Raw genomic sequence first — 239508 nt, forward strand, 5'->3', positions numbered from 1 at the left:
ACTGGTTTGGAAATAATTAATAATAAAGCTTTCCTTTCCACAAAGAAACTAGTCATGTTTTCTTCATTGGTCTTATCCAAAGAGCATGTTTCCCCATATTTGCGAAAAGAAACTAATCTAACTACTATTATTTTCTTTTTCTTTTCATTTTTTTTTGGCCAGGATTTTCTTTTTCTTTTCAAAATAGAGGAAAACAAAGAAAACAAGAAAAAAAAAGATAAAAAGAAAAGGGTAGCATTGAGATTTGAGAAGTGAGAGATTGGAGTGTTCAATAGAGTTTTTGGAGAGAGAATGAAATTGAAAATGAGAGAGAGAGAAAAGAGAAACAGAGTCTCACAGTGGGTCTGAAAATTCTCTAACCCTACCCTTTCTTTCCCTTTCCTTCCTTCTTCTTCTACTAGCTAAGAGAAGCTAGGCTGCCACTTTTTACTACAAAATTACAAATACCCACCTACGCCTCTCTCTCCAAGTTTCCATTTCTCTCTCTCTCGTGTCTCAATGAGAGCTTAACAAGTAGAGTAGAGAATAGAAGAGAGGTTACTACTTAACAGCTCCAAGAGGAAGAAGAAATGGGCAAGTACATGAGGAAGTCCAAGGCCACAGGGGAAGTGGCAGTCATGGAAGTCTCACATTCACAAGCCTCCTCTCTCGGGGTTCGCACCCGAGCCAAAACCCTAGCCCTCCAGAGGTCCTCGGCGGCGCCACCTGTCACCTCCTCCGCCTCCGGCTCATACCTTCAGCTCCGGAGTCGCCGCCTCGAGAAGCCGCCGATTCTTCTGCCCAAGCGGCTCGAACCCAGAAAGCAGAAACAGAGTCCCAAAGAGGGTTGTGCCCCCCATAACCCTAATTCTAAGGCTAGTTCCAATTCGAGGGCCAGTTCGAGGCTTGGAGTGGAGGGTTCGGTGGCCGAGTCTCAGGGCCAAAAGGCTGAGGAGGCGGCTCAGGAAATTCTGGTGGGTAATAAAGAGGAAGAGAGTCAAGAAAAGAATGACCACAACGATATCAGTAACAACGACAATGGTGGTGATTTGGGTCTCGAAGAAGCTTCGTTTGGAGAGAATGTGCTCGAGTTTGAAGGTAGAGAGAGGTGGGTTTTCTGGGTTTTCCGGGTCTTAATTTTTAATTTTAAGAGAAACCTCTTTGTTTTCTGGGCTTGGGTTTTGGGGGTTTTTATTAAACAAAATTGGGCTGTTGTTTGTTTTCTGAGAAAATGAAGGAAAATAGGAAGATTGGGGATTTTGGGGTTTCAATTGGGTTGGAAAAAATGGATAATTTTTGTTCAATTGAAAATTTTTGCAACCAATTTGTTGTTGTTGTTGTTTTTTTTTCCGTTTGGAACCTCATATTTTTAGGGTTTTCTTCAACCTCGTTTTGATTGATAAAAAACGAAGGAAACAGAAAAAAGAGAGATTTAATTCTGAGGGTTTTCAAATGTTTTCAGTTGGGGAAGTGACATTTTTATTGAATTGAAGACGAATTGCAAGTTTTTCAAAAATCAAAATTTTTGTTGCTTTTGTGCTTATCTTCATGATTTTCCTTGGCGATCAAAACAGCAAAGAATATTTTTGCTCAGTATTATTTGGGATTTTTTTCTCTTCAAAAGCTTCTTTTGTGTTCATTATAAAAATTATTTTTCTTCTGTAAATCATTGCATTCTGTTTGGTTGCTAAGAAAATGAAGATTAGGAGAAGTGAGATTTTTGTCTTTTTCATTTTGGGACTGGATCGAAATTCGTAAAGTTGGGTTTTTCCCCTTTCTTTTTTTGAGCTTTTTTTGCATGCTGTGTCTGGTTGCTTTGAGAAAGAGAAAAAGAGATGCATGACTACACATTTGGGTTTATCACAATTAGGAATCTGTGTAGCAAAACCTTCTGAAAACTCAGCTCAATAGAACTACGTGTCTAGGTTCAGATTATCGTTTTCTGTGAAGAAACCAAAACTAAATTTTCATAGATTTCCTCTTAAAATAATATTTGAAATACACATTATACACTTTAATATATGCTTTAATATATATTTTCCCCAAATCGACAACTTCTATATTTCCTAAAATTTGCTTCAAAGAAAATTTTTATCACTTAATTCAGAGCTTCATTTCATTCTTTCTTTCTCTGTTTTTCTTTTTGAAACCTTCTTTTCCCAATGGATATCTTTTGGTTTTAAAAAACCTTTCTACTGCAAAGGGAAATGAAAGTTACATTCAAAGAAAAAAGTTCTGGAATTAGTTTCTTTGATTCCTCATAAGGGAAAACAAGATTTCCTATTCTTCAGTGGTGTTTTTGTTCAAAATTTACCAGATTATCTTCTAATTTGTTTCTATATTTTCCCCTCCGCTGGAAAATGAAAGCCTTCCTATTGCACAGTTTTGGTATATGGCATTATCTTAATTCTTCATACATGATACATGATTGATTATTGAGTGTATTGTTCTTCAATTTGTAGTTTTTTCTTCTCTCTAAAACTTTAGTTTTCATGTATAGGCTTCTTCAACAATTAATTATGCCCTGATATTTTGCTCCAGTGTTCTGAAAACATGGATTCTGTCATATTCTTCTGCCACAATTAATTGACTACTATCATCTCTCTCCGTGTTTTAAAGGTGTTAGAAATTCTAATGGCTGATACAGTTGACATAGTTTTGATCTCTACTTGGAACATAGGACCTAATCTCTTCAACTCCTTTATTGAAACTAAATATGTTTCACTAAAACATTTGGCGATTGAAGCATGTCCAGTGAAAAAGTTGTCCATAGCATCAAATGTAGTAGCATGAATGCTTCATGCACTTTAGTGTTTTCATTTATTATTGTGTATGGTTGGTCAAGTCCTGCCTACTACAGGATTATACATGTTGATTGTCCTGCATGATTGAGTCAGCAAATAATTAAGATGTTATTTGCATAAGATTTACCTATAGTTGACACCATTTGAGATGCAAACTGTATTTTTTTTAAAATAAATTAATGTGTCATCTTAATTTAGCTTGGGCTACATTTGCCTGTTAGTTATATCTAATGGGATTGCTCTTCTTTGGTGACAGAACCACAAGGGAATCGACGCCTTGCAGCTTGATAAGGGATCCAGACACCATCAGAACCCCTGGTTCTACTACCAGGCCTCCTAATTCAGCTGAAGCTAACCGGAGAATACAAAACCCATCACTGAGACACATACCAACAGCACATGAAATGGATGAGTTCTTTGCTGGTGCTGAAGAAGAGCAACAAAAAAAGTTCATTGAGAAGTATGTTACTCATTACTCTTTAATTCAAGTTTAGAATAAACTTTGAACTGCTTGTCATATATTCCAAACACAGACTTCATTTATATCCTCACCAGTTGATATAATTTTTGCAACCTGGCGTTTATCTGCAGATACAACTTTGACCCTGTGAACGATAAACCGCTCCCAGGACATTATGAATGGGAGAAAGTGGATCCGTAGAAGACGCTAGCATAGCGTAGCGTTCCGTCAGGACTTCCTTTCCTGCACATTCTTGGTTGATCTTGGGCTTAGGAAATATAAACTAGCAGGGTTTAGTTTTAGTAGTTGTGGTGATGGTGTTATTTCTATTTTCCATCACCCTTCTTTTACTTGTAAAGAAGTAGGACTGGCTAAGATGTGTAGACTAATGATCTGTAACATAACAGATGTTATGAGTACACAACAAATACAAATCAAAGTCCTTTGTCTAACAGATCATGTGAGAGAGGAAGGGAAAGAGGGTCTGGGATGTAAGGTTAGGGTTAGGGTTAGGTTTCAGTCAATTAGGTCAGTCAGTCTATGTGGTACAGAAAATTACGTAGATTGATTTTCTTTCCTCTTGTACTGTATTTTCCTCCCTCTTTGTCTATACTTGTACTGATGCAACTTTAGGAAACTCTTGGAATAAACATGACCCTTTTCCCCCTCTTCATTGTTTTGGCCTTGCCTCTACCATCTAAAATGTTATTGTTCTGCACAAGTAGATTTTGTCCTTGTATTGCCATGTGAGACAAGACAAAGCATCTCTCATCAACTTACTTTAAGATGATGCTGCCCCCTCACTGTGCTATGGAGCAACATTATGTGGTTGAAAAAAATTTATATATAAGGGGTGTATACACCCATCTCTTACAATTAATGGTCACATAACTATTATTTGAAGACATGTTGTGAGAGAATGTATGTATACACACATTATATGTAAGTTTCTCTTTATGTGATTATATGAGTTCATCTAAAATATGAAGCACATTTAACGGTGAAAAACCTAAAATCTTTACTTTAGTAGCGGAAACACATCAATATCTAAGGGTCTAAAAAACAATGGAAGCACGTAAATATTTAAGGATAAAAAAACATATGTATGTCATGGGTGGCTGTAAAATATTAGTACCATAGTCAACTGTGATTTTTGTTTTTATTTTCCCTTTTTTCTTTTTCACCCCCAAGTGAGAAGGAATGGTGGTCTTGACGGTAGTAGTGGTGGTGGGGTTGCTTTCATGCTTCATGGTGGTGATGTATTGGAAGCATCTTGTCTTCTCCATTATCATATTTTATATTGCACTTCAGAATATAACGTGACTTTCCGCTGTATTAAACGGTTGGACACTGAAAGATAGTGAGTGATAAATAGTGGGTTACTTGTTTTCTCCTCCCATTCCACACAACCTTCAGAAAAAGGTATTGGAGTTTTCCTTAAAAAATTAGGGATTTTTAAAAGGGGATTTCAGGGTTCGAGGGGCATTTTAAAATGTTTATAATGTGCAAGGAGCTAAATTCTATCATGAAATTACAAATTCAACCTACATGTGAACAACTCTTCCTATTTATGTCTATAATTTAGTGGCCAAAAAAAAAATGTCTATAATTTGACATACATAAGTGAAATTTTGAACCCAATTGCAAATGTTTCTAAACTATAATGATATAAATGTTTAAATTGAAATTGTAAGGAATTTTCATAATATGACTCATTTTGATGAAGGGTAAACCATTTTAACTCCAAAATAGATTTCATTAGTTTTATGACTTTTTGGAGGTTTTTTTTTTTGTTGACAAAAATTACCTCTCATATCGACTATAATCCCGACTTGTTTGACTATTCATATCAATCTATTCAACTATAATCTCGACTCTAATTAATTTCAACCCAAGGTATTTTAGTTATTTCTCATCTAAAATTGATCGTAAAAGTAATGCAACTTGTTTTGAAGTTAATATAGTTGAGCCATGATCACTCTAAATTTAATTAGTTAACAAGTTAATATAAAACTAATTAATCACATTTTTGGGCCTACCAATTGTTGTAATATCATAATTCGAAATGTTCATTTTTTAGACCACACTACAAAAATAATCTTTATAAAAGAATCAACCAAATCGAAAATTGTTATAAGGACTAAAATAAAATTGATTATAAAGTAATTATATAGACAGTCTTAATGAATAGAGAGATGCTATTTTACATTTCTTGAGTGGCTTGGAAATTGGAGATTGTGTTTGAGAGAACATATATGTTCCAAGGACAATATGAGGTTCTAGAAACTGGAAAGAAAATATGAAAATATGAATATTCTCAGCACTAGGAGTGAAATTTGGCTCAATAATGACAGCTAGAAGCAAGTAATATCCTAATATTCAATTAGGGCATGATTCAACCCTAGAATGTATTTTGATCAAACCTGACTTTCCTATTTAGTCATGGTTTAGTGATTAGATTTGGGAAATTGAATTCTTGTTTCTTTTATCTTTTTTTGTGGCCATAAATTTCAGTCTAGAACTCCACAGTCAGATACAGCAACATTGGCATACATAAACAATAGAATGAAGAAAAAAAAAGACTTTATTATACTTTATCCACCTGAACTTTACAGTCGATCTCACTTCACCACCTAAAAAAAAATTGTGCCAGTTTACCACCTGAATTAAAAATTTGTTGCAATGTACCACCTATATCTCATTTTGTCTAAATTTTTGTTGAAAAAAATGTATTTTGGTCTTTTCAAGTTAGTTTCTATTGTATCAAAGCGGGTAAAATATAAAAAAATTATTTTTATTCTAACAATAGGAACTTAAAAAAGATCAAAACACCTTTATTTTTAACAAAAGTTTAGATAAAATGAGCAATAGTATTTTTAATTTATGTGGTAAACTGACATAATCTTTTATTTAGGTGGTGAAGTGAGATTGATTCCAAAATTCGGGTGGGTAAAATATAAAAAAGCTAAAAGAAAATACAGATTTTCATTAGGCAGTCTGGCTGAAATTTTTACAAACTAATACCTGTCTCTATGAATTTTCATAAAGTTGGAGATTGAATCATAGATTCCTCTTTTAGATGGTTTGGGTGGCAATGCAATAATTACCTTGTTGCCTCATTTAGATGAGATAAAGCATAATGAACTGTTTATGGTCCTTCAATAGTTAAATAGATTCCTCTTTTCTATGTTATTTCTTTTCCCCAACGAATACTGTGGATTTAGTACTAAATTTGCTTTAGTATCGATATTGTTTTCAAATAAGTTATATAGGCCTAACATAGTGTTCAGTCAGGTCCAAGAAATATGAGGTTTTATCACAAAAGACTTTGGTACTATTGGTACATTTAACTGATAAATTATAAATTACTGAACCATATATTTAATATGAAATTAATTTCATTATACACCGAATCACATAACCTTAAGAATCTTGTGAGGCAAAAGAGTTAGGCAGAAGATGGTGGTTGTTATAGTGGTAGTTGGTATTGCTTAAATTGTATTGGATGAAATTGAGGAATCTTCAATTTCCAATGAAGGTTTTTGTAGTTTTCAGATCTTTGAGGGCTATAATTATCATAAAATATATTTTTTTATATTATATATTCAAGTGTGCATTCATTGCTTGCGTTCCAATGGAAGACCCAAACAAGGAAACTGTCCCCCACATGCAGTATGCTTTTTTACTCCTATTTGTGAAATCCACAATGGGGTGACCTGAGTGAGACACACTGCGAATAAAGGGTAATGATGTTTTCGAGGAAAATTATGGTTTTACCTATATATTTCTCAAAATTTCAACACAATCACTTGAGAGTTGGTTATAATTACACATTAATTCATCATCACTCAAACATGTAAACATTTCTAAATGTTTACATCAACTTAAAAACATTTCTAAATGTTGGAGAAAATTAATTGAGTTCTTTATTAATAAGCCTCAGCATATAACATTTTTTTAGTCATAAACACAAACTTCTAATGAATTTTTTTTTAAGCTACAAAAAATATTTATAAGCCACAATTTAAGAAAAATCAAGTATAAAGTATTCAATATTATTTAAACTCAAGCATACCCAAGTTTTAGTTAAATTAATTTTTTAATTCTTTTGAGAGCTTAGAGTTATGAAATAGTTTTTAGAATTTAGGGCTAAAGCCTTAAAACCCTAAATATGAAGTCATAAAACCTAAACTCTAAATGCTTAAAACAATATTATATCATTCAACAAAGTATAATTTTACGAAATTATAAAATGTAACTCTTGTAACTCCTTAGAGTTACATGTTGCATCATAACAAAATAAAATGTAACTCCTTATATACTGCAGTATAACAAGATAAAGTGTAGTTCTGTGAGTTCTACATATGGCGTCAGGAATAGTTTTAAGCCACTAATTGTGACTTAAAAATAAATAGATATTTTATATGAGTTTTTAAGTGAAACTCACAATTTTTTGTGGTTTTCTGTTAATTTACTTAAATTAATTTAGGTGTAATGAAGATATACATTCTTCCTTTCACAATATTCCCTCTTATGTTAATTATGTGGCCATAGATTGTTAGAGAAATATGTATACACCCGCTACACCAATTTATTTCTCTAATTAATAAAAGGAAAATGTTATAGGCACTCCAAAAAAGTCATCCTACATTTCAACATGCACAAATTTTCTCTTATATTTTTTTAAAATTGGAGTGTAGAATGACATTTTTGTAGTGCGAATAACAACAACCTTAATAAAACTGGCCTTAAATAATAACAATATGACCATATGATGATATGAAGTTGTCCCACAACCTTTCGGCTATCCAAATTCCTCTCACATCCAAATTTATATTCTCTCTCCCAAATTGTCACCACCAGAATGATAGTATTTTCGAAAAAGTACATGTGATATTTCATTTATATTTATTGAGATATGTATTGACAGTGTTCTTTTAATTAGAAAATGATTTTATAAATAAAATTATTTGATAGACATTGTGGGATTACTCCGTGTTGTAGTTTACTTTTATAAAAAATTAAATAAATTGAAAACAATTAAATTTTTTTAATTATGATGACATAAATAGATGAATGCAGTGTTTCTAATAAATACTTAATCAAATTGTTACACATTTTGTAAGAATAAATAGAGTCGAAAATGAAGACCCCAATATTGGTGTGAGGCTAGGGTTGTATTTACTTTACACAAGAAAAATGGCCCACCAATCCATTTATCCACCATTAGTTTCTCTTACCATTTTAAATGTTTGTGGCGGTGCAGCCTGGTGTGATGGTGTGTCGGTTTGAAGTTTGATTGACCGTTTGGTAGGGACGCACGTACATGGCATTGGCTTTGGGGTCCTGATGAGTCACTGTTCTGGACATTTGTGCATAACTGTTAACTGTAAACTGTAAACTGTAAACTGTAAACAGTAGTACAGTACTACTCCTGTAAGTCCTCTGCCTCTGTCTCCTTCCTGACCTTTTTAAGCATCTCAAGGTAGCTTTGACAATGCCCTGCCATTTATAAAAACTGGATCGTCCTTGCTCCTCACTCCTCACTCCTCACCAATGCCTCGCTGCATTCATTATTGATTATGGCTTCCATCATATTGCTCCTTACTAATCACAGCTTGCTTTTGAAGCTTCATTTAATTTCTAGTACGATATATATAGTTTTGTACAATTAGATTTGATTGTATATGTTGCAGTCGATTAATTATAATTATATTGTGAGAAGCTCGCTCATATAACAATTGATGACTCATCACAATTCACAAAAATTTTATTTGAGATTACAAAAATAATTTTTAATCTAAGCCACCTTCTCTATCAAAAATTTAAACACATATATAAATCTCCCATTGGACATTAGAGGAGGGCCGGCTAGAATTATCTTGATCTACAAAATTCAACATTGTGTTTGAAATGATGATTTTGTTTTTCCAAGTCAAGGAGCAAATTTAGTGGGATATTTGGTGGTTCCTCATCCATGATGGTGCCTAATCTTTAAGTTCAAGCACCATGGTAGTGTTTTGCTATATTCACATTGATTGATTTTTTATATGTTCTTTAATTCCTATGTTTTATTTTTTTTTGGTCAAACTCCAACCTACCAAGCCTCATCTATCTTAGATTCTTAATGATTTTCTTTGGGGACAAGGTGGATCCATCACCATGTTAATGCAGCGATGCAGCCTTGCAGGACTAGAAAATAGTTTGACCAGAATATTGTTGCGTGTGTTGTATTTATTTTTCTTTTACAAGCATAATCATTATAATATACAAATATTAAATCACATTCGAATGTGTAGAATGTCAAATACAATAATTAAATTTATGTTTCACTCATTTGGTTGGTGATCACCATCTAGTTTGGGCAAATGTAGTGGAGGTCCTGGTTCTCATTGTAATAACTAAAAAGATACTAGCTTATTTTCATGTTTGCATTGGGATAGAGAATAGTTCTCTTCACTCTCGCACCCTCTTTAACTCGTGTTTGTTGTGCAGAAGGAAGTTGATGAGTCAGACTACACATGCCGATATTCCTCTCAATTTAGCTATCCATAAAACCAGACGGATATGAGATTTTACCAAAATGTCTTGATATTAGTATTATGGTCTAACTCTTTTTATACCATTGACAGACTCTTTACAAATCCAATGTAGAATCACAATTCACAAACATGACTCTAATCTAAGCCACTCTTTCTAACAAATTAACACATGCTTATTATGATGCTTGAATAGAAATTTTTAACGAGGCCAAGGTTGATTTCTATTAGCAAAACTAATCTGAGGCCAGAGATAAACTTTTTTCTACTTGAAAAGCTAGCTTCATACATTTTTTGAGTTGATTTTGTCATATGGGCCTTGATTTTACTGTGTCCCCTAAGATGATAGTAAAGGGGTACCTTGCAGCTCATGTCCTACACAAACAATGTTAATGTTTGTGGTGTAACTTGAACCAACTTATCAAACCTGGACTTTGAGTTGAAGGGAGCTTGTGTTGAGTTTAAGTTGAGAAATTGTCGACCTCATCATATTCGGTTTGAGCTTGGATTACGGTTCAAACAACTCGAGCTTCATCCAAATCTACTCAAGTTCATAGCCTAAATTGATAACCCGAGTTCAAAATCTTCAAACAACTCGAGCTTCATCCAAATCTACTCAAGTTCATAGCCTAAATTGATAACCCGAGTTCAAAATCTTTAGTAAGACGTATGTTAAGTCGACATATGTTCATTCAAGACCACATGCAAACATGACTTTATTAGTCATTATATAACATAATAAGTAGTTTTCTTTGTCAGTTCAGTAACTAGGTATAGACATGTAAATCCAATTTATAAGGTTTATGCATAACAAAATGAGCCTTTCCAATACCCAAAAAGATTGAGAATAAACCTTTCCCATTAAAAAAAAAAAAAAAAAAAAATCACAATTTAAGTTCACAAGTTAAACATCTGATCGATTCATGCAATGAATTGAATCTGCATTGAACAAACCTTAAAACAATCAGGTTGGGCTCAGATTCAACACCCGAATCGGGTTAAGCTCAAGTGGAGCTTCCAAATTCCAGTCCATGCAAGTTGCTTTCAATTAGATAAGAGAGGTTTAGGAATGCAATTAAGTAATATTCAACTTCATATGCTTTTCAACACACAAGAGAACCATCTTGATTGTTACCAACGAGAAAAATGTCAAATTGTTGCAAATTTCAATGGGCAAGCAATTCTACCTGCATGGCCTTTCTTGTTTTGAAACTTCTGTAACCATCTTGCTTTATAATCAAAAGGCACAGAATCCCAGTAGGACTGTAAAAGAGAGAAAAAAAGAAAAAAAAAGAAAAAAAGAGGTGCAGAAACATGCAGTGCTTTGCCAAATAGAGTCTGCTAAAATATAGATGGAGGATGGCAAATGGTGCACTAAAGTATTATTTGTGTTCTGACTACAAAGTGATGCATTAGGGTGGTAAATGGTAAGTCATTGCAATTTGGGAGATGATATTAGGACAAGCACACAATTCCAGTAAATTATCATCGGAATGCAGGAAAAGAGAAACAATAAAGGAAGTCATAGATTGCCTAAACAAACCGACTGCTAATTGTTTGTCACAATAATATACGACTAGTAATTGTCACAATAGCATAATGTAGAACCTTAAGTTGACTTGGTGTAAAGGTGGAACCTTAAGTTGACTTGGTGTAAAGGCGGATACCAATGGCCAAACCCAAGATTGCAATGGGAACTAGGAACTGGAGAAGTTTGATGATAAATTCTGAAGTCTTGTCCTGATTGTAATGAGGCTGCTTCGGAGGAGTATATGTGGTCTTCTTGGGGATGGTAGAGCTATCAATCTCTCCCACGTAGAAGTCCTTCAACATGTCTCTGGCATTATCACTATGGCCCACATCCTCAAAGTCATCAGTTGCATCCTTCCCTGGGAAAGTACATGACAACATTCAGTTAGATCTTGTATTTAAGGAAAAGCATAGAGACAAGAAACAAACACATATGCATATACATAATACATTAAACACAGATTTTCAATTGCGAAAATTGCAGATGTCACAGATCATTGTGGGCCATTGTCTGATTGTAGTTGATAGGCTTCTAGGTATAGCAGTAGTTTCCTGCAGTGTAATGTCTGTTTTTTGGTGGACTTCTTGTCCATGGTGTATTTACTTTTAACGAGAATTAATAACCATTTATTATATAAAAATTAAGGGCCTAATTACAGAATGATTATGTACCATATATATATCATTCAAATGCAAGACATTTGCATACATGTGTACATCAATTTTAAGCCCTTTTAAAAATAAAAAAATAAATTTTAAGCCATTTACACATGACACTTTCTTTTTAAGTTTAATATTGAATGAGAATTTCCAATTAAGGGCACATTCTTTTTATGGTTTCATTTGAAACAGTCATAGATTATAGCAAGATTCCCAAAATTATTTTCCTCCAATTGGTTTTTTAAATTATTTTACAATGTAATCATTGAATTGGTTGGATTATATGTGTGAATCTGTAACTCAAATGTTAAATGCAATTATATATAGCTTGCTAAATTATGATACGTTAGAACTAAATTCTTAAAGATATTTCAGTTAACTTAGTACCTGTAGCTGACAACAGCACATCATCACCACCAGGATGGTCCTCCAAGAACTTGGTCACATCATAAACCTGATCCAAGATATAAATTGGCAATAAGTGGATGATACCATGATACCATTGGGGGATAAAGCAAACAGGCAAACTGTTTTATGCTAGAGTATTTTTCAAAATTCATAGACAGCAATATCTAATGGCTTAGTAATTTGGATGATAGTTCAGTGTTTAGTGATATTGTTTCAAATTGTTTAAGACTTCAAGTACACCTCTAATTCCTAGCAATGTGCCTTTAAACAGAAACATATGGTACAAGATAAGTTGTATAAAATGTGGAATCAAATTTCGTTCTTTATTGTAACCAGCTTGATAAATTCATGATTTTTATTGATGATAGGAAGCAAAATTCTATATGACATTACATAGCTGCATGGGAGATCAAGATTAGCCAAGGTAATCAGGTCATCAAGATCTAGATTGAGCTTGCAGACAATTCTTTTGTCCTTGTTCATCCATCTTCATCCCTATGTACTTTTGTCCTTGAGTGACATTATTCTTCTGCCTAGAACTATATGCAAAGTCAAATGTTCCTTTGGGTTAATACAAGCATGCTTGAATTTAATGAATCTAAGAATCTTCATAGCAAATAAAATGGATTAACTTTTAAGATGAATAACCGAAAAGAAGGTTATGAATGCTAGTAATAATATTAATAACATTTTCTCTTGTTATTTGCATGTTGCCACTGTTATCACTTTTTCGCTCAGATGTACTCTAGACACCACTTTGGAGAAGTATTATTTGCAACTAAATCAACAATAATTAGGTCCACGTTAGGAATAACAAGGTATGTCAGGATGGCTATTATAGCGGGAAACTCAATCCATAGAAAATGAGCCATGTTGGACACCTAAGGAAAATACTCATGTGTGCCTGTGCCAGACACTCATCTGGATGCTTAAAAAGAATATACATTTGTTTTCAGGTGCAAAAATCAAGGCTTTGTGCACGTTTCTCAGTAATATTACACAGGGTTATTAAGCTCATAATTATTTTGAAATGTATATTTCTTTTAGAAGGAAACATGCATTCAAAATTTCAAGGCTTATTTGCTAATTTGCCCCTTGAAACTAACTTTTTTTCTTACTTTGCCCCTTTAAAGTTAATTCTTCTCACTTTGCCCCCAGAACTTCACAAATGACTCTCATTAGACTATTTCCATCCAACTCCATCCATTTTGCAGTTAAAACAGCCGACGTGGCACATTAGTAGTAGGCGCCACATCAGCTTTTTTAACGGACTAATAGATGGAGTTGACGAAAAGAGTCATTTGTAAAGTTCGGGGGACAAAGTGAGAAGATTAAACTTTAAGGGGGCAAAGTGAGAAAAAAAGTTAGTTTCAAGGGGCAAATTCGCAAATAAGCCAAATTTCAAATATAGATAGACATTTATAGAAACTTATTTTTTTAAAAAGGCATAAAAAAATATTGGATGCTATCTGACTGAGTTTTTGAAGTCAATTAGTCAGACACCGCATGACCATGTTCACAAATCATATTAGGATTGTAATAAAATCCTTGAAATGTTAATATTTTCCATATAAATAAGACAACCGAAAATCTTTTAAGATATTAGTAGAACTTTTTAATGGGATGGTATCTGAAAAATTATGATCATCGTGCTCTTCTGATTTGATAATCTCTTCAGTGGGTCCTACACTATGAAGGGAATCTCATAACTTAAACTAATCAAATGGTCAGAAAAATTATGGTCACAGTTGTCTTGTGAATTGATTTTCTTTAGTGAAAAATACACGGAATATCATCATGTAACATAATCAAATGGTCTAAAGGATTATGATCACAGTGCTCTTCTAATTTGATAATCTCTTTAGTGAGTTATAGCTATAAAGGGAATCTCAAGTCAAATTTAAGCGTTTCAGAACATATACTTGCAGAGTTTAAGAAGAGAAGGAGACATTTCTAGACAAGTCATGAAGCTTAGGAAGGCAGAACAAGACTATCAAAAAAACTACTAAAGTGATAAGCAAACTCAAAAATCTAGGGGAGCAAAATATTCTAAAAAAAAAAAAAATCAATGCTGAGGGGTTTGATTGGCGATTGACCATTTTAGAGATCAAGGTAGACATCATATCCATGATGTCAAATTGTCAAAAGTCCAACAGACAAAAGGCAGTTTACTTTCTCAATTTAGGACTAGCAGATGGACCAACCATAACCTTTTTCAAAATCAAACAACAAACAAGGGCTACAACCACTAACATAATCTGAGCTATCTACTTCAACATATTTTAGGACTATAATTATAGTTCTACTTAAGTCAATTAATTTGTACCCAACCTGAAGCCTATTACTCTCATGTTGTTGACTAGATCCAATTGTTCAGGATTGCTTAAAGAGTATAAGAACATATGTGAAATTTAAGCTTCATGAGGTTACACAGATTAGACTTCAATAAGAACTTCAGAAGCAAAAGGTACAAAACTAAAAAAATAAAAAATAAAAAATTCTTCCATTCATTGATGATGCACAAGAGGGGGACTCTCATAATCTCCGAGACTAATTATGAAAAAGGCATCTGCTAATATAATTTGAGTAATTCCTACCTGAATGAACCATATCTAGGTCATAACCACAATCTTTTACCACCATAAAAACAATTATTTATTTTACCACCATAAAAACATTTATTTATTTTACCACCATAAAAACTTAAAACTACCAAAACCCCAATCATGAAGACTAAAGCTAAGTTTGATGTTCAACCCAACCCAATCACTGGTACTAAAAGTCATTATAGAATGTATTCCGATTAGGGAATATTTGTAATTTCTGAAATAGAAGAGACGTTGGTGTAATTTAATCTTAATAGTAAAAAGAAAAACATGCAAGTTCACTCTTAATTTACTTTTCTTTACAATCAGGTTGTCCTGTATTCCTTTGGCGTACAGTCCTAGTCAAACCTATAGCAATCAAACTACATAATGCAACCATTCAGTAATCAGCTTTGACAAAATAGATGCAAATGTAAAGATCACAATAGACCAAGACACCAGGGCCACTCACACACACAAACGAAAGCCATTAATTGCACTAGCAACAAGCATAAACATGAACTCAACCAAAGATTGACATTTAACAAACTAGTGGAAAACCCAACATGAAAATAGCACCAACTAACACCACAAAAAAAAAAAAAAAAAAAAAAAAAACAAACAAACAATTTTGAGATATCAAATTAACATAAACCTGTAGATTAGATTATGCCAATATATTAACACGCATAACAACAATATCTTCAGGTTGGTCCCCAAAATAGAAAAACAGAAAAAAAAAAAAAAAAAAAAAAAAAAAAGAGAAGATACATCATGTCACAAGGAAACCAATTGTCTATTTGATCATATGTCTGAGTAAACTAGCATGCAAAGGCTTCAAATTTCCCTTCCTTAATTCTATTCTAAATCAAAGCCTTCAAATTTAGTGGGATAAAAAATACAGAGACAGGAACATAATCCAAGAAGCACGAAATATAAAGCTTTATATATATATCATATGGTAAAAAAATGGGAAAATAGAGAACCTTGCCATTGATGATTAGCCAACAGTCCTTCGGGGCGTTGTGCTCAGAGACTTGAGCAAAAGTGAAGACCTTCCCATCACCACCCATTTGCTTTTCTTGGTATCTCCGATGGGTACTGAGGTAATAGAAGATGGTGAGCGAAAATTATGAGATGGGTATGCTTAAAAACCAATGCGGTGAGAGCTACCAACCCGAAAGACAGTACTAAATATTGAGAGAGAGAGAGAGAGAGAGAGAGAGAGATGGCATTAACTATTAAGTATTAAGAGGTCATTGATTAGACTTTGGTAGGTGGATGGACTGGGTGGTGCCTTTGGTGGGTTATATTCAAGACTGAGGGCATTGGTTGGTGGTGTGTTGGTGATTTTGGTGGAAGGTTTGGTTGTTTTTGTCTATTTCAGATGTTTTTTATTATTTTTTTTCTTTTGCAATAAGTATCAACCTCAGCGACCACCGCATCCCTTCCTTCGCCTCCTCCTCCTCCTCCTCCCCCAAGACCATACATCACCAAGCTTCCCGTCTAATCTTTTATTACATCTCATTTCAATTGGGTTTCTTTTGTTTACTTTCTTATCTTCTTTTTTTGTCCTTAGAAATTTTGTGGGTTTTGAATGTAATCGAGGAAAAAGATTATTAAGAACATTGTATTCATTATTGAGCAATAAAAAGAAAAAAGCTTGGATTGAGACTTGAGAACTTTAATAAATTCAGATTTTTTTGTCAATTTTTTCATTTTTAGATCTAAGTTTAACAAACTCCAATCTGAATATGTTGTTCCATAAAATTTCGACATGAGTTTGTTGTTCCAGATATGAAAATTCGATCTTGGTTTGATGTTCCAGATTTGAAATTTTAACTTGGGTTTGTTGTTTTAGATATGAAATTTGATCGTCAACGACAAATGGTCGTCGACACCTGGTCGACAAATGGTGCTACATCCACTTTAGATGTTCATCATATTCATCATTTTCTACTTTTTTTACATTTTTGTTAAAATCAATTTTTTGGTCGACAAAGTGTCGACATGTCGACCATTTGGCGACTAAAAATGTATTTTTGTCTAAAAAGAGGCCAAAGAGTCATAAAAGTAAGAGTTGGCTAGGAAGAGTTAAAAAAGTAAGAGTTGTATAAAAAAGGGTTATTCAATGAAATTTCTCATTTCTTTTGCACGGAGGTTTCACCTTATTGTAGCTTGGGGCGTTTATTCCTTCAAACTTTTGTTGTCAAGATGTGTTTTTTTTTTTTTTTTTTTGGCCTGGACCTCTTTTGTTGTTGTTGGTGTTTTTTTTTTTATGACTCCACAGGATAGATGTAAGGCCTTATTGTAACTATGCTTGGATGGTTGTACTGTTGGTAGTTTGTATGACTGTTGAGGATAGCCATGAGGCTTTGTTATGAGTATGATGCTTGGACAACTGTAACTTGTATTTTTTCTTGCTTGTGATAGGTTGGGGTAAGTAAAAAAAGGGTAAGTCACTACAACAAAATACCCCATAAGATATCAATCGTGGACTGATATCTAATGGGGGTAGAAATTTGATATATTCAAGGGCGATATCTAATGTTCCCATTTTAGATATTACCTTTCTGACTGATATGTAAGTATTTTTATATATCTTTTCTTTTTGTTCAACCTGATGTCCTAAATATAAAATGAATATCATATTTTTATCATTTCTTATATCTACAATATCCGAGTATCAATAGTTCTGGTCAATAGATATCCTATTTGACACTAATACTAACATATAAGCTGATATCAATATCATGCATGTTTGAGGTAGAATATGATATAAAACCATAATATCAATATTAGGTATAGGGTAGAATCTGTTATATAATTGAGATATCAATATCAGGTTTGTGATAAATAATATGATATATAACCAAGGAGTAAAATTTCGGTTTCGAGGAAATTTTCGATGGAAATTTTGACGGAAATTTTCGCGGAAATTTCGATTAAAATTTCGATTTCGATAAAATTAGACAAAAACGAGGAAAATTACTATCAAAATATGGAAATTTTGAATGAAACTTGACCATATGTTTATTTAACATATTATCTACTACATTGATAAAAAATATTGAAGAAATCAAATAATATAGAAGATTTCATGTGATATGTAATGAATATAATGTGCGCCGGAGATAATACTGTTAAAAAAATACTTCACTAATTAATAATTACATAATAAAATTACACGAATAAATCACCAATGTGGCAACGGAAAGTAGCAAGCTTACTCAAAGGGACTTAGAAATGGTCTTCAATAGTTAAATTAAACCGAATTGGGTTAAAATAGAACCAATCAGATGACAGCAGCGGTGACAACTGTTTACCTAAAATTTCAATTTTACAAATTATCAAAATTGGAAAACCAAAACATTAAGGAAATGAAACTTCATGATAAGGGGATAAATTTCTTTTTCATAATTTATGTTTACAAGTTACAACTAAATGAAACACCAAAATAGCCAGATCAAACCCCAAATAAAATCTCAAATCTTTTTTTTTTTTCTTTCCAATTGCCTAAAGACTCCAAATCTCAATCTACCTTTAAAAAAAAAAAAATTTCTTTCCTTTTTTCTCTTCTTTTTTTTTTCTTTTCTTTTTTTTCTTTTCTTTTCTTTTTTTTTTCTTTCCTTTTCTTTTTTTTTTTTTTTTTCTTTTCTCTTCTTTTTTTTCCTTTTCCTTTCTCTTTCTTTTCTCCTCCTTTTTTCTTTTTCCTTTTCCCCTTCTTCCCAGTTCCCCCGTGACCTTCCTTTTTTTTCTTCCTTTTCCTCTTCTTCCCCCAGTGGTCTTTCACTCTTCCCTTCCTTCTCCCTCCTTCCCCAGCCACTAGATCTGTGCCCACCTCCCGCGACTGCTTGCGCGGCCACCGAACAGAAATGAAAGCAGAAGCGCATCTTAGCCGCATGGAGCTCATGTCTCATTCCTCCACCTTTCTCCTCCCTTCGATCACGCCCAACCACCCACCGTGTCTAACTTACTCACTTGTGGTGCTTAATCAGAGCCTTCCGAGATTCGCCCCCTGCTATGGAAGCACGGTACTTATCCTATACCTTCTTTTTATTTTCCTTGTGTTTCTCTGAGCTTTTTGTGATGCATGTTTGTTTAGAGTAGCACAACTGCGCTCGCCTCCTCCCTCGCCCAGAACCCACGCCTCCCACCCCGCAACTTGAAAATTTAGCCGAAATTTCGAGGATTTCGGAAAATTTCGGCGAAATTTTTCGAAATTTTTCGAAATTTATTTGGTATGGTGTTAAAATTTCCATACCCTTAAAAAACGAAATTTTACTCCTTGTATATAACTACATATCAATAGCAGGTATGGAACAAACCCTGATATCTAAATATTGTTTATATATCATGTCTTAGATAAAATATGATATCAAATCATCAAAACATTCTAGTTTTTAGACAAAAACTAATATCCAAACATCCTTTAGACTAGTTCTTATGTGCATTATATATCATTTTTTTTCACCTAAAATTGATATCAATACATAAATTTGAGCAAGTAAATTGAAATGGCCAAAAAATTTGTGCAGCCATAAAATCTTTCATTCTCATTCCATATATATATATATATATTCCAATAATCACCAATAACAATATTCAAAGCTGCCCCAAAAGATTTAGATAACCATTAATTTTTTGTTTTGTAGAGGTCTAAACATAACCACCAACCTAATAACTAAGGCAATATTGCCTAAACTTGTTTGTTAAGACCTTTACAAAACCAAAACAAGTTGTAATGTACCAAAAGTTGCCCATATGCATGTACAAAATAGCATGACAACACCTAGGCTAATTAATATGCAAATCAACACTATGTCTAGCTAGCTAGTTCTAACTTCTGCCATCATTTACAAAATATTCATGGCAGCATGTATTTTAATTAAAAGTACCAATCTTCAACTTTCTTCTATCTACAAAAAGGGCAAAATGTACACCACATACCAACTTGTTGGTCTAAAGATAATTGAAATTCATAAAATCTCCCCATTCCACCCGCACCTCATCTATTTGATCTTGTGTGTATCATCTTCGCTTGATCTTCGGATTGGACCACTGAAAACATCAAATGAACATATATTCTCAAATTTAATCACAAATTCATTGAACTCACAAGTTCTATATACTGACTACATGCATGCCTTATTCATCTCAATTTTCAACTAAACATGCATAAAGAATAATAAGCTTTTCTGGTTTAAAATAAACATGCCTTATTTCGGGTTTAAAATAGGGAATTGGAATGTATGGTAGATATCAATTTTTTTTCACCTAAAAGGGATATCAATGAATTGAACATATAATTTGTGCTTGTAATTTGAAATGGCCTAAAATTTTGCAAGTATAAAATCTTCCATTCCCATATATTTCATATTTCAAGTATAAATCATCCAAAAAAAAGTGTTCTAAAACCTCAAAATACATGCAAGTCCCTATACAATTGAATAAATAATCTCGTAGTTAAAACATAAATAAAATGAGTCTTAGGCCTAGTTTGGTATTGTTGTGCTGTGAGAATAATCACTTTCAGTTTGTAGTGAAAATAATTAGCTATGAAGTAAAGCAACTGCGTGTTTGGTAAACTGTCTTTTCAAAACTGCTGTGAGTATAAAAAAAGTGTTTTGAGTATTTGGTAAATTTTAGTGTGAAAGTGATGTAGTTGTGTATAATGACTAAAATAGACATTGATGCTGAAAGTAGTTTTACTCACTTGTTTGGTAAAAAAAACCTTTAATAACTTTTAAGCATTTTTTTTCCTAAATATTTACCTTAAATTCAATTAGCCAAAGAGAAAATATCAAGAAATAAGTTTTTTTTTTTGTATATATTTTACCACAAATTTTCATAAGCTTGCTTCGAAATTCACATTTTTCTTTTTCAAAATCTTCACTTCTTGAACTTCAATCTTCACCTCTTGAACTTCAATCTTCACCTTAAGCTAAATAAATTGTTAAATTTTATCTTACCTGGAGCCTTAAAAAAACTTAAACATACAATCATTAACCCATTGCTCAACCTTGTAATTTTGCAGTAGTTAACATTTATGTAACAATGAGATGATAACAATGAAATATTCTACCAAGACTCCAAAACACAGACACTGACAAAGTTTTCTTAATATTGATTACTAATATTGATTACAAAAATTAAGTATGCCTGCAAATGCACAATTACCAACTCTCATAGCTTGGTTTGCATATATGCTAGGCTTCATTCCCAGTAAAATTATATTTACACGGAAACTTTATAATTGCAGAAACTAGCTAGAAATTTAAGCATTTCTTTGATTTCAATTGATGAATGTTTGGCTTCCAAAGATGGTCTAGAGTGGGCAGTCTGATCAGGTTATAATAATATTCAGATGGAGGAAGACTTGAAGTTGATGGTTGATAGTACCATTGAGCGTGTTCAACGGTCATTGAAACTTTGTAAAATTCTTCAAAATATTAAATGGTTAATTTTGCATATGGATCATTCTGAGCTCAAACACATCAATAGAGGGGCAAAGGCAACCACAGATGCACTAGCGGAGGTTGGACATTCAAGTCTTCTAGTCTGCCTCTTCACGTAACCACTAACCAGTTTTATCAATATATGCACTGACTGCCTAACGCTCTCAACTGATGTAGGACAACAACATGTATGACCATATTGTGCAATGTCATTTTTCAGCTCTGCCAGTAAAGTAGTAAAACAAGAGTTATAGCTCATACATAACAGTAATAAATGAAAGGAAAGAACACAAAGTGGTCTCAACAGAACTGGTTAGTAGTAGATAGCTAAAGCAAAAATAGTGATTAAAGTATAACAAGCCATATTACTTTTGTGGGAAGGTATAAGATATGACATGTCTTAAATTAACAAGTAACATGAATTAGCTTGAGTTGAAAAAAGATTCAAACCTCACAATCCACATATAGTGGATTCAACATAGTGCTATATATGAATCTAGAGATTGTATCATTTTCTTACCACATGCACTTCTTGATGAAAACTAATATAACAAGACTATATACTACAACAAAACTGTATCATGCCGTCGCGTCGACCATCTGATCGATCGTGGGGAGTAGATAGCAGTCCTTTGGGCAAGCCTTGTTGAGGTTTTTGAAATTGACGCAGACCCTCCATATCCTATTCTTCTTTTGTAAGACGACGACGTTCGATATCCATGTCAGACACCAAATGTCTCTGATGAATCCGACTTCGAGCAACTTGTCAACCTCATCCCTGATCACTTGGTTTTGCCACAGGATAAATCTTCTTTGCCTTTGTTGGTACGGGGTTGCGTTTGGATTTACGTTCAGGCGATGACATGCAATGCTTGGATCTATGCCTGGCATGTCTGCATGTGACTATGCGAACACATCCTTGTTTGCTCAGAGTACTTGTATGAGCTCAATCTGCTTATTCTCATTCAGGAGGGTTCCCACCAATACTGTTTTTTCCGATTCTTTTTCGTCCAAGGCTATTTCTGCCAAAGGTTTGACGGTCATAGGCTCTCTTTCGTGCTCGATCATTACTGGTGGGTCCTCCTCTGATTGCTATTTCCTTTATGGCTCGATCATCGGTCTTTTAGTGGCTGATCGGATTCCAGTGGTGATTTGATAGCATTGTTTTGCTACAATCTGATCTCTCACGATGTTGCTCGTGCCCTTCCCTTTGGGAGAGACTATTCTCATAATCAAACATCTGGTCGATGCTTCACCTTCCATCCGCCAGATCCACTCCCTGCCCATTATTATATTGTATACATATGGGGAGTTGATGACCACAAAGGTTACCTGTAAGGTTTTCCCGGCGGCTATGACAAATAGGGTGATCTCTCCTACGAGGATTGCTTGATTTCCTTCAAAGGCCAAAATGGGGGTCGAGTTTGACCTCAAAGCTTTATCGTCGAGGCCCATTTGTTTGAAGGCTCCGTAGTACATCACTTTGGTGCTGCTGCCGCCGTCGATCATAACTTTATGCACTCTGGAATTTTCAATTTGGAGGATCACCACCAAGGCGTCTTTGTGGGGACACTCGAGTCTTTCCAGGTCTTCCTTGTCCTTCTTTTTGTGACGCTGAGTGAGTAGATGCCGAACTGATGTTATTCACCCTTTGTATTTTCTCGAGCTGTCATTTTGAGCTGCGTCTTCATGCCGATTCTCCTTCTGGTGGTGCTGGTCCTCCATGAATGGAATGTATTTCATGAAGGATGGGATCTGTCAGACTGGTGTTGGCCGTTTCCACCATTTGTGTTTCTGGTGGCTTCGCATTCCCGACCTGATACTGGGTCAGCTGCCATTTCTTCATCATTACGGCGATCTGACCTTGTAGATTCCTACATTCCCCGAGGTTATAGCCGAAGTTGTTGTGCAATGCGTAATGTTTGGTCTTATCTCGTTTTTCTAGTGGACTTCTTCTTGGTGTTAGGTCTCGAAAGATGCCTTTTCTTTTGTTCTCATGGTAGATCTTAACAATACTGCAGGTGAGGTTGAGGTCAGGAAATTTGTTCCGATCTCCTTGGTATTTTCCTTTCTGCTTTGAACTACATGGCTGATCTCCCGATGGCTTTAAGATGGGTTGAACGTTATTGACCTGGGGTTGTTCAAGTGTCGCCGGGATCTCCGAGGTCTGATCGTGGGTTATTGCTGAGACTCTTCTGCGACTTGTTGCATCTTCTTCCAGACGGATGTAAGGTTCTGCTCAGGCGATGCACTCCTTCATGTCATGAGACGGATGCATAACGATGTCATCGTGCAGTTTGGATCCCAGCAGGAGCCCTTCTTTGAAAGTAGTGGTAGCGGTTTCTCTGGGATAGTTGTCAAGGAGGACATTTCCACTACGAAGCGGGACATATAGTCTTTGAGCTTTTCATTCTTGTTTTGTTTCGTGTTGAACAAAGCAGTGATGTTGTCCTTACGCTTTTGATTGCAAACATACTGCGAGATAAATATCTCGCAGAGTTTGGTGAAGCTTTCAATGGTTCTTGGCCTCAGCTGTCTGAACCAGGTTAAGGCCGATCTGGTGAGGCTTGAGGGAAAAAGTTTGCACTGGATTGCCTCATTGTTAGCTTCTAGGACAAGTTGTTGCTGATAATGGTAGATGTGGTCCATTGGATCTCCGGTCCCATCGAATAGCTGGAATTTCGATGGTTGAAACTTATCTGGCTTAGGAGCAGCCACGATGTCATCAGTGAACGGGGATTTGCAGATTCATTTAGCAGCTTCAACGGCAAGTTGTGCTAGAGTCAGAATTCTGTAGTTAGAAAGTAGTCTATGCAAATCTTTTGTATCTCGTGCCTTTTTGTGGGATCGGGATCCTCCCTGCTCGTTATCGCTAATCGTGATTTCACCTTCTTCCCGATCGTTGTCGAGGTGGTTGTTTTCTGAACCACCTATCACACCTTTCCTTTTCCCGTTCACGTCGTTGTTCATTGGTTGGTCTCACTTTGCTGCTGCTAATGCCTCTGTAGCCATGCGAGTGGCCTCTTTCACTTCATTGACCATTGCTCGTAAGAGAACCATCATCTCTGCTTGGCTTTGTGGTACGTTTAAGTTCTCATCACTTCCACTCATGGTTGCTCTTTGTTTACTATAGACGATGCCAACTGCTGATGCTAAAAAACTCCGATCCGGATAGTTAATCAACAATAAATAAAAAGAGCAATCTAACCTTGGAATTGTGACGAATCCTAACCGAACTTCGTTGTCGATATCTTCTCTGACGTAATTTGTCAATCGTGTCAGGGGTGGTGGTACCTGCAATGTCACTTCGATGGCTAAATGAGTGTTTAGTCAAGTTGATTTATCTCTAAATTGAAAATCTGATGTGTGTCCTTTTGTTACCCTAAAAAATCACGGCAGAGATTGCCAAGAAAACTGATGAAAACACTAGTAGTCCTTTAAATGAATTTGCGGGCGTGCCACTATCTTTCGGCTGAGAAGCCGTGGACAGAATGTATAACTAACTTAATTGATGTACTGCGCCGTGAAACTAACTTCTTAACCAAACGATTGTTTGGCGAGAAAGGAACAAGAAACTCGCCTTAGTTCTATTGCCTTGATCTTCAAGGACTTCTAATTACTTGGTGTGACGATAACAGTGTGCTCGAAAGTAAAGATGCGATGAAGGAGTACTTGAGTAATTGGATGCAACGAAAAATTATGAACTTTAATGTAAAAAGTATGGACGATCTAATTATCTTGGAAACAAGTGACAATGATAGTTCTAATAACAAATCTCATGGTGAAAAGACATAAAAACTAGGATTAAATCAAAGGAAAATCAATACTAAGAACAATGAGATTCTAGCAAGGCTAAAACGAAAAGAACAATTTGCTTGAGAGCTTGAAGAACTAGAAAAATTAGGATGCTTGATCTGAGATTTGATGTTGATTTTTGATTGTGTTGAAGAGAGCTTTTCTTTCTAATGCCTTACTTTATATAGTGATTAATCTTCCTAGGGTTAGGAAATCCTTTCCTTATTGCATTTGAACTATTCTTTCTTTGCACTCAAGACTTGCCTAAATTAGACTCCTAACTTGCCAAGGATTCTCAGCACAGTTAAGTTTCTTTAAAAACACATGCTGATCTGGATTTGGGTTATGGGCCTTTTTGCCATGGACTTGGGCTTCTTGGCGCATTGGGCTTGGATCCTTGGTGAGACAACAACTTGGACCTTTCACAATGACTTCATGGACTTTCTTGGGCTTGGCCGTGAACTTGGCCCAAAACCAAAATAGGGTGTAAACACCTTTCTTATTGTTTTCTTAAGTATTTATAGAATGCTTTTTCCTTATTCCCATGACTCCATAATCTCTATTTCTCCTTGATTTCAACTGATCATGCATGGGGTTGTGGAGAAGGTGGTTGATGATCATGAGTTTGTTGGTTCCTTCCCACGCCGTTTTGGCTCTACGTGGGTTTAAACCAATTCAGCACGTGTTTGGTCCAAGATCAATTCTATTGGTCTTGGGTCTAATTTGTTATGAGCTTTGTAATGTTTATTGCTCAGCCCGATTACATATTAGCCCATTGCAGAAATATGTGTCCACATCATTCTATTGCTGTAACTGTTTGAGACTTTAGTTGTTACCTATCAAAACTGTAATTTACTAGTATAGCAGGCCATACATTACAGTACTTCTAAATTAAAGCATCTACCAAACCTTTATCCCAGAACTCTGTTCTCACAAACAAACTGATCCAAATGATGAAAATAAAATAAATTACATAGAATTCTTCCATCTTCACACTAACAATTGATCATTGACAAAAAAAATACAACACGGAAGTTCTAGGGAAGATAATAGAAATTAAATCATCATATTATCTAACAAACCAACTTTGTAAACCAGCTACAAATTTCACTGTGATTGCCACAACAAGCCTATCTTTCATTTAAGACTTCTTTATCACCAAACTAACAAACTTCCAAACAGAGCCCAAAATCCAACAATGAATCCCAATGATGTGCTTGCATAAAGCCATATCTTCTCAGACCAATCTTCGTCTACGATTGCGTGTTCTTCAACTTGTGCATCACCATTGTTGGATTCTGATGAGCATTGGACTTGCAATGGAGGCCCACAAAGTCCTGAGTTTCCTTTATAGATGGTTGGGTCAATGAAAGTTTGGAACTGGTTGGCTGATGGAATTGGGCCGAATAAGTTGTTGTACGACAAGTTTAGCTTGCTTAGTGAAGTCATATTAGTCATAGTTGAAGGAATTTAACCGCGAAGATGGTTAACTGATAGGTCAAGAGTTTCTACCAATTGTAAGCTTCCAAAACCCTCTAGTATCTTTCCAGTCAATTGGTTCCCAGATAAATTCAAGCTACACAAGACTAAGAGATTTGCTATCTATTCTGGTATTTCTCCCCACAAATTATTGCTTGACAAGTCTATGGTGTTTATGAGCTTTAAGAGATCATAATTATATTCATATGTTGCTCCTTTCACGTTTAAGTCCATATGCTGAGTTTCAGGGTATGGTGTGTGCACCACTGCTGTATGGTTCTTAAACGTGTAAGCTGAATGTTTCATTTCTTTCAAATTTCCAAGACATCTAGGTATGGAGCCTGATAAATTATTTTGAGAAAGGATTAAAACCTTAAAATTAGGGTTGCTGCATATTTGATGAGGAATATTTCCAATGAACTTGTTGGCTCCTAGAAGTAAATAGGATAATTTTGGTAGGTCTTCTCCAATCCATCTTGGTATGGTCCCTGAGAATTTGTTTCCACCAAGATCAAGTACAGACAGCTTTGTGCAATTTTGCAATGATGGTTGAAGCTCCTCGGAAAGATTGTTATTGCTTAATCTCAACCAGAAAAGTGACGGTAATTGTGAGCACATGGAGCTTGTAAATTGACCAAATAAATTGTTAAAGGAAAAAATCAATGACCCTCGGGCTTTGTAAACCCTTCCAATCCCTAGGGATATATCCGAAAAAATAATTTCTTAAGAGATCAAGAGAAGTCAACATCTTCATCTTAATTATAGAAGCAGAAATATATGGTACCATTTAGATTATTCCTAGAAAGATCTAGGGTCTTCATATTTGATATCTCCTGGCCAATGTTTGAGGGAATTGGTCCTGACAATTTGTTGCTTGCTAAGTGGAGGTATGTTACATTTGGCCAAAGTGGAACGGGACCCTCCAAGTTGCTGTTATTCAAAATAACTCCATCCAAATTTGTTGAAACTGGAAGTTTTCCTCTTAAATGGTTATTAGAGAGTTGCCACCAAGAAAAATATGGTGAAATTCTCCAAAGCCAATTAGGTATTGTATTTGAAATTTCAAGATTCTCGAGAAGTATCAAATTTTGGAGGAATAGTCCCTCATCATCTTGGGAATTTATCAAACTTACAGCATTTTGATCTCTTTTCACTTTTTTCAAGTGCTAATGTTTGAGTTTCAGATTTAAATTGGGTCTCTAATCTCATTGTAAAAATCATGTAGTCATCTAATTGTGATCAAATAAATAGACGATCACTGTTTTTGATAAAAGCATATAAATAATTGTTATCATAATCAAATGGCTAAATGACTTCTGATTTTGGAGATTTTTTTGTAGAGATGATCTTTAAAGTAGGGCCTAAAAAATGGATAGTTCGAATTTTGAAATTACATTGTGCAGTGGGCCCAACAAGGTGGTTAGCTTTGTATTATCTTACTAATTAGTAAGCTTTAGAGCACTCCAAAAACTAACTGGTTAACAAGTTAATACAAAGCTAATGACCCTGTTGGGCCCACTCCACAATGTAATTTCAAAATTCGAATTATCCATTTTTTAGGCCCTACTTCAAAGATCATCTCTACAAAAAATCTCCAAAATCAGAAGTCATTTAGCTATTTGATTATGATAACAATTATTTATATATTTTTATCAAAAAAAGTGATCGTCTATTTATTTGATCATAATTAAATGACTAAATGATTTCTAATGTAGTTGATTTTTTACGATGATGATCATTGAAGTATAACCTAAAAAATGGACGGTTCGGATTATGAGATTAGTTATTTGGTAGGCCCAAAAGCATGGTTAGTTTCGTATTAACTTACTAACTAGTTAGCTTTAAAGCACTCCTCATATACAAGAATGCTTTAAAACTAACTGGTTAACAAGTTAATACAAAGCTAATCACTCTGTTGGGCCCACTGCACAATATAATTTCAAAATTCGAACCATCCATTTTTTAGGCTCTACTTCAAAGATCAGCTCTATAAAAAATCTTCAAAATCGGAAGTCATTTAACCATTTGATTATGATAAAAATTATTTATATGCTTTTATAAAAAACAGTGATCGTTTATCTATTTGATCACAATTTGATAACTAAATGATTTCTAATGTAGTTGATTTTTTACAATGATGATCTTTGAAGTATGACCTAAAAAATGGACGATTCGGATTATGAGATTAGTTATATGGTAGGCCCAAAAGCATGGTTAGTTTCGTATTAACTTACTAACTAGTTAGCTTTAGATCTCTCCTCATATACAAGAATGCTCTAAAACTAACTGGTTAACAAGTTAATACAAAGCTAACTACCCTGTTGGGCTCACTGCACAATGTAATTTCAAAATTCGAACCATCGAATTTGTAGGCCCTACTTCCCATTATCAAAAAGGGTATACGGGCCAGGAAAATTTCCTCGGCCACTACTCGAAAATGGCCAACATAAGAAATGGTCAGTATGAGAAATGACCAACAATAACCCAAGTGTCATTTTTGGGTACAAACACTATACCTATATTTTTCTTTTCATTATCTTTTAATAAAAACATTTTAAAGATCTACCCTGAAAAAAAAAAAAAAAACAATTTTAAAGATCTAGAATTGACTGCAGCAACAAACATGTCAAACAAAACAAACGAAGCCAGTTTTTTTTTTTTTTTTTTGGGTTAAGAATGAAGCCAATTATTCAATAACTGCGGCAACCAACAAAGCAAATAAAGCCAGTTAGGTCCAGACAACTCAGAACAAAGGAAAAACAGCAGTAAACGAGAACAAGAACAGTAACGACAAAAGGAGCCACAAAGAAGCTCTTCAATTATAAATAGTAGCTTGCTTCAAATGAATTATAGCCAAATGAAGTGACAATAGAATCAGCAAACTCCTTTCACTTGTTTTCCTGTATTTAGAGGGACAATGGGTGACACTAGAACCAGCAAAGCCTTCCTTACACTTGTTTTTCTTGTTTTGTTGACCAAATCTTTTTTTCTTGAAGCCACAATATTGGGCAACTCTAGTTTTGAGACTTTCAATAAGGATTGCATTGCGGAGGAGAGGAAGGCCCTCCTTCAATTCAAAGAAGGCAATAAAGATCTTTTCGGTCGGCTTTCTTCTTGGGTTGGGGAAGAGTGCTGCAAGTGGAGCGGCATATTCTGCAGCAACCAAACGGGCAATGTCATCAAGCTTGATCTTAGCATTACACAATATATCTCGTTTGATTTGATTCTACTCTTAGGTGGTGAGTTACATCCCTCTTTGCTCAATTTAACTCACTTGAATTACTTGGACCTGAGTAACTACAATTTATATGGAACTCCTATTCCAAGTTTCATAGGTTCACTCAAGAAGTTGAGGTACCTTAACCTCTGTTGCTCAAATTTTGGAGGAATGGTCCCTCTTCATCTCGGGAATTTATCAAACTTGCAGTATCGTGATCTCTTTTCACTTTTTTGAAGTGCCAATGTTTGAGTTTCAGATTTAAATTGGGTCTCTAGTCTCATTGTAAAAAATCAATTACATTAAAAATCATTTAGTTATCTAATTGCGATCAAATAAATAGACGATCACTGTTTTTGATAAAGGCATATAAATAATTGTTATCATAATCAAATGACTAAATAACTTCCTATTTTGGAGATTTTTTGTAGAGATGATCTTTGAAGTAGAACCTAAAAAATGGATAGTTCAAATTTTGAAATTACATTATGCAGTGGGCCCAACAGGGTGGTTAGCTTTGTATTAACTTGTTAACCAGTTAGTTTTAGAGCATTCTTGTATATGAGGAGTGCTCTAAAGCTAACTAGTTAGTAAGTTAATACGAAACTAACCATGCTTTTGGACCCACCACATAATTAATCTCATAATCCGAACTGTCCATTTTTTAGGTCATACTTCAAAGATCATCATTGTAAAAAATCAACTACATTAGAAATCATTTAGTCATCTAATTGTGATCAAATAAATAGACGATTACTGTTTTTTATAAAAGCATATAAATAATTGTTACCATAATCAAATGACTAAATGACTTCTGATTTTGGAGATTTTTTGTAAAGATGATATTTGAAGTATGGCCTAAAAAATGGATGGTTCGAATTTTGAAATTACATTGTGTAATTGGCCCAATAGGGTGGTTAACTTTGTATTAACTTGTTAACCAGTTAGTTTTAAAGCATTCTTGTATATGAGGAGTGCTCTAAAACTAACTAGTTAGTAAGTTAATACGAAATTGACCATACTTTTGGGCCCACCACATAACTAATCTTATAATCCCAACCGTCAATTTTTTAGGTCATACTTCAAAGATCATCATTGTAAAAAATTAACTACATTAGAAATCATTTAGTCGTCTAATTGTGATCAAATAAATAGACGATCACTATTTTTTATAAAAGCATATAAATAATTGTTATCATAATCAAATAGCTAAATGACTTCCAATTTTGGAGATTTTTTGTAGAGATGATCTTTGAAGTACGACCTAAAAAATGGATGGTTCGAATTTTGAAATTACATTGTGCAGTGGACCAAACAGGGTGGTTAGCTTTGTATTAACTTGTTAACCAGTTAGTTTTAGAGTATTCTTGTATATGAAGAGTGTTCTAATGCTAACTAGTTAGTAAGTTAATACAAAACTAACCATGCTTTTGGGTTCACCACATAACTAATCTCATAATCCGAACCGTCCATTTTTTAGGTCATACTTCAAAGATTCATCATTGTAAAAAATCAACTACATTAGAAATCATTTAGTCATCTAATTGTGGTCAAATAAATAGACGATCACTGTTTTTGATAAAAGCATATAAATAATTGTTATCATAATCAAATGACTAAATGATTTTCGATTTTGGAGATTTTTTGTAGAGATGATCTTTGAAGTAGGGCCTAAAAAATGGATGGTTCGAATTTTGAAATTAGATTGTGCAGTGGGTCCAACATGATGGTTAGCTTTGTATTAACTTGTTAACCAGTTAGTTTTAGAACATTCTTGTATATATATATATAGAAATTATGGTATGCATGCATGTACCATAAAAAGTATGTATCTGCATATGTATATTAGTCTTAAAATGAACTGAATAAGTTAATAAACTTTAAATGTTTGAATTGAGCTATTAAGCTGTAATCATGATAGGCATAGTTCAATTTTCAACATAACTGAAACTAAGAAATAATTGTAAACTTAACTGAATGGCACTAATCTACTTAATCTTCAACTAAAATGAAAATTGTTATAACGAAACCAAAATACTAGTAGAAAAGATAGACAGTTCCCACTGTGCTTAAAGCTCCCACTCAATCGCAGCATCCAAACTTTCAACGTACAACTCCCATGTTTTTGACATGTTGTTTGAAAATTCCAACTAGTAAAGCTTTTGTAAAAGGGTCTGCCAATTGGTCTTGAGTGCTAACATACTCGATCTGCAATTCACCTTCTTAACACTCTCTCTAACCATCAAATACTTGGTTCCAATATGTTTGGACTTTTGAAGTCCTCTTGCTATTCTTAGAGAAACTCACAGCCCCACTATTGTCACAATAGATCTTTCTAGGATTGATTATTGACTTTATCATCTTTGTCTCTAGCATAAAATTCTTCAACCAAATAGCATGTACATAAGTTTCATACACTGCCACATATTCAGCCTGCATTGTAGAAGTTTATGTTATTGTTTGCTTAACACTTTTCCATGAAATAGCAGTCCCTCCAAACATAAAAACATAACCAGTTGTAGACTTTAGACGATCCATACAACTAGCAAAATCAGAATCTAAATAGCCAATTAACTCCAGGTCTTTTACTCTTCTAAAAACTAGCATATAGTCCTTGGTCTTTGAGAGCAGTTTTGCTCACCTCCTTTAACTAGGGTGTATGCTCATCTCCCTTCTCAAACCATGCCATCTGTTTAAAAAATTAACTTTGAGTTAACATATTGTATATTTAATTAAATTTTTTTTTACACAAAACTCTCTCTCACATTCTCTCTTTCTCCATTCTCTTTCCTCTGCGTTCTCTTTCTTCCCAACTCACCACATTCTTTATTTTTTATTTTTTTTATGAAAAGCATAGCTGCTTGCATTAAGGCTGATGGCCAGAAACGTCTCCCTCATTAGAGAGGGCATAGAGTAACCAAGAAGAAAAAGGTTCCTTCTAGAGTGCAGAGACATCTAAATTAATAGAGTACTGGGCAACTAAGTGTGCCATCCTATTACATAATCTTTTACGAAACTAAATAGAAATAGTTAATTTGTCACTGGTCCATCCTCTGAGATTTTGAACCACATGCCCATGACTTTCCTACCCTCGCAAACGTTATATAAACCTCACTCCTTATTCCTCTTCTGCATATCAATGAATACATGAATTTCACTTTATGGGTTCCCAAAAAAAGTCTCTTTTTCTTTTCTCACTAATTTGAAGCATACATACCCATTTGGGTTTCTGTGATTCTTGGGGTATGTGTCAAAATCTCAATGTGACAGTAATTGTAGCAGCAGTGATATACAGAGAGAAATGAGTTTTAGTGGGAGGAGGCTGGGGGTGGGATTTTGGGGATATTGGCTGGGGGTGGTGGTTGCTGGAGGCAGAGAGAAATGCAGAAAGCTGAGAAAGGCTGGGTTTTGGGGGGTGGCGGCGGCAGCGGAGATCGAGAGATAGGAGAGAGGTGAGAGGAGAGAGGTGATTCGGGGAGAGAGAGAACGCATAGGAGAGAGAGAGAGAGAGAGAGAGAGGAGAAAGAATGTGAGAGAGATTTGTGTAAAAAAAAAAATTATATATATAATAGGTTAACTCAAGGTTAATTTTTTAAACATATGTCATAATTTAAAAGGAGAGGTGAGTATACACCCTAGTTAAAGGAGGTGAGCAAAATTGCTCTCTTTGTCTTTTGCAAATATCTGAGCACTTTCTTACTTGCAATCCAGTGAGATTGACTTGAATTTATTTGATATCTTCCTAACATCCCCACAACAAAAGCAAGGTCAGGTCTAGTACACATTTGACCATACATGACCCTACTAAAGATGCATAAGGCTTGTCTTTCATGAATGCCTCTTCTTGTTTAGTTGTGGGACATTCTTATTTACTGAACTTGTCACCTTTTGACATAAGTGATTCTCCAGCCTTGCAATTAAGCATGTCAAAACGTTTCAGAATCCTTAGAATGTATGCTTGTTGTGACATTCTCAGTAGGAAGTTCTTTCTATCTCTCTTTATTTCAATTCCCAGCACATAGGATGCTTCTCCAAGGTCTTTCATTTCAAATCTGTCTAAAAGAAAATCTTTAGTCTCAATTAGTAGCTCCTTGTTGCTACTAGCCAAGAGAATATCATCAACATAGAGAACTAGAAAAATAAAATTACTCCCACTGGTTTTGAGATAAATACATTCATCAGATGGATTCTCTAAAAAACCATTTGAGATTATCACTGAATCAAACTTGACATACCACTATCTTGATGCATGTTTTAGTCCATAGATGGTGTAACGCCCCGAACCTCGGGCCCAAAAAATATTGAAACTTTGCCGTTAAACATCTTTTCAAACAATGAGACATACATTTAACATAATAAATAAGGAAAATGTTAGCAAAAAGACTATAAATATACCCCTATTTTCAGTTGAAGATCCCGATTTCACTTTGATTCAATTAAGGACTATAATTTTTCAAATGGCTCAATCAAGTACATTCTGTCATGTCTGTCACATTTACCGTTAAAAAACTGGTCACGTGACCCTTACGTGACTAATTTATAAGGGCAAAAAAGTCTTTTCCATAAAAAAATAAAACTAAATAAATTTAAACAAATTTAAAAAAAAAAAAAAATTCCCTCCATCTCCCCCATCTCCCACCTTCACCACCCCCTGCACCATGTCGACCCAACATTCCCCCCACTCACTCAGCCCAGCCCTGTGACGCCCCGGAACTGGGAACACCACAGCGGCACCCGTCTTAAAGATCCTGAGACTATAATACCCTTTACCCCGAGTATTATATTCCCAAGCTCTCTAAAACGAGTTAAGCCCTTTTTATTGAAGAACCCGGGTTGGATCAGAGTAGTAAAAATACAACGGAAGAAATTACTGAAAATGCCTCATATTATAAATAACAGTAAAGAGTACCAACCCGTGAGGGTTATGTGTTTCAAATACACTAACCCTAATGCTACATAATAAAACAGTAGATAAACAGATATGTCAGGATAGTCCAACCCACGCCAGAGTGATTCAGTCTTCAACAAAGTGGTGCAACAAATTGGACTCATGGATAGCCATTGAGATATGCCACCTACGAGGATGAAAGAGAAACACCACCACAAATCCAAAGAAAGGATCTAAACCAGATAGCAAGACTGAAACTGACAAGCTGCAAGTGCCACACCCACAACCTCAATCTTGGTCTCCAACAACTGGATTATCTGCACTCACAAGAGTACAGTAGGGGGTAAGCGTCACATACGTTCATCGCTTCTCCTCGAGGGAAAATCCTAGTTAGGTTTGAAGCAATACTCGAAAATATAGGATTTCAAGGAAAACAGTTTAAAAGCAATGCACACCTAAAAACAGGGTATCAATATCAATAATACTGTAACCAAAGCCAGTAATGATAAAGATAATTATGCCAATAATCAGTGAGTAAAGCCTTTGCATGCTCATACATCTTTTTCAGTGAAAATCCTTCCTGTCACGTGACATAGTTCAGAAACATACCTGCGACCGATCACATACAGGCCAACCGCCAGTATCGGAAATTCAACCACCACCTTGATACTGTGGTGAGAGTATCCATTTACCTGGTAATACCACATTGGTTAGCCTCCCCAGAAGGACATTCGACTAACCAGTCCGTACTTACCCCTCCGGAGGTTTAGGGGATCGAAACCCAAGGTCACAACACGTGCCCGTTACTCTCATGTCGTCCAAGGTATCACACAGAAAATCACACAAATATGCCATACAAAAATCATGCACATTCTCTGTGAAAGACATTTTCATATACATATAGTACGAAAATAGGCAGGAAATCCAATAACCGGGATATGGTACCTTCCCCCTACCTGTTTTACCAAAGTGTCCCTTGCCTGATCCCTTTCCTGTGTCTGGGTCCCACTTGTACCTGTTGGGAAACTGGAGATCCGAATCCGACGACAGCTATTAGGAACGTACTAAACGTACTCTCGGCCTTGTCTGTTAAGACCAGGTAAAATTTAGAGGTTTGGCACTAGCGTAACTTGCTAGGCTTCTCTAAATTCTTGATCCGGCATGACCCTGCTCCCCGAGGCAGACAGTCATGTCGGACCGTGTGGTTTCTAAGTTTATTTTAATTTATTGTCGAGGAGGTTGATCAGATATGAACCTTACAACGTGACCAGGTCAGTGCATGGGGAAACTGAGGGAGCTCTGGCTCAGTACCCAACGCTTGTATGCTCATAGACTGACCTTAGTCATCACGTTATTTGGTTACCACTGATATGGCCTCAATATTTATTAAGTTCATTTAATAACAACAGTTAAACGGCGTTTTGTCTATAACCACCACTTAAACAACAGCAAATTAAATAAGCTGGGTTAAGTGTATACCTGTTGAAGACTTCCCACGAGCAGAGTCTCGGTACTACTAGACTTGCTAAATAATAAGATTAAAATAGCTTAATTAACAAGAGATTTATTTAACAAAATTTTAGCATAAATTCGACAGGGATCAAGAAATTACCTATGGAGCTCAGAAATGATTTTTTTAAAACTTCACCAAAACATAGCCTTCACACTACTAGAATTGAAGAGCTCGTCGCCACGATCGCGTAGGCGAAATCGGATCGTTGATCGGAGCTCCAGAACTCAAGATAAACTCAAAACAAGATTGAAGAAGAGAGAGAAAGGAGGAGAGAGGAGAGAGAAGCTCTCTCTTGGGAAGCGTGCGGCTGAAATGGGTGAAGAACCAGCAAGGGTGCGGCACTATTTATAGGAAGGCTTGACTGAGTCAACTCGGTCAACTCGTTGACTCAGTGGGTGGACTCACCACCAACCATCGCCACGTGTCAAGTGGAGAGGCTGCCACGTGTCGCGGGCCATGCAGCTGGTTGCACATGCAGCCGTCGGATCAGATGGGCCATGCGAGATTCAACGGCCCAGATCGTGCCACGTGGCGCGATCTGGTATTTCCTATTTTATTTTCTTTTTCCTATATTCCCCAACTTCAAAAATTAATTAAAAATAGCTCGGGACTCAGAAAAATACCCCGAAAAATACTACGGACTCGTATCGACTAGTACTAATTAACTATGAGGTCAAATTACCAATTTGCCCATTAGAAAAATTTCAGAAATTTCAAGCTCCACAAACTAGGATAAAACGCTTTTAAAAATGAAATTTTGGGAAATTCATAAAATAATTTTCCGGACTCGGAATAATACGAGACTTGCTCCGTTGGGTTCGTGAGTAAAAGTACCACCTTTTAAAGGTCTAACTTGGGTCAAAACCCTAGTCAAAGTTGGTCAAACAATTAAAGCTTAAGGTGAAAAATACGATTTTCCGCCAAACAAATTTCTAGAAAAATTCTAGAAATTAAAGAAAAATCCCAAAATAAATTTGGAAAATTTTGGGTCTCACAAGCCCCTCCCCTCCCCTCCCCTCCCCTCCCCTCCCCTCCCCTCCCTTCTCTTTTCTCTCATATCTTTCTCTCTCTCTGCCCCCCAGCCAGCTCCCCCTCCCCGTCACCCATCCCTGCCCCCTCCTCCCCCTATACCATCGCCATCCCTCCCCCACCCTGCCCTGGCCCCATCCAGCTCCACCACCCCAACCCAGCCCCGGCCCCATTGCAAAACCCACTCAATCCCAAATCTTGAAATTTGATCTTGACATGCTAAAAAGTTGTGAAATCCCACAATTCTTTTTTTTTTTTTCGGTCAAATGAAAGTTGGGGTAAATAGCATTGTGTACCAGAAGATCGGTTTGCAGCTGACCCAAAACACAGAATGGATTCTATTTTTTCAGAAAAAAAAAAAAGGATAGAAGGAAATATTCTCAGCTTCAGAATCGCTTCTTTGCTGAAATGGAATATTCTCTCTCGCAGCGACTCGTTGCCGGAGAAGGTAGCCTTAGGGCCGCTGTCTGGGACCTGAAGCACTACTGGCGAGTTGAAGACGGTGTCGCGGGAAAAGTCGGGAGATTTTGAGATTTTCTTGGTGCCTCTGAATCTCGACGAAGGTGTTGAAGAAGTGCTAGAAGGAAGTGTCGTCAGCGACGGAGTAGTTGACGGTGCATCCAATAAACACTCCATCGGCGAGCTCAGTGACCTGGACGGCGGCCAGGGGCTTGAAGTGGCCGGAGTAGCTCAAGGTCCGGTCGAAGGCGAAGAACTCCTTGAAGCAAAGGGGGACGTCGGAATTGGGGACCAGGATGCCGTCGATGGAGAAGTGTTTGGCTCTGGCATGGATGAATTCGAGGCCTGCGTCATTGCAGACGATGTGGACGTGGCCGTCAGAATCGGTCTGGAACAGGCCGGCGAGGACGGGAAAGTGGGTAAGAGCGAGGGACAGAGAGTGCTTAAGTGAAATGAGAAGGTCGGCGATGGAGTAAGGCGGGGAATTGAACAGAACCCCCTTTTGCGACGGGGCCGGGGCTGGATTTGTTTAAATTTATTTAGTTTTATTTTTTTATGAGAAAAGACTTTTTTGCCCTTATAAATTGGTCACGTGACCAGTTTTTAACGGTAAATGTGACAGACATGACGGAATGTACTGGATTGAGCCATTTGAAAAATTATAGTCCTTAATTGAATCAAAATGAAATCGGGATCCTCAACTGAAAATAGGGGTATATTTATAGTCCTTTTGCTAACATTTTCCCTAATAAATAAATACAATTAATAAATCAGAGTGTGAACCCAACTGATAAAACATTTATGAAAACCACTATATTAAAAATATTTAATCAAATCAAAATGGGTCCCACTGTCTCCTTAGCCTGGTTAACCTGCAAAATATTAACAACTACACTGCATCATGTCCATGGTACATCGGGTCATTCAAACAAACAACTCAGTAAACTGACTAGAGCTCGTATAAGTGAAATGACCTAACAATTATCCTCAATAATTCCTCAATTTCCATATATACTCAATAAAAATCCATAATAATATCAAGCATAAATAATAATTATCAACTCATGCCAATAATACAACAATAATCATGAATAATATTCTAGAAACCTCAACATAAATAATTCAAAACCAACGTTATAATCCTCATGGCATCTCAAAATTCCCAATTAATCCTTAAACCTCAAAATGCTCATTTATCAAAATAATCCACAATGATCATTGATAATAATCCTAGAAATTTAATTGCCTAATCATCAATCTTAAAATCTCAATTCAAACATTCCCACCATATATAATCAATGCACATTTACCCCACTAATCTCCTAGCATCCATAAATATTCTCAATTAATCACTTATGCTCAAATCCATCCTCATTTCCACCATCAAGATTCAAGCCTAAAGCTTACCAATTCATAACAAACAATTTATACAAGCAAACAAGGCAAACAATCAAACTATCTAATTTCACTCACTGTCCAACCAAGAGAAATGACCGGTTTGCCCTTTTATGGTGCCCTTTCTCGGATATCAAATCCGGCAGCATGACGGCATTGAGAATAAGATTTCCGTGACCCGTGTACCAAATGTAACTAGAAAGGTTCCTGAAACTTCAATTGGGCGGAATTGAGTCAAACAACCATTAACTCGCTGCCAAAAGTAGTGATTTCGATGGAGGCAGCGGCGACACAATCCTCGAGAATCATTTTTCGTAACTGGGTCGACGGTCAATTGTTGCCAGAAACGGCCGAAATCGGTGGTGGAGCTTGGCTTTCCGAGATGATTTCTCCATCGTGGAGTATCATATGGACGATCAGAGACCATGACTAGACTTGTCGTGATGAGAGGAACAAGACCCAATAAGTTCGATGTCCTGTCGTAGTCGAAATATGCAGATCGCCGGCGATAGTGCCTTCTCTGTCTCGCGTTGATTCATCGCAGTGGTGGCTCGAATAAGTGATCAGCGACCAGGGGTAGAGAGAGGAGAAGGAGAATAAGACAATGAAGGTGGCCCTTCACCGTTGGTCGTCGGACTGTAATGATATCGCCGGTCAACGACGTTGCATGAGTGAAGAGGAAGAAGAGAGGAGAGAGGGATCGGGGAGAGAGAAGATATGCGTGAGAGAGGAGAGAGAAATGAGAGTTAAAATCTGATTTTGGGTTTTAAAACCCTTCCACGCAAAATTACAAAAATGCCCCTACATTCGCACGTTCGTAACTCTCAAATCGTAGATCCGATCGACGTACGCTTCACGTCTATGAACTCGTGGACTCGAGACCTTTCCAATAAGCACAAATTCGAAGTTAAAAGCTCGAAAAAAGAAAAAGGTCAACTTTGGGTTAAACCCAATTTTAAAACAAAAGTTATAAAAATTAACTCAAAACATTTTTATTTTCTAAATAAATTTCCAAAATCTCAAAATAAAATCTCAAATAAGGATTTTTAAAAGTACAAGGTCTCACATATGGACTTTCTTAACTTGCAAGCTAGATGCTCATCTCCCTCCTTTATGAAACCTTCAGGTTGAGCCATGTAGATTTTCTCTTCCAATTCTCTATTTAGGAAAGCAGTTTTGACATCCATTTTATGTAGTTCCATGTTGAAATGTGCAATTAGAGCCATAACTATCTGAAAAGCGCGCTACTACAAAAAATTTAATAGACATCGGTCAATAGACAACGATTTTTGTTTTGTTCGTTATCTTAATTTACTACACAACGGTTTTTAACAAACCGTTATATTAAGGTATATTATCTCATGGTATTTGATTTGATAATTTTTCCTAATAATTAACAGTCAATAGTATTAGGGAATACCATTGTGTTGGACAAGTTTCACAAAAATAAAAAATTTTGCGGGTCTTTGTATTTGACAAACGCACACCTGCTTTAATGAAAAATTCCTCGCGCAAAAGTCTTGTCAAAGCCCTGACTTCACTTCACTACTTTGAGTCTTTCAGACACACTCACAACACTCACCTCATTCGAACTCCATCTTCATCCTCAGCACACTAAGATCTTAGCCCTAAGACCTTCAGATCGCCCATCTCTGTCCCACTAACTCAATAAGTCCCTCGATCTTAGCTTAGCCCCATTCCTCATCACCCATATCTGTCACTCTAAGTCAGTCCCTTGTCTTCTTCTATCTTAAAAGAGTGTCGCCGACGTCGTCCTCGTCCCTCGATCTTCACAGCGTCGTCTACGTCGTCCATCTCCACGTTCATCATCTCCGCGCATCACTCAAGTAGTTTTGTGGATTTCTAGTGGCTGATTTATGTTTTGGATGGCTAGGGCTAAGATTTTGATGGTGGGTTTTTGGGTCTGGAAATGGAAATCTGGCTGGGATTATGTTTCTGTGGCTTGGAGTAGTTTCAAGTTCAATTTTGTGGTGGATTTTGGTTTCAGTGATTTTTCTTTGGAGGCTGGGTTTGGGATTTAAAGGGTTTTGAAAGTGGATTCCAACTAGCTTTGGGGTGAGTTTCAATTTTTTATGGTGGACCTTTATTTTTCTTCAATTAATGAGTCCATTTTCCTATTATTTTGTTTTTCTCATTTGTTTTTGCTTTCCCTTGGAATTTTAAATTAGTTCTTGTTTGTTTTTTTGTTTTTTCTAATTTGACTTGTGACTCTTTCATTCGACCCCATTTGAGGAATTTGTCTCCTTATCAATCTATTTTGCCATTTGAGGTATTCCAATCCGAACCCAACTCTTATTTCCCCTTTTAAATTCATTTAAAGTTTGTGTTTGGTGGTTTAGTATGTGGATATGTGTGAGATGAATGGTGAATAAGTTATGCTAGACTTGATAATGCTTGCAGAATTATATGACCTTGGTGTTTACTTACCTTGTAGTGAAGTGGAATTATTACTAATTTTTAGTGAAATGGCTGAGTAACTCAATTCTAAATTTGTGTTTTCTTATGTCTATTTAGTTGGTTGTATAATGTGTTTTTCCATTCCATTCCCTTCACTTCTTTTTTGTCTTTTATTTTCTGTGTCTAAAATTGATATATCCGTGATTTCTTTCAGGAACCCAGAAAGCATTCTTAGAGTTGGCTGATCTCCTGATCGAGACAAATTTATATGATATGAAATTTACAACTCTTTTATGATTCTTTAAAGGTTCAGAGATAAAGAGGTATACGTCTATACTATAGTATTTTTACAGCAATATTTATTTCCTTTGTGCTAAAGATGTTGAGTTGGTCTCAGCTTAATTTGAAAATGGAGACTGTAATTGTGCTCTCGTCTGCACCATCAGCTTTTGTGCTTTGCAACAGGGTTTTCATGGATGGAGGAGGTTGGTATTCAATGTGATGGAATGCAGGCTAAGGTGGATCTCTGGCATGAAGTAATGTCATGTCGATGATTGGTGGAATTGTAAGGTCAAGACCACGAGCGATATCAGACCATGTATTTATAAAGTGGAGGCTAGAAACTCCATCTGCTACATGATGTTCCATGCCAACACCAAGAGAAACTCCACCACATTTGAAGTATGTGACCTGCAAGGAGTAAAATCAAGAGTTCCTCAACTTCAGTAAGTTAGTGTTGTGACCTGCAAATGGGTTAGTAGTTGAAATTTTATAATGAATTTAAGCTATTAATTCTCTAATCTACACCCTCAAAATGTATTCACTCACATATAATAGCTAGGAAGACTGAGTGATGAGAAACTACTCTTTGATTAGTTGATTGGCTACTCAATTTTTATTGTTTTACTTTGCTTTGAATTGGCTTTCACTCAATTGCTGCCTTTATAAGTTGTTCTTTTATTCATTAGACAATCATTTAATTGGCTTGTGCATTCCCTCCTTTCTCTATCTCAGAAAGTGTGCATGTGCATTGTTGTATTTATGTATCCAACTTAGTGACCACAATGAGTTCAAACTTCTAAGATGGAAAGGTCAAGAATCTAAACCACCTAAGTGACCCTAATGAGTTCAACATTAAACTTGCGTGTCATACCTCAAAAAATGGGGCAATAACACTTAATTTAATCATCCTCACTTTCCTATCAGATTTTGGTTAATAAGAGAAATGTGAAAACCATCTGAGATAAGAAGCACATGTTGTCCTTCAAGTATTAAAAATTCTAGTAAGGCAAAAGTGGAAACTTTTAAAGAAGCGCTTTCAGCAATTTCTTGGAATGAGATCATGGAATGCCTTTAAACTTTTTTCCTATCTACAACATATTTTGTAACAACATTCATATGTAGCTTGTAGTAAATAAACAGAGAGCAAATTACAATTTGCACCCTTCAGGTTTGAATCACCCTTCCGGCGCCCCCTCCTTCTTGATGGTATTGGTTATATTTGAGTTAAGAGTAGTAGGTTCAACTTGATGTTTCAGGGATGATTCCATAGCACATGGTCTTTTGTTGACATCATCAAAGGATGAAGTGGTTGTCCATGGATCACCTGATATGGGTTCAACAAATCAACAATCCAAGGGAACCAATCAATGGGTAACTCTTGAGCTTTATCCTCTTTGTATCTTATGCATCTATAGTCTTTTTCATATATCTTCTTTTACTTAACCCTCGATCCGGCCACTTTCTGTTATCAATTAACTCTCAACTTCTTTTATTAAATAGTAGAAGAAATGATAGTTAGAAAAATAATAATAAAAGAGAATAGTCTCCAAATTTGGGATGTAAATGGTTTATGACACAAATGAAATCTATATGTAATTTTAGATAGTGTAGACATCATTTCTATTAAGACTTAATATGTTTAACTCTTAAACCATCTGTCTATTTATTTCATAATCATAGACATGTTAGGATTTTTTTTTTCTTCCAATTTCTGGCTGAATCTGATTGTCTTTATATGAGTTTAAAGCTATATATTTGATGAAAGTATCATATATTTGCATTTTCATAATATTATAAAAGCATCAAATAGGGAAAAAAAAACTTTTGAATTCCTTTTGAATAACACAAATATGCTATAGATTAGACTACTTAGAAGTTTTGCTCTTAATTTATTGGGAGTTTCTATTGCATAAACATATTATCTAGTTTGAAGACTTGCATAAAGTTAACTCATGCTTGATTGGTAATTTCTACTATCATATATATGGTTCTTATTTCATTGGTAGTTTTGGTCATATGGTTCTTATTTTATGGTATCCATTGTCTATCATTACTATAATTATTGAACTTTCCCACATGTTGTTTCTTTTTGACTTCCATGCTAATTTGTCTTCCGCATGAATTGGATATAATGGGTTCCAAGAGGTTGTTCAGATGATCGACAAGCTTCCTTGGGCAAAGGTTTGTATATGCTAATTGATAAAGTTTCAAAAAGAAAAACAAAGATTCATTATGAAGCTATGGTCAGTAGTAAATTAGTAAAACTATCTTTTTTTTTTTTTTTTTTTAGAAATCCAGAATTGGGGATCCTTTGGAGACCAAGTATCCGTAAGTGTGTAGTGTGCTTTCTTAAACTCCATATTGATTTGTGGTCTGTTGTTTACTCTAAGAATGGGGGTCTGACATTATTTTGGAGCTGCATCTAATGTTTGTAATTCTTCTGATTTTGTTTACTGATATGAGTTTATTGATTTTGTTTACTGATATAGGGTTTGTTTATTGATTTGGTTTTAGTTGAATCAGTATTTTGGTTGTTCAAAATGTTGTTTCCTTTTGTTTAGTCTTGGTTGCTCAGCTTCATGTTGACAGAAAACTGAGTTCGCCACTGGAGGTCCGGTCCTCAAAGGAGAGGTCCGAACCTCAACCCTAGGTCTCAAACACTAATCTTACTGGAGGTCCGGTCCACAAGGGTGAGGTCCGGACCTCAAACCTAAATTTCTAAATCCAATCTTACTGGAGGTCTAGTCCTGGAGGGTGAGGTCCGGACCTCAAACCTAGCTTTGTATTCTAATTTCTTGTGGGATTGAATGCTGAATCAGAATGAAATTTTAAAGCTTGCATGATTATTCAAATAATAAGTTGGGCACTAGGAAAATGGACCAAACATGATTTGTGCACAGACTTTGTAGTGATGATTATTTACAGAAATTTCAAAAAGATAAAAATATTCACTTATCTGCAAAAGAGAAACCCAACAATGAAAAAAATGCATAGACCTAACAATATTTGGTCAAGATACAAAAAGTTAGTGGATTTTCCTTCTTTCAAAACTCTCTTAATTATTTGACCAAATAAGTGAATATTTGTATCTTTTTGAAATTTCTCTGAAGTTTATCTAAATGTGACTTTGTATGTGTTTGTGCTCTTTTACAGGGACTTTGTTAGTTTTCTTAGAGCTTTGAAGTTGGGGCAGCTACTTAAAAAGGTATGGGGAAGATGAAGGACAACACTTATACCCAAGAAGATATCGATGTGTAAATACAAAATTATTAAGGATTATAATAGTGTTTTCAATTCTTCTATTTAGAGCTTGCACATGACTTACCTATTGCTTTGCATTGCATTGGTATCCTATTAGCTTTGTTTTGATTGTAGTTGACAGTAAAAAGCTGGCAGATATGGATGCATATGCTTGTGACTTAGGGGGGTCAAGTTGGAAGGAAGTAAATGTGTTATGTTAAGCTAGGTTTTTTTTTTTTTTGTGTGCCTCTTCTTTTAAGATAGTTTGACTGAATGTATTTTTTGTATAACTGATTTCACTTATGGAACCTATCATATAATTAAATCTTACATATATTTATGAAGTATCTTTTGGTTTAATTCTGAGCATGAGCGTGCATTGGTATACTATAACTAAGTGCTGTATTGCATTGGTTTTCAATAAAAACCAATGTACCAAAACATTATATACATCAAAATCAAATTGAAATTATTATCTTACACAATAGTTATATGGTTAAAACCAGTTGTACTAAGTGTCGTCCTACAATGGTTTTTAACAGAAACTGTTGTACCAAAGCATTATATACATCAAAATCAAATTGAAATTATTATCTTGCACAACGTTTATATGGTTAAAATTGTTGTTTAAAGTGTCATCCTACAACGGTTTTCAATAGAAACCGATGTACCAAAACATTATATACATCAAAAGCAAATTGAAATTGTTATTTTACACAACGGTTATTTTACATAAACCGTTGTCTTAATGGCTATTTCATCTTGTGTTTATACTTAAAACAGTTGTAAAATACATGCATTAGGGAATAGAAATTGTTGTCTCACCTATTAGTACACATCGATCTTTAAATAAAAATCGATGTCTAGATAAGTACGCAACAACGGTATCTCCTAAATCATTGGTTTTTGAGGGTGTATATACAACGGTTTTAAATTAAAACCATTGTGTTAATGTTTACAAAACAACGGATATTACTCGTTGTCTATTGGTACCCCAATAGACGTCGGTCGATTAAACGACAATATTTTGGCCACTTACACAATGGATAAAATCTGTTGTATATTACGTTTTTTTATAGTAGTAGCATCTTTACTTGAGACTGGTGAGAACGTTTCATTGTAGTCAATCCCTTTTTTTTGAGTAAAACTCTTTGCAACTAATCTGGCCCCGATTTGACCCATTTTTTTGCAGAGATCATCTTTGAGTATGAACATAAAAAATGAACGGCTCCGATCGTTGAAATCACGTTGTGGTATTCATGAATGTTGAAACAATAAAGTTTCAACGAAATAGTTAATAAAATTATACTCTTCAAGTTTATTTATATGTAGAAGCTCATATCTCTATCGTTTTTTCAACGATCCGAATCGTTTATTTTTTAGTCCCCCACTGAAAGATCATCCATACCAAAATTTATCTCAATCGGAGATGTAGAAGTTAGGTTTTAGATTTAGGGTATATGAATGATCGTGGCTTTCATAATGATAATCGAACGGCTAAATGAATTCCAATTAGGCCGATTGTTGGCAAGGATGATGTTTGAGTATGAACATAGAACATGAATGACTCTGTTCGTTGAAATCACGTTGTGGTCTTCACAATTATTGAAACGATAAGGTTTCAATGAAAGAGTTCATTCAATTATACTCTTAAGTGTTGAAACTATACATTTATATGTAGACGATCACATATCGATTGTGTTTTCAAAGATCCGAACCGTGCATTTGTTAGTTCATCACTCAAAGATCATCTCTGCAAAAAATTAGGTCAATCGGTGATGTAGAAGTTAGGTATCGGAGCTCGAATGTATGAACGATTGTGGTTTTTCTAATTAAAAAGTATTTAGGTGAGGAAAATATTATTTTGGGCAACGAAATGGTTCGTCGCCTAAAGTGCGAAATATTGGCGGGATGAAATGGCGCCCTAGAATTTCAGCACCTTAGGTGACGAAACCTATTCGTCGCCCTAACCAACTTTATGCGATGAAATGGCAAATTCGTCACCTAAAGCTGGTTAGGGCGACGAATAGGCTTCGTCGCCTAAAGTTCTTGGGATTTTAATCCCTGCTTTCTTCCTTTTCTTTTCTGGTTTGCTTTAACTCTCCATCTCTCATCTTTCTCAAGCTCTCTCATCTCTCAAAAAATCCCAGCCCGAGCCCACCTCCTCCCGTCGCCAGTGCCCCAACCCCAGCCCCCCCCCCCAGCCCATCCCGTCCTTTCTTTCTCCCTCCTCTCTTTCTTTCTCATCTCCAACCCACCCCACCTGAAACCACCCCGGCCAGAAAACCCACCCGAAACCCCAGCCCACCCTACCCGAAACCCCAGAAAACCCACCTGCAGCAAGCCTAGCCACCCCATTGCAGGAGGTGGGTTTTCCTGATTTTTGTTTAATTTGTGCTTATTTCTGTGTTTTTTTTTTTTTTTTTTTTTTCATTTGTGGGTTTTGCAATTATTGAGTAAGTTTATAATTTTTTGCATTTTGATAATTTTTTTAATAGGGATTGAGGAATTGCGGAGTTTTGAGGTAAATTGTTTAATGTTTCCTAATTGTTAAAATTTATTAGTTTGTATGTTTGTTAGTAATTAGTAAATTTATTATAACGATTGTATGTTTTTAATTGTAAAAGTTATTAGTTAGTTTGTATGTTTTGAACTATAAAATTTACTAGTTAGTTTGTATGTTTTTAATTGTAAAATTTATTAATTAGTTTGTATATTAAATTTAGTTTAGTTATAAAATTGGTTGTACTTTGAAATGCATGATATTTATGAAATTTATTTTACTTGGGTAGAAATATATATATATATTTATTGGGATGGTGAGGAATTGAGGAATTGTGAAGTTATCTAGATATTTATCTAGTAGGCCTTACTTAGTTAGTCTCCCGTTTATGGCTGTAAATTGGCTCGAAACAGCTCGAGTTTGTATCGAGTTCAGTTCGGGCTTGGTTCGTTTCAGCTTGGCTTGTAAGCCGAAGTTCGCTCATTTAAGAAACAAGCCAAACTAAAACTTAGGTATGTTTGGCTCGTATTTTAGGGAAACCATATAGTTATAAATGTTTAAATGAAATTATTTGGTACAATTGTATTTTAAGGAAACCATATATATTCATCTATATGACATTTTAAAGAAGTCTTTGGTGCTTACCTAATTTAATTAAAAATATATATTAACTCTAAGGCCATGTTTGTTTGACCGTAATCCAAAGTTTGGAATGAGAATTGGATTCCATTCCAAGAAGATTTGATGTTTGATTGACTGAAAATGAAACAAAACTAAGGAATTGACCTTAGTTGACTGTAAACCAATTCCATAAAAAAGGAGGAATAGAAATACCATAAGGGGAGTTGGTATTTCTATTCCATAATTAATCTGGAATGTAAAAATTACCATATATATTCTTTTATTATTTGACTATATTAAAAAATTAGAAAATATAATAGGAAAGATTACAAAACGTTGAGAAATAAGAAATGTTGGCACATATCTTTCCTACTATATTGGTATATGTCAATTAGCAAAATTAGAAAATATAATTGGAAATATCACCAAACACTAGAATGGAAACAACAAGTCTTCTTCTAACTTTGATTATGTTTTCGTTTCAAACGTTGAAATAGGAATTGAAAACCCATTACATTCCGCGATAGACAAGAATAGGAGTGCAATTACTGTTCCTATTCTATGATTCCGGTCAAACAAACGGAGCCTAAGTTGAATTAATATATTATAATACTTTTAAGAAGAAAATGTTCAATATAAATTAATATTTTTTAAAAAATGTAGCTAATGAAATACCTTAAATAAAATTATGTAAATAAATTTGATACAGCTCGAGTTCGTATTAGGTTCGATTTTTTTTTTTTGTCTTATTCGAGCTCAACTCGTATAAGAAACAAGTTAGACTAAGCCAAGCTCAAGCTCGAAAAATTTACAGAAAATTAGAGTTTAGTCCTCTAATATTTCTTATTTGAAAAAAAAAAAAAAACCTTATGGCTTTGTTTTTTCTAAAGAAAGCCCTTTGACCATTGTCTTGTCAAAGAAATATGTTATTATTTTTATTATTTTTTAAGGGTATATGGTACAAAAACAAGTTAAGAAAAAATCATTTAATATTTGAAAATCCAAAGCATTTTTCTTACTTGAAAGGATGAACACTCACCTAAAATACCCAAGCATGAACACACCAAAATACCCACTGAAAATATGCTCATCAACACACACGAAAAAGTCTGAACCAATCTCACATATACCCGTACACCACACACGCCATTTCCATGTTTGCCCGAGCCGCGTGGAAGCCATTCAATGGCTGTTCACAAGAGACGAATAAAGGGCATATTCCTTTTGTCCTAAAGATGTATCTTAGTATTGCTAAGGATAGGACTGAGGAGCTGTAAAATCAAATATTGCTTTATTTTGCAAAATCAGAAATGGAAAAGATGATGAATAGTGCTGAGGTGTGTGTGAGTGAGTGGCGTGAAAGGATGAGATGCAATCAGATCTGATTGATTCAGTGAGGGAAAACAAATCATGTACTGTGCACATGCATGTTTAGAAAAACAGAAAATGAGCTTTCAATGAAATAGGCTTTAATAAGCAAAACCCGAAATTGCCCCATTGAAGTGACTGTCACATAAGTATCAGCCACTGTAAGTGAAAAACATTGTTCTTTATGTTCAGTGAATGACTAGTCAAATAGACAAAAAACTGTTATTTTCCTGAAATGAATGAAGTGCAGTATACCTTGAGTCTTTGTTCATTCTTGACTTCTTCAATACAACTGATCTTGTCCTTAATCTAGCCTAGAGCTTGTGAGTGATTAAATGAAAATAAATACAATGGTTTTGACAAAGAAAATAGCCAATAAAACAAATCCTAGAAACTAACAATCTCCCCCTTTGGTTTTCCTTGACAAAACATCAACTCATTCACCTCACAAGAGTCTCAACACTCAGCCCAACACTATGTTATAATGTACCTGCAAGTAGAAGTACTTGCACAACACAGAATATGATAGTACAACAACCAATGCAGTTTAAACACAGCAAGCAATGTAGATTAAACAAATACACTCTCCCCCTTTTTGTCATGGAAAGACAAAAGGGCACACAGAAAAATAAGAGTGAAGTTCAAGAGAACATAGAGTTGGAAAAGTATACAAGAAAAATCAATGGCAATATGGTAAAAAAGAAACTAAAGTAAATATCATAATTTCCCTAAAATTTGAACTCCCTCAATGACGAACGCCCCCAAAGACGAACGCCCCCTAAAAACTAACTCCCCCTAAATGCTAACTCCCCCTAAAGACAAACTCCCCCTAAAGACTAACTCCCCCTAAATGTTAACTCCCCATAAAGCTGATAATCTGCAGCAACTGCAGCATCTCGATACCGGGCTTGCAGAATATAGACATGTAATATGAGGGACAGCTAGAGAAGAATATAGGCATGCTGAAAAGTCTGAAATGCCCTTTAATGAACAGTAATCCAAGGAGGCTGAATGGACCTGTTAAAATGACTGTATTTGACGATTGTCAGACCAGTCAAAATGGACAAAGTTCGTACTGGAACATAAAACAGCCATATGGTTTAACAAATAGATAGAGGAATCTTAGAGGAGATGAAAGCAATGACAATTGACACAATAAGAGAACTTAGAAATCAAAGATCTTACTTCCAAACACTTGTGCTTCATTGTTTTATTGAAATTTAGAACTAAAACATGACAATTGAATTGAAACCAAAGGACACTAAATGCATGAAATTTTCATGAAAGGATTTGAAACACATCTATATCACTCCAACTGATATGAAAAAGAGAACTTTGCAAGATTTTACTATCAAATGAGCACATTTGGGATATAGGGAGGTCATGGTAAGCAATCAAGTCTTGTTCTAGGAATAAAACAATATCAAAGACAACAAAAAAGTTAGATAAGTTTCATCCACAAAAAGAGATTAGAATTTGACCACTCAAGAAAATTTTTAATTTCAACTCTTAAAAACAAAGTTTTTCAACTCATGACAATGGCTATGAGAAAATTATTTTCATATTTTTGTTTAGGCACATCTCATATTAAGTGCAATGATTTGGTCCAATTTTGCGACTCTTTACCCTAGAACACCACAAAAACACCTTATTACTCCCTAGGGCCGTGACTTCTTTGGTCACACTTCCTTTTTTTTTTTTTTTTTTTTAAATTTTGTATGGTGCACATTTGTTCAAATGAGGAAAACTTAGCTTAAGATGGGTCACAAAGGAGGAATTATGTTGAAAGGCTAATTGCATATTGTCTTTGAAAAGTATTTAACAAGTTTGATTGACCATGACAAAGTGTTAAATAGAAAGAGACCTCAAAGCTAACATTTGACAAGAAGAAGAGATTATGCTTAGTGACATATTAAAATTTATGTGCAAAGATCCCTTTTTGAAATCAAGTAGAGTGTGAGTGTACTGTTGATATCCTCCAATTATTATGCAAAATGCAAACTTAGACATAAAATAAAATTGACATTGAAGCACAAATATTGGAAGATAGATCAATCATTGGGTACACTAGGAACATGGACCACTCCTTTACCACTCACATAAGACTTTTCACCACCCCCGAAAGTGACAATACCACCATCATAAGGTGCTAGTGAAGTAAATACTTCCTCAACACCAGTCATTTTTCTTTTTGTGGTTGAAAATTCAGTCATGGCCACAAGACATTTGGTGGTATTTTTCTCAACCCATTTTTGTTTTGGACTTGACTTTTGTTTGGGAAGTGGGGTGACAAGTAAGGCAATTTTGGTTACCTCTTTGAGTAGATTGTTCACTTGCTCTTATAGAGAAATACTTCTCTTTGCTTCATTTGATTTCTTTTCTCTAAGTTTGTTGCAATTTGGTCTAATGTGACCCTTTACATTACAATGATGACAAACGGGGACAAACTTTGTTTTTCTATGTGAAGTAGAGCAATCAATTTGTGTGACACTTGGTGTATCTTGACTTGACTTAGAATGAGATGCATTTTGACCAATATCAATGAAACCTAGACCCTTTTTGACACCATGATCAGATTCTGACTTGACTAAAATGGTCTTTGTGTTAGATACACTAGGACTATTTTCACTAAAACCCAAACCGGTCTTGTCCCCATGATGCTTTCCAATCTTAAGCATCCTATCAACCTTTTCAGCCCCAATGGTGAGCTTAACAATGCTCTTATTTGCATCATGTACTTCTTTTTGAAGTTTCTCATTCGAAGATTTAAAGTAGATGTTGCTCTCCTTGAGCACTTTGACTTGACTTTCTAGATTTTGTTTCAAGATAACCACACTTTCTAATTCACTCTCTAATGACTCAATCATCTCACTCAATTTCAATTTAGCATTCTTTAGTTTCTGATTTTCTTCCTTTATGCTAAGTGTTTCGGTGAAAAGTAAGTCATACTTATTACAGAGTGCAGTGTAAGACTCATCATCATAAGCAAATTCTGAGTCAAACCCACCATCAACTTGTTCAATCTCCTTGATTGATGCAACAAACGCAACTTCATCACCCTCAATGTCGGATGAAGACTCACAATCATTTGAGTCCTCACACTCACTATCACTCCAAGTGATCTTCATGGCTTTATTCTTACTTGAAGAATAATCTTTCTATTATTTGCGCATTCAATTGCTATGTGACATATTCCACCACAAGTGTAACATTTTACTTCTCTCTTGGTTGTTCTTCCTTCTTTAAAGTTAGGCTTCCTCACTACAATTTCTCACAAATGAATTCTCTCCTTGAGGTTTGAATTTGAAGTCCTTGAAATTGTTACCACTAGTCCTAGCTTTTCTACCTTTATTCTTAAGAATTCGCCTAAACTTTTTGACAAACAAGTCAACCTCATCATCGGACGTTGATGATTTTTCACTCAAGTTTGCACTCATTTCTTTGACACTTTGCAAAGCAATATCCTTTGACTTCTTGATGTCCCTTTCATCTATTTCAAGCTCCATCTCAAAAGTTTTAAGCTTTCCTACCAATTTACCAATTTTGAGTTCATCCAAATTTTGGACTTCTTGAATTGCATGTTTCTTAAATTGAAATCTCTTAGGTAGAGATCTAAGAACCTTTTGGACAATGGTAAACTCCTCATATGGTTTACCTAAGGACATGACTTCATTTGTGAAGGCTTCCAACCTTTCATAGAACTCGGAGAATGAATCGGACTCTTTCATCCTAATTTCTTCAAATTTGGCATGTACCATTTGAAGCTTAAGTGACCTAACTTGTTTGTCCCCTTCATGAACAACCCTAAGCTTGTTCCAAGCTTGCCTAGCCGTGACACAATGTTGTATGTGTGCAAATTGTGAGGAAGATAGTGCAGTGACAATAGCATTTCTAGCCTTCTTGTTGGAGCTAGAGGCCGTGACTTCGGCTAAAGACCATTCGGACCTAAGTTTAGGTGTTTCAATCCCATCAACAGTTCGAGTGGGAGGAATCCACTCAACAGTGAGATACTCATATGTCAACTCGTCATAGGCATCAAGGAAAATTTCAAATTTCTCTCTTCAAGCAGCATAGTTGCTGCCATCAAAGAATGGAGGAGAGTTGCAAGACCCTGCAACTCGATCTCTTTCCATTTAGACACACCTAAAAACAAACAACACCTTAGGATCTCTCTATTTGCTTTTAGAGTAGCGCTCTGATACCAATTGAAAGTTTGTATTAGGTGATTTATCTACCTAATTAACTTGATTAAAACCACTGTCAGTAATCGGACCCCAGTTTTTGTTTTATATGATCACTCAGGGACTAATCAAGCAAATAAAACTCTGACGACACAGTGGCTAAAATCTGAAGACACAAATTGACTTGTCAATCAAAAATAATTTTTGTAAACTACACAAATCAAACACACCAAAGGATCAAGTGACATCCTATACACTCAGAGGACTCATCACAATAGGCATCCCAGTGTTATCCACAACTACAGTGGTGTGTGATTAGCTAAACAGTTCCATATGACATATAGCAATTTTAAGCATATAACTACAGTGCAGATTTGTGTTTAAAAGTTGAGTGAGTCAGTAAACATAATAACACAAAATAGAGACAAATGCACACAAGATGTTCACCCAGAAAAACCACAAAGGGTAAAAACTGAGGGTCTTTTTCAGCTGACCGGGCAATCCATTATAGAGGAGGTTCAATACAAAGGGAGCATACAACACACAAGCTCAATCACTAAGTCCTAAACTAAGTGGCAGCTTCTTACCCCTTTGTGCAACTTCCATAAACAAGGCAATCGGTCATTCATGAAGAAGACAGTCCAACTCCAAGCTCATCAACTCATGGCACTAATTCACACCAAGCCCAACAGATTCTTCAATGTATGAACATGATATGCAAATTTGGATTCTTTAAAAATTAGTCTTCTCAAGCAAAAGACATGAAAAGGCTAATGGAGAATCCTTAATCTAAAATCTAAATGATAGCGTTTGTGAATATGTGAAAGAGATTTAGAACACACTAGCTCAAACCCATTCAGATTTTAGACAAAAAAACAAGTTAAGAAAAAATCATTTAATATTTGAAAATCCAAAGCATTTTTCTTACTTGAAAGAATGAGCACTCACCTAAAATACCCAAGTATGAACACACGAAAATACCCACTGAAAATATGCTCATCAACATACATGAAAAAGTCTGAACCAATCCCACATATACCCATACACCACACACGCCATTTCCATGTTTGCCCAAGCCACGTGGAAGCCATTCAATGGCTGTCCACAAGAGACGAATAAAGGGCATATTCCTTTTGTCCTAGAGAGGTATCCTAGTATTGCTAAGGATAGGACTGAGGAGCTGTAAAATCAAATATTGCTTTATTTTGCAAAAATCAGAAATGGAAAAGATGATGAATAGTGCTAAGTGTGTGTGAGTGAGTGGCGTGAAAGAATGAGATGCAATCAAATCTGATTGATTCAGTGAGGGATAACAAATCATGTACTGTGCACATGCATGTTTAGAAAAACAGAAAATGAGCTTTCAATTAAATGAGCTTTAATAAGCAAAACCCGAAATAGCCCCACTGAAGTGACTGTCACATAAGTATCAGCCACTGTAAGTGAAAAACATTATTCTTTATGTTCAGTGAATGACTAGTCAAATAGACAAAAAACTGTTATTTTCCTGAAATGAATGAAGTGCAGTATACCTTGAGTCTTTGTTCATTCTTGACTTGTTCAATACAACTGATCTTGTCCTTAATCTAGCCTAGAGCTTGTGAGTGATTAAATGAAAATAAATACAATGGTTTTGACAAGGAAAATAGCCAATATAACAAATCCTAGAAACTAACAACTCTGAAGGCCTAAATCCTAATATCTTATACTATATATATATATCTTAAAGAATATAGAGTATATAAGGTTTAATGTATAGATTATAGAATATAAAGAGTATTATGGTATATAAAGTATATAAGGTTTAATGTATAGATTATAGAGTATAAATAATATACTAATTTTATTTATTCATTATACTAATTTTATTTAACAGTATTTGCTTTCAGCATGCATTATGTTCATTTTATATCACATGAAATATACTAACTAATTTGGTTTATTCAATATTTTTTTATCAATGTTGTAGATAATATGTTAAATAAACATATGGTAAAGTTTTATTCAAAATTTACGTATTTTGATAACAATTTTCATCTAATTTTTGTCGAAATTAAAAAATTTTCGAAATTTTCGTCAAAATTTTCATCGAAATTTTATTTCTTGAGTTTAGTAAATAAATTATAGAATTAAAGGACCAAATCTCTAAAAATTTTAAACAAGCCCTTTTTTTTTTTTTTTTTGGTCTCCCGTCTCCCCCTTTTGTATTTTGTATTTTGAAATTTGTTTTTGACTTGTTGGGTAAGTATACTTTGAAGTCTTTGAGAGACTGATTAAAGTGATAATAAGAAACTGAACCCCAATACAAAAAACCAAAAAAGACGAGCGCATTCCACCATCTTTACTACCTTCTTCTGTCTCTATTATTCTACTCCTTGGTGTTAGGGTTCGAATCTACAGTCGCTCAAACCCAAATCCCAGCGAACCCAATTCGAACCCTAGGGCTCGTGTAATCGATCCCTGTCGGTGCAGCTATGGCGGCCACGGTGAGCTCAGCTGGGGGGCTACTAGCCATGCTCAACGAGAGCCATCCCTTGCTCAAGCTCCACGCTTTATCCAACCTCAACAAGTTGGTCGACGGCTTTTGGCCCGAGATCTCCACCAGCGTACCCATAATGTACTCTCTCTCTCTTACTCTTGTGTTTCAATTTATTTTGTTTTTGTTGATTTTTTGGGATTAGGGTTTTGGTTTTCCTTGATCTCTGTGATAGGTGAGAAACTTCGTTAAAACAAAATTCGGAACTTTAAGTCAAAATTTGAGGAAAATTTAAAGTCAGCTAAACTAATTGTGTGTGCTAGTTTTCTTAATAGAATTGTTTGGATTTGTTCTGTGCATTTTGTTTGTACTTGTTAAAGAATGTGTGAGAACTCAAAACTTCTGCGTACGTTGAATGAGGGTTTCTATTTTTAGTTCCGTTTAATAAAATTAGGGTTTTTTTTCCATCAAGAATTGGTTTTTGATTCATGTGTTGGGGGTTTGCAATTACTTTCTGGGTGGTGTTGGAAGTGAGTGGTGTCTATGTGGATGATAGTTGTGCAATAAGAAACCAGATATTGGGGTTTCCATATATCTATCTTCATTGGGGAATTTTGGAAAAGAATGCTTGGGTCCTTTCATGTAAGGAGCCATGTCTCCTTACAAGCCAATCACAATTAGACTTACAAAGAGGAATTTCAAATTAAGAAAACAAAGAATAACAAAATGGACACGTGTTAAATTTTGATTCATTTCTAAACAGGAAATGCCTCCTTAAATGTAAGGAGTTAAGCATCCATCTTTCATAAACGGCGATGAGAAATAAGAATGCGGATGGGGGCGTTGGTATTTCTAAGCCCTGATAATGGAACATTGAACGTAGAGATGAAATGCAACTCAATTTTCCTTTAATTATTTTGCTGCTTGCTTTTTCAAACATTGACTGTCAAAAAGCACATGGGGCTATGTTTAGGATAGGTCAAGGTTTGATCTGTTCCAATGTAACAAAAGAAAAAAACATTGACTGTCAAAGTACTTAAGAGAAAGAATAGTACCTGGGAGGTATTAACTGGGCTATATTTGCTCAAGGTTTGCATTGCATCTGCTTTAGGATTGAGGATGGTACTTGGTTCCAGGTGTCAGTGTTCAGTGCACCTGGTAGACCTTTCCCTATTTGACATCTTCCTTATATCCTTTTTCTCCCTCTAGATTAGTGAATGCCTCCTGAAATGTTGAAGTTATTAGCTAGGAAAAATAGGATTAGGTGAATAAGATACAAAGTAATTATACACGAGCCTAGTAAATAATGCAATAAGCCAATAAGTTCGTAGCAAGTTATTTTGTTTTCAGACCCTTGCCTGATCTCTAGAAAGGATTCTTTACAATGGTATTTGCACACTGTCTGACTCGGGTAGATCTTCTGGTATCTGAACTTTAATTTAATGTAGCATATACTTTTTATTATATTTGGAAATACATATAAAGAGAAGGAATAAAGTATGAGAAGTGTTGTGGAATTAAACTGGAAGGTGTGAATTTATGGTTTCGGTTTTACTGGTGGTTTTGATTGGATCTGCTAGGAAATATTACTTGAATTTCTTTCTTACTTTTTTTTTTTCTCTGTTCGGATCCCATCTCTGGGTAAACTGGACCCTTAATGACACCCATGGACTGTTGGACTCTAAAGAATTTTCATTTTTAATTTTGAAGAGCTAAAAACATTGCGGTGCATTTTGAGTTGCAATTAATTCAGTTTGAAGGAGAGGAAAGATCATGTTGTACTTCTATCTCAGTGACTATAATTGAGGGCATGTTTGGTTTGGGTGCAATATTCCTTTTCTTGTAATATGATTATAATAAAATGAATAGTGTTTCGTGTTATAATGATGAAAGAGTATGAGATATCTAATACCAAATACTATGTTTTTTGCTCAGAATCTTAAGAGCTTGTCTGAATGGTGATTTCCTAGATTCACTCATGCTTGACTTTCATTGTTCTGTTCTTATTTAGTTATGTTGACAATCTTTTTAATAGATGAATTGAAAACTTTTGATTCTGTCTTGTCATCAAAAGTTTGTTAAAAATTAGTTATGCTATTGTACTTCTATAACCTTAGTTATGCTCACCTTCAAATTATGACATTTTGGGTATTTTTCCAATACAAAAATTTGTTAGTGTAACTTTTGTCTTTTTGGATTTTTAATTCCTGAAAAACTATAATTTTCATTTGGTTGCACAGAGAAAGTTTGTATGAAGATGAAGAGTTTGATCAACATCAAAGACAACTGGCTGCATTGCTTGTGTCAAAGGTAAAACTAACTACTCTGCTGCCTGATTTTTTTTTTTTTTTTTGGAACTAGTGTGTCATGAACCAAATCAGTTGTTACTCTTTGAAAATTACTTGTCTGAGTGTCTCCAAAGTGTTTTCCTGGTAAATTCATAATTCAATACCAATTTCTTTGCAAATAAATAAGATCAGGGAAACTCTAATGACCACTGCGAACCCTGTTGGCTGAGCCTACTAGTAATAAAAAATACTTGCATGCAAATTTGACAGGTAGACTTTGAAGTCTGTGTCTCTATTAGTCATTCTTGGGTGTAAATTGCTTATTTTCCTCCTGAATATGTAAGTTTTACTTCTTTGATCTTTTCTTCACATAGCTTATGTTTTTTTTTTTTTTTTTTTTTCTCACTCCAGGTTTTCTATTATTTGGGTGAACTTAATGACTCCCTTTCCTATGCCCTTGGAGCTGGTTCCTTATTTGATGTATCAGAAGATTCTGATTATGTTCATACTCTTCTTGGTAAGAATGTTTTTATGTTATTTTATACTTATGTAATAGATACTGTATGATATCACTCTTAGGCATTAAAAATTACAATCTTCTTTTGGCTCTGATTTTTGAAGTGAGATCTAGGATGTACTTTAAGGGAAAAAAAAACTAGGAAAGATCGATGCAAGTAGTTTAAGTTATGTTAAACTGGATAATCAGCTTTGTTTCATTACCAATCATTACATCATTTTGTTAGAAGTGGACTAGATATATGGAACCTTGAGAATGCAATACCTTACTGTATTTACATGACATGTTCGGTTGTTGGCTCCTCTCCTCAGCTAAAGCCATAGATGAGTATGCCAGTCTCAAGTCTAAGGCAGCAGAGTCAAATGCTGAAGCAGCAATTGTGGATCCTAGGTTGGAGGCCATTGTGGAGAGAATGCTTAATAAGTATGCAGGCCTCTAATGTATTTAAATGCAATACTTCAGTACCTTTAGGTTTCTTACCATTTTTTTTCCCTTTAGGTGTATCATGGATGGAAAATACCAACAAGCTATGGGGATTTCAATTGAATGTCGAAGATTGGATAAGCTTGAGGAAGCAATCACAAAAAGTGATAACGTTCAAGGAACTGTGTCATATTGCATCAATGTCTCTCATTCCTTTGTTAATCTTAGAGAATATCGACATGAGGTAAGGGTTTGCCCATTCACTAACGTTACATTGTTGGAATATGTGTTTCTAATACATGTGACTTGGTATCTCTTTCTTTTACCATCATACTTTTAATATAATGTTTCTGTAATGCTGCACGTGGCCAAGATACTCTCTAGAAACATGCAGTGATACAGAAATAAATGAAAGCATGTCCTTTTAATATTTTGTTGGTTCCTTGTATAGAACTATGATGGTACAATACAATACAATTTCGCCAAAGTTCTTAGACGGTGTTCTGACACCCTTGGTTTTGTTTGTCTAATGTACTTCAGATGTCTCCACGATAATAATTTTAAATTCTATTGTTTAAGGTGTTTTGGTTTATGGGTGCACATATATGCTAGGTTGCACAGATTATATGACTCTTACATTGTTAATTTCTCACATTTTATTTAAGGCTTTGGGGTATGTTGGTTGAATTAATCCAGTCAGGCATTGTGCAAACATTCTTTATTTAAGATAGTGACGGATATTTGTCCTTGTTTGGTTCTTTGTACAGATACTTCGTCTTCTTGTCAAAGTGTACCAAAAGCTGCCTTCTCCAGATTACTTGAGCATTTGCCAGTGTCTGATGTTCTTGGATGAACCTGAAGGTGTTGCAAGCATATTGGAAAAGCTTCTGCGCTCTGAAAACAAGGATGATGCCCTCTTGGCATTTCAAATAGCCTTTGATCTGATAGAGAATGAGCACCAAGCTTTTCTACTAAATGTGAGAAATCGCCTTTCAGCTCCCAAGTCTCAACCTTCAGAATCTACGCAGCCAGAGCCTACACAGCCCGAATCCAATGAAGCTGCTCAAAATGAAAGTTCTGCTCCAGATGATGTTCAAATGACAGATGGAAGTTCTACTTCTCATGTGACTGTGCAGGAAGATCCGAATGAAGTGATGTATTCTGAGAGGCTGACAAAAATTAAAGGAATTTTGTCTGGAGAGACGTCAATACAGTTGACTTTACAATTTTTGTACAGCCATAACAAGTGAGGATGCTATATTCTTCCCATGTATTTTATTTCACTAATTCATAAATTACTTGTGTCTCTTTTGGAAATTAGTGGTTGAGAAGTGCTTTGACTGTTTTCTGTTATTTGCATATAGGTCTGATCTTCTAATTCTCAAGACAATAAAGCAGTCTGTCGAGATGAGAAATAGTGTATGCCATAGTGCAACGATCTATTCTAATGCAATTATGCATGCTGGAACAACTGTGGACACGTTTCTCAGGGAGAATCTGGTGAAGCGATTATCTTACTTTTTCCTTTACCACCTTTTGCAATTGTATATTTTATTCGTTGTGAATATTGACCACTTCATTTCTTCAAATTGTCAGGACTGGTTAAGCAGAGCCACAAATTGGGCTAAATTCAGTGCAACAGCAGGGTTAGGTGTTATTCACAGAGGCCACTTGCAGCAGGGAAGATCTCTGATGGCACCTTACTTGCCTCAGGGTGGGGCTGGTGGTGGTGGAAGTCCATACTCAGAAGGTGGTGCTCTGTATGCTCTGGGTCTCATTCATGCCAACCATGGTGAGGGCATCAAGCAATTTCTTCGTGATAGTCTACGCAGCACTAATGTGGAGGTGTGTACTATATAAATTAGTGATCACATCTTTTTTGTGCATATTAGTTCATTGCCAAATTTTTCTGATGGGATCTTTTGGTGCAGGTTATTCAACATGGTGCGTGCTTAGGTCTTGGCTTATCAGCTTTAGGAACTGCAGATGAGGAGATCTATGATGACATTAAAAGTGTGCTTTATACTGACAGTGCCGTTGCTGGTGAAGCTGCTGGGATTAGTATGGGTTTGCTCATGGTTGGAACTGCAAGTGAGAAGGCTAGTGAGATGCTTGCTTATGCACATGAGACACAGCATGAAAAGATAATCAGGTATAGATAATTACATGACCTAGTTTTGTGCTTCTAGGAACTCAATCTGTGGTAGAAATGGCACTTTTCAGCTTTGGTCTTTGCTAACTGTGTATTGTATGTTACAGGGGGTTAGCATTGGGGATTGCACTGACGGTATATGGAAGAGAAGAAGAAGCCGACACACTAATTGAGCAGATGACAAGAGATCAAGATCCTATACTACGTTATGGTGGTATGTACGCATTGGCATTGGCCTACAGAGGGACAGCAAACAACAAGGCCATTCGCCAGCTGTTGCATTTTGCTGTATCAGATGTGAGTGATGATGTCAGGAGGACTGCTGTTCTAGCACTTGGTTTTGTCTTGTACTCCGAGCCAGAGCAGGTTAGTACTTTCTTATTTGTCCTTTGCTATGCTCTCTGATGCTCCATGTGCTGTTTTGTCCCAAAGCAATTTGGTGTTGCTTGCGTCCCTTTTTTGCCTTTTCTATTGGTCTTATAAATGCCTTGTATCTCAAAAATTGCACTGGTGAACTGCAGACGCCTCGAATTGTCTCCCTGCTATCTGAGTCTTACAACCCACATGTTCGGTATGGTGCTGCTCTTGCAGTTGGCATTTCCTGTGCCGGTACTGGCTTGAGTGAGGCCATATCTTTGTTAGAGCCTCTGACTTCAGATGTTGTTGACTTTGTGCGTCAAGGTGCCCTCATTGCTATGGCTATGGTCATGGTCCAGATTAGTGAAGCTAGTGATTCTCGTGTTGGAGCTTTCAGGTACGGTGCCATCTTATTTTGCAGAATTGCCCGACTCTCTACATATATATATAGTCCTTCTCTAGGATGCCTGCAAATTTTGAATTTGCGGACGCCGACACAGTGCTGACATGGGGTAGACAATGTGTCGACACGAAATTCCAAAACTTGCTGCAGCACATCATCTGTGTCGACACACTGTCTACCTCATGTTAGCACTGTGTCGGCATCCGCAAATTTTGAAATTTGCGGATGTCCTCTCTAGAGAAAATCTCTATATATATATATATATATAATTGTAACATTAATGTTTGAAATTCAACAGACCTTGCTAACTAAACGTTTTTTGTTCATTCTTTAAAAAAAAAAATTATAGGCGGCAATTGGAGAAAATAATTCTTGATAAGCATGAGGATACAATGAGCAAAATGGGAGCAATCTTGGCCTCTGGAATTCTTGATGCTGGTGGAAGGAATGTGACAATCAGACTGCTTTCTAAGACAAAACATGATAAAGTCACTGCAGTCGTTGGCCTTGCTGTTTTCAGCCAATTTTGGTATTGGTATCCCCTCATATATTTTTTGAGCTTGTCATTCTCACCAACAGCTTTGATTGGACTGAACTCTGACCTGAAAGTTCCAAAATTTGAGTTCCTGTCACATGCAAAACCTTCATTGTTTGAATATCCAAAACCGACCACTGTGCCAACCGCTACTTCAGCTGTAAAACTCCCCACTGCTGTTCTTTCAACAACAACAAAGGCTTCCAAAGCTAGGGCCAAGAAAGAAGCAGATCAGAAGGCAAATGCTGAGAAGTTATCTGGGGCAGAGGCGTCATCTGCTAGTGGAGGTACTGGAAAAGGAAAATCATCTAGTGAGAAAGACGGAGATTCAATGCAGGTAACCAGTATGGGCATAATGGTCCCATCCCACATTTTTCCTCCTCCCTCCTTTCCCTTTTCCAATTTTGCATTGACTTGGGAGATTGCTATGAGATTATTGCTTAAAATTTATTTATCTTTTCAAAGATTGCTATTGGTTTTATGCCGTAAACTGGTAGCAGTTTGAACTGTTCCATAATTATTTCCAACTTCTCTGATATATTTACACAGAGTTGTGGTCCAAACTAATGACAGTTAGAAGGAAAGAACTATGCTGGGATCTATTGACCTTATCGTTAGTTTATGACATAATTATTGTTTTTAATCCAAATCCCACATTCCCTTTGGCAGGTTGATAACCCAATAGAGAAGAAATCAGAGCCTGAACCTTCTTTTGAGATTTTGACCAATCCAGCTAGGGTGGTTCCTGCTCAGGAGAAATACATTAAATTTCTGGAAGAGAGCAGATATGTGCCCGTCAAGTTAGCACCTTCAGGGTTTGTTCTATTGAGAGACCTGCGTCCTACTGAACCTGAGGTGCTTTCACTTACAGACACACCCTCTTCTGCAGCATCACCTGCTGGTGGAGCAGCAACAGGACAGCAGCAGGGTTCTGCATCAGCAGCAGCCATGGCAGTTGACGAGGAACCTCAGCCTCCTCAACCCTTTGAATACACCTCTTGATTCTGAGTTTTAGTTGTCAACTTATTTATCTTCTGACAGTCAGAATGGCGCTTTGAATATGCGGTGGATCTTGTTGACTTCCCTGTTTTACTTGCTGTTAAAATTCTAATTTGCAGGTATACAATTCAATATTTTGATGAGTTTCAATTGAGTTATCATCTTTAATGATTATATAGTCTCATTCTGAATTTCATTTATTTTTAACAAGTTACGTAATGACATGTGTGGTAAAGCATCATTTGGTGAACTATTTTGATGAGCAAATTTGGTGACTCATAAAGTTATAACTTGTTGGAGCTCATAGCTTTCAGATCTTCCACAATAATATGTAATGAAAGAGAGCGGCTCCTCTACACTAAGACCCTTCCATTGCGGCTCCTTTTTATAGTACATAACACCATTCAAGGCTAGCTTGAATGAGAATAAGCAAATATTTTTGATATGATAAATAGTAGAAGCTGTGTAAGCAATAATGTTCATACCTACTTTTCCAACAATCTTCTGTATCAAGTCAAGTTTTAAAGGACCAATATTGTCTGTCTATGAAGAATCACTCAAGATACTCATCTCCTATGGGTGTTTCAATAAATAACAAAACAATAACGCCAGGATCCTGAACTTGGATTCAAAATGGTGTTATTGCACTTGTGTCAGTATTTTACTTGTGAAATAAAGCCACATTTACTAACATGAATTGGAAAAGAAAAAGAATTGGAGAGAAAGAAAATAGGATAGAAAGAAATTGAAGTGGGGAGGAGTCATTCCCCCGTTTACTAAAATACCCCTGCATAAAATGCATTATATTCTATTCAACTACTCACTTGAGAGTAATTTTGATTGAAGCAAAGACTTTGGTGGTATGTTTACTAATTTGTAATCAGATTAGGAGGAATTTAATTAAGGAGGAATTGGATTAAGGAGGAGTTAAATAGGAACAACAATATCTGCAAGAAAGTTAATAGTTCAAACCAAATGGAAAATGGGACATATCAGATTGCAAGATTAAGTAGAGGCCACAAAACATCAAGCTAGTTTACTACCCTGCATTGAAGACTAGATAATGACAAAAAGTCAACAACATACTCAGCAAGTAAAATGTGGGTTTTAAGTGGAAGAAGATTATGGATACAAAATATAACCACCTTGGCCGGCTCAGATTAGTTTAGTCAGAAGGTAAGAGATGTTAAGATAAGACTGACCCAAAATTTCGACTGGCCATTCCAACAAAGACCTTATGCTCAACAGACTCAATCATTTAATTTCTTTTTAAGAAAATTTGTTGAAATGGACAAATTTGATGATCGATATACGAAAGAGTAGTAATATTCAAGCATCACTCAAATTCTACAAGAATAGAAAATTTAAGCAAGCATAAAAGAAACATGAATTATTTTGTGAATTTCAAGCGAAAGACGTAAAGAAGGCAGACGGGACAGTATATAAGAAGAGAATGCAAGCTACGTGTACTTACAGTGAGCATGAACGCTATGTCTATGTAAGAAGTAAGCTGATTGAAAGAGGAATGAAGCTACGTGCTTCTTGTCAGAGAGCAATTAGCTTTATTGATGCCGCCTGCATTGTGCTGAATCACTTCTTTCAGCTTGATCGACACAAATCTGGAAAAATGGCTCAAGCTAATTTTTTCAAAGAATAATAAGTTCGAGCCGATTTTTGCATAGGATAATAAGCTCGAGCGGTTTTTGATAAAGACATTCAACTTTTGGGATTTTTTACTAGATTTTGGGGCAATTTTATAATTGTCATTTATTGCTTTTCTTATTTTGTGCGTTAACCTTTTCTAGGGTTTGGTTAGTATTTAAACAATATTTTGGAATTGAATTGGGAGTTTTTTTTTATGAATGAAATTGAGATCTTTCTCAACCCTTCTATCAGCTTGGTATCCTACGGGATCAACATGTCTATAGAGCCCCTATTCTGGGTATTCTCAGTCTAGAGGATCAATGCGTCTACGGTTTCGTGTGTGTTCGTTTTGATTCATCACCTATGTTGCGTCATTTATTTGGTCAGATTCAACAATGGGATCCTGCCCCCAAGCCAAAGAACTCAGCCCATAACTTTATTACTCAATTTACTCTTTGAAATTTTTTAAAAAAATTAAGGAATATTTACTCTTTGTTACCTACTTAGCTCTAAGTGGTGAGAGAGTTACGATCAGTCAAAACTAGGGCTGCCATTTGGTTTGGTTTTTACCGAACCGATCGAATTTATTTGGTTTGGTAAACCGATTTTTACAATTCGAAAATCAAAAATCGAAAATCAAAAAAATTTGAAAAAAGTTGGTAAACCGACCAATTATCGAAAATTATTACAGAAAGAAACTAAATTGATTATTACTGACAAACTGAAACAATTACCGAAATTTAATTAGTTATATATGCTTATATAATACTATTATGTTAGTGGTACAATATATATTAAATTACTAATATTATAAACAACTATAAGAAAATATAATTGTATAATGTTATTATATTAATATTATCAAAAGTGTGAGTTAAGATATATAGTCATTCTCTAATAAAATAAACGTTATTATTTTAAAGAAAAATAAGAATCTCATCTTAGGTAAGCAATGCATATATATATATATATATATGATATATCTACTCATATTTATCGGTATATATACATATTAAATTAATAGGATATGTACTAATATATATTATTAAACTACTTATACGAGTATATATGACTAATATTAATATTAGTACTATACTAAACAACCAATACTACTCGTGCAAATATATATATATCCATCAAACATTATATGTTATGCATCATATTTGATTAAAAGGTCCATTGATTTTAACTATTAAATTTTAATAACTTTTTAGTTTAGGTACCAAAATTAAATAGCATTTTAGATTAGGTACTAGTTGAAAAGTCAAACAAATTAATAAAGTAAAAAATATTAGAATTTACAAATATTACATCACATGCCACTACAATAAAAAAATAAAAATAATATTACATTAATTTATACTATAGTGTATTATAAAAAAAATCAATCATCCAGTCACAACTTAGTTGTGACTGTCTTGGTAAATTGAAAGAGACAACTCACACCACTATACTATATATTATTTTGAGTACAAGTATTGTTTTGACCTTTATTTATACTATATTGTATATTGTAGTATAATTTTTCTAAAAAAAATTCAATTAAGTCACAATTTAAATCTGACTGTCTCACAACTTAGATGTACGTGACTGTTGTTTAGTCACAACTAAATTTGAAGTTGTGAGTGTCGTACAGTCACAACTAAATGTGAAGTTAAGATTACATTAGCAAATTTTCAAGATAATATAAAAGCCTCAAGGGCAATTTTGTCAAAATCTTATAAAATTTTAACTAACACTCATCATATGTGGACCAAAGGATAAAAATGTTAAATGAAAAAGGCTCAAATCAAAGGGGCCAACATATTTGTGACCTAATCTAAAAAACTACATTTAAATTTGGTAGTTCAATTGAAATATTATATGGTCTTCATGTTATACCAAAAAATTATTGGAATTTGGTATTTAATTCTAATTTTCTATTGATTAAATTTCAATTTATATTGGTATATAATAATTAATATTATTATAATGAAATCGAAAATGAACTAAAGATATATCGAAGTAAACCGAAAGTATTCGATACCAAAATTACCGAAATTGAACCGAAAACTGAAGTTTACAAAAAATTACCGAATCGAAAAATATCGAAACAAAAAAATACCAAAATTTTTGGTTTTTTTTTTTTGTAGGCCCCAATATCGAACCGAACCGACCGATAGGTAGGCCTAGTCAAAATTTTGATCATTTTCAATTAAAAAAAAAAAATCAGTATGTTTATAGTCTCTATAGTTTGGGTCATGTTTTATGAGTTTCATATAATTTCAATTGTCAATTTTGTCGTAGTAGTCTATCAGCGGTATTACACTCGCAATTTCGACACCAAGCGACCTACCATTTGTACATTGGGTTTCAATATTAATTCGCAGCATGCCATTTGGTATGTATATAATATAGGACACTACTTGGGTCACCCCTTGGGGGTACCCCAAGGTCACCCCTCCCCCAAAATAGCAATTTCGGTAATGCCGGCGCATGATCGGAACCGTTCACTTTTTACATCACATATTATAGATCATCTCTGCAAAAAATCAACTCAATCGGAAATCATTTAATTATATAACTGTTGTTGATTAAATAGAAAAAATTAACGGTTTGGCCAAAAAATCACTCTTTAATTGAAAACCATCAATTTTTTCTACTTAATTGACAACAGTTATATAACCAAACGATTTCCGATTGATTTGATTTTTTGCAGAGATGATCTATAATAGGTGATCTAAAAAATGAACGGTTCCGATCATGCGCCGGCATTACCGAAATTGTTATTTTCGGGGGGAGGGTGGACCTTGGGGTACCCCCAAAGGGTGACCCAAATATTTTCCTATAATATATAGCTTTTAGAAGATTTATGAGTGCAAATGCATGTAATGTGGTAATTGCAGTTGCAATTGTTCTGCGCGCCTATGGATTGGCGTGAGGAGTCGATGGATCGGCGTGAGGTGTTGATGGATTGGCATGGCCGATGGATAGGTATGAAGTTTCGATGGATTGACGTACGTTGTTTTTGTTTGGGAAGGTTTGAAATAATGCATGTGGATTTATGGATGAGAAATAAAGTTTTCAAACCCTCATCATTAACATACTCCATATATATAATAAGGGCAGAGACCTAAACCCTAAGATAAGCTCTGAAACCCTAATTTTAAATCTTAAATCTCATTTATATACACTGTACTCCATTTCTATATCTTAAACTAAATTAAGGGTAACGTTATAATTTTATGCTTATAAGTAATGAAAAAAAGGGATGGGCAAATTAGTATTTTCCAATGCACCAAAATTCATAACATCATCAAGTGGATTGAGCTTAGTGATTAAAATGAAATAGGTCATTGACTAAAATGTAATTTTTCAAAATATATCATTGACTAATATGAGATAGGAAATTTTGTATTGACCTATTTGTAATATTGAAACTTTTTATTAATTTTTTTGTAATTTGCTATAAAAAAAAAAAATTAAATCAATAAGATATTATTGTGCAATTTCACTCAAATCAAAAGACATAGAGACAAACACTAGTAGCCGTAGTTGTATAACCAAAGAGACCAACACTAGTATTTTCGATAAAAAACCAAAATGATTGACCATGATGACATATAATCAAATGGCAAAATGATACCGATGTATTATTTTTTTTTTTTTTTTTTGCAAAAAATGATCCTTGAAGGGGATCAAATAGAGACAACTCAGATCATGAAACTACATTTTGTATTATATTAAATTACATACTAGTATGCATGCGCTATATATGAACATTCCTATTTTGTTTTTCGTTATATATATTGGAAGGGATAGAACCTTTAATTAACCTATCCTTATTTAATTATGTTTTCTTACTCTTCCTCACCACTTGGGAGTTGGGACATTCCTAATATTTGTTTAAGATTTGACCTTCATCGTAGCATTAGAAAATGTATGCAGAATAAGGATGGACAAATTTACTGAAACACAGGGCAACCCTTCCAACTCGGCCAGCCGGATAGGGTTGGCTTGGTTTTCTCTTTAATTTTCATACAATGAGGGTCATAAATAATCCAACATACAGACCACATCCATCCAATGCATATAATTAAAAAAGTTAAACAAAAAACAGAGAAAGAAATTAGAAAAAGAAGAATAAGATCATGAATGTTGTAATCATGTGATCTGTTTGAAAAGTTGAAAGTTGAATTGACGAAATCCTCATCACAACTCACAAGCCGCTGAGCCGGGCCTTAATAAGGGTCATGGGGGAGGGTAATAGAGGCGCTGTTAGCATGTGACACACATAAATTAAAGGAGGTCGTGAAAGTGAGGTGAATCAACTGTGACCAACAAATTAATCCCCCACAGGCTCCTCTCTCTCTCTCTCTCTCTCTCTCTCTCTCTCTCTGACACGTAGTGCAGCCTCTGGCCCCATTACATATAAGACAGAGCTGAACAACGTATATGTCCAAATCTAACATTTTCAGTTCATCAAAAATCTTCTACAAGCTCTCTCCCTCTTCAACTTTCATTACTAGCTAATCCCTCCCTCTTGATTTTCACTGTCTTTGTCATTTTTCACATTCACTTGGAATACTCCATATATGCATCATTTTCTCTCCCTCCAATCAGGTTTGTTCGTACTACTAGTACTGCACCCTTCATGATTATTGTTAATTATATACATAATTTGTCTTCATCATCTATTTTATCATCATATTGTCTTGTATCCAAAACTATATACTAATTAATTTATTTACGGTCCGTAGTTTCATGCATTAATTTTATCACTGTTTCAGGTATATTACCCACCCTGTCGAATTCACTGGGGTTTGTCCTTACTTGAATTGATCGATCAGCTTCCCTTAGGGTTTTCGATTAAAGTCGTCACTATATATATATGGACAAGGAAGAGAACAACTACTCGGTACAAAAATAAGCTTTCTCTCGATCCCACTGTTTGTTTCTTTTTGTTGACAAATCTTTTCATCATCACCATGTTGTTTTTTTGCTCTAATAATATTCATCATGAATTATTGCACCAGGCTTTTATGCCGCCTAGCTTGAACGGCCTGGATTACACCTTAGATCATCATAATCACCATGATCATCATGAAGGGCAGCTCAAGTCTCATCTCAACGAGACTTCAAGTGATAACAACAATGGAAATATGGTCAATTACTTGCTCAATAATCATCAGCACCTACAACAACAACAACAACAACCAGTTCTAGTACAACAAAGTGCTCTAGCTCCAGCTGGGTATTGTGGTACTTCAAGTACTACTTCTTTCGATAAACTGAGCTTTGCCGATGTGATGCAGTTTGCGGATTTTGGACCCAAGTTGGCCTTGAACCAAACCAAGATTAATTCAGAAGAAGAATCCGCGGCTGGGATTGACCCTGTTTACTTCCTTAAGTTTCCAGTTTTGAACGAAAAGCTGGACGACGATAATGATCATCATCAATCTCTCATTGTTCCGCAGCTTGCAGGACCAGAAGCTCATCATGAAGAGAGATTCACAGGGTTGAGCATGGAAGATCTAAATAAGGCAAGGTCAGGAGAAGAAGAAGAAGAAGGGGCTTGGGAGGATGATCAGGAAGCCCGGGTTTCAGGTAGTACTAATTCGGTGCAGCAGCTCCGGTTCCTCGGAGATCAATATCTTCAAAATAACCCTAGAGGAGTAGTATCAGAGCCGCCCAAGAACAAAAGAAAAAGACCAAGAACTACTAAGACGACGCAGGAAGTTGAGAGCCAGCGAATGACTCATATCGCGGTCGAAAGGAATCGAAGGAAGCAAATGAATGAGCATCTTGGAGTCCTCAGGTCCCTCATGCCCGGCTCATACGTGCAAAGGGTATATATATCAATAATTCAGACTCACAATCCAACAATTGTTATACATTGCCAAATTGTCTGATAATAGAATATTTTTGTACTAATTTATTTTTTTGAATGGTAATTAATTGAATGAATATATAGGGGGATCAAGCTTCTATAATTGGTGGAGCCATAGAGTTTGTGAGAGAATTGGAGCAGCTCCTTCAGTGCTTGGAATCTCAGAAGAGGAGAAGGCTCTTAGGAGATCAAGGTGCAAGACAGGTACAGGTGGGTGGTGCTGCAGCTGATTCTGCTGCCATGCCAGGTGCTCATCAAGGAGCAGTAGTACCATTTTTTCCAGCTGGGGCTTTGGCTCTTCCTCCAATTAATGATGCAATGAAGTTGGTGGAGTTTGAAACTGCTGGGGTTCGTGAAGAAACGGCGGAGAACAAGTCATGCTTTGCAGATGTGGAAGTGAAGGTTTTAGGGTTTGATGCCATGATCAAGATTCTGTCTCAGAGAAGGCCAGGCCAGCTCATTAAGGCCATTGCTGCCCTTGAGGATTTGCAGCTTAATATCCTCCACACCAACATTACCACCATCGAACAAACTGTTCTATATTCCTTTAATGTCAAGGTACTACGTGTATGTATGTTTGTATTCATTATAGATCCATGAACTAGCTCTTGCAGTTTAATAGCATAACATTAACAAACGTTATGTTGTCGAACTGGTAATCTTGCACGTACTACATAGTCAATTAAGGATTAACCTAATCAATAATTCAGTTTTAGTAATCTAAAAAATGAACATTTCCATATATAGTTGATTATATAATTAATTAGGAGTTACTTAATGTGGTTATATATGATGGGCAGGTTGGGAGTGAATCGAGGTTCACGGCTGAAGATATAGCAAGCTCGGTTCAGCAGATCTTCAGTTTTATCCATGCAAACACCGCCAGCATGTGATGATGATCATGATCATGAAATCTAGTAATTGAAGAGAAAGCTCAGATGAGCTGTTAATTTCTTTCTTCGTGATGCCCCACTTGAATCTTATCATCTGTACTTTTTCTTTTGGATTCTCTATTTTCATTAATTGTAGGGGTACAAAAAAATAAAAAAATAAAAAATGAAAAACAATATCTGCTATAGTCTAGCGTCCGCAGGTTACCTGCAGCTGTACTTGTAGGTGACTTGGATTCCCCAATTTCCTAAAAGCTAGCTTGCTAGATACCTTTGTCCTAATTTAGTAATTGTGTACGTGATTGTGATAAAATCATATGTATTCCATCTTCCACATTGTTATAAAAGGCAAGTCATGTTGAGGTTCTCCAATCTCTTCAAAATCGATGGATCAATCAATATGTTTGTAGTTTTTAGTTACAATTTTATGGAATTTTATGGTTTAGAGGGGATAAGAACTCTTAATAATCTTGTTTAACAATAAACCGACTTGCTGTAACGCTGTTAGTGATACTATTGTTGATCGAGTATATCACCTACGAAGGTAGTAGATCTATTGACTAATGCACTTAAGTTGATTTTTATTTGTGTACGAGATATGGTCAATAATGTAATACTTAAAACATCAATTTTTTTTTTTTTAATTATCAAGTTAAAACTGTATTGTACAACTTGTAATCAGGGGCGGATCTAGGGTCTAGCTAGTGAAGGGAATTGCCTTCTTCACAATTTTCTTCACCTATTAAATTGCTTCAATAACCCAAGTTTTTGTATGATGTTTTCTTTAAGAATAGAGGCAATAAACTTGACAAAATGCCACAAAGAAACTAAAGCAGGGGAAATAAAAAAATTTTAATAGCTTATTTCTCTTAAAAAAACAGATCATTGAAAGTTAATTTCATCATTTTGTCCATGAAAAAAAAAAATGTATGGATCAACTACTGCTTTTAAGTCAGTTGTAGACAACAACATTTATATATGCCACACACCATGTTAGAGTTGGAACTTGGAACCTGCCTTACCCTTTGGGGCCTCCTTTGTACCAGTAAGTAATGATAGAGCTGCTGAACCCACATGCTCTCTCTTTCCCTTGTGGGGAAGAGGAAGCTAGGGATTGTGGCAGAGGAGGGTGTGGAGACAACTTGTGTGATGGTGGTGTAATTTACTTGAATTAATGAAAATAATTTAATTTGTGTGGTGTGGAAAGTCAACGGGTCCCCTACCTTGTTGCTGAGGGTCGTTGACTCGTCAGAAATGACTCTTTTGGTGGTATTCGGCTGCACTCAGATGCTGCCATGCTTAGAGGGTCCCCTGCTCATTTGAATTTAATTGTGAAATATTGCTTCATTCATCACCACCTCTTTATGTAGTTCTCACTGTGTTCAATCATGCATGTTTGCTTACTCATATTTGTCTTAATGAAGGTTGACCCATGTGGGTTTCTTGGCTTCTCTCTTTCAGTCCAGCAACAACTTTCAAAGTCAATGTCGCTGAAAACGATTGAGCTGCCATGGAAAGTCAATGGGCAATGATAAATATTGGCACTACTCGCAGGTTACCACTGTCGTTGCTAACTTACAACAAAAAGATTATCAGCAACTGTTAAATAAGTTGAATCTAGATACTCTGTTTGCGAAATGGCTACCATGCTGAGCCAGCCATCACGTAGCCCTCAATCGGACCCACAAAAAGAGAAATTATCTGTTTTGCGAGAAATTAAATAAACAAATTGTGGGACTCAGAATAATCATATGGACCAAAGATAACAAGGTAGGCCATTATAAATTGGAGTAAACTATTTTTGGGCCATAAAAGATTATGCTGAACTAGTTGGGCTTGACAAGGGATGATGTCAGTCAAGCCCAAGACCAAACACCACTTAAATTGGCACATTACCATTTGCTGATGAAGAGAGAACGTGGAAATCCCACTATAACAGCTGGATCCCACCAGAATCTCCAAAGAAAGGCCATGATTAAAAGGTAAAGGAAGTGGAGAGGGGCGGTGGGGGATGGGCGGAAAATAAGGCCCAGCCTATAAATACCTACATTCTGAACAATCAAGGGGAGATTTTTTACTGGCAACAAGGTTGACCACATATTAACTTAGGCATTGGAGTGTCTTTGTAGGTACATTCCCTATTGGCTTTCGCGGGCGGACGCCTAATGAAGATGGAGTCCGGGCTTCTCAAAATCATCAAGAAATATCATTGTTGACAAATTGTCTATTCGGAGAATTAAATTTGGCTCCAACACAAATAAAATTGGAACCCCCACCGCCACGTCACCATCCCCTTCGAAACTGGTGGTCCCACCCACTGCTGGTCGGCGGCCAACTTTTCTCCCTCTCTTCCTCTCTATATATCTCTCTCTCTTTCCTTTCCCTCTACTTCTCTCTTTGGGTTTCTCAAGATCGGAGGAAAGAAGAGGGAACGAGATAGAGGAAAAGTAAATGTCAAAGAAATATTTTTAAGTGAGACTTCCATTCTTGTACTCTAATTTTACATTATACAAACTAGCTTTATAACTTTTAGAATTCTAACAATATTGTGCCCATTCCACGTCACATAATATTGGCACATTAGTTTCAATTTTTTTTTTTCATGAATACCAGGCTATGAAGCCTCGGCAGTGTATTTTGCTTCTTTCTCAATTTCTCGGCACTACAAAATCTAGAGTTAAAACCTAACATGCAGTCTCTACAAGTTTCATTCTATACCCTAGGAGGATATGGGGTGAACCCGTACCCTATATACTAAAAAATGAGCGAAGAAAGCAGCGGCGAGCGCTTTTTGCAACACTCGGCTGTTATAAAAAAAAAATTGTTGAGTGCTTGACACTATTGCCAAGCGCTTGGCGTTGGATATCCACAAAAAAAATAAAAAAACAGACGCATCCGTGAAAAAACTACCTTCTTAACATGTAAAAAAATAAAAAAATGATGACATATTTCTTATTGTTTGATGTGGCAGTGGTCAAAGCGCTTTATTTAGAAAAAACAAACCCATAAAGTTTCAGTCTAAAAAAGAAACATAATAAGGACTAAAATCTAATTTACTGTTGTAACAACTTGAATTTTCGGCTTATGGTAATTTTGTTACTTAAATCTTCCAACCTTGTTCTTAAGGTTTGATTAAAGGAATTAGAGTTTTTCTTAATTTTGTTTTAACAACTTACACCTTTGGTTGTGGTTTTAGAGTTTAGATGTGTGGAAGTGAATTTTGGAAAAAGAAATTCAAGAGTTTAGTGATTATTTTGTTCATTTTTCAGAATTAAATTATGAAAGAAGGATTTTTCATAATTTTTTTGGAAGTTTGACTATTTTGAGGCTATAGAAAATTAGTACTCATCAAGACGAGTCCGTAGAATTTTTCGGAGAATCATTTGTAATCCCGAACTATTTTTGGTGAATTTTTAAAATTTGAAAAAAATAGAAAAATAGGAAAAAAGGAAAAAAAGAAAAAAGAAAAGTTGACTGGGCCGACAGCATGCAACGTGGTGCGCTGCCGTTCGCCTAGACTTACTGACGCGTCACCTAGTGGTGCTGACACATCGAGCACACGGAAGGAATGGTGCGCTGCATCAAACCAGACCTCCCTCTCTCCTTTTAATCTCAGCCGCACAACATCATTAAAGATGTTTTAATCTAGGCCGTTGATTCATGATTGGAGATGATCAGATCTGGATGGGATGTGTTGACTCGCGCCTCAACCCAGTTCGACCCGCCCGTTTGACCTCCGGTTTTACCCATTTTGTCTCACAAAATATCCGTTTGGATTCCCTCTCTTGTTTGTGCATTTTGCATCATTTTATGATACTAATTACCTAACCTAAAGTATTAGGATTCAATACTTTTGTGTCTGTTGTCTTATTTTTGTGTTTTATGATCACATGAAGCATAAATAGGAAAAATGAGCAAATAAAGCCATTTTGAGACATTTTCTAGTCAAACTTGGAAAATAGCAGAAATCCTAGTCAAATGAGGATTCCTATTCACAAAAGGAAACATCAAGTCTAGAACCATTATTGTCAAGCCAGAAATGAAAATGTACGCTTTGCTACCAATGCAATTCGTGCATTTGCGAGTATATTTAGAATATAATGTGTTTTTATTTTGTTTAACAAAAACAATCAACACCCACCCCTTGTGTTTATAAATAAAGACCTTTGTACATCATTTTTACTTGCACCACTAAATAGAGTTTGATAGCTTCTCACTCTAACTTTGGTTTTTATTTCTCTCTCTAGAAAGATTTTTATTCTTCCTATTCTGGAACAAACTCATATTTTTTAGAAGCTCTCTCCTAGTAAAATATTTTGAAGTCTTGTCTTGGAGGAGAAGTCCCAAACTTGGAGAGCTTAGTTGAAGTCTAGCTAAGGAGGTCTATAATCGAGTAAGTGTTCTAATATTTTCTTATTTATTTTCTTAGGTTTTTAATTTTAGGTTTGCATACTTAGATTAAGTAAGTAAGATTTATTTATTAATTAATTAAGTTAGATTAAGTAAGTAGGAGAAAGAGGAAAAATAGAGTGGATGGGAGGGTGGTGGCCGGATGGTGTCGGGGGAAGAGACAGTTGGCGAGGAGCGGTCGCTGGAAAGATGGAGGGAGGGGTAACTATGGTTAGCTTATAGAACAGATGACATATATGTATTGAGATAGGTAGTGATGCTCACTACTAAAACAAGATGGTGAGCAAATTTGCTGTCGTCTAGTCTTCAATGGCAAGTCCTCAGTCGCTCTGTAGTTTGATTATATTAGTACATTCAACTCCATTATTCAATTTCAACTCGGAACATCTAGGTTGAGTGATGACATGCACAGTCACGTACAACAAAAGAACAAAATGTCTTACTTTCCATTACAGCCTAGGCCGTGAATTTCAAGGCAAACACAAACCTTATTTAGCACCTACTTAAACAATGAATGAACCAAACCATTGAAACAAAAAAATAATAAAAGGGATGCTAAATTACATTATAATTTCATAAATCCAGTTCTCGTCTTCAAGCACTACCTAGCGAGGATATACTTCGGTAATCAAGGAAGCCTCATTTTCCGATGCTTTGACAGAGTTAGTCTTGGATCGATCCGACCCAGTTGTCCCTCCTGAATTATTCTCCCATCCCAAACGCATGTGATCAGAACCAACACTACTATGCATAAAAAATGCTGGTTTTGAGGGTATTGGTAGATTGAGAGAGTAGCTATTAAGCATTAGAGCAACAGAAGCCATGGTTGGCCTATCAGCTATATTTTCTTGCACACATAATAGTCCAATGTGGATGCATCTCATTGTTTCAGTTCTTGAACCATTCCTCAATGTGGAATCTATGAGATTTGAAGCTGTCCCTTCCCTCCAACTTTTCCATGCCTGAAATGATTTGTGAATTTGCATGCAGAAACATAATTAAAGATAAACTTATTTCTTTCGTTGTATTCAACTGCAGTAATAAATCAAAACAATAAATATTAATTTTTACTTACATAGCTTAGAAGATCCTCCATGTTCTCTCCATGGCGGAAACAACTATTTTTCTGTCCACTTACTATCTCTAAAACTAAAACACCGAAACTATAAACATCGGACTTAACAGAAAAATGTCCATGCATGGCATACTCTGGAGCCATATATCCGCTGCACATAAACAACAAGAAAAGCCAACTTTAACTAATATGAATGAAGATTCATGAAACTTTTGATATGTATATATAACTTAAAACAAATAACAAGTACTTAGAAAATGTTGGGGTACTTACTAGGTCCCTACAATTCGGCTGGTATTTCCTTGTGTTTGGTCAAGCACGAACAATCTTGCCATACCAAAATCTGAAATTTTGGGGTTCATTTCCTCATCTATCAAAATGTTACTAGCCTTGAGATCACGATGAATAATTCTAAGGCGAGAATCTTCATGAAGGTAAACAAGCCCTCGAGTAATGCCTACAATAATTTTGTAGCGCCTATCCCAGTCCAACTGTGCGCGCTTGTTTAGGTCTATATATTCATGCAAAATAATATTTGGGTTATATATGGTGTTTGTTGCATACCAAACAAATGGACTATGTAAAATACCCTTTTAATGCTAATTAAAAAGAAGGTTAGAATTCTAGCCATACCAAATATGATGTGATCGAGACTTGCATTGGGGACAAATTCATAGACAAGAAGCCTTTCACTTCCTTCTAAGCAAAAACCTAGGAGCCTAACTAAATTTCTGTGCTGGAGTTTGGCCACTAACAAGACCTCATTTTTAAATTCTAAATCTCCTTGTCCAGAATCCATAGAGAGTCTTTTCACTGCTATATCTTCTCCATTGAAAAGTTTACCCTGAAAAAGGATCAAAATAAAACAGAAAAATGAAAAGAATAATATTAGTTGCATTCAAAAAATTTGATAAAACGTAACGTATCTAATTCTTGAACATAAATAATGTTGCTCATATATATATATATATATAATGTTGTATGATTACTTTGTAAACCGAACCAAATCCACCCTGTCCAAGTTTATTTGCTTCAGAAAAATTATCTGTGGCAATTCTTATGGTGCCAAAGTCAAATTGCAAGGATTCTGCAGTTCTAATTTCATCTACATCTTCGCCTGGAACAATTTAACAAAAAGAGTTCGTTTAGGCTTCGCCAAATCGAATGGAATGTAAATGTTCAATAAAGTTGATTTAGTTTTAGTACCTTGAAGTGCTTCATGTTTTGCCTTCATCTTTCTTAAGCAAATATAGATAGATATAATTAGTACTAGAGAAACAACGATTGGCACAACAATAATGATGATTGTTCGAGATTTGTTACTCTTCGATCCTGCAAAAACCAAAAATCTTCTTTGATTTTTTTTTTTGGTCAAAAAATCTTCTCTGATTAAAGCGTTCTCAATATACATTAGGTGATCCATATCCAATAGCTAACAATTATTTAATGAATGGCTTTTTTGCACTAATACCACCTATATACTATAGGAGGTGTGCTCAAATATCACCCATAATATTTTTTTTTTTTTTGGTAAATTACCACATATACTTTCATATATTTGTCAATCTATTACCTACTGTTATTTCTGTTAATTTTTCTGTTTACTTTAAGGGTATTTCCGTCAATTCAATCATATGATAAAAGCATTTAAAATATTTTTTAAAAAGACTTATAAGTAAACCCATCAATTTACTAGCTTACTTGACCCCAATAACTATTTATAATAAAAAAAATAAAATTTAAAGTTTATTCAAATAAAAAATAGAAAAAATAATTGAAACAAATTTATCTCCCTCGGCCACCCGATTGCACCCAGCCCCTCCACCCCTCCCCCCCCCCCCCCTTCACCCGACCACCTCCCCCCAACCCAGCCCATCCCCATCCGACCCCCCAGCCCAGTCACACTCCCCCCACCTAGCGCAGTCGCACCCCCCAACCCAGCCCAGTCGCACTCCGCCCACCTAGCACCGGCCCCTTCGCACCCCCCACCAGCCTTCCCTTTGTATCTCCTCTCTCTCACTATCTCCTTCCCTCTCTCTGTCTTCATCTTTTTCCTCTCCTCTTTCTCTCTCTCATTTGCCTAGATCTGAGCAACCTAAGCTACTTGGAGGCCAGCGACTGGGCAGAGATGGTAGTCGCCGCTGGCTAGGTGGGTGCGGTGCGATTTTTGTGTGTGGGTATTTCTTTTTTTTTAGTTTTTAAGTTTTTTTAATAATTATATTTTAGAAATAGTTTTTAAAATAAATATTATTTTTTAATTATATTTATGGACAAAATGGAAAGTTTGGAAAAACATTTCAAATTTAACATAAAATATAACGGTGATAAATTGGCACATATATGAAAGTATAGGTGGTAAATTGCCAAAATATTTTTTATGAGTGGTATTTGAGCACATCCTGTATAGTATGGGTGGTAAATTAGTGCAAAAAAGCCTTAATGAATTAATCATGAGTTATCATCAAATTAATAAAGTTTGAGAATCCAACAACATCTGCAACTTATTATAAGAAGAATGAGAAAATTATGCGTTTGGTTCACTTATTATTTCATAAATCTCGTTTTGGTTCATAAATTTTTTTAAGTTCTATATTGATTCACGAATTGTTTGATGTGTTTCATTTGGGTCCAAAATGGACAATTTTGTCCCTCAAAATTGAGGGTAAAATTGTTCGATCTGGACCAAAATGGAACACTTTAAATAATTCGTTGATCAGTATGAAACTGAAAAAAATTTGTGAACCAAAACAGAATTTATGGAATAATAAATGGACCAAACATAATTTACACTAAGAAGAATTGATGAATATGGAGAGATCACTAGGACGTAAAAAATAAAATATTAACACATAAAAAAAATTTACCATAACCAAAACCCCATGTTTTGCAACTTCAAATGCAATATGGGACATGTATATATACGTACCTCCTGAAATTGTGGTATTAGTGTTGCTCGATAGTGGAGGAGGAAATATTGGTGGTGGTGGCAGTGGCGGCGAAGGCAGTGGTTCCACAGTTGTTGGGTCAACGAAGCGGTAGACCTCATATCTAAAGTTACAGCTGGGTCTAACAACTCTCCCACCGACTTTTCCGGCACAACATGTTGGGATATCTCCAAAAGCACCATCCAAGCAATCGCTGCACTCTAGCTCCGACAGGTCCGGCGTGCACTGCACAAGTGCATATATTGTTTGAAAAGTCGTAGCGCTTCTGTTTCCGATTGCAAACTTACGAAGAGAACCACCAGCAGCAGCTTCAGTTCTCAGGCCTTCCAGTAAGGTCCTAAGCTCTTGATTGAACCCATCAACACCTGAGGAGGTTACGTTTTGTGGGTTCCATAAATAGAAAGCGGGCATAGTTTCAACGACCCCGTATATGGAGCGGTTTGAGTAGCGTAACATACAATTGTCGTACCAACCAAGAGCTTCCTTCTGGTTGGGACAGAGCTGTGTGAGAGCATGTGTAGAGTCATTAAGGCAAGAACGGCAATCGGAGACGTTGACATCTCCTCTACAGAGTCCGATTGCATAAACTTGGTCGTTGGGGGAGTCTTGGCTGACGTAGGAGAAGTTGTAAAAGCCGTAGCCATTGCCGTTGGTAGAAGGAAGGGAGGTGAGAAGGGTATTGAGGTTTTTATGGTAGCTACTGTTGGTGGTGTAGTTGCCTTTGTCGTTTATACAGAATTGGTATAGAAAAGGTGGCTGAGCAAGGGCTAATTGAGAGATGATGAATAGCAGAAAAATGGAAGAAAGGAAGGATAGAAATCTTGATGGGGAAACCATTTCCAGCAGTGTGTGTTGCCCCTTGCTGGTCTGTAAGGGCTAATGGGCTGGGATTATAAATTATCATCGATATGTATAGGCATATATATATATATATATATATGTAGCTAGCTTCTTTGACCACACACAGCTCATGCATGTTTGAATACAAATATATGTTGACAAATTAAGACGGGACTGCTAGTTAATCATTAATGAATTTTGAGGACCAACTGAATATTTTAAAATAAATGGAAGCCTTGATTGAAACGGGAGTGGGGTTGCAGTGGACCACATCTCATTGATAGTCAAAGTGTCCTTGCAGTGGAATTGTTAACGCGTAATATGGGTCAAAAGAAAAGGAAATTTGTTGATTTATTCTTTTTTAAATTAGGAGAATTTATATTCCTTGTTTTTCCATAAGATAGTTGACGAATAGTCGAGGTGTTTATTTTTGAGGGCTGCTATTTGCACACCTTTTTTTTTCTTTTTGCACACCCTTTTGTAAAAAAAAAAATCAAAAATCAAAGGAAAAGACACACTCACCCTTCTCACACCCAAAACTAACTCCATTTTTTCTCTTTTGCACACCCCATCAACAGACCAAAAAAAAAAACACACACCCAGCCACACACACCCCCTTCATCTCCCTCACCCGACCGCACCCACCCACCCACGCAGCCCTCCCTCCACCAAGCCCCAGCCCCGTTGCACCCTCCCTCCAGCCCCGACCCACCCACCCAGCCCCCTCCCTCCCTCACCCGACCACCACAAGCAGCTCCCAACCTCCTCCTCTTCTCTCCTCCCTCCCTCCCTTTCTCTCTCTGTTTTCTCTCTCTCTCTTCGCACACATATACCCCATGGCACATGTCCAACACGATATCAGTGATCTTTTATTTTTTTGTGCTACAAGTTATGAAAACCGAACCCAAAATTTAGTATGCATTTTTCAAAAACCGTTTTAAAAATTTCTTGTTTATTTCAGCTATAAATACAATAGATGAAAACAAAATCAGTTTTCAGGAAGGATACCAAGCAGGGCCTTAGTCCTCATTTCATCTCACCCATGCATTGAGTTAATTAAGCTCATGAACAGAAGCTTAATTGTGATTAATTATACCTATAACCGTTTTCTTATTCATAATTAATTAATTAGATTAATGGATGCAGGAGCTACTAAGTCTGCCAGATCAGATAGACGAAGCCATAAACTACATAAAAAGCCTAGAGTCCAAGCTGCAGAGATTGAAGGAGAAGAAAGAGAAGTTGGTTAATTAACTCTGCCTGGGAGGGAGGAGGTCGGGCTGGGTGGAGGGGAAGGAGGTGGGCTGGTCGGGGCTGCGGGTTGGTGGAGGGGAAGGGGGAGGTCGGGTGTTTTTTTTTTTTTTTTGAGGGGTGTGTGTTTTTTTTTTTTTTTTGGTCTGAGAGTAAGGGGTGTGTTGGGTGAGGGGTGAGTGTGTCTTTTCCTTTGATTTTTGATTTTTTTTTTTATAAAAGGGTGTGCAAAAAGAAAAAAAAGGGTGTGCAAATAGCAGCCCTCTTATTTTTTAAGAAGTAAGTCAAAACACTGACTTTTATGCAACGTGTATGGGATGTGCCCCAGAATCAAATTTAGATTAGGCTACCCAAACTAGCTATAAGGATTCTTAATATGTATATGGTCAAATACCTAAGCCTAAAATATTCTATAGAACAAAATAAAATAGGACTAGGAAAGAAGATGATCTAATTACATGAACATATCATAATATCTAAGGGAAAAAATTTTGGGCCCTAATAAGGCACAAGACCTACGTGCCATAATCTGATGTGGCCAAAATATTTTATACACATCATTATATATTTCTCACATCAGAATAATATGATTATTGTTAAAAGACTATTTTACCCAACTCAAATTTAGTAGCTAAAATTACTATTTAATTAATATAAATATGTATTGTATTTTCTCTATGATTTAAAGACATCTTCTTCAAAGACCTAGATCATCTCGATCCAATACTTTTTCTTCTTCTTTTCTCTTCCATTTGATATGAATCATCCAACTTAATCTAACAATTATTCTTTTAGGAGAATTAGAGAAAGGGAAACAATTAGGGTGCGTTTGGTAAAGTTTGACAAAACGGTTTTTCATTTTACAAATTCAAAAAATGACAAAAATGCGTTTGGTTGCCGTATTGAGAAAACAGTTTTTGAAAAACACAAAATTGAATTTATAGTTTACAGTGTAAATTCAGAAAACGACTAAATGATGTTTTCAATGAATTTATAAAACATAGAGAACACGAATACAAATAAATAAAAAAATTTACAACTAAAAAAAAAATAAAAAAACATGTGATCTACACCTCCTCCCCACTTATCCAGACCCATCTCCGGCAGCAGCCCTACCCCCCGTCGCTGCCCACCTCACCCATCTCTCTTCATCTCTCTCTCTCTCTCTCTCTCTCTCTCTCTCTCTCTCTCTCTCTCTACCCATCTCTCAAAATATATACTTTGTAATCCCTTTATAGTTTTCAATTCTCGCTTCAATAAATGGATCAAGACTCCCCGTAACATCCATGACAGGAAACTCACGAGCCTTAACAACCCTTACATAGAGAAATACATCCGTTCAACTAGATCATAGGTGCTTGCAGTCTTGTCTCTATTAATAATACGGCCACCAACAACTCTTCCACCTCCAAGGTAGTCGTGCCGGCCGAGGTGGGTTGTGTTTTATGAAACTTCTCTCTTTTTTAATTATATATTTTATAAAATTGATTTATAATAATTTATAATTAATATTTTTGTGAATATAATTATTTAGTTGTAATAATTGGTTAATATCAAATGTGTTTTCATTATTTTTGTTTTATATAATTGTTTTTCAATTACGCTACCAGACGCCTTCTCATATTTTGAGAATGCAAAATTTAATTTGTCATTTTCATTTTACAATACAGTTTTTAGAAAATTGTTCTGTAAAACGTTACCAGACGGGCCCTTATTTCTTCATAACTCAATCTTGTTGACGTCTCCAAAGAATTTGGCGTCTACAAATTTCATTTGCTTCTTCCTTCTTATAAGCATCAAGAACAATGAATGGGTATACTCCAATTCATGAAGACATAACAGGTGGCCGGCTCTATTGCTCCAATTTTTTTTTCTTTTGATGATATATAAATAATCCCTCTAATAATAATTTTTTTTAGTCTCCATAGTATTAATTTATAGAGGTTTTACTGTATTTAGGCACTAGAAGGTTGGAAGAAATTGTAAGTTTTCAAATATGTCAAAATCGAAACGGAAAAGTGGCACCACCTGATTGGCTCCAAAGTAGGCGATTTTGACGAATTGGACCTGATTGTAACATAATGGAACTATAATCCTTGAAAAATTCAAATTGAAATGACGGGGATCAAAATGCGACTCATCCATAATACAGGACCAAAATGTCTTTTGGCCTTTATTAAATTATGACAACTACTTTTTATCTCGACCACCAAAAAAAAAAAAAGATAACTACTTTAATTCATCAATGGTTTTCTCATCCAGATTTCTATTCTACACTTGCTCGAGCTTTGTCTCATTATTAGGAAACTATATATTGTTTTGAACCATGGTTGTATGTAAGGAGACAAGCATTTTTTATTAATATATATGTGCCATTATTCATTGGAAAGTAATAAAACAAGAGGTTTTAATATATTAATATGTACCACTGGTCTGTACCTAGGGCTGTAAATTGACTCGATACAACTCGAGTTCGTATCGAGTTCGGCTCGAGTTTGGTTCGTTTAAGCTCAGCTCGAAAAAAATACAAGTCAAGCTGAAGCTCGCTCGTTTAAGAAACAAGCCAAGCTTGAGCTTTAGTATGTTCGGCTTGGAAAGCTCGTGAGCAGCTCATATTTTCTAGTTTATATGTTTCATACCTCATTTTCCATAGCTTATATGAGGACTTGCTATTTTATTTCCTATTTTGTTTTTGTATTGTTTGGTTAGAAGACTTCTACTACCTTACGTCTTTTTTTTAATGAGAATTTTTGCAAATGTTATAAGTTATCAATGTTTAGATGAAATTATTTGGTACAATTGTATTTCATGAAAACCATATTCATTTATATGGTGTTTTAAAGAAGTCTTTGATGCCTATCTAATTTAATTAAAAATATATATTAACTCTAAATTAAATTAACATATTATAATGCTTTCAAGAAGAAAATGTTCGATATAAATTAATATTTTTTAAAAATAGTAGCTAATAAAATATCTTCGATAAAATTATGTGAATAAGCTCGATACAGCTCGAGTTCATATGGGTTCGATTTTTTTTTTTAGCTCGTTCGAGCTTGGCTTGGCTTGTTTCGGCTCGTATAAGAAACAAGCCAAGCCAAGCTCAAGCTCGAAAAATTTAAAACAAACCAAGCTTGAGCACGGTGGTATTCGGCTTGGCTCGGCTCGTTTACACCCCTATATGTACCCATCTTCATTATCTGGAATCATAATAATTTAAGGGGAAAAAATAATTATGGTCCATATTAAAACTTCGCATTTGTTCTATATGTTTTATATTATTTCCAATCTCGCAGATGATAAAAAGCATAATGACAAGTTGATAACAGCAATTGGTGCTCAAAATTGGTTAGTTAATAAAATAGATAGATCACAATCATATTGAAAGCAAATGTTTATGTCCTTTACCCAATTTGGTTGTTTGCACCTTTGAAAATTGAGATGCAATGAAACTCTCTGTCTTAGGATTATGATATTTTCACATGAAATGTTTGAAATTTAAATTAGTGTTTTTTTTTTTTTTTGAAATTTTTGTGTCATTTTCTTTAAAGTCATAATTTTGACAACACAATAAATTAATTTGGACAACCCTTCCATGGTTCCTTGGGTTGCATAGGCAAAGAAATTTATAACTTGGACTAGTATGCGTTGACTCTCTAACCCACCCAACTCGCCCATGCCGAACCTTACCTTGTACGTGCTGTGAGAGTTTGGTCAGTTTAATTTGGTCAGCATACCGATTAGACATGACCAATTATTTGAAGTTTGTTTCCACATCATTAGCTTAGGTCTTCGTCGGCATTGCTTTTAAAATTGCCAAAAACACTTTCAAATTAATAAAAGTGATTTTAGTTGCATTTGCCAGAAATAAATAAAAGTGTTCTTAGTTATAAAAGCATTTTTAAGTGGTTTTTTAAGAAGCACCTGACGGCTTCCTCAGGAAGCACTTCCAAGTGCTTTTGCATAAATCACTTTCATAATTTTTATAAAAACTTTTATGTGCTTATGAAAATAACCTCTTCCAGCAAAAGTGCTGCTAAGCATAAACACTTTCTACGAAGCAGTGCTAAACAGGTCTTCGGGCTAAGGTATTTTGCTACTTGTTTTTCTTTTAATTAGCTTGGGCCTCTACGTATTGGTTTTGGGCCTCTTTGTTTGTTTGAAGTTTGAACTGACCTGTCTTTTGACTTTGAGCCTTTCCTGGCCTCTTTGTATTCGACTTTATCAATGGATTTTCCTCTTGATATTCAACGTGAATTAGTCACAGGAAATGATCATGTTGACAATGTCAACTTGCTCCATCAATGGAATGGACAATCAATTCAAAGAATAGTACATGCAGGCCGCCAGCTATTCTGTATTTTGAATTTGCTTCAACTTGGTGTGGTAGTGGCTTTGATCTTTTTCTTTTTTTGGGATGAAAGTGGCTTTGATTTGTGCAATCAACTTATCCTACTAACCACAATGTAAGTCCTATGTGTTTTGCAGAGCAAATGATACATTAATTCAATATACATAGCTATTGAATTGGTTTATACTTTAGAGGATCGTATTTCAAAAGTAAATATAGCTAACCAAAATTCTAGGACTATCATATATATTACCTTAATTATAGTACGTACCCTGTAGCTATTAGCCTATTACCGTGTAGTTGACCTTGTGAAAGAGTTTCGAATGGGTTCTCAATCAAAACTCAGAAGGCTAGGACCACCAATCACACCAATGCCAAAGAAACATCAATCAATATTATTCGATCAAATGACAACTTGGATTCGTTTGGCTTGTCTTATCTCCCACCACTCCGTTCTCTTTCAACTTTTTTCTTATATCAATTTGAAACTAGTACACTTTCACTCCATATGCCATTAGATTGATTAATGAGATCCATGTTCATTGACATCAATGAATAATGGTTTCCTCAAGTTTTCTATTATTAACCTTCGTTTGTCACATTTTGCTACCCATCACCGACTAAGTTTATCTTATGATATATGACAACACTGATCGAGCTTTTCACTGGTGTTCAAACGACATGTGGGATTTTTCTCTCAACAAGTGCGTCTCGCTTGTGTGATGTTCAAGAATAGGAGGGTAGTGGCATTGAATGATCACTGGTGTCGAGGTACCATTTTTCAGCATTCGCATTTTTTTATGACTAATTCACGTTTATTAACAAGAGGGCAAATCCATTGATGAAGTCTAATACAAAGAGGGGAAGGCCAAAGTCAAAATTAAGACAGGCCAGCATGTACAAACAACTAAAGAGGCCCATACTAAAAGAAAAACAAGTAGCAGATCATGAAACCCCTAGCTAGGAATAGAAGCACACCCCGTGGCCAAGGGCCAGTGAGCAACTGCTGTCGAGAATGATCACTGGTGTCGATCGAGGTACCATTTAAACCTATACAGCCGTCCCAAATCCGTGAACCAAACAAGATCATAATATTCCTGGTGATGACCAAATCTGTGGGGATCATTAAATCCAATACAATATTCGTGTCCTGAATCAAAATATATATGCATATATACATGCATAGGTGATAGGTTTTTATTGAAGCTTTTGAAAATAACTCATTGGCCAATACATTGTACAAACTACAAAGCCTAAAGATTTTAATTTAGACTTTTATCAACAAACAATGAAAAAATGAAAAACTCAATAGACTGTATTTTGTGCAATCCGGCTCATATGAGAGAGTTAATATGAGGGACAAGTGAGAGACGATACATTCAATGGTTGAATTTACTTCAATGAATTATTAATTTTACAATCGTACGTATTAAATCCAGCTATTAAATGTGTTTTTCCCTCATATTAGCCAGACTATTATTTTGTGTTAAATAAATAACTTCGGTGAAAGTAAGTATTGTTAAACAAAGCTAACAATTAAATGCAGCCTCCATGCAAACATACTCTAGCTGGCTAGCAAGAGTAAAGCTCAGTAATTGAAGCGTCATTGTCTGACATTCCAACAGATCTTGATCCGCTTGATTGCTTCAACCCTGAATTGTACTTGTCCATGCTGCTGTGCATGAAAAATGCAGGTGGTGAGGGTACTGGTAGAGTGAGAGAGTGGCTGTTAATGACAACAACTGAAGCCATGGTTGGTCTCTCTTCTACATTCTCCTGGACACATAGTAATCCAATGTGAATACATCTCAATATTTCAGCTTTTGAAACCGTAGTTACCAAAGTAGAGTCTATGAGGTTTAAAGCTGTCTCTTCCCTCCAATTTCTCCATGTCTGCAAGAATGTTTCCATTGAATATCATTTTCATCAACAATAATATTTCTAGTCGTCTACTCCCATATATATAATTCAAAAGGAAGGAAATATAATATAATTTTCATATACATACATAGGTAAGGAGATCCTCTGCATCCTCATTTATAAGGTGAAAATTACTATTTTTCTGACTGCTACATATCTGAAGAACCTACACTCCAAAGCTAAAGACATCAGACTTAGCTGAGAAGTTCCCCTGATATGCATACTCGGGAGCCATATATGTATATATATGTAGGTGTACGTGTGTGATCAACAAATTTCATAATTAAACTTGAATGGAGAATGAACTAGAGATAAGAATCACAAAATTAAAGTCTAGCATATATGTTCTTGTACTTACCAAGTCCCCACGATTCTACTTGAATCACCTTGAGTTTGGTCCATTACAAACAACCTTGCCATGCCAAAATCTGAAATTTTAGGGTTCATCTCGCCATCAATCAAAATGTTTCCGTCTTTTAGATCATGATGAATAATTCGAAGTCGAGAATCTTCATGAAGATAGAGAAGACCCCTAGCAATGCCTCTTATGATTTTGTACCGTCTCTCCCAATCTAAAAATGCATGCTTAATGTGATCGATCTATATATTGAAAAACTCAAATTAGTTGATGTATGTACAGTCTTTAAAAAAAAACACTCATGAAACCCAAATTAGCTGATGTACAATCTATATATCATACCAAATATGAACTGATCAAGACTTGCATTAGGAACAAACTCATATATAGATAAGAGTCTTTCATGGCCTTCCAAGCATAAACCTAAAAGCCTTACTAAATTTTGGTGTTGAAGCTTAGCCACTAGTAGCACTTCATTCTTAATTAAATTCTAGATCTCCTTGTCCATAATCTTTTGACAACCTTTTCATAGCTATTTCTTGCCCATTGGCAAGCTTGCCCTGAAAATATATTAGAATAATATATAAATTAACAATATTTCATCAAGGAAATTGGAATTTAGAGCTCAAAACTTTCAATAAATATACTCCAATTACTACCTAGTACACTGCACCAAATCCACCTTCTCCGAGCTTATTTGTGTCGGAAAAGTTCTTTGTCGCAGCTCGAATTGTGCCAAAGTCAAATTGTAAGGATTCTGCATGCACTCCCTATTTCATCCACTGCTTGCAAAACTTGAATTAATGATTAATTAGAAGATATTAATGGACATTACTTAATCAAACTTGCAATTGGGCAAAGTACTTTTGATTATGAGGCATGCATCCATATAATTTTGTTGTAGCAAACTATTTGTGAGTTGTGATGATGAGTAAAGGGAGATTTTAATATTTCGATCTAGAGGCGAAAATGTATGTTATCATATTAATAAATAATAACACAATACAATACAACTTACTTTCAGCATTTGTTCGTGGCTTCCTAATTCTCAAAAAGGCACCAATGATGATAACAATTATCACAAGAAAAACAGTTGTAATAACAATAATGCTGATCATGGCTCGATTTGAATTACTCCCCTTTCCTGCACAAACCAGTTAAAGTGAGTTTCTTACTTATTTAGTATATATGGTGGTTTTAGTGATTTAAGTTTTGGAATCTAATAATTACGTACAGTATCTAAATGAAATGGTAATCAAACAAAATTTGTTTTTCTATACTATACACAAAATTGACCTTTTGAGATTAATGTAACCTTGCATCAAAGCTACATGCATTAGCATATAAATCAACCAAATCGATAATTGTTTGGTTATCTAAACTGTGCAAACAAATACATTCCATCACATAAAATTGAAATAATGTTGGTTATAATAAACTGGCTAAACAATTTTCGATTTGTCTTATTTTTTGAAAGGGTGATTTTTGAATAATATTCTAAAATATGAACGGTTCCGATCATCAAAATGTAGGTCCAAAAATAATGTTCTTACTTTTCTTAAAGTAAACATCCTTATTTGAAAATTTCCATATATATATATATATATATATATCATACTAGTACTGGCGGTGGTACTGGTGGTGGCAATGTGTCTGACGTATAGAAATAGTAGGTTTCGAACTTCAAATTACAGCTGGGTGTGACAACTCTCCCTCCTTGCTTTCCATTACAGCATTCTGGAATATAGCTAGCCGCATAGTCACTACAAGAAAAAAGGGTTTGGGAGAGGAACGGAATTCGTCGCCCAAAGTAGAGTTTCGTCGCCCAAAAGTTTGGGCGACGAAACTGGTTCGTCGAGCAATTCTTCGCCCAAAATGTGTAGCCCAAGAGTTTGGGCGACGAATCCATAAATTTCGTCGCCCAAAGACACCAGGGGGCGACGAATTTTTTTTGTCTCCCAAAACATAAAATTCGTCGCCCAAAGAATGTTTAGGCGACGGACAAATTTCGTCGCCCAAACACGGTTTGGGCGACGAACCCACTTATTCGTCGCCCAAAGCATGTTTGGGCGACGAAATTATCCGTCGCCTAAACAAGATTTGGGAGAGGAAAAGCTAATTTCCTCGCTGGAACGTGCTTTGGGCGACGAACAAATTTCGTCACCCAAATAGGGTTTGGGCGACGAACACATTATTCGTCGCCCAAAAAGGGTTTGGGCGACGGACGAATTTCGTCGCCCAAACATGCTTTGGGCGACGAACACATTATTCGTCGCCCAAACCCTCTTTGGGCGACGGAAAAATTTCGTCGCCCAAACATGCTTTGGGCGACGAATAAGGTGTTCGTCGCCCAAACCATCTTTGGGCGACGAAATTCGTCCGTCGCCCAAATGTATTTTATTTAAAAAAAAAATTTTTATTTAAATTATATATATGAATTTAATATTAAAAAAAAATCTTTATTCAAAAATTATATAAAACAAAATTAATAAATTTATATATATCCAAAATATCCATACAAAGTAGAAACAATTTAATTAATACATACATACAAATAACTAATGGCCCCCTAGGTCAGTAGCATCATCGACACCGGTGGAGGAGTCTGGCATGCACTGGTCGATGTTGGGCGGCAGCACAAACCCAGGTACAATCCTGGCCAACTGGCCAAACATCTGCTGCATCTGCTGCACCTTACTCGTCTGCTCCGCATATGCCGCTCTCGATTCTTCTAGCTGACCCTTCAACAACTGCACTTCAGTGGTCAGGTTGACTATATCTGCAGATGGCTGAGATGAAGACCCGGCGCTGAGATCACGAACCCGACCCGCTCCCATTCCGCGTATCTCCTTACCACGCCTAACACCCAGTGTCTCCGTCATAATACGAAGACCGGCATCGGGATCGAGGACTGAGATCGTCTCCAACGGAGTGTCCGGAGGGTACTGGCTGGCCACCTCCTCCAAATAACTCGCCTTCTTGGCGAGCATCTCAGCCTTCAAAATATTATACACAAGTTAGGAATTAAGAAATCAAATACAAAAATTTAAATTTGTGAAATAAAACTAAAATATAAAAAACTAACGTGCTTCGCCTTGCCCTTGTCGTTGCCGGGTCGGGCATAAACATCCCCGTAGTTGTCGACCTCCGGAAATTGCGAACCAGCCTGAAAAAGAATGTAATGTTGACAAAAACTCAAACAATACTAAGGAATATATATATATTAAATTAAATAATAGCGCACCTGACGATATGACTCCACCCGGTATGAGAAGGGCATGGAACCACCATGATGATCAATCCTTGCGGGCGCTTTCCGGTTCTGAAGATTGGCATTCGACTTCCTCTGTTAAATATGAAGCAAATTGGAAATGCACATATTAGTGTATACACAATAAAGGAATAACATAAGAAAAAATAATTGTGAAGTCCTAAAATGATATAACATACCAAAAATTCCGGACTCTGAAAATGAGTGCACAACCACTGCCACTGATCAAGCCGAGCTGCCATCTCCGGAGGAGGGCTGGCCAATGCCTCATCTGCCGATCCAAACATGTTATATTCTTTGTGCAGCTCGTGCTTCCATTGGGCGTACACTTTTCTCAATAACTTCTCCATATACCTAGCTACATCTGGATCCTCCATCCGAATGTCATAGTTTACCTGAAAAAAATGCAATTATCAAATTGTTAGGAATGATCAAATTAATCATTTTATATTAATCGAAATATACTCACCGAAATGGAGCCCATAATGCTCCTCTTGATGGCGTCATCAACCTTTTCCCAACTGGGGAAAAGCATGGGGCATTCACCACGGATAATCGATCCGACAAAGGAAGCGAAAGTACTATGGACCTCCTTGCTCGGTCGTAGGTGGCCTTGCTCAATAACGATTCGAATCCTCTCGTTGATCGTGCGAGTGATTCGCGACGCCTTCAACCCTCTACTTATCCCCCTCGTGGTTTTGGTACCTAGAAAAGCAAATATAACATATTAATTTCACAGTAATCTTATAATATCTAAATAAAATTAAACATAAACACAAGTGATGTGAAAACATTTTTCTTACTCTCTGATGATGAGGCAGTACGAGTGGATGATGCAACATTATCATATGCACCATAACGGTGACCCCGTCGGGCCCTCCGTGCCGACTGAATCCTAGACCCAGTACTAGATGAGAAATCTGGGGATATCGCCGGGGTCGAGTCGCCCTGGGCTATGAGGTCGGGCTGGGCTGCAGGGGCGGGCTGGGCTGCAGGGGCGGGCTGGGCTGCAGGGGCGGACATAGATGCTAAAGTGGACCTCCGAGATCCACCCCTGTTCGAGATCAAACTCATATGCACAATTCAATAAATATTTATGTTAGTAAAAAAGAAAACTAAAGTAATAACTTACTAATCTGAATCATCATTATCACTTACTAATATGAATCACCATTATCAATTACTAATCTGAATCACCACTAGAAATACTCATTTCATCATCATCATCATCGATACCATCAACATCATCATCTTCATATTCATCTTCATCTTCATCTTCATCTTCATCATCTTCATCATCATCATCATCATCATCATCATCATCATCATCGATGAAATCATTAACATCAATTCGGGGAAGTGGCCCAAGATCAATTGATAAGGCATCGATCTCAATTGGAGGAACGTCATGTATCTCGACTTGTTGTATGATAACATCATTGTTGTATGGATTAGGTATGGTCGAAGATGAATCCTCTTGATAGGCCACGTCATCCTGATTTTCTTTTTCAGGAATATCCCATATATTTCGATTCTGAATCATCTGAGCTACTTTCCAACCCACACCCGCCTTAGGGTCATCCAGATAACATACTGGTTTTGCCATTGTGGCAAGAATAAATGGATCATTCTCATACCATCGAGTGTTTGTATTCACAGATATTAAGTCGTAATCGAGTTTAATACTGTTGTTCCTATTCGGGTCTGTATTAAACCAATCACACTTAAATAACACAACTTGAAAGCGATGCGAGTACAAGACTTGATGTACACTCGTCAGCTTGCCGTAGAAATCAACTGTGCCAGTGTTCAAGTTCTCTACACAAACCCCGCTATTTTGAGTGCTCAAGATGGCATCTCGTTCTACAGTTAAAAACTTGACTCCATTCACATTACATCCGGAAAACGTTTCAACCCATTGAATACCACTCGCCAAACTCATTAACTCCTTGTATAACGGCGAATTATCATCAGTCAGCTTTTCCATCTGTTAAAAGACAATGGAATTAATATATTACAAAAAATTTACAAACACATGAACGAACTGATCATTATTGTCAGTAATCACTTACATATTCCTTAAACCATTTAGGAAACAATTCCCGATGCTTTTTCTGTACACGTTCCATGTCCCATCTTGGATAGTCGCGCTTCATTAGTTCCTCATGCTCAATGCGTAAAGAGTCAACTTCTTCGCAATTGTTGAGTATGAACCAATGAGCCACCTCCATATCGTGTTTCGAGAATTCAACAGCTGATTTAGGGGCTTCGCCAAATGGTCGTGTAATTTGAGAAAAGACAGAAAGTGTCTCATTTTTTTCACCGCCGTCGTCGTTGCGTTGGGGGCGATTGAATGACGTCTCAACACTGCTGAGGTACATTGCACAGTACGTGATGGATTCATTTGCAATGTATGCCTCTGCTATGGAGCCTTCGGGGCGTGCCCGATTTCGGACGTACCTTTTGTAATTACCCAACATTCTGCAAATGTAATTACATAGTGAGAAAAATTTTATGAGTAACATAGAGCTGAACTTGGAGAATAGTAATGAAATAGTTTAGAAATTGTTACCTTTCTATTGGGTACATCCACCGATAACTGACCGGCCCAGCAAGAATTGCCTCTTGCGGTAAATGTATCATTAAATGAATCATTATATCAAAAAAGGCCGGTGGAAATATTTGTTCAAATTTGCATAGGATGTACACAATCTCATCTTTCAATTTTGCCATGTCCGACACGCGCAACGTCTTAGCACAGATATGCTGAAAGAACCTCGACAACCCAACAATCGGTTCAACCACATCTTCAGGCAAAAACTTTCGAATACCCACCGGAAGCAGACGTTGCAATAAAACATGACAATCATGACTTTTCAAGCCCAAAATTTTTCCAGAGTCGATTTTCACATTTCGAGAGATATTGGCCGCGTATCCATCTGGAAATTTGACCGATGCAAGAAACTTTAAGAATTCTTTCTTGTCCACAGGCTTCATGGTATAAAATGGATGTTTCTTTATCATTTTATCACCCTTCTTCGTTAACCACAAATGTTTCCTGATGCCCATTTCTTGCAAATCTTGTCGAGCCTTAATTGTGTCCTTTGATTTTCCCTCAATGCCCAAGATTGTCCCCACCAAACTTTCGCACACGTTCTTCTCAATATGCATTACATCGAGATTGTGCCTGATTTTCAACTTGGACCAATACTCCAACTCGAAGAATATCGACTTGTTTGTCCAATTTAGATGTGCAGGTGACCTTGGCATATTTCGTTCTTTGTTAGAGGGATGTTTACCAATCCGGCCAAATTCTAAGTTATTCAACTGCCTCAAGATGTCATCACCAGATAATTCTTTAGGTTTCACGCCCATCTCCTTTTTTCCGTCAAAGGCCTCCTTACTGTGACGCCATTTATGATCCCCCGGCAACCATCTTCGGTGGCCCATATAACATACTTTACCACCATGCCAAGCGGAAGTTATATCTTTATTACAAGTAGGACATGCCATATAACCCTTGGTGCTCCAGCCTGATAAATTCCCATAAGCTGGGAAATCATTTATTGTCCACATGACTGCCGCACGCAAGGAAAACATTGTTTCGGTGGACTTATCATATGTCGGCACACCATTTTGCCACAATTCTTTCAGCTCATCAATCAACGGCCGCAAATATACATCGATCTCCTTGCCAGGGGATTGCGGTCCTGGAATTAATAGCGTCATAATTGTGAATTCTTTTTTCATGCATTTCCAGGGAGGCAAATTATAAGGAACCACGACCACTGGCCAAGTGCTGTGAGATGTGCTCATATTTCCGAATGGATTAAATCCATCAGTAGCAAGTCCTAATCTGACATTTCGTGCATCTGCTGCAAAATCCGGATATATCTTGTCAAATTCTTTCCATGCGCTTCCGTCTGCAGGATGTCTCATCACATCATCCTCAACCCGCTTATCTTTGTGCCACCTCATGTCAGTTGCAGTATGTGTCGACATGTACAATCGTTGCAACCTTGGCTTAAGTGGGAAATAACGCAACACCTTTTGCGGAATCTGTTTCTTTCTCTCTACAGACTTGTTCTTATATCTCGGTTCATTGCACACAGGGCATTTATCCTTCCCTTGGTGTTCTTTGTAAAACAATACACAATCATTCTTGCATGCATGAATCTTTTCATATCCCAAACCGAGATCTTTCAACACCTTATTCGCAAGATAATGGGTTTCAGGTATATGATTGTTCTTTGGAAGCATTCGTTTCAAAATCCCCATCAACTGATCATAACTTCGATTCGAATGTTGATTAAGTACTTTCCAATGCATTAACTCCACAACAGCAGTTAGCACTGAGAACTCTTCACAACCAGAGTACAATTCCCGCTGAGCTTGTTTCAACAATCTCTCGTACTTATCAAACTCTTCTCTTTGGACTTCGGGCAACCCATCATCTTGATCCATATTATCGCTCTCTGTATCATGCTGACTGACTTCGTGATCTAGCGATGCATATGGATAAGCATCGTTTATTATGCCCATCACTTGGTCATTATCATCAGCAACAGATTCAGTAGGCTGCAGAATTGTTCGGGTCTCCGAGGACGTCGAAGCATAAACTCTCGGTTCACCATGATAATACCATGTCGTATAGTTGTGTGACATCCCAAATCTCACCAAATGAATTCTGACTTCACGCACTGTCTTCCATAAAGAGTTGTTACAATTCCGGCACGGACACCTTATATTATTCTGAGCATTGACATGTTCCTGTGCAACTTGGATAAATGACTCGATCCCATACAAATATTCATCACTAACACGATTCGTATTACGTATCCACTGTCGGTCCATGATGCCTGTTTCCATATTACACGACAATTAGAAAACGATGCGTCACCATTCTTCGTCTCCTTATGCCTCCGGTAAGGGCCCTATCCCATTCGAGAATGCACATATGTGTCGTGGTCAACGCTCACACGACGTGGTTTTGATCTGGGAAAATTTCGGCAGCATCTCCCTATGGTTCTCCAAGTGCACGACGTAGATATTTAAAACAAATATCTAGTATGCACTCGAAGAACACATAAGGAGATGTTGCCGAAATTTTCTCAGATCAAAACCACGTCACATGAACCGCTAACCACAACACATAATTGTGCACTCCCAAACTGTCCATGGGTAATTTGGACAATTCAAGAATCATATTGGAGCGCAGTCACGCCAAGCGCCCATGCGCGCGTCCAATAGACTCTCGAACGGGTCTAAGGTATCGATTGAAATTTAGTGTACAAAGTTATCCACTGATAACTTCGCACGACTAGTTAAATGTACAAAGTTATCGATTGATAACTTCGCACAAGCGCTTCGTGCCACATGACCTCACCCAGTACTCGAGGAGTGCTGGACTACGTCATCGAAAATTTTGCAATTAAAACTAAACTAAATGTAACATACAAACTAAATTATAATTAATTTAACAATATACATATAAGCATACAAACAAACTATTAAATTTTAGCATATAAAAACATACAAATTAATTAATTAATTTTATAATTAATTTTAACATACAAACTAATTCACTCAAAAATTTAATACAATTATATATGAAACATTAAATACTAAATCATACAAAAACTTAACTAAAAGATAGATTAAACACATACCTCACCAAAAATGCAATTATCCTTCACAACAAATGCAACACTATCCTTCCTTCACCAAAAAAATAAATCATTGTCAAATATAGGCTCAACATCAATCTAAATTCAGATTTCACAACCAAACCACTAAATTAAAAAAACTCACAACATTAACTAATTACCACTAAAATCAGAAATTTCACAATCAATTTATGCAAAATCCACAACAAGTACAAAATCCACAATATTAGAAAACATAAAAAACAGAAAATACCATAAAAAACAGAAAATACCAATAAAAAACAGAAAATACCATAAAAAACAGAAAATACCCAAAAAAAAACAGAAAATACCAGCAAAATACCATAAATTCAAAAAAAAAAAAACAAAAACAAATACCTGTGCTTTCGGCTTCGAGTGGGGGGAGGGGGGGTGAGCTGCTTTCGGCTTCGAGGGGGGGGGGGTTTGGGTGAGTGGTTTCGGCTGGGGGGGGGGGATGGGTTTCGGTGGGGGTGGGTGGGTTTCGGGTGGGGGGTGGGTTTCGGCGGGGGTGGGTATTTGCGGGGGTGGGTTTCGGCGGGGGTGGGTATTTTCGGGGGTGGGTTTCGGCGAGGGTGGATTTTCAGGGGAGGGGCGGGTGGGTCTCCGATGGGGGGGGTGGGTTTCGGTAGGGGGGTGGGTTTTCGCGGGGGGTGGGTTGCTGATGGGGGGGGTGGGTTTCGGTAGGGGGGGTGGGTTTTCGCGGGGGGTGGGGGGCGGTTTTGGGTTTCGGGGAAGGAGGGAGGAGGAGGAGGAGGCGGAGGGAGGAGGAGGAGGAGGAGGAGGGAGTGAGACCTGAGGGAAGGAGGAGGCGCTGCGAGGGTGAGAGGCTGCGCGGCGCTGCGAAGGTGAGGTGAGAGTGAGTGAGCTGACCGAAGTGAACCCAGAAATGGGTATAAATCTAAAGACTTTGGGCGACGAACATGAATTCGTCGCCCAAAGTCACTTTAGGCGAGGAATTATCACATTCGTCGCCCAAAGTGACTTTAGGCGACGAATTCATGTTCGTCGCCCAAAGTATATTAAAGCGACGAACATGAATTCGTCGCCTAAAGTCACTTTGGGCGACAAACGTTTTAATTCGTCGCCTAAAGTGACTTTGGGCGACGAATTCATGTTCGTCGCCCAAAGTTGTTGACTTTAGGGCACCGTTTTATCCCGCCATAATTTCAGACTTTGGGCGACGCACTGTTCGTCGCCTAAAGCTACATTTCGTCGCCCAAAGTTGAATTTTTTTATGAACCATGATCGTTCATACGTTCGAGCTCCAATACCAAACTTCTAGATCTCCAATTGACCTAATATTTTAGAGGAATGATCTTTGAGTGACAAACTAATAAATGAACGGTTCAGATCGTTAAAAACACAATCGACATATAAGGTTCTACATATAAATCAGTGATTTTTGCATTTGAAGACTAAAATTATATCAACTCTTTCGTTAAAACCTTGTAGCTTCAATAATTGTGAAGACCACAACGTGATTATCACAATCAGAGCCATTCTTCATATATGTTCATACTCAAAGATCAACCCTGCAAAAAATCGGCTCAATCGGAGTTCATCTACCCGTTCGATTATTATTATAAGAATCAAGATCGTTCATACATCCTAAATGCTAAACCTAACTTCTACATCTCCAGTTGAGTTAATTTTTTTGCATGGATGATCTTTGAGTGAGGCACTAAGGAATGATCGGTTCGGATCGTTAAAAACACAATACAAAAGTGATCTTCTACATACAAATACACTTAAAGAGTATAATTATATTAACTTTTGGGTAGAAATTTTGGTGATTCAACAATTTGTGAAGACTACAATGTGATTTTAACGATCGGAACCGTTCATTCTATTCGTTTATACTGGAAGATCATCCCTGCAAAAAATCGGCTAAATCGGAATTCATCTCATACTTCGATTCGTATTAGAAAATTTACAATCGTTCATAAGTTCAACCACCGTTACCTAACTTCTACATCTCCGATTGAGCTAATTTTTTGCATGGATGATCCTTAAGTGGGGAATTAAAAAATGAATGGTTATGATCTTTGGAAATACAATCGTATAGTATGCTATTACATATATAAAATTGTAAACCAAAAAATATTCTTACTTTGGGCGAGGAACTACAAATTTCGTCGCCCAAAGTGATCTTGGGCGAGGAACATAACATTTCGTCGCCCAAACAAACTTTGGGCGACGAATTGTGAGGTTCCTCGCCCAAACCATTATTACAAAACAGGATGATCCTTTGGGCGACGAACATATTTCGTCGCCCAAACTCATTTTGGGCGAGGAACATAATTTCGTCACCCAAAGTGCCTTTAATTGGGCGACGAAATGTATATTCCTCGCCCAAAATGAGTTTGGGCGACGAAATATTTTGTCACCCAAAGTAAGTTTGGGCGAGGAATATACATGTTCGTCGCCCAAAGTAACTTTGGGCGACGAACAAGTATATTCCTCGCCCAATGTATTTCTCAATTAATTGTTTGTTGTTAATGTTTAGGCGACGAAATGTGTTCGTCGCCCAAAGTTAACTTTGGGCGAGGAATGTCTGATTCGTCGCCCAAACCTTCTTTGAACGACGAACATGTTCGTCGCCCAAACCTTTATGACTTTGAGCGACAAATTTTCTTGTTCGTCGCCCTAAATTTCTTTGGGCGACAAATATATGTTCGTCGCCCAAAGTTTGGTCGCCCAAATATATTTTTCTTGTAGTGAGTCTAGGCAATCGTTGCACTGTGGCTCGTTCAAATCAGGAGTGCACTGCACAAATGCATATATAGTTTTGAAGTCTGGGGTGGTTGCATTTTCTGTGGCAAACTTGCGATGATCAAAAGCAGTACCACCAGACACTGCATGAACTTGTAAACCAGATAACAATTTTCTCAGTGTCTGATTGAACCCAACAACGTCTGACACATTTTTAATGCTGACAAGAGCTATTGTGGGGTTTACTTCCACATCACCAAATATGGACTTGTCTGAGTATAGTAGAAAACAATTGTCGTGCCATCCGATTGCATCCTTTTGGTTGGGACACGTCGATCTGCAAGATCTTGCCAGCAGAGTCATTGACACAACTATGACAGTCTTCGACTATAACATCTCCTCTGCAAAGTGCAATAAGGTTAACTTTGTTGGGGTTTTGTCCCAGAGAGGAAGTGTTAAACCCATTACTGATTTGGGTTTGGGAAGAGAGGGAGGATAGGATGCTGTTGAGGTTTGCCTTGTAAGTGCTGTTCACTACTAGAAAATAGCTTATTTACCACATTAATTCTACCATTGTCCAAAAAAGTCCATGGTAAAAAGTATATATCTACCACGGTCAATATAAGCCAGTTATAAATAAGAGGCTATGCCATGTTAAACTTGTTTTCGTGGTTGTGAGCAATATTGATGAGTATGAACATCCCCAAGAGAGTTAGATATAAATATGCACAATATGTGTTTCAGACTTTAGAGTAATGGCAATTTTTTTGTCTATTGTGGGGGACTATCTTATGTGTTGTGACCTGTCCACCAAAGATAGTCTCATTCCTCCTGGGTACTGTTTCACGTGCTACAACCTTCCAACCTTCCTAAATTATTGATTGATCACATCATTCAACAGTTTTTTGCACTTTTAATTTCTTGGAAGCTTTAAGTCTGTACTTTAAGTCTTGGTAGCTTTAAGTCGGTACTTTAAGTCTGTACTTTCAAATTTTGTAGTCACAACGATGTGGTACAAGTCTGCAAATAAGTAGGAATGATGGAAGAACAACTTGTAAAGCCACTTCCCAGGTAATTTCATAGCACGGTAGTTTAATGGTACTTAATTATATATGGTTTTATACCTCAATTATAATGTTCATATATTGAGTTTTTTTTTTCTTGTTGGTATGTAGCTGCAACCTTATGCTTTAAGAGGGTCTAAATGCAAGCTACTACATTGGTTACGAATTGGAAAAGTTGTTGCAGAAGGAGACATAGAATCTACAAATCCTGAAGCTATGGTTCATCATATGGTGCTTGGTCCTGATTGTTGGAAAGTTTGTGTAAGGAAAGTGAAAGTGGAGGGTGTCTCTTTATACCGTGCTACGAGTGAATTTCATATTCTTGAAGATGCTATATATAGCGAGTACGATTGTGTGGCCATCAAACTACATTAGTGTTGAAGAACCTTAGTTATTAGTTAGACTATATTTGTTTGTCAACCACTTGGCTTTTATATTATCTAAGACTTTTTTGGTTTATGTCAAGTCATATATATGAGACTAGTTTAATTAATTGGTAGCTTTAATTGTAATGACTTATATTGATTATGATATTATCATTTCTTATGTTATAATGAATATGTAATTTTGATTCAATATTTATATATTTATTTTGCCTTTATATAGTCTATTTTGACAAATAAAATTGCTAAAACATTATTTAATATATATTTTTTTTTATGCTTATTTGACTTTCTTCACGGGCATTGACCGTAGTTGATAAGGTAATCTACAACGGGCATTAACTATGGTATATATGATAATCTACCATATGTAGTGTCCGTGGTCGTATATGATAATTTACCACATGTAGTGTCCGTGGTCGTATATGATAATCTACCATGTGCATTGTCTGTGGTTAATGTTACGTTCAACCATGGACATTGCTCGTGGTAGATGATCGCGCTAATCTACCACATCCCAATACATAACGGGCGACCCGTCCGTAGTTAATTTAAATCCACCATAGACATTGCCTGTGGTAGATGAGCTGTTTTTTTAGTAGTGTTATAACATTGGTGTAGTTGCCACTGGTTGAGCAGGAGTGGACTAAAAAGTCTGGCTTGGAAATGGTGGGAGTACTAAAAGAGTGCATGAAAATTATGATGAGTACTGGAAAGAAGGAAAGCACTTTCCAAGAAGTCTTAAGTCTCACTATTGCCATTGTTGATTGTCCCTCCGGGATCTGTGAAGTCCAAGATTTTAACTAATCTTGGAACCCATTAATATGATATTATTATCTTAATTCTAGATTAGTTTTTGTTCCAATCAAGCTTATGGACACCATGATGTTGAAAAACGAGAAGTATGTGCTGATGAAAAGGTCAACATGCTTTTCACTGGAAGAAATTAAAATGCATACTTTTATGCCTTGGAAGCAGGGCCGGCCTTGACTTTTGGAAGGCCAGGGGTGAAATTTAAATTAGGCCTTTAATAAAATTTTTTGCAAAATAATTCACAATTGATAAGAAATCAATTAGGAAATTTTCAATCACATCAAAAAATCAATTAAGAAATTTTTAGTTGAACGTCAAGAAAATAATTTATAAGAATATAAGAGAAAAATTAAAAGAGAAAAACACACATTCAAACATTAATTACCTTCTTGCCTTAATGAGACCTCTCTAATTTCTTTCAGATTGAAAAAGCCTATGGAGAACAAAAAAAAAAAAAAAACCAGTTTTCCACAAGACTATTTGGAGAGGGAGAGATCCTTCTTTGCCAATTCAAAGCAAACATGTTATTTGAATCCAACTTTTCAAAAAGAAGACATGTACTTTTGATGAAAAAAAAAAAAAAAAAAAAAAAAAAAGGTGTAAACCCAAGGGCAAAAAGGATCCACTGCCATGCAGATGAGGATGTTGGCTTGCTTCTCTTGTGATTCACATGAGAAGCCAAAGAAAAATGAAGCAAGTTGGCCAAACACAAATTAAGAAAATAAAAAGGTGGTTTTTAACTAATAATCAAGGAAAAATAGGTTGCAGAATCCAAACTTTATATCTTAGAAGAATCTAGTTTTTTTTTTTTTTTGTACAAAGGGGGGCCTAAGCCTAAAAAAAGAAACTAGATAACTAACACAATAAGTAGAATGTCCTAATTACAACGAAGACATTATAAATAGACCCAACAACTATTTTTTTTAATATATATATAATATAAAAATTTGTAGACCCCCCCTTCTAGGCGGTCTCACTCGGTGCCCCCTTCAGGGCCGGCACTGCTTGGAAGTTATTGATCAGTCAGTGTTTGCCTCTTGGCCTTTGTCCAAGGGGCATGGTAAGTAGGCCAGCAACGATTAGCTTAACCCAAATGTTCAGAGCATCCTACTTAGGATGCTATAATATTAAAAATAAATGTTTCATGCACTTTTTCAAGAACAACTTGAAGCTAAAAGACACCAAGCTTATAACTTGTGCAAAGATTAAACCAAAAAAGCCTAATTAAATATTTTACAATATGGTTCTTACTCAGCCACTATCGAGGATATGGTTCAGTAATATTTGAATAGTCATTTCCTGACACGTAGCTTTTGGATCTATCCGACTCTGTCTGCTGCTCCAATATGCTTGATTTAGTGTTGCTATACAAATAAAACGCAGGTCGTGTGGGTACTGAGAGTGTGAGAGAATGACTATTAAGCATGGAAACAACTGAGGCCATGCTTGGTCTGTCTGCTGCATTTTCTTGAACACATAGTAAACCAATGTGGATGCATCTTGTCGTTTCAATTCCTGAACCTGTAGTCAACATGGGATCTGCAATATGTGAGAGTGTACCCTCCCTCCAATTTCTCCATACCTATAAAAATTTGTACATACATGTTAAAAACAAATTATCATCTCCTTTTCCCTTTTACTCTTTCTTTTGGCAGCAAAATAGGGAATGTACCAACTACCAACTTCATTGTATTCATACTCACATAGCTTAAAAGGTCCTCTTCATTCTCACCATTCTGGAAAGTGTTATTCTTTTTACCACTTACGATCTCAAGAACTATCACGCCAAAACTGAAGACATCCGATCTCACAGAAAAGCGCCCATGAATTGCATACTCAGGAGCCATATATCCACTACATGATCATACGCAAATTAGATATGCAATGCAATTTCTTTGTTGTATGAAACATCTTGAATTCTATTGCAAGGCACAAACACAAAAATGTAGTTAATTTAGATTGCCGTACGTGATTTTGATACTTACTAGGTACCCACAATTATCTTTGTATCTCCTTGAGTTTGATCCATAGCAAATAACCTTGCCATGCCAAAATCTGCAATTTTGGGGTTCATATCTTCGTCTAACAGAATGTTACTAACTTTAAGATCACGGTGAATAATTCGAAGTCGGGAATCTTCATGAAGGTAAAGAAGCCCTCGAGCAATGCCTCCTATGATTTTGTAGCGTGTTTCCCAGTCCAGAAGTCTATGACTGATTGGATCTAAATATAATTTTGTTAGAATAAAATAGGACTGTGGAACATGAAATCTATAAGAAACCATATACTAAGAATTATACCAAAGAAGTAGGGCAAACATACCAAAAATGAAGTAGTTAAGACTTGTGTTAGGCATGTATTCGTAAATGAGAAGTCTTTCCTTTGCTTTCAAGCAAAAACCTAAGAGCTTTACTAAATTCCTATGTTGAAGTTGAGCAAGTAACATGACTTCATTTTTGAATTCACGATCACCCTGTTCAGAATTCTTGGAGAGCCTTTTCACAGCTATATCGTGTCCACTAAATAGCCTACCCTGAAAGTTTATAAGAAAGAAAAATTAAAGGAATCAATTTTTTGCTAAATCTTTTGCGTATGACAAAGTTTTGTAATTACCTTGTAAACAACTCCAAATCCACCTTGTCCAAGCTTATTTGCATCAGAGAAGTCATCCGTTGCAGATCTTATAGTGTCAAAGTCATATTGCAACGAGTTCACCAACCTAATTTCATCCGAATTATCATCTGAAAAGAGACAACATAGTTAACACATGTTCGAAAACATCTTTCTAATGTTATAAATGCATTCTACAAATCCAAGTTGAATTTACTTTCAAGTGGTAGATTGACCCTTCGCTTCCTCACTCTTAAGAAAATGCATATGCCGATGAAAAGCATAAGGACACAAGCAATTACAACAACCACAATGATGATGATAGTTTTTGATGTATTTTTCTTTCCTGCAAAAAGTAAGAAGGGTGTTTTTATTGAGGATCAACAAAAGAAAGCAAGACAAAGAAAGTAAATTGTAATGCATCATACCGATTAAATTTAAGCATATGTAGGGGGTACCATACCTTTTATATGTGGAAGGTTTACTATCGAATCGGCTGTAGACTCATAGAACAGAGTGGCCTCATACCTCAAAGTACAACTGGGTTTAAGAACTCTGCCTCCTTGCCTTCCACCACAACATTTTGAAATATCTGAGATAGAGTCTTTAAGACAATTGCTGCAATTTTTTTCGTCCATATCTGGAGTGCACTGGACAAGTCCATATATTGCTTGATTTGTTGCACTTCCTTTTCCTTGAAAATATACATGTCCTGCTGCAAATTTCTTTAGAGAATCCCCTGCTGCAGCTTTCTCACTTAAGGTCTCCAGAAAGATGTTAAGAACCAGCTCGAACTGTTCTATGTCAATTGTGTTAGTCGGGCTGGGCACATACTTAACAGGCTCATCTTCCTCAACACCAAATATCAAGTTGCTGGAGTATCGGACCATACAAGGCTCGGCCCATATAATTGCTTCCTTCTGACTAGAACAGTTCTGCAACAGAATGTGACTGGACTCATTGACACAAGTGTGGCAATCCTTCAGTGCAAGGTCTCCTCTGCATAGTGCAATCGCATTCACTTTGTCGGAGTCTTGTCCCAGCGAAGAATTGTAAAACCCGGAATTGATTTGGGTGTTGGAAGAGAAGGAAGAGAGGAGGGTGTTGAGGTTTTGTTTGTAAGTGCTGCCGTCAGTGTAGGTGCCAGTATTGGAACATCTCCAGCAGAAGTCTGCTGTGAAAGTGCATACACCGTCGTCCACTTGGGCTGTGGAGGGTGCAGAAATGTCCAAGATAAGAGGAAGAATGAAGAGAATGAGCAAGCTTGAGGAACCCATTTTTGTTTCTCAAGTCCAAAGCACTATTTCATTAAAACTAGTAACAAACTAACAACTTGTGATCAATTTCTAGCTTTAATAGACTATACTATTTCATTGTACTAACTTGTATAGCTTTAATCATCCACCTACTCAAGAGTGGAAACGCTAAGAAAAAATAAAGAGATCACACCTTGAGTTTAGCTATCTCCATTTATTGCCCCGGATGGTTGCGCGCGGACGTACCACTAAGTTTGTTTTTGCGTTTTGTACAATATTGACCAACCCCGGTCAAATAGCATATCCTAATTTTCATATCAATTTTTGAAATTAAGTATTCACCATAGTTAGTAAATTCATGTATAATACGCGTATATCGTACGTATCTTTGAAAAAAACTTGTTTTTTTCATATTTTTCAAAAGATAAAGAAAAAACGTGTATTTTTCTATCCAAACATATATAATACACATAGGCTTAAATACATTTTTGGTCCACAAACTTTGAGGTGTGTCTCAATTTGGTCCACTAATTTTAAAACGTGACAAAAATGTCCACGAATTATCTAATTTGTCTCAATTGAGGAAAACCGTTAGCTTCCATCCACAATGCTAACGGAATGTTTTCTCTCTCCTCTCTCCTACGCGTCTCTCTGCTCTCTCACTCACGCCCTCGGATGGACCGGCGATTTCGCCTCCATCCAGCCATCGACGTTGACAAAACCGGTCCCGTTCTCTCCCTCTTCCTCTCCTCTTTCTCCTCCAGTGCTTTGATGCTCGAAATCCAACCAATAGAAAAACCCAGCCTCGTTCTCTCCCTCTTCCTCTTATCTTTCTCCCCCAATGCTCTGCTCAGCCCGAAACCCAGCCAAGAGAAAACCCCAGACCCGAGTCTGATTGTCAACTTAGGCCGAGATCAGTACAGACACCTCAAAAAAACTGGAAATCACAAAACAATACAAAATCAACGTCTCCAACACCACCACTTGCAGCGGTGGCCGTGAGACCCAAACTGATTTTTCAAGAATTCTCAATAATTGGCCAAAACCACTTTAACATAACTGAACAACACAAAGAGGGGAATCAATTCCATACTTGGGTCGACGAAAAAGGTCGCCGGAAAAGCCAGAAACGGCGACGGAGCCGCCGCGGCTTCTTGGCGTCGATTCGCAGGCTTTGGTGGTCTGATGGGGAACTGAGGCCACCGTCGTGCTCAGAGTGACGAGAGGAAGCCTTTGAGGGTGGTGGGAGGTTGCGACACCGCCGGAATCACAAAGTCACTGTCGGAGTTGACTATCGGAGCACGAGGGTGGCTGTGAGACCCAAACTGATTTTTCAAAAATCTCAACAATTGGCCAAAACCACTTTAACAGAACTGAAGAACACAAAGAGGGGAATCAATTCCATACCTGGGTCGATGAAAAAGGTTGCCGGAAAAGCCAGAAACGGCGACGGAGCCGCCACGGTTTCTTGGCATCGATTCGCAGGCTCTAGTGGTCTGATAAGGAAATTGAGGCCACCCTCGTGCTCACAGTGACAAGAGGAAGCCTTTGAGGGTGGTGGGAGGTTGCGACACCGCCGGAATCACGAAGTCACCGCCGGAGTTGACTATCGCACTCGAGGGTGGGTTTTTTCTTGGCTAGGTTTCGGGCTGATCGGAGCATTAGGGGAGAAAGAGAAGAGGAAGAGGGAGAGAATGGGACCGGTTTCGTCACCATTGATGGTCAAACAACAGCGAAATCGCCGGTCAACCCGTCGGTGTGAGTGACAGAGATAAGAGAATAGAGAGACTGAGAGACTGAGAGACATGCGGGAGAGAAGAGAGAAAAAACATTCCGTTAGTTTTGTAGATGGAAACTAACGTTTTGACAGATCGGATAATTCATGGGTATTTTTGTCAAGTTTTAAAATTAGTGGACTATATTTATAGACACCCCAAAATTCATGGATCAAAAATGTATTTAACCCATACACATACTATTCCTGTATTATCACATATTTTTCACATAATAGTCGCATTATAAAAAAAATAAAAAAAACTTCAAATTTAAAAAATAAAAAATAAAAAATATATATTATATCCAAATTTTTCACTGTACTTTTAGAACAAATATTTCGAATAATACACATACATATTTTATACACATTTTTTCCATCCCGTATATTACTAACTATAAACTCTGGTATTCACTTTCGGAAAGGGACTTACAAGTGGAGAGAAAATGAAATAGTTTATGGATGGGTTGGTTAGACCAATAAAATGGAGTATCAGGCTGCATTTATATGCATGATTACTACTCCTACAAAATTATATTTCCTTTGTCAATGATTCAATCTTATATCTTAAGGAAGTTAGTTCTTTCAATATTTCATGTTTAAGAAGACAGTTGTCGCATTTAAATTTAACAGATAATTATTATAAAGTCTATTTTGGACTCTTAATGATAATTAATAAATCTACCTATTTTTCTCATATTCTAAAAAAATCCACTTAATTAGTTTTAAACCCATCTTTAAAAAAAAAAAAGTTTTTTTTTTTTTTAATAAGTCCATTTGGACAAAAGTAGTTTTTAAAAAACCCAAATGTGGAATCCCAAGTCCATTTAGGAGTGATTCTTGCTAATTCTATGGCATCAGAAAGGAGGCATGGCAACAACATTTTAGGCGTGATTCTTGCTAAATGTATTTGAATACCTGATAAAGAGGCATGACATATTCCGTAAATATAAAAAATAAAAAAAACACACCCAAACTATTATCTGACATCAGAAAAAGACAAAAAAACTTAGATTACCTAATGGGCCTATTTTAAAATGGGGTATTAAAAATGAGGATATATCTAAAGAACTCATAATTAAATTAGTAATATGTCACATATAGTTTAAGGATCCTAAAAAACATTATCATGTTTGTTATTATATAATATTACACTCCAAACTTGTCCAAATTTGGGTTAGGAATCGATTGAACCCACCTTACCAAATTTAAATCCGGCCGGCCCCTTGTAATAGCTTAATTAATTAGATGCAGACTGCAAAGTAGGTTTACATGCAACATCAACAATGTTTTAACAATAGTTGATGTTTATCTCATTAATAGAAAAAGAAAAAAAAAAATAACAGTAGTTGAAGTTTATAAAATATTAATGCTCTTAAAAGAAAATAGAGTGAAAATTAATAGTAGAGTAAAGATTCTAACGACTATAAAACAAAGCTTAAGGGTATTCTTGAATTTTAGCATAGAAATAGATTCACTACTAAAAATTAAGAATAAATAACTGCCCAAGGCTGTTTCCTAAAGGAGCACATTTTTGCGGTGAGTCTACACCCTTTGAGCAGGATCATACCACGAATCATCTGAGTATGAGGTTTGTTATAGTTTCCAATAGTATTATGTGACTGCAAAGCTAAACGGTGCACCATTTAGAGTGATAACTTTGATATTGCTTAATAATATTTTATTACAAAGTCATCACAAGAACAACTCCCACATTTGAGCTGCAATAATGCTAGTTGTCCCATATTTTTTCTCCCACATTTGTATCTCACATGATGTGTCATTACTTTACTGGAAGAGTATTTCCTTTTTCTTTTTCTTTTTTAGGTTTTATTTTTTAATTTTTAGTATCTAATGTATGAATGCCATGTAAGATGGTATGAAATTGTGGTATAAAAATATGATAAGTGTAGCATTACTGTTTGAGCTGTAACTAATTTTTCATATATTACATATAAAAAATGAACCAATCATATATGCGGTAACCCTGGTCTTAATTAGTCACTAAATAAGAAGAAGGAAGAAGATATAGAATAGTGTCGATCTGCAGCAGACATTTGGATCCATTAAGAGGACAAGTAGGAAATAAATTGAATAGTGTACGTTAATTTGATGGAGATGGTAATTAAAGTCTTTTGGTATCTTACTAGAGACCAAGGATATGATCTTTGCTTCACATAATAATTAAGATGGAAGTCTGGTATGTTTGGTTACCAGAATACTGTTCATTTCAGGATTGTTCTTTTTTTCCTGGAACAACTTTAGTACGTGGTTCACTGGCTCACCAATTAGGTTAATGAGCAATTCGGTTTTTCATTTTTGGCTAGAGTAGTTTGTCATAATTTTCATCTCGTTAATTGTATTATGTTTATGGCAATATAATTACTTTTGACATTACATGGGTTTTGGCAGTGGTTGGAATTTGGTGAGTTATCAATGCCAACCACAACACAAACAACAAGTAAACCCTTCAACATGAGCTTGACGCACAAATTTGTTATCCTACTTAGGCAGAATATTCTTTCTACATGTGGATCAAGCTGTTGCTGCCACGAGTTATTGATCTGACCTGAAAGGGGTACATCATACCCATGCACCCTTCTAACAGGGTCCACATGGGCCAAATCCATGAGCTGGCAAGTTCAGCCATCTTCTGTGCTACCCATAGGCTTACCTGGTGGGGGAGCGCAGCAGGAGTCCCCTGGGGCTGACCATAGAGGATCCCAGCCCGAAGAGTCGGGTCTGATCCTGACACTTCTGGTCTTATTTTTTTGTTCTATAATCACATACATACAAACAGGGTGTTTATAGCTGTTCCTATATTTAACTTAATTTCATTGGACAAAAGACAAAGAAAAAGAAATTAGAAAGCAATAGAACACAGGGACACAAAAATGGCAACAAGTCTTATACACCTTCCTACAATATAGTAATCTCAATCGTTGATTGAAATTATTGTACACAGGTGCAGAAGTCCAAAAGGCACGTCTATCTGACTTGTGCAGAAGTCGTACATACTATTAACGAGGAAAAAGTTGAGTAATTGAAGCCTCATTTCTTGACACATACCCAGAACTTTTGGATTTATCTGACTCTGTCTGCTCCGAGTACATACCTGATCTAATCGCAGTTTGCATAGACAATGGAGGTCCTGAGGGTACTGAGAGTGTGACAGAGTGGCTATTCAGCATAGCAACAACTGAAGCCATGGTTGGTCTATTAGACACATTTTCTTGGACACATAGTAAACCAATGTGGATGCATCTCATTGTTTCACTTCTTGAACCTGTTCCCAACATGGGATCTATGATGTTTGAAATTGTAGCCTCCCTCCAATTTCTCCAGGCCTATAATTAAATTAAAGTTTATAATTAACTATATCAAATTAAAAAAGAAATTACACTATGTACGTACTAACTTATATTCTTACTTACATAGCTTAGAAGATCCTCTTCATTCTCACCATACTGGAAACTATTAATCCTTTGGCCACTCATGATCTCAAGAACTAGCACACCGAAACTGTAAACATCAGATTTGACTGAAAAGTTGCCATACATTGCATACTCTGGAGCCATATATCCGCTGTGTGCATAATTATATTCATCAAATTAAATATTTAATTTAGCTTCATGTTGTTCTTTGTTATACATACGAAACTTCTTGATTAATTGAAATCTAATGAAAGCGACACACAAAAATGTAATTATTTAGCTTGTCATGTTTTGACATAAACTTACTAGGTCCCTGCAATTGTGCGTGTATCTCCTTGAGTTTCATTCACAAGAAACAATCTTGCCATGCCAAAATCCGCAATTTTAGGGTTCATATCTTCATCTAATAAAATGTTGTTGGGTTTAAGATCACGGTGAATAATTCGAAGTCGAGAATCTTCATGAAGGTAAAGAAGTCCTCGAGCAATGCCTCTTATAATTTTGTAGCGTGTCTCCCAACCCAAAATTGCACGCTTGAGTGGATCTAGATATAGTACCATTAGTGTAAAATATGATTTTCTTTGTTACTCTTACTTATGTTGATCATATGATTTTGTGTAACATAATTTATATATAAAGGAAAAAGTAGAGCAACCATACCAATCAGGAAGTGATCAAGACTTGTGTTAGGAAGGTATTCGTAAATGAGGAGTCTTTCCAGTGCTTCCGAACAAAAACCAAGGAGTCTTACTAAATTCCTGTGTTGAAGCTGGGCAACTAACATAACCTCATTCTTAAATTCGCGATCACCTTGTTGAGAATTTAGAGAGAGTCTTTTTACGGCTATATTTTGTCCGTTAAATAGCTTACCCTGGAAGTATATATGAAAAGAATAATAATAAGGAAAAACAATTCGTGTGTAACCTTCTTATTGTGAAAGTGTTCTGTTTTGTAATTACCTTGTAAACAGCTCCAAATCCACCTTGACCAAGCTTATTTGCATCAGAGAAGTCATCGGTTGCAGATCTTACAGTGTCAAGGTCGTATTGCAGTGATTCCGCCAGACTCATTTCATCCGAAGTATCATCTGAAAAGAGATTCATTAGCAAATGTTTGAAAACATGTGCGCAATCCACTATAAACAGGACATTCAAATATTATTTTTATTTTTTTTCTTAAATTGAATCATCAAAAATAGAATTTAACGTACTTACTTTCAAGTTTTACCCTTTGCTTCTTCACTCTCAAGATCATGCATATGCTAACGATAAGCATAATAACAACTGCGACTGGAACAACAATGCTTATGATAGTTTTTGTTGTGTTACTCTTCTTCCCTGCAAGAATCAGAAGCTTGTTTTTATCAGTAATAAATGACTTTTAAGGCATATTTGGACTAATTAAGTATATCATATGCAGGGGAACCATATATAATACCTTGGTCTGAAGGATTGACAGGTACTGTTGAATTGACAGGTTCTGGTGAACCAGCTGTAGATGCAAAGAAAGGATCGGCCTCAAACCTTAACTGACAACTGGGTTTGAGAATTCTTCCTCCTTGCTTTCCATCACAATATATCCGAACATCTGATATCGAGTCTTTAAGGCAATTGCTGCAGCTTTGGTTGTCAATATCAGGAGTGCACTGCACAAGTGCAAATATGGTTTCAAATCCTGGCACATAATCTTGCCCTGCTGCAAATTTTTTAAGAGAACCCCCTAATGCAGCTTTATCACTTAAAGTTTCCAACAAGGGGTAGAGAACCAGGTTGAATTGTTCTGGGTTCGTCGCGCTATTAGGCGAGGGCGCATACTTGAGAGGCTTATCTTTCTCTACACCCAATATTGAGTTGCTGGAGTATCGGACCATACAAGACTCGGCCCATATGATTGCTTCCTTTTGATTTGAACAATGCTGCAAGAGAATGGAATTGGACTCATTGAAACAAGTATGGCACTTGTCCAGATCTGCAAGGTCTCCTCTGCAGAGTGCAACTGCATAGACTTTGTTGGGGTTTTGTCCCAGAGATGAATTGTAAAAGCCGCCGTTGAGTTGGGTGGTGGTCCTGGTGGAGGAGAAGGAGGAGAGGAGGTTGTTGAGGTTTTCTTGGTAGCTGCTGCCATTACCATAGGGGCCAATATCGGAGCAATTCCAGCAGAATTCAGCTCTGGAAGTGCATGTACCGTCGAGTACTTGGGATGTGGTGGGAGCAAGAAGGTCAGAGATGACAGCAAGAATGAAGATAAGCATTGATCTTGAGGAACCCATTTAATTCTCTGCCGTCCCTCTCTGTATAGCAATAAAAAACTAGTGTTTTTATTGTAGCTTTGTTAAAAGATTATAGACTAGCATATGTATATATATATATATATATATATATTTCCTTGATTTTGATTGGAAATAATCACCAACCCATATGTGCAATGAATCAAATTATTAGTCTACAATCGGTCAATCGGTCAATCGGAAAGCTACGCAAGTGAGTATTTGATTTTTCTACACAATTAGCTAGGATAGTGACAATAGAGCATTAGAAATTTAGAATGCTCGATAAGACAACATGTGTATCAAATTGTCTAAAATTTTAAAATATTTACATGCAGATTTTTGAATAAATTAAAAGTTTTTGAGGACCTTATTAATAAAAACCTCTTTTTAATGAGACATTGTAAAGAAAGAAGGAACTTGAGACTTAATTGGTGTTGGAAGATTTAGAGGTAATCTAGTATGGTTTGCGTTTGGGCCCCCTCTCTCCAAAAAAAAAAAAAAAGGAGAGAGAAGGAACTTGCAAAAAGCAAATTGTTTTCTAAGAAAAATTTAATTTTTTTTGTTTCTAGCGCATAGGAAGAATGAAGAAGACCAAAGACCATAAGGAAGCCATTTCGATCTGTTGCTCAGGTCAAAAGTGTCAACTTGTTTTTTAAGTCTAAGCTTCAATAGACCAACTAGCAATAGTTAGTCATAAAAAGTACAATCACAACTAAGGGTTTAAATTTTGAAGTTTTCGGCGAAAATTTCGCCGAAAATTTTGTTTTTCAGGGGTTCCGAAATTTTAACACCTATTCGACTAAATTTCGGAAAATTTCGGCGAAATATTCAAAATTTCGAATGCCCTTACAGCAACTTTTTTTGAATTTGAGCGAAATTTCGCTCAAATACCCAGCCTAACCCGAGCTCAAAATCAGAAAATCTCAAATATCCAGCTTAACCCTCGGCGAGGCGAGCTGCCCTCGTCGCCAGCCATCGCCAAAGGCAGCAGATCAAATGGCGATGACGTCGCCGGAGGCAGATCGAAGAGAGACGACGTCGCCGGAGCCAGATCGAAGAGAGATCAAAGGGTGATTGGGCAGGGAGGAGAGAGAAGAAGGAGAAAAGATCTTGGAGAGAGAAGAGATGAGGGAAAGGAAGGAGGAAAGAGATGAGGTCTGGTGTGTCTCTCTGCAGTGGCGTCTTAGACTAGGAAAGAGGAAGTTACGGGAAGAAGGGAAGAAAGGAAGAAAGAAAAGAGAAAAGGAGGAAAGAGAAGAAAAAAGAAAAGAAAAGAGGAACTGAAGAAGTTAGTTACGGGAAGAAACTAGAAAGGAAGAAAGAAAAGTCAAAAGAGATAGGAAGGAAAGAGAAGGAAAAAAAAAAAAAAAAAAGAAAGAAAAGAAAAGGAAAAAAAAAAAAAAAAGAAAGAAAAGAAAAAATAAAAAGAAAAAAAAAAGAAAAAAGAGGAAAAAAAAAAAGTTTATTGTTAATTGGGATTTGGGGCCTTTGGGCAATTGGAAAGAAAAAAAAAAGTTTAGAATTTCATTTAGTTGTTTTAAACTCTAAACCCTAATACATTTATATATAAAAATAATTAAAAATACTTTAAAGGGCCTAAACCATAATATCTTAATGTGTAGATTATAAAGAATAAAGAGTATTAGAGTATATATAATATATAGGATTTAGTGTATGAATTATAAAATATGAATATATTAATTTCATTTATTCATTGTATTAATTTTATTTAACAGTATTTGCCTCCAGCGCGCATTATATTCATCACATATCACATGGAACTTATCATATAATTTGGTTTCTTCAATATTTTTTATCAATGTAGTAGATAATATGTTAAATAAACATATGGTAAAGTTTCATTCAAAATTTCCGTATTTTGATAGCAATTTCCGTCATTTCCGTCGAATTTTTGTCGAAATTTAAAAATTTTCGAAATTTCCGTCGAAATTTCCATCGAAATTTCCATCGAAATTTCCTCGAAACCCGAAATTTTATTCCTTGGTTACAACACATCATCAAGTTCGCTCGAGAAAAATAATACTTTTGACTCTATCACTTTCTGTGGTCCCACATGCATGATTTTTGTGCTTGTGGAATGTGGAGCAATACTGACCAATCCCAAATAGCATAGACAATGCGTAGAGAATGGTCTATAATAGGTGTTAAACAATTTTTTATTTGGCTAATTGTTTATAAGAATAATTCTTATATAGAGATTTAGAAAATAAACGACTTTGATCATCGAATTACAATACGAAATGTATCCCACAAAACATATCTCATCATGTTTAAGATGAGCTATACCTCAACGGAAGGGGTCTCTCTACATATTAGATATATATGTGTGTGTGTATATATATATATATATATATATATATAAAATAGACGGTTCAGATTTTGAGATTACATTGTACGGTGAGCCTAATAGAGTAGTTAACTTTATATTAATATGCTAACTACTTAGCTTTAAAACATTTATATATATATATATATTATATATTCATGAAAATACTAAATTACTCATATTTCTGTTAAGTTCATTGACCAAATTAGAATTTGGTACTTATTAACTACAAAATAAAAGTTTTGATATATAATTTAAACAAATTAAAATTCAAGTACAGTCCAAAGTTCAGATACCAAATTTGAAAAAAAAAAAAACCCAATTAAAAAACATAGACCCGTCTCTGCGCATATGAGTTTTGGATTTTATTGAATCCTATCCTTGGACTTGGTACTAGATATTTTCTTGAATCCTATCCTTGGACTTTTTGTATTGGCATGCACCTCTCAAACTTTTCACATTATATGAGTTTTGGCAGCTATTGGAATTTGAGCACCGCAAAGTATTCTAAATTTGTGTCTCAAATAAATTTTAAATGATGTGATAGTATTTTTTAAATTTTCTACATACATAAACTAGCTCACTCTTATTTCACAACAAACCATACACTTACACGTGTAATGTCACATATTATGTATAATCCAATTCAAATTGGATCCCTAGCATTATTGTGATCTCATATATAGCAGGGTTTATTAAGATTATAATCTTATGCAAGGATGGACAAGGTGAAAATTAAAAGCTATAACAATTAACAATAACAAATTAAGACGAGTAACAAGTTGCTTAATCAATTCAACATATTCAGTTAGCTATACCAGAACAAGCATGTATATATGTATGTATGTGTGTGTACGTGTGTGTGTGTATGTTAATATATATAGGCTATAGCTATAGTTAGCTAGGGAGCTAGTAAAAATTAAGGGAACGGCTCGACCAGTGGCCAATATGGTTTGCAATTGCAATCAACGTGATACATGTACAGAGCCCCCCTTCAGCATCGCATGCAATCATCACCAGTTATATCAGGAGTCCATTGAGCAAGCCCATATATTTTTTGTAGAATCACTGATTTTGGCTTTCCATGTTGCAAAAGTACCACTACCATTATATATAAAGCGGCCTTAGCAAAAAGCTGATCCACCACTACTAGAAGCATGGAAACTAATGTCTAATATATGTTTTAATATCGTTTTTTTTATTATTATTATAATATTAATAATAGATCAAATACATTAGTTTAAATCATTTCTTATGAGTAAAATAAGTGAAACACATATGTTAGATATATAGGTCATCATAAATTATTTTGGAACTGATATGAATTCATACATTATACATCAATTTTTTTAATTTGTTTTGATATAGTAAGTCAAGTATTTCCAAGTAAATACATCGTAATTAACATGATTAGACATCAATTTTTATATTAAACTAAGAAAGACTTAGAGTCTAGTCCATTTTATGAGTCTTTCTTAGACTAAAACCGGTAGTAATTTAAGGTTTTTAATCAAGTCCTTTTATTTTTATTCTTTGATGGCTTTTATATTAGGTTTTAATTCCGAAATTTTGAGCGAGATTTTCCTCTACAAAACCCACTCTACATCCTAGGAAGGAAAATACTCTTGAAATCGGAGAAGGACTTTATTATGAATTAAAATGATTTTCTTATAAATTAAAAGGACTTAATTATGAATTAAAAGAATTTTCTTATAAATTAAAAAGACATTTTTTTATGAATTAAAACGATTTTCTTATAAATTTTAAAACACCACGTGATATAATTAGTTACGTAGTGTTATGGTCACATATAATAATTTTTATACAAAAAAAAAAAAAAACACAAATTAGAGAAGTTAATTTTTTTTTTTCGAGAAAATTTCGGCAAAATTTTCGAGCTGGGGAGGCGGAGCCAGAGGGAGAGAGGGGAGGAAGAGGCCAGCCGTCGCCGGAAGAGAGCGGCAGATCGAATAGAGTGATGATTGGGGAGGGAGGAGCGAGAAGAGAGAGAAGAGATGGAGGAGGGAGATCGGGGAAGGAAAGAAAGAGAAGGAAGAAGAGATCTGGGAGGGAGAGGGAGGAGAGATAATGGATCTAGTACTGTAACAGTGGAATTGGGAGAAAGATGAGAGGCGGCTGGAATATTGGGAAGGAAGAAGGAAGGAAAGAAAGGAGAAGGAAGGAAGGAAAGAAAGTGACGGGAAGAGGAAGGAAAAAAAGTCAAAGGAAAAAAGAGGAAAGAATTAAAAAAAGAATTAAAAAAAAAAAGAGGAAAAATTGTACTGTTGTCACTGTGTGTAGTGTGTAGTACGGTGAAGTTGTAGACTTGTAGTTGATTAGCCTAATTTTGGGTTTTTAATTTTTTTAAACTCAAAATTGAAATTATCCAAAAGCCTCTCATAATCAAATGCCTGTAATTTTTAAACCGTAACTCCGATTCATGAATAGTTTGCGTGTATGCGTTCGTGAGCTCGAGACATTTCCAACGGCACAAAAATTAAGATTAAAAACCCATTATTGAAAATAGTCAACTTTGGAGTCAAACTAAATTATAAAAAATTTAATTAAAACAAACATTTTAAAAAACAAACACTATCCAATTTTTTTAGCTTAAATCTTTGTAAAAATAAATTATGAAAAAAAAATTTATCCCTTCACCATGGGGTTTCATTCCCTTAATGTTTGGTATTCCAACTTGGAGAATTTGTGAAATTGAAATTTTAGGTAAATCGTTGTCGCTGCTACTGTCACCGGGTAGGTTCTCTTTTAACCCAATTCGGCTCAATTTGACTATTGAAGACCATTTCCAAGTCCCTTTAAGTAAGCTTGCTACTTCCTGTTGCCACAAGAGGTCAAGAACAAATGGGCCAGGTGAAGTACAAGTTCCTGCTGCCAACCCCCCACCAAACCCCAATCCTTTACAACCAAACCCACCACAAGTGTTGCCAAGGCTGTGGGTGAGTATAAGGTGTAGCAAGTGTGGCATAGAGGGCCACAATGTCAAGACTTGCACAAGAATGATAGACAACCAGGTATATGATTTATCCTTTTGTTAAATATGTTTTTGCACTTGCAAGTCATTTGGTTTATTATATGATAACATTCTGTTTGTATGTAGAATGCTAGAGGTGAAGGGAGTCAGTCAACCTCACACGAGGAATCCCTGTTGGCCACAAGAACAACCACAGTACAACTTGAATCTGCAAATGCAAGCATAAGTGTAGGCAGAGGCAAGGGTAGAGGTGGAGGTAGAGGAACAAATGCAAGCAGAGGTAGAGGTTGAGGTGGAGGAACAAGTGCAGGAAGAGGTACAAGTGCAAGCAGAGGAAAAAATGCAGGAAGAGGTACAAGTGCAAGCAGAGGTACAAGTGCAGGCAGAAGCAAAGGTGGAAACAATGATCCAATGTGGAAGCCTTAAGAATTACAAGATTTAAGAAACCCTTCCATTGTGAAACTTGATGAGATCACAATTATGTGCACTTGGAATAGTTTTTGGGACAATTTTTGTGAATGTCTAATTTGGGGAGTTGTATAATTTTGTTGAGTGGCAGTTGACATTTTTTTGTTAATGCCTTGTTGGGCAGTTGCCATGTTCTGTTATAGTCTAATTTGGGGGTGCAATTGGGGATGGAAGGGTTCAAAATTACATATGTAGGTGGACATATTTCTCAAACATGTTGATTCATTTTTGAATTGTTATTGACAGCTAAATGGTGCATTATCCCAAATTTTCTCATACTTGCAAATTGGCATATTACTAATGCTTTATTTTGGTGAGATAGCCTATAAATTTCAGACTGCCTTCTCAATTTGATTTGGTTGCAAGTTATTCTATTATCAATTATTCCACAAATTTCAATTGTCCACTTAAATTAAAGTTCCACTTCCATTTCAATAAATAAAATCCTTACACGTAATGCCCAAAAAACAGAGCATGCTAACATAAAAGCCTCCTTACACATAATGCCCATACACAGAGAATACCAAAACCCCCAAAACAGAGCTTAAGTGAGATTGAACATCTAAACCCAAAGACAAAATCACATCATCGATCTTCAACACACCCATAATCATCCCATTGTAATTACATCATCTTCATCATTATTTAAAGAAAAAACAAAAAACAAGACAAAATCAAAATCAACAGCAGCTCCTTCTCTTTTCTCCTATGTCGTTTTACTTCTTCTTCCAAAGATCCAATTTTCTTGAGCAATCCACCAATAATTAACTTGCTCAAGAATAAAAATCACATCCTCCATTTTGCTGAAAAATAAAAATTTCTTCATTACCCACAAAAACAAACCCCATAAAACACAACCATATACATCACAACCATTGGGAAAAAAAACAAGAAAATAGGCATTCGGGACCACAAAAACCCAAAGATGCAGAAAATGGAGAATAAAGGAATGCAAAACCCAAACTAAAAGGACAAAAATTTTGAGAAGAAAAGTTTCCCATCAAGTAAACAGTCATCCAAACAGCCAGGGAGAAAACCCAAAGCATCATACCCTTTGAAACTTCGCACGAACAAGAGTCACAACAGCCTTTGACTCATTTTGACCCCCCAACTAACACATGCTAATATGGTGAAATGATAGTTTTTCCCCTACATAAACGTCCGTCCACTCCAAATAAAGGGAAAGGACCAAATCAGAACTTGTTATAAATTAAAGGCTTTTTTACTCAAATACCACATGAACTATAAAGGGTGTGCTCAAATACCACCCAAACTTTTTTTTTTGTTAATTTACCACCTGAACTTTCACATATTGGCCTATCTACCACCTACTGTCACTTTAGTTAAATTTTCTATTTATTTCAAGGGTATTTTCGTCAATTTATATAAAAAAAGCATTTTAAATATAAAAAAAAAAATCTAAGTAAACCCCCTAAAAAAAAGGGTATTTCCATTTTCTATTTTTTAGTTTTTAAGTTTTTTTTATAATTATATTTTTTTAAAAAAATTTTAAAATAATAATATTTTTTTATTGTATTCAAGGACAAAATGGGAAGTTTGGGAAATTTTTTGATAATTTAACAAAAAAATGGATGCTAGGTGGCAAATTAGCATATATTGATAATTTCAGGTGGTAAATTGGCAAGAAAAAAAGTTTGGGTGGTATGAGAGCACACCTCCTATAGTTCAGGTGGTATTTGAGTAAAAAAGCCTAAATTAAATGGACCAAAAACGAACTTAAAAGAGTTCGTGAACCAAAATTGAACTAACTATATAATAAGTAGACCAAATCTGTAATTTCCTCTAATTATTAATTAGTGAAGCATTTTTTTAACAGTATTTACCTCTAGCGCGCATTATTTTCATCACATATCATATGAAACCTACTATATAATTTATTTTATTTAATATTTTTTATCAATGTAGTAGATAATATGTTAAATAAATATATGATAAAGTTTCATTCAAAATTTCCGTATTTTAATAGCAATTTTCATCATTTCTATCTAATTTTTGTCGAAATTTAAAAATCTTTGAAATTTCCGTCGAAATTTTCATCAAAATTTCCTTGAAACCCAAAATTTTATTCCTTAGTCGAAATAGAGAAGTTACTTGCTATTACCATTACGTTGTGGTTTATCACTAGTTTATTATATGCTGCCCATATCTTGAGCTGGGCCTAGGCCTTGGCCTGGTTACCCTTCCAGCCCAAATAGCACACAACCCATCTACCATTCTTCCCCACCATATAGATACATACACCCGCTACCAGCGAACCAGACCCTGGAGCCTATAAAAACATCCTTTATAAACCACCACCCCCCAAAACCCTAACCCTTCCCCAACCATTTCTCACACTTCACAGCCGCTTAGGATTATTAGACGACAATGGTGTCCGGGTCAGGGATCTGCGCCAAGCGCGTGGTGGTGGACGCTCGTCACCACATGCTGGGTCGACTGGCGTCGATACTCGCCAAGGAGCTACTGAATGGGCAGAAGGTTGTGGTGGTTCGGGCCGAGGAGATCTGTATCTCTGGAGGGTTGGTGAGGCAGAAGATGAAGTACATGAGGTTCTTGCGTAAGCGCATGAACACCAAGCCCTCTCATGGTCCCATTCACTTTCGTGCCCCTGCTAAGATTCTCTGGCGCACCATTCGTGGGTACGTCGACGTTTCTATCTTTGTTTGTTGATCTTTGGTTATATATGCATTTTTCTGAGTTTCAGAAAGTGGGTTTTTCTGGGCATGCTTGATTTTTCTATATTTAAGATTTTCTGGGTTTGTTTGTTTTTGTTACATTTTGGTTATTCTGAGTACTTTTGTTACTTTTATGTGCGAACTGGGATGGGTTTAATTCGGTCACTTCATTTATTTATTTATTTATATTTTCTTCTGTTCTTCCTCCTGAAATTGATTAATGAAATCGAGTAGGAGCTGGAAAGTGGGAACACTTGGATTTAATTGATTTTCTTGTACATTGATGCAAAGAAAATTGTTTTTAATTGCAGCTGATGCATTATTTTATTTTCATTTTTTCACAATTTTATCAAGACTAATTTTGGTAGTTATGTTTTTCTTTTAACTCGGCTTTAATAACCAGGACTTTGTAGTCTGTACTTCTTTTGGTACTTGGGACTATTTGTTATTTCGCTTATTTTGTTTGGATAGGCATTCTAGTTATTACTTATTGGAATGAGAACAACTATGTCGTTTCTGCTTGTTTTCACAGAACTTGGCAGTTATTTTGTATAAAGTATGTTATTGAAATTGTGTTTTTTGTTTTTGTTAGGATGATTCCTCACAAGACTAAGCGTGGTGCAGCTGCACTCGCCCGTTTGAAGGCGTATGAGGGCATTCCACCTCCTTATGATAAGATTAAGAGGATGGTCATTCCTGATGCTCTTAAGTAAGCTTTTCACCCTAGTTTTTCATTTGGGAGTTTGCAGTTTTGTTCTGTTCTCTTGAAGTGAATGGTTATTGACTATTGGTTTTGGATTTTGAAAATTGTCAGGGTCTTGAGGCTTCAAGCAGGACACAAGTACTGTTTGTTGGGCAAGCTTTCATCTGAGGTTGGCTGGAACCACTATGAGACTATCAAGGTGAGAATTGGCTTACTTTCCTGGTTTGCTTCTACTGTAGTCTTTAGCATTCTTTTGTTTGAGTCTCTTTATAATGGCTTGGAAAGCATTTTGGCTTCAAATTCTAATTTTTTATGTATCCCTCAGCTTCGATGTACATATGTACAAACACTTCTACATGAAAATTTGTGTCTAACACTTTATATAACAAAATATTCCTTTTATTGTAGATGGTGTTTTGGTTTATTGTTTGGTGTTTTGTATATTTGGAGGGTAGTTTCACAATATCATGTATAAATCAATGTAAATTGTGTCTAGAACATTTGGAGCTGGCATTGTTGCATCCCTTTTATGTCCCTAAATGCTACACTAATGCCCATATTTACCAGTAATCGAATTGTAGTTTTAAATGAATGACTCACTTTATTAAATTTTCAAAATTTTAATTGGATTTTTGCTAGAAATTCATTCCATCCCTTTAAAGACCAATTTTTCAACATCTGTAAGCATTTACCACGTGATTTTGCAATGTTTTATCGAGGTCATTCCTATAATGACGTAATATGGATCTTACCACAGAAGTGACATGATAGAATAATGAACATGGTCCTCATGAGTCCTCTGAAAAAGTTCATTTGCCCCTTTTGTTTGCATCATCGGTTATCAACCTTGTTACTTTATTTTGAGCAAACTCGAGGCTGCTGGATCTTATTTTCCTCTGTGCATGATACTAAGCGAATTTTTTCAAAAGTGTTTTAGAATCACAAGTCTAATGTTCTTGTATTTGTTTGTGAAGTATAATTTTTGTTTTAGGCAATGCCGAAATGGCTAATGTATTCTTGATTCGTTTGTTTTTCTGCTTGTTTCTTGTGCATACTAATATTCATTAATGGATTCGTCTGTGCAGGAGCTTGAGAATAAGAGGAAGGAGAGGGCTCAAGTTGCATATGAGAGGAAGAAACAGTTGAACAAACTGAGGGTCAAAGCAGAAAAGGCAGCTGAGGAGAAGCTAGGTCCACAGCTAGAGATAATTGGTCCTATTAAATACTGATTCGTTAGATTTGAATTTTAAGACGAAAAGTTTGTTGAGGATTGAGTTATGGAGTTAAATTTTGTTTTGCATTATGATACTTCATTGTTCTTTGTGATGTTTAAGTGCTTGCGTAGTTTTATTTTTTCTTCTGATATATAGCTGCGAGTTGGATGCATTTTGGTATAATGAATTAGCTAATTAATGTTTTAGTCGTGAGTTGGATGCATTTTAGTATTAATGAATTAGCTACTTAATGTTTTCACAATTCAATTGAATTTGCTATTTTAAATGGTACAGAACTTAACTCTAAATTTTATCACGGGAGTGGCTGAAGGACAAACAAATATATGCAGTCCCTGTTTATTTTCATAAAATTTGGTTACCCCTATAGAATATAAGATTTAATATGTTTTCTTTTAGAAGAAAGAAAATTTTTTTTCTTAAATTTCTGATTGTGAATCTTCATTATTGTGCTGTGGTAATACAGCAAGAATTTGAGCTAAACAATCAGATGGTATCGAAAAAGATAATTAAGGCTGTTTTTTTTTTTTAATCAGCAATTAAGGCTGTTTTTTTTTTAATCAGCAATTAAGGCTTAGATAACTTGTAACATTGATACGTCTCTTTTGCCTTTTCCTATTGAAGATATGTGACTTCATTAAATAGCCATCACATCATTGATGAAAATAAACATGTATGTATGTACACTTTAGATTAATTTATCCTTCATGGTGCCTTTCAAAAGATCCTTTAAGGTGACTAGAAATGACGTTTACGTTGCCGAGCTTGCTTTTATTTATTCGTTTCATTTTCTGGATTTCCCAGTGTTTCTTGGTTCATGTCGGATTTGATTTTAAATCTAGGTTTCTTTTCTTTTCTTTTCTTTAAGGTGATATTAGGATCGAATTTATTGCCATATAAAACATCTAATTTTGCAAGTTTTAAATAGGTTTTTTGAGATTTTGCTAGTTGATTAAGTTTGATCATGACGATATTTGTAACGGAAACAATCTTGGAGTAGTGTACACTATCGCGGAACCAAGGAAACAAATGTAGAGTGGAGAAATCTTCATCAATTAACAATCTCCTATACCTTATGTCATGGAAAGTTAATGACTAATGTCCAGAGAGTCAAGAGGAGGTCTTCTACTAGCCTTTTCTGTCATAGATGTGCTGGTCAGATTGAGTATTTGGACCAACTTTTCAGGGAGTGCAGCCTTGCTCAGACTATTAGGAGTGGTTTTCATGGAGCTTTAGATGGTCAGTTTGTTGATTGGTTATTTGGTAACCTCTAAGTGTGGTTCTTCTATGATTGGTCTTCCTTGGCACCTGCTGTTTGTGTCTACCTTATGGTATTTGACACTAATTTTTGTTTGCCTACTCAACCTCAGGTGATGATTTTTCAGTTTTATAAGGAGTGGTATTCTGCTAATGTGGTTTGTGCCATCAAACCTATTAGACAGGTAGTTCACTTGTCTTAGAGATCTCTTGCTGGCAGCACCTTGAAGCTTTAACACAGATGGTTGAGAAATATTGAGTCTGGGCTGATTGGTGCTGGAGGGTTGATCAGGGATTTTGCTGGTAATTGGGTTAAGGGCTTCTAAGCTAATTTGGGTTTTGGGATTGTTCTGGAGGCTGAGATTTGGAGCTTGTTTTGGGGTCTTTCCCTTGCCATGGAGTTGCATTGTCATGCTTTAGAGATGGAATGTGACTCTGCTTGACCCACTCACCCTTTGTTCTGCTTGACCAATAGCTGTAAGGTGTTGATTGGAAAGTTCAGCCAAACTACCGTTTGTCATGTTTTTCGAGAGCAGAATGCCTCTGCTGATTGTTTAGCTGGTTTTAGCAGAGAACTTAGCCTAGGTGTTCACTGGCTTGATGACCCACCTGATATTGTCTTCTCCTTTTTTGCTGCTGATGCCTCTGGTTCTACTAAAGTCAGAACTATTTTAGTTTAGGTTTCTTTTGGGCTTAGGCCTTCCCTTGTACCCTTAAAAAAAAAAAAGGGAAAATCAACAATCTCCTATGTTCTTTCATATTACAGGACATTTCAGATAAATAGTTCATGTGTACTTTAAGCTTCATTGGTTATGAGTCTCACCCTACTTCACTCTTTCTTCAAAACCACCATAGGAGTGGTCTTCTCATATCCAGAAAGAGATCGAGGGCTACAGCACCGCCGTTCGTCATCGTCACCGGAATGGGCTTCGTTGAGCCAAGGTCAAGAGCCTCCTCTCTCTCTCTCTCTCTCTCTCTCTCTCTCTCTGTCTCTGTCTCTCTGTCTCGGAGGTCGGTCGGAGCTTTGCGATTGCCTGTTCCCGGAGGTCGGAGGACATCCTCTCGAGGCATAAGCTTGGATCTCAGCCAAACGCGACGAAGATCTAGGGTTTGTTTTGAGAATCAATCTCACTAAAATTTCCCTGTAGCTCCTTATTTAGCAATCGATTCTGTTGTTGAATATTGGAACCCTAATTGCAGAAATGGCTCCGGCACAGCATTGATTGGCTCCTCGCCCTTCTGACAGAAAATCGGTACTTTTTTTTTGTGTTTATTTTCTGGGATTGTCTTTTTATTTTGTTTTTGGGTTTGTGTTGGTGGTGAATTTGTGTTAGTGTATAGGAAGTCATCCCTGTCTTTTGGGTCTTCCTTATACTTCCTTATAATTATGATGTTCCAGTCAAATGAAGCGTAGGCATCCATCTGGGCCAACTTGCACACTTGATTATTGATTTAGCCCTTGTTCTCTTCTAATGCTGTTAATTTTCTGATTGTTACTTGTTAGTGGTTGGGGTCTAGGCCTTGGCCAGTTGGCCTTGGCCTTGCTTAATTTGTATTCTCTGTTGTGTCTGCCTGTGACTTCTCTTTATGGCCTGGTGTTGTGGCCTTGGTCTTTTCTTTTTGCTCCATTGACTCTTTCAAATGCGTCTGCAGAGGCCATTAGCATGGGCATTGATTGTTTGGCGTTGTAGCTTGGTTTTTAGTTATCTTGACAAATTGAGAATCACAATAAAATTTGTATCATTTTTGTATTTAACCCAAAAAACTAAAAACTCATTTTTCGCTGAGTAGTTTATTGCCCACTTGTTAAAAATAGTTAGCGATCTGGTAATACATTCCAAATATTCAATCCGTTCTTAATGCTGATACGCAAACAAACAGAAAAATGGACATGCTGACCTTGCTGCTAGCTGCTCATATATTCAACAAATGGCGAATGAATACAACGTGGTTTGCAGTCCCATGAATCGACATATATTATAAATGAATTCCCACGGTTTTATTTTATCATTCCAAAACAAGTATTTAAGTTGAACGCAGAAGCAGAAGAAGCACATTCACAACATATCCACATTCAAAGGCTTTGAATTGAGTTGCATGCATGCAATATCACAGCTAGCTAGATTCTCCAAAATTAATGGCTCTAATGCTCCAAATTTCAGAGTACTACTTTCCTATTTTCACTTCTCTCCTTCCTGTCCTGGTTATTTTCTGGAACAGATCCAGATCCAGATCAAATTTAGGCAGTGGCCCAATCCACAAGTCACCCCCAGGGCCATGGAAGCTGCCTATCATAGGGAACTTGCATCAGTTGGCTGCAGCTGGTACTGCACTACCACATCATTTATTCAGAGACTTGGCCAAGAAATATGGACCAATTATGCATCTGCAACTGGGTCAGATGGAGGCTATAATAATTTCATCCAGCAAAGTAGCCCAAGAGGTGTTAAAGACTCGTGAGCTTGCTTTTGCTCAGAGGCCTATGGTTTTGGCAGTAGAAGTTATGTCCTTTGGCCAAGGAAGCATTGTCTTCGCTCCTTATGGAGATTTCTGGAGGGAGGTGCGCAAAATTTGTGTTTCCGAACTCCTGAGTGCTAAACGTGTGCAGTCATTTCGATCCATAAGAGAAGAAGAAATATGGAATCTTGTAGAATCCATTAAATATTCCTCATCAACCCATTTATCCCAATCCATAAATATAAGTGAGAAGATTTTCAGCCTGACAAATGGGATAGTGGCAAGAGCAGCATTTGGCAAAAAGTGCAAAGACGAAAAAGAGTTCTCTTCACTGCTAGAGGAAGCAATCAAACTCGTTGGAGGCTTTGCCATACCTGATATGTTTCCTTCACTCAGATTTCTTGGTTACGTTACTGGGTCCATACCTGCAATGAAAAAGATACAAAACAAGCTCGGAAACATTCTTGACAGTATCATCAATGACCATAAGATGAAAACATCATCTTCATCAAATTTTGACTTCACCACTGGCACTCATGACAAACCTGCTGCTGCTGATCATGGTCAGGAGGAGGAGGAAGATTTTGTTGATGTACTTCTAAAATTCCAGGAATCCAATAAGCTGGAATTCAATTTCAAAACCAATCAGATCAAAGATGTCATTCTGGTACGTACGTCATATTAATATATGATCGACTTTACTTGCAGCTAGCCATAGATCGATGTATCTGCATCACTTTAATTATGACTCACATGTATATATATTAATGAATCAAACCTATAGACTATAGTCATGTTAACTAGACTGAATTATTTGGGTAACACATTTTAAGAAAAAGTTTCTACCTAATAAATGTGTCGAAGTCTCAATTTAACAATATAACATGTCAACTTGTTTTAACAACGAATCTGAATATTTTATTAATTTTGTTGGTATACATAAATCTATGTTATTTAGCCTTCCGATTATTAGAGAACCTATCTTATTTCTCTAACCACCACCTATTATACATTGAGATTTGAGATAGGCATTTTTTTTTTTGGTTCATCAGGACATCTTCTCTGCAGGCAGTGAGACTTCAGCTTCTACCATAGATTGGGCAATGTCGGAGCTGATGAGAAACCCAAGAGTAATGAAGAGGGCCCAAGCTGAGGTGCGACAAGTCCTTGAAGGAAAGGAAAAAATTGAGCAAAAAGATGTGGAAAAAATGGATTACTTGAAAGCAGTTGTGAAAGAAACTCTGCGATTGCACCCTCCAGGCCCCTTTATTCCAAGAGAAGCAAGGGAAAGATGCGAAATCGGTGGATACGAGTTACCAGCTAAAATAAAGATAATTATCAATGACTGGGCAATAGGAAGAGATCCAGAGCATTGGGTTGATCCAGAGTCGTTTAAGCCAGAGAGGTTCTTTGGTTCTTCCATTGACTTCAAAGGGTTCAACTCTGAGTTCCTTCCATTTGGGGCTGGTAGAAGAATGTGTCCGGGTATAACATTCGGTATTGCAATTGTAGAACTTGCTCTTTCTCAATTGCTCTACCATTTTGATTGGGAACTGCCAAATGGGATCAAACCAGATGAACTTGACACAGCAGAGACTTTTGGAATAACGTGCAGGAGGAAGAATGATTTGTATGTGATTGTCATCCCTCGTTTAGGCCTTTGAGATGTACCAATTATCATTAACTCACAAAAACAAAATAAGTGAAGATTTGATAGATGTCCAAAAATTACCAGATAAAGTGGTAGGTGACACAATAAATATCTCCACACAAAAAAGTTACTACATTCCTCATTTTATGAACAATGCCGGCATATGATATATTAGTGAGGAATAAAGTTCTTACTTCTTACAAACAAACAAGTTTAGTTGGTGTGTAAACGACAAATGATCATCAGGTGCCTACAAATGCAATAAGGGACCTGATATTTTAGAATTCAAAAAAAGGAGAAAGGAAGAGAAAACTTGTCGCAAACATATATATACAAGCTATAATATTCAAAGAAAAGAGGTGCAATCTGGACAATGAGTTCTGACTGCACATATATTGCCTACTCATAACTCATTGTCAACTGTGCTTACCAACTCCGATCCAAGAAAAAAAATTAAAAAACTCACTGAGTATCGATAATTCACGTTGACAACTTGATATAATAGTCAGCATTCTGGTAATATATACTATTACAAAATCATTAATAAATATCACTACATAAATATTCGGTTTGGTATGTAATATATATTACTACAAAATCATTGATAGATATCACTTCGGTTATAAACGCAATTGATATAATAAATGTTTTAATATCTTTTGTATTTTTATTTTTTCAAAACCGATCTCTATACTATTTTACATCTCATCATATCAGTTTACCCATTTGACCAACTTATCTAAATAATTGTAATAACTATGTCTTAAGTTGATTTAGAAAAAATAACCTCTCTCACTCAAAACACGCTGGTTACTGTTCAACTTAATTTTTTTTTTTTGGGTCATTTTCTTACTCACACTCTCACAACTTATGAAATATAAGAAAATAGCACTTATTTATTTATTTTTTGCTAAAAGGTTTCAAAGTATGCAAGTTTTTGCGGTCTTTTAAAGCCTTATGCATACGCGTTGATATTGTAAATACATTTTTCATTAAGCAAAAAATTCTACGTCAACTTATGCCAAAAAAAAAAAATAGTGAAACATTTCCTTATCTTTACAATTGGAACATGATTTTCTTTCATCATTTTTTTTTTTGTGCGAGGGATTTTCTTTTATCTTCAATCAGGCTTATAAAAGACATTATTTGGTTTTTCTTTTAACAGTGAAGAGTTACTTTTTGTTGCTATAATGATAAGTGACGATATCTACGACCGAACAAAGAAAAAAAAACGTATGTACCAAAAAAAAAAAAAGGGATTTGGATCATTTACTAATTCCTTCTCATTATATACTAATCAATAAAAATTACGTTGTTTTACAATATAGGGTCATAATCAGAACCGTTCATTATTAGATCACCTTTTAAAGATCATCTTTGCACAAAATCAACCAAATCAAAAATAAAAGGGTTTTTTTTTTTTTTAAAGCCCAGTTATTAAATAACAGTGACTGTGCAGCCCAGTTGCAAAAATGCGGTACCAACGCGGCCCACTTTTAAAATGGCCCGGAAGACTCGCAACAAAAACCATTAAAAAACAGCAAAATTACGGGCCCTGCCACCGGTTCCTTTAACTATCCGTTAATTGCCATAACTGCAATTAACCTCTTAAAACTTCTTTAAACTGTATTAGCAGATGATTATAAAAAAATAAAATCAAAGAGCCTTCTGGAATCACAAACACCAAGAACAAAAACCGTCTTCGATTGCCTTGAAGAATAAAAAACCACAGACCTATTCTGAACGAGAGATTCAAGCAAAGAGAAACAAAACCTGGTAGCTACTGACCACCATTGTCGAGGAAGAAGAAGAAGCGACACCCAATTTCTACCTCAATAGCTACTGACTTCCAGGTACAATTTCTTCTACAAAACATTACATATTGAACCGAGTACCAAAAACAATTTTCAACGAAAAACCTAGACCCATTTCAATGAAAGACAGTATTGTCAATATCTACTAATAGCCATAAACCCATTTCGATATTTACTAAATGGTTGCTTTTTAATGGTTTTCCAGACCCATTCTCGAAAATAGATCCGAGCAGAGAGAAAGGAAACCCTAATAACTACTGACCAACATTGTCCAAGAAGAAGAAGCTACCTCAATAAAACATTGAAGAAGAAGAAGAAGCTACTGACAAACAGGTACTATTGGGTTGCTTGGTAATATATGTCATTGTCTGGTTAAATTGCCTATGTTTATGTAATATTCCCCAATGTCATGTGGGATACTAATTGATCTATATGCATATGGTAGTCGTCTAATTGATATAGATTAATATCTAATATGTGGGAGTCTAATTGTTACTGGCTGGTAGTAACAATTAGAATCTCACATTTGGTGGGATTCTAATCATTACTGGATGGTAGTAAAAATTGGAATCTGACAAATTAGATATCTCCATTACCTATGTATTGCCACTGCCTATGTATTGCACATTTTATTTGAATTGGAGACTGGGGCATTCGGTTAGACTTAAAAACAGTGTTGCATTTGAATTGTTACTGAAGGAAAACAGTGAGGATACTTAGGACTGAAAAGTGAAGGAAGTGGAATTGTTACTGGCTGGTAGTAACAATTGGAATCTCACAAATTAGATATTGGCACTGCCTATGCAGATTTTCCAATGACAAATATGTGGGAGTCTAATTGTTACTGGCTGGTAGTAACAATTAGAATCTCACATTTGGTAGTAACTATCTGCTTTATTGCAGGATTCAAAGAAAATTGCCACAAAAAAGGCAATAACAAGTGCAAAAGAAAAAACAATTATACCAAAATAGTCCGAAAAAATTCAGTACAGGTGCAACATGGTTGCATTCCAAAGTACTATGGACAAAATTAAAGATGACCTGACTGCCAAGGCATACGAAAAGCTACATAAAACACCTTTTTGGCCACTTATAAATGCATTTCGTAATGAAATGATGGGAAGCAACCCTGTGAAATCAGATGACGGTGTTGGATTCTTCATCCAAGCATACAACAAGGAAACAGAGAAGTTCCATTTTGGTAAGAAGGAAGTAGAACTTACAACAAGTGACATTGCTGATTTATTTGGGCTGCCAGAATTGGGAAATGAAGTTCTTTTGACAAAAAAAGGTTTCAAGAAATCCAAGTTCATTACAGATCACTTTAAGGATGATGAACAAAGGATAAATAGAACCTCAGTGCAAAATGCTCTCTATAAAGCAGTAGAGGAAGGAAAACAACCTCAGACACCAGCAGGGAATCAGAAAACTTCAAGGAAGAGAAGACTGAAAGACAACAGTGACGATGTTGTACGTCTGATAATTTTGTACCTGTTGGCTACTTTCCTATTCCCAAACTCTGGATACCACCTTGCTTGGGACTTGGTCAAGCATGCTGAAGACTTGGATGGAATGGTACATAAAGCATGGGCAAAGGGAGTGCATGATTACTTGCACAAATCATTGTGCGAAGACAGTAAATCAATGGCTGGTTGTGTTGTTGCCATACTGGTAAGCACTAAACTGAATTCATTAAATATGAATGTATTATTTTAGACACTATGTTTAACCATTTTTGTACGATTTTTCTCTTTGATGAATTCCAGTATTGGATATGCAAAAAGACAAACATCATTAATCCAATCAAGGGCAGAGAGGAGGAAACTCCTGGCATAGTCAAATGGGATCTGGATGATCTCAATCTCAAGTTGAAACATTACAGACTTGAAGACTTTGAGGTAAAAAAGCAAAACAAAATATAGTTACTTTATACTAGTAACTATTTTCAAAACCAAAATACTAACAATCTTCACTTTAAATTGTGAAGAACATGTTTGATGATGAAGAAAGAGGGGAGAAACCAACTAATGAGGAAACATGCCGGCTAGGAGACACAGAAGAATCAGAAGAAGATAAAGATCCACAACCGACACTCCAAGATTGGTTAGATAAAAAAGACAAAGAGGAGGAAGTGGAAGTAAAACCGTCACTCGAAGCTTGGGTAAGAATTCAAAAATAATAACAAAACGCCACTGCATATTTATTGTGCATTTTTGTTCTATAAGTTGCCACTATTAGACAATAACAAACACCTGCAAACCAGAAATTGCCACTGCCTATGCATATTTCTTAATTGTTATGTATATGCCATACTTCCAGGTAGTAACAACTGAAATTTCTCATATTGGGGTGTGCCTATTTCCTACTGTCAAATATGTGGGATTCTAATTGTTACTTCCAGGTAGTAACAACTGGAATTTCTCATATTGGGGTGTGCCTGTTTCCTACTGTCAAATATGTGAGATTCTAATTGTTACTTCCAGGTAGTAACAACTGGAATTTCTCATATTGGGGTGTGCCTATTTCCTACTGTCAAATATGTGAGATTCTAATTGTTACTTCCAGGTAGTAACAACTGGAATTTCTCATATTGGGGTGTGCCTATTTCCTACTGTCAAATATGTGGGATTCTAATTCTTACTTCCAGGTAGTAACAACTGGAATTTCACATTTCCGTTTGTAATAAAATGCCACTTTATCAAAGTAACAATATGGCAAACACTAACATTTTCTTTTATGCATGCAGTTAGACCACTTTGAAAGTGAGCAAATCAGTAGAGGGGATAAGAAGGACATGGAAGAATTCCGTAACATCTATGAAGAAGTCATAAAGGAATTAAAGACATTAGTGGTAAATGAAGATGAAGATGAAGATCACAATGAAGATGAAGATGAAGTCACAGGCAAAAAATTGATTAAACAACTCACCACTTACAATGCCATACTTGATGAGAAAAATGCTAGTTATTGGCAAATGGTTCTCACTGCAAAGGATGAAATTGGGAAACTCAAGAGTGACAATTATGAACTGAGCCAAGAAAATAAGAAATTGAAAATGATGAACAACAAAGTTAAGCAATTACTCAATGAAGAGAAATAAAAGAGAAGAAGTGATATAGAGGAACAACAAGTCCAAGAGGCCAAAACAAAATCACTCTTTGAAGAGATTGAAAAGCTGAAAGAAACAATTTCAAGACAGAAAGAGATGATAGAGAAGTTGGTTAACAGTGGGAACATTGAGTGCCAAGCACAAAGGTCAGGCCCACTTATCTCACCTGAAAGAGACGAGCAAATGGAAGGAGAGCATCCAGCTGAAGATTCTTTTGAGCATCAACATCAGCCTCAAGCTGCAAGGACTCCTCAACAAGGGCATACAGCTGAAGACTCTTCTGAGCATCAAGATGAGCCTTCACCATCTTTTGCCTTTGAGAATGCTGCATCAGTTGAATTAACTCCCAATCAACCTGCAGAGAATCAACCTGAACAGTCTTTTCCCTGCATTGCAATTGTACAATACTCAATGCTGGGAAGGTTAAAGGAGAGAGAAGACAGAGTTAGGAAGGTTGATGATATATATGAATACAACTTTGAACCAAGGAAGAAGAAGAAAGCTGCAAGAAAAGACGTACCAGAATTGCCACACAAAACAAGAAAGATAAAGACAAGAGTTGAAAAAGGCAAAGGAAAAAGTGAACAACCAAACTTTGATTTGGACCTGGACCTGACACAAGAAGATGATGACCTGACCCAGGAAAGTGATACAGACTTAACACTACAAGCTACAAAAAGACCAAATCTCGAAAACATAAAGTGGTCAAAGTATCCGGTCTTCAAATTATTGAATGAAAGAGTTCAACAACTCCTAATTGAATTTTGGACAAATGCCCCACACAGGTACTATTGCATTTTTATGTTGAATTTTAAAACACCTGATTGCCACTGCAAGGCAGTAACAATAGCTTAAGCTACTGACTACAATATACTGTTTATGCAGCACCTTACTATGGCAGAAAGGAGAAGGTGGAATCAGTGCAATCTCTAGACAAGATGTTCTAAACTTGATCATGGACAATGCAGTGACAAATAATGTAAGACCAATTTCTACACAAACTCAAATTAATTTAAAGAGTAAAAATTATTGTAAACTACTTAACATTGTTTAAATCTTGCATACCAGATGATTGATGCATTTGGAGAACTACTGCAAGAGGAAATGGACAAAATAGAATATGAAACACCTGCAAAGTCAACATTCCTCACAACCTTTGCTTCAGTAAGTTCATTTAAAACTTCATTACTCAAAATTAACCAAGACTTCATCATTGTTACTGACAGTCAGTGGCAATTTAATAACAGATTAAGGATGCAGAAGATGATCAGTTGGGGATAGAACAATTCCTTTTTGAACCTCTCCTTAATTGCTTTGGGAAGTCGGACAAGATATTCATCCCAATGGTCACTTCTGAAGCTTTTCATCACACACTACTTGTGATGGACAAGGATGCGGGAAATTGGCTTCACTTCAACCCCCTGAAGCAAAGAAGGATCGAGATGGATATATGCTACAAAAAAGCTCAAAGACTGGTATGAAATGTGTTTAAATTTCATAAAACTAAATTCTATGGACTTAAAGATTGATATGAAATGTGTTTAAATTTTTAAGAACAATGTACTTTAAAATGCAGAAAGCGCGCGTGGACAGCTGGATCTATGTCATGCAGGAAGTAGCGGATAGTATTCTAGAATCAAGAATAAGAAGAAAGCTAAACAAAAGAAGCACTGCAAGAGAGCTCAAATTCACTGAAGTTGAGCTCACAGATGACAATGAAGCAACACTCAGATGGTTGAAAGACTTCAGCAATGACTACGAACTTCACCAATCAAAAATTTTTCCACAGCAGTCAGAGACATCGTAAGTCATCTACCATATGCATATAGATCAATTTCAACAAAATTATTTAAAAAATAATCTTAAATTGATGCCATTCAATTTTATAATTTGCAGATTGGATTGTGGGGTCTTTGTCATGTATTATATGGACAAAGTTTTAAAAGAAGAGCTGAATAACAACAAAATCACAAAAAAGGACATTCAAAAGTTCAAAGCAAATGTAATTGAAAGGTTCATTAACCATGAACAAAACTGGACTTCACAGCAACTTCAATCCTTCAAGAAAATCCAGATCAAGGACTGATCACACTCTGTGCTGTGCCGAAGAAGGACTTTACCTACTGCTTTTTTATGTTTTAAAATTCAAGTTTATGTATTTTTGTTTCAAACATATTGCAGAATTTTATTTCTATGTTGAACTCTTTTGTCTTTTTTATATTGAATTTAAAAATGCTTAACAGGTTGACACTGCCAAACAATGGAACAATATGTGATTGCCACTGCCAGGCAGTAACAATATGCAATTGCCACTGCCAGGCAATAACAAAAAACGTGATTAAAACAGTAACAAGGGAAACACAAAACATGCATGGACTTTACAAACCACCATATTAAAACAAGCACAACAATTTAAAATCATAAGAATAACATAAACAAAAATTAAGAGATGAAAAAATATCATTTCCAAAAGCCAAAACAACATAGTAACAAAATGTTACTATGCAACTGTAACAAAAAATATCTATCCAAAATATCATTTACAAATGGGCTCCTATTAATCAAGTCACATATTGCCAATGCATAAAATTTCCTCAATTGTTTAAAACCTATAAACCAATAAACTGTCAGGCAGTACCATTATTACTAAAACCTAGAGCAACCATAAAACTAAATTGGCTCTCTACATGTCTTCCGGTTATGACCATCAGGTTTTCCGCAGCGACTATACTTTTTGGCACGAGCAGCTTCTTCACCTATAGAATTCGCTCTGTTTGTCTTTGGCCTACCACAAGGTCTCTTAGTAATAGGAGGCTGAACTATCATAGCATCGATCTTGACTAAAATCATATAATGCTTGAGAAATATTTGGAACCGGAAAAATTGGAAACTCATAAGAACCCTTAAAAGACTCCGTCTTGAAATAACTGTCAATGAAACTGTACATTGAAGCTCCATGTCTCTGAATGGCAGCAAAAGCATGAGCACAAGGGAAACCTGAAACACGCCACTCATGGCATGAACAAAGCTTCTTTTCCAAATCTACACACACAGTCACCTTCCCTTCAACTTGGTAGACATGAGATGAAGATTGAATCACCTTCCAGTGCAAACCAACTTTGGATCTCTCTCTCAACTTCAGTTCCAAATTAGGACAAAGCTCAGTAGACCACGATTCTGCCTCTATTTTTCAATTTGCCATATTCTCCATCACTTTGGTTCTAATGCCTTCAATCATATCTAAAATGGGGAGGGACCTCAGCTCCAAAATCCAAAAATTAAATGACTCGGACACATTGTTGCACATTTCCCCATACCTGTTACCTTTAAAAAACGCATTAGACCATTTTTCATATGGTGCTTCTGCAAAAAAGTCAATAGCAGGACGACCACCCTCTGCCTCCAGCTTCTCAGCAGATAAGTTAAATGCCTCCTCAGTACGTGCATAAGCACAACACATGAACAAAAATAAAACCCTCTCACGCATATACTTATTGTGTGTTGTCGGATACCTATTTGCAAGGTTACGTTTCAAATGCTGAAAACAAAAACTGTGAGGCCAACCCGGAAAAACAGTAGCAATAGCATTGATGAGACCAGCATTCCGATCAGTAATGAAAGTAACTATCCGCTTTTGAGGAACCAAAACATCAGCCAACCTTTCCATGAACCACGTCCAATTATCTTCAGTCTCCGAATCCACAATTCTAAAGGCAAGAGGATAGAAACCTGCAAAAACAAAGCATTATAAGAAAGCTACTAACTGACAGTAGCAATTAAATCAGACAGTTTTAACACTTCAAATCAAAATGAAAACAAAACAAATTCACAAAAAACAATCACATTAAAAGCAAATAAATTACCTTCATTTCCGTTCTTTCCAGTAGCAGCAAGCAATTGGCCCTTGAACTTGTTTTTCAAAAAAGTACCATCAAGAAAAAGCATCGGCCTTCATGCCATGAATCCCTTCTTGCAAGCACCAAAACAGATAAACAGCTTCTGAAAACGTTGTGTCTCACCATCCACTTGCAATTTCGCATCAGTACCATCATTACTCAATACCAAAGATTTCAAATATCAAACAAGCTGCTTGTATGACTCCTTGTCATCACCATAAACAACATCTTTTGCCAACTCCTTAGCATACCAGGCAGTACGGTATGACACATCTAAACCATAGCTATTTTTAATGTCTTTCACAATATCAATTGGCCTCTTCCCAGGATTAGACCTAATATCATCAACGACAATACTTTTCACAATACGAGAAACCAATCTTTCAGACTTTGTTTCCCGAATCACACCACGACATGTGTGAACATTATCCAAATGCCTAATGTAAAAACAACCATTGACTCTACAAAGATACGCCTTTACATGCCAATGACAACCATCAGAAAGCTTCTTAAAGCACTCAGCATACACACGAGTTTTTTCATTTTTAATATACACAAACTTAAAACCCATCTGAATAGCATACTTGCACAACTTCTCCCTAAACTCGATGACACCACCTTCAAATCTTTGACCAACACCTTCAATATACCCTTCCCAAGCCTTGGTCTCCGCCTCAGCCTTATAACACCCTAGATAATCATTTTCAACAATTGCTGAATCACTTGTTGAAATCCCACCACTATCAGCAGAACACAAAGAATTGCTACTAGAACCACTGTCAGTAACAAAAATATCAACTATTTGTGCATTGAATAATGACAAACAAGTAAACAACATCTTCAAGTCCTGATCATCTGCCAATACACATACAGATTGACCGCCAAGAACATATTTCAACACAAACGAACCAATCTTCAACATACTAAACTTTGTGCAAATCAAATTGCACAAACCACAAAAACTCCAACTAACAGACAGTGGCAAAACCACAGTCTGAGAACAGTAAATAACCCTCGCAACGAAATTTGAATCCATGATACCTAAAAAAGCAAAAAAAAAAACCAAAACTAAAAAGTTACGAACATGCAGTAACAATAACAATAACAATTCAAACAGTACCAATTCTAATAACAACAACAATTACAATGAAAAAATAAAACAAAAGCCACACCCTAAAATCATTAATCAAAACAAAAAACAAACAGATTCTAAACGTAAAAATCTTCAATCGATGTAAAATTCCATACATACAAAAATCGAAAATCAAAGAACAATACAAAAACCATACCAGATGAAGCACAAACCGAGAGACAGAGAGCCAAAACCAAACAGATTCTTAATCGAAAATCTTCAATCAATTAATCTAAAATTAAAAAAATACAGAAATTGAAATCAAACAACAATACAAAACCCATACCAGATGAAGCACAAACCGAGAGAGAGAAAGAGAGAGATAAAGAGAGAGAGAGAGAGAGAGAGAGAGAGAGAGACAAAAACCATACCAGATCGACTACACAAAGCTTGATCGATCGAGTAACGAAGCTCAGTTTTACGAGCAGAGACACAGAGCAACTATGATCCCGCGACATTCAAAAATAACGATTTATAACAATAAGGGTAAAAATGGCCTTTGAAAGAAAACAGTGGACCGGAAGAAAAATAAATGGACCGGCAAAGAGGAAACTGGGCCAAAATAGAAAACAGAAAAATCACTAGGGCTGCACAGGAAGCGCAAGCCCAAAATTGGGTGTTATAATCATTAACTTAAAATAATATACAAACAATAAATTTAACTATTACTAAAATCATATATTTATTTAATAACAGTTACATGACTAAATAATTTTTAATTTGATTAATTTTTTATAAAGATAATCTTTAAATGGTAATTTAAAAAATGAACAATTTCGATTATAAGCTTACACAATTTTAATTGATTAATATAACATTAGTACATAAGAAATTGGAATATATGATTTATGTATATAAAATATTTCTATTAATACTATCATTGTTGCACATTAAGTCTCCTCTAATTCTTAGTTAAGAAAAAATGAAAATAAAAATATGTCCTCTCCAAGTTTTATTGAAAGCCCAACCATGGAATCATTATGAATTGACAATCTCTCTCTCTCTCTCTCTCTCTCTCTCTCTCTCTCTCTTTCGGCCATTTTATTAAATCTAGAATTATGTCAAACAACCAAGGAATAAAATTTCGGGTTTCGAGGAAATTTCGATGGAAATTTCGACGGAAATTTCGAAGATTTTTAAATTTCGACAAAAATTAGATGGAAATGACGGAAATTGCTATCAAAATACGGAAATTTTGAATGAAACTTTACCATATGTTTATTTAATATATTATCTACTAAATTGATAAAAAAAATTGAAGAAATCAAATTATATAGTAGGTTTTATGTGATATAAGATGAATATAGTACACGCTGAAGACAAATACTGTTAAATAAAATTAGTATATTATTTATACTCTATAATCTGTATACTAAACCCTATGTATTTTATAATCTATATTCTATATTGTTTAGAATATGGTATATGATATTAAGGTTTAGGCCTTTTAGGATATTTTAAATTATTTTTTATATAGAAATATATTATAATTTACTAGTTTATGGTTTAAAAACAACTAAACGAAACTTCAAAACGGCCAAATAAAACTCCAAACCATTTCTTTTCTTTACAATTGTCCAAAGGCCCCAAACCGGCAAACCCCAATCAATCCTAAACCTTTTAATTTTTTTCTCTTTTTTTTTTTTCCTTTTTTTTTCTTTTTTTTTTTCCTCCCTTTTCTTTTTTTTTTCTTCTTTTTTTTCCCTTCCTTTCCTTTCCTTTCTTCTCCCCCGAGTCTCCAGTCAGCAGCTACTGTTTTTCTCTCTCTCTCTCTCTCTCTCTCTCTCTCTCTCTCTCTCTCTCTCTCTCTCTCTCTCTCTCTCTCTCTCTCTCCCCCTCTGCTGTTGCCCCCCGCCATCGCTCCCCCGCCGTCGCCCACCCGCTGTCGCCCCCCTGCCGTCGCCCCCCCACGATCGCCCCCCCGCTGTCGCCCCCCGCTGTCGCCCTCCTGCCGTCACCCCCCCGCCGTCCAAAAACCCAGATCTCAGTCGGGGGAGATCCCAGCTTCCCACCGCCTGTCTCGGTGTCTCCCTAGTCCCTGCTAAGGTTTCCATTTTTTTCCAAAAACCCAGCCTTCCTTCCAAAACCAGATCTGTCTCACCGCCGAAAATTTCGCCGAAATTTCGAAAATTTCGACAATTTCGCCGAAATTATCCCAAAAATTTAACAAAAATGGGTTTCGATTTCGACACCCCAAAAAATCGAAATTTTCGGCGAAATTCCGCCCGAAAACTTCGAAATTTAACACCTTGCAAACAACTTAATTTATATCTCACTTTTTTTGTTTTATATGAAACACCTCTTCATATCAGAATCTAGCCATTAGGAAGAAAGACCACCTCTCATGTAATTTGCAAATGATGTCTAATGATTACAAAAGGTTGTCAGCTAGTAATTATTATAGTAGACACTATAGATTGTTATGTATAGTCTCTTTCTGCCCTACCAAAATTACCAAAGGTTGAAGGACCGATTTAAGAGAGTAGAAAAGCTTGTGATGAGAGAGAGAGAGAGAGAGAGAGAGAGAGAGAGAGAGAGAGAGGCATTCAGCTGTGATCACAATTAGCCTAATGAAACCAATTATGAGCTAGGCAGTATAAAGTGACCCCTACAGCAACAACTTGATGCGTATTTCAGGAAATCTAATCAAATGATTAGTCTAAAAATTAATTAACCGGACAATAATCTTTCATTCATGACTTGAAATTGGTTAACCAATAGACTGAAAATTTATTTAAAAAAACAAAAGGAAAATTACTAGCCCCATGTCCACAACTTTGAAGTTTGAAAGAGAAGTAAGCATTTGAATTAATACAGAGACATAACATTTATTTCTTGGGTTTCCATAAACAAATAAAAACACTAATATGGTACGTACCATTTTCACATAGGAACCTTATATTAGCATAAATAAATAAATACACCTAACATTGCAGGTGGCATTTATAAAATAAATATGGAAATACATGATTTTTTTTTTCCAAATGAAGCTTGATAGGATCTAGGGTGAGGAAAGGCAAAAGTCGAACTCTCCCTCTGCCAAAAATATATATATGTGCTTGTGAGGTGCCTAGGGCTTATAATTTTAATGGTTAAGAATATTTATCCTTACACCCAAAGTCAGAATTAAAATTTATATTTTCTTTTTCACCTTCCTTGTAATAAAAATATAGACAATAGGATATATACAAGAAAACTGCCACATCAGCAAAAAAGCAAAAACCAAGGAAGGATAATTCACGGTCGACAAAGCCATTGGGCCAAATCACAAACAAAGACCCATGTGCGAAATCACAAACAAAGATCATACTTTCATCCATGAGAGTTGAATGTGAGAGTTGACATTCTCTAATCAAATGCTGAGAAATACCACTACATCAAATGACGTTTGACATAATTATTAATGATCCGTTGTCTTGAAGATGGGTGGATGAATACAGAATGTGGTTTATATCTTAATTATAGAAAAGTGTTGGGAGAACCTCATTTTTTATCGTTAATTATAAATAAATCAATAAATTTTTTTTAAAAATTACAGATTTCTCAATTCACTTTTCTATAATTCTATTTTAATTGCCATTGACAAAAAAAAAATTACAATAGATCATTAAATATACACTAACATGTAGATTTAGATTTATATCAAGTTTGTATTTGACTGCTATGCACGCAGCAAAATAATTTAAGGTTTATCTCTCAGCTTTTGGGCTCCGCCCAAAATTTAAGATTTAAACCCTAAGTCATAAGCCCCATAACCCCATTTATTAACCGTAAATCTCATTTCTATACTATAAATCAAATAAAGGGGAACGCCGTAATTTCACACCCATAAGTAATGAAAAAAAAAAAAAGCAAAGTGGGCAAATTAGTATTTTTTTGACACACAAAAATACATGACATCAACAAGTTGATTTAATCTATTGACAAAAGTGGGATGAAATTTCAAAACTCATTGACCTTATAAAAAAAGGATCCACAATGACTATTATGTAATATTGAAATATTTTATTGATTTAAATATAATTTGCTACATTTTTTATTGAGTCTCTCATTAAGCCTATTTAGGAAAAGCCAATGATAGGTTGGCTCACTTTAATGAAAACGTGTAAAAAAACACGTTGGACATGGAGCCCAGCGTGCATCGTGTTTTTTTTCCTGCATGTGCCTGGAGTATTGGAACAATGACAATCATAACAGTGGAAATTATAGTTAATTACTATGGAACATTGGCTATACTCATTGTGCAACAACAACAACAACACTGATAAAAAAAGCTACTCATATACACACCTTATGTCTTTTTACTTATATAAACATGTCAAAAGTTCATAAAACACAAAAAGTCACCCTTATGAAGTTATATAAACTCTTGTCATATTCGTCGTTGCAAAGTCATTGTTGAATAGTGGCTATCAGTGCAAAGTTCATGTCGAACAATGGCAATCGGCACTGTAAAGCACCAAATGTGCCCTTAACTCTTTTTTTTTTAATAAGTTTGAGCATCCCTTTTTTTAAAATGTGGGTTTATTTCTTAATAGGTGGATCTTTTTAACATTTGGGAATATTAGGTAGGTTTAATTATTATCAAGGGCTGTAAAGTGGACTTTGAAATCATTTACTTTTTTTTTTTTAATTTCCTTTTGTTTTTTAGTACTTATTTTGAAATTTTGTTATATATTTTTACATAAAAAAAAAAAGCTCAAAATGATTGTGAGCCCTTAGATATCAATATATAACACTTGTCCTAACTTATGTGTGAAATGTGATTGGCTTAGTTGGCCGAGGATAATAGGTCCCCACCTACACACTCGGGTTCGAACCCTCCCCCTCCCCTATAATTAAAAAAATTCTAACTTATGTAAAATTGAGATTTATAAATAATTTAGCAAAATTAAATTACATGTCACTATGGTACACATTAGGCACACAATCATAAGACCCATAATCTTTTCCCATTTTAAAATAACCATAGTAATCTTTTAGCATTTGTCACCACATCTCTATTATTATAAAGGGAAGCCAATTCGTTTGATGCTAAGACTAGTACTTCACCAAAATTTAAAATTCCTAGAATATTATTCTTCAATAAAATTAGTTAATACAAATTATTTCTTACATCGCACTTTTCAAGTCGTTTTTACTCTCGACAAGTATCCTCTTTTCTTTTGAGAAATTGTAGCTACATTCTCTTTTATACCTTATCTTTTTACCATATATCTTCTCATGTTCATTCTCTAGTATAGTTCAGGATAAGAACTGTTGATTTTCTAGATTACCCTTTAAAGATCATCTCTATAAAAAAATCAATTGAATTAAAAATCATTTAATTATCTAACTGTTATCAATAAATAGAATTTTTTTAGTAACAATTAGATTTCCCCTCTATTTACTTGATAACATTAGATGACTAAACGATTCTTAATTTGATTGATTTTTTTTGCAAAGATGGTTTTTAAATAATGATATAGAAAATGAACGATTTTGATTATGTAACCACACATCGTAATAGGCAAAAGAATAGAGAAGATGAAAAAAAAAAAAAAAAAAGGTAACTAGCATTCCTCTTTTCTTTTTACGACTGTTCATTAAAAATAGGTTTTTTATTACAAATGGTCCCTCAACTTTGACCAAAATATCAATTTGGTCCTTAACGTGTATTTTCACTCAATGTGGTTCTTCATATATACTATCGCACATCAATTTGGTCCCTTTGTTACCTTCCGTTAGATATTCCGTCAAAAATGGCATGCCACATTATTTTCTATTTATCTTCTAACTTCAAATTTTCATTAAAAATAGCTCGGGAGTCCAAAAACTGTTCCGAAAATTCCTACGAATTCTTCTTGAGTAGTATTATTATTCTATGACCTCAATTTCAAGATTTAATTTTCAAAAATTTTAATAAAAATTTTAACATCTTTAAATAATTTTCAATAATCCAAATTAAATTTTAACAACCTCTAATAATTCTCCAAAAATTATTTCAACCTCAAATAATTACATAAAACCACCAAAAAAATTCATTGTCTCCAAAATCATTTAGAACAATTCTCCAAAGATCAACAATATCTATAAGGATGCATTTATAAAGAAACACACGCAGTTGCATGACCTAAATGAATCGACACTCCTAGTGAGATATCACAAATCTTGAGTGTACATATCAGCACAACAAGATAGTTAGACAAAGACATAGAACTTAAATAATTGATCAATACACTAGCCTAGTGTATCAATTGACAGATCATGAATGCTTATTCTATCAATAGTTAGTTAGCGCTCTTTAGCGCAAAAATACTGTTTTTCTAAAAGCTAAGTGTGAGATATATAATTTGTGTATTAATACACATAATCGCTCTATCAATTGAGCATGTAGGTTTTTTGTACTGGCTGAAGAAAAACAAGGTTTTTAGGGACTCTATCAATTGAGCATGAGACTCCGGAAATTTTTCTAAATGATTTTGGGACAATGATAATTTTTTGTGGATTTATGAGATTTATTTGAGGTTAATATAATTTTTGGAGAATTATTAGAGGTCGTTAGAATTTAATTTGGATTATTGAGAATTATTTGGAGATGTTAGAATTTTTATTAAAATTTTTGGAAATTAAATCCTGAAATTGATGTCATAGAATAATAGTACTACTCAAGAGGAATTTGTAGGATTTTTCGGACTCCTGAGCTATTTTTAATGAAAATTTGAAGTTAGAGGATTTTAGAAAAATAGAAAATAGAAAAATGCTGACATGGAATGCCATTTTTGACCGAATATCTAATGGAAGGTAATTGAGGGACCAAATTGATGTGCGGTGGTAAATATGGAGGACCACATTGAGTGAAAGTACACTTTAATGACCAAATTGATATTTTTGTCAAAGTTGAGGGACCATTTGTGATAAAAAGCCTTAAAAATATATAATTTACAAATTTCTTTTGGTACTTAAATATTAGATTAGCTTATTGAAACTCACCTAGTGTGCGTCTAAGAGAATATATAGTAAGGTAGTATTCTTAAGTAAAATGAGATTTGGTGGATCCCCATTTCTGTGTAGCAAACATATTAGCAATTAAATCCAGCAATTAGGAGAGTAGGTAACGCTCACAACCATAATTATGAGGTCAAAGGCTGGGTTTCATTTCATGGCCACAAAGACGGCATTAATTATTTGTTACTCTTAAGTTTGTGATTAGCAGATTCCTTGAATAATCAAAATGCATTGTATGGATTAAAAGTTTATAACCTACCACACTCACAACTCACAAATGTGTCAACTCTCTGGTCTTTACATTGAGGAATCAAGAAACTTTCCAACAACATTAATTCCCAAATTGGCATGGAGATCGAGTGGCCAGTTCCTTCAGATGTATTTGATTGCTTAAGAACGTGGACATTTTAAGGATGGCCGTCTGCTGACTAAATTAGTGACAAATTAACTGATGTTCGGTTTTGATGCCCACTAAGACTACTTTTAATACTCTCAAATAGTGGTTACCAAATCTTTTCCAATGTGCAAAAGAAAAGGAAGTTAAACAAAAAACAAAATAGTCAATCTCTAATTTGATAATTTAATTATTAGGTTTTTGGGCAAATAAGTCTTCCATTGTTGTTTTGGGCCTAAGGCCCCCAGTGTACCCAAAAACAAAAAAACAAAAAAAAGAGTCTTCCATTGTTAATTTCCTCTTGCACATTGCTAGCAATTTTGTATGTGTAGGCCGGTTATATGTTATCTCTTTCTCATAATATGTGAATGGGTCACACTGTATGTACCTGTTAAATATAATTTTCTCTCATAACATGTATGCGATTCCACGTGATGCTGTGAGATAGATGTTTTATGTAACTGACATATTTCTCACCATTGTATGCATTGGTAGTGGTTAATTAGTCATAATTCCTTCTTACAGCATAAATGTGCATTCCACATGATGTTGCGAGGTAGGTGTTTCATATAACTGACACAAAGTAATTTTTTTAATGATGCAAAAGGAATAAAACAAAGTTGAGGGGTGATTTTAACATGTAGGCGTTGGTTATATATAATTTTTTTCATAACATATATATATATATATATATGTGTGGGTCTATTTTTATATATTGGCTATACATAATTTCTTTCTCCTAATATATGTGTGAATTATCTCTCATATGTATAATGTGGGATGAATGTTGTATATTTATACTTAGATAATAATTTCTCAAATTATGCAAAGAGAATAAAATTATGGGCGGGAGTTATTTAGAGAATAAATTTGCTTCGGTAGGAAAGGAAGGTTAGTCAAATCTGCTCAAAATAAGCCAATAAATCAATTTTATTATTTTGATTTTACCATACATCCTTCCATCTTCATAGGACATCACAGGCCTACTGCATGCTTTCAATTTTTGACATTAATTCGAAAAGTGCTTATAATTGGCACTTTGAAGTGACCAAATGGGGTCAACCCTAATGAGCTTGATGAGCACACTAAAACGTATTTGGACTAAATTAATTTTAATGGATTTCAGATCTCCAAAAATAATTAATCATATCTCGAAATCATGTCCTTAAAATCTTTGTCCGAAATCATTTTTGTTTTCTCTCCTGAATGTCTGGAGATGATTTTCCTTTCCGTATGTAGAGCCAATTTAAGTTTTCAATTTATATCCTATTTTGTATAATTTCTTCTACTTTCTTCTTCTTCTTGCCGATTTTCTGTATCTTCCAATTTTTGCAACAAAGCTGTTCCTACTTCCACAGTTCCCATACACTCAAGAGAGGAATTGGAAATAAATCCAATTTCAAAATAAAATAAAAAAACAATTAAGAAAAACCAATAAAAACATTGATTTGATTTTAAAAATCAACGAATTTATTATTGTAGTTAGACATTTTTTTTTATGGAGACCTTTGACTTTCCCACTTTCCCTCCAATCCCACAGTCTCATTCCCATCATCCCATGCTTTAAATACAGACACAGCAATGGATAAAATTAATGAAAAAGGAAAACTCATTTCTGTGCTCCCAATTCATTTCTCACCCCTCTCTCATCTTCTCCAAGAGTGCTGCCTAGCACTCTCGTCATTTCTGCAATTTTGGTTTTTAGGCTCTCAAAGATGTCATTGCTTGGATGGTATGCTTATTATTCATGTGTCATTGCTCTCTTATTACTTGGTATTGGATTAGGACCAGAGCAAGCAAATGGCCATAAATATAGAATAAAAGGGAGCAAGAAGATGACTTCTTGTAAAATCATTGTTGATCAATCTGGCAAGAAGGCCAATTTCACTTCCATACAATCAGCCATAGATTCTATTCCTTTAAACAACAAGAAATGGGTTTGTATAAGAATCAAGGCAGGCACCTATAGGTATGTACGTGTTTTAATTATTGATATCATATTTTATTTTTTTAATTTCGTATATTTTGTAAAACCCATTATTAATTTGTGGGTTTATATACGTGTAAATTAATTTTCTATGTATGTGTATGCATGTAGGGAAAAGGTTAACATCCCTGATGATAAGCAATACATAATTCTCAAAGGAGAAAATAAGCATAATACAAAAATTGTTTGGGGTGATCATGCCTCACTTGATCGAAGCGCTACTTTCACTTCTTGGGCAGCGAATATCATTGTCAAAAGCATCAGCATTTCGGTAAGAAACTCATCCTAACTAATCTTTATTGGATTATTTTTGAGAGATTTAGAAAAATTGCTAAATCTTGCACCATTTAGAGATTTTTAGCCATTTTTCAGAGTTAGAAAAATATAACAATGAAGTAATATATGTTTAGACCCTCCTCGAGCACTACTCAACAGGACTCCATTGAAGACTTATCGGGAGTTAATATTTTTCAAACTCCCTATCATTTTTAAACAAAAAAATTTAATGGGTTTTAATTTATAACCCTTTTATTATTCTATTTTTTTTTGTAGAATGTCTTGAATTTATTTTTTAATAAAAATGGCAGTGTAATTATATTTGATTTATTTCTTATTTTTGGTTAATTAATTGTGTTATGCAGAACTCATACAACAACCCAGTGAATAAGAATCCTAGAGTACCAGCAGTGGCAGCCATGATAGCTGGTGACAAGTCTTCATTCTATCGATGTGGCTTCTTTGGGTTGCAAGACACTTTGTGGGATGTTCAAGGACGCCACTTCTACAAGCTTTGCACCATTCAGGGTGCTGTTGATTTTATCTTTGGCAGTGGCCAGTCCATTTTTGAGGTTTACACTTAAGCTCCATTAATTAAATTTAATTTGTTGTATATATCATATTCATACATTTCTACTTCCCCATTTTAACATCCTCAATCTATACAATATTGACACACACACACACACACATAAATATATATATATATTTTTTTAAATTTAGAACTCAACTTTTATATTTCTTTTTTCAAGACAAATGCAGAATCGTGTGTAATTGTCAATTGTTGATGTATGTGAATCTCACATTATTAAAGAGTTTCACGCATGAACTAACAATAGTCCACACATATGTTGATGCAATCAAAATATTATCTTTTTTTTTTTTTTTTTAAGATACAGATGTGTTTTTTGTAATGAATAAATATTCTGTATGTGTTTTATAAATATTATGATGTGTGGGTATAAGAGTGATTAATTCATAATATTTTTTAGTGTGCGTGTTGGATCAGATGTAAATTTTTGACTTAATAATAAGTACACAGGTTGAAGCAAACAAAAATAAGTAGAAAAAATCAAGAATTCATTTCTTCTCTTTCCAATTTTCTGGTTAATATCCGTTACGTTTCTGGGACCCATGTAAGAAAATGTTGAGGAAAAAGTTGGGTTCCATTCCATGAAAATCCTTTGCTTTTTCTTGATCAAAATTTATTGAAAATTTGTTTTGATTGTAATTAGAATTAATGATGAAATTTTTCTCTGATATATGCAGGGATGTAACATATCAGTTCTTGGAGGAGCTCTGGGTGGTGCAGGTTTTATCACAGCACAGGGAAGGGAGAAACCAAATGATACAAATGGGTTTGTGTTCAAGGAATGCAGTGTGTCTGGTACTGGCTTAACCTACTTGGGAAGGCCATGGAGAGAGTACTCCAGGGTCATTTTCTACAATTCAAATTTCTCAAATATTGTAAAACCTGAAGGGTGGTTTGCTTGGGGCTCTGTTGGTCATGAGTAAGATCTCTCACCCTAATTACATTACACCAATCTTTTCTCACCACTAACATGCACATAACCAATTTAAGTAAATTATGAAGCTTGTTTTTCATTTTGGGTGCTTTTTATTTTTTACTTTAATTGGCTACCATATTTATTAGCATACAATATGTATGTATATGTGTCAATATCTCACTGATTTCATAAACTAATTTGGTGAATATATAGCAGTACGAATAAAATATTACCGCATTAGTTAGTATAAAATGTTTTGCAGAAAAAGCTAGCTTAATTTGGTAATATTTTGAAGAAAAAATTTACAAATACTATGTTTAATTTGCTTGTTTTATTGCATTGATAGTTAAACTTAATTTGGCCCATAATTATGTGTTATTTTTGTGATTTGCAGGGGCCAATTAACATATGCAGAGCATGGGTGCTATGGACCAGGAGCTGACACTTCAAAGCGAGTGAGTTGGGAGAAGAAGCTTAGCACAAATACTGTGCAGCAATTAGCTAGCTTGGATTTCATTGACTCTGATGGATGGCTCAAAGACCAGCCTTTCTAATTAAATTTGCTTTCACTTTCACTTTTACTTTAATTATATTCCAGCAGCAATATTAATATATATTGTTTGCAAAACTTGTAATATTTTTTCACTTTCGATCTCCACTCCATTCCTGCTGTCGCAAGATATATATGTCTTTAATTTTCTTGTCAAATCTGTAGAATTAATGTTCAAAGGAAATACATGGATTCACCCCCTTTTTCATATTCAACAACTAGACTTGGCATTTGGCAATACACACAACACCCTGCAAGTACAATTTCTGAAAGAAATTAATTGAGATTCATAAATGTGGAATTTAAAAATACAGGACTAAATTGTTTTCCAAGGTAAAACACAAGGACCAAAAGTCGATGGGGTGAAAAACGAGCATAGATGAAGTTTAGTAATTTACATTAACCATGTGTTGTACGTGCCACTTCATATACCTCCTGACTACTAGTCATTTCAATTTTCATAATGATAATCACAAGCCATTGTGATTTTGGTAATTTATTTTACATACTGTTAGCGATTCAATGAGGATTTAATAAATTAATTGACGAAAATACTATTGTGTCTTTGAATTGCAACGATTTGTAAACTACATAATCAAAATCATAACAATTGAAACTACATAGACTAAAGTAAAACTTGATCTAAACTACAAGGACCAAAAGTGAAATTTATCCTTAAAAAAAATGGTGAAATCTAACCTCTGCTAAGTTCAAGTTAGAGTCTAGTTAAAAATTGCCACCCAACTTCTAAATTAAGGTTATTGTAAGGTCGAAACCCCTTTACTAAACTAGTATGGGGTTCCATGGTTTTATATGCTTCTGCGTTCCGATACCTTTCATTGAGTGCTTCGACCAGAAGCAATAGCTTCAATTGTAGTGATAGCCCAGTTAGTAGCAAATAACCTAACTTATACTTGAGGCTTGAGCTCAAAGCCTCAAACCACAACACTGACATAAGAAAAAATACAAAAATATAAAGAAGACAATTTTAGATTTCTTATAGTAACATGTCATTTCTCATAAACTGTTATAAATGCAGAGTATGGAAATACAATCATATGAGCTGTGGCTCTCTCAGTCTTCAGAACGAGTTAATTACACTTACACCTCCTAAAGTTTATCATCTTTTCACATACATCTCCTGAAGTTTTAAAACTATTACATATAACCCCCTATAGTGAGACGAAAATGATGAGAAATTATACAAAAAAACATGCTAAGGGATTAAATAGCCTAATAAGATTATTCAAAGTGTAAGGTCCAACCTGAATACAAATATTTTTTATTTATTTATTTTTTCTTGTAGGAGGTTATATGCAACAGTTTTAAAACCTCAAAGGGTGTATGTGTAATTATTGAAACCCCAGGAGGTGTATGTGAAAATACGATAAATCTCATGTAGTGTAAGTGTAACTCTCCTCAGAACTAACAAATGTTTAAAATAAATCAATGGCAAAACGAAAAGTACAAATACAACAAAATTGAGAAGGGTCCAAATTCCATGGCATCCACTTTTTCTGCGGGGGTTCTAATCTTTGACATTCTTCTCTCATCTTGTGCATGCCTAGCAAAGCCATGCTGCACCGCATCCATCTTCAGAGTTATCTGTATATCTATTATCTGTTATGAACAGTACAGACAGCCATCCAACTTATTCTTTCCTACCACATCAAATCGGACTTCAAACTCTATCTTGTAGAACTCTGATCATATAAATACATGTAAGAAAAGGAACGGCCGGGGCACTACCAGTATGGCTTAGATGCCCAGAAATCACTTTGAAAGCAAAGCCGACTCCAGATATTCAGAACCAGATACTTTCTCGGAAACAAAGTGGCTGCCGATACCAATGGTCTATTTAGTATTATGTGTTGGAACACTCAAATAAAATTTTGTATTCTTGAAGTCATCCAAAAGTGGATTGTATCCATCTTTGGTTCTTGTCTTCGAGGGCAAGCCAAACTCTTCCATGAATGACGACGTATCAAGCTGCATCATATGTAATTTGATTAAGAAAAATGCAGTGTGATTGACGTTGTAAACTAATATGTGAACAAGGCTCACATTCCAAAGAAGTAGTGATAAGAAATAAAAAATAATTTTCCTTTTCTTATTCTACTTATTTTCTATTTCATATTGATGGACAAGGAAAATTGGAACCTATGGCCTACCCAGTCTCCACCTCATCCAGTCATCCCTCTAGAGTCCCTGCTACATGCACTCTCTCAACATTGAACGTTATGTTGTGGGATAGAGTATCTTTTTAGGCCTCTGTTTCTAGTGTCTTTTGGGGAGTGACTGTTTGAGTTTTAAGGGTGATTTGTTACAGTTTTGTTTCTGGTTTGATATGTACTATAGCAAATGGACTTCTTGTCCATTGCTTGTATAGTTTGAGTTTGATTTAATAAAAGTTTTTCTTCTCAAAAACCATTGATCGTTGATATTGTATGGTTGCCCCGATCCCTCTAAAAAGACCATTCTCGCCATATATTTGTGAAAACATGCCACCTTCATCAAATGAGTTTGTCTTCATGAATAGGAATTTATCTTATGGTTTCCACAAAAAAAAAACTACATTACAATAGAATTAGACTCACTATAATTGTTCGCCTCTTCTTTCCTTCTTTGGATGATAGATCCTTCTGCAGTTTCAGCCATCCAGAACAGTAATGGTCAATACGTTCTAAAAGCCAAAATTCGGTGGGGAAAAAAATATCAGCATCCCCCTGCAAACAAACCAAATCATAACCTTTAGTTTCATAAAGTTGCTTACATTTAGAACTTGAGTAATCAAAAAAATAATAATAACAGTTTGGAAAGACAGTACAGAGTGACCTTACAAACAGAAGAAAGTTGACCATTTAAGGAATATATCTGTAAGAAGCACCGACTATGTAAACATTACACTTTTAAAGCAGAATATATTTTGACAATAAAACTCGAAGGCTACAATGAACAATGGTATATCAAGAACGCAAGGACTCACAGGCTAATTTATTTCTAAAGCAATATCCGCATCAAAGCTGTAGTTCATTTTTTAACCCACCCTTAGAAAGAAGGTATAAATTGTCAGGTTGCACAGTGGAGACATTTGGATATCAGAAAGCAATAAATTTAAATTATGTTGTTCTACAATACAATTGTCTTGGACCTACTTTGTATCTCATAGCATTTGGAAAGCATTATACAATGCTTCAAACCACATGCTATAGAAATGACCTAATGCCTTGAAAACACCAATTTTTATTCAGAATTTAGTCTAAGCCCTAAAATGCTATTGCAGAAATTAGAAGGAGTAGTTTAATTCTGCAAAGGGAGCAACTTTACAAACCAAAAAGCTCTTAGGAGTTGATGGAATGAGGCAAGAGGGAAATTAGATGCTAGCAGTCATATCTTAACTTTTACCATATATTACATTAAGGGGACGGGGAGTAATTAGGAAATAGATGCTAGCAGTCATATCTCAACTTCTACAAAAATTCTGCCCCCCTTCTAAAAGAGTGAAATTTTTAGGATCCACCACTAAGTGCCTTACAGCCTTCAGCTTCTGCAGGTCTTCAGCAAGTCATACTTCAAGCAATACAAATTCTTAAAATATTTCTGTACAAGTCCCACTGCCAGATACATCCATACAACATTCCTGATCATATTGTCATACTTCTAGTGCTGCGTCTAATTAAAATATATATATATATATATTATATCACACGCATAAGCAATCTGCGGCCATTTTGGCATTTCATACAAACACGTCAGATGAAAACCTATAGAAATAATATAAAAAACATACCCTTGCATCCAGATAACTGCTATAATCTGAGCTGCTGCCATCTTTCTGTAGACAAAGGATAAAACTATGATCATCATATTGTTGCTAATTGTCATTGAAATGTTTTTTTCTAACAGAATTAAACTGCCATGTATAATAAGAGAAACCGTAGAACTAGGCTTTTTCAACTAGAGCGGCAAAATTGTCACCCCCCAAACTACTTATCCCGCCAAGCATTTGAAAAATATATATATTCTAATTACAACTTTCTCCTGGGAATTACCTACAAGGACCCTTAAGATTAGAGGAGAAGAAAAACAAAAGAAAACCTAGGGCAGGTACCACGGATGGCAGCACCCATCAAGGGGTGCTGCCATCAGCCGCAGGGCAGCAACCCCAGATTGGAGGCTGCCTTTGGATGACAGGGGCACTGCCATGGATGTGACAGCCATGGGTAACGGTAATTTAGGAATATTTGTGGATTTTTTTAGTACAATGAATTTTTTATTTTTTATTTTGTGAGGGGTGGAAAAGGTAGGTGCATGGGTGAGTATTTCATTCATGGGATGGAAATCTATAGATTTCACATACAATCCTGACAAGGAGACAAAACTGTGCAAAAAGGCCTCTACATGTATCCTGATCCTGATGTCATTCCAGATGTTCCAATTCATTGGGTTCCTAGGTGACTACATGGTGTGTTTTATACTCATTTTTATAACCCATTAATTTATATTTATATTTCTCAAAATTTAATATAATACATAATTATAAATGCACTAGTTGGAATTTTGAAATTACGATAACTCGTTTAGCCTGAAAAATTTACGGTAGAATTGATAATTTCAAAAATAGTAGGGGATTTCGTGAATCGTGAGTGACCTTTTAACCTTGTTCCTTTCTAGAACTGTGCTGTGCTAACCCAAAATTAGATTAGTTTTGCACCAAAGTGACACAGAAGTATACATACAAAGTATATAATTCCAATCACAAAGGGAAAACTCTACTACACACAAATAATTAAAGAATATTATGATTTATGACTAAACGTCAAACAACATTATATTATGATAAGTTCAGAAGAAAAAGGAAAAGACAACAAAATTATACCTTGGTTGAAACCAATGGAGCTCTTTCACCAAGTATTTTCACATCAGGTAGGTAACTAAAGTCTGAAGCAATTAAGGACATCTTTGGTAGCGCCCCATGTAGAACTTCAAGAAGTTTCTGGATGATAAAAGGCAAAATTATTTCCATAATAAATTGATTATAAAATAAAACGAATTACCAAACATTTCCCTCACCAAGCAACCAGTTGGTAGCCAACATCTTCGAGGTTTTGGAAAGACTTTAGACCAAATTCTTTTTGCTTTTAATATTGCTCTGCTTTGAGAATCATGATTTTTGTCCAAATTGATGATCTCAACACATCGCTTAATTAGTGAGTCTTGCATCGGCTTATACAATTCAGATAGTGCTCCCCTATCAATGCACAAAACATTAATCAGTAAAATTGAAATTATGTTCCCCCAGAGCACAGTTCAAAGACATGGTGGAGTAGAAATGTAATTCAGCTGCTACATAAGCCATTTTTTAAATTAACTTAAACGAAGATTTTATGCCATCTCTGATTCAGATATAGTACGAGATGGATATTGCAAGCCACAACCAGGAGTACACACTAAAACTGATTAATCATAGTTCTAAACATTTTCAATTACTTGAGATGGAAACATTTTCCTTTTAAAACTAGAAGTATATAAACTCTAAAGAGTGTGATACCAGAATGAGTAATCGCATAAACAAGTGCGATCTTAGCACCAAAGTAACCGGTATGATCTAATCTTGTGTAGTTTAACAAAAGGTGTGATACATGATTGCCACAGATAACAAATGAGATCCACAGATACAGTAACCTCTACTATCATAGCAGATCAATAAACAAGGATTTAAAATAAAATAAAATAAAAAAAAAAAAACTTTAAGACTTTTACTAGGTTAATCCCTACATACAGATATTTATGTGTGCACACTGCAGAAACAAAACATTACTTTAGATAAATAGGTCAGATTGAACAATCCTTTTGACAAAGCTGATGTGAGCTTTTTTCTTACTCAATTGGTGGACTAATTTTAGATGAAAATACAGCAAGATTTAATCTGCAATAGTGCAATTTATGGATACTGCTTGCACAATGTTGCTTACCCATCTTGTTGCTTCTCTACCCATACTTCCATCCATGGGGAAACTTGATTTTCTGAATAGATAAGATCGTGTGGAAGATTATCGAGTACCTGTAAGGTTAAAGAGACTAAATGACTTTTGGACAACAAGTAGATTAACTTGAAATTAGTCTACTGAGAAACTACAGAAACTTCCAAGTAACAACCATCATTGTCCGTCCACTGATATTACTTACTATTAGTATAGATAATAGAAAGAGAAGGCAAAAGAATTTGTGCCACCATTATATCATCAGCTTTTTTTTTACAGCAATTAAAATAAGGTCATCATTAAAAACTTAAAAGATATCAGGCAGTTAAGAAAGGCCATCATTGAAAAATATCGTGGTACATAATTCAATGTCAATCACATATGTCAAGGTAGAAGTCCTTACATCAGTACATAAAGGTATTATGTATCATATCCATGAGAGAGAAAGCAAGCAAGTATTAGTTCTTATGTTATAAAAGATTATTCACGGGAATAATGCTTTGGGATCTTAGTTGCAACTTTGCAGTTCAGGTGCCCCATTGATATTGCTTCATATTTGACAATGATCTCATTCATTACATGCATCAAACTAGTCGCAAGTCGCAACATTCAAGATGTTTAAAACCAATGAACTTTGATAGGAAAGATTCATTCATCCATTATTCTAATAGAATTATTAGTGACCACAGATGTAATATTATCAATCCAAGGACAGAACATACCTCAAGCATTATTACCCAACATGGTTGTTGCTCCGCATCCCCTATCAAACAATTAAAGAGATATGAAAACTAGACACAGACCAGCTGCACTATAAAATGAATGCATGGAATTGAATAATCATTAAACGAGAAATCTTTGGGCTGGGATAACCGAAATGATATATGAAATCCAAGGATGATGACAGCAGGAAAAAAATTAGTGCCCCTGAACTGAAATGCTAGAGTATTGAAGAGAAATAGTATATATCTCTAATTGATAAAAGCGTAAAGGTTGCCTTTCGACATGGGTTTCAGTGCGAGCTGTGTATAAAAGTTGTTACAGAGAAATCTCCTTAAGTAGATGGGGGAGCTTCTTGACAGCTAAGAAGCTTAGTAAAGATGTCGCTTTACTTCTGTAATTTTTAGCCTAAGGGGAAGCCTTACCTCCACGCCAGCAGCCGCGGTAAGACGGAGGGAGGGGGGGGGGGCGCGCTACTCACCGTAGACACTACAAAAGGAGAAATACATCTTATGACTGGGCTTACACACATTTGCTCACTTACGCTGTCCCCCCTCAGCTCACCCTATCCCCCGGCCTTATCTTCTCCTTATAATGGAGTAGTCATATCATGGTTAGAGAACAACTCTCCTTTGTGGAACCCCAAGGTTAAGCTTACTACCCATAAGAAGTGTATGTTCATGAGTACTTCAAGTTTTCTGCATATTCACTTGACAGCACAGCTCTTCCTGCAGAAGCACTCCAAGAAAAACTTTTAGAGCTTCTTTAACCAAAAGGCACTTTTGTCTTTTTCACTCAAACGCTACAAAAGAGCTTTTGGTTATTTGGAAGCATTTTTAACAATGTTAAAAGAACTCCCAAACCTACCCAAAGACTTTTTGGTCCATGAATAAGCTTACACGATAATTAATTAGGTTATTAGTATTTCATTCATTTCATACTCGGGTTACCTTGAGTAGGGTAATATTTGTAATTTCAATAATTCTGGTAGTGGGCTGTAGGGACTTGAGTTTTATTTTATTTGTATGTCAGTCTAATTACATACAGGGCATATAAATAAGTATATAACAGTCTATGGAATTTTTATTTTATTCATCAATTGCATTTTATTTGTGTCCCTGGTGCGTCTAAGTTTTCATTTTCTCTTTCACCCTTACTCTTCTTATTATTCCTATTTTGCTCTTTAGCCGTTCAAGTGCACTGTTCACAGAATTGTTGCACCATTATGTTGCATTCATTCTTAAATCAAACCCTTTCTTCCTCAATCAAAGCCGTACAATCCCAAGACTTCACAAGCTCTAGCCCAAAATAACCCAAACCAGAAATCAGCCACTGTCCTGAGGAAATCTGGGAATAAGTTTAGAAACCCTCAAATTCTCCTCGTACCCTAAGCCTCACAACCACAAGTTTCTAAACACCAAACCTACTGTATATTCACTTGTATGAAAGTTTCCTAATCTGACCCAAGCCAGTGTTTTCAGAGGCAAAGCCGTAAGGCGAGGCGATGAAGCATAAGCCTTTCGGGACTTGAATACTATGATTAAAAAAATATAATAATAAAACAAAGATAATGAACTATGTGAAAAGTTAAAGACACCATACCCCATCCCCTCCGGTCAGCAGCATCCCGACATTCTACTCGAAACTTTGATAAGTGAGAACGGACTTCTCCAACAGTTTCTCTTTGTATCTCAGCCAGTGAGGGACTGATTTCAACTGAGCTACAGTTTTAGATGATTGTAGTCAGCAAAAATACACACACAACATACATACATACACAAAGAAATACAGTCATATCTACATACAGCCAGAGACACACACACACACACACACACACACACACATAGTGACATAAATGAGGATTGAAAAACCTACTAAACTAGTACCAAAAGTAGATTGGCAAATAAACTCCAAAATATAACAAAATTGCATTTCAAATTATTTTAGAATATCATAATCTAGAATTTTCTAATGTTGAAAATTTAACTTACAATAAACATTGCCTAATTATGTTCATAGTCAAGTGTATATACATTTAATGATGATAGCTCAGTTCATTTTAGTCCAAACGCAGGCAAACAATATATATCACATCCAATGTGTATTCAGAAAAGACAGTTAAGTGTCTTTAGGGTTCTTGCCAATATAGGGAAAAAAATTTGCCATAACACCACGTAGCAGTGTGACCAATCCATTCATATTATAACACATGTACAATTTTAAGGGTATTGTTCAAGATTTAGGGTTTTAAATATTAATAGTTGTACACAAGTTATAATTTGAGTGGATTGGTCACACCACCATGTGCTATTACAAGTCACACAGAAACATTTCTCCAATATAGGAGGTTATATTTGCTTTCTACCTTACCTTCTTTCAAAATGATCAGGGTTATTTGGGGTCAGCAAGAAATGTTTTAATCGTTGTTGACCATTTCTCATCAGTTTTGGTGATTAGGCTATAACTGGCTTAATCTTTGTGCATTAACGAGTTGTTTCAATTATATATAATGTTGCAATTAATTGTTCTTAAAATTAATGTATGTCATGTATGGTTTATTTATGGTGTGATGGGCATAATGATTGATGCTCGAATTATGTTACTTTTTTTTTAAAAGGATCATGTTACTTAATTATTTCACGATTTATCATGCTTAAAGATTATGCATATGCAATCTATGTCATGCATATTATAGAGTGACACAAGTCATGATGGTGTGCGTGAGCTTGTGTAGTAGTGATGATTTGGCGAGGTTGGATTATACTCGAGAGATCCAAGACACTCATATGCCTAGAAAAATACTAGGCGACCTAGGAGAAAAGTAGGTGAGGAAACCTGGAGACATAGAGAAGGGCCGAAAAGGGTCAACTCAATGCAACAAAGCACTCGGGGCCAAGTGGTATAAGCATGGTATGGGACATGCAAAGCCTACGTGTTTTGGGGCATGGGTTGACATGGATAAAAGTTACGGTTGTGATTATTATTGCATTCATTATCAACCCCCCCCCCCCCCCCCCCCACCATGTAATACTCATGGTGACAACTTTTATTAAATTATGAGTATGTTTTATTAAGTAAAGTTTATTAATTGTTTACACTTCCGAAAGGTTTTAAATTACTCTGATTGATTTTACACAAGAATTTATACACTTTGAAACTATCATATTGGTCATTGTAGCAACAAGTGATCAATATTCACACCCTCGGTTCGGGGTAAGGTAAAAGGGGAATTCATTTCGAATCCCAGGGTGTGACAAGTGAGTACCACCACAAAAGTAAAGTTTCATAGATTATTTCCATCTCACAATTGGTCCAACCAGAAGAACTTCACAAGATTTACAAGTAATAATAAAGCAATTATTATTCATTAGCTAAAAATGATCACTTTAAAACATTTTGCAATTATAACTACATAAGCATGGGTTGGCAGATTAATTGCAGGCATAATATGATGTCAGATGAATGGTTCAAATAAGGCACTTCAAGTAAAACCAAGTAGCTGACAATAGTATCATGAGGTGCTATAGTCAAGGACATACGTGTAAGTCATACTGTTGTAAACTCTTGAAGGTGCATTCAACATTATGTAATCCATGATTCCCTTTGCACAAGTTCCTGATCCACCACCAATTTCATATATCTGAGTGGACATTATAAAGGACAGATTAAAATTTAGCCTACTTGTATTAAACAAGTGGATGCATAAGTAACAGGTGGAAGGAAACATTTAAAGGCATGATTATCACCAAAATACGAGTAGCATGAACAAAAGTGAAAAAAATAGAAAGATCCAAAATCTGACACCTAGAAACATAATCAAAGAACTTGAAAACAAGGGTACCGAAAAAAAAAATTAAAAACAAATTACGATGTAAAAAAGAAATAAAAAGAGTAATGTAAGAAACAAATAAAAATATCCAAATATCTTGCACCAAGAAACTTAAACAAAGAATTGAAAATTGTATGAGTTATAAACTAATTACTATATGCAATGCTAGACAGCAAAATAGCAACATTGAAGGGAAATCTTGGAATCTAGAAACCAAAGTATTTACTATTTAGGAAGATTACATATAATGATAGAATCCTATGCTCTTTGAGTGAAATTTATTACTCCTACCTGATTATATATAACCATCATTTTCCAGGAAAAATAATGGACTCATATTGTGAGTTCGAGGACAAAAATTCTTGCAACTTATACATCCAAGACATGACACATCCAGCAAATAGCAAAACCATTACTCGACCTATATGATTGTAGTCAAAAACTGGCTACGCAGCAGTGAGGATATAGCCTCAATTAGCTTGCTTTTGCCATCTGAGGTCTCGTCAATCAATTGTAGTAGTCATTCAACTATGGTTTCCCAATTGCAGACTTTAGACACTTGGGACATAAAGCGGGTATGGATTTTACTAGGAAAAAACAGAAATAGAAGTAAATTTTTCAGTTTCAAGAACATTACAGATATTACTTTAAGCTCTAGAACATTATGCTTTTCCTTATTGTAATTCCCAAATTACTGTTTGGCGGAAGGAAAACTGGGCTCTCAATAATAGCATCCAAAACTTGTGTGTACATGTAGAAATTAATTAATGAAAGCAATATTAAAGCACAACAGCTATGTACTGCTCACTTTATTTTTTAATTAGACTAAAACATATCAATGCCAAAAAGCAAATTTATAACAAAGGAATACGCCCACTCCTAAATATCATATAAAAGAATTAAACATGTAAACTCAATAAGATATCACATGTGCACTACACTTGCACTAGAAGCAATAAGCATTTACTCCGACAACAAATGCATCTTCTATAGTGATATGTCCACTGACAGATCATTAAAAAGAGGAAGCTTACCTTTAGGGGAACTGAAAAGTTTGCAGTACGCAGTATGGCTTCAGCAATCCCATGGGCATACCAAGGCTATAAGGAAAATAAAGTTCATGATGTAAAAAAATTTGAAATTTCAAAGACATGCATATTGAGTTGGTCAAATAAGAAAATTGCAAATACGAGTGGACCCTTGTTTGGAAAACACCATTAAATTTTTTTAAAAATGGTTACCACTGTAATGTACATAAGACACAACACATCAAACTAGGACATGCATATGATGCTTCTTAAGTTCTCAAATGATACAAAGCTCACTAAGTTTATGAAGAGATTAAATAGAAACTGGAAAACAGCCAGGTAGTCTTGTATGTAAAACTGGTAACTTTTCTCTTTCTATTATAATCATATGTGAAGATTCAAAGATACATTTATATGTAAAGCATTCTCCTAAAATAGTGCAAAACATCATTTCACCTTGAAATCATGTATTTCCAATGACCAGACAAAGATGTCCAGAACCCAAATTGTGTCCTATGAGTTAGTCAACTGGCTTATGTTTGTTTTCCCTTCATTTTTCTGTTTTGTTTTTATTTCTTTCATTTGAATGTTATGTTTTCTTTTCTGTACCAAAACACAATAAATAGTATTAGTAACATATTTTCATTCCTATTTCCAATTCAATATAGCAAGTAGCACAAAATTCATGCATGATAAACTTCGAAGGCATACAAGAAAGTTATCACTTCCAATCATCTTGTCAGTTCTGATCACAAAGGCATCAGTGAACTCTAATGATACAGGCCCCAGCAGAAAAGCACCATCATGAACGGTATGTAAACTCCAAGACCTTACGTAAGCATATAAATTTATCCTCTAAGTTTATCCTAACATCATATTTTGAGAAACTATAAGGACTTTTCAGTATTTTGCTATATGGATTTAAGTAATGTACAATGATTAACAGAAAGTTTGCAAAAGCAGACATGATGCCTGCTTTGAAAATCATTGAGAATAAATTGAGGAAAAAGCTTTCTACGTTTTCATAAATGCTTGGAAATTAATAAAATGTTAGACAAGAAGTGATCTTCTTCTTCTTGGAAACTAAGAGAACAAAAATGAAGCCTTCTGAACTATGATTTCACTAGAGAAATTAGAATATAAGTCTCTTTATGCCAAGCAGAATGGGGGGGGGGGGGGGGGGGAGAGAGAGAGAGAGAGAGATTACCTTAAAAATTTCCACAGGAGTAAACCATGATACTTCACTTTCCTTGTAAATTTTATCCAAGTATTTCATATAAGCTTTCCTGCCTATAAGATGTAGAGAGTTCAGTACATATCCCTTCCACAAGTTGCCATCCAGTACAATGGGTGGTTACTTTAAACAGAATTGGCTGATAAGTAATTGGTGCTACTTCTCAAAAGACTAATGCTTTATATTATTTGCAGCCATGAATTATTTATGATAATGCCATTCAAAATTTCCGATGATCTATCAATAAGAAAATATCTAAAACAATTACCATAATAAATTATCAAAAAACAAAAAAAAGGACCATCCTAACCACACTGCAAAAGGAAAAGTATTTTATATTACGAATAAGTACAAATGAAAAATTATTCTTTCATATAATGAATCCACCTCATCCAATATAACAAATAATGCAACAAGTTTCATTATAACAGAAATGCGGAGATAGAAAGGGAGAACATCAATTTGACTCTGCTGAACGACTATTTGGACCAAATTTAAGAAGAGGAATGGTGAAATTCTGTTCATTTCAAATATTGGGCCAAATAAATGATGATTGCTAGGAAAACAAATTAATTTATGTAATCAATTCAGTTAAAATTTTATACAAACTATTAGGCAAGTTTAGCCAAAAAGATGAGACGCCAAAGTAATATAATTTGTACTCATCTGCATTTTCAATGTATTTTATATAATTCGGCAAAGAAAATCATTTTTCAGTAACAGATATGTTCAATCCTGAGAAGAAACAATACTAAAGAATAACTATTTAGTAAACCAGCCAATATATATTAGAAGAGTGAAGACATGTTCAACCCTTCCCAGTATCATTGTTCCAATAAAGTTCATGCATCATCACACAAACAGAACCAAACCCACTAAAACGAGCACCAAATAAATTCATTCAAACATGCTCAAGATCTCTGAATCATATATGATTCTACAAACCCAATCAAAAAAAAAAAAATCAAAGACAAAACAAAGTTTAAGCTAGATACCTTCAATCCGATTGAACCTAATGGAATTCTGAAGCACTCCAACCGAGCTCGACCTTTGAGAGAAATACCCATGTTTGGGATCATATAATGCAGAATGAATGAAATCACGAACCTGCCCAATTCAATTTATGAACTTTTTTATTTTGTTTGTTTTATCCAAACAAACCCATTCTCTTGAATTGCATAAAGTAAAGAGTAGACATTGAAAATGAGACAAAAAGGGAGTGCCTTACAAGAACTGGTTTGTCACCAACAATGTGTGTGGAGAAAAGGGCTTGAAATGGAGATGCCCAGAGTTCACATGGGTTCACTGCAGGAAAATTCATTTCATTGTACTTAGAGAGAGAGAGAGAGAGTTAGAGAGAGAGAGAGAGAGAGAGAGAGAGATTCATTTCATTGTACTTAGAGAGGGAGAGGGAGAGAGAGAGAGTACCTTTGGGGTTGTGGAAGAGGAAATGAAATTTTTTGGCAGAAAGAGTGCAAGACAACAACATGGTTTCGAATTCCAGGGGACGGTTTAGGTGGGAAATCCGCTTAAACCCTTGAACTGTTTGGTGGCCAAATGGGGGAGAAACTCAGCATGTTACCAGGTGAGATAGCTTTTGAGGGAAATCCGCTTAAACCCTCAACCGACTCAACCCTTTGAGGCTATGATGGTTTAATAACTGAAGTTTTTCTTCTTTTTTTTTTATCTGAGCAAACTATATTTTAGTATCACAGTTTTATATGTTTTTTTAAATTAGTATTTCAATTTAGAAAATTTGTAAAAAAATACTTTAACTTTTATTTTGTGACAAAATAATACCTCTGTTAATTTTTCTGTTAGTGAAATTGTTATCTGCTGACGTGACATAAGTATTTTCGTTTTTTACACACATGTTAAAAAAATATAATTTTAAAAAACTTTTGAATAAAAAAATTTCTTAAAAAAATTAAAATTTTTAAAATAAATATTAAAAAAAAAAATACTTCCCCCACTAACCCATTAAAAAAACAAGGCATAAATTCAATTTAGACATATAACTATATATGTCATTTCAACGACGTCTACGAACTTTAAAATATTTCAAATATACACCCGATCTACTGTCTAAATTGAAAAATAGACTTCCGTCCATTGATTCGTTGATAGATCAATTAAATGCCAGCTTGGTTTTTGCTGACCGGGATTACTTGGCGATGTGGCGTCATCTCAGCAAACTTTTCCCTCAAAATAAGCGACACGGCGACACTTGTCCACCTAACCCCTGACACAAGCCCACAGACCCATCATCTCTTTCTCGCTCGTCAAACATAGGTAAGAGATTTAAATTCGAATTTGGGGGAAAACATAATGTTTTTGGGAGATTAAATGGTCAGAAGAGCGTTCGACGAGCTGGAAAGAGGTGATGAGTGTGTGGGCCCGTGTCAGGTGGACATGTGTCACTCATTTGGCAGGAAAGGTATGCTGAGTTGGCACCACGTCGTCAATTAATCCCTGTCAGCAAAAACCAAGCTGACATTTAACTGATCTCTTAACAAATCAATGGACGGAATTTCATTTTTCAATTTATATAGTAAATCGGGTGTATATTTGAAATATTTTAGAGTTTGTGGACCCCATTGAAATGGCGCGCATATATAATTATATCTAAATTGAATTTATGCCAATAAATAAACATTAAAATACATTTTTTCTTTCTGCAATTCTCTTCCCCCTCCCCCTCCCTACCTCTCTCCCCCCAACCCAGCCCCTCCCCGACACATCGCCCTTCCCCCCCAAACCCAGTCCCTCCTTCACCCAGCCCTCACCCCGCCCTTCTCCACCCACCCCACCCCACCCCACCTAGAGGCCTCCCTCCCCTCAACCCATCGGTCGTCGCCTTAATGACACAGTGTACAACACCCCTCCTACATGATCATCTTCGGTCCGCACCTCTTTCCTCCACCTGAAATCCAAAACAAAATACACAAACAAAACCATAAAATCCAATGCAAGACTTGCCAACGACGAGCGAAGTCAGAGTTGGAGTTGCAGAGCGCGTACACATATGTTGGGGATGAGGTAGACCTTATCGACGACATTTTAGGCAACGACGTCAAGGCGGTCGTCGTCTCGTAGTCATTGAAGAAGCGGGAACGCTGGGAGCAGAAGTCGAGGTCCCAAAAGTCAATGTCGTCGTTGTCGGCGGAGGAGGGGTTGTCTATTGCGGAGGAGAATAGGGCTAGTATTTTGGAGGCGAGGGCGCGTGTGAGGGACTTGCAGAGGTGGAGCAGAGGGAGGTTGAGGGGTAGGGGCTGGGTGGAGGGGAGGGGTAGGGGCTGGGTTGGGTTGGGGGAGGAAGAAACATTTTTTTTTCTAAATAGAAGATGAAAAGACAAAAATATCTCTGCCACGTTAGCATATAACGTTTTTATTAATAGAAAACTTAACGGAGATATTAATTTGACACAAAATGAAAGTTGAGGTACTTTTTTGTAAGTTTTCAAAATTAAGGTACTAATTTGAAAAAACATGTAAAGTTAAGGTACTAAATTGTAATTTGCTCTTTGGAATTTGTACGTAAATACCTAAATTATTCTCATTACACACTCTTTTCAATGAAGGGCAAACTGCAATTCAGTACCTCAAGTTTGCCTCCGATTACAAGTTGGTACCTCCAGTTTAATTTTCAACGATTCAGTACCTCAACTTCATTTTTTTGGCAAATAAAAACCTTCGTCTAAACCCCGTTAGGTGATGACTCAGCACACATGTGGTATATCGCTGAATGCCAAATGGTTGGACGAGAATGCTTCCCGCCCAAACGAGACACATCAGACCTAACTCTTTTTCTTTTCTCCAAAACCTTTAGACACTTGGACTGACACAGTGCCACCTCAAATTAAAAATAAAAAAAATAAAAACACAATTTAAGAAAAAAAAAACACCTACCCAATTGCAAATTAATTAAGAGACAAATTCAAAAAAAAAAAAAAAAACCCTTAGAATTCCCAAACTCACGCGATTAATCTTCCACATTCTCTAAAACTTCTTCATTTCCTTTAAAATTTAGATTTAAAATCCCTAAACCTAGTCGAAAAACACTCAACTCCAAAGTTGCATGAACTCAAACCCAAATTCGTATATAGATCTGAGACGAAACACACCCGATCAAAGACAAAATAGTTTGAAATCTTTGAGTTTGAAGGTTGCGTACCTATTTGAAGCCCGATGAAGTGCAAATTACAGTTCATCCTGCGAAATGACCATAACCACGACATTCCCTGTTATCGTAAGTAGTTGAAACCCAATATTTATGTTTCTCTTAGTGTGGGTTATGGTTTGTGTTGAAAAAATATGGGTTTCTCTGAATGTGAGTTCTTGTCTATGTTTGAATAAAGGTTTGTATATGGGGACAGGTGAAAAGAATTTTTTATTTGTTGTGTAAGGTGCATATGCTTGTCTGCTAGTGTATGAATAAAGTAGTAATGAAATCATGTAAAGTAGTTTTAGAGAATCTACTAGCCTGATACTGTAAGTTAAACCATGTGAAATACATGACTGGTTGTTGGTGCGTGAAATAAAGGCATATAGAAATTGTTTGGTGGTCTAAGAAAGTGGGTGGAAAAATATATGGAAATGGACATGTGGTCCTAACCCCAAAGTGCATGTGCTGACCACGTGATGCACAAACTTGATGCCAAAATCATAACCTTGAGCATAAATTGTATTGTTATTCTCTGAATTGTTGTAGCTCTATTCATTTATGCAATTGAGCACATATTTTATTGACTGTCTTTTTATTGTTAAAATTGCAGCATCTCAATCAAATTTCTCAATTTGTGTGGCTCATAATGTTGAAATGGGAACTAATGATTACATAGAGGGCAAAATTAAGTAGTTCGATTATTTGAACAAGGACTTAGTGAGTTTAACAACCATTGATGATATGGCAGAGCATCTGGGGTATACTTGCACTTTTGTGGAATACTATTATAAGGAGTCAAATCAACCATTCTCACAAGGGTTGGCAAGGATACTATGTGATGATGATGTGCAAGAGATGTGTAGGTTTATGACTCAGGAAGTTGGCACAATTGAAGTCTTTTTTTTGCATACTTAACCCCTGAAGAAGCACTATAAAAGCACAAGGCATATGTGGACTCCATATATAAGCCGTCATGCACTATGGTCCTTGAGGAAATAGAAGGTGATGATGAAGTTGAGCGCCAACAAAAGTAGCAGGTGCAACCAAAGCACCAATCTAAGGCAAGGTTGTACATTGAATTTGCTCATACAGATGAGAGAGAGACTGCAGGTGCTTTAATTGCTGAAGAGAAAGAGAGAGCCTAAACCTGCTCTAGAGATTGGAGAGAGAGACATTGATGCTGCATTAGCAAATGAAGAGAGAGATACTGAAGTTAGTATAGAAAGAGACACACACTATGAGTTTGGTGACTTCAGTGGTGGTCTTAATGACATGGGAGACATTAAGGGTGATCAAGGTAATCAAGTGCATCAAGCCTCTCAAGGTGAGGATGTTCATACACATACTGATATAGCTCCAAATCCAGAGGCTGGAGGGGATGACTTTATTGATGAAGATTACCCTCCAGATGTAGATTATACTCAATTCATAAGGTTTGTTGATGATGAAGCAGAGCGTGAGGCACGATCTCAAGTTCCAGATGCTGGACAACCAAATGCAACAGTTGATGATAAGCCTTCCAGGTTTGTCAGTCATGACTTAGGTGTTGATGATATCCCATATGTGGAGGAGGCATATGACTCAAATGCTCTATACAGTGTGCATGAGGCAGACGAGGATAGGGAAGGGCATAGAAGAAGATGACCAAATTTTAACCCAGAGACTGATATAGTAGACCCAAAGTTCGAAAAGGGGTTAATGTTCAGTAATGCAGTGGTGTTCAAAAAGGCAGTGAAGAGGTACTCAATCCTGCATGATTATAGGGAGATAAAGTTCAATAGGAATGAATCAAAGAAGCTTTTTGTAGTGTATGCCACAGACTGTCCCTAGTTCATGAGAGTTGGGAAAATGATCAATGATGACTCAATTCAGATGAAGAAGATGTGCAAGACACACTGGTGTGGTTGGATGCATGACAACCGAAATGAATCCACGAAGGTTGTCTATGAGGCATATATGGAAAGGATCAAGATCAACCCAACTTGGCCAATTGATGCATTCCACCAGACTGTTCAAACAGAGTAGAAGTGCAATGTGTCTAAGTGGCAGGCTTATAGGGGTTTTCTTATGGCCATAAATATTGTTGAGGGAACCTATACTGAGCAGTATTCAAGATTATAGGAATACTATGAAGAGATAAGAAGAACCAATCCTTGCAACACATGTAAGATTTATCTGGATGGAGGGATGTTTCAAAAGTTGTACATGTGCTTGGATGCTTGCAAGGAGGGTTTTAAGAGGGGATGCAGACCTCTGGTTGGATTGGATGGATGCCACTTAAAGCGTCCATATGGGGGTCATCTTCTTTCTGCAGTTGAAGTGGATGCCAATGAAAAGACATGGGTGATTGCTTATGTGTGTGTTAAGATGGAGAACAAAGAATCTTGGAAGTGGTTTCTTCAGCTATTGACATATAATGTTGAAATTGAGAACCAACAGCATTGGACCTTCATCTCTGACAAGCATAAGGGATTAATTCTTGTTTGTCATAAGCTTCTTCCAAATGTGCATCATAGGTTTTGTGTAAGGCACTTGTACACCAACTTCAAGCTTGAGCACAAAGGAAAGGAAATGAAGGATGCATTGTGGAAGTGTGCAAGGGTCACTATTGAGCCACATTTTTCTGAAAGCTATAGAATAGGTCAAGAGTTTGAGTGAGGATGCATTGAAGTGGTTGCTAAAAAGGCCTACAACAGAATGAAGTAGATCTAATTTTAACACGAGCCCTAAGTGTGATATGTTGTTAAACAACCTATGTCGCTTCAACTATGTGATTCTCAATGTGAGGGGGAAGCCATTACTTACTATGATGGAAATGATCCGGACAATACTGATGAAGAGGATACAAGTTAAAAGAGATAAGATGTTGGCATATTGTGGCATTGTTTGCCCTAAGGTTAATAAGAATGTGGAGGAGAACAAGAAAGCAAGTTCAATTTGTACAATTGCTTGGAATGAGGGGAATAGATATCAAGTGGACTCTGGTGTGAGTGGTCAGTATATTGTTGATTTTGGACAATCATACACGTTCAGGCAGAAGGTGGCAGTCGACTGCAATCTCATACATCCATGTCATGGACGCATTAAGGTTTCTCAGGCATAAGAAGGTAGAGGATTTTGTGGCACCATGCATCCATGTCATAGTGTGTGTCTCTTTCTACACTAACTTCAGTATCTCTCTCTTCATTTTCTAATGCAGCATCATTGTCTCTCTCTCCAATCTCTAGAGCAAGTTCAGGCTCTCTCTCTTTAGCAATTGGAGCACCTGCAATCTCTCTCTCATATGTATGAGTAGGTTCAATGTACAACCTTGCCTTAGATTGGTGCATTGGTTGCACCTGCTACTTTTGTTGTTGCTCAACTTCATCATCACCTTCTATTTCCTCAAGGACCACAGTGCATGACAGCTCATATATGGAGTCCACATATGGCATGTTCTTTCCTCGTGCTTCTTCAGGGGTTAAGGGTGCAAAAAAGACTTCAATTGTGCCAACTTCCTCAGTCATAAACCTACACATCCCTTGCACATCATTATCTCATAGTATCCTTGTCAACCATTGTGAGAATGGTTGGTTTGACTCCTTATAATAGTATTCCACAAAAGTGCCAGTATATCCCAGATGCTCTACCATATCATCAATGGTTGTTAAACTCACTAAGTCCTTGTCCAACTAATCGAACCACTTGATTTTGCCCCCTATGTAATCATTAGTTCCCATTTCACCATCATAAGCCATACAAATTGAGAAGTTTAATGGGGATGCTGCAATATTAACAATAAAAAGACAGCCAATAAAATATGTGCTCAATTGCATAAATGGATAGAGCTACACCAATTCATAGAATAACAATACAGTTTATGCTCAAGGTTATAATTTTGGCATCATTTTGGTGCATCACGTGGTCAACACATGCACTTTGGGGTTATGACCACATGTCCATTTCCATATATTTTTCCACCCACTTTCTTAGACCACCAAACAGTTTCTATATGCCTTTATTTCACGCACCAACAACCAGTCATGCATTTCACATGGTTTAACTTACAGTATCAATCTGGTAGATTCTCTAAAACTACTTTACAAGATTTCATTACTACTTTATTCATACACTAGCAGACAAGCACATGCACCTTACACAACAAATAAAAAATTCTTTTCACCTGTCCCCATATACAAATCTTTATTCAAACATAGACCAGAACCCACATTCAGAGAAATCCATATTTTTTTAACACAGACCAGAACCCATATACAAGCCTTTACTCTCACCTTATAAAGCCCGCAAAACCCATATTTTTTCAACACAGACCATAACCCACACAAAGAGAAACATAAATATTGGGTTTCAACTGCTTACCATAACAGAGAATGTCGTGGTTATGGTCATCTCGCAGGATGAACTGTAATTTGCGCTTCATCGGGCTTCAAATAGGTACGCAACCTTCAAACTCAAGGATTTCAAACTATTTTGTCTTTGATCGGGTGTGTTTGGTCTCAGATCTGTATACGAATTTGGGTTTGAGTTCATGCAACTTTGGAGTTGAGTGCTTTTCGACTAGGTTTAGGGATTTTAACTCTGAATTTTAAAGGAAATGAAGAAGTTTTAGAAAATGTGGAAGATTAATCGCGTGAGTTTGGGAATTGTAAGGGTTTTTTTTGAATTTGTTCTCTTAATTAATGTGCAATTGGGTAGGTTTTTTTTTCTTAAATTGTGTTTTTATTATTATTTTTTTTAATTTGAGGTGGCACTGTATCAATCCAAGTGTCCAAAGGCTTTGGAGGAAAGAAGAAGAGTTAGGTCTGATGTGTCTCGTTTGGGCAGGAAGCATTCTCGTCCAACCATTTGGCATTCAACGATATGCCACATGTGTGCTAAGTCATCACTTAACGGGGTTTAGACGAAGGTCTTTATTTGCCAAAAAAAATGAAGTTGAGGTACTAAATCGTTGAAAATTAAACTGGAGGTACCAACTTGTAATCGGAGGCAAACTTGAGGTACTGAATTGCAGTTTGCCCTTCATTGAAAAGAGTGTGTAATGAGAATAATTTAGGTATTTACGTACAAATTTCAAAGAGCAAATTACAATTTAGTATCTCAATTTTACATGTTTTTTCAAATTAGTACTTTAATTTTGAAAACTTACAAAAAAAGTACCTCAACTTTCATTTTGTGTCAAATTAATACCTCTGTTACGTTTTCTGTCAATAAAAATGTTATATGCTAACATAAATATTGGGTTTCAACTGCTTACCATAATAGGGAATGTCGTGGTTATGGTCATCTCGCGGGATGAACTGTAATTTGCACTCCATTGGGCTTCAAATAAGTACGCAACTTTCAAACTCAAGGATTTCAAACTATTTTGTCTTCGATTGGGTGTGTTTCGTCTCAGATCTATATACGAATCTGGGTTTGAGTTCATGCAACTTTGGAGTTTAGTGCTTTTCGACTGGGTTTAGGGATTTTAAATCTGGATTTTAGAGGAAATGAAGAAGTTTTAGAAAATGTGAAAGAATAATCGCGTGTAAGTTTGGGAATTCTAAGGGTTTTTTTTTTTAATTTGTTCTCTTAATTAATTTGCAGTTGGGTGGGGTTTTTTTTTTTTAATCTGAGGTGGCACTGTGTCAGTCCAAGTGTCCAAAGGTTTTGGAGGAAATAAGGGGAGTTAGGTTAAATGTGGCTTGTTTGGGCGGGAAGCATTCTCGTCCAACCATTTGGCATCTAGCAGTGCGCTACATGTGCACTACTGAGTCATCACTTGATGGGGTTTAGACGAAGGGCTCTAACTGAGGTCTTTATTAGCCTAAAAAATGAAGTTGGGGTTATGAATCAAAGAAAATTAAACTAGAAGTACCAACTTATAATCAGAGGCAAACTTTAGGGACTAAATTGTAGTTTGTCCTAAAATAAAATATTTAATTTAATCCAATTTTAAAAGACTATAAATTATAAAAGAGTCAAAAGAGTGAAAAGACATGCAAAACAAATTTTTTTAAGAAAAAAGCCAGGAACAAAACCTCAAGGACCGACCCCACGTCCCCATCCCTAATATGGTCAAACCCCAAAACATATGTTTTATATAAATTATAAAATATTAAAAAATTAAAAATATATGTAAATGTAATAAAAAGACCAAACCCAAACGAAACCCCAATATGGCAAAACCCTCAAATTTATATTTTATATAAATTATAAAACATTAAAACATATGTAAATGTAATAAAAAGACGAAACCCCAATCTAGCCAAACCCCAAAACATATGTTTTATATAAATTATAAAACATTAAAACATATGTAAATGTAATAAAAAGATAAAACTCCAAATAAAACCCCCTAAAGTTCTAAACCCCAAAACGACAAAAATCAGAAATTTAATTCACTAAAACAGTAAAACACAAATCTAAACCTAGTGATGCAATGACTAGACTTGGCAAACGGGTCATTTTTTGTGGGTTCGTGTCAAACACGACATGACCCGTTAAGCTTAACAGGTTGACACGACACGACCCATTAAGTAAATACGACAAGAATTAAAACGAATAAACACGACACGACCCGTTCTACGTGTTAAGAAAATTAATATTTTTTAAACAAAATTATAATTAATATATATCTTGCAATACTTACAAAAATTACAGCCAAAAATTCAATACATGCAATATTCTAAAATAAATAACAGCCCAAAACAAAATTCAATAATATATAGAATGTTCCAAAATAAAGAAACCGCCCAAACCGAAGTTTATCACAATGTTCCCAAATACACAGCCCAAAATTCTCTAATTCTCCCCTGAAACAGAAGTAACAGTCTTACAGAGTTACAGAACACCACTTTAAGGTGAAATAAAATTTAACCCAATGTTCCACAAACAACCCAAAATTCTCTAATTCTCTAACACAATCTTCCAGTCATAAACAGAACACCACTTCAAGGAATGATTAATGCCACATTGCCACACCAAGAACTTCTCTAATTCTCCCTTGAAACAAAACATATATGTGATACATAACCTTTCAATTCCAGCAATCAATAGAAATTCATATAAATTACAGCCACAACAATAAAAATATAGCACCTTTCATCAATCATCAACATAAATGGTATTAGAACATTGTTCAGATCTGCTTCCACTATCCTCAATAGTCAAATTGAAAACATCTTCACTAAGTACTTCCAAGTCAACTTGTTCTTTATCAAAAACTAAGCATAAAAAGAAACACCAATTACAAATATAACTTTATGAGAATAAAAAAGAAACATAACAGTATAATAGTATGTAAAATTTACCTCCCTTGCCAAAAATCCAATCTCGAGAACATAACAAAGCTTGAACAGTTTTAGGCAATAATATATGAACTGCGATATTAATCTAGTACTCTACCACCAATATTAAAGGCTGATTCGACTGCAACAGTGGAAATAGGAATTGTTAGCACATCACAAGCTAAATTAGAAAGTATAGGATAACGAAATTGCTCCATTTGCCACCAAGAAAGAACATCTAACTCTTGCTTTCTGTCTAGCCTTTCTTCATCAAAATACTTATCCAATTCAGTTTTGTACTTGATGTTACACCACTATTATAACTATTATCAAAATCCTACAAAGGATTATAAAAAACATGAAATTATCAAACAAACACTTCTAAAAAAAGACAAACAATTATCAGACAAGCAATTATGAATTATATAAAGAAAACCAACAATTACCTCAAAGATGGTGTCTCCATCTTCCGTGTGACTAGCTGTCTCGTTCCTTAGACGATTTGAATTAACAAGATGAGACAAATTATCCATGTACAAATCAAAAAGAGAAGACAATGTGTCACTAACACTTTTGAATTCATAAGAATCTTGACCATAAAGTTTGGTATAAGCCTATTATACAAACTGCAATTTATAACGATCGAGGATCCAAAATAATTGCAATTGCAAGAATTAAACTGTAATCTGACCAACACTTTTCAAACTTTAAGTTCATAGAAGTTCTCAGCCTTCTCATGAAATCATTCCTATCTTCCATGGCTGTTTTGATACTATGTTGGATTATGAACACTTTAGGAAAGAATAAATTTGATGTGGGGTACTTTGTTCCAGAAAATAATTAAGTAACTTCATAAAAATACATCCATTTTTTTGAAATATTTCCTATTTTATCCCACTCTTCTGTAGAAGAGCAAAAAATGAAACTTGAATCACTTAATCTTAGATTGATAAAAGCACGCTGATAAAAAAGTGCACTGTCAAGCATGGTATAGGTTGAGTTCCACCTAGTAGGCACATCTTGTCTTAAGCCTCTCCCATTACCTGCTATCCCTACTTGTGCAACACATTCAAAGAACTTTTGTTTCCTCCCAGCTGAACCCCTTATGTATTTGATGCACTCACGAATCTTTAAAACAGAGGGATCAATTTCTTTAAGTCTCTCTTGAACTATCAAGTTTAAAATGTGAGCACAGCAGCGAACTTGAATGAATTTACCATTCATAATAGTAGACCTCTAAAGTTCAATTGATTTTTCAAATGATCAACAAAACAATCATTTGCAGAAGCATTATCCAAAGTAATAGATAATAATTTCTTCTCAATCCCCCAATCAGTCAATAATGAATTAATTTTTTCACACAAAGCAACACCAGTATGTGGAGGGGGCATATGACAAAAGTTTAAAATCCTTTTATGCAATCTCCATTCTTGATCAACAAAATGGACTGTAAGAGTTAGGTATCCATCAGTGGTCAAAGAGGTCCATAAATCAGACCTTCCTAGAACCATACTTAATAAATTACCAAGTTTAAGTTTTTCCCTTTTGAACATCCTTAAAACACATGCCTTAACAGTATTTCTACAAGGCAACTTGATATCAGGAGATATATATGCAAATAAAGCTCTAATGCCCTTATATTCAACAAAGCTAAAAAGTAAATCATGTTTGATAATTGCTTCTATTAATAAATCTCTAAATTTCTCATGATCAAATTTTGGGGAACACAATCCAGACTGTGATAACATTAATTGCTGCAAATTACCATGTGTTTTCTTAGGACAATTTTTCATGTGACTCAACATATTACCTGTCCCACATTGACTATCATATATATATATATATGGGATTAATACCATTTTGCTCCCCAGACTATTACACTTGTATCAGTTTGCTTCTCAAACTTCTAATTTGGAAAATTAAGGACTCTGACTTTTTCAATTTTGCCAATTGAGGTTATTCCGTCAATTTACACATTTTTCATCCAAATCTTTGAGGGCAAAATGGTTCCTTCCATTTAGATCTTATCATTTTTTCCTCATTTATCATTTTTCCCTCTTTTATTTCTTGCTGAATTTTGGTTTATCATCCCGACATTTTAGATGAAAAATGTGTAAATTGATGGAAAAACCTCAATTGACAAAATTGAAAAAATAAGGGTCCTTAATTTTCTAAATTAGAAGTCTGGGGAGCAAACTGATACATGTGTATTAGTCTGGGGAGCAAGATGACATTAATCCCTATATATATATATATATCACACCACATTGTCTACATTTAGCACGCTTTTTTTATCTGGTTTCATAGGCAATGGTTCAAACAAAGTCCAAACAGGAGATCTTAATTTACGCTTACCTACTGCTATACCTCTTGCCCTTTTCTTTGTTGGGCTTTTATCTACTGTATCTTCTACATTTTTCAGCACTTTGACTCACATTGTTTTTCACTGAAACTTCATCAGACTCCTCATCAGGATTACTTGTAGGACTAGGATTCATCTGCATTGATCATTTAATAAGCTAGTTATATATAAAAACAAAAAAACCAGATTAACAAATTCCATTCAAATATTGAACTCGTAAAATCTAGGTGGCTAGCCAGAAATACTCCAATCAATTCCATTCAAATATTGAAATGCATATATATAAACTCTACTTTGTATATAAATATATTCATCATAAGCTAAATTTTAATACTAGTAAGTAAAATTACGATATTAGTAGAATTCTAATTTACTAATTATAGCTATTAATATTAAATTTTATGATGATAAACTAGTGAGAATTGTATGCTCAGGTATAACAATCTTCATTCAACTGTGGTGCACAAAACAAAAGGGTCCAGTTTTTGTGACCATGTTCACTCCCATTCCAACATTATTGGTGGCAATTGTAGCATACTTCATTCTTGGCGAAAGACTGCACAGAATCACTGTTTATGTCAGACTTGCAACTTAATTGCAAGCAACATGTACACACACAAACACCCCTCACCCCACACACATTCTGGTTAAGCTGATGTCTGAGTTGATATTTGGCTCACTCAGAATATTAGGAGCAGTCATTATCATCATCAATATGTACTTGGTTTTATGGGAAAAAGATAGAGATCAAAATCATATCAAGTCTAAAGAGCAAGCCATAATGTTGCTTTGAGTTGGGCTGAGGGTCGAGACGCGGGAGGGAGATATCGCAGAGAGAGAGAGTAAGACTTTGTGTGCAGCTCGCAGAGACTAAGGGTCGATTGTAAACTTGCAGAGTCAGATCGTAGAGGGAGGGACAGGAGAAATAGAGAGATGGCAGCTGGATTGATGTCAATGAAGGCTGAGACGACGATGCTGGGGTTGGTAGAGGTAGAGATAAAGACTCTGTGTGTAGCTCTGTGTGAGGTCGATTGCAAAGTGAGATCTCAGAGGAATAAGAAGAGAAAGAGAGAGATATTGGCAGCTGGGTCGATGGAGGCTAAAGGTCCATGGAGATTGGAGGCTAAGGCTGAGAGAGATGAGAGATCGCATTTCGCAAAGAGCCAAAGAGATAAGGTGAGGCGGCTGAGTGTAAGTGAAACTAAATGAATTAGATTAGGGTTAGGATATTTTGACTTTTTATTAAGTGTAGAAAATTATTTAAATGCTCTTATTCTTATTGGGTCTTAATGGGTTTTGCACGTTAACACAAATACAACAACCTGTTACCTAAACGAGTTGTTATCAGATCTACACGATTTGAACATGACCCAATTAGCTCAAACCCAAACCCAAACCCGCAAATTTTGGCGGGTCTAGCAGTGACCCAGCGACCCATCCTCATTCCTCTCGAAACCTCGTCACTGTCACAGTCTCTCGCGCCGCCCTCTCTCTCTCACTTTCTCGCCTCTCGCCTCTCATCTCCGTCAAAGACTCGAAGGCTTCGCACCGTCGCACTGTCGCACCGTCGCAGGCTTCCCAACTGAACAGGTATGTCTCTCACTCTCAAGTCTCACCTCTCATTCTCTCGTCTCTCATATCTCACCCTCTCATCTCTTTCATTCTCACTCTGAAATTTGGGGATTTTTGTGTAATTGCAGCTCTCAGTCACTCATCAATCACTCTCTCGACTCTTGCCTCTCATCTCTGTCGAAGACTCGAAGAACCGTGGTGGAGAACGGCACCGCACCTTGAATGGTCTGGTTTGGTTTGGTTTTTCTCCTCCCTTTCCGGTTTTTAGCACCGAACCGCACCGTTTAGGAACGTCCGGCGCGGTGCACGGTTCTGGGGGTGAACCGGGACGAACCGAACCGCACCACGCCCACCCCGCCACTCGCCCCACCCCCTCTCATTTGCTAGTTGCTACGATGCCTCAGTGAAGCAGAGTCAGAGCTTCATTCTGCACCATTTTCTTCATCCTCTGCCTTCATCAAGGTTAGTGGGTCTCCATTTCTCTTTTTCAAGTTCCATGATCTTTGTTCAATGGATTTAATCAAGACCCAGCTGCACTTCATTTCAATTTTCTGGATCAGTAGGTCAAAAGTTGATAGCAAGTTAGCAACTGTCAAATTGATCAACGAACAAACCTAAACAGAAAACCCCATTTTATATGGTGCTGTAGAAAAGCATGAATAAATTCCCAATTCGTCAGTTTTCTGTTTTGCTCCATTCAATTGCAAAAGAAGCCACCTTTGTAAACCCCACAACTTTTGGGAAATTGGAAAAAAGGAATTGGAACCCACTTCCCATACCCCACAGAACAATTCCTGAACCCAAAGGGCAAGACCTTGATTTTGTTAATGTTGCAAACAGCCACCTAATACACTCTGACTGGGCTAAGCTTAATTCCTTGTCCAATGGTCTAACTGCTTTCAGAGTGAAACATATATTTCTGAAGATTCAGAAGGACCATGTTCTCTCCCTTGAATTTTTCAACTGGGTTGGAACTCAAAAACCCACTTCACATACCCTTGAAACACATTCCATGATTCTCCACATTCTCACGAAATACCGGAAATTCAAATCCGCGGAATCAATTTTGAGGAAGATTCTTGTGTCGGGCTCGATAGATTTTCCTTCCAAGTTGTTTGAAGCTATACTGTATTCGTATCGCTTATGTGATTCTTCTCCTCGTGTTTTTGATTCGCTCTTCAAGACTTTTGCGCATATGAAGAAATTTAGGAATGCCACAGACACCTTTTGTCGAATGAAGGATTATGGATTTTTCCCAACAGTTGAGTCTTGCAATGCGTATGTGAGCTCATTGCTTGATTTACATAGAGCTGATGTTGCTTTGGCATTCTATAGAGAAATGCAGCGTTGTCGGATTTCGCCTAATGTTTATACGCTTAATATGGTTATGTCTGCTTATTGTAAATTGGGAAAATTAGAGAAGGCTATTGAGGTCCTTGCGAAGATGGAGAGCATTGGTTTTAATCCTATTGTTGTGTCATATAATACACTGATTGCAGGACATTGTGATAAGGGTCTTCTGAGCTTGGCCTTGAAGTTCAAAATCTTGATGGTGAAGAATGGATTGCAGCCAAATGTGGTAACTTTTAACACACTTATTGATGGGTTTTGTAAGGAAGGAAAAGTACAAGAAGCAAGTAAAATTTTTAGTGAGATGAAAGCTGTCAATGTGGCTCCTAATACAGTAACCTACAATACTTTGATAAATGGGTATAGCCAAGTGGGTAATAGTGAGATGGGCAATAGGCTTTTTGAGGAGATGTCAAGGAATCAAGTTAATGCTAATATCCTGACTTATAATGCCTTGATTTTGGGACTGTGCAAGGAGGGTAAGACAAAGAAAGCTGCATATCTGGTTAAAGAACTTGATAAAAAGAAGTTAGTCCCAAATGCCTCAACCTTTTCTGCCCTTATTGGCGGGCAGTGTGTTAGAAAGAACTCTGATCGTGCCTTTCAGTTGTATCAAAGCATGATAAGGAGTGGTTATCATCCTGATGAGCATACTTTAAAGATTTTGATATCTGCCTTTTGCAATAATAGGGATTTTGATGGAGCAGTCCAAGTCTTGAAAGAAACGTTTGAGAGATCTATTGTTCTTGATTCAGGCATCTTATCTGATTTATGTCTAGGACTTTGCCGATGCGGGAAAGAAGAATTGGTAAAATCATTATGCATTGAGATGGAAGCTAGACACCTTATGCCTCACGGTTTTGACTTGTCAAAAATCATCTACTCTGGAGTAGAGAATGAGAACCGAAGATTTGCATATAACATGTAAACTTGTATACATTGCTTTCCTTGTACCTTTCAAAGAAATGGTTCTACGCAGTGTTTTGGATGCAGATTATTACTTCAGAGCAAAAACATGCAAGTTTATGCTTTTACATGATTTGAGTTGTAAGAGGCCTTTGTTAATTGTTTTTATTTAACTCTGTTTCTATGGAACCATGCACTTATACGTATCCCAGATAAATTGAAGTAAACAATTCTCTCTTGTTTTTGGCTATAAAAATCCTTAAAATGGTTCCAACATTTCTTTTGGGGTATCTCATATTGTTCTCTCTCCTTCCCTTCTCTTTGTTTTCACACTGTGTTCTCTCATTACTATTTTGTTTAGTTCAAAATTGCAGTAACACATATTATCTGATATATATATATATATATATATATATATAATCTTATCCATCAATGGATCATTACATATGCAGTTTGCAATTCTGTTTTCTGATTACTCTTAGTTGACATTGATCATGTCATTTATGTTAGGTATATGACATATATTATGGATACCAATGAAGAAGAGAGGGTTAAGGTATGTTTAGAAAGATGTGATATGGATGCTGCTGCAATATCTTTGTCATTTTATTAAATCATTGATATGCTAACTGATGATGCTTAGAGCCAGTTAGCTTTCTCCAATTAACAGCTTGTTTTGACTTTAATTATTATTTTTGTCTGTTATCAAGCTTGCACAACTTAATGGGAGAAAAGGATTTAGAATTGTAATTTTTTAAACTGAATGGTTTTCATTCATCTCAACCGAGGTATATAAGGCTGTTACAAGAAGTTTGAGGTACAAGATTTATTTTTTCTATAATCATTCATTTGGAAATATAATATTGCGCTTCACTTTTTAATTCAGTGAATCCTGCTGCAGATTGTGATCCCATCACCCACTGGAACTTGGGATATCTCAACGCGAGTGTCAGCGGAAACCAATTTATTAAACTCAATTGCACACTGCCTACATTCCCCTTTGGCCTCTGGAACAGCCTCTTCAGGCAAAGAAACTGTTCCTCCCCAGAGTGTGTTATCATAGATAACTATCCCACCAACCTTAATCAGCTTCTAAGCCTTTCATGGTAATTCTAATAGGTGTTCTTGTCCGCATCAACAAAAGCAAAGTCAAAACTCCCTTCCTGCTCTGGCTGCAGCAAAACATGCATGAAGATTGAAGCAGCAACAATCTTCAAATACTTGGAATTTAAGACATGAATCCAAATACAAAGTACCACTCTTCTCTCCTTACCTCTTGTAGGAGTTTATCAAGAATAGGCAGAGCTGGGGACTCAATAAAGTTGATTTTGTGTTCCGCACCAGCTTTTTTGATAACTGGCAAGCCTATTTCGTATGCTTTTCGATCAATGTCTATGGCTGTAAGCTGCATTGATGCGTTATAACTTTGTTGGTAGGTAGACATGTATGTTAGTTGATGTGTATAAAATATATATATTATATAACGTAAGATGTTTATGTTGTTAAGAGTGTGAATTTGGATAAGTATCTTATCTTGCTAGACTGTCTCGTAAATACACACACCAAGTTACCAACCTTGCTATCATCAGGAATCGTAAGAGCTGTGAGGAGAAGAGAGTATCCAGTAAAAACTCCAATTTCAAGTGCTTTTCTGGGATTCACCAGTTTCAAGATCATGGCCATTAATTGACCTGCATCAGCTGCTGCACCCATGAAAGCCCTGCACAATAAAATGGTTAGACGACAATTTAGTGTGGTGGTCATCACAATATATACACTTTGTGTGTCGATCTCTCTCTTCACATGCAAACTTTAACTTTTGTAATCTGATTGCACCATCATTTTGGCGTAGTAGTTAGAAATTTGGAGACTTATGTAGAAGCAATCTTCAGTTCCTTTAGAAGATTTGATTCTCGTGGGTACACACTAGTGTTCAATATATACTGTCACATCAATGAGAAGACCAGTTTAATTGTAAATTCTTGCATATAGACAATATATTCCAATTAAGCAGACTAGCTTTAGACCAAAAAAAAAAAAATTAGGCAGACTAACTATGGACAGTACCTCATACAACCCCTTGCTCTGCAACATAGTTGGGTTCGAGTTATTGGTAATCACTTGCTTTGTAGTGTCTTCCATTGCTTCTCTGGTGCACAAGAATTCTGAAAATCCTCCTAGAGAATGAAGCTAGTTTTAGAATTCAAACTTTCAGGTACACTTCAACTTCAAGCCTAGGCAGGCAATCACTGGAATTCTATAAATATTTTTGAAGTGAAATTAACAATATTTTAGTCTCCAAGATGAAAAATAACAAAGCTGAAAGATATAAGAGAGGTAGAGAAAGAAATTATAGTAGTATATCAATTGTGAAGTAGGGTGACCAGTTTTATAGGCAACCCAAACCCCAAGTAACCTCCTCCTCCTATTAAATCTGAAAATTAAAAACCATAACTCCAAAAAAAAAATCGAGAATAAATTTGTAGTATTATATAAACGGTTACAAATTCTATTCGTTTTTCAGCTAACAAATTCCAATATGCCATATTCGATCTATATAGAGCTACCAGTGTATCAGTGATATATATGGTTTCGACAAATCAAAACAAAAAAATGATAAAAACAAGGTAATAGTACTCAAGGCAAACAGGAGATTTATCATATTTAAAAAAATGAAAACCACAAAAATAACGTTCACATGGTTGCAAATTGGTATTATGATTACATATGATCGATAGAGAGAGAGATGTACCCAAAATATTTTCTGGCTTGAAACAAAGGGATTGAAGTTGTAAATTGTATATATACTAAACGGTGAGAAGAGGTCTACTGTTTATAGACTGTTCACTGAAAAGTCCGTTTTGCCCCTCTGGTTTTTTATTTCAGTTGCTTTCCATTGTAATTTGTGGAATAAGTTGGGCCCGTTTTAGTCATTTCACTCTCTCTTTCATTTTTGCCCCTGCCTTTTCGATTTTTTTATGCCCCTTGCCATCGTTGTGCTCCTCTTCTGTTTCCCCTCACATCTATTTTTTTTTTTTGATCTGCTTGCCATTGTGAGAATAGTGGGGTTGGATTTGCCCTTTTTGGTCATTCACCTGGGATAAGGTTTGGTTGGTTTTGGTTTAGATTACAGATAGAGAGAGTAAGAGACAGAGAGAGGGTTGTGGAGAAGGAAAGGGGTTTTGGGTTAGTTTACAGATAGAGAAAGAGACAGAGAGAGGAGAGATAGGGCTGTGCGATCTCTCTCTCACTCCGACACTCCCTCATCTCATCTCCGACTCACTCGATCTCTCATCTCTCTGCCGCACTCAATCTCCATACTCTCCAGATTCACTCGATCTTCAGTCTCCACCGCCGGGTCCCTCCACCTCCAGACACCACCGCACTTCATCAGAGAGTCTAACTACACCACACCAGTACTCAAAGCCCACTTTGGTCATTTACTTTTTCCATTCTCTCTCTTTCCGGTCGCATCCCAGGCACATAGATCCGGTCTGCCTCTCTCTATCTGCTCTCATTCTTTTCTAACCAGACACATCAATCTGGTCTTCTTCTGATTACATCTTGGGTTGTTGAGGAACTCAATCGGATCGACTGTTTGCGCAGCGAAGGTGAGCCACAGATTTTTATTTGATTTTTTTTTTTTCATTTATCTTTTTTTCTCGGTTCTGACTGAGCGAGGGACGTTGTCGTGATCATCTTTTTTCCAAGTCTGGAAATGATTACTGTGAAGGAATAACAGTCTATGATGGTGATAAGCCTTTCCTCTTTTATGAGATGTGATGCACAGGATTTTCAGTTCTAATTTGCATCTACCATTTTGCAGACTGTTCTTAACAGATATAACAGCTATACTAGAGTTCATTATAAAGATGACCCAACACCCGTGGCCTGGGAGCTTATTAACGAGCCTAGATGCCAATCAGATCCTTCTGGAAGGACTATTCAGGTCAAAAAGCAAGCTCTTTATGTTCCTGTCGTCCGCAGTGGAACGTGTAACCCGCCTGCTGTCTCATTCAACTACATTTGTTCCTGTAATCCATAGCCTAACAGAACGCAGCAGCGAGGGACAACCCGCCCATACAGCCAGCGGGGAGGATGGCACGAAGCGTTTTCGCCAGACGGTCTGGCGTTTTCGCCACTGCTGGCAAAGACCGTCTGGCGAAAACGCCGCAGGCGCGAAGCGTGGTAGGCCTGCGCCGGGGGAGCATAGCATAGGGAGGAAAGGGAGCCCGGACGGTGGAAGAGACTGTTGCACAACTTGCACAGAAAGGCCGACAGAAGCAATGTTTCTTAGCGCGCTTTTCAAGCGCTTAGCTTCTGCTAGCGGCGGGCGGCAAGGCCATAAAGTAAGTTCAGTTGGAAGCCTAAGCCAAGAAAAGTGACGGGCCCCTTTAGAGATAGGGGTAGGGGAGCGGCTTTCCTGTGGTAGTAATTGCGAACATCTCCCCTTTTCTCTTAGCGTGCACAGTTTGCTTGCATGCCGCTTTAGGCACATCTCTCTTTCATCTTTCTTATCAATAACAGGACATTATTTTATAATCTTCAATTTGCTTTCTTTTTTAGTTTCTACAAACAAGGAAAAATGCAAGATATTAATTTGCTTTAACCAATAATCAGTACTTGCTTGGATGGCATTGTATTTATGTAGATATTTCTCTACAATGACATCATAGAACTTATTTTGGCAACGACTTCTATGTTACATATTCTGATAGGTTTAGGTTATGTATCTCATTTTAAAGTTTTTTATGTTTTAATTTATTTCTTTTAAGGAAATCTGTATTGATTTTGATAAAATTTGGAGATGTGATGATTGAATTTTTCTAGCATTCTTTATTGATCAACAGATCAAAAAATTCTGGAGAGTGAAGCGTTTGAAATCATGAAGGTTGCATCACATGGTTGTAGTTCGGTCCAACCAGATAAAAACAATGCTATGGTCAATGGTAAATATCTCTTACCTATATATAATATATATAATTATTTAAACTCCTCCTCAAATTAAAATTGTTTTTTCTTTTTCAATTTATGTGAATGGTCTATATCCTTTTAGTTTCCCTCTTTACTGGCCTGGTGGCGTCACTAGACTCATGAGAGCCAAATACAATTACTTAACCTGCATCATTAAGTACCTAGCTAAAAAGTTGGAGTTGGCCACACTCTTTATCTTTCTCTGTTAAACATGCTTTACAACACAATGCTCAAATTTGAGGGGCCAAAAAAAAAAAGAAGAAGAAGAAAATGCTATATTTTTACTATTGTGAACAAACTAATATAAGAGTGCGACTTCAAACCTTATTCTCATTCATTAATGAAGGAAGACATTGCAACACTATATAGAGAGAAGAAAGAAGAAATCCTAAACTGACTTATATAGGAACACCTATTAAAAACCAAAACTGGTAAGGACAGTCAATATAAAGCCCAAACACATATGGACTCTCAAACCGACACATACAGCTCTCATAACTACTATGAACCTAAGTCTCCAAGGAAGAGTATACAACAGTTTAAGAGTTGCATACATATTGTAAAACCATAGTAAGCTGAAAAAGTTATAAAACTGTTTTCTTGATTAGTAAAAATGTTACAATATTCATGCACACTAGCGCACAAAAACACATGCACAGACACAGTGACAAAAACTTTATCTCTACCATATGAGCCACATGAAATGACAAAAACTTTCCAAAAAGCACATCAGAAAAACTAAATAAAAAACCATGACATTGCTATTCCTTTTTTGCATTCCAATGTTGTCTCCTTTCTAACTGATTAGTAATGTGGCAGTGGCTTTCTTCTTTAAATCAGACTCAATGTAATCCCAATGAAGTTCATATGAAAAACTCCATTTTTCTAAAGTAGATTTATTGCAGTTGCTCATACCCTCTTTTTAATAATTTTTTTTATTGCATGCCCACATGTTTTCCATCTTCTAACAGATAGCTTCGTGTTGTGTAGGGACATTGTGATCCAAAGATCATGAAGACATTACAAGAACAGCTAGAAAGGCTCACCCTTAGTTCTCGAGCCTTCTATAATGATAGATTTCCAGTATTTGCTGACTATCTAACAAGCATGTTTGGCTATGACATGGTGCTGCCTTTGAACACTGCTGCTGAAGCTGTGGAACAAAGTTGTCAAGAAAATGGGGTTATGAGAAGAAAAAAAATTCCAAAAAATGAGGTAGAATTCGAGGAGACATTGATGGGGTCATGAATCCACATTTTGTAAATGAAGCTTAGTTAAGAAACATTAATGTCAGTGTTTACAGACATATTTAGATTTTCATATATATGTAAATATTCTTATATTTTAGTTTTATAGATATATGCATATTTTACAAGCTTTCCACACCCGCAGCAGCGTGCGGTTACAATTACTAGTATATACTAAAAGAGACTGTGAAAGCATGCACTAAACTCTAGCAAGTGGGTTTCGTCTCACAAGCTTTCTGTTTTGATTTATTTATTATTATTATTATTATCACTTGGTTAGGTAAAGGTCACCCTTGGTCCGTCACACGCTTTAATTTCCTCCTAAATTGAGTCCCCTCCTTGAGATAAAAAGGATAATAATAATAATAATAATAAGTTTAATAAGTTTAATAACCAAATTATCAGCTGGTATTTTACTATTTTTCGACTAATTAGACCATATTAGTGTCTATTGATCACATTTCTTACATTGTGTTTGATGTGTGTGATCCTTGTAGGCTTGTGACGTTACTTTGGGTATAATAAGTCTCCTCACTCAGAGTCTCATCCAAATTGTGTTTGATCAGACAATCAGACAGTAGTGTAGAGTCTAGCTAGACTAATGTAAACCATTTACAAGGGAAAATCACAGCTCTGGTATGTCTGCAAAATGCTTGCGAACATCCATGAGTTCTGGTATGTCTGCACGTACATCTTGGGGGTGCAAATATTACACTTGACATTGCTTCCTTCAGATCGATGGGGCAGTTTCTGTAAAAATATTAAGCAAGTCAACACAATGCAAACATTTAGTAAAAATATTAGAGAATAACTTAATTACATGTTCCCATGATAGGGACAGATGGTATCACACTTAGAGAGAGAGAGAGAGAGAGAGAGGGGATGACACATGTCCCTATCACGGGGACATGTAAGTTCTTCTCAAAATATTAAGGACGTATAAAGTGTTTTTTTAGTATTTTAACGTCAATTAGAGAACGTTTTATCTAAATTTTAGGATGCTTAAAAAATGTCCTCATTGATCGGAGAAATAGAGGAAACGTCTTCGATGATCATAAAGGATGCTTTTTAGCTGTCCTATGTTAGGTATATAATGTGTAGTAGTTAACCCTTTTAATTGGTGCCATATATTGATCAGACTGCAAAGCCACAAAAACATGCAAGATTTTAGTTGATGTTGCATCAGACCTGTACTATAAGGCCGGCCATATACTCCAAAATTGAAGTTCTACCTTCCTCTATCTGTTCTCAAATTAACAAAATATTCCCACATTGCCATGAGTCACTAACTGAACAAAGAACTTCACAGGCCGAACAAGCTATTTAAAATATAAAAAACTCTAGAACATATATAGAGATGCATAGAAAAATATTGCTAAATATATTCGAACATAAAAGTGCATACATGACCTGATAATGCCAAGAATATTGAAGATTTAATGGATTTATATACTTATGTGAATCAATGATAGGCAAGCATGCGGCAATAAGTTCACAATATATCTCAACAAGTTCATATATATGCTGCCCTTGTCTTCTCTTCCCTGACCACATGTTCGACCTGAAATGCAGGATGTGTGTATAAGTCATCAAGAAACGTTCATGTTATCACACTGGAAATCTCAACAAGTACAGTCTACTACTAAGATCAGACATCAAAAACAAACAACTACCCATGCACACTACTTTTGAGAAGAGACGCTAACAGATGGTAATTAAAAACGAAGAAAATGCTAAGTACCAAATTGTAAGGTTTCGATTCTCAGTAAAAATAGAGGGCTGCTATTTGCACACTCTGTTAGTGTGAGTCAACACGTGTGATTATCGTGTAATTATTAGAATTAATTAGGTGGTTTATTAATTCCTGTATTTTAGTTATAGGCCCTTGTATATAAACCACACTTTGTGGTCTTAATCAATTAAGCAGAAATAATATTGAAACCCTAAACCTAAACCTTCTCTGTACATGGTATCAGAGCATGGTTCTCTATCCTACTGGTTTTTGAAGAATTTTTCTAGAAAATTCTATTACTCCACTAACTGTTTGCTTTCCATTCCGCTGCCAACTCGCCACCGCCGCTCACTGCACACTGTCACCGTCGCTCACTACACCCCCTCCAGTCACCGTCGCTCCTCCGCTGCTCCAGACGCCGACGCCATCTCCGCCAGCCTGTGCGCAGCACCGTCGGCTCTGACCGTGTCGCCACCTCTGCCTCTGTCTTCTTCGTGCGTCGACTGTGCGCGCCTCCGTACTGTGGGTGCCGCCTCCACCTTCCTTGTGCGCCGGCGACTTCTGCTTGTCTACCATAGACGCCGACCCATCCCGGCGACTGCTGCCCGTTCGCCCGAGACGCCGACCCATACCGGCGACTGCTGCCCGTCCGCACATCGTCCGCCTGGGTGCGCCTCCTCCTGCCTGAAGTGCACCTCCTTCCACCTTCGTGCGCACGCCGTAACACCATCTGCAGTGGCTTGCTGGTCCGCTAGTCACTGCTGCACCGATTCTGCCTTTTACTGTAGCAGTGAAGCCGCCCATCCCTCTTCGTGATTGCTTGGCTGCGTGACTGGTCTGTGTGTGTGTTCTCTCTGTTAACATTAATCACCATGTCTCAGACACCTCCCTCTAGTCCTGGAGGCTCGAACAGGAATAAGAACAAAGATGTGGTTAACCCAAAACCACCGTTGCCTGCTCTCCCTCCATTAAGTTCCCAGGATGTGTCATCACTAATCTCACCCGAGAAACTTGATGGCTCGAATTATATTGATTGGGCTCTCATCGTGCAGAATAAAATTAGAGGTCGAAAACGGTGGGGTTTTATCACCGGAGCAAGAGCAGCTCCAGAAGATGTGAATTCTGATGAATTTGAAACATGAGAGGATGAGAATTGCATGGTCAAGTCTTGGCTTCTTGATGCTATGACTAAAGAAGTCCGATCACTCTTTATTCGATTACCGACAGCGAAGGACATCTGGGACGCAGCCAAACAGACTTATACAGTGAGCAAAAATGCTTCCAAAGCCTATCAACTCCATTGTGAGGTAATCTCTATACGTCAAAATGGTGGATCTATTATTTCCTATTTTGGCAAGCTACAAAAACTTTGGCAGGATATTGATGCAATTGAACCTTGCATTATGGATTATGCGAGTGATGTTGAAAAATATACCACTATGATTAACTCTCAGAGATTATACATGTTTCTAGCTGGTTTGGATTCTCATCTAGATGGAGTTCGGGGTCGTATTCTTGCCATGTCTCCTCTGCCTAAATTACAGGCGGCCTATGCGATTGTGTGCTCCGAGGCTAATCGGCAAGAAGCTATGATGGGGGGTACTGATGGAGCGGTCGCTATGGCGGCCCAAAAATTCTCCAATAAAGATGCTAAGAAACCTGACCGGAAGTGTACTCACTGTGGGGGTACAACTCATATGGTCGAAAAATGCTTTAAGCTTCATGGCTATCCAGAGTGGCATCCAAAGGGAATGAAAGCTTCTTCTTCTTCTAATCCGAAGATTGATAACTCAAGCTCCAGGGTGAACTCTGTTAGTTCCTCCAGCTTTTTGCCAAGTCAGGTATCTCTAACTCTGTTTTGAGTACTTTTGCTTGTACTAGTAATGGTGTATGGATAATTGATACAGGTGCTACGGATCATATGACTTCTGATCGTTATGTTTTTAGTCATTTTTCATCTGTCTGTCCTAAACCATTTATTGTTAATGCTAATGGTGTGTCATCTCCTGTTCTAGGGGGCGGCACGGTCTCCTTCTCCTCTGATTTATCTTTGCATAATGTGCTGTTTGTTCCTTCCTTAAATTGTAACCTTATTTCTGTTAGTCAACTAACCAAAACTCATAATTGTGTGGCCACATTCTTTCCTACTCATTGTGTTTTCCAGGACATTCATACCAAGGAGAAGATTGGCAGTGGTAGAAAGAGTGGTGGTTTGTACTATCTGGATAGTGGGGTTTCCGCTTCAGACAGTAGTGGCATTGTGCGTTTAGTTCGTGATGGTTCCTCAGAAAATAAGAAGAAGATCTGGTTGTGGCATCGCCAACTTGGTCATCCTTCCTTTAGTTATCTTCGACGTTTATTTCCCTCGTTATTTCTTGGTTTAAACATTTTCGATTTTAATTGTGAAGTTTGTGTGTTGGCTAAAAGCCATCGTTCCGTGTTTCCTTCTTGTGATAAACGTATGGATGTTCCTTTTGCTTTGGTACACTCGGATGTTTGGGGTCCTGCCCCGTGTGTTACACATAAAGGAATGAAATGGTTTGTGACTTTTATTGATGATTGTACTCGAATGACTTGGGTTTATCTTCTGAAACATAAAAGTGATGTGTGTGCTGTTTTTCGCCTTTTCCATAAAATGGTTCTCACCCAGTTTGCCTGTCCTATTAAAGTTTTGCGCTCTGATAATGGCGGGAAGTTCGTTAATACTGAGTTGACTCAGTATTTTGCTTCTACGGGGATTCTTCATCAGACTTCTTGTGCTCATTCTCCACAACAGAATGGGGTTGCTGAACGCAAAAATCGGCATTTATTGGAAGTCACTCGGTCCCTTCTTCTGGGTGGTCACGTGCCATCTTTCCTCTGGGGTGATGCTTTGAGTTCGGCTGTCTATCTGATTAATCGGACCCCGTCTAGTGTTCTTGACTTTCGGCGACCGTTGGATGTTCTCTCGGATTTTGTCTCTTTACCAGGTATCCTTCATTTGGAACCCAGGGTTTTTGGGTGTGTTGCTTTTGTCCATTTACATTCTCATCAGCGATCTAAGCTCGCATCTCGGGCCTTGGAGTGTGTATTTGTTGGTTATGGTCCATCCCAGAAGGGGTATCGGTGCTATCATCCCTCTACTCAGCGCTTCTATGTCTCTATGGATGTCACTTTTCATGAACATCAACTTTTTTATTCTCCACGTCCACTGGATTCTACCCTTCAGGGGGAGGTTTCTAGTGAAGTGCAGAATCGAGATGATGTGTTGCAGAATCGAGATGATGTGTTGTTTTTTGATAAGTTTGGTTATGGGAGTAGTAGTGAGGAAGGGTCAGAACAGACTGCTGATCACCCAGTGTCTGAGGATGATACTGAGAATGCGGAAATTACTGCGGATGATACTGAGGATGCAGAAATTACTGAAGATGATACTGAGGATATGGTAGGACAAGAACCTACAAATTCTGAGCCTGAGGAGTCACCACTTCATGATAGTACCGTCATCTCTCCTACTCCATTGAATCAATCTTCTTCGTCTATTGAGGTAACCGACAATACTCTTGAGTCACATTCCGGTTCAGATCTTATTTCTAATGCTTCTAAATTTACGCTTCCTCCTCGGTCTAACCGAGGACAACCACCAGCTAAATATGAGCCAGATCCAAATGCCAAAGTTAGGTACTCAATTAATAATCATGTGTCGTCTGTTAGGCTTTCAAAGTCATATGAATCGTATGTTCTGCAATTATCTTCTGTTTCTATTCCTAGTAGATTGCAGGATGCTCTTACAGATTCTAGATGGACCAAAGCTATGGCTGAAGAAATGGCGGCATTACAGAAGAATTCAACCTGGGAGTTGGTTTCTCTACCTAAGGGGAAGAAGACAGTTGGGTGCAGATGGGTGTTTGCAGTCAAACACAAAGCTGATGGGTCAGTTGAAAGGTATAAGGCAAGGTTGGTAGCAAAGGGTTATACACAATCCTATGGCATAGACTACTTGGAGACGTTTGCTCCAGTGGCCAAGTTAAACACAGTACGGGTTCTGTTGTCTTTGGCTGCTAACAAAGATTGGCCACTCCTTCAGTTTGATGTAAAGAATGTCTTTCTCCATGGTGATTGACTGAAGAAGTATACATGGATCCTCCTCCAGGTATACCAGAGTTTGAGAATACGAGATTGGTCTGTAAACTGAAAAAGTCGTTATATGGTCTTAAACAATCTCCAAGAGCCTGGTTTGGGAGATTCACACGTGCAATGAAGAACTATGGTTATCGGCAGAGTAATTTTGATCATACTTTGTTCCTAAAGAAAAGGGGGAAGAAGATTACTGCTCTTATCATTTACATTGATGATATGGTTCTGACCGGAGATGATTATGAGGAAATCTCTAATTTGCAGAGGTACTTGTCTCAAGAGTTTGAAATGAAACAGTTGGGGGACTTGAAGTTCTTTCTTGGGATAGAAGTGGCTCGGTCAAAATATGGCATATTCCTATCTCAAAGGAAGTATGTTTTAGACTTGTTGTCTGAAACTGGTATGCTTGGGTGTAAGCCAGCTGTCACTCCTATGGAACAAAATCATAAAATTTTCGAGTGTTTGGGTGCCTTGCCTGCAGATAAGGGGCGATATCAGAGACTTGTTGGAAGATTGATATATCTGTCTCACACTAGACCTGACATTTCTTATGCAGTTAGTGTAGTAAGCCAGTTTATGCATGCCCCGTGTAAACCCCATATGGATGCTGTGGAGCGAATTTTGCAGTATTTAAAATCTGCACCTGGTAAAGGATTGTTGTTTGCTAATCATGGTCATGTGAATGTTGAAGGGTTTTCTGATGCAGACTGGGGTGGTTCAGCAGATGATAGAAGGTCTACCTCAGGCTATTTTACCTTTGTAGGGGGGAATTTGGTGACCTGGAGGAGTAAGAAGCAATCAGTTGTATCTAGATCAAGTGCAGAGGCTGAATACAGAGGTATGGCACTCGGAGTAGTCGAACTTTTATGGTTGAGACATCTATTGACCGATTTAGGGTGTCCACCTACCAAACCTATGGACTTGTTTTGTGATAACAAATCTGCTATTGATATAGCACATAATCCTGTTCAGCATGACAGAACAAAGCACATTGAGATTGATCGACACTTCATCAAAGAGAAACTTGAAGCGAAGATTATTAACTTTCCATTTGTGAAGTCCGAAGATCAGCTTGCAGATGTGTTGACCAAGGCTGTGGCAAATCGGGTGTTTTTGGACTCACTAGACAAGTTGGGCATGTGCGATATATATGCACCAACTTGAGGGGGAGTGTTGGTGTGAGTCAACACGTGTGATTATCGTGTAATTATTAGAATTAATTAGGTGGTTTATTAATTCCTGTATTTTAGTTATAGGCCCTTGTATATAAACCACACTTTGTGGTCTTAATCAATTAAGCAGAAATAATATTGAAACCCTAAACCTAAACCTTCTCTGTACACACTCTTTTTTTTCTTTTTGCACACCCTTTTGTTAAAAAAAAAAAAATCAAAAATCAAAGGAAAATACACATCTCTCCTTCTTACACTAAAAAACCAACTCCATTTTTTCTCTTTTGCACACCCCATCAACAGAAAAAAAAAAAAACACACACACCCCTCTTCATCTCCCTCACCCGACCACACCCACCCACACAGCCCTCCCTCCACCAAGCCCCAGCCCCGTCGCACCCTCCCTCCAGCCTCGACCCACCCACCCAGCCCCCTCCCTCCCTCACTCGACCACCACAAGCAGCACCCAACCTCCTCCTCTTCTCTCCTCCCTCCCTCCCTTTCTCTCTCTGCTTTCTCCTTCGTTTGGCACTGGTTTGCCGAATATTTGAGTTTCCTTCGGCAGCCACCCACCGAACACCCACAAACCATTCAACAACCACCCGCCAAACACCCACAAACCATTCGACAGCCACCCGCCGAACACTCACAAACTATTCAGCATATATCCGCCGAACCTAGAGGGAGGTGGGTCGGGTGGGTCGAGGCTAGAGGGAAGGTGCGATGGGGTTGGGTGGGAGGGGGTCTGATGGGGCCGGGGTTGGGTGGAGGGGAGGGAGGAGGTCGAGTGTGTTTTCTTTTTGGAGGAGTGTGTTTTTTTTTTTTTTTTTGGGTCTGAGAGTAAGGGGTGTGTTGGGTGAGGAGTGAGTGTGTCTTTTTTTTTTTTTTGATTTTTTTTTTTTACAAAAAGGGTGTGCAAAAAGAAAACAAAAGGGTGTGCAAATAGCAGCTCTCTAAAAATATTACTATAGTTAAAGGGATGATCCTAATATGTAGTTTCAAATTAATGATCTAGGGTATTTATTCTTTCCTTTTTATTTATTTATGATATTATACCCTTGTACCTAGAATTGATGCTCGTCCTCGAGGACAGCTAGCTTAGACGTAATTAGTCATCTGCCTCTTCCAAGGACCAGGCCTGAGTTCAAGGTATGTGTCCCTTAAATGAAAGGGTTTGTCAAAAAAAAAAAAATGCCAATTAAGAGGCCTAGAGGTGAGTCTTGGGTTGCGTTGTTATTATGTTTGTCTCCCCACATGAAGATAGTGAATATTTTAAGGGAAAGGCCATCACACCCACAAACAAATTAAGAATCATAAATATATAGTTCCAAATTATTTTGTTCCCACAAATTTAAGCTATATGCATTAAATTTAAGCTTGCACCCATCATGCATGCCTCAAATGCATTAAGTGTTGTAATCTTTGTATTAGTTTATTACCTGTCTTGTCCCTACTTACCAGAAAGGAATAACTTACAAGTTACAACGACTCCATTATGCAATTAAATTATTATCTACATGATAAAAAAAATAAAGGATCACTTATAATACAATTCCATTTTGGTTGGAGGGTTTCGGTGCACGTACTCTAACCCAATAAGGCATTGCATCCAAGTTTGCCTAACAATTAATTATGAGGAAGAGAACAGTCCCTATATGTAAACTTTTTTTCTTTTACGGGAAAGAGAACACAAAAAAAATAAAAAAGCAAAATAAGTGAAAAATAACCAAATATAGCTAAACTAGTTTACCAAGGATAGGAATAAAAATCCTATGCTCAAATCTTCATGTCAGCAAAAAGAAATTGAATATGGATGAGCCATATCATGCTTTGGGAAGGGTGTAATCCTGCTTAGTGTAAGTGCTAATTAATCCTAACCCAATCTATTTAATTATCATATTAAATAGTCTAACATTAATCTGTCATCGGTCTTTTCTAATTATATTATGTGTATGGAATCATATTGTGTTATTAGGTAATCAAAACTCAAGACTCTAACCCAAGTATATACTAAACCTACCACTTATAAATTTTGTAAATTAAAAGTTTTTTTTTTTTGCTGGTATTTTAAGTAATAGTTAAAATGTTCTTCGTTAATTTTGTGTTCAGATAATATTGTTTCAAAATTTGTGATGCTTCATATAATTGATAGTGGGATTGATGTTTTTGCAAAATCAATTTTGTCCATCACATGAAAGAAAGCCAAGTTGGATTTTTCTTTAAAAAAAAAAATCATACATATATCTTTTCCACCATAAATGCAAAAAGCTACATTGAAAGGTTATATCAAATGTCCAATTCCAACATTGCTGCACCAATTGCAGTAGTGGAAGCAAAATGAGAAAGAGATGGGTCTTGTGACTATAATATAGTGGAAGTTTGGAAGACATTTTCGTTTGAAAGCTCATTTTTAGCTTCTTGTCCAATATTTCCATGTCCCTCCCAAATCAATATATGGTCTACTGTTTACCACTCACTGCCTACAACAAGTACATGGGGGGGTCCACACTCCATGGTCCACAACTCCACTTTGGCCGCCCTTTTTTTTTCTTCTAATCCCCTTACACCGGCTTTTGTCTCCAAGCAGTGTTCTGTTCTCACCATCACCGTTGGATGGATGCATCCATCGGTATTAAATTGTTAGTTTTACGGCTGGTTTGGTGATAGAATAATAATTGGGTTAAATACAAAAATAATCTACGAACTTTACAGTAAATCTCAATTTGGTTCACTAATTATAAAAAGTATTAATTTGGTCCACTATCTTTTCAAGTTGTACCAAAGCAGTACAAACGTTAATTTCCATCGAAAAATTTAACAAAAACTGGTCATATGCACAGCAAGTGACCACATTTTAAGAGACATTTCATTCAGTTAATCACATTTTTATGTGACCAATTTCGTTAATTTTCGGATGGAAGTTAACGTTTGTACTGTTTTGTTACAACTTGAAAAGTTCATAAATCATATTAATATTTTTTATAATTAGTAGATCAAATTAAGATTTGTTGTAAAGTTTGTAGACCATTTTTGTATTTACTCAATAATAATTTTTTTAGAGTAAATTGAAAAATCAAATGTCTTAAGCTCAAATTTTTATTAATTACGAGTGTAAAAGCACTTAGATTTACGGATAATTGTGTGTATTTATAATTTATTTCTTGTACGCAAAAAAAAAAAAAAAAAAGGTGTCAATTTTAGAACGACAAGCAAATGTTCTAGAATTTTAAGGCAATATAAGGGCCTGTTTGGTATTCTATTCAAAAACTATTTTTTGTTTAAAAAAAAAAAACAAGTTTTAGTAAAGAAAACGTGTTTGGTAGACCATTTTTAAAAACAGTTTTTAGAAAAAAAAATTAAAAAACATGCTTTTTTTTTTAAATGATAAAACATCGTTTTTCTCATTTTTTTTTTTACACTTCCTTTTTTCTTAGATGTCATCATTTTTTAAATTTAAAAATTGTTTTCAAATTTCATACCAAACACGTTTTCAAATTTTAAAAATTGATTTTAAAAACTCACATTTAAAAAAAAAATCTTAATTTTTGAAAAAAAAATTTGAGTAGGATACCAAACGGGCCCTAAATGAATAATAACCGTGTGTTCATTTTCATTTCTGGACATTGTGTACGTTCAGAATTTGGTTAGGATTTAGACCTAAAACTATTGAAGAGTCTAAGCTTTGTCTCTAAGTTGAACAAACACCCAATCAAGGTCGTTGCATAGTTTATTTGCAAAATTCATTTTCTTGATTTAGTAACAAATTAATTATAAATATATAGTGGCTTAGAGCATCTCCAACAAACTCTTTATTGCTAATTTGGAGAGAAATAAGTATCCAATAATATATAATTTGTTTTTTTATGTGGGAGAGGTGGAATCGAATTTGAAACCTGTGTAGAAAAATATAACTAGACCAATTGTTGGTATTGGAATGTTTCATCATCAAAGTTAGAAAACTAAATAGATACTGGGTCCAAAGTAATAAGTATGTGTTTTTTTATTACATTTTTTGGAATAAGCGTCCGATGTAGAATTCGTTTTTTTTTTGCTGGGTTGTTCATTGTAGAATTAAAACAATATAATATTAATAACTAATATTATTAGTTTTTGGATAAAAACTATTAATTATTTCATAATGTAACTATTGACCCACCTACTATAGTACTATCTTTCAATGGTCTTTTATTTTCGTCGAATATTTTTCAATAGTCTATATCAGTTGGTCCTTATAAATAAGATGACACATTGATATTTGTTTGCTTAGACATAAAAAAGTGGCTATGTTTCTTAGAGTAATAAAAAATAAAAGCCAAATTCTTACTCTAAAAAGAAAATTTCAAGATCAAGAACTTAAAAGTATTATTATTTTTAACTCAAGAAAAGAAAAAGTATTATTATTATTATTATTATAAAACATAGCCAATGTTCTTTATAAAATCACAACATGCATTAAAAAAATTTTATTATCCAATAAAAAAAATGGAATAAGAAATTGGGAAAAACTATTATTTTTTTTTTTTGGCCACTGAAATTGGGAAAAACTATAAAAGCACAGAACAATCACATGCCAACCAAAGTGTACAGGTTTGCATCTCTCTATTACCCGTTTTCACAGACAAAACAGAGAGAAAGTAAAATATACAAAGAAAGCTGAGACAGAGAGAGACAGAGACACAACAAGACATCGCTGTCTAAGCCTCTGAAAGCTAATCAAGCTCAGCTCAGCTCGCATGCCTTGGTTTTACTCATATTCTCTGTCTTTCTCACACACACTCAAAGTCACAAACCCATTTCTCCAAACCCACTGATATCTCCTCCTCTAAGTTTCTCTGCACTTTCGGGGCTCGGAGCCCCGAAACCAGGTACCCATTTTGCTAAACGAGTGTGCCAAACTTTTCTGGGTCGTAATATTTGAGTATTTCCCTTCATTTTTTGATGAAATTTTAATTTTTTTAGTGGGTTTTTCAGGAAGGTCGAGAATGTACTCTGCTATTCATTCTCTTCCTTTGGATGGGAGTGTTTGTGGGGGGCATGGAGAGTTCAGTGGATCTTTGGACGGTACGAACCTGCCGGGTGATGCTTGCTTGGTTTTGACTTCGGATCCAAAGCCCCGGCTAAGGTGGACTGCGGAGCTCCATGAGAGGTTTGTGGATGCTGTGACTCAACTTGGTGGCCCTGACAGTGAGTATTTGGTTCTCTATTTGCTTGCAAAATTCTTGGTTTATATATTGCTTTTGGTTGTGCAGCTTCTACTTGGTTTCTTGGATTTATATTTGTTCTAAATTAGTAATTTGGCTTTTGGTTATTGGGTATTTGTCCTTTTAAGTATTGGTGCTATTAATGTTTTTCATTGGTTGTGTGTTATAAGCTTTATTGGGCTGATGGCCAGATGCTTAGGGAAAGTTTTCTTTTTAATTTTTATTTGAAAAAATATATATGTCTCTCCAACGACTATATTTTAGTTGGTGTGATGAATTTTGAAGTTTGTGTCATGCTGAATTTGATTGATTTATGGGTTGTTCTTGCCTTACTGCCCCTTCTTTGTTTTGTGTGAGTGTGTGTGATCATATTTTTCAATAGTGACTGAATCATCCATGAGATTCATCACTGTTATCATTTTAGTCATGATTATCAATCACCATGCGTCATGGACCAGCTAAGCCTATTTAGGCTATATTTGTAGTCCTCCATGCGTCACTATTATCATTGTAGTCATGATTAACCCTATTTTTCAATAGGTTAACTCCTCCATGTTGAGAGGACCCCTTTGTCACTAGGTAAGGCTTATACTTTCTCCCTTTTGCTCAAATACTACATCGATTCCCTTTAATAACCCACTTGGACTCAATGGCCTTCTTCCTTTTGAAATTCCAAACTTGGTTCTTCTAAGTGTGGAAGTAAGGCCTCCGTCTCATTCATTTTCTTGGTTGTAATTCTATGGGTAGGCGGTCAATTGGCCTAGAAGAGGGGTTGACTAGGCCTTTTTCAAATTTTCACAAACCCTTAGGAAAACTATTGGTCTTCAACCAGAATAAGCGGAAGCAAATATATGAACATTTAACACCAAGATAGCTGCTTAATATTGTCAGTTATCGAAAGAGCTGTTGACACCTCATCCGCAGACAACATGACCTTCCTAATTAGGAGCGTAGTCACCAATGTCTTATATGACTTAGGCATGGATGTGGACCGTACTTCACTGGTGATTATTATAACAGAATTGAGCTTATATTCAGGCTTATCTTCTTGTTGCGCAGTTTGAGCATGTCCAATCTGTATTGGCCCGAGTCCCATTCTGTTCCATTTGTTTCATTTCTTATGCTTCAAGTCATCAGTTGTATGTCATAGGGTGTCTTCCTTTCTTATTCAAGTGCTTTAAATGCATGAGGAACTGTCGATCATATTTTTTGGTTCCATCTAAATATGCATGCATTGCAGAAGCAACGCCTAAGACCATTATGAGAACGATGGGAGTAAAAGGCCTTACCCTTTATCACTTGAAATCACATCTTCAGGTTTGTTTCTCTTTCCCATTATGTATTAGTGATAAGCTAAATTTCAAATTGTTGAGAGAGTGGGGAGGGAAGGAGGGAACTGGTATTTGAGACATAAAGGGTCCAAAAAAACTTTGAGCTTGAATCTAACTGATTAGTATTGCAGCATCTACTTAATATATTATCTCCCTCTTTTTAGTCAACGTTTGTAGTTTCCTGTCCTAATGATTTGTTTTTATTTATTGTGTAACATAACATAATTTACTGTTTTTAATTTCTCTTTGTTTAATTGACGATCTATGCTTGCAGAAATATCGATTAGGGAAGCAATCATGCAAAGAATCAACTGACAACTCTAAGGATGGTAATACCTTGAACACTTAAAATATTAAAGAGCCGGAACATTGTACTATAACTACTGTGTACATTTTCCATGTAATTTTGATGATCTCTAATTAAAGGAGAGGGAAATCACAAATACAACTTTAAATAACCCAGCAGAAAGAGCCCATTTTCAATTTTTATTTAATACATTTTCTGCAAGTTGTATTAGTACATTTAGGCTATTTAGCACAAAAAAATTACTGTGTTCAGCCGGTTGCGGTAGTTTTCTTTTCTTTCTTTTTTCCGGCATCTTGCATCTCCTCTCTTTTCCACTGAATGACCTGATTTATATATTGTTAAGGCAAGAAACTTCTAAATTAATTCTTGTAAGCTGCAGATGGGCCATGTATTTTGCATTGGCTCGGAGTGCTGTGTTATCATTATATAACAATAAAGAAGAAGAATTCATAACTGTACATTTTCTGGTGAATTGGGATATGTTCTGGTGGTAGATTGCAGCATTAGAGTTTTCAGACTTTCTTGTTGCTTAAGTAGTGTATAGTTGGTGTGGCAAATGTTCCTGGTGATAAATTGTGGCTTATGAAGTACTTATTAATTACATAATCATGTGTAGTTGGGATTGCAGCTTCTTGCATCGCTGAAAGTCAGGACACTGGTTCATCTTCGGCAACCTCATCAAGAGTGGTCCCCCAAGATTTGAATGAGTATGTAATCATTCCCTTATTGCTCCTAATGCTCATCCCTTACTATCTTCACATAATTGTTGTCTTTCGTCTTTCAAACAGTGGCTACCAGGTTACTGAGGCTTTGCGAGTACAAATGGAAGTCCAACGAAGACTGCATGAGCAACTGGAGGTAATTAGTCTCTTTTGCGTGTCTTATTTAATTAGTAATATGCAGGTTATGGGTTTTTGGATTACCGCAATTTGTTTACCAATTATGCACATGCTGCAACAACTTATAACTATAACCACAGGCCACAAGCTCCTAGAGGAAAATAGCCTTTTTTATTTATACAGGTTGCCTTGATGGTGTTACTTATATGCAGCTACTCCATTTGCCACCTTGACCTAAAACACCCATTGGCTCTCCAATTTAATTTATTTTACTTTGTTTTCTCCCCTCAAGTGGGTTTCTTATAAGTATGAGTTTTAAGCGGTAAATTCTTATGGTTAAATTGTAAACAGGTGCAGCGTCGTCTTCAACTTCGAATTGAAGCACAGGGCAAGTATCTTCAGTCCATACTTGAGAAAGCTTGTAAGGCTCTGAGTGACCAGGCTGCCTCGGCTGCTGGGCTTGAAGCAGCTAAGGAAGAACTCTCTCAGCTAGCTATTAAGGTTTCCGATGACTGTCAAGGGATGACCCCATTTGATCCCATAAAAATGCCTTCCTTGTCTGAACTTGCTGCCGCTTTAGAAAACAAAAGTGCCCTGAATGTACTTGCTCGCATTGGCAACTGCTCCGGTGATAGCTGCTTGACATCAACCGGAAGCCCTGTTTCTCCAATGGGTATGAGTTCATTGGCTGCTGCTATGAAGAAAAGACAAAGGCCCTTCTTTGGTAATGGAGACTCATTGCCCTTGGAGGGCAACATGAGGCAAGTAGAATGGATGATGAGTAATATTGGATGAATAGCAAGACATTCCTTTAGAAACGGAACCTCCTTTTTCTCATTTCATTATTATTTTTTGTCTAGTTATAATCTTAATGTACCAACAATCATCCTTTGTAAACTGTACCGTCAGTGGTCTGTATATTCGTAAAGCAGATTGTATGCAAGTGGGGATACCTTTATTTTTATACATTTGGAATTGCCTCCTCTTTACACGTATGAACTATGTTATAATTTCCTTTTGAGTTGGGATATACTATATTACAATTCAGACATGGATAATTTCTTCTCGATCTCGATCAACTTTAAAACCAAAAGTGGGCCAAATCAACTAGTACAAATTGAAGATGTATATAATTAGCCTGGTTCAACAAGGAATTGTCAAAGATAAAGTTTTGAAGCTTGCTTGATTTTTTGGATGATTTTCTTGAGATTTTGATTGAGAACGAATATTTAGCCTCTAATGAGTCCAATCTCATAAGACCAGATAATTCATGGACTCCATGTCGTAAAGGGGAGAGCGGAAATGTTTCAGGCATAGCACCATACACAGTGGCTCCAATGTCATAAGACCACATAATTCATCATATTTAGTGTTAATTGCATGTATGGGTCTTTGTGATATGTGGATCTATTTTCTGGGCTTCAGTTAAGAAAGAAAAGTAAGATGAAGAAGGAAACCCAAAAAAGTCAGATGAGGAAAGGAATATATTATCTATGACAGTTTCACGAGAGAGGTGTGTACAGAAAGAGGAATGGACAGACAGAAGCGACATATGAAGGTGGTGATGGGTGGTGGTGACAAGTGAGACTGGGTGAGTGTGAGAGAGAAGACACTAAGGTGCTCAAGGAGAATGGGAGAGTCGGACAAGGCTTGGGAATTGGGATTGTTATTCAAGGGTAATTCAGTCTTTTCCCATCAGTTTTTGGTCAGATTTTCAAGTGTGTCGCTATTTGCACACTCTTTTTCCTCTTATCGACACCCCTTTTGTTTATTTTGTGAAATGACAAAAATGACCCAAAGTTAAATTATAATAAAAAACATAAAAATAAAAAATGACAATAGTGAGGAAAAGAGGTGTGTCCTCCCACCCTTTACTGGCCTCCTCTCACCTCCTCCTCCTTCCTCTATTTCTCCTTCTCTTCCTCTTTTCTTTCCTCAATTTCAGAGGCTGCCTCATCTTCTTCTTCAAAAAAAGTCAATGCCATAAGATGCGTGGCCTTCTCCAAAAGCCATGATTTGGTCCTTAAGAGACCTCTTGTGCTTGAAATTAGAGCCACAAGTGCAATACCGAAGCTTCCCACAATTCTTCTCATGGGTTCTCCAATCACCTCTCACTGCAAAGGCCTTCCCACATTTTCTGCACATGAAGGGTCTGATGCCATGTTTTCTCTTGTAATGGGTTTGGAGGGTTCTGAAGTCTTTGAGAGGCTTCGACCTTGGGTGGTCAACGTTGTTTCTGCAACCTGGGGCAGGAAAGAGAGGGAGGAGGAGGTTCACCGGTGACGAATCCGATGACATCGGCGGCTGTGTGCAGGGTGGGTCGGGTATTGTGGGTGCTAAATTTATTTATTTTCTTTCTTTCTGTGTAAGGGTGTGGCTGGGTTGAAAAGCCAGAGAGAGAAAGGGAGGGAGGAGAGAGAAGGAAAGTGAGAGAGAGGTGGGGTTGGGGTGGTGCGGGGTTCTAAACACGATGGTGCTGGTTTTGGGTGGGGTGGGTGTGTTTTAGAGGAGGGATATTTTGGTAGTGAAAATAGTGTGTAAAAAGAAATTCCAAATTTTAGAAAAAGATAAGAGGTGTGTTGCAGAAAAATAGAGAAAATGGTGTGTAAAAAGAAAAAAAAAAGGTGTGCAAAAAATAGTAGCACTCATTTCTAATAACTTAAGAGTGCTGCTCTTTGCACACCCCTCATCACTTAATTAGTGATTTTACAAATTTGCCCCATTGTGAAAAAACCCTAAAACCCTCCCCCAACACACCCCATCTTTCTTCTCTCTTCTTTCCTCCTAAGTCTCACCCCATGCCTTGCCCAGCTCGCCGATCCTCTCTCTCTTCCTTTCCTCTCTTCTCTCTCCCTTTCTCCCTCCCAACCGTGCCTAGCCCAGCTCCTTATCTCTCTGGCTTCTCTCTCCCCTCTCTGGCTTCTCTCTCCTTCCAACGCAGCAGCACCCTCCCCGCAGCAGCACCCTCCTCTCTCTCTCTCTCTCTTCTCCCTTCTCTCCGCAGCACCACCCTTCTCTCTCTCTCTCTCTCTCTCTCTCTCTCTCTCTCTCTCTCTCTCTCTCTCTCTCTCTCTCCCCGCAGCACCACCCTCATTTCTCTCTCTTTTCTCCCCGCAGCACCACCCTCCTTCTCTCTCCTCCCCTCCAAATAGTAACTTAAAAAAAAAAGTTGCTGGTTCGGGGACCAGTGCCGAACCTAGCTGTTTCGTTCGTCAGTCATCCGCCGAATAGAACAAGATTGTTTAGCGGGTACCTGCCGAACGAAACAACCAGGTTCGGCACAGGTCTGCCCAACTTGCAACTTTTTTTTTTAAGTTGGTATTTGGAGGGGAGGAGAGAAAGGGAGGTGGTGCTGCGGGAAGAAAATAGAGAGAGAGGAGGGTGATGCTGCGGGGAGAATAGAGAGAGAGATGAGGGTGGTGCTGCGCTGGGAGGAGAGAGAGAAGGGTGGTGCTATGGGGAGGAGAGAGTGAGAGAGAGAGAGAGAGAGAGAGAGAGAGAGAGAGAGAGAAAGAGAAGAGGGTCGGTGCTGCAGGGAGGTGGTTGAGTGAGGGAAAGAGAGAGGGAGGGAGGTGGTCGAGTAAGGGAAGGGAGGGATGGAGGGAGGGGGAGGGCTGGGTGTGTTTTTTTTTGTCTGAGTTGATGGGGTGTGTTAGGGTGAGAAATTTTGTGAAATGAATAAAATAGGGGTATTAGGGTAATTGGAGGGGTGTGTTAAAGATAAATTTTAAATTTTAGAAGAGGGTAAAAGATGTGCAGGAGAAAAAAGTGTGCAAAAAGAAAACAAAGAGTATGCAAATAGCAGCACTCTAACTTAAAAAGGTAGCTAAATGTCACACCCCAAAATGGGGTCTAGCACTTTGGACATGTGGCAGGGCCACATTGGTCTTCAACTTCGAGATACTCTCACTAAACCTTAAGTAAGAATAGGCCAAAATCGAAGATCAATGTAAGGTTTAAAATTAAAAACAAACTAACTCCAAAACAGTGGATAATTTTATTTATTTTCACAATAAATAATCAGAGTGTATTGAAATGGACGCTTTGTAAAATGGTGAGTTTTTAGTTATTAACTTTTTTAGATAAATCAATTTGCAAGTATAAAGACAGACCCTTTGTTTTAAAATCAATAAACAAAACATCAAATAAAAAATTGAAATCCATTTGAAAGTAAAAACTTTATTTTAAATCCTAATTTTGGTGTAAACAAATCAATATATAGAAGTATTAAATAATAGGTAAGTAATTGAGTCATACTACTCCTTCAATAATCAATTCCACAGATTTCTTAACTAAAATATAAAAAGATAAATAGAAAAAGAATAGTAACAAACTCATCCATAATGAGATCATTTTCATCATCACTTGAGTACTCAGATTGGGTGGTGTTGGTAAGCTATTCCTTGGTGAATTCTTTCTACTTTCAAACCTCCATCCCTCGTTATCCGAAATGTCTATGGAGCTAACCATTCTTTTGTCCTAGAGGTTTTCTGTAACTTAACAAACTGTATAGGAGTGAGCATCACCAAAACAGCTGATCACACACTCAATTAGTCCAATAAAACTCAATCAATTCAATACAATCAATTCAATAACAAGTAGGGTATATCATTGTCTTATACCCATGCTGAAATGGCCTAGGCTCAAACATGTTCCTATTTAAAACATTCTTTCTTCAAATTAAAAGCATAACTAATTTTTAAAGATCAAAGCCACAATTATACCACATTAGTATAATCAATTTCAATGCTCAAAAACAAAATTACACATATATCAAGTCATGGCTATAATTCATATATGATTCCATGTTTTCGCGGGTTGGGTATGTTTAAACCATCATGCATCCATTTTTAATATATCCAACATTATTAATTTCATGAAATGCAAATGCATGTTTAATTAAATAACAATGCAAGCGTATCTTTTTCTCCAAGACATTGCAAACCTATCAAAGTTTATAAATAGTGGACTTATCGCCTAATTTGTAAAGTTAATTACCTCTATCCCTCATACCTTACTAAAAAGTAAGATCTAGATAGTGAGATATCCTTTCATTGAAGTAAATAAAAACCATCTACTTCCCCTCTAACATATTCTTAATTTTCATAACCAACTCTAGACGACACTTGTATGCATATCATTTAAGGAATTGAACCCAAGGATAGAGTAAGAACTGTACCCGTTCATCTCTAATTAGGAAGTCCAAACACGTACTTAAACCACATTAGTGTAAACATTCTTGATTCAATAAATATGAATGCTAATGTATACCTTGGGCAGTCCTCATGAAAGGCATAGCTGCCCTCAATGCTTCACATGTATATATGATACTATATAATCATGTAATGACAATTCAATTATATAATTAATTCATTCCTTTCACTAGTCATATAACATGCTTTATAACACAACTAAATATAAGGCAAAAGAGCAATTAAATACACAACCAAGTCCAAGTTTAAACTTGGATCCGAAACCAACAAATAAGGCCAAATTAACACACATTTTCCTATTAGTTTCAAGCCTCTTTTACACCTTTAAACTAGTTCTTAAACCTTAGAACTTTTAAGTTTTACAACAAGGTAGAAATCAGTTCCTAATAATTTTCGGGTACCACCAATTATGTAGGCTCTATTAGTTTAGGTCTAGGTGATCCAGTACCCTTTTAATGCAACAATAAAATAGCATGTAATTGATTACTTTCCAAAATAAACCAACCTAAGTTCATTAGAACCTTAAATCCTAGGTTTGTTTCTTTAAATTAAACTAATCATGCAGCCCTAGTGATTCAATTCTCAAGTAAATTTCAATAAGTCCACTTGTTTAATCCTAGAACAAATAGGTTAGTTTTTTCCACCTTAATCAGGCAAATTGAAGTCATCAACATGCATCCTAAATTCAATTTATTCTTGGTTTTAAAAGCAACTCAATTAACTAATATACCATTAACCAATAAATCACACTTCCCTTTAAAAGTTAATTACCTAATTCAAATCAAGCATGACAGCCAAGGAACAAGTTAAAACATCTAAGACAATCAAAACATCCATTTAATCCGAGACAAGTATTTAAGGAAACAAGCACTTTCAACAATATAACTAGAAATTAAATCATATTGAAACATAGAATTTAGAAAGGACTAGCTCCCCCTACCTCAATTGAAGCTTCTTGTCCTTGTGGTAATCCACCAAACTGAAAAATCAATCCCCAAACACAAAGGGAATCAGATTTCATATTCTCAAACTCAATAAGGGCTTTCTAGTGTTTTGATATCGTACGTATTGGCTAAGTTAAGTGGCATCCGAGACCTATAACTTATAAACAACCATCCTATAACCTCAAACAAGTTTTAAATCATGTATGCAAACATAATTAAAAGCTTAAAAATCAACACATAGGCCATGACATAAAAGAGGTATGCTGCAACCTAGTTTTTGTTGAAAAACATGGGGTTTTGACAACCCAAATTCCATTCCAGAAGTAAATGAACTCCCTCATGCTCATAGATCAATCCCATGGATGATTTGTGACTTGTGTGAACCAACAATTTAGGACAAAAAGCCTTAATATAAAAAATGGCAGTTTTGAGGTATATTTGTTTCTTTAAAAATGTAAATAGGCAGCACCTGCTTATTGAATTTTATAAAATCACACAAAACTAATTTGAATAATATTTTTCATAGGCAATCAGAAAACATACTAACACTCATGCATAAAAATTTTCAAAGCGCGCAATTGGAGTTGTGTAAGTATGGTTTTTGAAAGCCCAAAGTTCATATCAGAAAGTTGATTTTGCTACATAACCACTCTTCATGTGGTAAAAATGTCCTTTTTTGGTTCAATGCACCAAATCAAGTAAAACCAATTGGTACAAGTCCCCAATCAGTCCTATGATTTACTGTGACAATTTCGAGCATGCAAACCTCAAGAATTTTCTTTGAAAAAGCTGCAGAAAATAGGCAGATTTTTGGGGCAACTTTAAAAATGCATAACTCACTCAATATAAATGAGATTTGCATGATTCTTAGCTTGAATGAAATGTGTACATGTCTAGTTTTATGTACAAAAACAAATTTTCAAGATTTTATCCCGATTGGTACATAATCCAATTTTTATCATGCAAGGTCAGAAAATGCAAAAATAGCCAAACAAGATTAGGTTGTGAGACTCTTAGATTTTTCTTTGGATGCACTTAACCCTAACCATTCAACAAGGTTAAAAGGTATTGAAAATCAGACCTAAAGGGTAGGATGAGAGTTCTTACCAATTCTTGCTGAGTTTTTCAAAGAGCAATGCAGGCTGCAAAACTCTCTTCTTCTTCTCGGGTTGGCCTCCCTCTTTTATAAAAGGGTTCTTGTATTTGTTGGAGGGAAAATTGAAGAGACACTTCCTTTCTTGAGTGGGAAAGGTTTATGACAAGGCTCTTGGGCTGTTTGTTAGGACTTTTGGTTTGCTAAGAGGCTTCTAATAGGCTAGCCAATCCCTTAGGGCCTTTTTAATTGAGTATTTAGTCTAAGGCTCTAGACTAAACAACCCAACAACCAATCAAAGGCTTTTATTTAACCCAAGTCAATTAATTAAAACCATCATCACTTTTTTATTTGGTTTTCCTTTCCTCTTAGCCGAAAACACACTCTGGTCCAGCCCTAGTTATGACCTCCATGCCATGCAATAGCCATAATTTTTATCTCTTGGGTCTAGATTAGTCAAAGAAAATATGGTTTCAAGGTCAACTTTGCAACCCTTGATATTTCTAGTTGTCAAATCCTATCTCTAAACAAATATATGTCACAAACACATATTTGTACAAGCAAGAGTGTGGGTGTGTGATCCGAAAGGATCACTTGAGTGTCCAAACAATTAATATGTTATTCACATTAAGTGCATTAAAACAATTTTTGGATGAAGTATAAACATACAAGCTCTTGGCATTCCTTTGAAATTCGAAATCACCAATTGAATAGACAAAGATCATGTTTATAATCCAATTATCCAAGTATAAGTACGTAATTAGGTCAAAGTGTTGTGCATAAGTGGTCATTTAGTCCTTTTAGGCAAGTATAAGTGTGCATATGCCTTAAACTCGAAATCACCATAAACGTACAAGTGAAAATAAATATGGTTTAAGCAAGTGACATAATTTTAAATAGAGCATTTAGATAAATATAAATTCATAAACTTGTCTGTGTGGAATAAATCCACATTTGGGTTCAAAAGAAGTAACAATTAGTTCTAACTAATTTAAATTAGCCTAGTAACACCCTTAACCTAAAATCAATAAAATTTGGGGTGTTACACTAAATCCCAAGCAAAAAAAAAAAAAAAAAAAAAAGGTTCGTTGATTTTAGATACAAAATTTTAATTTTTTTTTATTTTATCTACTAAAACATTTATGTCATTTCACTTTAGATACTAAATTTTGAGTTTAGCTACTAACATTAAAAAACATGGTTCTAGCAAGCGCTCGACACTGTTCACTGAGCGCTAAGCACTCGGGAGACATTTTTTTTTTTTACAAACTCAACTGTGACTGTTGGACAGTCACAACTTTTTTATTGATTTGTTGTTTTTTCAGTGTTTGTAAGGCTCAAACTTTAATGTTTAGTCTATAGGATGTAGGACTTCATCCCCCAAGGCTAAATCAAAAGCATTAAACCCTTATAAACCTTAAACTTTTATAAATTTGAAACAGTCACAGAAGTAAACAAAACAAAAAACTAACGGAAAACCACCGAGCGCTCGGTGTCAAAAAATTTACCTTTCTTACAGATTTGTGACATAATCCAAAATATCTTGTTCTAAGTTAGTATCTAAATTAAAAAAAAAAAAAAATTAGTAACTTGCTACTCGGTGTCAAAAAATTAACCTTTCATACATATTTGACCTAATCCAAAATATATTGCTCTAAGTTAGTACTTAAACTAAAAAAATTAGGGTTCGTTTGGTAATGTTTTACAAAACGGTTTTTCATTTCACAAATTAAAAAAATGACAAAAATGCGTTTGGTTGCCATATATATTGAGAAAACAGTTTTTGAAAAACACAAAATAGAATTTTTAGTTTACGGTTTAAATTTAGAAAACGACTAAATGATGTTTTCAGTGAATTTAAAAATCATAGAGAACACGGATACAAATAAAAAAAAAATTTACAACTGAAAAAAAAATGAAAAAATGAAAAAACATGTAATTTGCACCTCCTCCCCACCTAGCTAGACCCATCTCCGGCGGCAGCCCTATCCCTCGCCGCTGCCCACCTCACCCATCTCTCTTCATCTCTCCTCTATTCCTCTATTTCTTTCTCTCTCTCTCTACCCATCTCTCAAAATATATACTTTGTAATCCCTCTATAGTTTCTAATTCTCGCTTCAATAAACAGATCAAGACTCTCCGTAACATCCATGACAAGAACCTCACGAGCCTTAACAACTCTTACATAGAGAAAATACATCCTTTCGATCAACGATTCATAGGTGCTTACAGTCTTGTCTTCATTAATAATACGGCCACCAACATATTTTGAGAATGCAAAATTTAATTTGTCATTTTCATTTTACAATACAAATTTTAGAAAATTGTTCTGTAAAATTATTCTATTTATATAATTGTTTTGCTGCTTTACTGAAAAACTATTGATATTTGATATTTAATTCTAATTTTTTAAAAACAAAAAAGTAGGTAAATCTCTTCTACAGTTTAGTAAGAGATTATTTTTCCTAATTTCTCGTCGGTTAAAAAGAAATTTGGAGTATAAATAGAATAGAGAAGAAGCTCAAGCTAGCCGTCAGACTGTCAAACCCTAATATAGAAACTCTAATATAAAGCAAGCAGAGCTGTGAGTGAGTACTGAGTAGAGCAGCATATTGCGATTGTAAAGGTGTCGTGGAGTGTTGTCGTAAATGGGAAGGAAGCAGAAGCAGAAGCTGAAGACCCATTCCCCAATGGCAAGCCTCGAGGCTGCAAAGGGCCACTCTAAGGCCGCTGCCATACTCATCTGCGAAGCCGCGCGCCTTAAGGATCCTTGAAACCTCTACCATGTACAAGATGGTCCGGAGCCCCGACGGTGAGGTCTTCGTAAGTATGTATCTCTCTCTCTCGCACTCACACTCACACTCGATATGAATGAATGAAGTTTGTTTTTTGTTTGCTTCGGTTGGCATAACATATGAATGATCCAAGATGACTTTTTTTCAATGCCCCGATTTGCAGAACATGATCAATGGCTATATATATATATATATATATATATATGTTTTGGTTCTGTATGGCTTGGCTACCGAAGCCAACCATTGCTGTTTTTATTATACATAATTTACGCAGCATTTGAATGTAACCACTCATACAATGAGCACAACCAAGTTTACAATTTTAATAGTGTTACAAGTGATGTCCAATATTATAACGTGCAAGAAATCATATAAACTAGAAGTCTAGGACTGGTAATGACACGAAACTATCCAACTTATATGCTTAGGATTTTAGCATTTCAATTTCAACTTTAATTATTATATGATCGATCATATCCTAATCACACACACACACACACACACACACACACACACACACACACACACCATGTTATTAATTAATTACATCTCTCTCACTTTGTTACTGTGTAGCTACCTCTAGTAATTGGCAGGATGAGGAAGCTTGCACTGGGCAGGAAGCTGCATATATTGCAAGGGTTGGGTCAATCCCTAGAGATGGCAACAGATTGGAGTTCTTGTAAGAGCAAAGGCAGCCCAAGTCGGCTTGCGATAGAGCAGAGCAGCATGTCGCCCAAGGCCGAGCAGGGTTTGGATTAGTCACGGCTGGTTCGCTCATCAAACCATACACAGAGTCATTGATTTCTCTCTTAGTTCTTCCGTGTTCTGGATCTTGTGAGCTCCAGTTGGGGGTTTTATATGGGATGAATTGAAGGATGTTATGATTAAAATTTCTTTTTTTCCTCCCATTCACTATCTTGTGGTACATTCTTGAGTTACTGTCACCATGATGAAGGTAATTAATGATGTTTGTGTCTTTTCTATTTTTTCTATGTTATAATAAGTGGAGTATTCTGAAAGTGTGTTTATGAAAATATGGAAGAGTCATTATCCTCATCGATAAAAAAAAAAAAAATAAATAAGGAAGAGTACGTCATTATAATTTAAGCCTTTAATTTATAAGCAACATCAAGGACTACATTGGGGGAATGGGAATGATCTTCAGTTTTGTAGGAAGGATCTGTCAGTGTCTATGAATGCTTTTTTGAAGACAAGGAGGGTGGGGGATATATTCTTGATTCATCCTATGTTATTTGTAATGATTCTTTGTACAGGTGATCATTTACTAAAAGTCTTGTCATTAATATATTGGGTGATAGCTTAGGTTCAAACTTAGAAGAGTAGCTGAACTGGGCGAACCTTTTTCTGTCTTTGATTTTTAGTTTTGTTTCTTTGTTTTTGTTATATTTGTTCTGTCCTTTTTTGTTGTTCGTTCTTTGTTTTTTGGCTTGCCTTTTGTATGGGTTGTGTTATAACTTGTATGTATATTCACCTGTTTGTATTTCTCAACATATTTTATAGATATGTATATATTTTTTAAAAATTATTTTGAAAATCATATGCATTTGCAGAGAAATATAGTTTGATTAGAAGCTCTGTAATAGTCTTTAGACAACCGACATGCTTTGGAATATTGACGCAACGTAGGTGACGAATCACAACATACACACAAACCCTAGATTTGTTGATTTCCTAGATTGGAAATACCAAGAACAAAGGGGTCTATAACTTGTTGATCCAAAGATTACCAAGTTGATAGAGGGTTTAGAGAAAAGTCTCTATTTTTATTAATGTTCCGAAAAATTGAGATTACAACTGGTAAAAGATATTTAAATACCATCAAACCCTAAGTAACTCTCGAAAGGACATAAATAGTAAGTTTAACAGCCAAATTAAATACTGAAAACAATAAAAGATAATTAAAATGTCCAAAAATTCGGAAAAAAACTTTAATTGCGATTTTGGCCTAACAAACAGCCTTATTTGGCCAAAAAGCGCCTTAGCTATTTGCCTATGACAGTGATTTGGATTCGCCTCGTTGTTCTCTTTTCGAAAAGGTATTGTGCGTAAAAATCAGACACTAGGAGCCTAATGGCCAGATTTGTGCCTATCACATTGAAGCCAATAATCATGCGCGATGGGTGCTACATCAAATATGGCAGGTTATAGTAAAGTTGAATAATAAAATCACTCCTTTGGCCAAAAAAAAAAAAAGAATAATAAAATTATACTCTTGACTGTTTATCTATTATTTCACTCTTTATCGTATGAGAGGTTTGTTTCTCTTGACTTTTCCTTGACTGGAATTCTGTGGTCATGCCTAAGTTTGTTTAGGTAGCAATGTATTGGTAGTAGGAATCAGAGATGTACCACTGGAAATGTTATATATTGTTCAAATCATTTATAGTTATGTCATGCATATATTTTAGTTATGTTAGTAGAATCTGTCATATTCATTTTATAGCCAAGAGTTTGAGAAAGTTTGAGAGTGTCCAACTCCCCCTCCCTCTCCACCTTCCTTCATACGCACAACGTAGTCTATCTAGTGAATTTACAGGTTTATAGGGAAGAGAGAGAAATGAGGGGAAGTCGCGAGCGGTGGAAGGGGCCTCTGGCGGTGGGGCAGGGTTCAGGTGGGGGAAGGGAGGGGTGGGGAAGAGGAAGGAAGTGGAGAGTCTACGCCAATGATTACAAAGTTTGGTAACCAATTTCTTCCAACTTTCATTGCACTTCATATTTTTCCCAAGGTCCCAATATACTTCTATATTTTGCTTACGAAACCTGAGAATTGCCATTAACAAGATTCCAACTTCTGCGGAAGACATACACCTCGTCCTTTGAGCTTACATCAACAATATATCATCTTTTTGATCAAATTGTGGAATGGGTCACTTATTCTAAGAGAAACTGTATTCTCTCTTAAATCTCTCCACTGATATGAAGGAAATGAGAACTTACAAATGTTGTCCATGGACAACAATTTTCCAATTCTTTGCACTTCCTCACAATCTTTATCCGTTCTTTCTAAACACTGGGTCCCAATAGATACAATGTAAGATCATGAATGTGAGTAAGGCATAAGCTTCGCCAGAACTCAGAATAGGAACATATTATCTACCACTTGAAAAGGCTTTCAAGCTTGATCAAGACCTGCAATCCAATAATTATTTGTTCTTTTCTCCAGTATGTCTGAGCAGCTGACACAAGTTCATGCTTATCAAGGGAAGCTGATCCTGCATCATTTCGAGGATAATTTTTATTCAATACTTTTATCCACTTAGCATTAGGGACCAAAAGAAGAATGATGATAGTCGTACTTTCAAACTGCCTCCACACTCCCATGTAACTAAAACATAAGTCTCCAATCTCTTTAAGATTTTCATCTTCAGTCCCACTCTCAAGGGTATTCAGATATTCAATTATCATAAGAATCTTTTCCTTCCAAGAATTCCAAAAGTAAACTAGTGATCTGATCGAAACTTATCTTTGGATAGCATCTCTTGTGAGTGATTTGTGTTGAGAGTAATGTGGAGCAATGTCCCACATCGGAAAACTAGAGTTTAGCATATGTGCTTATAAGTCTTGGGCCTCTCCACCCATTGCCAATTGGTTTTGGGTTGGATGCTCTAATTCTATCATGGTATCAGAGCTAGGTTATTCACGTGTAAGGCCCAACGGCCACACGTTCTCCCACGTCACCTAATACAATTTGTTCACGTGTAAGGCTCAAAATATCGCCACACGTGCGGGGGCGTGTTGAGAGTAATGTGGAGCAATGTCCCACATCGGAAAACTAGAGTTTAGCATATGTGCTTATAAGTTTTGGGCCTCTCCACCCATTGCCAATTGGTTTTGGGTTGGATGCTCTAATTCTATCAATTTGTAGGGTTACTTATCAGCTGTTCTTCCCATGTTTAATTGTTGGCTCTTGCAGAAAGATGCGGTTCCAAAATGTTTCTTGTGGATAACAATTCACCTTTAACGGTCCTATGTCTCTGAGAAGCAATCATTTGATCTCTCATGAGTACCAAGCTATTATCCCACTGAGTATGATCTTAGCTTTCTGTGCAAACAGCATGGTAGAAGCTTTTGTCTTCCTCCCTTCTTGCAAATTCCTCCTTCGCTTTTGTTTGAAGTTTTTTCACTTATGGGAAAACCTTGATGGGCCAACCCTTTTTTCCAGCCGATGACCAAAGTGATTTGGCAAGCACATGGAATATGGTCATCGATCCTTGATTCTTGTCTAAACTTTCCTTTGCTTGCAAGTTCATCAGCTATGGGGAGATCAATGTCATCCAAAAAGTTTCCAATCTCTTCTTCGTATTGCTGCTCATTAAATAAAATATAAAATCAGATAGAGAGACTACTTTCAGTTAGATAGAAAGTTTACATAATAATCAGATACAAGTAGAAGATAATTAATTAATTACATAAAAAATGACAATGAAAATTACAAGAGGAGTTTAAACGAGGACTCATCTGTTTAGATGAAACAACAGCAACAACAACAACAACCTTTCAGTTAGATAGATGTGTGTGAGAGAGAGAGAGAGAGAGAAAGAGAGAGAGAGAGAGAGAGAGAGAGAGAGAGAGAGAGAGAAAAGGTCTTCCAATGTTACAGAATCAACATTATCTTGATTCTTGAGTGAACAAAACTTCAAGGGAATCAAGTAAGAGAATAACAGAAACCATGTGCATGAAATTATGTTCCAAAATGTCTCTTTTTTCAATATGGGTACATAAGATACCAATGCAACATCGTAGTGGCAATGCGGTAGAAACAAATATTTCTCTGAAAAATTCAAGAAACTGTCCCACTTTTGTGTCCTGGTGGTAATGAGAAACATATGTTGATTGTAGAGATTTATATGAATGTGTTAATGACCGTAGTCTTGTAGCACTAAGTTCCTAGTCTTGTTATACTTACCCTTTACTGCCTTGTATTACTTGGGGATTAAGTCAAGCCCTTATCTTTGTACTCTATAAATACCTGATGTAAACCAAATATTTGTTCAATAAGAATCATATAATTCACATGGTATCAGACGCTTAGGTCTCTCTTCCTAGGTATTTTCTTTTTCCTTCTCACCCGCAAACCCTTGTTCTTGCTACCCCATCGCCTTCTTCTCCATCTTCTCTCATGTCGACCTCCGATAATTCCTCCCCCTCTGGTCCCAATGTTGCCACATTCCTTAAACTTATAGACTCCAATTATCTCCTTTGGTCGACTCAAATGCGACCCTTTCTTATCGGTCATTATTTATGGAAGTACATCGATGGCTCATCTCCGGCTCCTAGCAGGACTCTTCCTCCTGTTCCTCCCTCTAATGAATTTTTGGTTAATCCGGCCTATACCCCATGGTTTCAAAAAGACTAACTTGTTATGAGTTATCTCACCTCCACTCTCACTGAACCTATTCTTGCTATGGCCGTTGGTCAGGATTCTTCGAAGGCTGTCTGGGATTGCCTTCAACGCCACTTTTCTCAGCGGTCCATCGCCAATGCTGCCACCACTCGGTTTCAACTTCTTGGAATCAAGAAAGGCACCAAGTCTATTATTGAGTACCTTTAGCAAGTTAAAACTCTTGCAGATTCTCTTGCAGCCATTGAGCAGCCCATCTCTGATCCTGATCTTGTTACTACTACGCTTCGTGGTCTTGACTCTGCCTATGATATGCTTGTCACTACTATCTTCAACACTGATCCGCTTCCTAGTTTTTCGAACCTTCGCTCTTGAATTCTTTCCTTTGAGTCCCATGCTATTCGGCCTTCTTCTTCTCCTGTTGAGGCCTCCTCCCATGCTCTTGTTGTGCAGCAGCAACCTCGTCCTCCGCCGCCCCTTCATTCCCAATCACAGCAGTTTTTCTCTTCTTCCCGTGGTGGTGGCTATCGTGGCCGTGGTGGCTATCGTGGTGGTGGTCGTTGGGGCCAAGGCCGTGGGCGTGGTCGAGGTGGTGGTGGTCACTTTCCCTTTGCTGCTTCCTCTTATGGTCCGCCTTCTTTTGCATCGCCCTCTTGGCCAGCCTCACCGGGTCGTGGTTCATGGTCCTCTACTCCTGGTGTTTTGGGTGCTGCTCCTTCATTGGTGCCCCAACATTAACCTGAATTCACCATAGCAGCATCCATCTTGTCGAGCAGAGGTAAGCCTAGACCTTCTTCACACTGCAACACCTTAACACTATCTACGTAATGGGGAGTAGGACCTTTTGTGTATATGATGTGTGCAAAGGGATCTATGCTTTATATATATATTGACTGAACCTAAGAGTTCGAATCCCATAACCAAACTCATTAGGATATCCTTATTAACTTAGTATACTAATTCATTGTCCTATAACAACTAGGAATCCCTTTAGCCTTTATAAACCACTAACACTTAATCCATATAAGGCTGCATGGTGTAATCCTTATGAAATTTTCGGTATATGCTTGAATATATTGCAAGTTTCCTGCTGCAACTAGGTGACCAAAACCATATTGGAGTTAAAATCAACTCCAACATTCTCCCACTTGGTCAAATAGATGCACATGCAGTTTAGCACATCCCTTTAGTGCACAAAGAATTCCATTGAATTATGGTTCCCACAAGTCCCTTGTCAGAAATGAGTTCTTGCACAGAGCTTCAAAAACTTTTGGATTGAGTATGTTATCCTGAGCTTTAGAAACTAGACATACAAGCACTCATAACCACATGAAACTCCAACAAGACAATGTAAAAACAAAATAATGAATGTGTTTCTTGAAGTGTCACTCGAATGCATATAGAAATGCATAATAAAAATTCTACCATATCCTATATTACAAATCTGCCTCATGTCTCTAAAGAGACAACTATATTTATAATGCAACTTATATTCCTTATATGAAATTGTTATTCAGTAAAATAAAACCAGTCAAAACTGAAACATGCTAACCAAAACTGAACATCAATTTCATAAACTTTAAACCAGAAAAAATAACAAGCTGCAATTCCTTAAAATTATCCAAACATCCAAAATAAAACTTTAATTAATACCTAACCAAAACAGAACAAAGAAGAAAAATAGCAGAAACAACGATGCTCCCACTAATTCTGCAGATCAAAACTAGAAACCAATCCCATGTTAGCCACATGTTTATGAAATGAATTAGGAAAGCCTTTGTTAAGTGGGTCTGCAAGCATCATGTCAGTACCAATATGGTCAATCCGAGTATATCCTGACTTGACCTTCTCCCTTACCAACAAAAATTTCAAATCCAAGTGCTTAGTACTAGCTGACTTCTTGTTGTTCTTGGTGAAATCTACAGCAGCACTATTATCACATTAGATTTGAATAGGCCTTTCTATGTTTTCTAAAATCCTTATACTGGAAATGAAATTTCTCAACCATACAGCTTGAATGGTAGCTTCATAACATGCAATAAACTCAGCATGCATGGTTGAAGATGCCACTGTAGACTGCTTAACACTTTTCCATGAGACTACCCCTCCTGCAAATAGAAAAACATGACTGCTAGTGGACTTTTTAGAGTCTGGACATCCGACAAAGTCAGAGTCAGTGTATCCAATCAACTCTAATACATTGCTCTTTTTATAACACAACTTGTAATCCTTAGTTCTTTGCAAGTATCTCATTACTTTCTTAGCTGCCACCCAATGAGCCATCCTCGGATTTGATTGAAACCTTCCAAGGACAGAAATGGAAAAAGCTATATCTGGCCTTGTGCAGACTTGAGCGTACATTAAACTTCCCACAAGTGAAGCATAGGGTCTTGACTACATTTCTAGCTTATCTTGGTCAGTAATTGGAGCTTGTTTCTTACTTAATTTGTCACCCTTTCCTAAAGGCAAATTTGTACCAGTGCAAAAGCTCATATTAAATCTTTTTAGTACCCTATCTATATAGCCTTTTTGAGATAAACCTAGTATCCCTTTCTCCCTATCTCGAGTAATTGATCTCTATGCCTAACACATATGCAGCCTCTCCCATGTCCTTCATATCAAAACTTTTAGATAGGAAAGTTTTAGTGTGATTCAGCATAGTCAAATTAGTACTAGATAGCAGAATGTCATATACATATAATATTAAAATCACAAAATGTCTCCCACTGACCTTAACATAGATACACTCATCCACTTGGTTCTCAAAGAAACCAAAAGATTGAATCACTTCATCAAATTTAAGGTACCACTGCCTTGATGCTTGTTTCAAACCATAGATTGACTTCTTGAGTTTGCAAACTAAACTTTCTCTCCCTTCTTGAATGAAACCCTCTGGTTGTTTCATATAAATCTCTTTATGTAAATTCATCATCTATGCCAGCCATCATCACACTGACCACAGTGAAACAATTATCGATCACTTATGAGCAGATAAGTGTTTCACCTGTCATGTGTTGATCATGCAATTTAATCAATAAATTGTTGTTTTAGAAGATTTCTTGAGTTAATTAGGCTGCGAGTTTCTTGCTTAATTAATCCAAGAACCCTCCAAAACTTGATCATGTCTTTTGCAGATAATTTGACAGTAAACTTTAAGGTCAAAATTTATCTAACATGCATTTATATATATATATATATATAAACATGCATGCAGATATAAGATAATAAGATAGGGTCAATTAATTTCCAAAGATTTTGATTTTAGGATTTATTACTTGTAACACAAAGAACCATAGTGTTCAAAAATCCCAAAACCAAAAAACAAACATAATAATCTTGCTGCATAAAAACTGTTAGTACAAAAAAATATGACTTTCATGGCAATACAGATTTACACAGAGATATTTGATTTCAAGAATCATGCATATAGTGATTTTTAACATAAAATTCCCCACAGATTTCCACAAACAATCAGATTATTGATTTTACTTAATGTTTCTGAACATACAAACCATACTCTGATACCACATGTTGATTAGAGGTTTGTATGAATGGAACACTAACCTGAATTCACCATAGCAGCATCCATTTTGTCGAGTAAAGGTAAGCCTAGACCTTCTTCACACTGCAACACCTTAACACTATCAACGTAATGGGGAGTAGGACCTTTTGTGTATATGCTATGTGCAAAGGGATCTATGCTTTATATATATATTGACTGATCCTAAGAGTTCGAATCCCATAACCAAACTCATTAGGATATCCTTATTAACTTAGTATACTAATTCATTGTCCTATAATAACTAGGAATCCCTTTAGCCTCTATAACCACTAACACATAATCCATATAAGGTTGCAAGGTGTAATCCTTATGAAATTCTCGGTATATGCTTGAACTGCAAGTTTCCTGCTGCAACTAGGTGACCAAAACCATATTGGAGTTGAAATCGACTCCAACAACACAATCTTAATTCTAGAAAGCCTATCATGGAAGCAAAGCAATCCCTCCAACCAGTCTATGGTCCTAAGCACTTGGCTAGCCTTTTTACATACATGGTAATCCAAATATATCTTCTCCATGTCTGAGCCAACTTTGAATGGCTCCTTATTCCCAAATAGAAGAGTTTCTCACAGAGAATTATGAAACCTATAACAAGACTCTTTATTGATCACCATCTTTAGAAATTGAGAAGCAACATCAGTTATTGTAACTTCTGTAGGGGCACAAGTAAGAATCCTACGATTCATAGTTCGTGATTGGTTAAAAAGCAGAACAATTGTTTTAGTTTTTCATGTCCCAGGTAAACCTCCTATAAGTTCTACAGTAGACTTGGTAGCCCAATTCATCATTTGAAGGTAGGACAAAACAACTCCAATTTGGGATGCATCCAGTTCTAGTAATAACTTCATAACCGACCTTTATCGAAGAAACTCTGAACAGCCTGCTTTTTCATATAATAATTGTTCTCAGTCTGTAAGGATATGATTTTAAGTTAGTCTCAACAATAAATGAGAATGATGGGGCATGGAATATAATTAGATGAGAGATATGAAGAAATCTAGGCATCCATCCCAAAACCAATTGACAATGAGAGAAGTAGCCCAAACCCTTTATAAGCCATTAGCAAGGCCCTCACATTTTCAATGTGAGATTTTTCTCAACACGCCCCCGCACGTGTGGCGTCATTTAAGCCTAACACGTGAACAATTTAATTGGGTGACGTGGGAGCACGTGTGGCCATTAGGCACATCACGTGGATAACCTGCCCTGATACCATGAAGGAATCTAGGCATCCATCCCAAAACCAATTGACAGTGAGAGGAGTAGCCCAAACCCTTACACTACAAGAAAAAGATATTTGGGCGACGAAACTTTGGGAGACGAACTCAAATTTGTTGCCCAAATAGGTTTTGGGTGACAGAATCTAACATTTGTCGCCTAAACCAATAAAGGTTTGGGCGACCAATATTTTCGTCGCCCAAACTCACTTTGGGCGACGAATATGGTGTTCATCGCCTAAAGCACCTTTGGGCGACGAATATAGTGTTCGTCGCCTAAAATTACGGGCCAAAATGCTCTTGGACCATACTTTGGGCGACGAATATGCAAATTCCTCCCCCAAAGTCACTTTAGGAGACGAATCTATAGATTCCTCGCCCAAAGTCCAGTTCATTTTTTATGTGCATTTATATTTAGGTATAAGAATACGATGCAATTGTGTTTTCAACGATCCAAACTGTTCATTTTTTAGTTCCCTACTCAAAGATCATCCCTGCAAAAATTTAGCTCAATCGAAAATGTAGAAGTTAGGTAACGGTAGTCGAATTGATGAACGATCGTGGGTTTTCTAATGATAATTCAATGGCTAGCTGAATTCCGATTTGGCCGATTTTTTGCAGAGATGATCTTTGAGTATGAACATAGGAAATAAACGGCCCCGATTGTTGAAATCACGTTGTGGTCTTCACAATTATTAAAACAACAAGGTTTCAATGAAAGAGTTAATAGAATTATATTCTTCAAGTGTTGAAACTGTTCATTTATATGTAGATGGGCATATCTTGATCGTGTTTTCAACAATCCCAACCGTTCATTTTTTAGTTCCTTACTCAAAGATTATCCCTGCAAAAATTTAGCTTAATCGGAGATGTAGAAGTTAGGTAACGGTGAAATTATTTTATATTTGTATATATTTAAAATTATAAATATAATTTAGTAATTAAGTTGAAATTTAGAATCCTATTGTATATTGTTAAGAATACAATCTTATTATAATAATTTATTATATATATTTAAATACTAAATATAAATTATAAATTTGCAAAAAATGGTATTAATTAGGATCATACTTTGGGCGACGAAATTATTCCTCGCCTAAAGTGACTTTGGGCAAGGAATCTATATATTCTTCACCCAAAGTCACTTTGGGAGACGAATCTAGATTCTTCGCCCAAAGTCTAGTTCTTTTTTTATGTGCATTTATATTTAGGTATAAGAATACGATGCGATCGTGTTTTTAACGATCTGAACTGTTCATTTTTTAGATCCCTACTCAAAAATCATCTCTGCAAAAATTTAGCTCAATCGAAGATATAGAAGTTAGGTAACGGTGGTCGAATTAATTAACGATCGTGGTTTTTATAATGATAATTCAATAGCTAGTTGAATTCCGATTTGGACAAATTTTTGCAGAAATGATCTTTGAGTATGAACATAGAAATGAACTTTTTTGATCGTTGAAATCACGTTGTGGTCTTCACAATTATTGAAATAACAAGGTTTCAATGAAAGAATTGATAAAATTATACTCTTCAACTGTCGAAACCGTTCATTTATATGTAGATGATTACATCTCGATGTGTTTTCAACGATCTGAACCGTTCATTTTTTAGTTCCCCACCCAAAGATCATTCATGCAAAAAATTAGCTTAATCGGAGATGTAGAAGTTAGATAACAGTGAAATTATTTTATATTTGTATATATTTAAAATTATAAATATAATTTAGTAATTAAGTTAAAATTTAGAATCCTATTGTCTATAATTAAGTATACAATCTTATTATAATGATTTATTATATATATATTTTAAATACTAAATATAAATTATAAATTTGCAAAAAATGGTATTAGGGCCATATATACTTTGGGCGACGAATCTATAGATTCCTCGCCCAAAGTCTAGTTTATTTTTTATGTGCGAATTTTACTCAAAAAATTGGCAGGGTTAACTCGCGCAAAAAATTTCACACACTGAGGCGACGAAGCTGATTTCGTCGCCCAAAGGGAGTTTAGGCGACGAAATAGAACATTCTGTCACCTAAACTCCCTTTGGACGACGAAATCAGCTTCGTCGCCTAAAGTCTTTTCGATAAACACTCCCCAGATCTGCTTTTCTTCTTCTTTATTTATTTTTTTTCCTTCTCTACCCTGCTATGTCTTCTTCCTCTCCCCTGCTTCAACCCAGGCCCAACCATCCATCTCCCTCCCCGACTGCCGCCCTCCCCACCGAAATCCAACCCAGCTCCTCCTATTTCTCTCTCCCAGAAACCCATCCCCACCCCCTCCTCTTTCTGTCTCCCCGAAACCCACCCCCACCCCCATCGAAACCCTCCCTGGCCTTATCTTTCTCTCTCCCCTCTCCCTTCCGCCTCTCTCGATTCCCCACCAGCAAGCCCTACCCCGACCAGCAACCCCACCGGAACCCACCTGCAGCAAACCCACCCGATTGTGGGTTTTCTATTTTTTTTTTTTATTTGTGGGTTTTTCTGTTTTTTTTTATATTTTAATTTATGGTTTTCTTTCTCTCTCAGTTGTCACTTTGTATGTGGTGTTTTTGCTAACTTTATGATGTTCTCTTACATCTTTGGTTTATTTATTTTGATTATTTAACAAGCTATCTTTTGATCTAAATTGTGCTTCTCTTATTGCAGCAAATCCAATTCATTCTCTTACTGAGTTTGAAGCCCAATTGCAGATCCTCGCGTTGCTAGACAATGTATAATCCTTGACTAGTATGTTATTTTCCTTTATTTGTTAAAGATATTGGTTGGTGAACTTGTATATGTAAATGTCTAAAGTACTGCATCCTTTGCTTCTGTTTAGGCAATCTTTACAGTTGGCTATAAAGCTGTCCCGCATATTCACACTATTGTTGAAGAATGAGATTGTTGAGCTGCTAGAGGAAATTGATCCGATGATAAAGAAAGCTAAGAAGAAAAAAGCCTCTTTATGTGAAGAATGGTGCTGTTATTAAATGCCTGATTCAGGTTTGTATCATGATTGTTGCAAATATATCGTAGAGATAAGATTACATCCTTTTAAATATTGTGACACCTGCAGTAATTTTTTATAGTCATATCTTCTTTGTTGCTAATGATCACTGGATCTATTCAGTAGGTCAACTGTGAAAACTTTTCCCATAAAATTTCATCTTGTATTATTCACCGTAAAGTATGATCATGCATTCTTTGAATGCTCAAAGATTAATTGTTTTCAGCTTCATTTGGTGTAACAAGATGATAGGTCAATTCTAGAAAGTTTGAACTTTTCCTCAATATGATCATTGTTTAGTGAATTGGTTATAGTTTCTGTGTTTTACAGTGGTGAATGAATCAAATGCATAAAAATTTATTGGTTGTGATGCGTGGTCAATATCTTGGAACAACCATTCCTGATTTTGATAATCTTTTGTTTGATGGTTTAGACTGTAAGATCAATCTCAGTATTGGGGTTGAAACCACTCTTATAGTTATCCACACACACACACACACACACACACACACACACACACACACACATATATCTATATATGTATCAGGATATTTAATGAATTAAACATACTTGTTCTACAAAGACATATATGCAGTTGGAAACTAAAAGATCAAAGGAGCAAAGAAATTAAGTTGATGAAACTGGAGAGGCAGAGAGGTTCAGAGATAACATCGTGATTATGTAACAATGACATCCCTCTGCATATGGAGAAGATGATCATGACATGTGTACTACACGAACTTTAAGCAAACAAAGATGTCAATATTGGACCGACCTCGCTCATTGGTCAAAGCGGTTGTATAAATTTATTTATACATTTTGCTATTTATAAATTTTGTTAATATATAAATTTATTAATACATTTTTGTTATATAGTTTTTGGGATAAAAAAAAATTAAAATTAAAAAAAAAAAAAAAAACCTTAGGTGACAAATTGGTTTCGTCTCCCAAGGTCCCTTTGGGCGAGGAACTACAATTTTCGTCGCCCAAAGTATTTTAAAAAATAAAAGATAAAAAACCTTAGGTGACGAAATTTTTGTCGCCCAAAGTAACATTGGGTGACGAATTAAAATATCGTCGCCTAAAGTCGTTTTGGAAGACTAATTTGGTTCGTCTCCTGAGGTGACTTTGGGCGGCTAACCACATTTTCGTCCCCCAAAGTATTTTTGGACGACGAACAATTCCGTCGCCTAAACATACTTTGGGCGACGAACTTATGGTTCGTCGCCCAAAGTCACCTCAGGAGACGAACCAAATTCGTCTCCCCAGGTAGCTTTGGGCGACAAAAATGATACGGTCGTCGCCCAAAGTCTTGGGCGTCATGGTTTGGGCAACCAAAGTCTCGACGAACTGATTTTGTCGCCTAAAATCTTGGGCGACGAATCAGTTCGTCGCCCAAAGTGTTTTTTCTTGTAGTGTTATAAGCCATTAGCAAGACCCTCAAATTTTCAATGTGAGATTTCTCTCAACAAGAGAGAGTGAGAGAGCTAGAGAGTTCATGAAGCTTACGAATGAATTAGTGCATAGAAATACCTAGATATATATAATGTTTGGATTTTTGTGCATGTGCAACGCTTTGTTGGGGCAAAACAGAATCGTAGTAGGAAAATTATGAGGTTTGTACGAGGGAAAATGCATCAAATGACTTTTCATTCATGAAGAAGAGCAATACAAAAGGATGAAGTTTTTCTTCTTGCTGCAGAGCTGCTGCTCTTGCAGAGTTCTGAGCGTTTTTCTTAGTTCAAGAATGCTACAGACAACCTCCTATTTTATACTAGGAAAGCAGACTTCTAGAGAAATTTTTCTGGACTTGTTCCCAGACATTGGAATTCTAAAAAGCCTCTCTGACATACAGTTGTTCTAGTATACAAAACACTTAATGCTACTTCTTAAAATATTACGAATTAACTTCTAACACGCTTCCCATGTACATTCTTTTGTTAGGGGTGATATTCACCATAAAAAGTGATGCCTGAATGGTGTTGTTGACTTCAAAGTTTTTGGGTGCCTTGACTTTCAAATAAAGAGAAGTGCTATCATCTTCATTCTTATTTTTTGAAACATTAGTGACTGCTACAAAGGCACATAACCTTCCTACCCTTTGTAAATCAGAAACAGTTAAAAGAAAAATCCTCGGGCAAAGGTTTGTATGTTTGCTTGTCACAACCACTTAAATTGGAACTTTTCCAGTAGTTAACCTTTATATCATAGAGCTTAACAGGTCCGTCAGACTTTCTTTCTTCACAAGACACCACTTTCGCAAATGGTGCTTAATTGGTACATTATTTCCATACTTGAATGCACTTGTGCTCGAGTTTTGTGAACTGACTCGAAATAGTGTTGAACACTGAAATGAAAGAGGAATCATTTCCACCTAGCAAATAAAGTTTAGGAATAAGTATTAATTGTGAGAAGGAGAAGCAAGTAGTATTCTAAGATAAATTAAAGCTATAGAGATAACATTTCATTTGAAGATGATAACAACTCAAATAGTTTGTATTCAAAGTCCTTAATTAGAAAAGCATATTAATCACACTACTACAAAATTGTCGATATTTATCAGTTGTGGACTGATATCTAATTGGGTAGCCATCCGATATAGCGAGTCGTGATATCTAATGTTCATATTTTAGATATAAGTTTTAAACTGATTTGTAAACATTGTTTATATATCCTTTTTTTTTTTTTCAACCTGATGTCCTAAATACAAAATGAATATTCGATTTGATATTATTTCTGACATCTGTAAAATCTGAGTATCAATAGTTCTGGTCAATAGATATCGTATTTGATACTAATACTGACCTATAACCCAGTATCAATATCAGGTTTGAGGTAGAGTATGATATAAAACCATGGTATTAATATTAGATCTATGGTAGAATCTAATATACATAATCTTGATATCAATATCAAGTATGGAATAGATCCTGACATCTAAACATTGTTTTTATATCAGATCTGAGAAAGAATCTGATATCAAAGCGTTATAAAATATCAATTATTAGTCCAAAACTGATATCGTTTAGTATGTCGGTTTCACAAAAACAATTGGAATACAATTTGCTATAGCAGTTTTTTTTCACCTAAAAAAGGATATCAATACATAAATTTGAGCATGTACATAAATTTGGCCATAAATTTGTGCAGCCATAAAATCTTCCATTCTTATTCCATATATTTCAATAATCACCAATAACAATATTCAAAGCTGCCTACAAATATCCAACAAGGTAACCATATATATATTTTTTGTTTTGTAGAGGTCTAAACATACCACCAGCCTAATAACTAAGGCAATATTGTCTAAACCCTGCATGTTAAGACCTTTACAAAACCAAAACAAGTTGTAATTAATGTACCAAACGCTGCCCACATGTACAAAATAGCATGGCAGCACCTAGCCTAATTAATCTGCAAATCAACACTATGTCTAGCTAGCTAGCTAGTTCTATCTTCAATTCTGCCATCCTTTACAAAATATTCATGGCAACATGTATGATCTAATTAAAAGCACCAAATCTTCAATCTTCTTCCATGCTTTACAAAAAATGAGCATGCACGACAGCTTTCTTCTATCCACAAAAAAGGCAAAACGCACACTACCTACTAGTCGGTCTAAAGATAATTGTTCAGAAAATCTCCCCATTCCACACGCACCTCATCTATTTGATCTTGTGTGTATCCGCTTCACTTGGTCTTCATATTGGACCACTGAAAACATCAAAGAAACATATATTCTTAAATTTAATCACAAATTCATTGATCTCATAAGTTCTATATACTGAATACATGCATGCCTTATTAATCTCAATTTTCAACTAAACATGCATATGCATAAAGAATAAAAACAAGTCAGAGTAGTTGAATGAAACTACACAGCACTACAAAATGAGTTGCTGCCTAACAACCCTCCTATTTCCCTGCTTCATGCATATGTGTGCTTTTAAGAAAATTGCTTATCCTTGCAAAGAGACCACACTATAAGAAAAGCACCAAATCCTTGTCCCTGTAGCTGCAACCCTGTTTCAAATTAAAAATATATAGTAATCATATGACACAAAGCACCAGAGGTTCTCTACTCGAACTCTCACATTTCAAATCTCTCTCTCTCAAACATCAAAGATACAGTTTCTTCAAGTTGAATTTAGTCAAAAATTTGGGCATGCATGCAGTACGTATACATTTTTTATTGAACCACTTAAAGGACAAAAGGCATATCAGATTATTCAATTGCATATATTACAAACCATACTTTAAGTATTCAATTCAAATGCATGAACAACACAAACGCAATACAATCTTGGGCCAGATATGTTTTTGATCTATTGATTGGAAATCTGACCTTGGTTGCATAATCAAGGTTGGTATCCTCAATAATTTCCTTTATGTACTGCATCACATAGTAACCGCACTCAATACCACCAGGTTGCTTTGGACACTATGCATGATCAGAAAAAATGGCACACACGGTTAATATTCAAGCCATATGCATACGTGGACTTGTCAGACAAATAAAATTAAGGTTAATGACATTAAAGATCGAGGACTTACGAATAGATGCCTCCAATGGGGCGTTTTCTTATTTGTTTGTCCTACTCGTGAGTCCATTAAAGTGTCTAATAGCACTTAATCAATAAAAATTAAAACTTTTAATTATACGTCTTGAAACAAAGATGGTATATAAATCTAGGAAAAAAAAGAGTGGTTACAATGAATCAAATAAAAGTAAAGTCTTACTTGTTGACAATTGCCATCCATTCTTTGTCATGGTTTTTCTTTGGAAGAGGGTCCATGATAAAAACTGCATCTTTGTCTTCATTGATAATGGTCAAAATCCAGTGTGCCCTTGAAAAGGTTAACATTAATCAGTAAGTACAATCTGATTTGCCCATATGAACACAATCTGCTTAAAATTAATCAATAGTTAAGTAATTTCAGAAACTTACCCAGTATGGAAGTAAAAAAACACGATTTGATTTGTCCATATGAAAGCGATCTGCTAAATATTGTGATCGTTGTTGTGAGTCTCCTACTCCAACTGAGATGCGCAAGGGGTCCACAAATCCAACCATTTCTTCCATGTGTGAGTTCAAAACCTTTTCATATAGGTGCCTAATTATTTATTTCAATTAGTTCATATCCTACTAGCCACTCGATCATAACTTAAATATTAGAGAAAATACTCATTGAATCAGCAAGTACAATTACCTCATGTAAAGCACGATGCTCGTGGCCGATAATTCTTGCATCTCTATGATGGAAGTAATGTTCTCTTTCAAGATGTATAGACGTCAGACATGCCCAAAGAATTCTTCCTCTAAATCTGCAGCAATAGCTCTTCCACTTGTGCCCATCGCGTCACACGTAAAACGATACAAGGCCTTGTAGTTCGGAGGCACTTGCTTGCCAGCTTCTGACATCTTGAATAACGTACTGTTTCCTTATGACAGGATCCTATTTTTTTGGTTTCTAGGGTGTTAAGAAAAAACAAACAACACTCATTAGAATAATGAAGATACATTCTAAGGTCTAAAAACTTATAGAACGGTCAATAAAAGATACATTGTTCAAGACTCTAGGCAAACATTTTTTAAGCTATATTTTTACAAGTGTTCACAGGATTATCATAATGAAAAAAGGGAGCAGCTACCTTGACAGTTTCTGCAATATCAACCTCTTCAACATCAGCAGCTTTCTTTTTCACCTCGACATCCACACCCTTAGCCTTGTCCTCATAAACACAGCTTGCTTTATCGGACATCATACCTTGGCCTGCAGGTACCATCTTTGGTGTAACAAGTGAATTACTAAGTTTTTTCTTCTCTAATATTTCAAGCCTCTCCAAAAGCCCCTCACGGTCCTTCATAAACATTGCAATCAGCTCTTTCTTTGTAATTATATCCCTCGGTTTTTTAGGTATGCTGAAGTACACATGAGGGTTGACAATCCCACCTACTGCTCTGACCCTACCAGAATGCTCATGTGTGTTTAAAGTCATTGTCAGCACATCATTAGCACCCTCAACCTTCAACTCTATATTCTTCTTCTTTTCAGCAAATCATCCTGACATTATAATGCATAATTTAAATACTTATCAATGAATAAGCAATGACAGTCATGTATAAGTACAATGTAAATTTGCGCTTACAATGATATTCACTACTTCAGAAACTTCCTCATCCAATTTCTCATTAGAGTCTTCTCGTGCCCTTTTCCATAGGACTGAACGGTTGATGTCATCTTCCCCAAAACTTTTTTTCCTCTAAGTTATAATCAAAATAATGCACAATTTATAAGTTTATAATTAAAACCACTAAAAATAGAGGCCCTTATTAAAAAAAAATATCAGGACTTATGGGCTTATAAAAAAGGCAAATGCTGCCAACAGATGGATTGTTAAGAATCTTACCAAAGCCTCCTCCAATCCAATGTAGCCCTTTCGTGAAAGTTTATGATGATACTTCCTCTTGGGGGTTCTTTGACGTTGAGCCTCGTGTTTTTCCTACAATTAAGACAACACCATATTCTCAAATAAAGTACCTACCAGTGAGTTAAGTCAAAACACATAAATCTAAATTTCATACATATATAACATACCATAAAGGACTGCGTAACCCTGCTAGCAACAAACTGATCCCAATAGACTTGCTCGATGCCTTTATACTCATTTGGTGGTGATTTTAACATCTTCTCATTGTTTATGAACAGGAGAATGTATTTGCGTGTTAGCATAGTCTTGAATGTTCTCCATTTGATGCCAACGGACGACAAAACATGCTTCCTGTTTGACAGGTCCAGCTCAAATGCACCCTACATCAAGTCGATCATGAAAAAACAGCACATGGTTATCCACTAAATAAAGTAAAAAAGGCTAAAAGCTAGGAAGGTGCAGTTGCAAGTTCAATTCTAAGGTTTTATAATTACCATAACATCCTCCCATATGTTCTGTTTTATGGTGTCATCTTCAGCTGGCCAGCTTTGATAAATGATTAGCACTGTGGTCCGGGCCAAAACCCTAATGTACAACATCAAAGTTGAACGTGTATCTCCGCAAGGTGCGATATGGGAGTTAAACTCCACTTTCATCTTTATTCCCTACACTTTCTTCACAACAATTATGTGCATGGTTGTAATCCCACGACCAGTCTGCTTGGCCTTGGACTTGGCATTTTTTGCCTTGGACTTGGGTGATGAGGCATTTTTTGCCTTGGACTTAGATGAGAAGGCATTTTTTGCCTTGGACTTGGACTTGGCTGGTGATGAGGCCTTTTTGGCCTTCCACTTGGCTGTGTTAACAATTTTTCTGGCCAGCTATGTTGAGTTGGCATTCCACTTGGCACTCTTCTTTTTCCTTGGTGTGGTCATTTCTGTTTCGCAGCTGGCTCCTGTTCCATATGAATAACAAAGAAAGTCGGTATTAAAAATAATATACTTAACACATAAAAATAATTTACTTAACACAACCACCACCAGCAGTACTATTATACATAATATCCTCTCTATTACATTTTATGCAAATAATGCACAATAGCAGCAGTACCATTCCACATAAACAAATTAAAAGATCACAAATACAAAATACACATATAAATAATTTACTTAACACAACCAGCAGTAGCAGTACCATTACACATACATTATCTCTATTACATTTTATGCAAATAATGCACAATAGCAGCAATACCATTCCACATAAACAAATTAAAAGATCACAAATACAAAATACACATATAAATAATTTACTTAACACAACCAGCAGCAGCAGTACCATTACATATGCATTCTCTCTATTACATTTTTTGCAAATAATGCACAATAGTAGCTCTATTACATTCTCTCTATTACATTGTTTTTCTTTTTATTTGCGTGATCTATCCACATTCCCTCACAATCAGGCCTCTTGTAAGTGGTGTCATCCTCATTCATCAGCTCATCAAATTCCTCAACAGATGGAAGACCATTGGTAAAGGACTCATGATCAATCACATTGTTCCCTAAATCATCCTCTTGAGCACAGTCATAATAGTCTCTATTAGGGGTTGCAATCACGACTGACCAGCTCGAATCAAGTGGATCATCTACATAAAAGACTTGCTTCACTTGGGCAACCAGTGCAAACATATCTTTCTTGTGACCTATTCTATTAAGGTTAACCAATAAGAACCCTAGGTCATCTGTCTTTATGCCCTTATTATTCTCTACCCACATACACTTAAACAAAGGAACTCAAAAATCACAATAATCTAGCTCCCAAATTTCTTGAATAACCCAATAGAAAACCATGTCAGTGTAGACTTGATTCTTATCTTTCGCGCTCGCCACCTGAATTGTATTCACCACCAAGCTAACCCCACTATTTTGGACATAATGCATACTGTCCCATGCCTTTGTGTGAAAATGGCAATCCCCAATTTCATAACCCTTATACTTCAGCACACTCATTGGTGGACCTTGAGCTAGCTGCCTCAATGACGTTGTTATCTCCATCTCTCCAAGTTCAATTAGAAGTAAAACCTATGGTAACAAAGATTGAGTTACACTTTGTAAAACTTTTCCAAAACACCAAAATTTTGTAACAGTCAAAGCTTTGTAAAGGTAACAAAATAACATACCTTTTGACGTAACCAGTAGATAAATTCGCGGTTGTGGGCTTCTAGCAACCACTTATCACTTTTTTTTTTACTTGAATGTAATTCTTTCAAGTAGGCCTTGTGTTTTCTACCAACAGATTCCAAACAAAAACATCACAATGATGATTTGAAGTTAAATTAAATTTAATATGTTATAAGTCTAAGTGGTGGATAAATACACTTATTCGGCATAAGGTTTGACTTCTGAGGCATTCTCCAATACAGTTCAGTGTGCTTGCTCCCAAGATTCGCGGTCTACTAAATGTGCCTTAGCCCCTGAGAAAGGTCTACTGTTGTTTTGTGCCCCCATCCGCGAGTGAGGAATTCCAATTGCTATTGCATCAGATAAATAGTCGGAGCAAAACTCTACACCTTCCTCAGCGATGTAACTTTCAGCAATGCAGCCCTCCGGTCGATTACAGTTCTGTACATAACCCTTTAAGACTTTCATGCCTCTTTCAAATGGATACATCCATCTATAATAAAACAGTCCACACAATCGAACTTCTCTAACAAGGTGAACGATTAAATGCACCATTATATCGAAGAACGAAGGTGAGAAAATCTTCTCTAGCAAACATAAAGTTTCAACGAGATCATATTGCACTTTATCCAACTTCGACACATCAACCACTTTAGTGCAAAGAGCATTAAAGAAGAAATATAGCCTTGTTATTGCATATCTCACGTGGATGGGTAGCACCGAACGTATGGTGACGAGTAGTAATTGCTGTATCAACGTGTGGCAATCATGAGACTTTAAACCAAACAATTTCAACTCTTCCATAGATACGAGGTTTCGTACATTTGAAGAATAACATTCCGGGACCTTAGTACCCAACAAACACCTACAAAGTGTTTGTTTCTCAACCCTAGAAAGAGTATATGGAGCTGCTGGCAAAAAAGTTCTTTTATTCCCAACCTCGGGTGCCAAGTCAAGTCTAACTCCCATTTCCACCCGATCTAAACGAGCAGTCACACCATCTTTGGTCTTCCCTTGAATGTTCAATAGAGTTCCAATAATGCTCTCGCACACATTCTTCTCAATGTGCATTACATCCAAGCAATGTCGAATATGAAGTGACTTCCAATACTCAAGGTCAAAAAAAATTGATCTTTTCTTCCAACTTGAAGAAAGGGATTCACCACCTTTTGGCTTAGTTGACTTAGTCTTCCTGAAGTTACAATTGATTCCAGAAACTTTTTCTAAGAGATCTTCACCACTTAGAGGTGTAGGAGCCTCACGATCATCCTGCTTGTTATTAGAAGCAGCCTTTTGTTTTCAATATAGGTGGTTGCGGTCCAAGAATCTTCTGTGGTCTTGGAAACATGTTTTCTTACCATGTTTCAAAAAAACCGAATCTGTGTCTTCTCCGCAAATGAGACATGCTTTATAACACTTAACCGTGCAACTAGACAAGTTACCGTAAGCAGGAAAATCATTGATTGCATGTCCACAAAAGTACAGCCCTCAAAAAGAAAATGTCTTTTCTGAATCCATCGTGCACTCCATCAATTCCCTCCTACAAGATCTTCAAATCATCAACCAATGGTTCTAAGTACACGTCTATATCGTTTCCCGGCTGCCTAGGACCAGAAATAAACAAGGTTAACATCATAAACTTCCTCTTCATGCACAACCAAAGAGGAAGGTTATAAGTCACTAAAAGTACGGGCCAACAACTATACCGGCTGCTAAGGGAATTGTGCGGATTTATCCCATCAGCGGAAAGGGCAAGCCTTAAATTTCTAGGCTCACTTGCAAAATCTGGCCACTTTTGGTCAACCAACTTCCAAGCTGGAAAATCAACTGGATGATGCATCATGCCGTCACTCATTTTGTGTTTAGCATGCCAAGTCAGATTCTTTGAAGTCTCACAAGATTTAAACATTCGTTTAAATCTTAGAATAGGTGGAAAGTACCACAACAGTTTTGCTGCCACCCATTCCTTCTCAACTTCTTCCTTGTTGACCTTCCACCGAGATAGATCACACTTAGGGCACCTTGTGTCATGCTCATATTTTTTTCTATACAAAATACAGTTGTTCGGACATGCATGAATCTTCTCATATTCCATTTCTAAAGCAGCCAATGTCTTCTTCACCTCATATGTAGATAAGGGAAGTAAATGACCCTTTGGAAGCATATCTCCAAAGATGACCAGCATATCAGTAAAGCTATTGTCGGAATGACCATGTTTTGCCTTCAAATTGAACAACTTGACTAGGGCAGATAACTTGCTGTAATTATGACAATGTGGGTATAAGGGTCTCTCCGATCTCCTTCCTCAACAAACTTCATAAACTCATCCGGATTCTCATTGAAATTATCAAATGCACCTTCGTATGTTGACTGTTTCGGACCCAAATACATCATGTTCTGACTCCACAAATGTAGGGGGCAGCACACTCACCATGCCATATCCAATTTTTATATCGCGTGTTTATACCATTAAAGTAAAGATGCTCCCTTACTATCTTAATGGTAAACTTACTCAAGTTCCCACATTTTACACAAGGACAATGAATGTACTTATGATTGGTAGCATTCCCTAATGCAAATGTCAAAAAATCCTCAACTGCCACCTCATACTCCTTAGTCATTCTATCAGCATGCATCCAGGTTTTATCCATTGCCCTTACTTGTCGATATTAACTTCACATAAAGAGACAATAGCCAATTCAATATTAATGTGCAGTCAAATTAAAATGCAAATTTCTCACCTAGCCTTTTATGAAACAAATACTCATTAATACATTTTAATTTTACCCTAACAGACAAACATTCATGTACTACAATTTACATATAAGATTCAAAACATATATGTTATATATGGAAAACAAAAAACTCATAAGAGACCTTAGAGGGACAACCTATTATTCCTAAAACTTAGCAAGTGTACCATACAGAAATCTACACTAGCCACTTTATTGTTCCCCCAATTTTTTTCAAATAAAAAACTTATATGCATACTAGGACAACTCTTATGTCATATTTAAGGGCACAAGCTTAAAATTAAAAGACCAAAATTGAACAACAGCATGAATGTGATCGAAGTAAATAATTAAGAAATATACCTAGGTTAGCAATTCCTTATGTGTAAAAAGGGCTGCTAGTTATGTCTTCTAATACGAACAAAGTAAACCTGAAAAATGAAATGCACAATTTATAATTTGCTAAAACACAACAAAGTAAGTCAAACAAGGAGCCCCATCCAGTAATTAACTACCAGAAGCACCCATGTCTTATAGATCCAAACGGCACAGAGAATCTCAATTACATCTTCTCTTGTATTTTTAAATTTGTTAGGAGAGCTAGGATGACAGATATCCTAATTACCCAAAAATACTTCAGTATTTTTAGTCGCACCCCAAACTAATTTACCCAAAATTCAGAAACAAATTTACCCAGAAATTCACACTTCACCTGTCGAGAGGATCTTCAAGCGGTGGCGGCGACAGCAAGAGAGAGGCTGGGGTGCGACTGGCCAGGTTGTTCTTTGACGTTTGCGAATGGAGAGGCTAAGAGTCAGAGGGTGAGAAAGAGATAGACGAACTCACAATGAAGTCTAGGAGTGGCGATGATGACGGCGAGTGTGTGAGGCTGATGAGCTGAGAGAGTTTTGTGAGAGAGAGACAGAGAAGTGAGCTGAGAGATAGACCTAGGTTTTTAATTTTTGGTATATAGAATGTCTCTAAGTGTTGGGAGTAGGACAAAAAATTTTAAGTGAGAAAAAACACATTACATATCAGGTGAGTGTGAGTGTTAAGATAAAAAATTATAAGTGTTGCGTTAAGATATTAGTTGACAATTTATACTGATGTCTTTATAAGTTCTTAGAAAAATGAAAAATATTATATATCAGTTGAAAAAAACCATGTGATTTCTAATAGAGTTTAGAAATCAGGTAAAAAATTATCTGATATTATAATTTTTACAATATCAGTCAAATTCAAATCTGATATAAAATGGGCGATATTTATTGACAATATTCTTATAGTGTCATATTCAAAATCTCAACAAAGTTCTAGCTAGAGACTGCATGAGTAACAGAAGCATATCAAATCCAGTTTGATTAAAAATGCAGGTCTGATCAATATATGACTTCCAAAACT

General features: G+C 36.1%; 17 protein-coding genes, 2 long non-coding RNA genes and 5 pseudogenes across 26 annotated transcripts; 11 read left to right on the forward strand and 13 right to left on the reverse strand.

Annotated features, from left to right (window-relative positions):
* The first annotated feature begins 275 nt into the window (after positions 1–275).
* Positions 276–3916, forward strand: LOC147292373 (cyclin-dependent kinase inhibitor 4-like). The gene is made up of 3 exons (XM_086232210.1): positions 276–1087; positions 3040–3243; positions 3375–3916. Exons 1-3 carry the CDS (start codon positions 570–572, stop codon positions 3442–3444), a joined length of 792 nt encoding a protein of 263 aa, XP_086088336.1. The 5' UTR covers positions 276–569; the 3' UTR covers positions 3445–3916.
* Positions 3917–11237: 7321 nt separating this feature from the next.
* On the reverse strand, positions 11238–16199 carry LOC147292374 (cytochrome b5). Its single transcript, XM_086231370.1, has 3 exons — positions 15952–16199; positions 12360–12426; positions 11238–11671 (listed from the first exon to the last, which is right to left on the reverse strand). The coding sequence occupies exons 1-3, from the start codon at positions 16036–16038 to the stop codon at positions 11421–11423; spliced, it is 405 nt and encodes a 134-aa protein (XP_086087496.1). The 5' UTR covers positions 16039–16199; the 3' UTR covers positions 11238–11420.
* A 10174-nt stretch (positions 16200–26373) lies between these two features.
* LOC147292375 (receptor-like protein EIX2) lies at positions 26374–27484 on the reverse strand (annotated as a pseudogene).
* Positions 27485–35780: 8296 nt separating this feature from the next.
* Positions 35781–36518, reverse strand: LOC147292376 (uncharacterized). Its single transcript, XR_015120176.1, has 3 exons — positions 36415–36518; positions 36282–36327; positions 35781–35828 (listed from the first exon to the last, which is right to left on the reverse strand). It is a non-coding gene; the product is annotated as an uncharacterized LOC147292376 (long non-coding RNA).
* A 19584-nt stretch (positions 36519–56102) lies between these two features.
* Positions 56103–64135, forward strand: LOC147292377 (26S proteasome non-ATPase regulatory subunit 1 homolog A). Its single transcript, XM_086232694.1, has 13 exons — positions 56103–56428; positions 58528–58597; positions 58987–59092; positions 59404–59515; positions 59591–59759; positions 60283–60761; positions 60880–61015; positions 61112–61360; positions 61447–61667; positions 61775–62033; positions 62189–62421; positions 62777–63299; positions 63632–64135. The coding sequence occupies exons 1-13, from the start codon at positions 56286–56288 to the stop codon at positions 63962–63964; spliced, it is 3033 nt and encodes a 1010-aa protein (XP_086088820.1). The 5' UTR covers positions 56103–56285; the 3' UTR covers positions 63965–64135.
* Positions 64136–70067: 5932 nt separating this feature from the next.
* On the forward strand, positions 70068–72744 carry FMA (basic helix-loop-helix (bHLH) DNA-binding superfamily protein). Of its 2 annotated transcripts, XM_086232706.1 has the most exons (5): positions 70068–70207; positions 70375–70502; positions 70621–71433; positions 71559–72032; positions 72275–72744. In XM_086232706.1, the coding sequence occupies exons 2-5, from the start codon at positions 70476–70478 to the stop codon at positions 72365–72367; spliced, it is 1407 nt and encodes a 468-aa protein (XP_086088832.1). In that variant the 5' UTR covers positions 70068–70207; positions 70375–70475; the 3' UTR covers positions 72368–72744. The 2 variants fall into 2 exon arrangements, with proteins under 2 accessions (XP_086088832.1, XP_086088831.1); XM_086232705.1 differs by lacking the exons at positions 70068–70207; positions 70375–70502 and having other exon boundaries at positions 70573–71433.
* A 4449-nt stretch (positions 72745–77193) lies between these two features.
* Positions 77194–81651, reverse strand: LOC147292379 (cysteine-rich receptor-like protein kinase 25). The gene is made up of 7 exons (XM_086233402.1): positions 80776–81651; positions 79056–79181; positions 78839–78966; positions 78483–78693; positions 78123–78360; positions 77850–78000; positions 77194–77736 (listed from the first exon to the last, which is right to left on the reverse strand). The coding sequence occupies exons 1-7, from the start codon at positions 81629–81631 to the stop codon at positions 77380–77382; spliced, it is 2067 nt and encodes a 688-aa protein (XP_086089528.1). The 5' UTR covers positions 81632–81651; the 3' UTR covers positions 77194–77379.
* Positions 81652–88808: 7157 nt separating this feature from the next.
* Positions 88809–102265, reverse strand: LOC147292380 (cysteine-rich receptor-like protein kinase 25; annotated as a pseudogene).
* Positions 92073–97704, reverse strand: LOC147292381 (uncharacterized). Its single transcript, XM_086234466.1, has 9 exons — positions 95358–97704; positions 94858–95266; positions 94075–94772; positions 93589–93839; positions 93255–93490; positions 92965–93180; positions 92759–92860; positions 92600–92680; positions 92073–92510 (listed from the first exon to the last, which is right to left on the reverse strand). The coding sequence occupies exons 1-9, from the start codon at positions 97652–97654 to the stop codon at positions 92073–92075; spliced, it is 4728 nt and encodes a 1575-aa protein (XP_086090592.1). The 5' UTR covers positions 97655–97704.
* A 2181-nt stretch (positions 102266–104446) lies between the features above and the next one.
* On the reverse strand, positions 104447–107766 carry LOC147292382 (cysteine-rich receptor-like protein kinase 29). The gene is made up of 7 exons (XM_086233869.1): positions 106518–107766; positions 106272–106400; positions 106058–106185; positions 105767–105977; positions 105430–105667; positions 105148–105298; positions 104447–105026 (listed from the first exon to the last, which is right to left on the reverse strand). The coding sequence occupies exons 1-7, from the start codon at positions 107329–107331 to the stop codon at positions 104703–104705; spliced, it is 1995 nt and encodes a 664-aa protein (XP_086089995.1). The 5' UTR covers positions 107332–107766; the 3' UTR covers positions 104447–104702.
* Positions 107767–112019: 4253 nt separating this feature from the next.
* LOC147292383 (cysteine-rich receptor-like protein kinase 27) lies at positions 112020–114824 on the reverse strand. Its single transcript, XM_086233870.1, has 7 exons — positions 113956–114824; positions 113733–113855; positions 113478–113605; positions 113179–113389; positions 112825–113062; positions 112519–112669; positions 112020–112431 (listed from the first exon to the last, which is right to left on the reverse strand). The coding sequence occupies exons 1-7, from the start codon at positions 114785–114787 to the stop codon at positions 112105–112107; spliced, it is 2010 nt and encodes a 669-aa protein (XP_086089996.1). The 5' UTR covers positions 114788–114824; the 3' UTR covers positions 112020–112104.
* An 8093-nt stretch (positions 114825–122917) lies between these two features.
* LOC147292384 (large ribosomal subunit protein uL13w) lies at positions 122918–125413 on the forward strand. Its single transcript, XM_086230563.1, has 4 exons — positions 122918–123254; positions 123883–123999; positions 124105–124192; positions 125079–125413. Exons 1-4 carry the CDS (start codon positions 122983–122985, stop codon positions 125220–125222), a joined length of 621 nt encoding a protein of 206 aa, XP_086086689.1. The 5' UTR covers positions 122918–122982; the 3' UTR covers positions 125223–125413.
* Positions 125414–126316: 903 nt separating this feature from the next.
* Positions 126317–130603, forward strand: LOC147292385 (melianol synthase CYP71BQ5-like). The gene is made up of 6 exons (XM_086230297.1): positions 126317–126480; positions 126958–127141; positions 127300–127590; positions 127683–127735; positions 128703–129606; positions 129992–130603. The coding sequence occupies exons 1-6, from the start codon at positions 126317–126319 to the stop codon at positions 130601–130603; spliced, it is 2208 nt and encodes a 735-aa protein (XP_086086423.1).
* A 2625-nt stretch (positions 130604–133228) lies between these two features.
* LOC147292386 (uncharacterized) lies at positions 133229–135504 on the forward strand. Its single transcript, XM_086230300.1, has 7 exons — positions 133229–133255; positions 133377–134075; positions 134171–134302; positions 134392–134565; positions 134724–134780; positions 134888–134944; positions 135151–135504. Exons 1-7 carry the CDS (start codon positions 133229–133231, stop codon positions 135502–135504), a joined length of 1500 nt encoding a protein of 499 aa, XP_086086426.1.
* A 14133-nt stretch (positions 135505–149637) lies between these two features.
* LOC147292387 (Pectin lyase-like superfamily protein) lies at positions 149638–152247 on the forward strand. The gene is made up of 5 exons (XM_086234261.1): positions 149638–149891; positions 150021–150180; positions 150551–150757; positions 151455–151696; positions 152088–152247. Exons 1-5 carry the CDS (start codon positions 149638–149640, stop codon positions 152245–152247), a joined length of 1023 nt encoding a protein of 340 aa, XP_086090387.1.
* A 995-nt stretch (positions 152248–153242) lies between these two features.
* Positions 153243–166654, reverse strand: LOC147292388 (NADH dehydrogenase ubiquinone complex I, assembly factor-like protein (DUF185)). 2 transcript variants are annotated; one of them, XM_086233348.1, is made up of 14 exons: positions 166467–166654; positions 166267–166343; positions 166034–166145; positions 165012–165094; positions 163811–163876; positions 162487–162587; positions 160550–160668; positions 158950–158990; positions 158219–158307; positions 157317–157494; positions 157123–157239; positions 156034–156078; positions 154841–154969; positions 153243–154232 (listed from the first exon to the last, which is right to left on the reverse strand). In XM_086233348.1, exons 1-14 carry the CDS (start codon positions 166525–166527, stop codon positions 154098–154100), a joined length of 1353 nt encoding a protein of 450 aa, XP_086089474.1. In that variant the 5' UTR covers positions 166528–166654; the 3' UTR covers positions 153243–154097. The 2 variants fall into 2 exon arrangements, with proteins under 2 accessions (XP_086089474.1, XP_086089475.1); XM_086233349.1 differs by having other exon boundaries at positions 166034–166166; positions 166467–166504.
* A 9635-nt stretch (positions 166655–176289) lies between these two features.
* LOC147292389 (zinc finger BED domain-containing protein DAYSLEEPER-like) lies at positions 176290–179535 on the reverse strand (annotated as a pseudogene).
* Positions 179536–180247: 712 nt separating this feature from the next.
* Positions 180248–183702, forward strand: LOC147292390 (Tetratricopeptide repeat (TPR)-like superfamily protein). Of its 2 annotated transcripts, none has more exons than XM_086232823.1 (5): positions 180248–180423; positions 180534–182679; positions 183172–183217; positions 183372–183478; positions 183563–183702. In XM_086232823.1, exons 2-4 carry the CDS (start codon positions 181061–181063, stop codon positions 183417–183419), a joined length of 1713 nt encoding a protein of 570 aa, XP_086088949.1. In that variant the 5' UTR covers positions 180248–180423; positions 180534–181060; the 3' UTR covers positions 183420–183478; positions 183563–183702. The 2 variants fall into 2 exon arrangements, 1 of the variants encoding a protein (XP_086088949.1); XR_015120476.1 differs by having other exon boundaries at positions 180255–180423; positions 180534–180867.
* LOC147292391 (putative caffeoyl-CoA O-methyltransferase At4g26220) lies at positions 183487–184803 on the reverse strand (annotated as a pseudogene).
* A 959-nt stretch (positions 184804–185762) lies between these two features.
* LOC147292392 (uncharacterized) lies at positions 185763–188988 on the forward strand. Of its 2 annotated transcripts, XR_015120439.1 has the most exons (5): positions 185763–186272; positions 186488–186610; positions 187512–187610; positions 188455–188525; positions 188626–188988. It is a non-coding gene; the product is annotated as an uncharacterized LOC147292392 (long non-coding RNA). The 2 variants fall into 2 exon arrangements; XR_015120438.1 differs by lacking the exon at positions 188455–188525 and having other exon boundaries at positions 185767–186272.
* Positions 188989–191771: 2783 nt separating this feature from the next.
* LOC147292393 (uncharacterized) lies at positions 191772–195707 on the forward strand. The gene is made up of 6 exons (XM_086230310.1): positions 191772–192455; positions 192779–192941; positions 193023–193096; positions 193265–194274; positions 195291–195568; positions 195703–195707. Exons 1-6 carry the CDS (start codon positions 191772–191774, stop codon positions 195705–195707), a joined length of 2214 nt encoding a protein of 737 aa, XP_086086436.1.
* Positions 195708–200607: 4900 nt separating this feature from the next.
* LOC147292394 (protein PHR1-LIKE 3-like) lies at positions 200608–204544 on the forward strand. 4 transcript variants are annotated; one of them, XM_086231764.1, is made up of 7 exons: positions 200608–200767; positions 200874–201086; positions 202344–202420; positions 202709–202763; positions 203370–203448; positions 203530–203599; positions 203932–204544. In XM_086231764.1, the coding sequence occupies exons 2-7, from the start codon at positions 200885–200887 to the stop codon at positions 204373–204375; spliced, it is 927 nt and encodes a 308-aa protein (XP_086087890.1). In that variant the 5' UTR covers positions 200608–200767; positions 200874–200884; the 3' UTR covers positions 204376–204544. The 4 variants fall into 4 exon arrangements, with proteins under 4 accessions (XP_086087890.1, XP_086087891.1, XP_086087889.1 ...); XM_086231763.1 differs by having other exon boundaries at positions 200610–200767; positions 200862–201086; positions 203358–203448; XM_086231762.1 differs by having other exon boundaries at positions 200614–200767; positions 203358–203448.
* A 9660-nt stretch (positions 204545–214204) lies between these two features.
* Positions 214205–214553, reverse strand: LOC147292395 (putative lipid-transfer protein DIR1; annotated as a pseudogene).
* Positions 214554–234589: 20036 nt separating this feature from the next.
* LOC147292396 (uncharacterized) lies at positions 234590–238026 on the reverse strand. The gene is made up of 7 exons (XM_086230311.1): positions 237868–238026; positions 237082–237596; positions 236920–236979; positions 235632–236567; positions 235375–235480; positions 235138–235276; positions 234590–234960 (listed from the first exon to the last, which is right to left on the reverse strand). The coding sequence occupies exons 1-7, from the start codon at positions 238024–238026 to the stop codon at positions 234590–234592; spliced, it is 2286 nt and encodes a 761-aa protein (XP_086086437.1).
* Between the last annotated feature and the right edge of the window lie 1482 nt (positions 238027–239508).

The sequence above is a fragment of the Dryas octopetala genome, chromosome 2 (genome assembly GCF_963921425.1).
Source record: "Dryas octopetala chromosome 2, drDryOcto1.1, whole genome shotgun sequence".
Classification (NCBI taxonomy): Eukaryota; Viridiplantae; Streptophyta; class Magnoliopsida; order Rosales; family Rosaceae; genus Dryas; species Dryas octopetala.

Bases quoted from the DNA above. Each gene is read 5' to 3' on its own strand.
- LOC147292383 (XM_086233870.1), bottom strand. From the start codon at position 114,787: ATGGGTTCCTCAAGATCAATGCTTATCTTCATTCTTGCTGTCATCTCT. The intron at 113,063-113,178 runs GTATGGTTGCTC...TACTATATCTAG, and splicing joins TCTTGATCACTTCCTGATTG to ATCCACTCAAGCGTGCAATT. The intron at 112,432-112,518 runs GTAAGTAAGAAT...ATTTAATTATAG, and splicing joins AAGAGGATCTTCTAAGCTAT to GCCTGGAGAAATTGGAGGGA.
- LOC147292388 (XM_086233348.1), bottom strand. From the start codon at position 166,527: ATGTTGTTGTCTTGCACTCTTTCTGCCAAAAAATTTCATTTCCTCTTC. The intron at 157,495-158,218 runs GTAAGCAACATT...GTGCATTGATAG, and splicing joins GTAGAGAAGCAACAAGATGG to GGGAGCACTATCTGAATTGT. The intron at 156,079-157,122 runs GTATAATTTTGT...CTTTGTCTACAG, and splicing joins CTCCATTGGTTTCAACCAAG to AAAGATGGCAGCAGCTCAGA.
- LOC147292393 (XM_086230310.1), top strand. From the start codon at position 191,772: ATGGTCAAGTCTTGGCTTCTTGATGCTATGACTAAAGAAGTCCGATCA. The intron at 192,942-193,022 runs GTCATCCTTCCT...TTAATTGTGAAG, and splicing joins GTTGTGGCATCGCCAACTTG to TTTGTGTGTTGGCTAAAAGC. The intron at 193,097-193,264 runs GTACACTCGGAT...GTTCTCACCCAG, and splicing joins TGGATGTTCCTTTTGCTTTG to TTTGCCTGTCCTATTAAAGT.
- LOC147292379 (XM_086233402.1), bottom strand. From the start codon at position 81,631: ATGGTTTCCCCATCAAGATTTCTATCCTTCCTTTCTTCCATTTTTCTG. The intron at 78,967-79,055 runs GTACTAAAACTA...AAATTGTTCCAG, and splicing joins AAAACATGAAGCACTTCAAG to GCGAAGATGTAGATGAAATT. The intron at 77,737-77,849 runs GTAAGTAAAAAT...AAATCATTTCAG, and splicing joins TGGAGGATCTTCTAAGCTAT to GCATGGAAAAGTTGGAGGGA.
- LOC147292377 (XM_086232694.1), top strand. From the start codon at position 56,286: ATGGCGGCCACGGTGAGCTCAGCTGGGGGGCTACTAGCCATGCTCAAC. The intron at 59,516-59,590 runs GTATGCAGGCCT...TTTTCCCTTTAG, and splicing joins GTGGAGAGAATGCTTAATAA to GTGTATCATGGATGGAAAAT. The intron at 59,760-60,282 runs GTAAGGGTTTGC...TTCTTTGTACAG, and splicing joins TTAGAGAATATCGACATGAG to ATACTTCGTCTTCTTGTCAA.
- LOC147292394 (XM_086231763.1), top strand. From the start codon at position 200,885: ATGTACTCTGCTATTCATTCTCTTCCTTTGGATGGGAGTGTTTGTGGG. The intron at 202,421-202,708 runs GTTTGTTTCTCT...CTATGCTTGCAG, and splicing joins ACTTGAAATCACATCTTCAG to AAATATCGATTAGGGAAGCA. The intron at 202,764-203,357 runs GTAATACCTTGA...AATCATGTGTAG, and splicing joins AACTGACAACTCTAAGGATG to TTGGGATTGCAGCTTCTTGC.
- LOC147292374 (XM_086231370.1), bottom strand. From the start codon at position 16,038: ATGGGTGGTGATGGGAAGGTCTTCACTTTTGCTCAAGTCTCTGAGCAC. The intron at 12,427-15,951 runs GTTCTCTATTTT...ATCTTGGATCAG, and splicing joins GGCTAATCATCAATGGCAAG to GTTTATGATGTGACCAAGTT. The intron at 11,672-12,359 runs GTACTAAGTTAA...GTACTTTCCCAG, and splicing joins TGTGCTGTTGTCAGCTACAG to GGAAGGATGCAACTGATGAC.
- LOC147292382 (XM_086233869.1), bottom strand. From the start codon at position 107,331: ATGGGTTCCTCAAGCTTGCTCATTCTCTTCATTCTTCCTCTTATCTTG. The intron at 106,186-106,271 runs GTAAATTCAACT...GTCTCTTTTCAG, and splicing joins GGTCAATCTACCACTTGAAA to ATGATAATTCGGATGAAATT. The intron at 105,978-106,057 runs GTAATTACAAAA...ATAAACTTTCAG, and splicing joins GATTTGGAGTTGTTTACAAG to GGTAGGCTATTTAGTGGACA.
- LOC147292387 (XM_086234261.1), top strand. From the start codon at position 149,638: ATGTCATTGCTTGGATGGTATGCTTATTATTCATGTGTCATTGCTCTC. The intron at 150,181-150,550 runs GTAAGAAACTCA...TGTGTTATGCAG, and splicing joins TCAAAAGCATCAGCATTTCG to AACTCATACAACAACCCAGT. The intron at 150,758-151,454 runs GTTTACACTTAA...TGATATATGCAG, and splicing joins GTGGCCAGTCCATTTTTGAG to GGATGTAACATATCAGTTCT.
- LOC147292385 (XM_086230297.1), top strand. From the start codon at position 126,317: ATGACTAATGTCCAGAGAGTCAAGAGGAGGTCTTCTACTAGCCTTTTC. The intron at 126,481-126,957 runs GTTATTTGGTAA...CTTGACCAATAG, and splicing joins GATGGTCAGTTTGTTGATTG to CTGTAAGGTGTTGATTGGAA. The intron at 129,607-129,991 runs GTACGTACGTCA...TTGGTTCATCAG, and splicing joins AGATCAAAGATGTCATTCTG to GACATCTTCTCTGCAGGCAG.
- LOC147292386 (XM_086230300.1), top strand. From the start codon at position 133,229: ATGTGGGAGTCTAATTGTTACTGGCTG. The intron at 133,256-133,376 runs GTAGTAACAATT...ATACCAAAATAG, and splicing joins AGTCTAATTGTTACTGGCTG to TCCGAAAAAATTCAGTACAG. The intron at 134,566-134,723 runs GTAAGAATTCAA...CCATACTTCCAG, and splicing joins AACCGTCACTCGAAGCTTGG to GTAGTAACAACTGAAATTTC.
- LOC147292396 (XM_086230311.1), bottom strand. From the start codon at position 238,026: ATGGATAAAACCTGGATGCATGCTGATAGAATGACTAAGGAGTATGAG. The intron at 237,597-237,867 runs GTAAGGGAGCAT...TTCAATTTGAAG, and splicing joins GTAAGTTTACCATTAAGATA to GCAAAACATGGTCATTCCGA. The intron at 235,277-235,374 runs GTATGTTATTTT...TTGTTACCATAG, and splicing joins TCTACTGGTTACGTCAAAAG to GTTTTACTTCTAATTGAACT.
- LOC147292373 (XM_086232210.1), top strand. From the start codon at position 570: ATGGGCAAGTACATGAGGAAGTCCAAGGCCACAGGGGAAGTGGCAGTC. The intron at 1,088-3,039 runs GTGGGTTTTCTG...CTTTGGTGACAG, and splicing joins GAGTTTGAAGGTAGAGAGAG to AACCACAAGGGAATCGACGC. The intron at 3,244-3,374 runs GTATGTTACTCA...GTTTATCTGCAG, and splicing joins CAAAAAAAGTTCATTGAGAA to ATACAACTTTGACCCTGTGA.
- LOC147292384 (XM_086230563.1), top strand. From the start codon at position 122,983: ATGGTGTCCGGGTCAGGGATCTGCGCCAAGCGCGTGGTGGTGGACGCT. The intron at 124,000-124,104 runs GTAAGCTTTTCA...GAAAATTGTCAG, and splicing joins GTCATTCCTGATGCTCTTAA to GGTCTTGAGGCTTCAAGCAG. The intron at 124,193-125,078 runs GTGAGAATTGGC...TCGTCTGTGCAG, and splicing joins ACCACTATGAGACTATCAAG to GAGCTTGAGAATAAGAGGAA.
- LOC147292381 (XM_086234466.1), bottom strand. From the start codon at position 97,654: ATGGAAACAGGCATCATGGACCGACAGTGGATACGTAATACGAATCGT. The intron at 93,491-93,588 runs GTAAGAAAAATG...TTGCTTTTCTAG, and splicing joins TACTGCCTCATCATCAGAGA to GTACCAAAACCACGAGGGGG. The intron at 93,181-93,254 runs GTGAGTATATTT...CATTTTTTTCAG, and splicing joins GCATTATGGGCTCCATTTCG to GTAAACTATGACATTCGGAT.
- LOC147292390 (XM_086232823.1), top strand. From the start codon at position 181,061: ATGAATAAATTCCCAATTCGTCAGTTTTCTGTTTTGCTCCATTCAATT. The intron at 182,680-183,171 runs GTAAACTTGTAT...CATTTATGTTAG, and splicing joins CGAAGATTTGCATATAACAT to GTATATGACATATATTATGG. The intron at 183,218-183,371 runs GTATGTTTAGAA...TCTGTTATCAAG, and splicing joins ATGAAGAAGAGAGGGTTAAG to CTTGCACAACTTAATGGGAG.
- FMA (XM_086232705.1), top strand. From the start codon at position 70,573: ATGTTGTTTTTTTGCTCTAATAATATTCATCATGAATTATTGCACCAG. The intron at 71,434-71,558 runs GTATATATATCA...ATGAATATATAG, and splicing joins CCGGCTCATACGTGCAAAGG to GGGGATCAAGCTTCTATAAT. The intron at 72,033-72,274 runs GTACTACGTGTA...TATGATGGGCAG, and splicing joins TATATTCCTTTAATGTCAAG to GTTGGGAGTGAATCGAGGTT.